Raw genomic sequence first — 261151 nt, forward strand, 5'->3', positions numbered from 1 at the left:
TGGAACTTAAAAAGTGATTATTTTCAAAGTACTCCGTGCAAGGGTATATGTTATCAAGGCAATAACATATTGACTTCTTAGTATCAATAAAACACCCTCAATAACCTTAACTGATTTAGCCATAGGAACTCATTTTCTCCAAGGTAATTTCTGGAGATTTCCCTAACCTCTCTTATCAAAGGTGTTTCTTAGGTCCTTCCCAATCTCCGCCCTTTTCCATCCACCCTCCCCATCCCTTGCTACCTCCTCCTAAAGTAGTGGTAGTGGCTGCTTGAAGAGTTACTGTGTTGTGTGCAGATGACAGTCACAAATGCTACTGCAGCTCTATGGGGTAGAGGAGGTCCTGTAGCAAATGCATACGCCCATGAAGGTTGACTTACATTGTGGCTAGACTCCACAGCGCTACAGTTCAACTACCCTGAGGATTAAACGTGTCTTTACAAACTGGCCTGTAAGTCTAAGCATTTCCATTTCCAAACTTACAGGGCAAGGTCTACCTATACATGTTATTCCCATAATATTGGATTTTCTTCAAAGGCAAGTATTTAGTGAAAGGTTTGGTGGGCCTTGAGGTATACAAACTCATAAAGTGCTTTTACAGAATGTTGACACAATTTTTTTTTTCTGCTTTTGGCGAAGTAAATTCACATAACAAAATGAACCATTTTAAAGTGTACAATTTAGTGGTACCTAGCCCATTCCCATGTTGTGCAATCACCACCGCTGCCTAGTTCCAAAATCTTTGTAAACCCCAGACACAACTGATTTTTAAAAGGGCTCACTCCCCAAGCCTTGAGGATTGTGCCAGGCCTTTTCCAACAAAGAGGCTGTGGAGGAGATTACTTCTAGGATGCTAGCAGCTAGGGTATGAAGCATCTCAAGGGGAAGCAAGTCTGTGGTAAGTCTTCCTGGTACAGGGCTGCAAGTTTTTTCTATCACTCTTCCAAATTAACAAATACTAAACCTCTGTCATCAACCCTATTGTTTATCTGACATAATTGTTTCGATCATACAGAGTAAAAGCAGAAAGAATACTGATTGTGAAACCCAGAGTAGAAACATAACCCAGAACCAGACATGCACACACAAAGCCCTGTGGACTTGGGGCAGCAGGGCAAAAACCAATAAACCCAGAGTTGGAATCCAGGTTCAACATCTTTGCTGAACTGATTTTTTTAACCTTGAAATAAATTTTAGTTAAGCCAGTAACTTTTAAGTCTCCCCATATGTTCACCTGTGGAAGTCAAACACCACCTATACTCAGTGCAGTGGAATGAGAATTCATAAACACCTAAAAGGCCCCTGTACAGTGCCCGGTAGGTAAGAGCACTGAAATACTGGGGTCCCCCTGCTGGGGCATGAAACTATGACACCTGCCTAAGGTGCTCACTGGGATACTTAAAATGTAGGTAACCACTGCTGGAAATGTGGCATTTTTATCTCAGCATTCTTTCAGAAATAAGAAATATAGATTGAGGCATGAGGCCAAACCCTTCCATTTTAAAATATGAGAACTAGGGATCACAGTGGAGAATGCATTCATGCATAACTAGTCAAGCCAGTGCTTGAACTCACATCTCCTCACTGCCAATTTAGCCTCTCTTTCATGCTGAATCCAGATTAAGTAACAGGGCTCTAACATATCACGTGTACTCACAGGAAGCAGGAGCCATGACCTTCCAATCCAACTGCCTCTCCTATTTGGCTGCTTCTCCAGAACACTCCCACGCACAAGCTCCTTTTGAGGCCACCCTTAAAGCCTCTACCCCCTCAGCCACCTTGAGGCCACCATGACCATACCTCTTATTTTTTCTGGACCCACCAAACCCAAAGCATTCAAATTCACAGTTTTGTATCTCCCAAGAATACTATTTGCCTAAAAGACGTGTGTCACGATACAATACATATCCTTACTTTCCAGATCCCTGACCTTATCTAAGAGGCAAATTGCCATTCAATTCTAGACTCTGTAAGAAAGAGAACCTATGCAGACCCTTCTGCCCTCAAAATAAAACAGACAGACATCACTCGAATTCTTTTGAGTTTATTTACTTTGAAGTAATCGGTTAAAAAGGGGGGGGGGGAAGCCTTAGTTTGGCATGAGTATTACAAAGCGGAAAATTGACAAAAGATGGCAGTATACATTCATCTCTACACTCACACGCTGAAAAAGAGTTCGTAACTTCACCAAGAGACACAGTTCAACTTTGCAAACAACTTGCATAGCTGATAGCTGATGAAAGGCAGATACATAAGGCAATGTAAAATCTTGGATCCCAACTGTCTCCATAAACATGAACGATCTGGGGAAAGATTCCTAATCCACCTCCTCAATGGTGGGGCCAGACCCAGAGCCCCCTTTAGGGGCCTGGGCCCCAAAGCCGCCAGACCCGGGGCCACCCGCCCCCTGGTACAGTCCGCTGATGATGGGGTTACACACCTGCTCCAGCTCCTTCCTCTTGTGCTCAAACTCGTCCTTCTCGGCCAAGGTGTTGGCGTCCAGCCAGGAAATCACCTCCTGGCACTTGTCCAGCACCTTCTTCTTGTCGGCCTCGCTGATCTTGCCCTTCAGCCCCTCATCCTCCACGGCGCTCTTCATGTTGAAGGCGTACGACTCCAGGGCGTTCTTGGCAGACACCCTCTCGCGCTGGACCTCGTCCTCGGCTTTGTACTTCTCCGCCTCCTGCACCATGCGCTCGATATCCTCCTTGCTCAGCCGGCCCTTGTCGTTGGTGATGGTGATCTTGTTGGCCTTGCCCGTGCTCTTGTCCATGGCCGTGACGTTCAGGATGCCATTGGCGTCGATGTCGAAGGTCACCTCGATCTGGGGCACTCCCCTGGGGGCCGGTGGGATGCCGCTCAGCTCGAAGCGCCCCAGCAGGTTGTTGTCCCGCGTCATGGCCCTCTCGCCCTCGTACACCTGGATCAGCACGCCGGGCTGGTTGTCCGAATAGGTGGTGAAGATCTGCGTCTGCTTGGTGGGGATGGTGGAGTTGCGCTTGATCAGGGCAGTCATCACGCCCCCAGCCGTCTCCAGCCCCAGCGACAGGGGAGCCACGTCCAGCAGCAGCAGGTCCTGCACGTTCTCAGACTTGTCTCCCATCAGGATGGCTGCCTGCACCGCCGCCCCATAGGCCACCGCCTCGTCGGGGTTGATGCTCTTGTTGAGGTCGCGCCCGTTGAAGAAGTCCTGCAGCAGCTTCTGCACCTTGGGGATGCGGGTGGAGCCCCCCACCAGGACCAGGTCTTGGATCTGAGCCTTGTCCAGCTTGGCGTCGCGCAGAGCCTTCTCCACGGGTTCCAGGGTGCTCCGGAACAGGTCCGAGCACAGCTCTTCGAACCGCGCCCTGGTGATGGACGTGTAGAAGTCGATGCCCTCGAACAGGGAATCGATCTCCAGGCTGGCCTGGGTGCTGGACGACAGGGTCCTCTTGGCCCTCTCGCAGGCGGTGCGCAGTCGCCTCACGGCCCGCTTGTTCTGGCTGATGTCCTTCTTGTGCTTCCTCTTGAACTCCTCCACGAAGTGGTTCACCAGCCTGTTGTCGAAGTCCTCCCCACCCAGGTGGGTGTCCCCGGCCGTGGCCTTCACCTCGAAGATGCCGTCGTCGATCGTCAGGATGGACACGTCGAACGTGCCCCCGCCCAGGTCAAAGATGAGCACGTTGCGCTCCCCCTTGCCCGTCCGGTCCAGGCCGTAGGCGATGGCGGCAGCCGTGGGCTCGTTGATGATCCTCAGCACGTTCAGCCCCGCGATCACCCCCGCATCCTTGGTGGCCTGGCGCTGCGAGTCGTTGAAGTAGGCCGGCACGGTGATCACCGCGTTGCTCACCGGGTGGCCCAGGTACGCCTCGGCGATCTCCTTCATCTTGGTCAGCACCATCGACGAGATCTCCTCGGGGTAGAACGCCTTGGTCTCCCCCTTGTAGCTCACCTGCACCTTGGGCTTGTCACCGTCGTTGATCACCCGGAAAGGCCAGTGCTTCATGTCCGACTGCACCACAGGGTCGCCGAACTTGCGGCCGATCAGCCGCTTCGCGTCAAACACGGTGTTCTGTGGGTTCAGCGCCACCTGGTTCTTGGCCGCGTCGCCGATGAGCCGCTCGGTGTCCGTGAAGGCCACGTAGCTGGGGGTGGTGCGGTTGCCCTGATCGTTGGCGATGATCTCTACTTTGCCGTGCTGGAACACCCCCACGCAGGAGTAGGTGGTGCCCAGATCGATGCCAATGGCCGTGCTTTTCGCCATGCCGGTGTCCTGCCCTCTCGGCTCCGCAACGAACTTCAGACCTGAAAACGGCCAACGAGTTCAGCGACGAGGAGCTCGGTCCTTTCGGAATCCGAAAACTGAACGCGCCGGTGCCGCTCGGGGTGGTCCTCGCAGATAGTGTGTCTGCGGAAGCTGCGCTCACCAACCACTCCAATCCTAGCAGCTCTCTCCAGGCTTGCCGTTTCTCTGAGGGCGGCTCTGTGTTTATGGTTTTTCATCAAGCTCCGCCTTTTCCCTCCTCAGCCAATCACAGAGCTCAGTGCGGCTGCCAGGTCGGGAATATTCCAGGGGTTTCTCCTCAGGTCCTGCCCACTGGTTTTCTGGGACCAATCAGCGCCCTGAGCGTTGCTGCTCCCAGAACTCTCCAGACTCTTCTGTGGCTTTCTGGCTGGCACTGACTCGGGGAGTGGGCAGTGGGTGGGGAAGGAGTGGGAGGAGCTGGCGGGTCCGGTGGGGGGGGGCGGGGGCGTTGACGTCGTCCACGCAGTTGCGTTACAATGGAGATTGTGCCTCTGACCTCATGGGCTAGTTGGGAGTCTGGATGACAGGTCTGGGCCCGGCTCAAAGTTGTAGGGCAGGGCGGGTGGGGTGGGGGGACACCGGCTGCGCAGTTTGGATATTGAGGGAGCCCCAAGTTATAGACGCTCTGCAAAACGAAACGTATCAAACTGCATCGAAGGCGGCGAGACACTAAGTGATCCACGAGTACTCTGATCGGAATGGGCTTGGAATAGGCAAGACGAATAAGTCCTTGTTTGAGGAAGCGCTGGAAAGTTCTCTAGTTTGTTTAAATCTAAGGTATGGGGATGTGGGCCAGCCAGGGAAGGAGGATCGTTTAAGGACCACAAAGGTGGCTGGGATTGGTCAGAGCTGCCAGAAAAAAAGTGAAGGAGCTGGTCTGTTATTGTCTCCAGATAACAGGTGTTTTATTTGGGAGACGATTAGAGAAAGAGACAGCCTTAGAGAGCACCACCTCACCTGAGAAAACTCATGGGGGCTTGATGGGGTTCCTAGCAGCCGTCTTCAGACTGGCCCAAATGTACTCCCACCAATCCCTAATAGAGGGTAAAAGGCGATCAGCAGGGTTGCTAAACCCACGTGACTGATGTCTCCTATGGAGACCAGAACTTCAAATAATCAGAGTTCAGCAGGAGACAGGTACAATACCAGAATAAAAAAAGTCACAGACACAGGAACAGGACAGTTGAGTCTGGCCCAGTGAGGAATTGAAAACAGCATTATGACGCTGTCCTCCCACTTCCGGTTGGCTAGGAGTTCTTCTACCTTGTACATAACCTTGTCTGGAAGAGATGTTTGCACACACAGTATGTGGCAGGATTATTCACAATAGCCATAAGGTGGAAGCAGCCCAAGTGCCACAGAAGGAATGAATAAAGAAATGTGGTATATACATACAATGAAAATTATTCAGCCGTAAAAAGGAAATTCTGACACATGCTGTAAAATAGATGAACTTTTAGGATATTATGCTAAGTTAAATAAGCCAGTTACAAAAAGAAAAATAGTGTGTAATTCCGCTAATGTGAGGTACCTAGAGTAGTTAAATTCTGAGAGACAAAAAGTAGGCCAAAAGGAAAACCACTAGTAGGCTAATGGTTTCCAAGGGCTTGGAGGAGGGGGGAAATGAGTTGTTTAATGGGTATAGAATTTGTTTTGAGAGATAAAAAATTCTGTAGATCGGTTGGGCAACAATGTGAATGGACTTACTACTGAACTGTATGCTGAAAAATGGTTCAGATGGTAAATTTCATGTTGTGTGTATTTTACCACAATTAAAAATAAAAATAAATAAATAAATAAATAAATAATAAATAAATAAATAAAAATTAAAAGTTTTCTCTGAAATTTTATCTCATTCTTTTCCCACAGGCCTAGGAAAACCATGGCTGCTGCTAAGGGAACGGCCATTGGCATCGACCTGGGCACCACCTACTCCTGCGTGGGGGTGTTCCAGCACGGCAAAGTAGAGATCATTGCCAACGACCAGGGCAACCGCACCACCCCCAGCTACGTGGCCTTCACGGACACCGAGCGGCTCATCGGCGACGCGGCCAAGAACCAGGTAGCCATGAATCCCCAGAACACTGTCTTTGATGCCAAACGGCTGATCGGCAGGAAATTTAACGATCCTGTAGTGCAATCAGATATGAAACTTTGGCCTTTCCAAGTAATCAATGAAGCAGGCAAGCCCAAGGTAACGGTGTCCTACAAAGGGGAGATAAAAGCTTTCTACCCTGAGGAAATCTCTTCTATGGTACTGACTAAGATGAAGGAGACTGCTGAGGCTTTTTTGGGCCACAGTGTCACCAGTGCTGTGATCACCGTGCCAGCGTACTTCAATGACTCTCAACGCCAGGCCACCAAGGATGCAGGCGTGATTGCAGGTCTCAATGTGCTAAGAATTATCAATGAACCCACAGCTGCTGCCATTGCCTATGGCTTAGATAAAGCAGGGCAGGGAGAGCGACATGTCCTGATCTTTGATCTGGGTGGAGGCACATTTGATGTGTCCATCCTGACCATAGATGATGGGATTTTTGAGGTAAAGGCCACAGCTGGGGACACCCACCTGGGTGGAGAGGATTTTGACAACAGGCTTGTGAGCCACTTTGTGGAAGAGTTCAAGAGGAAACATAAGAAGGACATCAGCCAGAACAAGCGGGCCCTGAGGCGGCTGCGCACCGCCTGTGAGAGGGCCAAGAGGACCCTGTCGTCCAGCACCCAGGCCAACTTGGAAATTGATTCACTTTATGAAGGCTTTGACTTCTACACATCCATCACCAGAGCCCGGTTTGAAGAGTTGTGTGCAGACCTGTTTAGGGGCACACTGGAGCCTGTGGAGAAGGCTCTTCGGGATGCCAAGATGGATAAGGCTAAAATCCATGACATTGTTTTAGTAGGGGGCTCCACCCGCATCCCTAAGGTTCAGAGGCTATTGCAGGACTACTTTAATGGTCGTGATCTCAACAAGAGCATCAACCCCGATGAGGCAGTTGCCTATGGGGCTGCAGTACAGGCAGCCATTTTGATGGGGGATAAGTCTGAAAAGATACAGGACCTGCTTTTGTTGGACGTGGCTCCCCTGTCCTTAGGGTTGGAGACAGCTGGGGGTGTCATGACTGTCCTGATCAAGCGCAACTCCACCATCCCCACCAAGCAGATGCAGATCTTCACCACCTACTCAGATAACCAGCCTGGGGTATTGATCCAGGTGTACGAGGGCGAGAGGGCCATGACGCGGGACAACAACCTGCTGGGGCGCTTTGATCTGAGTGGAATCCCTCCTGCACCCAGGGGAGCGCCCCAGATCGAGGTAACCTTTGACATCGATGCTAACGGTATTCTCAATGTAACAGCCATGGACAAGAGCACAGGCAAGGCTAACAAGATCACCATCACCAATGACAAGGGCCGGCTGAGCAAGGAGGAGATCGAGCGCATGGTTCTGGATGCTGAGAAATATAAAGCTGAGGACGAGGTCCAGAGAGAGAAAATTGCTGCAAAAAATGCCTTAGAATCCTATGCTTTTAACATGAAGAGTGCTGTGAGTGATGAAGATCTACAGAGCAAGATTAATGAGTCTGATAAGAAGAAAATACTGAGTAAATGCAGTGAGGTCCTTTCATGGCTGGAGGCCAATCAACTGGCTGAGAAAGATGAGTTTGATCATAAGAGAAAGGAATTGGAGCAGGTGTGTAACCCAATCATCACAAAGCTCTACCAGGGAGGATGCACTGGGCCTTCCTGTGCAACAGGGTATACACCTGGAAGGGCTGCCACAGGCCCCACCATTGAAGAAGTAGATTAATCTTATCTGGAGCTGGAGGGTTCTAGGGTGCCTCTATGATGAATTTTGTTCCCCTCATCTTTAAACATGGTTATGATTCCTGAATTGACTGGACCTGAAGCTAAGTTACCATCCCTTTTGGATTCTGATAGAGGAGTCTCATATACCATCTTTTCACACTCCAACATTCTCTTTCTGACTCTGGATTGAGACTCTTAGGAAAACTAGGCCTCTCTCTGAACCATTTGAAGAATTTGAATGTCTGTTATTTATTTCCAGCCTCCCCAACTTTCTTCTTCCTGTGTGGATGGTTATCTGTCCCTCAGTAAATTTGTTCCTAAAGCAAATTACTTCTGGTATTTTTAGACTGTGAGTGTATCTTGTAAAGTAGGGAAAAGGAGAGCTCCTGGAGAGACCATCTGTGGTCTGTTTGTGAGCTAATTGTGAATGATTAAGCTGGTAAGGCCAAAGTATTTGAATTTTCATGAGCTAATTGTTTCAAGAAGGAAAACAACTTTTGATCATCAGGCACCTTTAGCCCCAGTTAGAGTAGTTGCTAATTAGTTACTGCTTATATTCAGTTATAGACTGATTTCTGTGCTTAGGGTTCAGCTGGGGTGAGAGGGGCGGTGGTGAGGGCCCAAACTTCTGCTTGATGTCCTGATGTCAACTTAGAGGTGGGGCCTAGGAAATCCAGCGTCTGTGCACTCACAGAGTTCATTATTACAATCCTTTACATGCTGAAAATATTTCTACAACAAACTCCCAACAAAAGTGTACTTTTATGCAAGATGAGAAATGGAAGATTTATTACAATCTTATTCCTTTAAAAAATATTTTCACCTATTGTGTCATAATATCGCATACTTATAAAGCCTTGGGGGCTTGAGTATAGAAGTACGTGTAATTGTGTAACTGCATTTGTGTCCCTTTCTGTTTGAAGGAAATATTTTTTAAGTGAAAATATTAGAATGGGTATTTCTAGCCCCGAGCCAGACTGTTTGGTTTTACTCAGTCCTTTACAGGACAGTCCTAGGCAAAACCGTAAAAGAAATGTGGACCGAGAGAGTAATATCTTTATTGGGAACCTTTGATAAAATCGAGATTTGTGCGCAGGCTCCTCATCTCCGGGACTTCTCAACATTTTTTTTTTTCTTTACTTTTATCAAAGTGTAACATACATAGAAAAGTGTACAAATCATCACGGGTTTTCACAAGCTCCCCAGCAGTTTGCAATAGGAAGTGTCTTTAGAGTATGAGCAAATCATGTTGGAACTGTACTTATTGTCATAGAAAGGAACAAACACCTCTGAGGGGCGGTGAGCCACCCTCCCCGACGCTCGTGCAGCAGCTGGGGCCCGCGCCTGCGCGGTGGGAGCCTGCCACTCCGGGAGGAAGTCGGAAGGCGGGAAGCTCCGCCCCTTTCCCGGCTTAGGCGTTCCCCTCGGCTCTATTCCCCCCCCCGCCCTCCCCGAGCCGCGATCCTGCGGGGCGCTGTCCTCCACCCCTCGGAGCAATCCGCGGCGCTTCCCGCTGCGCCTGCGCGACCCCGTCCCGCCCCACGTGCGGGTTGGCGTTCCAGTTGCCGCCAGGCCCTCGGTCTACTGCCCCCGGCCCTCGCCCTCTCGGTCCGGCGGGCGCCCGGCGGCGCAAGCACCATGGTAGGTACCGTGACGTCACAAGGGGGCGCCCTCGGGGAGCGCGGGCGGTTGGGACGGTTGGGGGCGGGGCGGGGCGGGGGTCCCTCTGGGGGCTTTGTTCTTCTGGGCTGGGGTTGGGCCCTAGGACTTTTCCCTCCATCCTTAGTTCGTGCGCCTCAAGTTCTTTGAGGAGAGACCTGGAAGCAAATAGGATTTTTATTTCCCCCCATGAGAAAAAAAGAATAAAAAGACAGAGAGAGTCGGCGGGGACAGCAGAAGGAACAGCTAGACCTCAAGGACCATTTCCCTGACGGAGAACAGGCTCCGGGAGGGTGCGGGTGGAATACTTTCTACAGTTCTCTGGGAGGCGTGGACAGGACCCTAGGAGAGGTCGTCCGTTGAGAGACGAGCCCGAAGTGCGTAGCGCAGAGCCTCTCTCTGGGGCTTTATGTCAGGGGCTCGAGGTAGTGTGCATAATCATCTGGGCTCCTGCTGTTCATCCGAGTGTTCCTTCCTGTGAAGTTTTGAGAACTGCCAGAAATGGGGCGGGGATCCCAATACCAGTATTTGGTAATACTGGCAGGGGGACACGCCTCTTACCATGTCCTTTCCCATATGATGGTTTTCCCCCTCTCGCCCAATAGCTCTTCTATTCCTTTTTCAAGTCCCTTGTGGGCAAGGATGTGGTCGTGGAACTCAAGAATGACTTGAGGTAGGTACCTGCTCTGCCAAGTCTGTAGGGGGTGGATGTGCCCAGCGCCCTGGAACCTCTTTAATTTAACAAGTATTTGAGGGCTAGGCAAGGTGGGAGGGATACAAAAGAAATAAATGACTTGTGCCTCAAGCTTACAGATTAGCTGAGGAGTTGTATCTTGTATTGGAAAAAAAATACAAAGAAATATGTAAGTAGTAACTACTAGAGAGAAGACAGGGCAGACGCATCAATAACATTTTTTACAAAACGTAGTTTTGTTTTTCTGATTATATACTCCTTTGACCCAACTTCTAGAAATGTAAGTATTGGTTCCTCAAGTAAAGATGTATGTACAAAGATGTTGGTAGATTTTTTTCTTTTTTGTAATAGCCAAAAGTTGGGGGAAAAAATAGCCATAAATAGGGAATGGGTTAGATTGTGGTATTTCCATATAATATAGCTGTCACATAGAAATGAGATGTATTACTATGGAAAGCTGTTGCAGAATAGTATATGTGGCATAATCTCCCTTTTGTTGAAGAAAATATAAAAGGTAAACAGAAGACCAATGCAGCCCCTTCTGTTTGTACTGCTGTTACATCCCCTGTACCCTTGTATCATTAGCTTCTAGTCATTTTTCAGGAGTTGGATTAAATGCTGTATCCTTGGACTTTCCTGATTCTTCTTCTTCTAGCCAAGTAGACGCTTCCTTTTGTTTTTTTTTTTTTCCTGGGCCGCGCCACGCAGCATGTGGTATCTTAGTTCCCCCACCAGGGATTGATCCTGTGCCCCCTGCATTGGAAGCACAGAGTCTTAAACCACTGGACCTCCAGGGAAGTCCCTAGCCAAATAGACTCTTCTGTCAAAGAGTCTTTTTTTTCTTCTTAGTGGGTGCTTCTCAAATTGTGATTTCATAGAAATGTATTTACTGTTTAGGATCTATCTTTCCTACAGGGCCAAGACCATGTTTAAGCTCACCACTGTGTAACTAATGTCTAGCACAGGCCTGGTATCAATATATAGTAGGTGCTTAATAAATGTGTGCTGAAGGAAAATAAATAGCCAACTTTTGAGAACCTCCTATAGACTAAGAACTACTCTGAATACTTTACATTTGTTAACTCATTTAATTCTCAGAACACCTCTACATGACATATATTATTGTTCCTGTTTTACACATGAGGAAACTGAAGCTTGGATAGGTTAAGAAACTTGGTTAAGTCTACACAACTACTAAAAGACAAAGCCAGAACTTAAATCCCATTCTGTCTGCCCCCCGACCCCTTTTTAAAAATTAAAAACAGGGTCATAGTTTCTATGCAATTGTGAAACTTGCTTTCACCTAATGGTATGTTGCGGATATTTTCCATGTCAATAAAGTTGATGTTTAACGTTTTAACGTTCTTAATGTCTGAATGGCATTTTTCTTAGCTGGCTAGAACTAATTTAACCAAGACCTTGCTGTTGGACACTTAGGCTGTTTCCAATTATTTGCTTTTATAAATGATGCTGCCCTGAACATCCTCATGCATACATCTTTGTATACATCTCATTTCATTAGAAAAAAATCCTTTAAATGAAACGTACATTTAAAATATTGATACATGTTACCTGATTGTCCTTTAGAAAGTTTGAATGAATGTATTCTCTCCCCAACGGTTTCTTCTTCATTTCTATGTGAGATAATTTCTTAGTGGGGGAGGCACTGACATGGCAGGGAACGGTGAGGCAAGGGATTTGCCTTTTAGATCAGAGATTTCGGTTTATGGCACTGACAATGCATGTGGTATTGATGGCATATATTGATAGTTTGGGTCCATATAGAGACAAGTGTGGAAAGCACAACTACCCTCAGCAATTCTGTGAGATGACTTGTTTTTTGATTTTCCTCTTCTTCCTGGGTCTTCCACATGGCAAGAATAACTGTTACGTTATAGCCCCAGATCCTAAAGCAAGGACTTAAAAGATTCGAAGGTAATCCATTGGGTTGGGAGAAGAGCTCTTTCTCTTGTGCTGGTTGTCAGACCACTTTTGTCCTAAATATCTCATTCTAAAGGGACTGAATGAAATGTTACCACCTTATGCAATTCCTGAAAGTTATTGCATTGCTGCAGTTGGTGATAGGGTGCTGTCAAAAGTTTTTTAGCAGCCAGGGATGTGGTAAAACCACCACTGAGGCAGTTGGTCTCAGACACTGGATTTCAGACACTTAGAATTTTACAAAAATTAAGGCCAACAGAGAACTGACAACTTGAATTTTGGCAAGGTAAGGATATTTTTAAAACTGCCATTTATTAACAATCATTTTTTTTAATACAAAAAAAAAGGAAGGGCAATTAAAGAGCAGTTATTCTTAGGAGGAAACCAATGACAACCCTCAGCACACCATATACATACTACACTAGCCTGCGTTTCCTCTTTTGTCATGGACTCATGAAATCTTTGAGCTCACATCAGTATTTGAGAACCAGTTCTAAGGAACTTAGAATCTGGTGATGACATGCAGAATGGTTAGGATGAAGGCAGCCAGGTTGGAGGCTGGCCTGGATTGATCTGTAAAGTCATTAGACCTTGGTTTGTAGAAATTATACTACAAAGAGAATTACAGAAATGTTAGACATCAGCAAACCATAGGGATTCATGGGACATGGAGGGTGGAGAAGTACAACTTACAGGATTTGAGGTTGTGAGACTTCATGTTGAAACTATTGGCAGAAATTAAAGGATTGGGAGAGGTAGCATGGCTTGGAGCACTGGTGTTTAGATAGCATTCCTCTTTAACATTGCAGGGGATTGAGGAAGGGAGAGGACATCCCTGTGCCTGCATCATCAAGAACACTGCTAGCTACCTACTTTACCTACTTTACATATGAGGCTCTGGTTCCAAAGCAATAGTATTTGAAAATAGCTGGTGGTTCTGGGGGTTGGACAGGACTGAGCCAAAGTCTCTGTTTGTTCTAAACTTGGGCAAGTTATAAACCGTTTCTGAGCCCCTGGATGGTTAATAGCTACCTTATGAAGTGGCTGTAAAGATTACAAATATGCGGAATACAGGTCTAGCACATACCAGTTGTTTAATGGTAGCTACTAAGAGTGAGTTGGTTTAGGGAGAGGAGAGGTTATTTCAGAGGTCTAAAATAACACACTGCTCTGGAAGCACCTTCTTTCCTAGTCCAGAGCTTAGACATATCCCTTTTTGGTTCTGCCTTTTCTGGTTTCCTCAAGTCCTTTATTTCCCCCAACCATGCTCTTATCCCTGCTCTGCAGTCACCTCTATGTTGACTTTGGTATAAACTAATTGGGTTTTACCCTCTCTCTGCCCCTGACAGCATCTGTGGAACCCTCCATTCTGTGGATCAGGTGAGAATATAATAAGGGCCCTGAATGGGGTCTTGGGGAAGGAGATGGGAGAGGTTAAGGGCTGCATACATTCATATTGTCTCTAGTTCTAATGATGGTGTTCATCTTCTTTTCTTAGTATCTCAACATCAAACTAACTGACATCAGTGTCACAGACCCTGAGAAATACCCTCACATGGTGAGTTGTGGATGGTAGAGAAGAGGAAACACCTCTCAAAGCAGGAGGTCCCTGGGTGGATAGAGGACATTTTTTAAGGGTGTTTTCACATTTGTCTATCTTTGTCTAGTTATCAGTGAAGAACTGCTTCATCCGGGGCTCAGTAGTTCGCTATGTGCAGTTGCCAGCAGATGAGGTCGACACACAGTTGCTACAGGATGCAGCAAGGAAGGAGGCCCTGCAGCAGAAGCAGTGATGGTTCCTCCTCCCTTCCCCTCCTTCCATTGGTGACCCTTAACCTCACGTCCCAGCCCGGGAGGCCTCCCTCCCATACTTGAGGTGGTGTTTGTTTCTACATAGCAAAGGCTTTTTTTTTTTTTTTTTTTTAAGGGATGTGGATGAGAGGAATAATAGTAGGGAGCAGCTATCCTCTGTTGAGAAGGGGAGGAAAAGTAGGCTGGGGAACTGCGAAGCCTTCCCTGTCCCCAGCACCTGCCTTTCTCACTTCTTCCCTGGAGATGGTGGGAAAATCTCCCAGATCTCTCCAGGGTAGCACGTGATTCATTTTGGGGATGGAAGGAATCTGTCCCGCATCGGGAATAAAATTTATGACGCAAATTCTGGTTCTGTGTGTGTTTTGGGAAGGGGGCTGGAGAATGGGAAAGGGGTGCTAAATTCATCCAAGCCCTGTTACTCTCATTACCCCAGCCAAGAATCCAACCCATCCCGGCATTATCTGCTGCTACTCTCCTTGGTATAAACCATATCATTACCTCAATTAGACAACACGTGTTTCCTGAACATTCCCCTACCTAAATGGCCTACCTATCGCAGCCTTTTGCTTATACTGTACCTATGAGTGCTTGCTGTCCTATTACCATGAAAGCTAATGAGACACCAAAGTGCGTTTAATGCTGCTGGATTTCTTCCTCAGCCCAGCCAAACCAGTACACTCTTTCCCAATATCTACTGCAGATAAATACAAGTGACAAAATACTGTGGAGGGTTGTGACTGGGAATTAACTCACTCGTTTAGCAAACAAGAGTTGCCGCTATAGATATGAGTTCTCAGCACGAAGGGACCTTAGAGGCCATCCAGCGTGACTCCCTCTTCCCACAAACGAGGAAATGAGGACCAGGGAAGACCTGGACACCAGGATCCTTCGCCAAATGGATCCGCGTCCGCGTCAGGGAGCGCCCTCCCCGCCGTTTCCCCAGCTGCCCGCTCGGCACCGCCCTCCCGCCCGGCCGAGGACCCGCGCGGGGTGCCCGCGGCGGCGCCTGACGGGAGCGCGGTTCCTGGGCGCGTCGCCACCCCCCACCCCGTGCCCGCGCCCCTCGCTGTTCCTCCGGAGCGCGGTCTGCGGCGGGCGGCGTGGTCCCTGGGCCAGGGTCGGGCAGGGCAGCACACGCAGGCCGGGCACGGCTGCCCCCGCCAGGACCCGCAGGCCCGGAAACGCTTGCAGTCACACGTGGGCGCCGACGGCCGGGGCTGCTGTCGCAGGGAGCTACGGTCGCCCGGACAACTGCCCGCCGGACCCCCCGGCTCCAGCCGCCAGGCCAGTCCAGCTTCGGCCGGCGCCCGGCTATGAGGTGGATACCAGGCTCAGTGTGACCACCTCCCTCCAGTACGTACATACATCCCGAACCCCCGTCCTGCCGGCCGCTGAGGGGCTCCTACGAGCTTCCCACACTCCCCGAGGGCCCGCGGTCACGGGAAGTTCCCCACTGTCATTGCCACTCCGAGAGCTGGGTCCTCGGCTCTTGAAGTCCCGTCAGATTCCTGGATCCCTCGGTCTTACCCTGTCTCTCTTTCTCCTTAGGGTTTTTCCACCTCGTTCGGACCTCCTGCATAACCATGTCCGTCCTCTACGTCTCTCCTCACCCCGATGCCTTCCCCAGCCTCCGAGCCCTTATAGCTGCTCGCTACGGGGAGGCTGGGGAGGGTCCGGGATGGGGAGGAGCCCACCCCCGCATCTGTCTCCAGCCGCCCCCGACCAGCAGGACTCCCTTTCCGCCACCCCGCCTGCCCGCCCTGGAACAGGGGCCCGGTGGGCTCTGGGTGTGGGGGGCCACTGCTGTGGCCCAGCTGCTGTGGCCAGCAGGCCTGGGGGGCCCTGGGGGTAGTCGGGCAGCCGTCCTCGTCCAACAGTGGGTCAGTTACGCTGACACGGAGCTGATACCAGCCGCCTGTGGGGCAGCGCTGCCAGCCTTGGGACTCCGAAGCTCTGGCCAGGACCCCCAGGTGAGAAGAAGCGCAGAGGGGAAGGGGGAAATTTAGAAGAAGGAAGCAAGACTTGCAATCGATGGTGAGCGAGGAAGACAGCATATCAGACGTAGAAAAAGGTTGATCGTATTCCAGATTGCCACCTGATATGGTAACCTTGGGCAGGTTTCTTAAACTCTCTGAGCCTTGGTCTTCCTCTGTCTGTGAAAACGAAAATTGAGAACATGTTGAGAAGGTGAAAAGATGTGTGCAGAGCACATAATCTAGTGCCAGGTGCTTTAAAGTCTCGGAGTAAGAGTTTGATGAATCTGAAACTGATGAGGTTAGTTAGAGGTTACTGTGAATTGTAGGCAAAGACTGGGTGAAGGAGAGATGAGGAGAGGTAGTCAGGCCTGGAGAGATGACAGTTGCTGGGAGAAGACGGAGGAGAAATGAAATGAGGAAGAAGGGAAGTAGGAGAAAGGAGAGATAATCATACCAGATTATAACTAAATTCTTCTTGAGTGGAGCTGTGCCCTACTACCCTTATAACACCACCTCGTTGCAGAGTATTGAGCACATGGTGGATATTTAGTATTTTTTGAATGAATGAATGAATGAAATGAATATATGACTTAGATCCTGGTTTGCTCCCTCATATCCTGACTACCCTATCTAAATAGAGCCCCCCCCCCTCATTGGGAGTCTCTCTCCCCCTCAGCTTCATTTATTTTTCTTCACAGCACTTAGGAAAAAAATAGGGTAATACGTTATATATTTGCACATTTATTGTCTCCGCCCCTAGAATGTAAATTCCAACAGGTCAGGGGCTCCATCTGTTCATATTGTCTCCTCATTCATTAGAGAAGGCCTGGCATGCAGTAAGTACTTAATAAATATTTGTTGAAGCAGTTACTGTGTTGCCTCATGTAATCTTTAACTTCCTGTGCTTAGTATATTGTATCTGACATGTAAGTGTTCAGTAGGCAGTCCAGTGGTTAAGACTCCATGCTTCCAGTGCCTGGGGTGTGGGTTTGAGCCCTCGTTGGGGAACTAAGATCCCGCATGCTGCGTGGCATGGCCCAAAAAAAAAAAAACAGTGTTCAGTAGGAATTTATTGAATGAATGGGAAGTATTTTTATTACAATCATTTCAGTGAAGAAGAAACTGGTGATTTGTGGGAATGGAAGGAGGCCAAATGGATTGAGTGGGGGTGGGGATTGAGGTGGGCCGAGCCTTATCTCATACCCCTTTGCCCTCCTTTTAGGCTGCACTGGCGGCCCTGGGCAGGGCCCTGGGCCCCTTGGAAGAGTGGCTTAGGCTGCACACCTACTTGGCTGGAGAAGCCCCCACTCTGGGTGACCTGGCGGCTGTCACAGCTTTGCTGCTGCCTTTCCGTTATGTGAGTCATTGGGGCTTGGGGAAGAATGAGGGCAGGTTCCCTCAGACCTCACTATAGGGTGACTAAGGAGAGTTCATTTCTTTTCCCCACCCCAGGTCCTGGACCCCTCTGCCCGCCGGATCTGGGGTAATGTGACTCGCTGGTTTATCACATGTGTCCAGCAGCCAGAATTCCGGGCCGTGCTGGGAGAGGTGGTTCTGTATTCAGGGGCCAGGCCTCTCTCCCAACAGCCAGGTGAGGAAGGATGGAGGGTGGGAGCGGAGGGGTTCCTCTGGGGCCTTTCATGCAGCTCACTTTCCTTTCTCTCTTAGGAATAGCAAAATCACTGGGACAGGAGCTGGGCAGGGGTAGGTGGGAGGTCGGCATGGGGGAGCCTTTGGGCAGCTGAAATAGGCCATCTGAGACGTAATAGAACTATTCACAGAGGGTCCGCAGCAGGTCTGTATTTCCGTGCCTCTTTCCAGGCTCTGAGGTCCCTGCACCCCCAAAGACAGCTGCTCAACTCAAGAAAGAGGCAAAGAAACGGGAGAAGCTAGAGAAATTCCAACAGAAGCAGAAGGTCCAACAGCAGCAGCCACCCCCTGGGGAGGTGAGAGGCTGGTGGAGCTGGATGGAGGGTTGGTGCCATGGTGAGCGGCTGATATCTGGGCCTATATCCTTTCCCTCCCAAGCAGAAGAAACCAAAACCAGAGAAGAGGGAGAAACGGGATCCTGGGGTCATTACCTATGACCTCCCAACCCCACCTGGAGAAAAGAAAGGTACTAGGAGGAGGAAGAGAGACCTCCACTCTTCACCTCCACCTTCCTTGTCTCTTCTCTTTTTACCCCTTTTGCTCTGTCCTTGCTCCCACTACTTTGCTTAGTGAGGGTTTGCAGAGTCCCAGGTCCTTCTCTGCTGGCCCCTCGTCCCCTTCCCAGCTGCTCCCAGCCTCGGCTCTGACCCTTCCCTTCCTCCCCCTCAGATGTCAGTGGCACCATGCCTGACTCCTACAGCCCTCAGTACGTGGAGGCTGCCTGGTACCCTTGGTGGGAGCAGCAGGGCTTCTTCAAGCCCGAGTACGGGGTGAGTGGGCACTGCTGCCCAGGCCCGGAGGGGATGGGGGCGGGGAAGGACAGGGCTGAAGGATACATTGCCTGGGAGCGGACCAGAAGAGGTGACATGAGGCCTTAGTAAGTACCCATCCTTCCTCCCCGTCAGCGTTCCAGTGTGTCAGCACCAAATCCTCGGGGCATCTTCATGATGTGCATTCCACCCCCCAACGTGACAGGCTCTCTGCACCTGGGCCACGCGCTCACCAACGCCATCCAGGACTCCCTGACCCGATGGTGAGCTCCCATCCTCTCCTCCAACTGGTTCCCTCTGCCTTCTCTGGCTCCACACTCCTGTGGTTCCCTTCTCTTTGCCGACTGGGGCCCTCAGCTCTGCCCCCTGGTGGTGCTACACTTCTCTCTGGGTCACTCCCATCTGATGACTTAGCATCCTCTCCTGGTCAAGTAACCAGCACTTCCACTTGCAAACTCTTCTCTTGCCACTAAAAATAACATTATTTTGAATTTAGCAAGAAATACGTGAATATATTCTTGTAAGAAATTTAAAGCTTCAAGTTTCCTTGACCACCCTCCTCCAGATTTATTCCCTCCTAAGAATTAGCACACATCATTGTTATCACTTGGATGTGTATCTTTCCAGACCTTTCCTATTTGCTTACATGTACATGTACCCATAAAAATGTGTAGTTTTCCTTTTGGGAAATGGGTTTTTCTTCTCTGTAACATAAAGGGCTCACACCAAACTTGTTATTTTACAACTTTTTTCTTACCCTTAACAGTTTATCGTAGAGATTTTTCCTTGTCCTTATATGTAGACTGACTTCATTCTCCTTCATTGCTCCTTAGTGTGGCTCTACATAATGGTGTCACTTTTTTATTAATGGTTGTTCCTAATTTTTCTCTGTTGAAAACTGCTGGAATGCACATTTCCTATACATGCTTTCTCAAGCTCCTGTGGAAGCATATCTCTGGCGTAGATACCAAGAAATGAAATCTCTGTGTCCAAGGGGCATGCCTTTATCGAGTACAAATAGAAGCTGGCAAGTTGCCCTCCAAAATGGCTTTACCAGTTTATACTCCATGAGTTGCATGTGAGGTGTGCCCCTGCCAACCCTGGACATTATCTGTCTTTGTTTTGCCAATGTGATGGGGGGAAAATGGTTATTTCTGTTACTGCTGATGACTAGTGAGGCTGTGTCTCTTCATGTATCCTGGCCAGTCAGGTTTCCCTTTATATGAATTGTCTGAACCTATTGTTTGCCCATCTTTCTATTGTTCTTTGTTTGTTTACTTTTTTAATTGTTTTGTTAGAAGATTCTTTATAGACTCTATGTATATATTCTGGCTATTGATTTTTGTTGTTGTTGTTATATATGTTATAAACATTTTCTCCTGTTCTAGCACTTGATTTTTTTCCCCCACTGTTAATATTTTGATTAGTTAACAACCACAAAGGCTAATATTTCAGGTGACGAATTTCTTTTAAAAAGTATTTTAAAACAGCATTTTATCTATTGAAACTAGGGTTTATTTATTATATTTTAAATTTTGAGAAGTTTTTCTAGTGTCCTACTTAACTCAATTAATTTGGTCAAAAATATTTACAGGACATAACTATGTGCCAGCTCTGCTCAGGGCACTGGGATACATCAGACTTAGCATTTTGCAAGGAATTAAGAGTTGGAAAAACAGAGTTGTGTTAAATACGTATAATATATAACAGCCAGATTATTTACGTGAGAAAAGGTTTAACACTTCTTACAGAACGCTTAAGGTAGCAACATTTTTTTCTAATGAGCATGGTTTAAATCAAATATTAGAAACTCCCATTACTTAACTGGAATAGATTCATGTCAGTGTTTTAGAATCACAAATAACGTGAAATACAGCCATAAGTATCTCCAGTAAGATATAAAAATGAAATGAAAGTGACTATCTACCTATGTTTTTTCCGTTTTCTTCTTCTTGCAGAGAATAGGGTGTTTTTCTACAAATATCCATGACATTTTATTGATTTTTTTTTTTTGGCCAAATTTATATGCTCCCCAAGAGATACTTTTAGTGAAATAATATTTTTATTTTCCTCTCTCATGCTTGATTTCTTTAATAGTATTGTTTAACAACATCTTGAAAAGGTCAGAAAATGTTCATATCCATTACAGCATATAAGAATATCTGTGATCTGTAAGAGAACGGAGTTGCTACAGTCCTGTCCCCAAGGAGATCTAAACCCAGTGGGGGTAAACAGACTGATAAAGTAATGGATATAATGCCGTTTGATGAGTCATTGAAAATAATGTATGAACACAGTGTTACTGTATTTCTATAGTAATTTTCTCTCCCCCACTCTTTTTTTAAACATGTTTCATTTTTTAAAATTAATTAGTTAGTTAATTGGCTGCGTAGGGTCTTCGTTGCTGCGTGCGGGCTTTCTCTAGTTGCGGCAAGCGGGGGCTACTCTTTGTTGTGCTGCTCAGGCTCCTCATTGCGGTGGCTTCTCTTGTTGCGGAGCACAGGCTCTAGGCGCGTGGGCTTCAGTAGTTGTGGCTCGCGGGCTCAGCAGTTGTGGCGCATGGGCTTAGTTGCTCTGCGGCATGTGGGATCTTCCCAGACCAGGGCTCGAACCCATGTTTGCTGCATTGGCAAGCAGATTCTTAACCACTGCGCCACCAGGGAAGTCCCATAAACATGTATCATTTTTTAATAACAATAGTAATAGCTGACAATAATAATAGCTTAATTTGGTCCTCTCTCCTACTTTAAAATGTACTTCTCAAAGGTCACCAAAAAGTTCGTTACAGTTTAATGCTTTATGGGCCACATCGGCACAGAGCTTGATTAAGAGTAAACTACATTTACTTGTACCAGAATATGGTAGGTGAAGACTCACGATACTACCATCTCTATTTCTCTAATTCATCCCCTGATTAATTCCCTGAAATATTACTAGCTTCCAGTCATTTTCTCCAAAATAGTCTAGTCCTTGCATTTCAACTTAGAGATTTTATTTTTCTGAGGTTTTATGTTTTAACCTAGTCAGTTTACCAATGTTCTTTGACTTAATCTTTACTGTCTTGTTAAAGAAAATCTCTCCTGCCTCCAAGTTACAAACATGATCACCTATTATTTTCTTCTTTTTTTTGATTTTTGGAAACGATACCATTTTCTAATGCTTTTCTCATAGTTTTGTTTTCTTAAGTTGAGGGTTTTTCTTTTTAACTAAATTAAAATCAAACTAAATTTAGATTTTAAAGTAAGTAAGTTTATTTTTGTGGCTATGGGGAGGTAGGGCGATTTTTCCAACCAATTAGCTAGTGTCCCAAACAAATTTATTGAATAGTTTGTCCTTTCTCCACTGATATGAAATGCCACCTTTAACAAATACTAAATATGCTTGAATCTGTTTCCAGTCACTGTTTTGTTTCCTTAATCTATAACTTTTTTCCTAGTTCCTGTGAAAACTTCTTTTAATAATCATAACTTTCTCATATGTGTTGATATCTAGCTGGGCGAGAGCCTCCTCTTTGTCCTTCTTTTGCCAAATTGCCTTGGCTGTCCTCACACATCTCTGCCTGACAATGATTTTAGAGTTGGGAGAGTCCTGCCCCATCGCCCCTCTCTTTCTCGAGTTCACCGACTGCCTGCCTGGAGTCCCTTCCTCCTTCGGGGCAGCTCTACCGCCCGCTCACCTCTGCTCCTCCGTGCTCCTCCCACAGGCACCGCATGCGCGGGGAGACCACCCTGTGGAATCCTGGCTGTGACCACGCGGGCATTGCCACCCAGGTGGTGGTGGAGAAGAAACTCTGGCGCGAGCAGGGGCTGAGTCGGCACCAGCTGGGCCGAGAGGCCTTTCTGCGGGAGGTCTGGAAGTGGAAGGAGGAGTGAGTGCAGCGTCCCTGCAGGCATCACAGCCCTGCTTCCCTGTCCCCTGTCCGGATAAGATCTCTGTCACCTGCAACCTGGCTGCAGGGTCAGACCCTCCCACAGACGCTGAGGGTCATTTGGCCCCAGGGCCCACGTCCATTTCAGGGATGAGTGATCCCCACATTCTGCCCCATTAGCTGCCTGATGTCTCCCTCCAGCCCAGGCCTGATTGCTGATCCCGGCCTGTCTGTCCGCTTCCAGGAAAGGTGACCGGATTTACCACCAGCTGAAGAAGCTTGGCAGCTCCTTGGACTGGAATCGAGCCTGTTTCACCATGGATCCTGTGAGTAGGAGTAGGGGCGGGTCTCGGGGCTGGGGTAGGAGTAGGAAGCTCCCCACAGAAGAGAGCATATGCCCAGGGCCCTCCCCCAGGAGGTGGCCCACTCGTAGGAAACCACTAGGGCTCAGCTGCAAATGCCACTTTCTACCCCGTGTCATGGCCCTTTGTGTTACCTGTCACCCACCCTAGGAGCTCAGATTCCTTCCAGTGGCACACGATGGGGCCTCACCCTCCCCTGGAGCCTGAACCCCCAGGATTTTCTGCACTAGCACCTGTCCCTAGCTGAGTGGTTTCCCTGCCATCTCCAGTATCACCAGGCTGTTGCCGATCTGTGTTCCCATAGTGCCCTCTCCCCCTCAAGAAAAGTACTTCTCTCCTCTAGCCCCTAAAGGGGTCCGTGTGCCGGGCAGTGGGGCTCTGGGCCGGCCGGGTCTCACTGGCCCCTGCTGCCTTGACACTGAAGCCCATCTCTGGCTCCCCCTGTTCCCCCCTAGAAACTGTCAGCAGCCGTGACGGAGGCCTTTGTCCAGCTCCATGAGGAAGGAGTCATCTACCGTAGTACCCGCCTTGTTAACTGGTCCTGCACCCTCAACTCTGCCATCTCGGACATCGAGGTGTGCCCCTTCCCTCCCCGGCTCTCCCCATCTCCACCCCCAGCCCCAGCCCCTGGGCCACTCTTCTTAATCTCCGCCTCACAGGTGGATAAGAAGGAGTTGACAGGTCGCACCCTGCTCTCTGTGCCTGGCTACAAGGAGAAGGTGGAGTTTGGGGTCCTCATCTCCTTTGCTTACAAGGTCCAAGGCTCAGGTAGGAGCCAGGGGCACCAGGGTCCTGGGCTGGGTTGGCTGGGGGGCGGGAAGGGCCCAGCGCTGAGCCCACAAGGCCTCCTGTCACCCCAGACAGCGACGAGGAGGTGCTGGTGGCAACAACTCGGATTGAGACGATGCTGGGAGACGTGGCCGTAGCTGTGCACCCCAAAGACCCCAGATACCAGGTGTGGTGGTGTGCTGCCCACAGTTGGGGGATGAATGCTGGCTGAAGTGGCCCCCGCGCTACGTGGGGGGATGGGCGCTGAGACCCCCGGCTGATGAGAGAAATTGGATCAGAAACTCATCCGCTGGCTGTTTTCTGGCCGTGTAGATGGAATTTGGGTGTTAGGAAGCCAGGACCCTGCGTAGGAGGGAGTCAAGCCCAGCCCTTTGTGCGTTTTTGGCATCTTCCTCTATCCCCAGCACCTGAAGGGGAAGAGCGTGATCCACCCATTCGTGTCTCGGAGCCTTCCCATCGTCTTCGATGATTTTGTGGACATGGAGTTTGGCACAGGTGAGCGCAGGGCTGTCCTGTGGGGAGAGGAAGGAGCCATGAGGCACACTCCTGCTGTGCATCTTCCCTCTCAAAGAAGAAAATAAGCTTCACCTGAGCAGGCAGGAGTTGGGCTGCTTCTCAGGGGACTGTGTGAGGGGGATGGGGGACAGGGGTGGTCCGAGAGCCACATCCGTTGGCAAAAGGGGGGTGCGTGTGGGCAGAGACTCTTCTGAGTCCCTCGTGACCCTGGCACCCCCACGTACACCCCAGGCGCGGTGAAGATCACCCCTGCACATGACCAGAATGACTATGAGGTTGGGCAGCGGCATGGGCTGGAGGCCATCAGCATCATGGACGCCCAAGGGGCCCTTGTCAACGTGCCCCCACCTTTCCTGGTGAGACTGCCTGGGGCATGGTGGCTGGCTCAGGAGACAGTGGGGTACCTGGCACGGCCGTGACAGCACCTGTCTCCCATCCAGGGTCTGCCCAGGTTTGAGGCCAGAAAGGCAGTGCTGGCAGCGCTGAAGGAGCGGGGACTGTTCCGTGGCATTGAGGACAACCCCATGGTGGTGCCACTTTGCAAGTGAGGGTGGAGGCCAGGGAAGGGGGGAGGGGATGGGTTTCTCGGGGTGCTCACCACCCAGCCTCCCCACCCACATGTACCTGCAGCCGCTCCAAGGACGTGGTGGAGCCTCTCCTGCGGCCGCAGTGGTACGTGCGCTGTGGGGAAATGGCCCAGGCCGCCAGTGCTGCTGTGACACGGGGCGACCTCCGTATCCTGCCCGAGGCCCATCAACGGACGTGGCATGCCTGGATGGACAACATCCGGTGCGTCAGGCCCCTCGATGTGGGGAGGGCGACCGGGCGAGGGGCCGAGCGGGGCAGAGGCCGGTGCACCTCCTGCCCTTCCTTGATTCCCTCCCCTCCCCCTGCCACTTGCAGGGACTGGTGCATCTCCCGGCAGCTGTGGTGGGGCCATCGCATCCCAGCCTACTTCGTCACTGTCAGTGACCCAGCTGTACCCCCAGGGGAGGTGAGAACTGGGCCAGGGCTGGGTACTGGCACATCTTGGGGGGGCTCTGGGTTCAGTGGATCTTGGTGGGGGGACAGGCAGAGGTGCCCCCTTGGATACTCACTCCACCTGTGGCAGGACCCTGATGGGCGGTACTGGGTGAGCGGGCGCACCAAGGCCGAGGCTCTGGAGAAGGCAGCCAAGGAGTTTGGAGTGTCCCCTGACAAGATCAGTCTCCAGCAAGGCAAGGCGGGGCCTTGGGGTGGGGGCAGAGGGGGGCTGATCCTCACCTCTACCCCGTCTGACCTCTGACCTCTGGCCCCCCTCAGATGAAGACGTACTGGACACCTGGTTCTCCTCTGGCCTCTTCCCCTTCTCCATCCTGGGCTGGCCCAACCAGGTACATTCCCGGGGCCAGCGCAGGGTGGGGTGGGAGTCTTGGGGGTGGGTGCTCGGCTCGCCATCACTCACGCCCTGCTCTGCCCCCCAGTCAGAAGATCTGAGTGTGTTCTACCCGGGGACGCTGCTGGAGACGGGCCATGATATCCTCTTCTTCTGGGTGGCGAGGATGGTCATGCTTGGCCTGAAGCTCACTGGCAGGCTGCCCTTCCGAGAGGTGTGGAGACTGCTGAGACCACTCCCGCTGTCCCCTCCCTCACCCGGGCAGCTGTGGGTGGGCCTGGCCAAGGAGGCTTGTGGGGTCTCAAAGCCAGCCTGGGCTCCACTAGGTGATTTTGCACCCCAGCTTCCTAGAGGAGGGAGCACCTCTAATTCACACGAAGGCACTGAAGGGGCTGGCAGGGACATCGAGGGGCCTGAGGTTCAGAGGGGGGCAAACCAGAGGTAAGGGTAGGGGGACAGGCATTGGGGTCTAGGTGGGGAGACATCCCCACAGGCCTTCCCTTCCCTTCCTCGCAGGTCTACCTCCACGCCATCGTGCGGGATGCCCACGGCCGGAAGATGAGCAAGTCTCTAGGCAATGTCATTGACCCCCTGGACGTTATCCACGGAGTCTCTCTGCAGGTGGGGCTGGGCGCGGGCTCAGGCCAGGAAGGGCTGTGGGGTGGTGGCCGCGGGCCCCTGACTACTCCCACCTCACCCTCAGGGCCTCCACGACCAGTTACTGAACAGCAACCTGGATCCCAGTGAGGTGGAAAAGGCTAAAGAAGGGCAGGTACAGAGGGTGGGCCCGGGGCTGGAGTTTGGGCAGAAGGCAGGCGAGGCTGGCTCAGGACGCTCCCCGTGCTCTCTCCTCCCCCGCAGAAGGCAGATTTCCCAGCGGGGATCCCCGAGTGTGGCACCGATGCTCTCCGGTTTGGACTGTGCGCCTACACGTCCCAGGGTACGGCTCCCCAAACCTGTCTCAGCTGCATCCTTCCTCCTTCCCTGAGGCACCCCTCTCTCCTCTGCCCTGGGCGTGAGCTGGGAGGGAGAACGGTGTGGACTCACACTTCACCTCCACCCAGGCCGTGACATCAACCTGGATGTGAACCGGATATTGGGATACCGCCATTTCTGCAACAAGCTCTGGAACGCCACCAAGTTTGCCCTCCGTGGCCTTGGGAAGGATTTTGTGCCTTCACCCACCTCTGAGGTGAGGGCCTGGTGGGCGCGAGGTGGGCAGCACGCACACAGGTTGCATTGTTGCCATCAAGCACGGCCCATGCTGTGTCAGGATTGTAGCCACAGAGTCAGGAAGCCCGGCTCCTGCCCCCAAGGAGCCTCTGTCTAGCTGGGGGGACAGAAGGATATAGGGACAGATTGTCATCGGGAGAGCCTCAGGCACTGTGGTCCTCCCACAAGGTGGAGGGGGGCCTGCCCCTTCTCCCCCAGATACTGGGCACATGGTGGTTGCTTTGGACCCATCAGGCTCCTGGAATGCAGATTTCCCCATGGTTCCCATTCCCATGGGGTTCTGGCTCCCCTCCCCCTGGGCATATGGTGGCCCCCTGCCTGATACGGTGCTTCCCCCCAAGCCTGGAGGCCGCGAGAGCCTGGTGGACCGCTGGATCCGCAGCCGGCTGACTGAAGCTGTGAGGCTCAGCAACCAAGGTTTCCAGGCCTACGACTTCCCAGCTGTCACCACCGCCCAGTACAGCTTCTGGCTCTATGAGCTCTGTGACGTCTACCTGGTGAGGAGGAGCCGAGGGGCCTGGGCGCACAGAGCCCTGGGTTGGCATGAGCCCTGAGCCAGCCTGTCCCCCTCCCGGTCCTCACCAGTTCAACGAGGGCTGGAGGCTAGGCCTTCCCCAGCCCTGAGCCCTGTGCCTCCCCCTCCCCTAGGAGTGCCTGAAGCCTGTGCTGAATGGGGGGGACCAGGTGGCGGCCGAGTGCGCCCGCCAGACCCTCTACACCTGCCTGGACGTCGGCCTGCGGCTGCTCTCACCCTTCATGCCCTTTGTGACCGAGGAGCTGTTCCAGAGGCTGCCCCGGCGGACGCCACGAACTCCGCCTAGCCTCTGCGTTACCTCCTACCCGGAGCCCTCGGAGGTAGGGGGATGGCCTGGCACGGGGCTCCGGGGAGCTCTGCAGAGCCAGCCCCAGCTTCCCTCACCCCCTCCTCCACCCCACAGTGCTCCTGGAAGGACCCTGAGGCGGAAGCCGCCTTCGAGCTGGCCCTGAGCATCACTCGAGCCGTGCGCTCCCTGCGTGCCGACTACAACCTCACCCGGATCCGGCCCGACTGTGAGCCTCAGGCCCCCGTGTCCCCCGTCCCCTCAGCCCACTCTGGGACCAGTGTCCAGTGTGGCTGTCTCGTCTCCTTTCTCCCTTCCACGCAGGTTTCCTGGAAGTGGCTGATGAGGCCACAGGCGCCCTGGCGTCAGCAGTGTCGGGCTGTGTGCAGACGCTGGCCAGCGCGGGTATAGTGGCTGTCCTGGCGCTGGGGGCTTCTGCACCCCAGGGCTGCGCTGTGGCCCTGGCTTCTGACCGCTGCTCTGTCCACCTGCAGCTGCAGGGGCTGGTAGACCCGGCCCGGGAGCTGGGCAAACTGCAGGCCAAGCACGATGAGGCGCAGCGGCAGGCCCAGCGTCTGCGGGAACGCCGCGCCGCCTCGGGCTACACTGTCAAGGTGCCCCTCAAAGTCCAGGAGGCGGATGAAGCCAAGGTGTGTGGTGTGGGTGGGCATTTCCTTCCCCATTTCCCACCCCATCACTCCCTCCACCATCAAACCCCCTCCTGCGTCTGCTCTGCCGGGCCCCAGGCAATCCATGGAGGAGCAGGTGGGACCACGTAATCCCTCCTCTTACACATGAAGAACAGCCAGGGCAGGGTCACACAGCAAGTTGAAGATGGAAGCAGACCATCCATCCATCCTTCCTCCCAGCCAGACCCCTCGTGCACCACTCGGTTCCCAGAACTTGGCATCCACGTGCCGGGGGGCTGGGATCGGGACTGACCCAATGCAGTCAGGAAGCTTAGCAGATCACCTGGGACCCCTCCAGGGAGGAGCCATGGGGTAAACCACAGGGACAAAAAGAGAAACATGAGTGGAGGCTAAGAGTTACAGAGCCGTGGCGGCTGAGCAGGGTTGTCTCACGTGATTGTCCCAGTAGCCCTCTCATGGCAGGGCGGTATTAGCAACACCATTTTCCAGATGAAGGCTAAGGGCCCCTCAGAGCCTCTGTTCCTAACCACTGTGCTCTACTTCCCCAGTCATTGGCTGGGGCTTAGCCACTGGGTGGCACACATGAGCTCTGAAGCCCCTTTGTCTTTGGGAACGGACCACTCTGGGAAAAGACAGGACCCAGGAGACCAGTGATGGTGGAAGAGAACAGGGAGGTGGGGGATTAAGGGAAAGCAGGCTAGCCAAGCACACAGTTCCCCCAAGCTACTCCCTGCCCATGGTCCTCACCCATCTTTCCAACTCTGACCCCTCTGCTCTTTTTTTTTAATATATAAATTTATTTATTTATTTTTGGCTGTGTTGGGCCTTCGTTGCTGCGCACAGGCTTTCTCTAGTTGCCGCGAGTGGGGGCTACTCTTGGTTGCGGCGCACAGCCTTCTCGTTGCAGTGGCTTCTCTTGTTGCAGAGCTCGGGCTCTAGGCGCGTGGGCTTCAGTAGTTGTGGCACGTGGGCTCAGTAGTTGTGGCTCACGGGCTCTAGAACGCACGCTCAGTAGTTGTGGTTTACGGGCTTAGTTGGCTCCGCGCCATGTGGGATCTTCCCGGACCAGGGGTCGAACCAGCGTCCCCTGCGTTGGCAGGCGGATTCTTAACCACTGAGCCACCAGGGAAGTCCCTGACCCCTCTGCTCCTGTGGGTATTTGGGGTTCTGTTCTCTTGGCCCTGGGTCTCACCACTCACCCTCTTTTCCACCCTCAGCTCCAGCAGACAGAAGCAGAGCTCAGGAAAGTCGATGAGGCCATCTCCCTATTTCAGAAGATGCTGTGATACACCCAGCTCCAACCTTCATAACTCCCAGTGTTCCACCATGGGGATGGCAGCAATAAAATATTTTGCCACAAAACCATCTCTTAGCTGTGTGTGGTGGGGCTGGGGAGGGGGTGCTGAGGGGCTGGGTTCCTGAATCCTCAGGGGCGCCAATGTGAACGGGAGGGCAGCAGGCTGGGCGTGAGGCACTGGGTCCTGGCCGGTAGAGAGGTGCGTCTCTCTGGGTCTGGCCCTGGCCCCGAGCCAGGCCTGAGTCACGCTGCTAGCACCCTCCTCCTCCCGCTGCCTCCTCCTCCCAGCTCTTCACTCACCTCCGCACTGCGGCCAGCCATCCAGCCGTGGGAGGCCCGCCCTGGTGCTGGCTGCTGCCTGTGGCCTTGGGCAGGCCTCAGTAGAGGGGCCAGGGGCTGCCTGTCCTGCCCGCAGCCTGCCGGGGCCTCCCTCTCCCTCTCTCCACTGAATCCGGCCTAGGTTAATTATAACTCTGACCTAAGTGCCCTGTGACACCCTGCCCCCACGGCCCTGCCTGGAGACCCAGCAACCAGGTAGGGGAGAGGCCTAGAGAGGAGACTTCCTCTGCATGGGGGTGTTAACCGAGGGGTGTGGGGTGCGGTGCTGGGGGAGGAGCCTCAGACCCTTCCCCTGCAGGTGTAAGCCCCTATTGGTCTGAGAGGCCCTCAGGTTGTCTGGATGATTGAAGGGAGAGGGCGGGGAAGCCAGTTAAGGGGCCAAAGCAGGTGCCCATGGAGACAGAGCCAGGCCTGCCCTGAAATCTCTGCTGCTTCCTGCTCTCTCGAGAGCCTTCTGTTCCCCAGGTCCATGTCTCAGCTATGCTCCCCACGGACGAGCCCCTGTCCCACCTGGGCCCCTCACTGCTGCTGTTGCTGCAGCTGCAGCTACTGCTGCCCCCCGCATCTGCCTTCTTCCCCAATATCTGGAGCCTCCTGGCTGCCCCCGGCTCCATCACCCACCAGGACCTGACCGAGGAGGCGGCACTCAACGTCACCCTGCAGCTCTTCCTGGAGCAGCCGCCCCCAGGTCGGCCCCCCCTTCGCCTTGAGGACTTCCTGGTGAGCGTCCCTGGGTCCGGTCACATCCCAGGTGGAGTCCCCCATTCTGGGGGACTTCTACTACTTGAGGGTCCTGCTTGCTCAGAGAAGGGACCCCACGCACACATTCCCTCCTCCCCTCCTGACAGCAACAATACCCAGGAGTCCTGGTCCTGCAATCAGGAGTCCCGCTCCTTAGGAATGTCCAGGATTGCCCCTCCCTTGTAGGGCCCAGCACCCTGAATTCCTGCCACACCCAGCCTTGAGTGACAGAGCTGAGGAAATGTAGGCAGTGGTCCGATCCAAGGGGCTTCCCTGGAACCCCTGCCCCCTACCACCCTCCCAGGGCCGCACCCTCCTTGCCGACAACCTCTTTGCCGCCTACTTTGGACCTGGGTCTCCTTCCCGGCGGTTCCGAGCAGCCTTAGGAGAGGTGTCTCGTGCCAATGCCGCCCAGGACTTCCTGCCGACTTCCAGGAATGACCCTGACTTGCACTTTGATGCCGAGCGGCTGGGCCAGGGGCGCACACGCCTGGTGGGAGCTCTAGGGGAGACTGTGGTGGCAGCCAGAGCCCTTGACCACACCCTGGCCCGCCAGCGCCTCGGGGCTGCGCTTCATGCCTTGCAGGTGAGGACAGAGTTGGGGGGGTCACGGTCAGAGGGGTCTTCATTTCCAGTCTTCCTGTCTCCCGAATGGTGCCTCCTTAGCCATGCCTCCCCCTACTCTAGAAGGGGCTGGGGCGCTGCTTGCCAAGGCCCTGGGGCTATTCCCTAGTCCCCGCCTCCAAACTGGCAGCTTCCTGTGGGAACAGCCGGGAGGCATTGGTGGCTGGAGCAGGTGAGTGAGAGAGGGCGGTGCTGAGGTCAAGAGGTGGGCTGTGCAGGCCACTGAAAGGCCTCTGGCTGGGCTCTGAGTGAGATGGGAAGAAACGTGGGAGGCTCCCACTTCGGCAAAGCTCTATTCTGGGCAAGGGAGAGAGCAGTGGAGGGGACTTGGGGTGTCTGAAGGAGTAGCAGGGTGGGAGGAGGCTTTCAGGCTGGGGAACTGGGAGGAGGGGGGAGTTAGGGCTGGAGACTGTGAGAACAGTGAGCTAGTGCTTCTTCCCCTTCTCCTTTCTCTTGGGACCAGGATTTCTACAGTCACAGCAACTGGGTGGAAATGGGGAAGCAGCAGCCACACCCTCACCTCCTCTGGCCAAGGCAGGGACTGCGGAACCTGGCACAAGGTACGGCCAGGACCCCACTGGTAAGGGTGAGCCCACAGAGCCGCCTCTCAGCCCATCCAGCCACCACCTCACATCCTGGGGTCAAATAGGATGCGACATGGCTTCATCTCTGGAACCACCTGTGCGGTCCCTCGGTTCAGCCAAAGGCCAGTCAGCTGCTTCCCCAAGGTCACGCAGCAGAGGACAGAGCCAGGACCAGATCTGCAGACGTCAGGGAGTTCTCTGTCTTTCACGCGGCTGCCTCCCCCCACTGGATCACACGGGGCTTTCTCTCTCAGTCCCCTCATCCTTCCGACTGAACTGTGACCCGGAAGCTGCCTCCTGTCTAGTACAGGTTCACTTCCTGTCCACAGCTCACAGAGGGCACACTCCCGTAGGATTGGTCCCCCCCACATTTCCGGGTTTTCTAGCACAGTCCCAGTCTCAAATATTAAGTCTCATTGCCAGCCATGAGCTCCAGGTTTTAGTTCAGAAAGCCTGGAAGGGTACCTGCAAAGGGTACCTATGGGCTTTCGCCTTGCTCCAGTCGAGAGGAGAAGCTGAAGAAGTTTGGGTGGACAGGGATAAAGGTCAGGGGCAGCAGAATCTTGGGTGCTAGACCCTTGCCCTCTCTTCCCAGTGGGCGATCCTACCTGCTCCGACTGTGAGGAGTTGAGCTGCCCTGGGAATTTGCTGGGCTTCACACTCCTCACCTCTGGCTACTTTGGAACTCATCCCTCCAAACCTCCAGGTACCAGACAGGAAAGCCCCCAGAAGTAAGGGGAGAAAGTCACTTCCTCTCCCCTGACCCTCTCCCTAGGGACCTCAGTCCTGTAGCCCTTGTCCTATTTCCTATGGCATCACTTCTTGGAAGAAGGAGAGGATGCTGGGAGGGGGGGCGGGTGGAGGAAGGTCCACTGAGGTGGCCATGATTGTTGGGGTGGTGGGAGCAGCTTCTTACACTGCCGATAAGACTTCAGTGCCCGAGGGCAGCTTTTGGGGACTAACCGGAGGGATCAGGGGATCCACCACGTGCTGTGGTAACTAATCATTCCAGATTTACTCCAGATTTGCCCTCTACAAAGTATCATAATTTTCTGCTTATCCTTTGCTGAGGAGTGAGAGGGTCAGGGCAGGTCAGAGAGGGCCTCGTTTTATTAGGAGGCAGTGGGTTTTTTACCTCCACCCTCCAGATCCCTTTCCCCAACCCAGGGAAATGTAGCCATGGGGGCCATTTTGACCAGAGCAGCTCCCAGCCACCACGGGGAGGCATCAACAAGGATAGCACATCCCCAGGCTTCTCCCCCCACCACATGCTGCACCTCCAGGCCGCAAAACTGGCCCTTCTGGCCTCCATCCAGGCCTTCAGCCTCCTACGAAGCCGCCTGGGAGACAGGGGTTTCTCCAGGTGAGTGGCCTCCTGGGGATGGGCTCCTTAATAGGTAGGTGCCCCAGAGTTGAGAAACCAGGGGCTGGGGACAAGTGTGCAGACCCTTCACTGTATCTCTGGCCTGCTTCCCAGGCTGCTGGACATCACCCCAGCCTCCAGCCTGAGCTTCGTCCTGGATACCACAGGCAGTATGGGCGAGGAGATCAACGCTGCCAAAATCCAGGCTCGCCACATTGTGGAGCAGCGACGGGGTGGCCCCATGGAGCCCACCCACTATGTCCTGGTGCCTTTCCATGACCCAGGTAACTGGGGTCTGGCTGGAATAGTGGAGGGAAGTCCAGGGCAAGGGGTAAATGCCACTGGTAAGGAAGTGGGCCTAATGGCTTCACTTCCATAATAAAATGGAGGCACTTCCTAGGGTCCTGAGTGAGTCTTTACTGGTACTTGTGTGCATATAGGAAACAATCAGCCACTTCTTCCACTGCTTCCAACATGACAGCACTTTCCATATAAGTTTAATCATTATGGGTGCTTAGGCAGGTAGCCTCTGCTTTCTTAGGCTTCCATTCTAATAAGTCATTTTCAGTTCTCTCCATTTCCTGTAGACAGAGGTTGGGATGAAGATGGTGGGGGGTTGGTGGGCCCAGGCCTCTGTGAAATGTCTAAGACAGCTAGTTACATCATATTCCTTTCCCCGCTAAACAGAAGTCAGATCATCTGGCCTGGGTTGACCAGCACTTACTGTGTGTACTTAGGCTGATTGTTTAACCTCTCTTCCCTCAATTTCATCATCCATAAAATGGATTAGTACTTGCCTTATCCTACCTATCTCCCAGGGTAGAAATGATCATCAAATAAAATTTGGATTGAGAATTCCCTAAGGGCAGGGTTTGAGTCTGATCTGCCTATATAAAACTCATAGTAGCTGACATTCAAAAGTGGTTTATCACATATTTGATAAAGGTACGAGTAAGTGAATAATTAAGAATTTAGCACTTATTATGTGTCAAAGCACTATTCTAAGATTTACAAAATCAACTCATTTAATCATCCCAATAACCCTCTCTGAGGTAAGTGCTATTATTTCTCTCTCTTTTCTGTGAGGAAACTGAGGACCCAGTTTATTTTGTTGTTGTTTTTTAGTTGAAGTATAGTTGATTTACAATGTTTCAGGTGTACAGCAAAGTGATTCAGTTATATATATTCTTTTTCAGTTTATTTTCCATTATAAGTTATTACAAGATATTGAGTATAGTTCCCTGTGCTATACAGTAGGTCCTTGTTGGTTATCTATGTTGGCTTTTTTTTTTTTTTTGGCTGCGTTGGGTCTTCGTTGCTGCGCGCGGGCTTCCTCTAGTTGCGGCGAGTGGGGACTACTCTTCATTGCAGTGCGTGGGCTTCTCATTGCGGTGGCTTCTCTTTGTTGCGGAGCACGGGCTCTAGGTGCGCGGGCTTCAGTAGTTGTGGCGCGTGGGCTCAGTAGATGTGGCTCGCGGGCTCTAGAGTGCAGGCTCAGTAGTTTTGGCGTACGGGCTTAGTTGCTTGGCGGCATGTGGGATCTTCCCGGACCAGGGGTCGAACCCGTGTCCCCTGCATTGGAAGGCAGATTCTTAACCACTGAGCCACCAGGGAATTCCCCCCAGTTGTTTTTTTGTTTTTTTTTAATATGTTTTCCAGTCACTCTGTACTTTTCTTTTTTTAATTAATTAATTTAGTTTTTGGCTGTGTTGGGTCTTCGTTTCTGTGTGAGGGCTTTCTCTAGTTGTGGCAAGCGGGGGCCACTCTTCATCGCGGTGCGCGGGCCTCTCACTTCCGTGGCCTCTCTTGTTGCGGAGCACAGGCTCCAGACGCGCAGGCTCAGTAGTTGTGGCTCACAGGCCCAGTTGCTCCGCGGCATGTGGGATCTTCCCAGACCAGGGCTCGAACCCGTGTCCCCTGCATTAGCAGGCAGATTCTCAACCACTGCGCCACCAGGGAAGCCCCCCCGCCCCAGTTGTTTTTTATACTTACACATATACCCAAAAAGGCCCACTCAGGACCACAGGAAGTGCCACCATTTTGTGAGGAAATGAGGTCCACTTTCCCACCAGAGGTACCTAGCCTCTGCCTTGTTCTACCCTGTCAGTATAAATATAAAGGAATATTGTTATCTCAATACTTGTCCACCCAAGTAGCACAGCGGGGCCTCTTGACTGGGGAGATGCCCGTGGGTGGGAATGAGGGGAGCCCTCCTCTCACTTATCTCGATCTCCTTTCTCCTTTCCCAGGGTTTGGCCCCATCTTTACAACCAGTGACCCTGACAGCTTCTGGCAACAACTCAATGAGATACATGCCTTGGGAGGTGGAGATGAGCCCGAGATGTGCCTGTCAGCCCTGGAGGTGTGCCCTCCCCACCCCTTCTCTTCTTCTCCCCCCACCCCTTTCCAGGCCCCACCATCAAGGGAACTAGAGCTTCCCTGGGACCTCATCCCTCCACCCCATCTTCAGAACCTAGTCCCATTCGCTTCACTCCAGGTTCCAGGGCCGTATTGCCTTCTACTCTGCCCTCCCTTCCTCTGCCCATTCCCCTACTCCCGCCATTTTTTAAAAAATTTATTTGGTTGCACCAGGTCTTAGTTGCGGCAGGCGGGCTCCTTAGTTGCGGCTCGTGGGCTCCTTAGTTGCGGCAGGCGGGCTCCTTAGTTGTGGCATGTGAACTCTTTGTTGCAGCATGCGTGTGAGATCTAGTTCCCTGACCAGGGATCGAACCCCGACCCCCTGCATTGGGAACGTGGAGTCTTATCCACTGTGCCACCAGGCAAGTCCCACTGCTGCCATTTTTTAACACCAGTTTTTTCCCTCCCCTGCCAGCTGGCCCTGCTGCACACACCTCCACTCTCAGACATCTTCGTCTTCACTGACGCCTCCCCCAAGGATGCCTTTCTCACCAACCGGGTGGAATCGCTGACTCAGGAGCGGCGTTGCAGAGTAAGCATAGCTGGTGGGAGACTCAATTTTAGCCACCCAGGGATGTGGGAAACTGCAGGACAACTCTCATTACAAGGGTCACACTCACACTAGGGTGGTTAAACCAGACTTGGCTTGGGGGTGGGAGAAGTGGACCATGAGTATAACATTTCCAGATCCCTTTAACAATACTAAAGAGTGGGAGGCCCTGCCCTTAATGATGCTGAATTCTTATATGAATCTGCCCCCAATAAACCGTTTGAAGAACTGGAGATTTGGTTGCCAAAAATCCACTATGTGGATGACGTATGGTGACAGTTACAGGGAATGGCAACTTCTAATTGAAGCCCGGGGTTGCGTCATTGGGAGACCCTGCTGTAGCAGCCAGAGGGTAGACAGAGAATTTACCACCAATCATCAGCTCTGTAGAAAGCTTGAGCACAGGAGATCCTTATTTACAATGGTAGATGGCAAATGGAAACTTCAAGTACTGGCCTTTCTTCCGGGCACAGGTCACATTCCTGGTGACTGAAGACCCATCTAGGGTTCAGGGCCGACCTCGGCGTGAGGTCTTGTCCCCTCTGCGTTTTGAGCCATATGAAGCAGTGGCGCTGGCCTCAGGAGGAGAGGTGATCTTCACCAAAGACCGGTACATTCGGGATGTGGCAGCCATTGTTGGGGACAGCATAGCTGACCTGGTAAGTGTGGGGGCTCAGCTCAGAACTGAGGGGATGATGGTGACACTGCATTTCTCTTTCTTGTAGGAGAAAGCAAATGGCTCCCATTGCTGAGTTGCCATTCTAGGCAGAGGGTGGGAAAGGAAGTTTCTCCCCCTCTGAGATCCACAGCTACCCACCTTCTACACTGCTCCTTCCATATTAGTACTACCACCCCCAGTCTTGGCCTCCAGTATTCTGTCTTCGCGGCTACTCTAGGAAGTCCTGCCATCTTTTAAGGGGGGCAAGAAGTGGTTGCCTCATCCTTAATTCCTTGCCTCCAACTTTGTCCTTGATCATAGCTTCATCCCTGGTCCTTCCTCTCTCACTGGTATCCCATGTGTTACTTAGTTTTTTTCTGTCTCTACCTTTCTTTCTCCTGTCTTTGTTCCCACCTCATTCCATGCCTTATCTTCTCCCCCATTTTTTGGTCCTGCCCCCTCAAGGTGACCCTTCCCCTGGAGCCTCCTGTTGTGGTGCCTGAGAGGCCACTTGTGTTCAGTGTGGATGGGCTGCTCCAGAGGGTCACAGTCCGGATCCATGGGGAGGTCAGCAGCTTCTGGATTAGAAACCCTGCAGGTACTTCCATGTGTGTGTCTCAAGGCAGAGGCAAGAATGGAGACTGGAGAATGAGGGGTAATGTACTAAGGGAAAGGAATTCTCCTGTGACAATCTCTTGCCCCCAATACACATCCAGGGGTCTCCCAGGGCCAGGAGGAAGGTGAGGGGCCTCTAGGTCATACTCGCCGCTTTGGGCAGTTCTGGATGGTGAGCATGAATGACCCCCTGCAGACAGGAACCTGGGAGATCCAGGTCACAGCCAAGGGTACCTCCCGGGTGAGAGTGCAAGGTAAGGAGGGAGATATTCCTGGGAAAGGGAGGGGAGACTGCAAAGCTCAGAGAGCAGTATCAGTCACGTTCATCTCTGGAAGGTCTCTGACTGCCTTCGCCCTCCCTCAGCCCAGACCTCCCTGGACTTCCTCTTCCACTTTGGGATCCCCAGGGAGGATGGACCCCACCCTGGCCTCTACCCCCTGACTCAACCAGTTGCAGGTACATCTGTCCCCACCCCTAACTTGTTTTGTGTATATATATATATATTATATATATAGCTTTTCATTGAGTTATAACATTTAATAAGGTGCACTAAACTTCAGTGTACAGCTGGGTGGATTTTATATAATAAAAAATAACCGTCATTCAGTTCAAGCTATAGAACATTTCCAGCATCCCAGCACTCCCTCCTGGCCCTCCCCATCAATACCCATAGAGGTAACCCCTTTTCCCCATCCATACCCCCCAGAGCTAACCCCTATTCAAAGCCGTTCATGCTTTTCTCCCTGTCTCCAAACCTCACGCAGTCCACTGTTCTTTCCTCCCCTCCCCTGTCCCAGGTCTCCAGACCCAGCTGTTGGTAGAAGTGACAGGGCTGGGCTCCAGAGGAAACCCTGGAGATCCTCTGCCGCATTTCTCCCACGTCGTCCTTCGAGGTGTCCCGCACGGTGCCGAGCTGGGCCGGGTGCCTTTGGAGCCCATGGGACCCCGGGAGCGAGGTCTCCTCGCTGCCTCGCTACCGCCCACGCTTCTGTCCACCGCGGGACCCTTCTCTCTGGAGCTGATTGGCCAGGACGGAGTGGGGCAGGGCCTGCACCGGGCGGCCCCCCAGCCCTGTGCTGTAGTTCCTGTCCTTCTGGAGGTGAGATGCCAGCGGAAGGTGCGGCTGCGGCTGGAGAGAACAGGGCCTGCTGCTCCTCCCCTGACTGGCCCTCCTCCGCAGCTCAGTGGTCCCCCGGGTTTCCTGGCGCCGGGCACCAAGGCCCCGCTCAGCCTCCGCATCGCCAGCTTCTCGGGCCCTCAGGATCTCGATCTTAGGACATACGTCAACCCCAGCTTCGCTCTCACCTCCAACCTCTCCAGGTGAAGCCCCTGAAACCTCCTGCTCCCTTCTTGTCCCATCTTTCTATTCGCAGGGCATGGGATCTGGTACTCGCTCCTCTGGCCCTTTCAAATTGGTGCTCAGATTCCTCGCTCCCCTCCCAGCCTGCGCTTGGCTCCACCCCTTGGCTCTCAGCTATTCGGAGCCTGCGGCTTCAGCCGGACTTCGGCATCCACTCCCCAGGGTTCGCCTGGAACAGAACGAGTCCGCCTGGGGGTGCCTGTGGCTGAAGGTACCAGACACAGCCGCCTCAGACTCCGTGGTGATGGTGACTGTGACCGCGACGGATCGAGAAGCCAGCACAGTGCCCCCGACCCATGCCTTCCTCCGGCTCCTGGTGCTGGGCCCCGCCCCGCAGGTGAGGTGCCCCCACTTTCCACTGCACGATAGGCAGGGTGAGGGGAGGGCGGTGCAGGCTTATTTGGGTGCAGCCACCCTGACAGCCTCTCCCTCTTCTCCCCAGGACCAGCTCCCTGCCCCTGTCCACTCGACTGACCCTGTCCTCACAACCACCAGCCCTGCCTTTCATCTTTCCACTTTGGTGACTCCGGGCAGGGCTGGGGGAGGGCTGGTGAGCAACCCCTGGTGGGGCACAGTTGGAGCAGTGCTGCTCCTGCTAGGCCTGGCCTCCTGGTGACACAACAGCCCCTAGAGGGATGGGTCTCTGGCACTGTTTGCCATCTTGCCCCATTGGTAAGAAGGTAACATGGGCCTCTGGACCCTACCTCTCCCAGGTGGGATGGAGGTTTTCTTTCTCATACACTTGTCCCTTTCCAAGATTGGGATTTTCCCACAATGCACTTTCCCTAACCCTTGTGGGTAACAAACCAGACTCATTTTTGGAGAAAGTTGCTTTCTATTTCTCTGTAGCGTCTTTTTTTTTTTTTGGCTGCGTTGGGTCTTTGTTGCTGAGCACGGGCTTTCTCTAGTTGTGGCGAGCGGGGGCTACTCTTCGTTGTGGTGCATGGGCTTCTCATTGCAGTGGCTTCTCTTGTTGTGGAGCATGGGCTCTAGGCGCGCGGGCTTCAGTAGTTGTGGCTTGTGGGCTCTAGAGCACAGGCTCAGTAGTTGTGGCACACGGGCTTAGTTGCTCTGCGGCATGTGGGATCTTCCCGAACCAGGGCTCGAACCCATGTCCCCTGCATTGGCAGGTGGATTCTTAACCACTGCGCCACCAGGGAAGCCCTCTGTAGCATCTTTATTTCACTACTTATTCATGCTCTCCCAAGCTCAGGTAGAGGGGAAGATACATGGGGCAGTGACTAAGATTGTAAGTGGGGAGGAGGGTACCCCACCTCCTACCGAAAAGTGTTATTTATAGAATTGCTTTTATTGAAATTCTGGAGACGCTTCTATTTTATTTTTGAAATTCTGGAGATGCTTATATTTTATTTTTGTATTTAAAGTTGAAGGACAGTGCCAATAAACATGTCTTCTCCCCAGAGAGATTTCAAAGAAAGATCACTTATGCACATCATATAGGGAAGAGTGAGAGCGTAAGATACCAAAAAGATGAAATGGAAGTTTTCAGGAGTGGAGAAGAAACTTCACACCAAGATGTCTGGATTTCAGTTGACCCGCCACCTGGAGCCATTTAGCTATTGAGTCAAGAAGCAGAATAAGGAGGCTGGGGGTTCTGACTCAGCCTTGCCAGCACAACTGAGGGGAACCAGAGGAGACCTTAGACACGGGTAGGGCCCCTCCGTCCATTGGGGCACCCTGGCTGAGCCATCTCCCCCTTTGGCTGAGTGACTCCTTTCTGCTGCCTTGACACCACCTGGAGAAGAGGAGGGAGACAGCCTGGGTGTCTGTGCCCTCCCTCCCACTGAGGGCCAGGGCTTCCGCCCTCCCCCCACTCCTCTACTGCTTACATGTTGCTGCCACACGTTCTGCTTCCTTGGCCTTCCCTTCCAGTCCTGGGTGGCGCAGGAACTAGCTTTGTTCAGGGGATGCGGGGAGAACTGGGCAGGGCGGGGAATTCGCTGTTTTGTTAGACCAGTGCTGACCCCAAGTCCCCTCTTTACCCTCACTTCCCAAGAGTAAACTAAAAACAATAAACTCACCTTCCCCTGAATCAGGTTCTGCAAACAGATGTTCACCTTTTGAATATGGGCTAACTGGGGGCCACCAGGCTCTGAGTGTAAATCTGTTGGAAAATTCTAAAAGGAGGAGTTAGAGGCAGACAACGTGGTGAAAACTCGAGTACCATCTTCCACTCTTCTCCTATCACCACAGGTCATTCCTCTCCTCCATCTGGATCCCCTCATCCCAATTCCCTGCCAGGCAGGTGGGAAATTCCAGTACTCTCCACTCCATTTCTTTAATAGTCCAGTTCCTCCAACCCCCTCACATAGCATAGTACCCGCTTTCTCTATTTGGATCCTCCCTGTCCATCCCTGACTCACTGGAACAATCCAGACCACTCCCCCATCTCCATGGAGTGAGCCAAATTGTGTCCCTCTGAATGGAATGCAGACCAGCCTCCTCTAGGCCCAACAATGAACCGACCTAACACTTGGTGGCATCCTGTCATTACAATGCTGCTTCCAACTGATGATCCCTCTCCATTAACTCCTGCCTTTCCAGGATGGTGTCGGGCTGTGTCCACATGTCCCTGCTACCCCTGCCCCCACATACCGTGGGTCAGCCCCATACCTCACCAAGGGCCCCCAGATATAGCTGCTGTTGCTGGGCCTCCCTCAGACGGCCCTCATACCAGGCCTGGCTATGCTCCAGCAGCTCCAGCCCCTGCCACAGGGCATCCTGTTCCCGCTCCAGAGCCTGCATCCTCTGCAGCTGAAAAAGGCAAGAAGCAGAGGCTGACTCACTCCACAGCAGGGTTCTGGGCCATGCATGGCCCTTACTCTTAACCCCTGGTTCAATTCACTATCTGGTCACTGAGTGTGAGCCCAGACTGGCCACTGAGGACCTGGAGGGCGAGGGAAAGCAAGGGGCTGAACTTACGAGTCCTCAAAATTGAGTGGAATTGCAGGAGACTGATCTAGGGAGAGGGGCTTCCCCGGGACCTCTTGCGGGACTGATACTCACCCAGAGGAAGAAGCGCTGGGCCCCTGGGTCTTGGCGGCTTGTCTCCAGTGGCAGCAGCAGAACCGTGTAGGGGGCCTGCACCAGGGGCAGCCCACCAGGACCCCGGCTCCCCATGGCTCTGAGGTGGGAAGGGTGGAGCCACACCCACTGGTGCAGGGCTGGTCCCTCCCTTTCCCCCAGCCTTGCACCGGTCCTGCCTAGTCTTTCAGCCTCCCAGAGCCCTTCCTGCAGGTCTGTCTCAGGCTGAGGTGTTCCTACTTTGAGGGGAAAGAACATCTCCCTTGGGCTCCTGTCTTCCCTCTCATCTGTTTTTGTAGGGTCTGTTGAAGTGGTTGGTTCTCATAAAGTCCCCCTGGGTAGAACCCGAGGGCCTCCCTCCAGCAGTGATACTTTATTTTTAATGAGGCAGGGCAGGTCCTTCTGTGGCCTGCTGCTTCCTATTTCATCTCTTTCCTACTCTCTTGTTTTGTTTTGGCTCATCTAAGGAAACAATAACTTTCTCCAAAATAAACTTTATTACTAACATGAAACAAAATTTTCAGGGAAACTGAGAACTCTGGGTGTGAAGGAAGTAAGGAAACAAAGAGGGCCTGGCAGCCTCCCGGGGTTTGGGATGTGGAGGAGAGCCCAGGAAGGACGCTCAGAGGATGGTGGTGGCAGCAGGCAGCACTTCCTGACTCATGAAAATGTCCAGGTCCAAATTGGGATCTTCCAAATCCAGTTTCAGAAACTTGTTTACTAACGTCTGGCAACTGAGGGGAGAGAGAACAGTGAGATTTATGGAAGCATGGATAACAGAATCCCTGAGCAGAGGGAAGAGGATGCAGCACAGGAAACCTGAGACCTTGAGAATTTAGGAATTTTAGGAAGAAATTTTGAATCTTTAAAGGGCAAGAGGCTGTCTGAGTCCCTGAAAGGGGTAGAAGAGCTGCAGAACATGCTAGAGAGAACAAGGACCCTGGGCCTGCACTCACTTTTCCATTTGTTTCTCCTTTAGCAGCTCCTTGACAGGCTTGATGGGCTTTCCACTGCAGATCAAGTCTGAGACCTAGGACCGAGGAGGAAGGGGCAGAGGTGGGCGTGGGTGTTGGATAAGAGAAGAGAGAGTAAGGGTCAGAAATCCCATGGGCCCAGAAATCCAGGTCCCTCAGAGAAGCAGGGACAGTGGGAGGGAGCCCTGATGGAGGCGGTTGCTGTTTAGACCTCACCTCCTTGCCACGAGCAACGAGTTTCTCAGGAAGCCCAGCCTGGGCAGCTGTGTGGGAGGCATGGCTGGCATTGGCAACACCTTCACAAACCTGATAGAAGAAGACAAGGTCATTCCCATCTTCACAGGTCTCCATGGTCTTAAAAGAGAAGAAAAGGGGAATGTTATCAGTCATTCTGCTTCCTGTCCCAGTCCCTTGGTCAGTTGCTGTGGAGAGTGAGAAACAGGAAGGGACATGGTCCCTGTGCTCAGGGAGCCCCTGTTCTGATGGAGAAGCCAGTTCCCAGCTCAGGGAAATGCTCGGCCTAGGGGCCCCTAGGGAGCTGGATTGGTTTCCTCACCAAATACTGCACGAGGGGTCCCTGTGGCAGCAGCTGTAGCTGAATGAGGCTCAGAAAGTTGGTGGCCACGAAGATGTGGGGGCACGTGGGCCCAAGCGCCAGCCAGTGTCGGATCACGGCCGCCAGAAGCGCGAGCCCATCCACCTGTGCAGAGGGCAGGGGTGAGGCTGTGGAAGCATAGGTGCCCCGTGCGCCCCTCTCCTCCTGCCGGGCCTCTCCCGCCTCACACTCTGTTTCTTTTCCACCCACACACCCCTATTCTTTTCCAGGGGCGCAGCCGCACCCTCTTGTTCCTTAGCCCTCCTTCATTTTCCCCTCCTTAGCTCCTCAACAGCTTCTCCCCTTACCGTGTTGGTTCCCTTTCCAAATTCATCGATAAGGACCAGCGACCGCTCGGTGGCATTGTTCACTGCTTTCGCCACCTGCTGGGTACCAGGTGGACAAGGGAGAGTTTCAGAAACATTCGAGGCCTGTAACGCACTGACCACAGTCTGCCTGGCAGTGAAGCTGCTTGTGTATGTGTCCACCCGACTGGACTGCAAGTTCTTTAACGGCGAGACACATGTTTTGTTCATCCTTTCATTGCCAACAGTGCCTCACACAAAGCCGGGGATCGATAAAGGTTCGCGGTACTGATTCTCCTGGTCTCTGAACTGGGTGCTCCCTGCCCCTAGTGCAGAGAGCAGGCAGCAGAAGGAACGCTTTTCCTGTTCTGAACATTTTTCACGGGTAGGGTTCCTTCCCCATTATCCCCCTCCCCCAACCCTCCCTCCTTTTGACCTGGTTGAGGTCGATCATGAAGGTAGAGAGGCCAAGGGAGATGGATTCACAGCTATGGATTCGGGTGAAGATGGCGTCTACTGCCCCGATTTCTGCTTCCTCTGCTGGCACAAAGCTGCCCACCAGGGCCATGAATGTGATCAAGCCTACCTGAATAGGGGAGGAGACAGGGCCCAGTGCCTCGTGTGGCTGAGGTGAAGGTGAGGCTAAACTGAGGGGAGAACAATAGATCAAGAGAGATGGACACAGTTTAACAGAAGATCACAGCCCCTTCTGCTCGCTTTAGAATCAGTAAAGGGCAGGGAGTGAGCAAAGGCACACTTTAATTCAGAGGTGGGGGAGGAGAATTCAGGCCATGGAATGATCATTAGAGCATGGCTCTCCCTCAGGTAGAGAATGAGAACTTGGGAGGAAGAGGAGCAGCGGGTGTGGGTTATGGTCTTTTCATGACAGCTGGGGTCAGAACACAGTGGGAGAAGAGCCGTAGGGACCTGGGTTGACTGGCAGGTGGGGGATGGAGACAATGGAGAAGATTCCAGAGGCCCAGTTTGTAGGGATTCCTCTACCTGTTTGAGGTATATGCTCTTCCCTGAGGAGTTGGGTCCAGTGATGACTTTGACCCTCCCTTTGTACCCACCGCATTCTGCGGAGTTGGGCACAAAGGTTCGGGCACAGAGTTCCATCAGAGGATGCCTGCAGTGGGTGGAGAGGTACCTTGCACATGGCCTGTGGATGCAGAAGATGGGGCCTTTGGGCCCCTCTTGTCTATGCCTCCACCCTTTTCTGTTCTCACCTGCCATTCTGGATTCGTACCCCAAGGAGCCGTGCGGAGTAATGGGGCCTTGAGTAGCCATAGTCCCGGGCGGCACTGGCAAGAGCCAAGAGGACGTCCAGGCGGGAGGCAAGGTCCAACACCCGGGTCAAGACAGCTGCCCGTGCCAGCACCTGACACTGCAGCTGGTACATCAGCAGGGTCTCCTGGTCTGGGGGCAGGTAAGGGAGGGAGCTGGGGGTCAGCTCCAGGGGAAAGTGAAGGAGAGACAAAGAGGCCAGCAGAGGGACCCAGAAACAGGCTTGCAGATACCATCTGAAATACCCAGAGACATTCAGAAAAGGCAGAGTCAGAGAGAGAAAGAGAGCGAGAGCAATAGCAGGAAGGAAAGGAGCCTATCAGAATCATCTCCACGCTGCCCGCTCCGCTCCAGCCACTCGCTTCTCCTCACCCCGGATGTCACAGTGCAGGTCCCCCAGCAATGCATCCAGCTCCTTGGTTCGAGCACTACGATAGTGAAGCTTCTCCTCTGAGAGGAACTGGATACAAGGGTTCAAAGCTACGGGCTTTGCTTCTCTCGATCCTCATCCTCTCTAACCCCCGCTCCAGCCCTGACCTTGATTTCTTTCTCCTTTGTCTCAGAGCTGGTAAAGATCAGAGTAAAACAACAGAAGAGGGATCCCACACTGGGCAGTGCTGATGGGGTAAGGCCTTCCCCTCAGCTGCTCATTCACTTTCCTTATCAACCCCTACAGAGGTCAAGGGTCTCACCATGAAGTCCAGACCCTCAATCTCAAAGTCATTGGTCTCCACCATCGAAGGCAGGCGGGGAATACAAAGAAGGAAGCCAATCTGGGGAGAGTAAAAAAGAGATAAAGCAGAGAGTGATGCACTGGGCACTTTCTTTCCTTAGAGGAAGCCAGAGTCCCCTATATCCCCCAGTGCTTCCCTCAGGGGTCTAAAGCCACCAAAAAGTGTTCATGTTCTTCAGATTTCTCCAGGGTTTTCTTATCTACTAATGTGTCCTTCATAAGCCTAATGTCCCCCTAAAAAACCCCTGGGGAGCACACCCACCCTCCTACCCTCACCAGAGGGATGTAGATGACACTGCATGAAGGAATACGGGGGTCCAGATTTTCCAGCTCCTTCCGAGCCACCTCAGTGAGGAAACTGGGAAGTCCTGTCAGCCTTCGTTTTTCTAGGAGGGTGAAAGACACGTGGATATCAAAAGTAAGGTTCCTGCTCTGGTTGCGATGATTATCCCCAGTTGTAGTGGCCGCCTACCGAGAATGGTACCCCATCACTGGGCAGGCTCATGTTTCAGTGCTCACAGGCCCATCCGTCCACCTAACACTCACTCTCATCAATTTCAGGATCTATGTTGGGGAGGACTGTGAAGCGATTTTCAGCAAGACTGCCCTCAAAGTCCACCTGAGGAGACAAGAAGTCCAGGTTCTTTACATCCAGCACCATCTCGTCCTGTTCCTCACCTCTACTTGGGCCCCTTCAGTCCCTGCTTTAACCCTAACCCTCCAAGCCTCCAAGCAGATCCCTGATATTTTGCCATCTCCTCTCACCATCCCATCCCTTGGTCATCCAGCAGACCTCAGTGTCTCCCATGCATCCCCATCTTCCACACCACATTCCCCAGAGCCCAGTCGTTCTCTATTATCCAAACCCATCTCTCTCCCCTAGTTTCCCAGGAGCTCTGCCTCTTTCCTTCCACTCACCACTTTCCCAATGAGGCTGGCAATGTGGTGTAGGTCATCAGAGAACTCTTGGGCAATGTCCCGAAAGAGCTGAATGGACTGGGGCAGGGAGCGGCAAGCATCCCTCAGGCCCAGGGCACTGTACACTGTCTGTAGGAGAAATGGACAGAGGAGGGTGGCCCATACCCAGGCCGGGCTTAGGCGAGGGGACAGGGATGGACTGAGAAGAACAAAGACCAATTGGGAAAAACACAACAACAGAGACAGAGAGAAGATCTCAAATGCAAAAAAGAAAACAGTGAGAGAGAAAATGGTATCTGCAGAACTCTTCACCAGGCACCACACTAAACACTGAGGCTCCAAAGACAACAAAGACAACTGGGTCCCTTGTCCTAGATGGGCTCGTGGTCTAGTAAGGAAGACAGAAATACACCCAGAAGATTTAAAAATAAAGTGGTAGGTGCTTTGATAGAGATTTGTACAATATCCCAAGAGAGAAGTTTGTACAGAGGAAGGAGAAAGAGAAATAGGGATATGAAAGGCAGAAAGAAGTAAATGAGCAGAAGGGGCAATGACAGCATTCAGGTAAGAGACAGCAGGAAGAGAGGATGGGTGAGAGTCACTGAGAATTAATTCCCCAGCGTGAAAGTCAGTGTGACCTGAGGTGGCTGCTCTAACCAGGGATTAGACTGAGTGGATAGACCCAATCCAAAGGACATTGACTGAGCCTCACTCTGTGACAGAGGATATATAAAGTGTGTAAACCAAAGGGTTTATAATCTAGCCATGATGGAAACAAGCAACAAAAACAATGACTACCCACAAAAAAGATTGACCAAGTTGTGAAACTGACTAAAATTACTAAGGAAGTTCAGAGAATAAGACTAATATGGGCTAAAATAGTTGGGATAGCTTTGCAGAGAAAAAGAAATGAGCTTGGTCTTGAATAAGGCAATTCCAAAGGGAGGAGGGTATTCTGGGTGGGGGGAAGAGCATGGGCAAATGAATAGAGGTAGGAATAAGAACTAACACTTATTGAATGTTTACTACCTGCCAGGCAATATTCTAAACTTTTTACATGTGTTAATTTCATTCAATTCTCAAAATAATCCTAGGAGATAGGGACTAGCATGACTCCATTTTACAGGTGAGCAACCTGAAGCACAAAGAGGTAACACAATTTGCTCAAGTTCTCACAGAGAGTAAATAGAAGAGCTGGGAATTGAGCCCAGGTGTCTGGCTTTTAACCACCATGCTATCCTGAGCAGGAACATGGTGGGTCTCCCAGGCAGAGTGCTTGAACGCAGAGCCTGGCCTGGCTGAAGCCAAGGATAAATGTTAAGTAGTGGGAGGGGATATACAAATAGTCACACACATCTGCTCACGTAAAATAAAACTGAAACTACTTTATGTGTTAGGTAAATATACTGTAGAGGGCTTCCCTGGTGGCCGCCTGTCAATGCAGCGGACACGGGTTTGAGCCCTGGTCGGGGAAGATCCCACACGCCACGGAACAACTAAGCCCGTGCGCAACTACTGAGCCTGCGCGCTAGAGCCCATGAGCCACAACTACTGAAGCCCATGCACCACAACTACTGAGCCTGCGCTCTAGAGCCCACAAGCCACAACTACTGAGCCCACATTCCACAACTACTGAAGCCCGGGCGCCTAGAGCCCGTGCTCTGCAACAAGAGAAGCCACCGCAATGAGAAGCCCGCACACCACAACCAAGAGTAGCCCCCGCTCGCCACAACTAGAGAAAGCCCGTGCGCAGCAACGAAGACCCAACGCAGCCAAAAATAAATAAATACATTTAAATTAAAAAAAAATTTTTAGGCTCTCTCGCCTTCTGAGATGGCCCCCACTCTGTCTGTGAAGTGTGCTTCTCTCTAAATAAATCCACTTCTTAAGTATCACTTTGTTTCACACTGAATTCTTTCTGCAATGAGACATCAAGAACCTCAAATTCACTAGGAACAGAACTATAGCAGCTGCTGCAGCAAAAAAGCTGGAAACTGAAACCATGCACAGAGGAACTTCAGACAGTCACTGGAAACTTCGAATAGCAGTGGAGGAGGAGTAGCTGGAAAGCAGATGTTACAGCTGGAATTCACATTGCTATCTTGAGCTAGGTGGTAGAAGCCACATGCTGAGGATGGCAGAACAGGAAGACAGAAGGAGACTGGGTCACTGAGGACTTTATGAAACCACCCAGCAATCATGGACTGCTTATTTTTATCCTTTTCTATAAAAGATAAATAAACTTAATCTTATTTAAGCCAAAAAAAATTTTTTTTTTAAAAAGGTTATCTATATGTGGAGAGAGGGAAAAGGGATAGAAGCTACAATTAATTGACTATACCTTGTCTGGGAGATTTGACTTTGGAACTGTGTAAATATTCTACATAATTATAAGATTAAGTTTTAAGAAGCAATTATTAAAAATCAAAAAAAGAATGAAACAAATGAACATAATGTATATCCAGATAGTGACATAACCACTTGAAATAGTGACTAAAACACAGCAATTTGACTGTATATCCCTAGGGAGAACAGAAAGAACTATCCCTCCTTCCCCCCAAAAAATCTTAAACAGTGTTCAATAATCATATAGTTGGTAGTAACGGTGATATTGCTATTCTAAGATTGTTGTGGATGTAATGTAGGAAAAAGCAAATAAGTGATACTTTGATTTTCTCATTCCTAGTGTTATTGAGACACAGAATCTCCAGTATGGAAGAAGGAAATATTGAAGAGGATAAAAATGGAATATACAAGGTAAGAACCCTGTGGTGCTGAATTTAAATAGGTGATATCACAGATGTAGAAAACAAACTAATGGTTACCAAGGGGGAAACGGTGGGGGAGGGATAAACTGGGAGATTGGGATTGACATATACACACTACTATATATAAAATAGATAACTAATAAGAACCTACTGTATAGCACAGGGAACTCTACTCAATACTCTGTAATGACCTAAATGGGAAAAGAATCTAAAAAAGAGTGGATATATATTTATGTATAACTGATTCACTTTGCTATACAGCAGAAACTAACACAACATTGTAAATCGACTATACTCAAAAGAAAATTAATTAAAAAAAAAAGAATATAGATACAGTGATCTCTGGATATCTAAAAAACTAAAACAAAATAAATAGGTGATGTCAGTACTAATTTATCATGTATTTTATTTTTTTTAAAGTTCCTAGATCTGTCCACAGAAAAGGCCTACAAGCAAAAAGCAAAACATGCTGAGTACCCTCTAGCATTCACTGTGGTATACAGAAATACCATTTCTCACTAAAAGGAACCAGGGCTCCTCAGAGAAATGTCTGGTTCCGGGTCAGAACGGGTAGGTATAAATGGTATATCTGGTACATCTTGTCAAACCAGAGAGTGGGGAAGCTATCCAAGTCTACTAGTGTCATGTTAAAGGACTCAGAAGCCAACATGAAGAGGCCCCCATTGGCCAAAGATGGAATAACTCGAATATGTGTAAAGATTAAAAATGCAGTGAAAAAAAAAAAAAAAGCAGTGGCCTGAAGCACGAAGAAATCTGTAAGTTTGTAATGATACTAAAACAACAACAGCAACCAAAAAAACTCATTGGTTGCCTTGGAGGATTATGGAACTAATTTCGTATTTGCTGATAGCTGGACAGATAAAATCAGGGGGAAAAAAATCAAGCAATGTTCTGTGATATCACTAGGTAACCAAAGAGTAGATGAGAGGAAGTCTTCCTTCCAGAAACGTTCTGTCTAATAAATGAAGAAAGAATGACAGAATTAGAATAACACTACTTTGCAATCTCTAAAGAACTAATGGACTTAGATATTAAACATCAAAGACTGCTAACATCACAAAAGGAGAGTCAGACATACTGACATTATGTTCCTCCATTTATGAAACACTATTGAAAAAAATTAAACTTGAAGCTGATCAAGCTTCTAGATTCAACTATTAATATACAGAAATTTTAGAAGAGGAGAGAAACATGTCAAAAACAGGGAGTGTAATCAGTGAAATTCAGGCTAAGGAAAACTCTGTAGGACAAATAATCCAGCTTCTTCAACAAATACATTGCAAGGGGGAAAAGATATATATATGGAGAGATGGAGAGATGGGGGGAGAGGGAGAGGGAGGGAGAGAGAGAGAGAGAGAGAGAATGGTGAAATGGAGAAAGAACCCGTAAAGGAGACTCAGAAAGACATCATCCCATCGCTATATGAACATATTTTGATCCTAATTAAACAAACTGTAATTTAAAAAAATCATTACATTTAAGAGATAAATAGAAATTTAAACATGAGATAATTGATATTAAAGAATTACATTAATTTTTAGATAAGATAATGGCATTGTTATTCTTTTTGAAAAATAATTTTCTTTTAGAAAGCATATTGAAATATTTATGGGTGAAATGACATGATGGCTGGGAACTGCTTCAAAATAATCCAGGAAAAGGAAAGTGAGAGAAGATATACATGAAACAAGGTTTGCATGAGTCAAAGTGTTAAAGCTACATGGTGGGTACATGGGAGTTCATTGTATTATTCTCTCTAAATTTTTTTTGACAATTTCCACAGTGCAAAGTTTTTTTAAAAGTGTTGGGATAAAGTTGGACTGAGTGACGAGAGTAAAGAGGGTTTGGAACACATGCTGGGGGTCTTAACCTGGACTTCTAGATTCAAGAAGGGAGGTCTTACCTTGTAGAGAACCTGCCAGTCACTGACCTTGGTGTGGGACAACTTCATGCGTTTAAGAATCAGCTGGAGTCAAACAAGGAGACAGCCGCTGTTTTCCTTCTCCCACCCTAATGCCCCTCAAGATGCCCAGCATCCCTCAACCTCCTTCCCCACCTCCCTGCCCCCAACCCCGAGCTCACAGGTACGTTCTTGATGTGACCCAGCAATCGATGCAGCATCTGAGCCATGTCCAGATTCTGGGGTAACAGGAAAAACTGAATGACATCCAGACGGGAATTTAGTTCCCCCAGGTCCTGGGTTGGACGTGTGAACCATAGCCTGGAAGTGAGGGTTGGAGTGAGGAGACCAGAAATTACATCTGTTCTCATCACTGTCTTGATCTCAATTTGTGAAAGTGTGCATTTGGAGGTCCCTGGGGATTGTGGCAATACGTATCTGCACTGGTAAGTACAGTGTCCTATCTATGCAGGTGTGTTTACTTGCATCTACTGAAAATCTCTGGATGTGAGCACAACTGTGTGTATCTCGGTTTTGATGGATATGACCATGTGTCATTCCATGTGGATATGTGATGGAGTTTGTCAATATTTTAGAGGGAGAGCAGTGTGTTGAGGCATTTGAATGCCAACACTCTAGCTCTCTCTGCAGCTGAGTAGGAGTGAGTCAGAAAGAGTTTGTATATCTGTATTTAGCTATTTTAGCTGTATTTAGCTGTGACATTCGTCTTTTCATGTTTTTCCTGTGAAAGTATATAAATGTTCCATGTAGAATAAGTCCTCAATTCATGATAATGTTCATCCCTGCAGAGAAGAAAGTATTGGGTAGAGATACTTAAAGGGCTTCAATAACATTGTCTTATTTTTAAATTGGCTAGTGGAAACACAGAGGTTTATATTATTATTATTATTATTATTATTATTACCTTTTCTGTGTCTGAGGTTATTTCCTAATAAATTAAATTATTATACAGAAATAAATGTCTCATCTGTGTTTGTCTAATTCTGGGTATCCCTATCTCCCTGTGGCTATGAAGAGTGTGAGATTCTACAAGGACCTGGGAGCCCAAGGATTCTTTCCTACATTAGAGCAAGCCATTAGGCATACCATTTTGTATAAGAGCCAACCTGTGAAGACACTGGGGCCTAAGGATGTGTATCTCACACTGTAGTCTACGGCCAGTTACCCTGGGTTAGAACATCCCAGGTTAGAATGAAGTGGAAGACTCATGTGGATTCGAGGGTGGGTTTTAGGCACCTCTGCTCCTTGGCCACAGAGGAGCAGAGGTGCCTGAGGCAGTGTAGGCCAGTCTGTGAATACCCTCCCCACCTGGAGAGCACGAGCCTCACCAGACATTCTTATAAAACACCTGGGTAGCTCTGACTCATGTACTTCGAGTGCCTGGAGGTCTTAGTCGAGCCAGACTCAAGTCAGCTGAGGGGATGAGGCCCTTAGAAGCTAAGCAAATTGTCCAAAGTCATGCAGCTAGTAAGAAGTACAACTGGATCTCAAACTCAGGTCTCCCGCCTGCTAGGACAGTGCTCTTTAGAGCATACTGTGACATTTAGTCACCTTCCAGGTGCCCTGTCTGGCTTCAGGCCAGCTGGGCCCTTGGCTGATCATCAGATTGTGATTCTATGCCCTGCAGGATCCTATCTAAGGAATCTGCACCCCTCCCTCACCTTTAACTCAGTTCTCTTCTCCTTTGAGAATTCCTTCCCTTTCATCCCTGGTTGAGATTAGGGATCTGCGCCTGAAGCACTAGAGAACGTGGAGGTAATTAAATCACCCCACCAATTACCTGGAGATGGCCTCAGAGATAATCCTAAATTAACCTCCAAAAGACATACATTGCAGGGCAGGTGGCATGGGGAAAAGATTGTGCACCTGCAGGCTAGCAAAGGTTTCCTGAGTTTTTAGAGATGATGTAACCAGTGTGCTTGCATTCTACTGCGTACAAGGCCATGTGCTGAGCTAACAGGAATGGGCCACTGCATAGAACTCACTCACGGCTATGAGGGCAAGTAGATTCACCAACTAATTCCAACCTGATGTGATAGTGCAACTAGAAAACATAAACAAGCACTATGTGACCACACAGCACAGTGCATGTCAGTCTCCTCAGAGGTGCCTGTGAAAGCTTCACCAGAAAGGTGATAGTTGGGTTGCAAGAGGATGTAAGACTTTGACAGGTGGACAGCAGGGGAAAGACTTTCCAGAGGGAACAGCATAAACATAGGCTTGAGGGGGAATTCCCTGGCGGTCCAGTGGTTAGGACTCCGCACCTTCACTGCTGAGGGCCTGGGTTTAATCCCTCGTTGGGGAACTAAGATCCCACGAGCCGCACGGCCGAAAAAACAAAACAAAACAAAACATGGGTATGAGGAGGTAAGCCTGGAAATTAAAATTGAGGGGCCCTGAATGCCATACTGCTAAAGATGCGACCCTTAATCATGCAGGTAATGCGGAAACCTCCTGAGGTTTATGTTTTGTTTCTACTTAAGCTTTAAAAAAAAGGGGGGTGGGGGAGTGACATGCTCAGACCTCTATTTTGGAATGAAGAATAGATTGGAAAAAAGAAGCGTTTAGAGGCAGAGACCAATTTGAAGGTGAATGCAATGCTCCAGGTTAGAAATGAAGATAGCCAGAATTAGAGCAGAGGAAAGAGGGAGAAGGGGATGGCTGAGAGAGACATTTCTGGATAGAATCAATAGGTCTCAGTGAATAATTGAATATGGGGGGTGAGGGAGAAGCATCAATCCAAGGTTCAGAGCCTGAGAAGCTATATTGCCAGCAATGCCATTAACCAGAAAAGGGAATGCAGGAAGAGGAACAGGGCCAGTGGGTGTCAGTTTGGATGCTCTGAGTTTGAGCTGCCTATGGAAATTGCAGGTGGCGATGATGTGCAAAGAGCATTCCACATATGGAGCTCGGAACTAGAGATACAAATTTGAGAGTCATCAGAGAACAGCTCAAATTTGAAGTGTGTTTTTAATAATTAAAGATATTACCGTGTGTACATTGCTGTCTCGTGATTCTGCTTCTGCTGCGTGTATGTGTGAAAGTCCGTGTATCATCAGTGGGTACATGTGCATCTGTGCTGACAACGTAAAATGAGAATAACACTAGCTACCACATGGGGTCGTTGTAAGGATTAAATGTATTTAGCCAGCATTCGGGAAAGCGCAGTTGTTTTCATTACTACTAAGGGTGGTGTGTTTGAGTCTACAGATTGCCTGCATTAACCTGTAGCACGTGTGTGACTCTTACTCACCTGAGCAGTTTCTCTCCCCACTTACAGCGGCATCTGTTGAGGATTCCTGTTGGGAGTTGGGGTACGGAGTGAGCCTGTTACAAGCAGGGTCAGGGAAAGGAATGTATGGATGTGTCTAAGCTGAGGCATCAGGGTCAGAGGTTTGGGTGTTCGGCTGGCTGGCCTGGGGGGCGTTCCCCAGATACAGGACACAAAGGCAGCCAAAGCCAGAGTGTGGCCACAAGTCTGAGCCGGGATTACCTTACATGGGCTTGGGGGAGGGAATGGGCACTCACAGGAACACTCAGCCAGAAAAATATGCAGAGCAGGCATAGTTAGACTCACAAAAAGCCCAACACATACACGTAAACATTAGACACAACCCACTGAGAACCACAGTGAAACCATGTGGTTACTTGGGGTGATGTCCCCAATACACCCTAAAGCCTGAAACAACTATAAGAGATAAAGACTCTATGCAAAGCAAACATAGGAGTTATGCAGTTACATAACTCTCCTCTATACATAGGGCCTCCCAAAGACCCTAGACAGGTACACCACTAGTAGGAATATTCATACAAACCCAAGGAATAAACATGGAATTGGTAAAGTAAGAAATGATACTCAAATGACACTGGACAATTATACTGGACAAGGTTTCGGGAAGATGCCCAAACTGAGGGAGAGTACAAAGAGGATAATAAAGCTGGATTGGGACTTCCCTGGTGGTGCAGTGGTTAAGAATCCGCCTGCCAATGCAGGGGACACGGGTTTGAGCCCTGATCTGGAAAGATCCCACATGCCGCAGAGCAACTAAGCCCGTGCTCCACAACTACTGAGCTTGCACTATAGAACCCGCGAGCCACAACTACTGAAGCCCCCGTGCCTAGAGCCCGTGCTCCGCAACAAGAGAAGCCACCGCAATGAGAATCCTGCACCCAGCAATGAAGAGTGGCAACTAGAGAAAGCCCGAGTGCAGCAACGAAGACCCAACGCAGCCAAAAATAAAAAAATTAAGAAAAAAAAAAAGAAGCTGGATTGGAGCAGAAGAGACAGCTGGCAATGGGATGAAGTGGAAAGAGAGGGGCTGGGATACATCTTTGGAGGCAGCTGCTTTTCTGGCAGGCCTGTGTAGTTTGGGATGAGGGAGGGGGCACACCTACCAAAGAGGCTGAGCCCCTCCTTGAGTCCACTGGCCACTTTGTACACTGAGGGGTGAGGCTCACTCTTAAATATCTGCAGAACACTATCAGGGAGAAATTAGAGTAATTTGTATTTTAAAAGGCAATTGAGAAAATGGAATGGGGATTGGGAACACCTCCTGAGATCAAGTCTTGATGTAAGGTTTGTCCCTCACTGCTCTCTGCCTCAGTTTCTCCCTTTAGAAAAGGAGGGTGACACCTTTGTGCTTTTCTTCTTCTCTCCCCTCACCCCTCTTCTCTTTCCTTCAGGGAGAGAGCTCTTAATAGCCCCAGGATTAAAGAAATTGGAGCCCCGTTAAGGATTATTAGAGCATTAAGCTTAATCCTTCTCCCTCCCCAAAGATGACAGCTTGCCTCCATCTCCTTACCTGTAAGTGTCTTGATCTATGCTCACCAGATGGGTCCTGAGGACAGAAAACAAGCAGAAAGGAAGGTGGCTGGGGTATGAGAGGTATGAGTTCATTCTTAAGTTATACTCGCTTAGCTCTCCTTCAAGAGTACTGTCTCAGTTTTCTCCCCAGAGCTCCACACCCTCTCAGGAGCTCCTGTGTGTCCTAGAGCACTTTACCAGATGGGTCACTGCCAACGCCCCCCATCCCATCTTACTTTCCAGGCCTCCCAATCCCACCTTACTTTGGTTGAGGTTAGGGTAAATGACCTACAACACAAATTTCTTAAAGCCTAGGATGGGGACGCTGACGTTATAGTCTTCCAGTTCAACCCCGATTCTTCTTCGACCCATGAACTTCAGCAGCCCTCCAAGTGCTCGAACCTAGGAGGGGATCAGTAGTGGAGGTGGGGTAAATCCCAACGTCTTGGAAGCTGGACGACACCAGGGAAAACCACTATTTTCCAGGGCTGGGCTAGTATCTCCCAGGACTCAAACCTAGTCTCCAGGTGCTTATGCCTTTCTCTAACCTGCTGCAGCCCAGCCCTTATCTTGCAGGACCCATCTCACCGTGAGGAGGCAGTCAAAGGGGATGATGGAGGAGAGGAAGAGGATTTTCTCAGTGGCAGTCATGGAGTCTGGGATGAAGGAGTAGTTTCCAGAAAGGAGGCGCTGTTTGCTTATCTCCAGGCCTATTTTGAGGGAAGGGAGGGAAAGATCTTATAGCCCGATTCTTCACCTTATTTTAAGAATGAGAAAACAGAAGCAAGAGAGATGATGTGGCTTGCCAAATTCACACAGGCAGTTAATGTAAGGCTGAGACAAGAACCAAATTTTCAGACTCTTTATTCTACATATACTATAAAGAAGTTTGGCTGGGAACATAAACTGAGAAAGATAAATGGCTCAGGAGAGTAAGATATCTGTCTGGAATTGGGGATTTGGGGTCAAAAAAATCACATTAACAGAGGAACTAATAACATGAATGCCCCAACATCTAATTTAGGATAGAACATTCCCTGTCCTTTTTGCAAAACCTGGGAAGGTTATGGAAGTGTCTTCTAGATGAACGAGGTCACTGAGGCAGTGCCTTTTTTTTTTTTTTTTAAGGGGCAAATGGCTTTGGCTTAAACGGGAAAATGCCAACAATCAAAGCTGACCAAAAAGTGTTACTACTCCGTCTTCTCACGGAAGGCCCTCATCCCTAGACAAGCCTAAGCTGCAGGTTATTAAAGGGTAGGGATTAGGAGAGATCGTGGGGAGACTGGTCATGGGGCTTGAAGAACACAAAGGTTTAGAATGAGATAGGGCTGAGGGGAGACCTCTGATGATGAAGGTGGAGTTAGGAGAAAGAAAACTGGGATGGGGGATTGGGCAAAGCAAAAGGGAGGAGATACCAAAATCCACACTTGGCAAATATATGATTTCAGGTCTCTTAGGCTCTCTGTGCTCTTGGGAGGCTGTGAGGGAGGCAAAGAAAGGGCCATCAGTCTGTACATCTCAGTCCTTCTGCCGCTGTTCCACCTTCCCTCTCACCCAATTCTGGTCTCCTGGCTGTAGCTCCCCACAAGACCCTTTAGTCTCCTGGAACATTCCATAATTTAGTCCTTCCCCATTTTCCCTCTCTCCCTTACTCAGTCCTTACCAAGCTTCCCCAGAAACCGAGTCATATTCTCATCCTGTTTGGCGCTCGTGACAACAGACTGGGGATGGATTTCATCCAGAACTTGGAATGAGAATGGAGACCAAATGAGTTCAAGGATCTTTATCTTTTGACTAAGAGGGAACCTGTAGCCCTCCCCTTGCTATCTCCCTTCACCCCTCAGAAACTTATTTCCTCCCTCTAAGAGTAGGGAGTGCCCACCACATTGGGAGCATAAGTCGGAGTCAGACATGAGATTAGAAAAGGAAAGAGTAGTAAGGCTGATGGGGTGGTGGGAGGGAAGAGGGGTGCCCAGGAGATTATCACTAGACTGTAAACCCTTAAAGGACAGACATGACTGATTTGCCCAGGACTGTATCTCCAGCTCCTGGTACATTTGTGAATAATGAGATGAAATCCTAAAAACAACAAAGGGGGCCTCTAGAAGTCAACCTATAAAAATAGATTGAGTCAGGTAAGGACCTACGAGTGAAATACACTTCTAATCCCAGAGTAGAGGAATTCCTAGTTTTGTCCTCACCTCTCTGGAGCAGCCTGAGGCTCTCGTGGTCTGGGGTATCTGGCATAAAGTAGATGGTGGAGTCACTAGTGTCATAGTAGGCAATGCCCAGGTATCCTGAGTTCCACAGCACACACAGATGAATCTGTCCGGCAAGGAAGAAAGGAAACTAATATTTGAACCACTCGTTAAGTGCAGGGTTGAGGCATGCCTTATTTAAATTATTTTATCAACTCTCTGAGATAGGCATCGTCACCCCCATTCAGTTAACGTGAAACCGACATTCAGCGGAGGGAAGTGACTGGCCCAGCTCTTCTTCCCAGCCCCTTTATAATCTAACAATCAGACGTTCCAATCAACTCCCTGCTCTCCAGATTCGAGCTCTCGCTCCTCCGACATCGCCTCTCCGCCCCGCCCCCAGACCTCCGCGGGCTCCTCCTCTTCCTCCTCCTCGGCCTCCCGGGGGTCCGGCACTGGGGCCGGGCTAGGGAAGCTGGCCGAGGCCTCCCCAGGTGCCGGTCCCTGCGGCGTCCTGCCTGGGGTCGCTCCTACGGAGGCCATGGCCTTGGAGGCTCTGTGGATGAAGAAAATGAAGGCGGTTCAGGAGCGAGATCTCACCCGCGAGGAGGCGGGGGTAGCGGGGCGCGCAGAAATGCAACTCCACTGAGAACTAATGGGAGAGGGCTGAGGGGCAGGGCTGCTAGGGCCTTCCAGAGCTGTGGTCACAGGTGCAGGGCATCTGGAGGGGCGACTTCTCGGGTATTTCACTAAAGTACAGACTGTAGAAAACACCACTCGCCCCACCCTCATTCCTGTCACGCGGAGGTTGTATTTGGAGACGGTCTGAGGGTCCTGTGGGACAAGTTTTGCACGCCTCCTCTCTCTGCCCCTGCCAACCAAGCCCCCAAGATCACAGCCTCACGCTCTTGACTTCCCCACCCAGTTGCGGACAGCTCGCGGCGTTTTCCCGCCTTTTCAGTCACCTGGGTCGCGACGTGCGCGAGACCGCGTCACTAAGTGTCGCGGGCCTCCGGGAGGGTGCGCCGACGCGAGGGCGGGGTGCGCGCGCACACGCCCCGCCTTCTTAGCCGCTATTGGTCGAAGAGACCCGGATCCTGCCTAGAGATCCAACAGAGCGAGAGGGAGGAGGGGACCGCAGAGAAGGGTGGACGATGATTGGCCTATTCGCATATGGGGCGGTGCCAGAAGTTCAAACTTCCCGCCCTCTGCTGTTGCCTAGCAACCGGGCCTCTGGCCCTTGATTGACATGGGGTGGAGCCTGTGAGAAGGTCATTAGCAGAGCTAGACTCCGAGACCCCGGAACGGGTCTAGGGGCGTTGGGTAATCTGGAGAGGAGGCCGACCTTAAAGGAACAGAGGCGCGTTTTTTTTGGTTTTTTGTTTTGTTTTTGTTTTTGTTTTTTCTGGAGAGTGGAGATAAGCAACAGTAATTCAACCTATGCCAACAATTCTAACTTAATATTTATAATGAGCTTAGAACAGTGCCTGGCAAACATAGTAAGAGCTACGTGAGTGTTTTAAATAAATAAGCGGAAATAAGAAGCGAGACTCCTATCTCAGCCCACCTTTGCCTGTTTCCTGGGTGCAGAGTATGATCACTCCCATAGGGACACCACAGGGCCTAATTAATAATTTCAGCGCCCCAAGAGAAGTTGGAAGAATTCGAATTTCACCAAGTTCTGGCAGAGAGAAGCAGACCTGCTAAAAAACACCTACACCCCTACTGAAACGTGCCCCTACCCCTGCACACACACAGACACACACACACACACACACACACACACACCTCTAAGGACAGAAGGGTGTCATTCATTCATTCTGGGCCAGGTGGTGGACTCAAAACAGGGAACATAATTAAATCCCTACTCCATGAGCCTAATTTTTGAGTGTGTGTGTCTGAGGGGAGGAGAAGCAAGGAGATAGTGAAGGAGAAAGAAATAAACAATCAGATACTTTTAAAAACATCTCTTAAAATACATCTTCACCCCCAGCTTTGTTCTGGGTACTCTGAGATGTGGAGATCCCACCCAAGAGCTTAGGAAAGATGGTAACCTGGCTCTGCTAACCAATGATTGGAAAATCCCCTCTAGTGAGAAAGGTGGGAGAGTGAGTTAAGGGCTAGGTTAATGGTTACCCCTGGCAAATTGTTTAGCAACGGGGCTATGGAAACCTGGAGGAGGCCAGGTGACAGCTCTAAGAAGTGTTGGGGAGGGACACACGTTCCGATCTGGGGTGGGAAGAGATTAGGGACTGGTTTACCAACCTGAGGAAGGGGAGGGAGTGGAAAGAGAAGCCTGGGGAAGAAGAAGGGAGATACTGAGATAGGAGAAAAGCAGGGGCAAGGAGATTGAGATGGGAGGGAAACTTCTCTGATGCAGGATTTGGGGGTATAGCCCCTGGCTTCAAACCCATGCGGCACTGATGGATGGTACCAGGAGAGGGCAGCGTTACCTGTTGTTACCTGAGAAGTTAAGGAGAAATACTTTGTGGGTAGCCATGCCAGCTAGCCAAAGTCAATATTGATCAAGGCAGCTCTAGCTATAAAAGCTGTAGGGAAAGAGAGGCAGGGGAGAAGCTGCCAAACCTGTTTGAGCTCAGGGCTGGCCCCATTTGCCTGAATCTTCTCCCAGAAGGGAGATTTTTGTGGGGCAGATTCTCTGGTGGACATGGACCAGCTGGAGCAGAAAAGGACCCTGGGAAGTAGCACTGCTTTGACCTCCCTTCCTCAGATGGAAGGGGTCATGTGTGCAGATTTTGAGGGTCACCCTGGAGGAGATTCCCCCCCAACAAACACATACTCGTTGAATCATTCTACATCCTTATCGGATGTTACAATTCAAGGGAGCAAACACCAAATATATCCCCTCTCTGAGGAGAACAGAGAAAGGCCTTTCTCCATGGAGGAGAAAACCCACAGAAGAGGAAGCATGAGAGGAAACCGCTAACTGCTGGTTCCAGCACCTCTCTTCACTCCACCCCCTCCTCCCCCAACTCTCTCTCTTTCTTTAAGTTTCAAGCCCTGTTTTGCTCCTATGTCCTTGCATTCCACCATGATTTTCTGAAACTGTAGGTGTCCTGTTAGACAGAGGGTGGTGAGGAAGAAAGGGATGGCTGGATAGGAGATTCAGATGTGGAGGCTGGCATATGTCCAGTTTGGAGGACATATTTTTGGGCTATTTTTCGGCAGATCATAAAGTGTTTGATAGAACCTCCAAAATCAAGGTTATTGGGGAGGGAGGGAAAGAACTCTTCTTCCTCTGTCCTCCCTACTTATTTATTTATTTATTTTGGGCTGCATTGGGTCTTCATTGCTGTGCCCGGGCTTCTCATTGCAGTGGCTTCTCTTGTTGCGTAGCACGGGCTCTAGGCACGCAGGCTTCAGTAGTTGTGGCACGTGGGCTTCAGTAGTTGTGGCACGTGGGCTTCAGTAGTTGTGGCACGTGGGCTCAGGATCCTCCAGGACCAGGCCTCGAACCCGTGTCCCCTGCATTGGCAGGCAGATTCTTAACCACTGCGCCACCAGGGAAGCCCCCTCCCTTCTTCTTTATTTAGTCCTTAGTCCTTCTAAGGACTCCACTCACCCTATTCTGTCTGATCTTCACTTTTTTCCCCCATGATAGGACCAGCTACCACCAGCCCCTAGCATCGGTGCAGCTCTACTCTGGGGCCACAATAACCCCATGCTTCCACCCCATCTCCAAGGCAACCCGTCAGTGATAAAAGGGCAAGGGGCACAGGAAAGGGCCCCAGACGGGGGGACAGAAGTAGAAGCATTAAAGCTGACCGGGCTATGGAGCAGGAGAGTACCTCTGCCAGTGATGAGGCCCCTTGGCTCAGCTTCCTGTTTCCCCAGCACAAGGCCTGGTTATCTCCTTTCCCCACCCCTACCCTACCTCTCACCGCTCTCTTCCCCCAACCCCAGCTTCCACTTGCAAGTCCCTCTCCTGGGCCACAGTCCTAGCAACCCAGAATTTGGACTGGAGTCCCGAGGGAACTTGGAGAAAGTAATAAAGGACCACCTTTCCCTTCTATAATTCCCTTTCTGGGCCCTCAGGGACGTGCTCAAGCAGTCGGTGTCAGATTTCTTGTGTGAGGGTTGAGTGGGAGTGTCCTCTGATTAATGAAGCAGGGAAACTGAGGCAGAAAAAAGTCCTTTGTTCAAGGAGACTGGCAGGGACAAAAGAAGTTTCCCAGGATTCCATCTCCCCAACACCCCCTTCCCCATCATCTGGGAGACCTGAGGCTCACCCTTCCGGGCCCACTCCCTAGGTCGTCGAGTTCCGCCCCCGCGCCTGTCCCCTCCGCAGGTTCAGGGCGGGGCGGTCTGTGAGTCAGCTCCCAGATCCAGCCCGGGAGGGGGTAGAGCTAGATCCGCTGGGTGTGGAGTACGCTGGACTGGTCGAGAGGCCGCGTCTGGAGTGAGCGGGTCTGATCGGGCTCTTGCTGCGCTGCAGGGCGAGTAGTCCTAGGTCTGGGGGAGAGAATCTTTTCTGTGAGACCGCCTTCTCCCTGGCCCCGCCCCCTCCCAGTTCCCTCAGAGACGGCCGCTTCCTGGTCCCCGTCGCAACCATGGCCGAAGAACAACCGCAGGTCGAATTGTTCGTGAAGGTAAGAACACCTTCTCCCTCCTAGGCCCCCCTCTGAGTTCCTGGAAGGCAACTCTCACTTTTCCCCAGCTCCAGCCTTAACTTCCTAATCCCTTTCCTCTTTGATCCCCACCCCCAAACCCACGTGCAGTCTTTAGGGCGTGTGTGGCAGGGGCCTGGGGTGGTGGTGGCCGGGGTTTGGGAAGGGAAGACAATTGATGTGTGCGTGGGTAATGAGAAATCTAGGCTCAACCCTGAAAAGTTTGTAGAAGTGCAAGTTACCAGCAGCCTGAAGGACAGGAAAGTAGAGAAAAGGGAGGGTTCCCAGGAGCTGAGAAGATTTTGACGGGAGTGGGTGTGGGGGGACAGCTGATAGGAGGAATGAGAGAGAAGGCGGCAGCAGGAAACCTACAGGCTTTGGGTGGGACAGAGGGAGACATCCGGCCCTACAAGAAGATCAGAGGGTGAGGAGCATAGTGGGGGAGACTTGGATGGGGGGGGTGGTGTCGGGGAGGGGGAGGTTTCAAGGAAGAGGGTGTGGTCCGGAGGCCTGGGAGTGGGACCAGGTGAAATGGGAAGAGTTGGTGGGGTGGAAGGAGACAGGAGAGTGGGAGTGGAGTTCCAGAAGCTGGCTCAGAGAGGTGATGGGGTCGAGAACGAGTGTCCTGAGGACTTGGAGAAGCGAGAGAAAGGATGGTGGCGAGGAGATGAGAGTTGAACTGTGGCTACCACGAGGGTAGATGGGGAGAGAGAACAGAAGGAGGAGGAGAGCTGGGTTAGGGCGTTTAGGGTTTGGGGGTTATAGAAACAGAAGAAAAAGAGTTGCCCCAGCACTGTCCCCTCGGGTGTGGATGAGGAGAGGTGGTCCCAAGGCATTTGCATATCGAAACCGCAGGCTGCTGTTTCTGACCCGCTCCCTTCCCCACTAGCACTGCATTCTCTCCCCTCTCTGGACCTCTTCTCTGTGCCCCTCCCTCCCTTTAGCGACCTCCCCCTCCGTCGGTAACTCCCGGTTCACACATTCTCCCCACCCTTCACTTTCCTGCCTCCTTTCTCTCCACTTCCCCGCTTTTGTTCATCTAGGCTTTGTGTGTTCCAGCCCGTTTCTCCCTCTCCTTTATGCTGGGGCTTCTCCGGTAGCCATTCCCTCTCCCTCAGCCGTGCCTGGGTCGACCCCCTTAGGTGTGGTCCCCACCTCACTCTCACACTTGCCTCAGGGGCTATTTTTATTTTTACTCCTGGGTGAGACTGCGCTACAGAGATTCCAGCCCTGGGTCCTGTGTGAGGAAGATTATCTGGAGCCAGGGGACTTGTCCTGGGAAACCCCAGCCGTGCCCAGGGAAGAGGGAGGTGGCCTTTGCTGCCCAGGCCTCAGCCTCACAGGTCCCTGCCCCCACTGCTTGCCAGGAAGGAAGCTGCTGAGACCGGAGACACAGTGAGATGAATCACCCTCAGCTAACGGGGAGGTGTCCTTTGGGGGATGAGGTCACTACTTGCCGATTAGAGGGCAGCCCCCCTCCGCAAGGCCCTCCACATCTCTAGGGCGAGGCTCTGAGCCCCTTGACTCTCCACCCAGTTGCTTGGGTAGAGGTATAGAGAACCAGAACTCCTGCTTCCAAACCCTGCCCCACCTCTCCTGTTCTCAGGCTCTACTCCATTCAGGAATCCAGGCCTCTAGCCCACAACTCTAGCCTCACCAAAGTCCCTCTCTAGGTGTTATTTCATGGGTCGATGTGAGAATTAAATGAGTTTTTGTATGTAAAGTGCTTAGAATAGTACAGAGAAAACTAACTACACCACCATTAGTCTTCCCTCTCTAGGGTCCAAATCCTCCAAATTCTCCAAAGCCCATTCCCTCTGCCTACCTCCATCTGTCCTCAACTCTCTGGGGAACCAGAAGCCTACCTTTGCAGAAGATATTCTCACTGATCCACCTTAGGTTTGACCCAGACCCCAGGATGGAGAGCCCAGTTCTGGAGGGGTGCTTTTAGCAGTGAGACTGAGTATGTGTCGTGACTAGGCAGAAACCAGCTGGGTCTGGGAGTAGGAGATGCAGAGAATGGCCTGGGGATGAGTGGGGTGCACCAGGCCTAACCTTGGGCTGGGGGTTGCTTTCCAGGCTGGCAGTGATGGGGCCAAGATCGGGAACTGCCCCTTCTCCCAGAGACTGTTCATGGTGCTCTGGCTCAAGGGAGTCACCTTCAATGTCACCACTGTTGACACCAAGAGGTAGGCGCCCTTCTGTTCCTCTAAACTCCCTTGTGCACACACACATGCACACTTACACACTCACCTACCTGAGTCCTTCCATCCTGAACTGTTTTCCCCTCCATCCGGAGCCCCTTTCCCACATCTCTCCATCTCTCCTTTCTGGGTCTCCCTAACCCCCTTTTCCTGTCCTAATGCCTGGTCTCTCCTCCAGGCGGACTGAGACGGTACAGAAGCTGTGCCCAGGAGGGCAGCTCCCGTTCCTGCTGTACGGCACTGAAGTGCACACAGACACCAACAAGATTGAGGAATTTCTGGAGGCGGTGCTGTGCCCTCCCAGGTATAGGGGAACTTGGAAAGGGGAGTAGGGGAGCTGGGAGAGAGAGGTTGAAGAAATGAAAAACAGAGATGGTGGTGGGGCTGGGGCAGGGGAGCTGAGGTTCCTCCTCGGAAGATATCTTATCCTGTTTGTCCCATTGGCTTCCAGGTACCCCAAGCTGGCAGCCCTGAACCCTGAATCCAACACAGCTGGGCTGGACATATTTGCCAAATTCTCTGCCTACATCAAGAATTCAAACCCAGCTCTCAATGATAGTGAGTCTTGTGGGTTGGAGGCCTGGGTCTTAGGAGGAATAGAAAAGATCCAGGGATTAGGGGCACCTGGACATTCAGATACCGGGGAGATGGAGCAGATGTTGGCAAATCTTACTTCAATTTAAAAAAATAAAAAAGAGAGAGAGAGAGAGACTCTAGATCCAGATGACCTGAGTACAAATTCTAGTAGCTGTGTGACTTTGGGGAATTCATTTAGCTTCTCTGTAAATCCATTTCCAGATCTATAAAATGAGGATAACAATACCTACTTCATGGGTTGATGTGAGAATTAAATGAGTTTTTGTGTGTAAATTGCTTAGAATAGCACAGAGAAAATGAATTACATTAGTGTTAGCTATTATTATTTTGGACTGGCCTCACCATTAGTGTTCACCCCCTCATGGGCCTTTTTGGACTATGTCAGTCTTCTGATGTTCTTACCAACTCCCTTCTCTTGCACAGACCTGGAGAAGGGACTCCTGAAAGCCCTGAAAGTTTTAGACAATTACTTGACATCCCCCCTCCCAGATGAAGTAGATGAGACCAGCGCTGAGGATGAGGGCATCTCTCAGAGGAAGTTTCTGGATGGCAATGAGCTCACTCTGGCTGACTGCAACCTGTTGCCAAAGCTCCACATAGTACAGGTGAGTGGTCATTGTGGGAGGAGAGGGTGGTCGCTGGGATGGCTCTTTAAGGGGCTCCCACGCAGGCTTCCCATGACAATCACTCCAAAGGTGGTTTCTTTCTTGGGGTGGTTTTTAATAGCAGACACCACCCCATTCCTTCTCTGCTGTCTTTGCTGGCAAGACCACTACTTGAGAGAATTACATTCCACGATGCAAGGTGTGGGTGCAAGCAGACTGGCCTAGGGTAACACATCCCAGTATTACTTTCAAGAATGCTCTTCCTGTCTCTATCATTGCCAAATCCCCAGATCAGAGAGCAGGCTTTTCCTAAAATCAAAGTTTTAAGTCTATAGCTTCAGTCTCCACTTCCTCTTGTGGAAGATGAAAACTGCTGGTTCCCATGTTTTTGTCATAGTTCAAAGCTATGGTTTAGTTTCTGAAACGTGGGCCCAGTGTCAGTCTGCTGCAGAACTGTGTACTAAAAATCTCTGTACTAGGCACTGAAAGACAAGATATGTGGTGATTGGTCCTTGCCCTCAAAGGATCTGAAATCTAGCTGAGAAGATAAAACATTCACATGATTAATAATAACATGATTAAAAGCCAAATGAAAAGTAGAAAGAGTTGCTGTGGAAATTCAAGAGGAGAATTTTATGGTTTGTGAATTATATTTCAAAATCAAGAGGGGAAAACTAGCACCATGGACTGGGGTGGCCTGAAAAGCGGCTGGTTATAAATGGCCAGGATTTCAGTAAGTGGAGAGGAAGGGTGAAGGCCTTACAAGATAGTGAGGAGTTAAGAAAGATGATTGAAGATGATTCATATGGGAGATAAGAATCATAGGAAGAGAAACCAGATAGTGGACCTACTCGAATGCCTGGATTTTATCATGAGGCCTTGGGATAAGGGAAAGACCAAGAGCATGGCAGCCAATGTGACTTCCCTGAAGCTAACCTACTGGTTCTCCTCTACCCACCCCTAGGTGGTATGTAAGAAGTACCGAGGATTCTCCATTCCGGATGTGTTTCGGGGAGTGCATCGGTACCTGCGCAATGCCTATGCTCGGGAAGAGTTTGCCTCCACCTGTCCAGATGATGAGGAGATCGAGCTGGCCTATGAGCAAGTGGCCAAGGCCCTCAAATAAGCCCTTCCTGGAGCTCCCTCGCCCCCCTCCATTTTCTCCACAAAGGCCCTGGGTGGTTTCCACATGGTTACCCAATGGACACACTCCAAAATGGCCAGTGGGCATAGAATCCTGGAGCACCTGTGCAGGGCTTGCTGGGGGGATGAGGAGAAAGGATGGGGGATCTGGGTGAGATTTTTACTATGGGGTGGGTAGGACAACGTATTTCAGTAATAAAGTACAGAATGAAAGTCTAGTGCTTTGGGACTTCCCTGGTGGCACAGTGGTTAAGAATCCACCTGGCAATGCAGGGGACATGGGTTCGAGCCTTGGTCTGGGAAGATCCCACATGCCGCGGAGCAACTAAGCCTGTGTGCCACAACTACTGAGCCTGTGCTCTGGAGCCTGTGAGCCCGGGTGCAAAAACTCCTGAAGCCCGCGCGCCTAGAGCCCGTGCTCCCGCAACAAAAGAAGCCACCGCAATGAGAAGCCCGCGCACCGCAGCGAGGAATAGCAGCCCCCGCTCCGCAACTAGAGAAAGCCCGCGCCTAGCAATGAAGACCCAACGCAGCCAAAAATAAATAAATAATTTTAAAGGGAAAAAAAAAAGAAAATCTAGTGTTTTTACACAAAGGGGGCTTGGAGTGTGAGTAACACGGAATGAAGAGTGGGTCAATGACCTTGAACTCCTGGCAGAAACCAGGAACTTAGAAGAGGGGTGCTTGTGACCGGGCTGCCATTTTTAGAGCGGGTCCACCATAGCGCTGTTTTGTGCTCCATGTCGCACTTGCAGCCCAGCTGCCAGAGCCGACCAGATCTGGGTGGGTCTGGGCAGAGCTCATGGGGCGGGGCCGAATTCCGAGAAGGGGGGCGCAGTCGGGGTGGAGCGGGCGCGGCAAAGCAGGGCGGAATGGGCGTGACATCGAGGAGCCCCGCCCCGTCCCGCTTAGACAATGCCCCGAAGCCGCCAGACCGTCGCGCCCCCGACCCACTGTAGTACTTGAGCGCGCCTACCCGGGGACCCCTCAAAGCCAAAGCTGCAATCCCCGAGGCTGGAAGACTACGACTCTCTTCTTCACCAACTCTGTCCTCAGGGGGGTGGGGCCCCAGCCAAGAACACAGAGCTGCAAGAGTGGGGGTGGCCGCAGGAGGTGAGTCTGGTGGGAGGTGTTCCTCGGACCGTGTGTGGGCCGGAGTTTGGGGGTGCTGGGCCCGTGCTTGCGCCGGACAGTGCAGAGGGTCGACATTTGGGTGCGGAGCTGAGTCGGGGTGGACTTTGGGGAAGATGGATCGGGAGACTGGGGGACCCGGTCCTGGCGCCCGGAGCGGTGCCTGCTCCCCAGAACCACGCCCCCCCCCCGTTTCCCCGCCCCTCGGATTTCGTTTTAGACCTCTCCCAGTCCTCCGGGACTCAGTCTGGTTTACACTGGGTCGCGCTAGGAACGGAGTGACCGGCCAGGGTGGAGAGGATGTTTAACTCCTTAGGCTCTAATTCCTCCCTCCTTGTCCCTCTCTCCCTTTCTCGTTCGGACACCCAGGACTTTCATCACCCAGGTCCTGACTCTCTCCCCAGCTGTCTCCTCCTGTCCCATAACCCTTGTGGGTTCCTCGCCGCACTTCGGGTCCCTAAGGCAGCGAGCAGCAGAGGGTTAAGGGGGCGGGGCCGCTGCATTTTTTGGGAGTGAGCGCATCCTAGCGGCTGCCAAGAGGGGCGCCCGGCAGGGACCTCTCGAAGCCCCCGAGCAGGGGCAACAGGTGTTTTGGAGACTAGGGATCCCGATCTCGTTCCTCGGACTCCCCCTAAAGCAGCAGACCGGCGAGGATGCGGGGTGGAGTGGGGTCAGCAGGAGAGGAAGGTCTGGAGGGGGTGGGGCGGAGTGGGAGGGGCGCCCGGAGATAGCAGGAGGAAGACCCGGGCGCTTTTAACCATCCCCCTATGCCCTTCTCTGCATGTCTCTCTCTCTGCCTACCCCCGTTCTGTTTCTGCTCCCAGACAGGTGAAGTAAAAAAGAGACAACTAAGAAATCAGCGCAGCCAGAGGGGGCGTCTGTGTGGATGGGATGGGGACGCCAGGGGAGGGGCTGGGCCGCTGTTCCCATGCCCTGATCCGGGGGGTCCCGGAGAGCCTGGCGTCGGGAGAGGGTGCGGGGGCTGGCCTCCCGGCTCTGGACCTAGCCAAAGCTCAGAGGGAGCATGGGGTGCTGGGGGGTAAACTGAGGCAGCGATTGGGGCTGCAGCTATTAGAACTGCCTCCTGAAGAGTCGCTGCCGCTGGGACCGCTGCTTGGTGACACCGCTGTGATCCAAGGGGATACGGCCCTAATCACGCGGCCCTGGAGCCCCGCCCGCAGGCCGGAGGTGAGCGCCTGGGCACGGGTGGGGTAGGGGGAAGGGAGGATCTGGACGTCTGGGGCTTAAGGGAAGAATGGGGGTGGGAATGTCTCCGCTTCGCGCCCTCTTCTCCTGCCCTAAGGTCGATGGCGTCCGCAAAGCCCTCCAGGACCTGGGACTCCGAATTGTGGAGATGGGGGACGAGAACGCGACGCTGGATGGCACTGATGTTCTCTTCACCGGTGAGGCTGGGGTGCTTGCACCCTGGGGCTTGGCACAGGGAAGCAGACTTTGGGAGACTGGGCCATCTCGGGCCTTGCTTCCAACCCACTCCCGCCTCATACCTCGACGGCCTCCCTGGGCTCAGGCCGGGAGTTTTTCGTAGGCCTCTCCAAGTGGACTAATCACCGAGGAGCTGAGATCGTGGCGGACACGTTCCGGGTGAGGAGCGGGACCAGCCTTGGGTGGGGGGAGCAGAGAGCGGATGGGGGTCGGAGGGACCGGGGCGGGCCGCGCTGAGGAGGAAGAGGCTGAGAGCAGCCTGTGTTTGAGGGTATCCTGTCACCCTTCCCGCGTCCCTGAATACTTTCCCTTGGTCCCCTTAGGACTTTGCCGTCTCCACGGTGCCGGTCTCGAGCCCCTCCCACCTGCGTGGCCTCTGCGGCATGGGGGGACCCCGCACTGTGGTGGCGGGTAGCAGTGAGGCTGCCCAAAAAGCTGTCAGGGTGAGAAGGGGCGGGGCTGGGGTGGGGCAGGTTGGGGCGCGGCCAACAAAGTGGGCGTGGCTCCGGGCCTGGGAGGCGGGGAGTTGGGAGGCTCTGAGAATTAACTCCAACCCCTACCCTCATGGAGCTGTCCATCTATGTGAAAACACGTGTGAAAACAAGAAGTTACTATAAACGGGACAGACAGCTGGAACACCGAGGAACAGGGGCAATTAACATCGTTTTCCCGAGTTTCAAGAAACTCCCTAAAGGGCACCCAAGCTGTGTCTTGAAGGATGGATAGGACCGACCCGTGGGGTCTGAAGTAGGGGAGAAGTGGGTAGCAGATGGAAAGAACTGCGTGTGAGTCCGAGGTGGAAATTAGACAAGTTAATTAAAGCGCTTAATGCCTGACACATAGTAAGTTCTATGTGATTGCTGTCATTATTATTCCACAATAATGTAACTCTGTCCCCAGCGCTTAGCGGTGGTAGGGCAGCCGGACTCAGTTGTGGAGAGGCTCTGAGCCTTGCATGCTTCCTCTCTCCTCTCCCCCAGGCAATGGCAGTGTTGACGGATCACCCCTATGCCTCCCTGACCCTCCCAGATGATGCAGCGGCTGACTGTCTCTTTCTGCGTCCTGGGCTGCCTGGTATGCCCCCTTTCCTCCTGCACCGTGGAGGTGGGGACCTGCCCAACAGCCAGGAGGTGAGAGAAGGCAGGAGCTCCACCACCACCACCAACCAGAGAAATGGGGCTCAGGCCTCCCTAGTGGGAGGAAGAAGGGGTACCTTTTCTAGAAGCCTGGGTGGGGCCACTCTAGCTGGCTGAAATGGGGCCCTGGCTGTGGGCCTTGGGGTCTTACTCCCTTCTCCCCACACACTGTCCTCCCTGCAGGCACTGCAGAAGCTCTCAGACGTCACCCTGGTACCTGTGTCCTGCTCGGAACTGGAGAAGGCAGGCGCTGGGCTCAGCTCCCTCTGCCTGGTGCTCGGCACACGCCCCCACAGCTGAAAGCCTGGCCTTGGGGTCCTGGCTGACCAGGGGCAGGGTGGCATAGGAGTAGAAGGGGAAGGAAGGTTAGATAGAGGACAGTGAATAGTAGTAGTGGGGAGATGGCCCCAAGGTAGGGGGAGGGCATAGAGTGAGAAAAAGGATAGAGGTCACTGGGTGAGTCCTCTCCCCAAGAACTAATAAAATAGAACTGACCTTTTAGACTGGGCTGCGACTGGGCTGCGACTGGTGTCTTACTGGGGCAGAGGGTCAAGGGCAGGGCTGAAACCTGAGGTTGGGGTCAGTGCTGGGAAGGAGGCCTCCTTCATTCATCACACCCTCATTCAGCGCTCACTGACTTATTGTCCAGCCCTGTCATAGCTGCTTGGGCACAAGATGGACAGGACAGAATTTCTATAATGGGGAGCATGTACAGGGCAGAGACAAAATATGGGTGAATCACTCACTGAATTTATCTAAATGTCAGATGATTCAGAGACTGGGAGATCAACAGCCCATCCCTAGTTGATAGGAGGAAATGACATTTCCAGGGATATTCATTTTCACTCATTTACTGAGGCTTAGCGGTGATATAAAAAGGGTCAGTCTCCTGATATCAGGGGACTCACAGTACATGAAAATTTCTTATAAATTGAAATACAGGTTGTAATGGAACAATTCACAGGAGGCTGTTGCTATGAGAGAAATAAGGGGGCTCCCTAGGGCATCAGAGTATATGCAGGGGTGGGCAAAGTGGGTCAGAAATAGCTTCCCAGAAAAGGCTACACTTGAACAGAGTCCTGAGGATAAATAAGAATTAGCCAGGCAGATAGTGGGGAGGAGGCAAAGGTTAATCCAGGAAGAAGAAATTGCACGGGGCAAAGGCACATCTGGGGGCTGGGAGAATTCCTCTAAGGCTGTCCTGTTCTAGGCACTGAGTGACAGAGATAAGCCTGGAGAGTAAGTAGAGTACTGTAGCACCTTGAACCCAAAGCTGAGGCCCATGGGCCCAGAGCTGAAATACTGCTGAAATATAGGCTGTCAGGAGCAGGTTAGCATTTGGGGAGAATATCTCTAGCTTCAGGGAGGAGAACAAGGGCAGGAGGATGAGGTGGGGCTATGGGTAATCCAGGGAGGAAATAAAGAGTACATTCAGGTGGCAGTGCTAGTGTGAAAAGGGTGTGGACTTGACAGTGACATTAAAATTGAAAGACAGGACTTGGTTTATCGCGTGGGAGTGAGAGGAAGGAGGTCTACATGACTCTCCATTTCTGGCTTGGGCAATGGGTTTGATCAAGAGAGAATGCAGAGGAGGAAGGATTAAGTAAGTGGCTTGGGAGATGACAGTGAGTTGGGTTTTGGACCTGCTGTGTGCAGAATGCCTAGGGCCAGCCAGGCAGGGATGTCTGAGGGACAGTTTGGAAATCTCATATCAGAGATCTGAACTGGAGAGAGTTCTGGATGTTGCTTGCAGAGAAAAAGGCTGAGGACTGGCTGTGGATGACAGCATCCCAGGAGAGGGAGAAGGCAGATAAAGAAAAAGACAAACCTGGAATGGTGGAGAATACTGTAGGGGTAGGGAGCAAGGAGGAGGAGTCCAGAAGGAAGACAACAGCATTAAAGAAAAACAGAGCTTAAATAAGAGCAATCAAAGGCCAAGCCAGATGAATGCTAATAAATGTCTAGTGGGTGTGGTTATTAGGACATCACTGGCAATCTCATGGAGAGCACGTGAGCAGTGGGAGTGGAGTGAAGAAAAAAATGGAAGAGAAAGGTGTAGGCCCTTGGTTCAAAGAGCTTGACTGTGGAGAGAAGGGAAGAGATAGGGCAAAAATCTAGGAGTTGTTGATGTCTTAAGATAAGGAGACAGGGCTTGATCAGGTTTAGAAAGGACATCAGTGGTGAAGGAGACCTGAAAGCTGTGTGAGAGATGGGGGTAAGGAAGGACCAAGATCAGCAGCAGAGATAGCCTGGATCCTCCGTCTCCTGACTCCCAGTCTAGTGCTCATTTCTATCCCATGGTGCCTTCCTTTTCCAGGTGAAGGGCCAAGAAGGGGAGGGGTGTTATGGAGAGCTGGGAGCCCCCAGCTTGTGAGGTAGTAAGGGCTTCCTTTCGAACTACAACCGCATAGGTGGTGGAGGAATCAGCAGGGACCATTGGGGACAGTCGGCAGGATCTTCTGAGGGCCATATGATCCAGGTCTGCGTAGAGCAGGCTCTGAAAGGTGGGGAGGAAGGTAGGAGGGTCTCAGAAGTCTGACTCCCTTGGGGATCCAAGCCTCTGTCTTTCTTGGTCCACTTTACTCACGAATTCTGGCCAGCCCCCATCCCACCCCCAAGCCTTTACCGGCTCCTGGTCCAGGTCCCCTGCAATCTTGGGCTCTTCCTCCTCTCCTGGCCTCTGGGGCTCCGCTTTCACGAGTGGAACTATGTGGGGGGGACAGAGCTGAAGGATTGAGAGAAGGTGACCAACTTGTCTGCTCCCAGCAAGGGCTCAGACTCAGGAACTGGGTGGGGAATGTGCGGGGAAGGCAAATGGGGTGGAGTTAGTCTCACCAAATCTGGGGGGTGGTCGAGGCGGGTGAAGGGGCGAGGGCCTGTAAGAGATGGATAAGAGTCTTTGAGAACCACTAATCTTGTCTCGCTTGTTCTGGGCCCCAGGACGCGCCAACAACAACCCAGCAACAGGCCGGCTCTGACCAGCAAAACAACCTAGGTTCCACCCGCACAGATAGTTCCGCCCACACTTGGAGCCAGCTCAGCCTCTAGCTTGGCTTCCTTAGCTAGGGCTCCACCCATCAGCCCATGGCCTCGCCCCCAAGTTCCGACCTCCCCCATTCGTCTCCGAACCACATCCGAGGGCTCCCGATGTAGCTTTGGCCCGCGAAAGTTCTGGGCCTGCCCCTCCCGCCTCTGGTCGAGAGCCTTTCAAACCAGGCCCCGCCCCTAGAGCTCACCTGCGCAGCCAACAGGCCCAGCCCAATACTCCGAGTCCCAGCACCAGCCCAGCGCCCAGCAGCGGGATTAGAATCTGGGGATACACGGACCCTGCGGGAACGTTGGAAGCGGGGTAGCGGTGGATGCCGAGGTCAGGGTGCGGGGACAGAGAGCTAGCTCTCCCACTCAGGAACCCCCAGACCAGGCTTCCCTCCCTGACGGGGGCGTGTGCCTGAGTTAGGTCCCCTTTGTGTGAAGGCCTAGACCTACCGTGGGCAGGCCCCGGAGCTCTGCAGTAGGCCCGGTCCCCCAGCACGTGAAGCTCCGTACGGCTCTCGTTCTCTTGGCGGCCCTTGCAGATAAAGGTGCCCGAGTCCCCCGCGCTCAGGAGCAGCTCCAGCCGCCGGATATCAAGGTCCAGGGCACGTAGGCGGCCAGCAAAGGGCTGGACGGGAGACACGGTGGGGGTCCCGCTCGGTGAGGCCAACAAGATCGCGCGGCGTCCTTTGGACAGGCCTTTGCAGGCCGGGAATCTAGGTGCCCAGACCCAGCGGGTGGGTTGCGAGACCCCTACGCAGGAGAGATTCACCCGGTCCCCGGGGTGGCCGTCCAGTGAAGCTAGGGGAGGCGGGGGGTGGGGGTGGGGTTGCGGGGGACGGTGGTCAAGGCAAGTCCACAGAGCAAGACGACCCTCCCTCTTACGTCTTTTCCCTCTCCTCTACCCTCCCGCCATCCTGGATCTTCCCATACACATCTCATCCCCCCCCCCCCTCCACCGGGTCGCCTCCTCCTCCTGCCTCAGTCTTTCCTTGCCCATTCCGACTTTCCTGGGGACTTTCCTGGGATGGCTTACCCCCGGGGTTCCCCTGGGCCCTCCACAGCAGCAGCGGCAGCAGCTGCAGAACCAAGGCCATGGCTGCGATGTGGTGGGAAGAGGAGGCCAGTGAATCAGCGAAGGAGACCGGAGGGAAATCAGAGGGGGGTGGAGGGGGGAGACCGCAGGTCTGGGGGCTCCGATAAGGGGTGGGGGAGGGGCCACCAGCTGCCCACATCCCTCTGGGAATCCTTGCAGGCAGGTTCACAGCCCTCAACCAATGCTCACTTAGAATTCATGCTGGGGCCCTTTACACAAGCACTTTCGCAGACTTTAACTCTTGAAGCGTAGCAGTTGCCGGGAGCAGCACAATTTCTGGATCTTGGCTGTCTGAATTCAAATCTCGACTTCACCACCTACTAGCTGCGTGATGTGCGCAAGTCGCTTAACTTCTCTGGGCCTGCTTGCTCATCTGTAAAATGGGAATAAAAGCACCTACCTCGCAGAGTATTGTGAGAACTAAATAAAGTAATACACGGTAAATGCCTAGAACAATGGCAGAGACATAGGAGCACTATATGCTTGCCATTATTACTATTTCTATTCTTATTTTAGCTGCTACCTCACCCCTCTGTGCCCACTCCATCCCTCCCGGCCCAAGGTGGCCCGCCCAAGTTGGCAGGTTTTGATTAGGGAGGCGCTTTGGAGTAGGTGCACAGCCCCACACCCAGTACTTCATCTGCCCTCACTGCACCGGAGCAACCAAGGCCAGGCCAAGCCCAGGTGGAGCCAGGATGAGGTTCTGAGAACCTTCAGGGGGCCTGAGGCAGCCCCTCCCTAACAGGCAGCTCCAGCCCATGCCTCTGCTGCTTTGACATCACAGAAGCTCTTGGTGACATCACAAATCCTACCCCTCCATCCTGTGGCTGAGGAGGGGTTGGGAAAACTAAGTGGAGGCTGAACTGAGATTAATTTGGTGCTCAATTTCTGCCCACATACCCCTACCAATGCCCCCCAGGGACCAAAATTTTGCAGTCAGCTTGGGCCACACCCCATTGTCCATTTCCCAGGAACCAGCAGACACTGCTACCACCACAGCCACTGTAACATCACAGGGGCCTTTGGTGATACTTCTTCAGAGGACTGGGCAGACAGGGATGTTACTCCTGGGGGCCAGGAGGGTGTGTCTTGGACTGAAACCAAGAACCAAAATGGAGTTGGCCACTAGTGCACCTACCCTCCCCCTCCCCACCTCTCTCTCCCATCCCCATCCCTACTGCCCCACTGGGTCCTGCTTAGCCCCTCCCTAAATGGGGAAGGAGGGGCCACCAGAGGCCAGGGAGGGCGGGACTGGTGTGGTTATAAATTCCAAAAAGGCCACTCAAATCCCAGAGCAGGAGCCCTGAAATTCTACTCTGTCGGCTGCTGCTGTTGCTACCATTCTCAGGATCCTCACCATGAAAGGCCTTCTGCTGCTCACCTTGTCTTCTCTGCTCTGCTGGGTCTCAGGTGAGCACCTGGGGGCCCCAAGGACCTGGTTCACCTGGTCAGGACTTTTACACCCTGCCCCAGGCACTGCCCTACACTACCCACTACTCAAGATCCCAAGCGCCCCCAGACCCAACTGGCTCAGCTCTCCTGTGCCCCGCTGCGACAGGGTCCTTGCTCTATTTCTCAAGGACCCGTGTCTCCATCTTCAGACTCTTCCCCACCTCCAAGACGCACTCTTCTAACCTGCCCAGGGTTCCAGGTCCCCTGGTCCCCACTCCTTGGAAACTCTGATATCCAGCTCCACTGCCAGCCCCACTCTGATACAGAACTCTCCAGGATCCAGCTTACCTGCTTTCTCCTCTCACCACCTGCACTCAGCCAGGGTGTCCTCCCGGAAATCTAGGCATCCAGCCTGCGGCTTCTTTTGTGACCCATCCTCCCATCTACTCCATCAGGGACTTTGTGCTCAGTCCCTCGAGCAGTGGCCTCTCCTAGATCCCCCCCTGCTCCTCCCTGAGGTGCATACCTCCAGGAACACAAGCTTTCTGGAAGGCTCCAGTGACCTCTCAGAACCTCCCAGGGAACCAGGGAGATTTCCCGGCCTTCTAGGGAGGGAATGCCAAGGTTGCTCACCCCCAGGGTGAGGTGGGTTTCACTGAGGTGCAGTCACCAGGCTCCTCCACCCACGGACTGAACCCTTCCGTCCCTCAAACCTTGAATCGGATGCAGCAGAAACTTTCGGGGTGCCACCTTCTGCCTTTCTGCACCCATCCTCTCCATTTTGGTAAAGTGCTCGGATGGATTCTGATGATCTGTCTCCCAGATACTTTTCCTTTCTGTCAGAGAGCTACTGGGGTGGGAGGATTCAGTTCAAGTCTGGTTTCTCTTCCCATGCTCTTGGCGGCCCCAGGAGGTGAAGAATACATTGCTAATCTGGCCCCAGGTGGCTTTCTTGCCGGCCTCAAGTTCCAAGCCATTTCTGCAAGTGTTGTAACCACCATGATTTTTACTTTTAATATTTCTTCCTATTTCAAGACTCCATCTGTGACCTCTTCTGAATTCCTTCATCTCCTCCCTCGCCACCTCCATTCCTTCCCCGTGGTATTCTCACATTTCATCTGTCCCCAGCCCCATTGTTGGTAACTCTGCCCCTCTTGACTCATCTCCAGATGGGGTGGAATGAAGGAAGATGTTTAGGGTGTGGGCCATTCACAGAGCAACAACTCCACCCTCACCCACTTGCGTTTTTTCTGCGTCACTCACCCTCTCTTTCCCTACCAGACCAAACAGGTCAGAATACCTACTTGATTGGCTCTTCTCCACCCTGCCCACCAGCTGGGCTCATCCCCAGGTGAGTCAGACACTCCATCACTTCAGCCCGACTTGTGTCTTCCCAGCTGACATTCGCTGTCACTCCTGCTACAAGGTCCCTTTGCTGGGCTGTGTGGACCGGCAGTCCTGCCACCTGGAACCAGGACAGCAATGCCTGACAACAAATGTGTACCTCGGTAACATTCCTTTCTTCAGTGGGGAGAGGGGGCCAGTGGGAGACTCTATGGCTGGGGATGAGGTGGAACAGAGAATTACAGCAATGATAATATTTGGCCAAGGATTATTATGTGCCAGGCACCATCCTATGTCTTTACAAGGATTGTTTCAATTAATGCTCATGACAACCCTATGATGTGGGTGCTATTATTATACTGAGAAAACAGCCTCAAAAAGAGACAGTAACAGGTCCAAAGCCTCATGGGCAGCAAGTGATAGGACCAGGACTGGGGTGAGGGGCAGGGTAAGGAAGTGCAGGAGAAAGGTTAGACTGAGAAGAGATACAGAAGGGCAGGGCCAGGGGCAGAGTTGGGAAGGAAGGAAGCCTGGGTGGGGTGCATGGGGTGGGGAGGTGGACACAGGCATGCCAGGTGCCCATCTGAACTGTCCCCACTGCCCCCTCCTAACCCCAGGGAAGATGTGGGTTTTCTCCAACCTCCGATGTGGCACACCAGAAGAGCCCTGTCGGGAGGCCTTCAACCAAACCAACCACAAGCTAGGCCTGACCTATAACACCACCTGCTGCAACAAGGACAACTGCAATAACCCAGCCCCTCGGCCCACCCCGGCCCTGGCCCTTGTCCTCCTCACCTCCTTGGCTGGCCTTGGCCTCTGGCTGTTGCACTGAGACTCACTCCATGGCTGCCCCTCCTCCCACCTGCCTTAGCCTGAGCCTCTCTTCTTGTGTCTTCGTATCCTCTGCTTCCTTTTGCTCAGAAAAGCATTTCTCCAGACCCTTCATATTTCTTTAATTAGACCGTGGTTTCCCGATCCATCCTTCCATCCCACACCCTCCACTCTGCTTCTCTGGAGTCTCTTTCCATTTCCCTCGACACCACTCCAGATCCTCCATTGTCTCCTAGAAGGGCCCCCCACTTTGCCTCCTGAACTACCCTGTGCCCTATGTGAGGAGGGATTGGAATCTGGGCCTGAAATGGGGTTTCTGTCCTGTCCCCAGTGAAGGCTCCCAGGAAGGACCTGATGACCTCACTCTATGAGCTGATTCTCCAAACCCTGGCTCCCATGCGTACCTCATCCCCATGCTCACCCCTTTCCATTTTGAGTAATAAATGTCTGTATATGATCAATTGTGCATCAGAAGATCTATTGTCAGAGGCGCCCTCCCAGGAAATAACACTCTCAGCCCTCACACTCACCCAAGAACCCTTCAGGGAGTTTCTCTCAGAGGCTGGGCTGGGGCAGATGGAGAAACAGGTTTTGCAGGCTTCCATCCTCTCTTCCAGTATCTGGGGGCTGGCGTACAGGGCCCAGTGTTTGGAGAAGCAATATTTATCTTAAATTTAGGCCACACCTCTGATGTACTGCCAAGAAGGAGGTGCAGCCTGGCTTGAGGGCGCCCCAGAAAGGGTAGGAGAGTTGCATGGGGATGGGACCTGGGACCCTCTTTCCAGGCCTCAGTCCCTCAGGTTAGATTCAGAGGCCTCACCTGGCCTAGTACGTGGGGCACCAAGCAACCCTCCTATCACAGTGCTTACATTTCCTTTCTCAATTCCAAATAGTCATACTGGGAGCCAAGTTGCAAATGCAGGGAAGGGGAACAAGCGCAGACAACGAGGCTCATTGATTCCTGGTGGCCCCCACTCAGCCCAGAGCCTGCTCCCCTCGGTGATCCTTGTTGCTAAGGAAGATTCTCCCTAGCAACAGGATGTAGGTGTCACATAGGGCAGATTCTCCATTGTCCTTTGGGGTTTAGTTGGTTAAGGAGTGCACCATTGTAACTAAGTCCACTGATCCTTGATAACCCCTAAACTAGAGCCTGGTTGCCCCCATATTACTCCTTCAGCCCTCCCATCAACAAAAGATGGAATTTTCCAGTCAGCTCTAGAGTGGTCGATAGATTTTAATGGCTCACAGAGGAGTGTTTATCTTCTCACCTCATATCCCCTTTGTTCCCTTGCTCCCTTGCTCCCTTCTCTTCCCCTACTCCCACTACCCTCTCCACAGTCCTGACAAGAGCCAGGCTAGGGCGGTGACCCCTGCAGCCACGATGCACGCGGGGGCTGCAGTGCTCGCCACAGCACTGTTGCACAGGTCGCAGACGCAGCAGTCCCTGTGCGTCATATAAGACGTCTCCCACCACCTCTGTTTCCACTCGACTGCAATGATGGGCCGCCACGCAGGCTGGATGGTGATGAATCAAGGTCACTGAGGCTGAGAGAGAGAATGAGATTGGGCTGTTGAACTCCTGGCTTAAGGACTTGCCTTCTGGGGCAGAGCAGATGTGATTTCAAGGAGCCCAAAGGGATCCTCTGCCCCCTCAAAAAACACCTCCCTGAAACCAAGTGATCACAGTTAACACACTGACATTGTGAACCCCTGATGGGATGCACTGAAAGGGACCAACATCACTTCTTGCCAAAAGCTCACGACCTCAGTCTAATCATGAGAAAATATCAGGTAAATCCAAATTGCGGGACGTTCTATAAAATAACTCATCAGGACTCTTCAAAAATGTCAAGATCATGGAATCATGGAATCAAAGGAAGACTCAGAACTGTCCCAGAGGGGGGACGACTAAGAAGACAATGTAGGATCCTGGTGTGGGTCCTGGATCAGAAAAAGGACATCAGTGGGACAACTGGCTAAATTGAGTAAGGTCTGTAGGTTAGTTAGTTGTACTGTACTGGTGTTATTTTCTGATTTTGCTAATTGTACTATGGTTATATAAGATGTTAACATTAGAGGAAACTGGGTGAGGCTATACAGTACTGATCTGTACTATTTTTCTAATAAAATTAACTTTTCTGTCAATCTAAAGTTATTTAGAAACAAAAAAATTAGAATACACACGCACACATAACTCCCTGGTCCTTAGCTGATGCCTGCAAGTTGAAGTTTGGCCAAATCTTTTGGTCCCTGCCTTCAAGGGAGCTTTTCACCCACTTGTGAGTGAATGGGCCTATGAGACTCTTTCTGGAGGGTAAAAAGGAGGGGGTGGGGCCGCGCAGACAGCGGGCTTCCAGGGGCTCAGTGCCAGGAGCCAGAAGGGGCTACAGACCGCTCCACTCTGACAGCGACACCATCTGCCCAGAGCCAGACTGAGCCTGGAAGGTTCTGGAAGCCAGAAGGACTGAAGTAGTAGGGGCTGGAGGCAGGGGGACAAACGGAGAACTCACGGTTTCCAGTTGGCTTGGTCTGTCTCGGGTCTGGTTGGGGTTTGCGCTCCAGGAAGCCGCAGCGTTCGCCCTCGCCGCAAGTGGTCACGGTCTCTTTGCAGGAGCCGCTGGGGCCTCCACCGCAGTCATAGCACCGCTTGCGGTTTCCTGGCAGGAGAGAAGAGGTGCTGGAACTGGGTGGGGGGGGGGGCGGCTGGCACAGGGCGACGGGCCTTTGTGACAGGCGCCTTGGCTGCCTCCTTACCCAAGGCAGCCCGCAGCAGGGTGCTGAGCGGGATCCCAGCAAACAGGGGGTTCATTGTGTCTGCCTGTGTCTGTAGCGCCTCTCCCTCCCGCCCACCCGCCTCCCTGGCCCCGCTCTGCCAGCCTTTTATCCCCCTTGCCTTGGGCTTTTTTTTTTTTTAATTTTTATTTATTTTATTTATTTATTTTTGGCTGCATTGGGTCTTCGTTGCTGCGCGCAGGCTTTCTCCAGTTGTGCTTGCCTTGGGCTTTATAGGGCAATAAAAAGGGAGGAAAGAGACTCCTCCAGCAGCCACCGGGGCCGCAGTGGGGACAGGGAGGGGCCCCCACAGGAGAAAGAGCTCTCAGCATCCTCTGGCATCCCCAAACTCCTCCATCTCAGGAACAATTCTAAAACGGTGGCCCCAGACCTCCTGCGGGTCCCTAAGGCCCTTTTAGAGGGTCCTCCACCGTTTTCCTTTTCCAACTACATATCTGTCAGATTTTCTTCAGATACTTCAATCAAAACAACAAATCCCAACAGGTTGAATGCAGAAGCAGATGTGAAAACCCAGCCATCTTCTATTTCTTCTATTAAGTCCACCATTAAATAGATTCCCCAAAGGGTGAAGCCATGCCACTCTTCTCACTGTACTGTTGGGAAAGGAATTATTTTTCGCAAAACTATGTTTTGTTAACATGTAATAGGTTTATTGTTTTTTTATTTTTAAATGAACCTATTATTCTATTTCTATTTCTCATATAGCAAATATTGATATAACTTACATAAGAAAAGCTCTTTGGGGTCTTCAGTAATTTTTGCGTCTAAAGAGGTCCTGAGATAAATGTTTTGAAAACTGCTGCTCAGTGGATACCTGTGTCTCCTCTGCCTCACATCTCCCCCACCCTGTCTGCCTCTTACTCCCAGTACTTCTGCCCTGATTCCCCAGGTGCAGCTCTTCTCCCCAATCTCTTAAGCCCCCGTCTTCCAGACTCTACCACCCGTACTCCCAAATCTTATCGCTGCCTTCCTTCCTGGTCTTTCTGACCCTCATCCCTGCACCAGTGGAAACACATCCGTCCCTCTGGCTGCACCCATGATTAACTCTTTCCTCTAACGCAGTAAGGCTGGGAGAGATAATTATGGGGTAAGAATGTTGAGGCTTGGGGGGATCAAAGGGATCGGAAGCTGGGTGGCGTCCTCCCTTACGCAGCTGCAGCTGGGCTTTGTGTGGGCCGGTGGGTGGGGGATTGTTGAGTCCACACTCAAACACCACTTGCCAACAGATGTGGGCTGCAAACAGGTCTGGGCCAGGGCTCAAGGTCAAGGAGAGTGACCTTGACAGACTTAAATGCACAGAAGGACAAAAGACAGAGAAACATAACAAGGAGATGAGAGAGCAAAGAACAGCTTGAGACAAGGGGAGGGAGGGAAAGGAGTAGGAGGGAAAGTGACAGACGCTGACAGACACCATTCAGGAGCGACAGACGCAGCTAAGAGTAACAGGCAAACGCTGCGGGAATGGAGAACACCCTCAAGGCAAGAGCAGGCTCTAGTAGGAGGCAGGGAGGATGTGAGAACCTTGAGGCCAGGGTCCCTGCTCTGTCAGGCTGCAGAATCTGGTCCGGCTTCTGCCCCACCCTCAGATTCACTCCCTAGGTGTGTTTGTTTACTGCTCCCTCCCTGTCTCGCTCAGGTGCTCCATCTCTCCAACTCTAGGATCTCCGTGTGCAGATCACATTCTCCCAGACTCCTGAGCCCCGGGTCCAGCCATGGGCACCTCCAGCATCTTCCTCTGCATTCTGTTCCTCGGTGGGGCACTGGGTAAGGGTGGGCTGGGGAATCCTTGGGGGCTGGGGGCAGGGTGGGGTGGTGGTGCTGGCAGGGGCTTGTGGAGGAGCCTGAGGTCTGGGGGTGGGGGGTGGCGGAGAGGGTGCTGTGAAATGCCAAGGAGGGAGTTGTAGGGGTTTTGGAAAGAAAAGCTACTGGGAAGGGTCTCAGGACAGCCTGATGAGGTGGAACAAGAAAAATTTCCTTTCAAAGGCATTTGAGAATAACTGTCTCTTTCCTGTGGCATCTTTGACAAGCCTCTGTCTCCCCTGACCCTTATCTCACCTCCTGTTTCTTTGCTGGGCCCCTTGGTCAATGTTAATTCCTATTTTCTCATCTGACTTAGCACCATCTGCTTAACTTCTTCACTGGTACCCCCTCCTCGTCCCGCCCTGGCTTTTTGTGTCATTCTCTGTGTTCATCTCTGATTCTCTTGGCTTCTGTTCATGTCTGTGCGTCTCTCACACTCCCTGTATCCCTCGTGCCTCTGCATCTTTTTCTTTTCCTGTATTATCCCCCCTCCCTTCTCTGTGTCTCTTTTTCTACTTCTGTTTTTCCCTCCATTTCACTGCTCCTCTCTCCTCACTTTGTGTATCACCTCTGTCTATGCATCTCATTCCCAAATCTGGGCTCAGCCTCTCACCTGTCCTGTTTGCCTCTCCTCCGTGCCTCATCTCCACCGACCCCACAGGTCTCGCCACTTCCCCTGCCTGGAGATGGCTCCACTGTTACACCTGCAACTTCGCCAAACCCTGCTACCCTGTTCCTACCGAGTGTCAGGATGATGAAGTTTGTGGCATCAGTATTGGTACCTCAGGGAGGACTCCCTAGGCCTTCCCCACCGCCATCCGTCCTGCCTTTCCTGTGGCCTCATGGCCCTTGCCTCCTTCCTGCCCCTGCCTCAGCATCCCCTCTTTGTCCCATAGAACAGTGAGGTCAAGGAGCGGAAAGCCTGCCTCCCAAGGACCCAGTGCTCTCTGCAGGGCCATGCCACCTGCTGGTCACGCTCCTACACTCCTCAGCACCACTGCTGTGAGCAGGACCTGGGCAATGCGGCCACCATGCCGCATCGGCCCCCCAGCCTCCTCCTCATCACCCCGCTCATCCTCGTGGCCAGCTTCACCTGGGGAGCCCACCTCCTCCACCAGCCTTCAACCCAAGACTCCTCCACTATCACCGTGGCCCTGGAAACACCTGCACAGACACTTCTGCGATCTGCCCAAGAACCTGATCTTGTACAGAGACCTCATACCCCTTGGGCCCAACACCTTCACGGACCCCTCCCCAAACCTGATTCCTACAGGCACTGCTCTAGCCCCTACCTGCCCAGAGGCACCTACCCGGAGCCCAGCCTCATAAACAACACCTGTTCTAAATCTTTGGTCTTTTCTAGATGTCTGTTGCTGATGCATTCTCTCAGCCCCAGCTCTCTGGCAAGGCAGGTGTTTGACGGAGCTGTGGGTCCCAGGCAAGGGGATCGAAGGGGCACCAGGTGTGATGAGGAGGAGGGTCCTGCTAGGAGAGATTAACTTGGTAGGTCAGGAAGGAGGGCTTGGGGAACTATGAAGAGTAAATATAATAAAAGTGCTATCTGGGAGTTCAGTAACACTGCTCCGTGTGTGTGTGTGTGTGTGTGTGTGTGTGTGTGCGTGCGTGCGCACACGCATGTGCTCTAAAGCAAACTATAGCTGCTTGGTGGGTTGGGCTGGGGTGCTGGCACGTGAACCACAACTTTCACTTCATCCTCCATCTGTCATTGGCATCCTCCTTCTTGCCATTAGCTTAGCTTAAGCCACTGCAGCGTGAAGGGTTTAGGTAAGACTTCTGAGAAAGCTTTTCTCCAGTGAAGCCCAAGCTTGAGTAGACACACAAAGGGGCCCCTGGTGGACTGGTGAGGGTGTGGCCGGGAGGCCAGCTCATTTCCACCTGAGACTAGGAGCTGGGAGCACCGGTTCCCTCTCCCGCTTCACCAGCCCAGACTTGTCTTGGTTCACTGACAGCCACGCACGCAGGGCCCAATTACTCACCCCACCAGGGAATTCACCCACCCAGCACAGTGGACAGGATGTCAGGGTGGTAAGCTGCTCCCTGCTCCGGATGCCACAGTGGAGCGCCTAGGATAAGGGGGGGCCATGGGGGTGGTGGCCAGGCACAGGTACCCCCATCCTGACTCAGTTCCCTCCACTTCCATCTGAGGAAGTCTGGGGTCTGATTAGAGGTGCTTCTCTCTCAATTTCTTTTCTTTGTGGGGATGAGACAGGGGTGGGGATCTAGCTTAATTTAGAGGCAAGTTGAGTCTTCTTTCCATTCTCTCTGTCCCTCAATCCTCCCACTTTGTACTTCTATTTTTTTTCTCTCTCTCTCCATCTCTTTCCCTTTACCCTGACTTGAGCCTCTTCCCTTCTCTCTTCTTCAATTTCCCCCATTTGTCCTTTGGTTCCCCCATAACTGATTCTCCACCACGGCTCAAGTCTCTGGATTCCTCTGTCTCTTTTCTTCATCCCCACCCCTCCTCAACCCCTTCCAGCTACCCCAAGCTCCCCTCAACCCCATGGTACTGCAGGCTCAGGGCCACCCCTCCACTGGCTTCTGGGAGACAGGAAACCACACTTTTCATAGGTGACATCACAGAATAATGCTTCTCCTTTCCTTCAGCCCCCAGCCCCTTCACACACACACACACACACACACACACACACACACACACACACACACAGAGAAAGCTTGGCTGCTGGAGACCAGCTGGACTGTGAAGTAGCACTCCCAGCCCCTCCCCCCTTGCCAAGGTTTTCGGGAATCTTTCAGGTGCCAGATGGCCAGGGAGACAGCAGGTCACACTTCCCAGCAGATGTCATCGAGATCACCTGGTCTTAGGGGCAGGTGGTCTGTGGGTTTTGCAAAGCAGAAAGACATTAAGGATACTTCTATTCTCCACGTCCTCAGGAACCAGCATCCCATCCCCACCCCAACCTCAGTCTCCTCTGGGATTTAAGCCTCTGCCCCCTAGTTGTTCCTCACCTGAGATGGGCCAAATGGATGTTCTCATAGACCTGGATCTCGGGTTTGAACTGAGGAAACGAGGCATCTGGGGAGAAAGAGCCATATGAGGTGTGGCAGAGAAGTCACCAGATAACTCAGAGCTATATTCCTTACCCCCCTCCTCCCCTAGAGAAGACAGGGTATAGAGGCAAGATATGAGCCCACCCCTCTGGGAAGGAGGGACTCACTTCTGTGCTTAGTCCCCTGGACCCTCCGCCTCCAGAGCATGACGCTGAGGACCACGATGGTGAAGCCCTGGCCCACTGTGAGCAACAGCATCAGGATCCAGGGTGCACCCCACTCTGTGGAAGGGGCACAGAGCGCAGGGGAGGCATCCATGGAGGCTGCAGGAAGGGCACGAAAAGAGGGATAAGGAGGGAGGCAGGGAGGGGGGTCTGTCCCTTGCGCCCCAAAGAAAGGCTTTCCCCCATAGTCTGGTGGGCTCTTCCAAAAGAAGACTTCCTTGCCCCCAATATCCACCACCCCATTTTGCCTGTTTCCAGGCCTCTCACCCTGATCCCATAAACCAACATTGACAGAGAGTGGTGACGCCCCCCTGGCTACACATGGATGGCTAACTCCAGGGTGGACCACCACCAGCCATAACTGCAATTTTTCCCTCAAGCCCTTCACAGTAATCCACCCTTTTAAGAAAAAAAAGAAAATGCCTTCTGTTTATTCATTCTTCCATTCATCCACTCCACAGGTATTCGCTGAGTGCCCACCACATGCCCGACCCCAGATTAGGTGTGAGGATGTAGAAGGAAATAAAACCCAGTCACTGCCTGTTAGTTGGCCTTCGCTTACCAAAATAATGGTCATTTGCTCCTCCCTCCTGCCTTGTAAATGGGTTGTTCTACATCCAATAGCATTCCTTCTCTGTATAATGGACTTTTTATTGTAAAACAATTATATATTTTTTCTCCTTCTGCCTCCACCATCAATGGGCCATTATAACATCAGTGCATATATCCTTTCGTCAAAAGACAACCACCCCAGCAATAATTCTTACCTTCTTCCTCACTGCTAAGGGATATTCCACAAAAATCATAGATTATCCTATTTCTAAACAAAGGTATATTCCACCAGAATTCTTCTTCTCCCTCTTGACTGATGGTCTATTCCATCAGAAAGCTGGCTTAACCAGCCCCCTTCTCTGTTACAGATTCAGTCAGTGAGAAAAAGCCCTCCTCCTACAGGCAGCGGAGGATAAAAACAGCCAATAACAGATTCGCCCCCTCCCCTAGCTAGCAGTGCGGGATGTGTCAGAGGCAACATCCCTTCCCTTAGTGTCCATCAGTTTACCTGCCAGCCTAAAGCTGATCCCTTTGTTCTGAGGCATGAGGCAGCGAATGTTTCTTGGTCTACGTCCCCTGGGCTCAGGAAGCCCTTCCCCAGGACACACCAAGAGCATGGCAGCCCCATCACCCCAGAAGGACTGCACACGCCCCCTCACAGGACCCCTCCCCTCCAGCCAGGTCACAGAGTCCAGGCGTCTGGCGGGGACCACAGAGCACAGCAGGATAGAGCAGGGAGATCCATCTGCAGCCCTCGCAGAGAACTGGGATCCTGGAGGGAGAGAGGGACTCCTCAGTTCTTTGTCTGGGCTTCCCTGGTTCCCAGTGGCCCCTGGTCTGCATGCCCCTCACTCACCTCTGAGCACGGAGACATCATACACCCTCCAGTTCTGGTACTTGTGGTGCTGACCCAGCACGGCGCACCAGTACCGCCCAGCGTCTCCCTCCTTGAACCCTTCCAGCCACAAAGAGTTGTTTCCCAGGAGTTTGAGCCTGGATTCCCTTCCGGGCTTCCCAGGGTCTGGGGCTGGCCTGGCTACTTGGACGTGGGCCACTAAAGCAGTGGACAAGCCTGTTGCCGGACTGCGGAACCAGGACAGGAATTCGTCTCCATGCAGGGTGGGTGGTGAAGGACATGGCAGCTCCATTGCCTCCCCCAGTGCCACATAGATGGCCTGGATGTTGTCTGTGGGGAGGGGGCTGTGTGAGACCAGAGACCTCCATCAGGTCAACAACCCCACCCATCAACCTCCTACCCCTGGCTTCTTCCCCTTCTGGGGTCCCCCAGCACTGGGCTGGACTGTGAGCACATTTCTCAAGTGACAGCTACAAAAAAGTAAGGTGGAGAGAAGAGGGTGGGGCTTTCCCCACCTCTCCTGGCAAGTGAGGGAATCTGAGGGCAAGAGGGAAAAGGCTGGAATAGCTGACAAATGCCCATACCCCTCCCTTTTGTTTCTCCTCTTCTGGATGAGCATTTACTTGTCTGTTCTTATTTTCTAAAGGAAACTGTACCTGACCTGGACCCTCACTGACTCTGGATCTTTCCCCGTATTAGAGGCAGGGGGAGGTCAACTGGGGTAAATCTATCTTCTTGAGACAGAGGCCTTCCCCAGGCCCCTAAGGAGAAACAGCAGCAGTCCCTCCCAACCCTGTGAATAAGTGAAGGACCCCTCAACTCCTGCTCCTTACCTGCAGCAGCCTGGGGGAGCCCATGTAGGCACAGAAGGAGGAGGAATAAGACAGCCATGGGGACAGCTTACCAAGTTCTCTTGCCTGGGACCTGCTAGCCCCAGGGAGGAAACAGAGCCCAGATAAAGGCCCATACTCCCTAGTCTGGAGTGACATGGGCCTTTGAAGGGGATGGGAATGCTGGGGAGATAAAGCCCAGCTGCATGTCTAATGGGGAAAAAGTGACAGCCACCTTTCTGTGCCAAGAGGGAGAAGACCAAGTTCAGGCCACTCCAAAGATGACCTCTTCACCCTTCAGACTCCACATCAGCTGAAGGACTCAGAACAAAGACTCTCCACGCTAAGAAGCCTGTGCAGAAGGGGTCACGGCTGTCCACCTCCCATCAGTCTGGAAGTACATTCCGTGTTCTCTCCTCCAGCCCAAGAGACACCAGCCATGAGGGAAGAAGCTGAGTCTTCATATTGGTTTCCAGGGAACCCAGCACAAGACTGCACATCCAGTCAGTACTCCCTGAATGACTTAGAATGACTTTCTCTGTGGCTGCCTGGCACATCACAGACTTCTTCTGAGCCCCTGATGAGTATATTAAGTTATTACTCAAGGAGAAGGATAGCAGGGGCCTGGAGAATTCACTGATTCATCCCTTTGCCTCAGGAAGGACTCTCTTAAGGCAGCTCTTCATATTGCTCTAATAGTTTTTAATGTGTTATTTATTTATTTATTTAAAAAATAGACTCCTGGTAAAGCATTTCTTTATTTTTTAAATTAATTAATTAATTTTTATTTTTGGCTGCTTTGGGTCTTCGTTGCTGAGCGCGGGCTTTCTCTAGTTGCGGCGAGCGGGGGCTACTCCTCGTTGCAGTGCTCAAGCTTCTCATTACAGTGGCTTCTCTTCTTGCGGAGCACGGGATCTAGGTGCGCGGGCTTCAGTAGTTGTGGTGCACGGGCTTAGTTGCTCCGCGGCATGTGGGATCTTCCCAGACGAGGGATCGAACCTGTGTCCCCTGCACTGGCACGCAGATTCTTAACCACTGCGCCACCAGGGAAGTCCCAATGTGTTATTTATCTTTAAAGGCTATTTTTTTAAATTGTTTTTGATGAACTATTTCATGCATACCAAAGACTATATCTAATGTACAACTGTATATTGGCTAAAGAAACTGTGGTATATTCACACAACGGAACACTCGATAGCAATTAGAATGAACAAACCACAATGACATGCAACAAGGTTGACTCCCACAAACATAATGAGAGTAAAGAAGCCAGAAACAAAGGGCACGTACTGTATGATTCATTTACATAAAGTGCAAAAACAGACAAAAGTAATCTACGAGGTTAGAGATTAAAAGAGTGGTTACCCATGGATGGATCTAGAGGTTATCATATTAAGTGAAGTAAGTCAGAAAGAGAAAGACAGGGACTTCCCTGGTGGTCCAGTGGTTAAAACTCTGCACTCCCGGTGCAGGGGGCCTGGGTTTGATCCCTGGTCGGGAAACTAGATCCCACATGCATGCCACAACTAAAAATTTGCATGCTTCAACTAAGAGTCTGCATGCCGCAACTAAGAGTCCTCATGCTGCAACTAAAGATCCCGCATGCCGCAATGAAGACCCAGCGCAGCCAAAACAAACAAACAAACAAAAAAGAGGTCTTCCCTGGTGGCGCAGTGGTTAAGAATCTGCCTGCCAGTGCAGGGGACATGGGTTCGAGCCCTGGTCGGGGATGATCCCACATGCCACAGAACAACTAAGCCCGTGTGCCACAACTATTGAGCCTGTGCTCTAGAGCCTGTGAGCCACAACTACTGAAGCCCATGCACCTAGATCCCGTGCTCCACAACAAGAGAAGCCACCGCAACGAGAAGCCCGCGCACCACAACGAGAGTAGCCCCCGCTCACTGCAACTAGAGAAAGCCCCCGTGTAGCAACGAAGACCCAACGCAGCCAAAAATAAAGAAAAAGACAAATACCATATGATATCACTTATAGGACACAAATGAATTTATATACGAAACCTACTGACAGACATAGAGAACAGACTTGTGGTTGGGGGGTGGGGTGGGGTGGGAGAGGGATGGATTGGGAGTTTGGGATTAGCAGGTGCAAACTATTATATATAGAATGGATAAACAACAAGGTCCTACTGTGTAGCACAGGGAACTACATTCAATATCCTGTGATAAACCATAATGGAAAAGAATATGAAAAAGAATGTATCACTTTGCTTAAAGCAGAAATTAACACAACATTGTAAATCAACTATATATGAATAAAATAAATTTAAAAATAAATTCAGATCTAAACAGAAAGAAAAAGTAATGGTTACCCTTGGTGGGGTGGTAGCAACTGGTAGTGATCTGGAGAGGGTCTTCTAGATGCGGTAATGATGTAATGATGTAATCAGATTCCTGATCTGGTGATGACTACATGGACATATTCAATTGGTGCATTTTTCTCTATATGTGTTTACTGCAATGAAAAGCTAAAGGGTTTATATATTATGTAGGTGTAAGGTACTAAGAAAAATAAAACAAACCTCTATATCTATCGAGAAACAGAATATTACCCTTTCAGCCAAAGATCCTCTATGCTGTGTATTATAAATTTGCTCTTTATCTTTCACATACTTGATCATTAAATTTTAAGTGTTTTTGAATTTTGTACTATGGTGTCATGTTGTATGTAATCTTCTGTGGCTTTCTTTTCTCCACCCAACATTATGGTTTTGAAAATTGTTCACGCTTAAGTGCGATAATTCATCCTTTTTTTTTTTAAACCAGCATTTCACACATCTTAACAATATTGAGTCTTCCTATCCATGACCATGGCGTAGCTCTCCATTTACTCAAGCCTTTGTTTACCTCTTTCAGTAATTTTTGTAATTTCCTTCGTAAAATCTTGCATTTCTTTCATTAGACGTATTCCTAGATACCTTTTTTGTTGCTCTTGTCAAACGCTCCTTATCTTAACCCCTCTTTCACACTGTCGCTCGAGAGTCTGCCAGTATTAAGGGGTAGAAAGAAGTGACTTAACTATGTCTGATAATATTCTAACTCTCCGCGGTCCAAACGCCTCCAACTAATTTCTGACCATTGCTGTTCCCGTAGCTCCAACTGCAAGAATCCGTGCTGAAAGGGCGCTGAAAATATCTCAACTGCGCGCGAGGCGGAGCCGGTACGTGCTGACGTCAAGGGCACGCAACACCTTAGGGGCCGCGGGAGGGCGGGGCCAGCAGGGGGACCTGCTGCTGAAAGAGCAGCGCCCCGGGCCGGGGCCATGGCGAAGCTGCTGAGCTGCGTCCTAGGCCCCCGGCTCTACAAGATCTACCGGGAAAGGGACTCTGAAAGGGCCCCGTCCGGCGTCCCTGGGACTCCAACTTCAGTCACTAACCCCCCTTCCAGCTCCTGGGTGAGTCGAGTTCTCCCCTGGTTAAAAACATAGTATGGCCCAAACCCCTTTGCGGCCTTTGCTCCCCAGAAGCGCCCATTATCGGAGCCTGCTTGTCAAGCTAGTTTTCCGCAAAGTCTGCGCTCTTTGTGCTTCCTGGGTGAAAGTCACGCCTGTGGACTGGCCGCCCGCTGTATCGCTGTTGTCCAGTGCTTTCTCATTCCGACTGCCACTCCTTGCTTTTTTCCTCTCGCGACCCCTCAACCCTGCCCGTCGTGCTTCATGCCGGTCCCAATTGACTCTTAAGTCCTGGAAGAGACCCTGCGCGGATTCAGGAGCTGGATGATTTTGCCATCAAACTCTCGATTTCCTCTTACTCAGTGCCTCACCCGGTTCCGTTTATCTTCCCTGGCCTTGAATTTCAAAATGACTTCTTCAACATGTCATATGTCCGCTCTCCCCCACCCCACCCGCAGCCTACCTTGGAGACCCCAGGATCATTGCGTTTATGAAAACCTGGGTGGTGGTAGGCTGTGTCCCTAAATGTTCTCTTCCTTTTTATCGGTAGTCTCAGATTATGTTCATTGTCCTCTACAAACTGCCCACCGCCAGCCACATTCTCTTCCTTAATCAGCCTACTCTTATTTCCGATGCTCTTCTTTCCCTCTTAAAGTTGTCATGATGTCTTTCCTTCTCTACCCCTGTCCCTATACGCACACAACCCATTTGAAACTGGGTTGTGAAAAAGAGCAAAAGTCGTCCAATGCTGCTTTCACTTTTGCTTCCAAGTCCAGTGCCCTGTGTTTGTTCTCAGGGTCTGGAGTAGGAAATCAGCTTCTGAGTCAGGGTGGGGAAAAGGGGCTTCCTACAGAGCCAGAGATGTCCTAGGAGAGATGACTCTGGGGGCTAGAACCAGAGGTCACACATCAGGGCTTCTAAAAGGGAAGGTGGAGGACTTGTCAATGAGCAGCATCCTTAATTCGGCCATCTGTTTTGGCAGGATACGTACTATCAGCCCCGTGCCCTCGAGAAACATGCCGACAGCATCCTGGCACTGGTATGTCTGCCCTGGCATCTGGGACTGCTGCATCTTTTCAGGCCCAGCTGCCCTCCTGAACTTTCTCCTCTCCAGACTAGGAGAAGGCAGTGCCCCTGGGGGTGGGGGATGCTCTGGGCTCTGCAGCAGACATCAACACACACACACACACACACACACACACACACACACACACACACACACAGATAGCTCTCAAGCGCACATACTTGGTACTCTCCTTTGGCATGTGCACTGCTTTCTCTGGGGCAGCCTGAGCCATGAGGAAGCTGCGTTTACTCTTGGGACCATCCGCAGGTGCGGAGTCCTGCAGTCCCCAGTGACCTGTCCTCCCTGGCAGGTAGCCTCTTTGGCTGCAGAGACAGCTGTTCTCTCTGGCAAGGTTCCCATGGTGACATTTGTGCATCTCTTGGGGACCAGGCCAGGGGCTGTCCTGAGCAGGGCTGATTGAAAAGGCTCGATTAACTTGAGTAGAAAGAGAGACTGGCCTTTAAATGTGATGAAATTATGTCCAGAGATGATTAGAGGAAGAAACTAGAAGCTGTACCTAGTTTTCCAAGCCTCCGTTATGCTCTGACACACTGCCTTCAACAAATAATTGAGCACCTACTGTGTGCATGGTGTCATGCACAGAATAGGTACTTGATACGATATCCCTCAGGTTATCCACTTTGCTCAGAGCCAAGGCCTGGAAATGGCAGACCCGTGTGTGTGTGTGTGTGTCTGTGTGTGTGTGTGTGTGTATTGATTGCTTGTCCCTGTCTCTCTGCTACAGGCTTCAGTCTTCTGGTCCATCTCTTACTACTCCTCTCCCTTCGCCTTCTTCTACTTATACAGGAAAGGTCAGTGTGGTTTCAAAGGTGGTGGGACAGGAAACGGGCAGGTCATTGGCAGCTGAGCCAGTCCCCTGATGAGGAAAGGGGACCTGTGATGAGGATGGCTTGGCTTCCCTCTTCCATCAGGCATCTTCTTCCTCTGAGGGTGTGGCTGTCCCCAAAAGAGGGTGTGGGGGGGATGTTGGGGCTGAACTGCAAAGACGAGCTGAGGGGCAGTGGGGAAAGCTTCTCATATAATCCCTCTCCCCCACCAGGTTACTTGAGTTTGTCCAAAGTGGTGCCATTTTCTCACTATGCTGGGACACTGCTTCTACTGCTGGCAGGAGTGGCCTGCCTCCGAGGTAGGTGGAGAGGGAGACTGGTTTGGATCTATCCATCACTGAGTAAATGTTCATTAAGTACCTTTGCAAATACAGTTTGGTGCTGGGCCCTGAAGGGAAGTAATTAATGGCCGAGACATGATCTTTTCCTTAAAGGGGTTGAGTTGTAAATATGAACAGATAATTAGCAGAAAGGTTTGCTATTATCTAAAAAAGATGCATATACCCTACAACAGTTCCACATATGTCCATGTGTATGTTTGTATTAATCCTTAAGTGGACTCCATGGCCCCTAATAGCAGGATGGATAAATACGTTAGAGGTTATAGTCCTACAACAGAACACCAGAGAGCAAGGCAGATGAACAAGCCAGAGTTACACTCAGCTACACAGATGAATCTCACAGATATAACGTTTTTGGGGTTTTTTGGGCTGCGTTGGGTCTTTGTTGCTGCGCTCGGGCTTTCTCTAGTTGCAGAGAGCGGGGGCTACTCTTCATTGCGGTGCGCAGGCTTTTCACTGCGGTGGCTTCTCTTGTTGCGGAGCACGGGCTCTAGGCGAGCGGGCTTCAGTAGTTGCAGCGGCATGCAGGCTCAGTAGCTGCGGTGCATGGGCTTAGTTGCTCCACGGCATGTGGGATCTTCCGGGACCAGGGCTTGAACCTGTGTCCCCTGCATTGGCAGGCGGATTCTTAACCAGTGCGCCACCAGGGAAGTCCCCCACAGATATAATGTTGAATGAAAGAAGCTGAACACCAAATAATTTATGCAGTATGTTTCCATTTACATAAAGTTCAAAAGGGATGCATATATAAGTGGCAAAACACTAAAGAAAAACAGTCTTGGTTATCTTGAAAGTCAGGAGAGAGATAACCTGGGAGGGGGAGGGAACAGGCTGGGGAGGACTCCTGGTGGGAGGTGGCTTTGTTCTCTTTCTTGACCTGGGTGATCGGCACATGAATGTTTGTATTCTTTAAACTGAATGTATGTTTTATGTACATATGTTATTATCTCACAATTTAAAAAATGAAGAGACAAACCAAATCAGTGCCCTCTGGCGGGGGCACTTGAAGAAAACAAGGTGAGGGGGATGCCTAAGAAGGGAGTGGTGGGGTCAGGAGCTGGACGGCTGCCGTTGGGTCCAGTTCGGGGTGAGGACCTTCTTCCCGTTCTGCCTCCTGATCACCATGGGGCTGGGCTCCCTGCTCAGAGAGGCCCTCCCTGACCACCCTATCTGCAAGTCGCTCCCACTCCTCAGTTTTGTCTTAATTTTAAATTTTATTTATTTTTAATTTGGGGGAGAAATTAAGTACAGAAAAGTCCGTAAAACAAAATATCAGAAAGAACTAAAATGCTTATGTTTTGTGCTACTGCTTCAAATACCTTTTGTCAATAAAATACTAAAGCATTACAGAGTTGGCGTTCCCATTGGAATCTTCCTCAGCCCCATGTTTCTCTTTCCCCAGAAGTAACCATTGTCGTCTGGTGTGTTTTTTTTCCCTAGTCCATATTTTTATACTTTTACAAAATACAGACCTCATTCCATCACATCTAAGCTGCTATGAGTTGTAAATGCGTACCGATTTCAGAATTTTCAAATGTGAAAAAAAATATGAATCTTAGAATCTGTGCAATATGATAAGTATAGACAAAATATAGCATTTTGGGGGGTGCATTTTACATTTTTAGCACAAATGACATCCAAATCACTGTGCAGCTTGTTTCATTCTCAGTATTGTTTGGGGGCTCTACCCTTGATGATACATAGCATTCTAGTTCATTCTGGTTTTATTTTCTTTATAGCCCTTATCCCTCTGAAATTTTCTTGTTTACTCATTTATTGTCTTTCTCCAGCCCCACCCCATCCCCAACCAAAATGCCAGCTCTTTGAGGGCCGGGACCTGTGTGTCTCGTCTCCTGCTGTCTCTCCCATGTCGGAACAGTGCCTGGCGCATGACACCTGTCGGGTTAGTGGTAGCAGAGAAGTCAGGGCTTGAGATTCCTCAGCAGTGAAGGGAGAGCAGATGCGATCGCTGAGGGGCCAAGCAAAGAGAGAAAAGAGCTCAGTGTTGAGAATGACTTTCAATTCAGAGAGAGAAGGAGAAGGGAGGCAGGGGAGGAGCAGCCCAGGAATTGGAAGGAGGCAAAGATGGACCCAGGAAACAGGAGAAAGGAATCTTGACGGACGGGAAGAGTGCTGGGCGGCACAGTTAAAAGAGAATGGGGGGACTTCCCTGGTGGCACAGTGGTTAAGAATCCGCCTGCCAAGGCAGGGGACACAGGTTCGATCCCTGGTCCGGGAAGATCCCACATGCCGCAGAGCAACTAAGCCCCTGTGCCACAGCTACTGAGCCCGCGTGCCACAACTACTGAAGCCTGCCCGCCTAGAGCCTGTGCTCCGCAACAAGAGAAGCCACCTCAATGAGAAGCCTGCATACCTCAACGAAGAGTAGCCCCCGCTCGCCGCAGCTAGAGAAAGCCCGCACGCAGCAACGAAGACCCAACTCAGCAAAAAATAAACAAATAAATTTACTAAAAAAAAAAAAAAAGAGAGGGAGAGAGAATGAGGACAGGAAGGGGACTCGGATGCAGTGAGTGAGGAAGTAATTATGGGGCAAGAGCAAGAGCTGTGAAGCCAGATGCAAGGAGTTAGAATACGCAGAAAAGAGATGGAAAGGTAGCATTGGAGAAGGGAGGAGGGAAAAGCAGAGAAACCCAGTGTTAGCAAGAGTGAAGCCTGAGGGCACGTGACAGTGTTTTAAGACTGGGAAGAATGAACATTCTGGAGGGTGGAAGGTCTATAGTCTAGGAAGAAACAAACTGGAGAAGTTAGGGAGGGGAAGAATGCCCTTGCCGGCCACTGGATATGGAGGAGGGGCGTCGGCTCAGGTCTCCTATTTCCCCAGATCCGGGGCCCTCTGTTCCTTTTCCTCTCACTTCTTGCCCATCTCGGATTCTCTTCCTGAAACTTACTTGTCTTGCTTCCCAGTTTTCCTAACACAGTTTCCTATCCTCTCTCCACCAGGCATCGGCCGCTGGACCAACCCCCAGTACCGGCAGTTCATCACCATCTTGGAGGCAACACACAGGAACCGGTCCGCAGAAAACAAGGTGAGACCCTCAACTGCCTCCCCAGAGCACCGGCCCAGCTTCTGCCTGAGCAGGGAGATGTGTTTTGCCACCCGCCACACTGGGCGTTTGCTTGCACATTGCTGGATCCCTTCTCCCCTCCACAAGGGAACTGTCCGCCTGAGGAAGTTTTCCTCCCTACCACTTCTGGTGGAATATTCCACTAGAATAATCCTCCACCCTCCATCTGCAAGAATTGCCTAGATGTGGAAACATTCCACAGTGTTTCTTAGAAGGAGGTTTCCTCTCTATCACAACAGCTCATTCTGTAAATGTTTGTTTATTTTTGCTGTGTGCATTGAACACTGTGCTAGTTTTGTTCAGGGATGGGACAAGACAGGCAGGTATGTCCACCCTTGTGCCCAAGAGCACAGTGTGGTGCCAGGAGGGAGAAAGGCTAGGGCAGAGTGTCCTTGGAGTTGTGCCAGCCCAGCCAGTACTAGAGTGTGATTATCTTTGAGAAGGGGCTTTGGGGCCTTATAAAGCTCTTTCCTGTTACACAGGGGTTTCTGGGATCAAACAGCTCTGACCAGCATCATCGTATTGCTGGTTGCTCCACACCACCACTTATGGAGCTGTGTAAAGACATTCCACCATGCCGCTGTCTGACGCATTTTGCATGCACCCTTTCTAATCCTCACAGCAATGGCATGAGGTGGCATTAGTACCCTTATTTATATGTCTGAGGAAACAGAGGCAAAAAGAGGTTACAAGACCCAAGCATAGTCACAGAGCAAGGAAGTGACTAAGCCTGTGTTTGGGTCCAGGTCCGAACAGAGCTTGCCTAAAATTTGCTTCCCTTCATTTTGTTTTGTTTTGCCATTTACATTTTTGTAGAATTTTTCTATTGCTCTCTCTTAGTCCAGTTATTTTTGTAAATGTCAAAAAAAAAATTGTCTGTGACAGAAAATAAAAACCTATTCTCAAAGCGCTGGGAGCTCTGGGGGCGGGGGAAGAAATCAGCAGAGTGGAAGACACAGCTCTCCACTGCCCTCAAAAAGCGTGTGGACTGACTCGGTGGGGTAACCGGAGGCACAGATGGTCTGGGTGGCATCAGTAGCCCATGGCTGCAGGAGTCGAGGGAAGGGAGGTGCCCGTGAGGATGGAACAGTCAGAGAGGCCTTGATTCAAGTGGTGGCCCAGGTGCAAAGGGGCTACCGTGGGTGTGACTTCCCTCCTTCCCTCTCACCAGACATTTTGATCCTTCAAGATAGAATCATGTAAAGGACTCAGGTGGGGAAGGGAGCGTGACCAGCCAACAGGCTCCCCACCTCCTCCCTCAGAAGCTCCAGCACCTCCAGCCACCCCTCCTGGGGGTGAGTCAGTCTTAGATTTTAGAAAAGCGAAGAGTGTTAGGTTCCTCTTCTGGATGAGGGCAAACAGGCCAGAGTTGATACCTGAGAGGCCATACTCTCTAGCCTGACTTTTCTGGCCTCAGCAGAACTTTCCATCTGCGAACCGGAGGGTGTTGACCTCTGCTTGTCTCCCCATGATGGGTGGGGGCCGGTCCCCTGGATGGTGGGAGTGTTGAGGGTGGGTAGGTGGGCATCCCCACAACTCCCCTTTTCATCCCCTCCCCCATCTCTCTCTGCCCACCACAGAGGCAGCTCGCCAACTACAACTTTGACTTCAGGAGCTGGCCAGTCGACTTCCACTGGGAAGAACCCAGCAGCCGGTGAGGCCCCAGTTCTTTCGCTCCATCCCTGCTCTGTCCCCCACCTCCACCCCTTCTTGGGGTCTAGTGCCTGCCATCCAGCGCCATCTCCTCATTCCTACACCCCACCATCCTACGGACCTCAGACGTCCAGCTTGCTGCTCCTGACCCCATCCTCCCCTGCATCTTTCCATTCCTCAGGAAGGAGTCCCGGGGGGGGCCTTCCCGCTGGGGTGTGGCCCTGCTCCGCCCAGAGCCCCTGCACCGGGGGACTGCAGACACCTTCCTCAACCGAGTCAAGAAGCTGCCTTGTCAGATCACCAGGTGGGAAGCAGCAGGGAAGAGAGGCCAGCTGGGGTGGAGGGAACATAGGGTGCAGGCTCCAGGACAGGGTGCTCCATTGTAAGATGACTGGCATTTATTGGGCTTAGTGCCATGTACACTGTATTATTTGTAGCAAAGTATTTAGTTTTTATCCACATCTGTGTGTGAAAAAAAGAGGTTCAGAGAGATCCATAATCTCACAGGTGGTGCCTGAAGAGCTGGGATATTAACACAGTTCTGTCTGACACAACAGCTCTTTCAGTGAGGCTGAGAGGGAAGGGTGAGGTTATGGGTGGGGAGGGAACACACAGCCTTAGCTGCAGCAGGGTCTGGTGGCAGCTGCAGCCCTATCCTGGCCCCGCTGCTCCTTGGTTTTTCCACTTTGAGGCAGCTCCAACTTCTGCGTCCGTGAACAACCTGCCTCATAGGGTTGGTGAGATTTAACATATTCTGAAGGGCTTCCACCTTGCCTGGGTGCCTGAGAGCATGAGGTAAAACCTAAGTAAATCGTGGATGTGGGTACTGATGATGTCTGAAGCAACAACAGTGACCACAGCGGTGCGGCCAGTGTGGGAATTTTCTGTTGCTGGGGGCTAGGAGGCAGGTTGGAGGACACCAAGGAAGTGGATGGACTTAGTGGTCAGTTGTTGACTGTGTGCTGATTGATCAGAGGAGCGAGCCAAGTTTGAGGTTTTGAGGGGGGATGCTGGACAGGGTTGTACAATGTTGTTCTGGGGACAAATCCTACTTCGGGATTAACTGGAAGTGGTTAACCATCTTTTTCAGGAATAGCACCTATCACATCTCTTTTTTCGATTTATTTATTGATTTATTGATTTTTGGCTGCGTTGGGTCTTCGTTGCTGTGCGTGGGCTTTCTCTAGTTGCGGAGAGCGGGGGCTACTCTTTGTTGTGGTGCGCGGGCTGCTCATTGTGGTGGCTTCTCTTGTTGCAGAGCACGGGCTCTAGGCACATGGGCTTCAGTAGTTGTGGCGCATGGGCCCTAGAGCACAGGCTCAGTAGTTATGGCTCATGGGCTTAGTTGCTCCACAGCATGTGGGATCTTCCCAGACCAGGGCTCGAACCCGTGTCCCCTGCATTGACAGGTGGATTCTTAACCCCTGCGCCACCAGGGAAGCCCCCTACCGCATCTTATGTGTCTAGATTAGTATATTTGTGCAAGAAATATTTATTAAGCCCCAGAGTACTCTGTGCGAGGCTCTTGGCACCTACTACATGGCAGATACCAGGCATATCGCAATGAACAGTATTATTTATTTGGGGACTTTAATAAATACATTAACAGAATCATAATTGTTAATTACCTTGCTTTTACTTGTCATATCAGTATACAGAAAGTATTATCTCATAAAACTTTCAATGTTAATATGTGCATATATGTGTACTAGGCCACAATATAAAGTATTTTAAAAAGGTTGCAGTAAAAAAAGTTTGCAAAGGGAGGGACTTCCCTGGCCGTCCAGTGGTTAGGACTGCACACTTCCACTGCCGAGGGCATGGGTTCAATCCCTGGTCAGGGAACTAAGATCCCGCAAGCCACGTGGCGCAGCCAAAAAACAAACAAACAAAAGTTTGAAAAATTGGTGCATATATTGTTTCGTTAAGTCCTGAAAGAGGCAAACGAAGCTGTGAAGGTCAAAGGTGAAGCAGGCCCCAGAGTCTCTGAGTGCTTGGGTGGGGATGGTCCCTGGGCTCCACTGTGTTGGAGGTTCATTAACCCCGTGTTCCCCACAGCTATCTGGTGGCACACACCCTGGGGCGCCGGATGCTGTATCCGGGCTCTGTGTACCTGCTCCAGAAGGCCCTCATGCCTGTGCTGCTGCAGGGGCAGGCCCGGCTGGTGGAAGAGGTAAGGCTCCCCTGCCCATGACCCCCCCCCCCACAGCCCTTCTTCCCCCACCCAGGAATGTGGCCTCCTGTCCCTCCAACTTGGCCATTGCATCTCCCCCACTCAGTGTAACGGGCGCCGGGCAAAGCTGCAGGCCTGCGACGGCAATGAGATTGACACCATGTTTGTGGACCGGCGAGGGAGAGCTGAGCCCCAGGGACAGAAGCTGGTGAGAGGGCACAGGGAGCCCAAAGGTAGAGTGTGGGGAGGGCAGTGGAGGTTCTAGAGATCTCAGTTCTACAGCAGCCCTAAGGAAGCACAGTGGGGATAATCCCATCTCCCAGCTCCACCCTAAAGACCTCTTGATGTAGGAAATCCCTGTGATAGGGAAATAGATGAAGGAGTTGACACGCAAGGACCAAAAAGTCATCATCGTAATAGTTACCACTTAGCACTTACCACAGGCAGGGCATATGTTTGAGCCTCCCAACAGCCCTGTAAGATAGGTACCATTTATATTAGCCCATTTTACAGATGATGAAACAGAGGCACAGAATAGCTTTTCCAGATCACACAGTTAGTGAGTGGGAGAGCTGGGATTTAAGCCCAGGCAGCCTGGCTCTAAAATCTCCTGTGCCCATGAAGCAGCCCTGGAAAGAGCACTAAGCCAGCAGCGCTGGGCGCTGGGTTCTAGTCCCAGCTCTGCCCAGATGCTCTGAGGGTCTACCCAAGCCCCACCATCCCTGAGCTTTGGCTTGGGGCACCAATAGCGTTTATCTGACCATAATTCTGGAGCCCGAGAGGGAGAGGGAAAGTGATTGGCATACCACACGAAAGAAACAGTCACAGAAAAAATGGACCCCAAAACTAGAAAGGAAAAATAAATCCATAATCCCATTCCTGAGGGATGGCCACCTGGTAGTCTTCCAAGGAAGAATGGACACTGTGCTGGGGGGTTGAGCATTTCAAGTTGGATCATTCCTCTTCCTCTGAGGGCCCAGTTTGCTAAGCATTTGCATCCACTTTGCCTCTCACTTTACGGACTTCTCTCTCCTTGGAGAGAACAGGAAACGCGCCCTTCCCTCTTTCCTACAAAGCTCCCACAGGCTGCCCTCCCTGCCGCTAGTGGGATTTTTGGTCCCAACTTGGCTCCTTCCTGCTTCCCCTATAGGTGATCTGCTGTGAGGGGAACGCGGGCTTCTATGAAGTGGGCTGCGTCTCCACACCTCTGGAAGGTAGGCCCATGGCTCAGCCCTCTTATCTCTGCCCCTTGGAATGGAATGTCCCCACCTTCCCACATGGCTATGACCTCCCAGGGCCTAACCACTTTCTCTGGGTGAGGCTTGAGACCCCTGCCTTTGGGGAAAAGTCTCCTCCCCATTGCTTTGCTAGCCTTGCATCCTTCCCCTAGGGCTGCGTCCCTAACCTTATTATGCTCTTTGTTCTGTTCCCCGGACCCAACAATCACATCTCTCTCCCTTCTGCTGCCTCAGAACCTTTTTGTCATCTTCCCATTCTGGGAAGGCTTGGAGTTCTTTGCCTCTGAGTTGGGTGTTTAGAACTCCAGTGTCCTTCTGCTCCTTCCCCCAGAGCTGGGGGCAGAGAGTGGTGGAGGCCGTGGTCCATGAGGTCCCAGCCCTTCTTCCCCTGTGTTACAGCTGGATATTCAATCCTGGGCTGGAATCATCCCGGCTTTGCTGGAAGCACGGTGAGACCTTCTCTGAAATCCCTTCTTTTTCTGAGTTATGGTCTGTCTCCCTCTGGTCAGCCACTGGCGTTAGGGAAAGGGGCTATATGTTTCTGTAGGGCCTCCCACTCACCTGTGACCTGGGCGCCAAGGGCAGGGAGCTGCAAGCCTCCTCCTCTCACACTGGGGGCTTGGCAGGAGGGGAGGCGGTGGATCTTGCTGTAAACGACTGGTTTCTAGAGAGAACAGCCCCTCCCACTGCCCTATTCTTTTTTTCTTTTTTCTTTTTTTTTAATGCCACTGACAGGCGTTTATTCTTCCATTAGAGAAGCACTCTGAATTGTCTGTTCAGAGCTGCAGTTCCGTCTTTGCTGTCTGTTGCAGTGTAGCTGCAGGAAGGGTCCATGCTGGGAGGTTGGGGGGTGATGGGCAAGTGGCCTTTTGTGCTGACCCATTCCTGCTTTTGCCCTTCTTCCTGCAGGGGGTGCCGTTCCCACAGAACGAGGCCAATGCCATGGATGTGGTGGTCCAGTTTGCCATCCACCGCCTGGGCTTCCAGCCCCAGGACATCATCATCTATGCCTGGTCCATCGGCGGTTTCACTGGTACCAGCCTCCCTCCTACCCCCCCTACTGTAGGCACATTCAAGCCATCTCTGTGTCCCCCCAGGAGAGGTGGGGAAATGCACTGGTGGCCCAGGAGTGGGGTGGAGGCTTCAAGGAGGAGAGGTGGGACGGAGGTGGGATCTCTGAGTGGGTCTGGAAGAAGCTCTCCTGTTCGTGTACACTTCACATTTCCTTCCACCCTTGTGCCCGATTATTAAAAGAAGTAGACCGGGGTCCTGGGGTGGGGACATCAGGGAGTAAATGTCTCCTCCGATATTGTCTTCAGTGCACTTCGTTGTTCTCTCTCCGTCCTCTCCGGGCAGAGCCCTGGCTGAGTGAAGTGAGGGGTTAAGGAGAGACCTGGGGCTCACTTAGTATGCAGGATGGGGTCAGCCTATAGGATCAGTGGGACAAGGGTAGGGGTGGTGGGCCTGCCCTTGGTCCTCACCCTTTTTCCCTGTCCTGATACCAGCTACGTGGGCCGCCATGTCCTACCCAGACATTAGTGCCGTGATCCTGGATGCCTCCTTTGATGACCTGGTGCCCTTGGCCTTGAAGGTCATGCCAGACAGCTGGAGTGAGTGCAGCTCCCAGGCTTGCCCTTCAGGAAAGAGGTGGGCTGGAACTGGGAGATGTTCTAACTGGAGATGGTTCCCCTTTCCGTGGGTGGGGAGTAGGTCACCCCATTGTTGAGAAGCAGGAGGACTCCCCTGTCTGGGGACCTCAGTTTTCTATCTCCGTGAACAGTGGGGACCTTGGTGTTGAGCAGGGGCTTTGTCTCTGCTGTCCTTTCACATTTCTCTCACTCTAGGGGGCCTGGTGACCAGGACTGTGAGGCAGCATCTCAATCTAAACAACGCAGAGCAACTGTGCAGGTGAGGGCAGGCCAATGTCTAGCGTATAACATCCTTCCCCCACCTCACCCCCCGTAGAGATGCTGCTGGGTGTTCAAATGCTGAAATTAGTACCAAAGTACAAGTACAAGCCACTGCCCCACATTTCCTGAGTGACCCTGCCACCACCACAGCAGGCCCAACCCCTCCCAGCTTCCCTGGGACCCTGGACCTTCTCATGATCTGGCAACCAGTCGGTTCATGCCTGGCACAGCAGGGACCTCCCAGCAAGGCCTGACTTTGAGCAATGCCCATTCTTAAGTATTCTGACTCTCACCCCTGGGTGAAGGGCTAGCCCAGGGGGCCCTGCTGTAGCAGGGGTAAGAATGCAGCCAGTGCAGGGGTGGGGTGGCCAGTTGTCACCTATCTCCCCCTCTGAGCTCTCCCTCCCCACTATGCTGTCCTCTGAAGGTACCAGGGCCCTGTGCTGCTGATCCGCAGAACCAAGGATGAGATCATCACTACCACGTGAGTGCCTGGGAACTTCTGCCCTCCTGGATCCCAGAGACAGCCAGGGAGTTGCCCCTCCTCCCTCTGCCCACCAGAAAACCAGGTATCCAGAACCTTCCTCCCCAACCTCCAGCCCCTCCAGTGTACATTCTTCTCACCCCCAGGGTTCCTGAGGACATCATGTCTAACCGAGGCAATGACCTCCTGCTGAAGCTCCTGCAACATCGGTGAGAGCCAGGGTGTGTGTACACACATACGCACATATGTGTGTGTACTGACACCAGCGCGGGGCGAGGGGGGAGAAGGTTCGGGGATGAGGAGTGAAGAGAACTGGGTCCTGACCTCTTGTCCCGGCACTCCCTCCATAGGTATCCCCGTGTGATGGCAGAGGAGGGTCTTCAAGTGGTGAGGCAGTGGCTGGAGGCCTCCTCACAGCTGGAGGAAGGTGAAAGGGGATCTGGTGAGGGCTTTGGTTGGGGGCCTGGCAAAACCAGGTTGCTGATGGGCACTCCTCTCTCTCCATGACCAGCCTCGATTTACAGCCGATGGGAGGTGGAGGAGGACTGGTGCCTGTCCGTCCTCCACTCCTACCAGGCAGAACATGGGCCTGAATTCCCCTGGAGCGTGGGTAAGGAGTCCTGGGGCAGGAGAAGGGGTTGGGAAGAGCCCAGGAAGGGGGTGAATATCCAGATGCGTGGCCCGTGTTTGAGCACCTCCTCTCTGCAGGGGAGGACATGAGTCCAGAAGGAAGGCGGCAGCTGGCTTTGTTTCTGGTGAGCTAAGGGGTGGGAAGCAGGAAGAGGGTGCCTGAATGGCCAGGGGGCACATGTGGGGCTTGGGGACAGGGGTACCCTGTAAGCACTGGAAGTAGCAGCTTTTGTAGAGTGGGTAGTGGGTTCGGAGGGTGTCTGTGTTCTGCACCCAACCTGTCCCGCCCTCTCCCCTCAGGCTCAGAAGCATCTGCACAATTTCGAAGCCACACACTGTACCCCACTCCCGACCCAGAACTTCCAGATGCCCTGGCACCTCTAGGGACCACACTGGGACTCATTCTGGAAGAATGGATGGGAGGAGACACGAGGAAGGACCCTATTACTTGTTATTCTCTGTTTATTTTGCTGTTTATAGTTTGTGGCAAGTGGGGGAACCATCCCCCTTCTCACTGTTCCTCTTGCACGTTTCCCCTCATCCATCCAGCAGTACCTAACCTTCCCCAACACACTCCCTGCATTAAATGAATGGATTATTCCTAATAATTAATAAAAGTATTTTTTCTACTGGCTGGCTAATTTTGTGACTTCCCAGGTGTCCAGGAAGCCAGGGTTGGGAGTGGGAAGAGTCGAAGCTCCAAAGGGCTGGGCTTTGAGAAACCCCAACTCCAGACAGCCAGTTTAACCCTCCCTGTCTCTGCTGTCGCCTCAGGTAATAGCACGAGCTATCCTTGTGCAATGGGTCCCCAATCCTCACCCTTCCCTGGCATGCCTAGTACTATCACCACTGTGCAGCCAGCCTCCCTGGTGCCTGCCTAGGCCTTCCTGCATACAACCAGCCCAGGAGACCAAGGTTGCCTCCTATTGCTCACAACTCATGGGCTTTGTTGTTTACAAAGTACTTTCTAGCTCCTGATTTTCACCTACTCAGCAATTCTACAGATTTCCAGGTCCAGCCTGCATGGTCTCACCATCAGTACTTCCAGTTTTCCTTGCTTAGCTCTTGCTCTTTCCGTGGGCAGTGAGGAATGGCCTGCTCCCCATGTCTTATGCAGCAAACCCTGCACACCCTCCTCACCATGTCAAGTCTCTCTCCTCACACCCTCTTTGCAATTCAACAACACAGGGCCTGCCAGGGACCAAGGAGCAGGTGCCAAGGACTCAGGTCTTCCCAGAGCCATACTTTGCCTTTCTGGACAGCTGTTAGAATATTCTTAGTTTGAACCTGAGGAAATTGGTTCCCAATAACTTCCATTCTATTTCCAATCCTTGGACCTCACAGAACAGAATGAGTCCCTTTCCCACCCATCAGTTTGTTACCTGGCCACCTTCTTCCCTTGGAAACCTCTTTTCCAGATGAAATACCCCTAGGTTTACCACCCTGGGTGAACCATTTTGAACAAGATACTTAAGGTGGACAGTATTCTGAGGTCCTGGATACAGCCTCTGGTTAATTTCAGTGTCTCCTCCAACCTCAAAGCACAAAGCTCGCCTGCAATCCCTGGGGCAGAGGCTGTCTGCCCTAACCAGCTCAGCAGCTCCTTAAAGGGAGATATACTGGGTCTCCACTGAAAGGAGTGATCTGAGACTTGTCAGTTGACATGATGCCTCCTATTTGGGGTTAGAAGAGAAGAGGTGACCACAGCTCCAGAATGCTCCACCTTTAGCAAATACTGGAGAGCTGATACTGGCAGCCCTCTCCTCTGTCCTGCCCTAGGGAGCAAACAGGGTGGGAAGTGTGGAGCGTGAAGCTGTGGGGCCAGCTGCATGATTCTGAACCTTGCCTTCCAGAGCCATCAGGACAGTTAGCCCCCTGGAAACCAAGTCTTTGTTCAGCTAAGGGAACCTCCTTAAATGCAAACACGGGGTGCCCCACATCTCACACCCTAGACACAAAGGACTCCCTCTTCCTGGCCATGGCCATTAGGGACTCTGTTGACCTGCCTCTACAACCACATCTCCCTCCCCCTTCTCCCTGCACATACTATAGAGAACAGTGGATGCCATGAGGGGTGCTTGGATACCTGAAGTGGGTGGGGAGAAGTGAGGCTCAACATTTGAATTCTGGACCACGCCACCAAGGAGTCTCAGTCTACCCCCTCAGATTACTCCCTATCTGATAAGGCTCACAGCAGCTGTGTTTTCAGAACCACCCCCACCCCAGGGTGGGACCAGCTCCCCATCCACTCCTCACCCTATTTATCAGGGTTCTAGCAGTCTCGGGAGAAGACCAGCTGAGATGCAGATACCACATCCGCTGAGGCTCTGGCTCTTGCTGTAGTGGGCACCAGGTGAGGCCTGGACACTCAGGCATCCCAGAGTTGCTAGGCAAACTGGGAGAGGGGATGGAGGCTGGGGAAAAGGAGAGCTAGCAACTGGACAGGAAACCTGGGAAGAAGAGGTGGGCCCCGGGCTGGGCCACCCTTTATCTTGCCATGTCTCATTGGCCCAGGCTCCACCCTGCGCTGCTCCCAGTGTGAGGTGCTGGAGTCGGCTCTGAACTGAGTGTCTGGGTTGAGGGTTTGCTCCATGTCCCCGGGAGGGGCATGTGTTTCCCGCACTGTCACAAGTGAATGAGGGCCCCGAGGGTGAAAGGCTCCAGAGAGTGGGGGGCCCAGGAGTCGGGGATAGCCAGGTCCCTATCCATCCATCCATCCAATCACCAAGCCTTCCCAGCTCCCTCAAGAGCCCAGTCATTCATTTTTTCATTCATTTCTATTCTGATTAAAGATCCCCTCTGTAATTCCTCTCCAGACCGCTCTGTCGCGGCCACTCCCCTAATAGAACCTGGCTTTCGCCCGGCCCAATCATCCATAGCTCCGCCCCTCGGTCTCCCCGATTCTTTCCTCTAATTGCAGCGTTCTGTCCTAAGGCCCGACCTGCTTTGTTTGGCAATTTGGCTGCTTACCCTCAGGTATCCCTTGTCCGGTGGGAGGGGCCCTCAGCGTGGATTTCTCCAGCCGCTGTTGTCACCATGACGACTATTGCAAAGCCCCGCCTCTTCACCCCAGGAAAGCCTCCAAGGAGCCCGTCACCATGACAACGAACTCTAGCGGCTCTGCGCGCGCAGAAGCCGCGCCCTGCCTCGTGGACAGGGGAGGAGCGAAACGAAACAAGGGCGGGATTAATGACCCTAAGGCCACTCCCTCTCTGAAGAAGGCCCAGCCCAGCTCCGAAATAACCACTCGCCTGTTCGCACTTGCTACGCCCTGGGCCCCTGATTGCCGAAGCTCCACCGCAAGTCCTCCCGGACCTCTCAGGGCGATCCCTTAAGGGAGGCCAGCCTCAGCCACCCATAACGCCCTTGGCCTTTTCGTTGCGCTTATATTCGAGAGAGGGAGTCAAAGGGCGCTGTGAAATTCCCTTCTGCCTCTCCTTTGCTCTCTTTGCTTCAAAAGCAGCCCCCGCTGTCTAATTGTTTTCGTCTATCACTTTGTCACTCATTCAACCAACATTTATATCGGTCCCGGGTGCTCCTCCCCAGTTCTCCATTACTCTTGACTTTTCTCTAAAATAATTCTCTTATTTTTATCATCCCAAGGCTCTTGGGGTGCGCGCAGTGGCGTGTGTTTTCCTCTCGTATTTCTTCTTTCGCGTCCGCCTTTCTTGGCGTGTCTCCGTCAGTTTCTTCCCATCTTCCGCATCAGCACCCTGAGACCGAATGATTCTTGGATAGCGTTGGGACCACCGCAGGGAACCCTCGGGCAGGGCCCGGCCCCAAATCTTCAGACTGGAAGTTGGAGCAGGTGGTGGGTTCCTGGAAGCCGAGGACTTCCCCTAGCCCACCGACCCTTAAAGCAAAAAACCTGTGTCTCTCACAGAGAGACGGACCTGGCGAGATGCAGACGGAGCAGGCATGGTGGGCCCAGCAGGCCCCCGGCGGGGGAAGTGGATGGGGCGCCTGGAGCCAGTCCGCGGCCGCTCATTGGTTGCTGTGTGGTCTCCAGAATCCGGGTGTGGGGAGGGATGTTAGCACCACAGTGCCATGTTCCGGGGAAGCCGCCTAGTGCTCTGGGTGTCTGACAGGGCCGGATGCCTGAGTCCCGATGCCGGGCGCGCCCTCCCCAGCCGCCCGGCCGAGAGCTGAGCTTGGGCTGGGGGCCGCCCTCGCGTCTTCCCAAAATCTCTGAGGTGCAGCCAGGCGCGGAGAGCGAGCACACAGCGCCGGAGCCTGTGGGCGCCGGAGATCAGACCCACTGACCTGCAGCTGAGCTGAGGCGGGGCCGGAAAAGGGGGGCGTAGGGAAAGGCTCTGACTTCCCGGAACCCACAGGGGGCACTGGGCTGAGTACGGTCATTAGCGACTCAGGTGTCCTCGCTTTTGGATTTCTGACACGTTTTTCTCATCTTGAAAAATGGTGTCACAATCACCCCCTTTTGCAAGCCTATCCCCCTTCCCTCACCTCACATTCAGTCTAAGTCCAAATCTGTCCAGTCTTTCTTCTAAATGCAGCTCAGATTCATTCACTTCGCGGCTTCCCTCTCTTCTGCTAGACCAGGCCGCCATCTTGTGACTGGGTTTAGGAATAGCTTCCTAAGTAGTTTTCTGGCCTCAGAGATCTTTTACAAACAGAAATTGATCTCGTTACTGCTCTGATGAAACCCCTTGGGTCAGTAGTTTCCACTGCCCAAGTTCTCCCCGGAAGCACTCTGCCCGCGTTCCCCGCCCCTCCCCCCTTCATTGTCCGTTGACTTGTCTCCGGTACTAGATTGTGTACTCTGTGAGGGTAGGGACTTTGTGCAATATTGTATCCCCAACACCTGATGCAGTGATTTAATGAATGCCTGTTGAATTAATATGAAAGAAGTTTCCCCTCTCATTCCCCTGTTGCTGGGTCCTTGTCCCCAAGCCAGTATGTTAGACCCCAGAATGGCCGTGGGTGAGGACACTCTGTCCTTCTGGCTGTTCAGGCACTGATTTCCACCCCAAAAGGATGTTGCCTCTCCCCTTCGTCTTCGCCAACTTCTCTTCCACCAATATAAGGCCAAACTGGAGGCTGGTGGGCAGTCATGCATGTTATGGCAGGCCCTGCAGGTAGCCGGAATCCGGGCCCCCCTCAAGCCCTGTACACGGTCCTCTTAATAATGCTGGTCGTGATGAGCTTGGCGTTTGGTAAGTGGCTCTAAGGGGTCAGAAGGGTCTCCTATCCTGCTGGATAGGGAAACCCTGGATAGATGTCTGGTACATCTGCCAAGGAGATTCAGATAAACCCAGGCAGGAGGAAAGATGGGATGGGTGGGCTTGGTCGGATAATGCCTGGGGACTGATAATGTACTGATGTTCACTCTGAGGGAGATTTCTGGTGATTACCCCAGGGCTGTCTCACTCAACAGCAGTGACCTGAATGGAGATACTAAAGGGAACCTCTTAGAATCTGAGGACAATACAGAATAGGGAGGGTTGGGAGAACATGCCAGATGACAGCCTCAGGATCCACAGCGTAGAACAAGGCTGAATCCAGCCTGATAACCTCACTTGGCTGCAAAGCACCATCGACACAGAAACAAGATCCAAAGTGTTTGCTAAGCATCTGCCTTACACCAAGTGCTCTGCTGGGTCTGGGGACTCATTAACATGTGGTCTGGGCCTGGGATCAGAGGAGGAAGGAGATGAATATGCATGCAGTTGGGGAGGGCTTTGGTGGACAAAGTTTAATATGAGTCTGTTCAGTGAGAGAACCACCAAACAAAGAATGTGGCCTTGGGCTGCTTGAAGTCTCCTGTCTACACAAAGCTGAGATTCTTCCTGTCCTGTGATGATGCACTCTGATGTTTTCACTTCTGAACATTATAGATTAAGAAAGCATATTCAAAAGAGTCTGGGGGTTGGGTGGGGACAGTGAAACCAAGTCACAGAGGAAGAACTGTCCTAACAGGGCTGCCAAAAGTTGGAATGGGCTGCCTTGGCCTAACCTTTAAAGTTAGAGGCTTGTAGAGTGCTGGGCACGTTAGCCCCTTAAATATATGAATAAATGAATGAATGAATGAGTTCCTCATTTCAGGAGGTAAAAGAGCAGAGAATGGAGATTTTTAATGAGAACTAAAGCTTCTGATGTTAGATTAAGCCAGATGGTTCATTAAAGAATTGGTGATTTTATGGTTTTCTGAGATGGGGAGGTGGGAGGGAACAGTGGGATTGGCCAGTCTGGGAATTAGGTGGGTTTGGGGTCAGTGCTTCTCTGTATTCTAGGTGAGTTTGAGCATTATGATCAAGAACCCCTTCATCAGATTCATTTAAACAAATACCTAAGCTGCTATCGATGCCTCTTGGAGACCAAGGAGTTGGGATGCCTTCTAGGATCTGACATCTGCCTCACCCCGAAGGGCAGCAGCTGCATGACACTGCTCATAAAGAACAGTAAGCTGCCTTCTCCCTTTCGTCGTGGGCCCAGCCCATTCCCAAACTGAGTCTCTACCAGCCTTCTAAGCTGCACCCTAATTCTGGTTCCCACAACTCTAAGACACTGTTCCACCACTCTCTCTCCTTCCTTTCCTTTAGAGCCACTCCCCATCTCCACCTCTACTCCCCTCCCCTTCTCGGCTAACCCTCCTCATAGCACCCAGCCTTGTAGGGGACCCTGGAGATCACCAAATCTACTGGCCTTTCTTCAGGCTGCCTTCTCCCCATCTGTCAGCAGTAGTTCCTGCCAGTACCACTCTTCTCCTACATCTTCCACTGCTTCTTTCCAGTCTCCTTCACTGAGTCTTGCCTTTAACTGAGTCTTCACTAAGTCTTGACCCTTAACAGTTCACGTTCCCCAAAGTTTGGTCCTTAGCTCTCCTCCTCTTTACTCTCCCAGAGGATTTTATCTGCTTCCTTGGCTTCACCCAGCAGGCACATACTGCATCCTCCTAAAACTGAATGTTAGGCCAAACTGTAATGTCAAATTGCCCTCTGGATATCTCCACCTCATTTTCAACTTGCTGGAAATTGACTACATTCCCTGTTCCTCAAGCCTGCTCTTCCACCTGATCCCTCACCTTTTTCAATAATAAACACATAACACAGACTATGTACCCGGCACTGTTCTAAGCACTTACAACCCTCCAAGGTAGGCATTGTTATCCCCATTTTACAGATGTGGAAACAGAGGTGCAGAGAGGTCAGTACCTTGCACAAATCTCCTAGAGGCTGAGCCACAGTTTGTGGTGGTTCCAGAGATGGTGCTCTTGACAACTGCTGTACAAAGCTGCCTTCATTCAAATCCTTTCATTATACTTTTTAAAACAGCTGATGCATAGATGTGGTTCCACATCAGAGTATTCAAGAAAAGTCTCCCTCCCACTCCTGGCCCAATTCACCCAGCTCTCAGGTATGAATAACATAAAACCATTTTTTAAATTGCCTTTATTATCCTTTCTGTGATCTTTTGTGCACATCCCACCCTATACAAATATGCTGTTTACTCCTTTTCACCTCTTTTTTCCTCCACAAACAGTACCATACTACTGTAGCACTGTTCTGCACTTGTTTTTTAAACTTAACAGTTATGGGAACTTGATGTTTCCATATCAGTTTGTAACCAGCTTCCTTGTCCTGCTGCATGGTATTCCACGGCATGGGCATGTCAGAGTTGATTTATCCATCCCCCTACTGATGGACCTTTAGGTTGCTTCTAAGTTTTCACTCTCTCAAGCAGGGCAGCAGTGAACATCCCCGTACATGGGCACAAAGATTTCCCCGCTCTCATATATACAATAGCAGCAGAGATATCCTCTTCTACTTTTCTTAATATAAATTTATTTATATTTTATTTATTTATTTTCAGCTGCATTGGGTCTTTGTTGCTGCCCGGGGGCTTTCTCTAGTTGCTGCGAGCGGGGGCTACTCTTTGTAGCGGTGCGCGGGCTTCTCATTGCAGTGGCTTCTCTTGTTGCGGAGCACGGGCTCTAGAGTGTGCCGGCTTCAACAGTTGTGGCTCGTGGTCTCCAGAGCACAGGCTCAGCAGTTGTGGTGCAGCGCACGGGCTTTGTTGCTCCATGGCATGTGGGATCTTCCTGGACGAGGGATCGAACCCATGTCCCCTGCATTGGCAGGCGGATTCTTAACCACTGTGCCACCAGGGAAGTCCCTCATCTTCTCTTACTTTTGATCCACAAAATAAACGACAAACACCTCCTGTCTGCAATCTGACCTCCAATACATCTCCCAACTTTTTCTTACATGGTCCCGCCTGAAGTGCTGGTTCTCCTCACTTTGCTCCACAAGTCCCAATTCACCCCATTCCAACTGTCACTGTATCTCAAATGGCTCTTTCCCACCAACCTTCCCTGGGAAACTTCCACAGAGTTCATGGCTGGTGACTCCTTGGCACTCCCTGGCCTGTCCAGTTCCAGGAATTGTTGCATTTTGGGGGTCCGGGGCAGTGATGGCAAGTCCATGTGGGGTGAGGGGATGGGAGGGTGAGGGGCTTTACCTGGGAACTCTGTGTCACTGATTGCTGCCGTCCCTCCCCAGACAGTGGTTCGGAGATCATGGTGAGTGACTGCCGCAGCAAGGAGCAGATGAGTGATTGCTCGTACACCCACACTTCTCCAGTGCTGGGCTTCTGGATATTCTCTCGATGCTGCTTCCGGAATTTCTGCAATAACCCTCAGAACAGAATAAAATATGGTCCTTAGAACTTCTGTAGAGACCTCTGGAGTAAAAACCTGCCAATTTCCAGCCATCCTCCTGATTTCCACCTGGGGGCAGCCAGAACAACGTCCGGCCCCACCCACCAGCCCTCCCTGCCGCCCTCAGCAGCAGTTACTGGACCCCAGTCCTATCTGCCTCTTGGTTGACGCCCCTCAACACCCCTATTCCCACTCTGCCCCTTCCCCAGGCTCCCTCTCCAGAATTCTCTGGAGTTTTCCTTCCAGTCCTCAGTCTGACATCTTTCCTCCTGTCTGTTCCCACCGCAAGGATGCCCCTTTACCCTGCTTTGCTTCTTTTCCCACCACAGTCCTCTCTTGTCCCAAGTCCCCAGCTGTTCCTCCAAAATAAATAGATGTACCAACTGTTTGATTTGCCTCTCTCTTCTGGTGGATGTGGAGGCTGAGGGAGGTGGTACTGCCTGAGTGCCCCATCAGGGGCAGGTAAGTGGCTCCCAGCTCTGCAGAGCTCTGCTCCTGCCCTGCCCCACTGTCTCTGATTCAGCTCTCAGCACAAAGAGGTGAAGAGGAACTGCAAGCCCTCCTATGTTGAGACCAGAAGGGTAGTGGGCATCCTCAGAAGTGCTGTCAGACCCAGAGCTGGATGGGGACTGGTAGGGAGGTTCATGGGGGTGTGTTGGTAGGAGTGGAGGTGTAAAAGAACCAGTCCCAGGGAGGAGAGGGTGGGGAAGGAGCTCTGTGAAGAGATGCAAGGCCTAGTGACCTCTCTGATTCCAGGCTTAACTTCCCTTTTCAAGGACCATGGTAAGTTACTCAATTTCGGGCCTTGGGTTTCTCACCCTCTGAGGCTGTCTTCCAGTTTGACTTGCTGGAGCTGTGTATACCTGGGCCTTTGACTTACGCTTAAGTCAGAGGTCATGGGGTAAATTGGGGCGGCAAGAGAGGGACACAGTGGCTTGTACCTCTCTTTGTACCTCCAACTGCTTCCTAACCTAGAAACAAATGTTGGTTTCTCCCACTAGAGCACAAGCTGTTAAAGGGGCCACAGAAATCTGTTTACATGCAAAATGTTGTGTAGGAAGTGTATGCTGTGTGATGTCGTTTCTATCAAGCACACAGACAAAATTCAGGACAGTGGCTACCCCTGTATTTTAGGAGGGTCTAGGAGGGTGCATGAAGGCAGCTTTGGGTGCTGATAAAGGCCTTTATGCTAACTCAGTGAGTGGTAACACAGGTGTGTAGTTTACAAAAACCCACCTTATGGTGCGCAAACATCTGTACGGCCAAAAAGGTTTAAAACTAAATAGACCAAAATCTGTGTTTGTTTGCCTCTAAGGCATGTCTATTTTTGAGCCCATTAACTTCTGTGTGCACACACTGACATTCTCTCAATCCTGAGGCACTATCCCTACTTGACAGGTGACCAAAGTTCGGCACAGAGACCAACTTACTCAAGTGGCAGAGGAGCTGGGACTGGGCCTCCCAGCCACAGAGCTGCACTACTTTTCAGAAAAAGGTTTCATAATCCCAGCACTGGGTTGTGAGATTCGGAAGGGTGGACACCTGGCTGTACTCATCTGCAAGTCTCGGTGCTTAATACTGGGCCTGGCTCAGAGCAGTGTGTCCAGTGTTTACTGAACATACGGGGAAGGTTGCTTTCTGCATACTTGCAGTTTTTCTAAATATTAAAGTGAAAGACCCTACTACTGCAGCCCCACCTGTGTGCTCTCTGTACTCTCCCACCCCCTCCACCTAGGCCCTCACAGAGGGGGTCCTGGGTCCCAGGATCCTGAAAAGAACTGAGAATAGGCAGGAACACAGGTGCCTCAGCTCCAGGTAACTCTGAGATGCAGACCTGTGCCCTTTGGTTTGCTCTTGAGTTTTCGTGGTTGAGTGTCTCCTCCTTTCTTATGTGGAAAAACCTGACATCACCCGGGTTTAACTTTCTAGGTTTTGTAGGGTATGTTTAAGGCTGGCAGGAGTCACAATCCTCATACTTTGATCTCTAGCTGAGCAGAGGGTGGGATGGATGTGGGCTCTTCACAGCAGGCCATGAGGAACCACAAAGGCCAAGTGGAGTGGGCAGGGCTCTGCAATGCTGTTTGAACCCCACGCCCAGTTAACTTTCTTTAACCTGTTTACACCTGCCCACACCTGAGCCTGACCCCATAAACAATGTGACACAGACTTAGCCCAGTTTGTTTATTGTGGAGGGAAACTGGGGAATGTGGAGCAGAGGACAGATCCTCTCCTCTCCCTGGGAATCTGTGCAAGTGGGTGTCAGGACTCAGGGACGTGGAGCGGGGCTGTGGAAGCCAAAGATGGGGACAAGAGATGAGAGAAGGCAGCAGGAGACCAGGCGGGAGTGAGGGTGGTGGAGACAGTGAGGTAGGAACACCAGAGTGCCCAGTCAGGAAATCTGCACAAAGTCCGCCTCTCACCCTTCTTTTTTTTTTTTTTTTTCACCCTTCTTGATGCAAGTTCAGTTTGGCACAAGGTTTGAGAGACAGGTGTAGGAGTGGAAATAGCCAGATTGAGAGGGGATCAGGAAGATGGGGGGTGGGGGGGATGATCCCACTCAGATGATGGGAAAGGGATGAGGAAACCACTGTGCCTTTCCCAGGTCAGCCTAGGCAGAATTCACATTTGAGATTATTTTCTAGGTGGACGAAGGGCACTGGGTGCAGCGCCAACTGCTTTTTGGGGAGGAAACTAAACCAAACCCATATAGACGATGAAAGTACAAAGGAAAGGAAGACTGAGAACTCACAGACCAGAGAGTGTGAGTGTTCTGAGAGGGCAGTACATGATGCTGGGGTGTCAGGGGAGAGACGCTGGACCAGAGTGAAATCTGGGAAGGGTAAGACATCACAGCCTAGACCAGGGAAGAACCAAAAGTCCTGAATTGTTGAGGAACCAGTATATGCGGCGCAGGTCAGCAATGGACAAACTCAGATTCAGGGGCAGGACAGCCAGGGGGTCCAGGCCTTCAGAAGGCTCCTTCCCAGCATGGAAGCTGGGTAGGGGCAGTGAGAGGTTCAGGGCTTGGTAGAACCACTGGATCTGGGACTCAGACAGGGGCAGGGCCAGGGACCCCTCAGGTGGCTCAGGGAGGGAGCTCTGGAGCTGGGGGCTGTACCAGGAGTTGCAGTAATCATACTGGCAGCACTGGGCGTAGTACCAGTACTCTGAGAGGTAGGTGGGGCGTTTTTCTTGGCACTGGTAAGACTTGTGCTGTCCACAGCCTCGGATTAAGAAGCGAACCTTGGTATCTGGAAGAGAGGGGACAGCTAACAACCCTTGCTGCCTCCCCTAGTCCCCAAACCTGGCACCCCTTTCACAGACTCTGCGATCCCTCACCCAGACCCAATTCCTATCCCAGACTCCTTCAGAAAGGGCCAGAAAAATTAGTTTAACTGGCTCCACAGAACCCCAGACCCCTCCCCTTCCAGGATCCTCCATCTCCTTAGACCTCAGGCCCCAAGCAGCCTTCATCTACAAGAGGAGACCAAGCCATGGCTGCCCTACCAGTAGCCCCTTCCTGGGACTTGACTCACTATGAAAGATGCTGATCACCATGCACGGGGATGAGCTGCTGATAGTGCACTTCTCCGAGCCTGAAACGCATCCTATAGTAGGATCTTCTAAGAGGCAGAGGTGGCAGGTCCGGACTTCAGGAACAGGAGCTGGGGAGGTGGAAGACAGGAGGAATGGCCGTGTCGGCTCACTCCAAGTTCCCTGCCCTGCAGGGAGCCCGCTCATCCAGAGCCACCCCCTCCCTGGACTCAGTCACCCCTCCTTCCCTGCCCCTGTGTCCCACTTACCCTTTCCCACTGTGAAGCCCATCATGACCAGCACACCTACAAACATATGGGCCTTCATCACGGAATTCTGGGGAGAGGGGAAGTCCCTCAGGGGTGTTCTGAAACCCCACCTTCCTGTGACCATGCTCCTTGAGCCTGAACTGCAGGGTGGTTTTGACAGGCAGAGTCTGGGCAGGAGCTACTGCAGGTACAGAGCTATATTCCTGCCTGGGGGAGGAACCTATTAACTTGGCAGGAGGGACGTGTCCTCACCCACCAGGTCTGGTTCCTGAATGTGGGAGCAGTAGCCCAGACAGGGGCAATACCTGGGCCCCAGTCCAGCAGCCTACCTTTGTCCTGTGCGCCTTTCAAGGGTCCATGGATGTTTCCTTCTCTGGTACCATTTGCTATCCTTCCCACACAATAGGGTCAGTCCCTATTGTTCTGGGAGAAACCTTAGCCAGGAGCCCAGTGACCCCCATCCTTCTGAGATGGGCATGTCTCAGCTCCCCAGCAGGGGGCAGGCAGACACCACAAAACAGCAATTCTGGACCCTGCCCCCTCCTCTCCCCACCCCTTACAGTTCTCTTTATTTTGGGACCACTTTCCCTGTAAAACCCAAACTGTTGTTGATTACATTCCCTAGAGTATAAGCAGACAACCATAGGTGGCCCAAAAAGAATAAATATTTCTCTAGTCTCTGAAATCTGATTTTTCTGAGTCTTTTCCTTGTGATCTTTGCACATCCCCACACCCAATTCTAGAACTCTGCTTTACTACTAAAAACATCACCCAAATCCACTGGGCACAAATCTGTGCTGGATTTCAAGCTGAGGGGGGTGGGCGGGGCCAGGAGAGCTCCTGGGGTCCAGCACACCACTACCCTCCCTTCTCCAACCCCAAGCACCAGCAAATCAGCCCACGGCCTTTTCTTCCACTTTATTTCATATTCCCACCACAATAATGACTCCTTTAATTTAAACTAAAAACCATTGAGGGTTCCTGAAAGGGTGGCAGCAAAGGAATGAAAGTGTCAAAGACTGGGGACAGGTGGGGTGGGGAATCAGCGAATCGTCTTGACTGGACTCTTGAAGTTGCTGGCCGCTTGGAGCTGCAGCTGGTAGGCCATCGGATGGATCTTGAAACCGTAGAGCCTGGGTCAGGGCAGAGGTCAGAGAGGCAGCAGCGTGAGTCCCATCCTGGCCCTGCCTGTGGCCAGCATTCCTGCCTCCCCACCCCAGCTCCTTCATAAGCCTGCTCAGTACTTAAGGGCAGTGGTTCCCAAACTTCTTCTCTCAAAAATTTTTGGAAATTTATTTTAAATATCCATTTAAACTCAAATTCTAGAACGTACACGTGTGTACACACGCACAAGCACACACATCAGTACTCGTTTTAATATAAAGCTGAACTCTCCTTCTCTACACAAGAGTAAAAATGATACTCCAGGAAGATAAACCACACTTGAACCGTGGCTCTGAGGATTTCCTGGCAGAAGGTTGAACACCCAAGATGGCAACAAGGATAGCTATTGTTTAAATGTTGCTTCAAGTGACAAACGTTATTTTAAGCGATTCATACATTTAAAAATACACTGTCAGGCATGTCACTATCCCCACTTTATGGATAACGGAACTGAGGCATAGATGATCACACAACTTTCCCAAGGTCACTCAGCAGGGAAAAGCCCTGGCTTTGGGAGAAGTAAGTCTCAAGAAAGGACCATGCCCTGTCCTTGTCCTCCTTCTTTCTGGGGGATCCCGGCCCTTTCCTTTGACCCTTGGTGACTCTGTCCCTGCTCCCCACCTGGGCACAAACTGGTTGGCGGGCCTCTTGGGCCGGTACTCAGGGTGCACCATGAAGAGCATGTGAGGGAAACCGGTGCCGAAGTAGGCGCCATCCGTGTGGTGGTGCCTCGATGACTTGGGTGTGTACACGTCCATGCACTTGGGGCAGTAGAGCTTCACCATGGCCTCACCTGGGATGTCCGAAAGGCCTGGGAGACAGCCAGACTCAGCAGGCCAGGTAACCCAAGCCTGCCCAACCTCCCTCCTGGACTCAGGCCCCAACTTGCTGAGCCCCAGCTCCTTCCCAGTGGACCTGCCATTTTATGTGGCCCTTCTTTCCCTTTTCCAACACTCACCGATGGGAAGCATTGGCTGGTTTTCACAGTACACACGGGGACAGTAGCCAAAGTCTCCCTGCTGGTACTTTTCCAACTGCAGTGAATAAAATGGAAGGGGTTGCTGGATAGGTATGAAGAAAAGAGGCAACCCCCTCCTCAGCCCAACCCACATCACTCTGTCCCCAAATCCTCCTGTCTCTGGCTGCCCAGAGGCCCCTTTTCTGGCTCAGATGGGCCCTCAAGACTCCTCTGCTTCCCTTCCTCCAGTTAGGCAGGCTGCAGACCATCAGAGCCATTCGCTGCTTATTCCCTGAGAAAGAAGCAGTCTACAACTTCCTGCCCAAGGTCACATCTCCCTCCCTGAAAACACCCCCTTTAGCACAACCCTCAATCAGGTTTTAACCCCTAAGCCTAGGTTCTGAGGTTTTTTTCCCTCTTCTCAGCTAGATTCCTTGACAAGGTTGAAACAAGTGACTTCCTGCTGCAGGGAACTGTTTCTCTTGTTGCCTCCGAAGGAGCCAAGTGGGAGTAGAGAGGCCTCACCATCTGGGCGATGCCACGGTTGGTGAGGATATAGCGGGCGTGGATCAATCCATAGAGCATTTCAGCTGCCTGCTCAATCAGGTCACTCTGGTTGGGGTTGTCTTCCAGCTCCTCATCTGAAACATGGCCCCAACCAAATGCAACCACTTGTCTTACAGCTATTTTAGGTGCCCTGCCCACCCCCAGGGGCTGCTAGCTACTCAGTTAGCCCAGCATCCAACTCTGAGCCTCACCCCACCCATGGCCTGGGCATTTGACCCAGAAACCTGGGCCTCTGACCCTTCCACCAACCCAAGGCAGCTCTGCCTTCTTTCCATCCCTCTCAGCCTCTACTCCCTTCTCTCCCTCTATACATAAATGCAAAGATGTCACCACAGAAGATAAAACTCTAGCCTAGAAGGTGCAAGGCAGGGAAAACAGGCAGAAAATAAGACTCATGGAAAAACGGGCATTATGGAATAGTGCTAAGTTAACAGAATCAGAATATGGAAACAAGCGGTGTAAGTCACAAAACTAAGCAAGAGTGAGGTAGGGAATCAAAATGAAGTAGAGGACTTTGGGTTAAGGGAGTCAGAGAACCAAAAGGGAATTTACAAATTCAAGAAGCAGATAAACAGGATTTGAAAAGGAAAAAAAGCATACACACACAAAACAACCCTGAGGGTGTCTCACCAGGCTCCAGGTCCAAGATCATGTCTAAAGCTTGTCGATAGTGAGGCACCTGCTCATTGAGTCCAGTGAGATTGAATTTGTCCTGGATATAATCTTCATCCACCTGTCAGGACATGAAGTCAAAAGGAAACCCATAGCAGAATCCTCAGCTTTGACCTGGGCAAGTTGCTCGAACTGGTGCCTTAACCTCAACACAACTGCTTCTATTCCCTTTGTTCCGCACTCCCAGCTCAGCAGAAGTACTTGAGTCTCTCTCCCCAGCTCACATATACTGCCCACCCATAAAAGCTTTGGGTTTGCTTTTCCAAGGATAAACAGGTACAGCAAACCCCGTCTTAGAGAGACATTCCTTTCATGATCCTTGTCCCTATTCCCGCTTCCCATCTCAGTTTTGGCCTCTCCTTAGGGCCAGCTGGCTCTCTGAGGAAGGTGGAGGCTCAACAGCTTGAATTCTGAAGGCAGTTACAATCCCTTATGTTAACACACAGCTTTGCATGTTACAGGACATTTTAGTAGGAACTATTTTAATTCTAACAGCCACCAAAAATAGGTACTACTAGTACCACTGTGGTAATAAAAAAGAAAATACACAGGTTGACATTCCAACGTTATACTGCTGGAGAATGGCAGGGCTGACTTGGGGCCCCAGCCTTGCCCCTTCACCACAAGTTAGTGAGGGAGTGACTCAGGAAACTCTTCCTTGATGAGAAAGAGTTTTTATGTAAGCCTGTGAAAGAAGTGTATGGAAGCTGAATATATAGGAGAATATTTTATTTAGCCAGATTATATGTGGAGATGGATAGGGGGGTTTGAGAAGAACTCACTTCACAAAAGAATTCATTGCCACGAAGCCCACAGAACCAGGAAATCCAGGACACCTCCTCTGAGCTGCTCATCTTCACGTCAGCTAGAGAAAGAGAAGTGTAAGGCTAAGCTCTCCCTCCCTGTCTCTGATATCCTTCCTCCTTCCACACTTTGCCCTCCAACCATGGAAGAATTTGGGGCCACCCTTTCTTAAAAGATCCGAACCTGGAGCACGTCTCTCTAGCTCCTCTTATTCACATCTCGGTCCCTTTTCTCTGAGACTAGATAAATTCTTTAGGGTCCCACCACTTGTGAGAAACCGACAGGTCTTGACCCACCAGTCCTACCCACATCCCTGACGCTCCCGAAGGCCAGGCCCCTCTCTCCTCCGTGTCAACTCCGGCAGGGCCCGCGGCTCAGGCTCCCTACCCCCGCAGGTCTCCGCGTGTTCCCGGCCCCATTCCCAACGGTTCCGAAGTTTATCCTTTCCAAACAAGAGCCGGGCCCCTCCTTTTCTCATGGCCTGGGGTGACCCTCAGGTCCCTTTACATGGGAGTCCCCACATCCCGCCTCCACCCTTTTGGCCACCTCTCCCTCCCTCGGTGTTGGACCAGATCACTTCCTTCCCCTCCCCCATATCAAGGCGCAGAGACCCCATGTGCCGCGCCCAGGGACAGGGGATACGGCGCGGGGACGACCCCAGACTCACCGACTGGACGGGGACTGGGACCGGGGGACGGGGGGGGAAGGGGAGTTTCTGCTTCCAAGGAACCGCGAAGACCGCTGCAACGCAGGGCGCGGACCCGACCGCGGTAGGCGAAGTGGGGTGGGGGGGGAGTGGAAATTGGGGAGGGTGGGGAAGAGGGCAACGCGCAAGTGCTTAGCGTCGGGAGCCGCGGTGGACGCCGGGAAATGGAGTCCCCGGTAGGGAGAAACTGGCGAAACTAGGGAAAGCCGAACTACGAATCCCAGGATGACCCGCGCACGACCCTGGTGTCGCGAGGCCCCTGAGGGAGCCGCTCGGGGGCGGGGCGCAGCAAGGGGCGGCCAGGCTCCACCGGAAGCGGAAATAGTATCGCGTTCTGGGCCAGGGAGCCTGGGAAATATAGTCGTGTGATTCCCGGTACCGTGGGGTCGAGAAGGGCGGGGAGAAGAACAAGTCTGCCGGGGTCGTTTCCTGCCGCTCCCCTCACACAGCGAGCCTCAGGCCCCGGTGCGGCTCCGCTTCCCAGGGCACTGACCTCATCCGCTCCAGCCAGCCTGGTCCTTATCGCCTGTCGAGCTCCTTGCCCGAGTCAGTCCGCCAAGGAGACCCCCGAAGGAGCCAATGCTTCACCCTGGGGTTTGGGCTCCGGGGGCGGGAGGTGAGGCCGGGTTCCGTGCCGAGGGACCTGGGTAGGGTGTACTGGGCTGAACTGAACAGCGACAGAACCAGGACGGCCCCGTGCGCTAACCTGAGGTGGCGCCAGCCATTCTGCTGCTTGTTCCGTTGCACTTTTCCATTTCCTCTTAGGGCTTGAACGGGGCTGCTGCAGGCGCTAAGTGTGACCTTCGAACCCTGGTCAGAGTAATGGTGAGGGGCTCTGAGGCGTTATTTCTTTTCACGGTTTCTGGGCATTCTCCACCTCAGGGCCTTTATTAACCCCGAGAGAAGTTTCCCAGGGACAGAAAATGAGCTCGGAGCGGGGGGCCACCTTGAGGGAGGCGAAGGGCATTGTGGGGGCGTTATGTAAAAGCAGCACCCCAACCGACGGATCCTTCTCGGTCCTCGCGCTACCTGGGTACGTCGTGCGTTGCGTGTGTGCTATTGGAACGATTCCAAGGCGGGAAACAGCCCGGCGCTTGCGCGCGCCTGCGCCCTCAAGTAATTGCCCCCCAAGCCACGCATGCGTCTTTGTGCCGTGTGACTCTTTGTCGACTCCTTTGCTTAGAGTAGCGCCATTTTGCAGTACGGAAGCTACAAACCAACACAGACTGGAACCTCTCCCTGAAATCTGCTTCCTGCTTCCGGAGAAGTGTCAAGTCTGTCAAAGTCTTTTTGTTTGGAAAGACGTTACCCGAAATAGGATCGAGGAAGATTTAAAGAGCCAGGCTGATTGTTTTTCTTAACGGTATGTCTTACGCGGTGGTAAAGTAGCCTCAGAGAGCCTATTATTTATTGTTGATGAGGATGGGAGTGGGGGCGGAGCGCAGGACCTCTGGGCAGCTGTCTTACGGAGACTTCTTTGTTAACCTTTACTAAGGGGCATGGTCTGTTACTGTAGGGTTTCCTGTTTTTCCACATGATCTATGGTCCTCAGGCCCTGCAGGGTCCTAGGTTGTGGGGTCACTTTTGGGTTAGGAGGGGATTTTTGACGCTAAGGATACTTTTCCTTCTCCCAGCAGGTGTCTGGAGGTGGCTCTGGTCACTGCAGGACCACCAGGGGCTTGGCTTCCTTGTCTCATCCTCCCCCTGCCTAGTCTCATTTTCCCAGATCTCCCAAAAGCCATGTCCGGGGCCTCCCTCATTAACTTTACCCGAGCCACTGACCCCAGTGATCTCTGGAAAGATGGGCAGTTGCAGTCACAGCCTGAAGAGCTGAAGCCCACCCTGGATGGAGCTGCAGCCCGGGCTTTCTACGAAGCCTTGACTGGGGATGAGAGCAGCACTCGTGAACCCCAGAGGGCTCAGTCTGAGTCTGCCAGGAAGAGAAGAAGAATGATGAGGGAAGCTGCAGCAGGAGTATCAGGAGGACATGGACAAAGGAGATCCCTTGGGGCAGAGGACAAGATGACCCACCGGATACTGAGAGCAGCCCAGGAGGGGGATGTGGCAAAACTAAAAAGACTGTTGGATCCCCATGAGGCAGGGGGAGCTGGGGGGAATATCAACGCTCGAGATGCTTTCTGGTGGACCCCCCTGATGTGTGCTGCCCGAGCAGGCCAGGGGGCAGCTGTGCGCTATCTCCTGGGCCGTGGGGCTGCCTGGGTGGGGGTCTGCGAGCTGGGTGGCAGGGATGCTGCTCAGCTGGCAGAAGAAGCGGGCTTCCCTGAGGTGGCCCGCATGGTCAGAGAGAGCCCCAGAGAGACGAGCAGTCCAGAGAACCGGTGAGGGGAAGCCTTATCTTCCGTTGTGTTCTTTCCTTCCTAGCTACTCCACACCAGAGGCCCCAGAACAGAGCTGGAGGGTTGGTTCTCTCCCCTGTCCTCTAGTGTAGGCTAATAAGGCAGTCTGGTTACGGACATGAGCTCCCTGGGTTTATTTTTTTTTTATTTAAAAAATTTACATATTTATTTACTTTTTAGTTTTTATTTTTGTATTTTATTTTTTTATTGAAGCATAGTTCATGTATGATACTATATAAATTACAGGTATACAATATTAGTGATTCACAATTTTTAAAGGTTATAGTCCATTTAAAGTCATTATAAAATGTTTGCTATATTCCCGTGTTTACCCATTCCCTGGGTTTAAATCCTGACTGTACTTACTTGGGCAAGCAACCTAATGTCCATGTGCATCAGTTTCCTCATCTAAGAAATGGGGCAATAAGAGCACCTTTCTCAAAGGGTTGTTAGGATTAAATGGGTTAATATATGTAAAGTGCTAGAACAGTGCTTGTAGCATAGTAAGCACTATACAAACATTAGCTATAGTAATTATTATTATTCCTCCCTCACCCAAGAGCCTTGTGAGACCTTTTAACCTCTTCTCCCAGCTATTCCCCTTTGGGTCCCTTGTTGCTAAGTGGGGAGGAAGGCAATTTGTTCCTCAGCAGAAATACTGGAAGGACCCTGTCCCACCCTGCCACCCACCTCTGAGGCCTAAACCCTTGTGCTGCCCTTAACCCTTTCTCTTTTTTCTCTGCAGGTCCCGATCCCCCTCTCCCCAGTACTGTGAGACTTGTGATGCCCACTTCCAAGACTCTAACCACCGTACATCCACTGCTCACCTGCTGTCATTGTCCCAGGATGTCCGGCCCTGCAACCTGCCCCTTGGGGTGCCTACCTCCAGCCCCGGCTTCAAGCTGCTGCTGAGGGGGGGCTGGGAGCCTGGAATGGGGCTGGGACCCCGGGGCGAGGGCCGTGCCAATCCCATCCCCACTGTCCTCAAGAGGGACCAGGAAGGATTAGGCTACAGATCAGCACCCCAACCCCGAGTTACACATTTCCCAGCTCGGGATACACGGGCAGTGGCTGGGAGGGAGAGAGCCCCTAGGGTGACCACACTGAACCGGAAGGAGGAGAGAAGGCAGGAGGAGAAGGACAGGGCCTGGGAGCGGGATCTGAGGACATACATGAACCTTGAGTTCTGACCTTGGCAAGTTCTGACCCTCGTCTGCTGCTGAAGTCTGAACTTGGGCCCCTGACCTAGGCACTTGGGCTTCTACTTCCTGGGGTCTGCCCAGGTTCCAAACCTTCAGGTTTTCATCAGTGGGCTCTGCCTTTGGGAGAAAAGAGGCTGAGAGTTGAGAAATAAATCAAGCTTTTCCCCTTCTTTGGTGTTTTATTCACTTTTCTGGAAGCTGTTGCAGGGAAGCCAAACAGGCTGGGGGCCACATGAAATTCTACCTGAGCCAGAAGAGGCAGCTCTGCTAGGTGGTATGATAGGGTCACTTCCCTGCCAGTCTGGTTCGCTTCTAGTCCCAGCCACTGCCCAGAGTGCCCCACCTATTTTTTTAATCCCTGAACCAGGAATTACCCATCTCTATGCAAGTCTAACCTCCCCCAGAAGGCATCTCCTGCCCACTCCAGCCAATTCAATCACTGATTTCACAAAGTTCATATACTATGTGCTAAGAATGGGAGTAAGAGACTTTCCCAGTCTTCAGGTTGCTCACAGCTGGAGGAGACAGGATGTGATCAAATACAAGTGATAGAGGAATTCAGGGAAGGCTCAGATCTGATGAGGGTGGGTAGGGTCTTGCAGGAAGAGGCCAGTGTGATAGGAGGGCGTAAGATTATGCAGCCTGTAGGCTATTAGCTGAACTGGGACCGGAACTCTGGCCTCCCAAATATACACTTTAAGCCAAAGTTCTTCATTTTGATACCTGAAAACTCCTGAGGGCAGGAAGCACATCCTATTTGTCTACACTTGTCCTTCCCACACTTCCTCTTCCGCTCCTCCCTTGTGCTGCTCATACTAGGTGCCAGGCACATGAAGCGCTCACTGTCGTCAAATCCAAGAGGTAAAATCCGTGCATGGAGGAGCAAGGAAGGGCTACTCAAGTCCCAAGCCTCCTCTCAGCTTTCTTTTCCGGAAAAATCCTTTCATGAAGTCATAAACAAGAAAAGGGGACTAAAGCGGGCGGGCGAGTTTAAGGGAACACTGGCGTCACGGGGGCTCTAGACGACGAAAAGGGAAAGCTGGGTTTACATTCAGGCGTTGGGTCCCTGTGATCTTGGCTCTGCGCCCCGCGGTACGGCCCGGTCCGCACTGATGGCGCGCACAAGCAGCGCGGGCGGGGGGCGGTAGTGGATCGGCAGGGTCCGCCCCGCGAGCTTCGGGCTCCGCCTCCGCCTGTCCCTCTAGTCCCGGTGCAGCTGCTTCCGGGCTCTGCGGCTCCGGGCGGATCTGCGAGGCCGCGGCCCGGACGCTGGGCCCGGGAGGGGCTGCAGCGCCTGGACGCCTGGCTCCCCAGGCAGGCCCGCGCTTTGCCTCGCAACCGGGATCTCCGAGGACATCTCCGGCCTGACCTCAGGGAGACCGAGTCTCAGCTGCGTGCTCAGGGGCCGGCGGGGCCACTTTATAGGGTTCATAGCCCTCTGAATCAAGGGACGAACGTTGCTGGCTGGAGTTTGTCGGATACCTCTTCCCTCACTCACCTAACAGGAGACTTCTTCCTGAGCTGCCTTAGGGCAGCAGTTCAGGACTCTCCTGCTCCGGAGCATCTAGGACCCGGGGCCACCTTCCTTCTTTCCTTCCTTCTTGGATGGAGCACCTCCTCCCCAGTTTCTGGGGCACCTTGGGGCGTAGCCTTGGTGAGTGAAACTTGGGGTGCTGCCTGCTGGGAAAGAAACCTGGAAAACAGGGAGGACACTGTGGGGGTGACCCAGGCTTTGTCAGATCCTGAGACTTTTGGAATCTTGTGTGTTGGGTGGTGGTGGTGAATGAACTTGGATGTGCCTTCCTTTACCTCAAAACTGTAAAGGAAACAAGCCGCTTGACACACTTGAGGCTGCATGACCATCCAGGGAAGTGGGGAGCCACTTCTGAATTCAGAGTAGGACTCACCAGCAGATACCTGTTCTTCTGAGCCTGAACAGACTGTGGCTTCTGAGGGAACCCTCAGCCCCCAAACTTGAGAGTCTAAGCAGTGCCAGGAAGCAGCCCCAGAATTTGGGGGCTCATTACACACCCCAACCATGTTCCTGCGACAGCTTGGTGGCTGGCTACCTCGCCCCTGGGGCCGCTGGAAATCAACGAGGCCTGACCTGCCCGCCCCAGAACCCAGACGGATGGACAGCTCCTCTGAGAATTCAGGGAGTGACTGGGACAGTGCCCCAGAAACCATGGGAGATCTGGGGCCTCCCAAGACCAAGGACTCAGGTGCACAGAGGAGCTCTGGGGCTGCTCCAGAACCAAGCAGGGAGTCCCAAGTTGAGCAACTGGGGTGCAAAAGAATGGATTCTCTCAAGTGGGACAAGACTGTCTCTAGCACTCAAGAGTCTGGGAGATTGGAGGCTGGAGAGACCATTCCCAAACTAGGATGGAATCCTGTGGACTCAGGTAGCACCAGGAAGCCTGGTGTGTCCCCTGAAGAGGGACTGAGTCCCCCTGGGCCTGAAGCCCCAGCGGAGAAGCCTGGCCAGCGTCAGAAGCTGCTGGGCTGGCTGCGGGGGGAAACAGGTGGGGGAGCAGGGGCTCCCTACCAGTACCTGGGGGACCCAGAGGAGTGTCTGCAGATCTCCACCAACCTGACCCTGCATCTGCTGGAGCTTCTGGCCTCAGCCCTGCTAGGGCTGTGCTCAAGGCCCTTGCGGGCAGCCTTGGACGCGTTGGGCCTGCGTGGACCGCTGGGCCTCTGGCTGCATGGGCTACTGTCCTTCCTGGCTGCCCTGCATGGGCTCCATGCCGTGCTGAGCCTACTTACCGCTCACCCCCTGCACTTTGCCTGCCTCTTTGGTCTTCTACAGGCCCTGGTGCTGGCTGTCAGCCTCCGGGAGCCCAGTGGGGATGGGGAGGCCACTGACTTGGAGGGCGAGAAGTTGGGGAGGGAGGGTGAGGAGCAGAGGGGAGACCCAGGAAAGAGGCTGTGACCACGCGGTGGGGTGTGGCCCAGGGTCCCACCCTCAGTGGGTTGGGAGCAAGGGTGAAGATAGTGTGGGGACATGATCCACATTGTAAGCACAGGGACCTCAGGGATGGGGCAGAAACCCCGGAGTATGAGGGCACAGAGCCCCCCTTCACACACAGCAGAGCTGTTTAGGGTGTCTGTGTTTATGGACAGTGGGGGCATTGGCCTTGAATTCACCAGCTATTGTTAATTTTTGCTTTTACATTTCTCCCACTTCGTTTTTTTTTTTCCCACCTCCGCTTTTTAAAAACCAAAAAAAAAAAAAAAAAAAAAAAAAGTGTGGTGGTGGAGAATAAAGACTAAAGGGTCTTCTCTACCTTTCAAAACTCTCCAGGGGTGGAGGAGACTAGAGGCAAGACAGACAGACCTCTGGGTGGGGTAAGAGGGTGGCTGAGAGACTCAAGGGATCCTGTGGATCCTGGGATCTGTGCTATCTAGGGAAGAGTGGCACTGCTAGGTGGGTGGATTAGGGGGTCTGGATGGGGTTCCCACAGGTGATGGGGAGCCTGCAGGGGGGATCTGGGTGTTCCTAGGAGCCAGAGGGAGTGGGGATGGTGCTGGCAGTGTTGGCAGGAGGGCCAGCTCAGAGGGGCTGGCAGCTCATAGGCAGCATGGGGGAGCACTGGAGTTTGCAGACCCCACTGGGGGGTTGGCTTTGCTCACTCAGCAATAAATAAGTGTGTCACACCAAATCCTAAATACACCACTAAAAGTGAGAGTTACTGTCGCTCAGTGTCCTTCCTGACGCCGTCCAGCTGGGGGCTTAGGTGGTAGAAGGTCCAGAGGGAGTATTGAAATGGGGGGAGTGGGACTGATGTTGGGAGACAAACCCCCAGATGAGTTGAGGATTGAAAAATCATCTTTATTATTCTTGAAAGGGAGTTAAGAGTCTCCAGCTTCTCCCCCCACCACAATCTCAGTTCCCACTGTATCCATCTGGGGGGCACAGATGAAGCCACAGGTCAGTTACTGGACAGCTCACAGGTCTCTGGTGGGAGGAGGGAGAAAAAAAGAGGATGAAAAGGAAGGAGACCCAGGGAGAGAGGCAAGGCTGACGGTAATGGGATGAGGAAGAATGCACTCCCTCATTCCCCCATGTCAGAGAAGGGGTCTCTGAGGCCTATTTTCGCTACAGACCTCTGCCCCCTGTCTGACCCTCTGCCCCTTTTATCCACTGCAAACTCAGAAATCTCTCTTTTGAGTATCCCAGAGCCCATCCTGGCTCCCTGTGGTGCCATCACAGTCTGTGACACAAATGGAAGTGTCAACACAGCCAGTGTGATGATGTCGGCCTTTGGCCATGCCCTCTGGTGACATCACTTGAGTCCCTTTCATCCAGCACTCACAGAAGACTTGGTGAGTCCTAGTTGTTTTCTGTGGGACTCTACCCCCTCACCTTGATTCCTGGGAGTCAGTAAGAAGGCCTTAAAGTCGAGGCAGGAGGTCAGGGACTGGAATTCCTCCACACACTTCTTGGGAGGGTGTGGTGAGCGATCTGGAAGAGCAAGGCAAGGCCCGTGAAAGCCCATGCTTCTCAGCACCGCCCCTGGTGAGGCCCTCATGGAAGCACGCAGCCCTTCCTGGGATGATGTCACGGAGCCCAGAGAAAGGGGCTCTCTTGCCCCCCGCCCCCGCTTCCCCCCAGCGCTTCCTGCCTGGCACCCTCACTCACTGTAGAGGAGGAAGCGCTGGTAACCCTGGCCTGTCTCTTTCAGCATGATTCCGCCTGGGCATGCGCTGGAGAAGAGCTTGGTCTTCATGTCAGGGCGGCCTGTCAGGGTGGGTGGGGAAAGTGTGAGGACAGAGGTACAGAAGCAAGCAAGCCCAGGGGGCTTGAGGAGAGTGAGGGCTGGAGAGAACCAACCTTCGGTTCTGAGATCTGTGCTCCCCTCAGACAGGTGGTAGATCCATTTCCGGGGCGCACAGAGCCCATTTTTCCTGCAGAGGTGGTGGTGACAAGGAGGAAAGACTGAGTGACACCTCAACCACTCAGTACCAGCCTCTATTTATTCCATCTTATTCCCTCTTGAAGCCTGGCTCCCCTTGGGTTTCAAGCTACCAAGGGATGGTTAGGTCCCTATCTCTCCGGAGAGAAACTAATAGAGCTGTTGAACTCAAGTGGACCAAGAATAATGGATATGCCAAAGAGCCCAGCTCTTTGTGGGTGGGTGCTCACAATTTAGGCAGAGACTGTACCTACTGGTGCCTCTGCCTCCTCACCACTCACATGCGGATGGTAGCTCGAAGCTGGAGCTGCATGGGGGCAGAGCCCATGGCCATGTTGAAGACAATGTTGTCCACAGGGTCAAAAGTCGCCAACTCCTCCTTGGTGGGAGCTGCCCCTGCGATAAAGTACCACCGGCCCAGGTGGGGCTCTGGGAACTGGAGAGATGACGAGGGGAGCAGAAGAAGGTGGGTCTCACTACAGAATCCATCCAACCTCTTCGTCAGAATGACAATGCTTAGGGGTGAAGGTGTTGGCTGCCTTTTTCCAACTGAGGGTTGGATCCATGACAAGGAGTCATTAAATGACTTTTCCTCTTTGCCCCTCCTCAGTAAACCCCACCTCCCAATTCTACCATGTCTTCACATTGATGGCCACAGTACTAATATTTTTTTTACTTCTTGCTTTCATCATCACAACAGCCACATCCTCTTCCTCCCTTCCTTTCCCAGTGTGGCTGTTTGGTCATCCTAGGCCACTTCTCAAGGCCTCCCCAACCCCCAACCCGGCAAAGCTTCCCACATTCTCAGTCCATACCTCTTTCCCATCTGCTCCTTCAGTTGTCAGTTGACTGTGCTCAGGGCACTGGTAGATGGAGTTAAGGAGAATGCCATAGAGGTAGAGTAGAGCTGCCCAAATTTGGTGGAACATCTTCAGGCAGGAGGGAGCTGGGGGTCTGCGTGGAGTGGCTGGTGCCTTAACTGCTCTCCCCCACTGGCTGCTCAGTCCACTCTGCTTCCAGCCCCCTTGCCTCGACCCTTGACCCTTTCACCTGCTAATGAGTAACTTCAACCTTGTTTTCCAACCCAAGCCTGGATTACTTACAGTGTTTGGGACTTCCTCCCCATCTTCTAAATGCAACTACTCCACAGTACATCCTGGCATGTCCAGGGTCTCCCAGGAATTAAGAGAGCTGAGCCCCCCAGGTAGGCCTGTGATCTTTTAACCCATATCTGAGCTGGGATATCTGCTGTGCTGTGCAGCAATGAAGAGAAGTGGATTGAGTCTTTCATTCGCTCACTTAGCAAACTAAGTGTTTTTGAGTTCCAGCTGTTGGTCAGGAACTGGCTAAGCCCTGGGAACATAACAATGAATAAGACACAGTCCCTGGCCTTGAAGAAGTCAGTCTATGGAAAACTAGCTGTGTAAACAAATCATTGCAGTACAATCTGGTAAGTGCTTTAGAACAGGTATGAACCAGGTGCTGGAGCATGGTGGATGGGAGGCTTTCTCTCTGAAGTTGTTAATTGGGGAAACAATATGTACACCCCCCAGAAAAGTTTGCTCACACATGAGTTCATTCACTCAATGTTTATTTGTATAAGTAAGAGCCTACATACTCTAGTGGTTAAAGAGAACAGACAGTGGTGTCAGGCAGAGTGGGTCCAAACCCTTAACTCTACTTATCGATCTTGGATAATTTTATTAATCTTTATGCCTGTTTTTTCATCTGTAAAATGAGCAAATCATCCATCTCATAGGATTAAAAGAGCTAATGCACATAAAGCCCATAGCAAAGGCTTGCACATAAGTCCAAAATAAATATTCGCTATAATTAATAGTAGTGTTTGTAAAGTACTTATTAGTCTCTGGTGGGTATTAAGTTCTCAAGTAACAGCAGGTAGGGAAAGAAGTGTCAAGAGGCAGTCATTGGGTAGTGAGTGCCAAGTGGGTGGAGCAGTTAATGTAATGGAAGGTGTGGGGCTTCTTTTATATATTATTTATAACCCACAGACTGCCATAAAGGTTTGTTCTGAGAGGTGAGGCTTGCTATGGGCTTGCGATTTAGTTAAAAGAATAAACTTTGGATGATGGGTATATGAGGGTACATTATTACTGTTTTGGGGTAATGTTTGACATTTTTTATTAAAAAAACTAAAATACAAGTTATTGGGGCAGTAAAGTAGAAGTGATTGACCCAAGGGAGTCTGGTAGGCCTGAATTTGTCAGTTCTGCCACTTACATTCGCCTAAGTGTACTCACCTGTAAAATGGATGTAACAGTTATCTCAAATGTTGAAAGCCTTTTAAATATGACAGTACGTGAAACCCTCAGCAAACTGGCTGGCACAAACTAGGGGCTCATGTACAGGTGCTTACTAGAACTCTTAACTGAAACAGTACTGGGACTTAGGTATAAACTACGAATCCCAGAAAGGATGGGCACCAGAGGCAGGCACACTGGCAGCAACGGGTCTGGCTGGAGCATCGCGGGGCCCAGGCCTCTGCCCGAGGGGCTGGGGGAGAAGAGGACAGAGGGACGGTAATCCCCCCGGACCTCCGGCCCGCAGAAGCCCTTAGGCGGCCCTTTCAATTCCCCAGGGTCAGAGTCTTGTGTTTCGGTCCAATGTAACTCCATTTGCTCCCAATTCCCGAACTCGGAGGCGTCCTTTTTTAGACAAAAGTCCTGAAAAGTAGTAACTCCTTCGCTTCTCCAAAACATGGCGTGTCCCCTCGGCCGCACACCGCCGGGGAAGAACATGGCGCCACAGAACGCCCACCGGGCAAAACCGAGGTCAAACCCAACGACGCCACCGCACGCAAATCAGCTCGAGAGCCACCTCCAACCGCCTATGGAAAGGGTGACTTCCGGAGGCGCCGAAGGAGTGGCGCAACGAGGACGATGGTAAGAGGAAGACAGAATTCTAGGTGGCCAGGACAGTGCCGCCTCAAATTCTCTGCCGGCCAAGATTTTAACATAGATTAGCGAGGCACAATCCCCAGTCTCCAAACTCCAAGATCCATATAACTGTTCAAAGCCGCTCTCGAGGCAGTCGAAGAGTCCCACCTGATAATTTTTTTTCAGGCATTTATAGCGGCCACCACAACCCCCTACTGCTTAAGCGCGCGCACGTAAGAAATGGACAGCACCGGCAGGGGTGGAGAGATGCCTAAACGTGTACGCATGCGTAGTGCGACGCACGCAAGCGCAGTACGGTCCCCCGGGCGACGGCGGCGGCGGCGGCGGCGGCTGTTCGGGGTGCTCGGCTCCCTCCCATCTAGGCCGGCCCCGGCCCGTTTAGCCCCCAGGAACTCACTATTTGGGGCCGCGGACTTTCTCGTCGTGCCCCACAAAAGTAAAGCTTGGGGACCTGGGGGGAGCCGGAAGTACCGCCTCGCGATCCCCCAAATACTGTCGGAAACGGAAGTGGCCGTCGGAGGCAGGTTGGGGGAGGCCGGAAGTGACGGTACCGTGGGGAAGTCGGGGGCGGAGCTGCGGGGTTGTGGGGTGTGTGTGGGTGTGGGTGTGTTTTGTGTGTGTGGGTGTGTGTTTGGTCTGTGTTGGTTGCGTCGCTCTGCTAGAGCACCGAGGGTAGGTGGAAGAGGGAGGCAGTCAGCTAGCAGATCTGGCCCCCCGTGAGTGTCCGTCATTTCGGGTCTGTCGTGACTTAGGCGGGTTCGATGGGCGTGGCGTGGCGTGGCGCGCGTGCGCGAAATCACTTTCTCCGCAGAGTCTGGCGCGACCCTCGGTCTCTCGTTGTCCCAGGGTTTGCCGACTTCTCGGGCCCTTGTCTTATCGCGACCAGTGATGACACTGGTCTTGTGTTTCCTTCCTTCCCTGCTTCCTAGCCCGACTGGCTCTCCCTTATTGTGATTGGCATCGTGGAGCCCCTCCCACCTGCCGTCCTCCAGCTCCCTGTGCCGTCGATCTCTTGCCCTTTGTGTTTCTCTCCCTGTGCCCCGGAATCTGAAGGGGAATGGGGGAGGGTGTGAGTGTGTGTGCCTGTGTGAGAGAAACTCTTTAGGTATTGGGGCGGAGTCTCGGGCCGGGGAGGCTTCCGGGTATATAAAAATCTGCTCTGGGCGACAGCGGACCTCCCTCATAACATTCTTCCTTAGAGAGCTGTCGGCCATGGAGCCCAATGATAGTACCAGTACCACTATGGAGGAACCTGACAGCCTGGAGGTGCTGGTGAAGACCCTGGACTCTCAGACCCGGACCTTTATTGTGGGGGCCCAGGTGAGACCCTAGTACTTCTGGGAGACACCCATTAACTCTTCCTCTTATAGGTTCCTTATTCTGAGAGAAGAGCGTAATTTTTTGGTTTTCAAATTTTCTTTCATTGATTCCTTCGTTCATATTGTAGCCAGAACATTTTCTGATGTTTCCTCTTTGGCTTTTGTTGGGGAAGGCAGATTTTCTTTTGCCTTCCTCCACCTGGATAAAACTCAGTGCAGAGGGAAAGAAGGAAGGAGGAGTCTGTATTCCAACATCATAGATGAACCCCAGCCCAAAGGGAGAGACATGGCTCCTGCCTTTGGGAAAGGAAAGAGAACACACAGACCTAAAATACAAGTGTGTCTTAAAAACAAAAATTGGTGAGGTCTGTACTGTGTAGTTAAAGGATAGAAGTCAGATCCTGTAATGTTCATAATGCAGGTGGAGCCCTAATAGACAAAATCGCGAGGTGGTTGAGTTATAGTTTTAAAACACAGTGTTACATGTATTTAAGGAAACCATATAGGCTTGTGTGATTAGGCGTATGTAAACAGTTTGGTACTCCTCAGGAGTCAGTTGTCTAGTTAGGAAAAATGTTTTTCTCATTTGCCCCTTTTTCTTTCTTCTTGCTTGAGTCTGCCTTCCTTAATCTGATTTTCTACTCCATGTTCTTTGTTACTGCTTTTATCTTTGAGACTACGGTGTTGGTATCGTTCTGTGTTTGGGGAGGGGTCACCGGTGTCTTTAGACACGCACATTCCTTTGGGAGCCAGGCAGAGAAGGAGAGAAGAGAATGTCAGTTGACTTTTGTGTTTTTCAGCCCTGTAGTTTTCTCCTAGGTCTATAACCTGAAGTTTTTTATGTTTATTGTAAGTGTTTTGACAGGTGTTGCCTTAGTTCAGGGCTTTGCACAATAATTACCTCACAATTAAGACAGGCAGGTAGTGATTTTATGATGGGATGGTTTTTACCCCTCACAAGTGGGTTGTCCCTCTGCTGTCCTTCCTTTTTCTTCCATTCCCTGATTCCTATTTACGTCTCTTCTTCCTTACAGATGAATGTAAAGGAGTTTAAGGAGCACATTGCTGCCTCTGTCAGCATCCCCTCTGAGAAACAACGGCTTATCTACCAGGGGCGAGTTCTGCAGGATGATAAGAAGCTCCAGGAATACAGTAAGGGGGTGGGGGAGGCAGTTCAGAGCTTGCGGCTGCTGTTCAGAGGGATGAGCTGAGGCCGTGGGTTTGCCTGATCATACAGTGTTTCGGTGTGTATCTCTTTTTCTGCAGATGTTGGGGGAAAGGTTATCCACCTTGTGGAACGGGCCCCTCCTCAGACTCAGCTCCCTTCTGGAGCGTCTTCTGGAACAGGGTCTGCCTCAGCCACCCATGGTGGGGGACCCCCGCCTGGTACTCGGGGGCCTGGGGCCTCTGTTCATGACCGGAATGCCAACAGCTATGTCATGGTTGGAACCTTCAATCTTCCTGTAAGCTTGTGTTTCACATGGGAGGGTTTTTTTGGGGGTAGTTTTGGTTGTGGTAGCAGTCAAGAGCTTATAAGACAGGTGTCTCAGTCTTTAGATTGGGTTTGGAGGGCCCTGTGGTCTGATGATGGCCTCAGTCTTTGAGGAGATAGGGGGTGGGGCTCCAGAGAATCAGTTGGAAGTGCGGGGGCCTTAGTATTTGACTTCTCCCAGAGCAACTTCCCTTACCCTTTCCCCAGAGTGACGGCTCTGCTGTGGATGTTCACATCAACATGGAACAGGCCCCGATTCAGGTATCACGGGGCCTGGGAGGGTCAGGGAAGGGGATCTGGGAGAAGGAGGCCATGAAGTGGGGGTGGATCTGGCTGAGGAGATGGCTGGGACCTGGTTTAATAGGTGGTGGAGCTTGTGGCTTATCTCAGACCTGTTCTGATCTTCTCTCTCTTGTTGTAGAGTGAGCCCCGAGTACGGCTGGTGATGGCTCAGCACATGATCAGGGATATACAGACCTTACTATCCCGGATGGAGGTGAGTGGGCAAGGCTGGCTAGGGTCTGTCTGTCTCACCCCATCCTCCCTACCCCTTTTCTCTTAGCCTAGGGGTGGGGGCATGACTGGCCACATCCACTGGATTCTCCCCTCCTAATCTAGTCTCGTTGCAGTGTTCATTCTTTGGGGCAGAAAAAGTATCTTTGTGAGGCTGTTTCGTCCCTGCCAATCCTCTGAGTACCGGGTATCTGGGCGGTTTGTTGCAGACTTGTCAGATGATTCTCACGGCATGTTTTTTCAATTAAATACGGACTCCATGCTTTTCTGTTCCTCGCTTATCATGTTTGATACTGGGTGGGATGGCCTAATTTTATTAGTTTGCGTTTGCAACCAGTGGCCTTTCCTTCTTTTCTCTTGGAGGTTAGGAAACCACAGGCCATACTTTTTGTAGTAACTTGTTTGCAGGTATCATGGGTATTCACCACGCGTCTAACTTGTGTAAGTCTTAGGGAGTTGCTAGGGAGTCAGGTACAGATGCAGAGCCCTGCCTTCAGGGAGCTGAGTTAGCGCATTCTCCACGCAGTCTGCTTTGACCTGAGTAATTTTCTGCTGCTGTCTCATCTTGCCTTTGGTGTCCTGACTCTTCCCCACCTTCAGTGCCGAGGGGGACCCCAAGCCCAGCAGAGTCAGCCGCCCCCACAGACGCCAGCTGTGGCCCCGGAGCCAGTAGCCTTGAGCTCTCCAACATCAGAACCGGTCGAAAGTGAAGTGCCTCCTCGGGAGCCCATGGAGGCAGAAGAGGTGGAGGAGCGTGCCCCTGCCCAGAGCCCGGAGCTCTCCCCTTCTGGCCCAGCCCCAGCGGGCCCAACACCTGCCCCAGACACAAATGCACCCAAGTGAGAGATGGAGGGAACCTTTTGGGGTAGGGGTGGGTTGGGGATTCTAAGTGAAGTATGAGGACCAGGAAAGGTCTGATGGCAGAGGAAGGATTGCTTAGGGGTTCTACCTGTAGAGTTAGTGTTGAGGGGCAGGGAGGGGCTCCAGTGTAGGTAGATGGGGTTAGGACTGGCCGCTGAGCCAGAAGCATTGCTTTCCCTGGGGCAAGGAAATCCAAGTGGTGCTTCTTGAGCCTGATTAAGATTCTGTCCTGAGTCCACACAGGCCCCATCTGTTTTTTAGGGTTAGTGTTTTGCCCTTGTAGGTACAGGATTGTATGGTGGGGAGGGTGGAAGCAGTTTATTTTCCTCTTCCCATCTTCCCCTGGGTAAGGTTAAAGAACAGAAGCTCTGCTAGTTCAGGAAGGGATTGGGCCAGGGGTCTGGGAGGCCAGGAGGAGGTAGGGCAGATATGGTGAGGTTGGGAATCTGAGGGAAGCCTTGGCTCACTGCCCCTTGGGGTTGCCCACAGCCATCCTTCCCCTGCGGAGTATGTCGAGGTGCTTCAGGAGCTACAGCGGCTTGAGAGCCGCCTCCAGCCCTTCGTGCAGCGCTACTATGAGGTTCTGGGTGCCGCCGCCACTACAGACTACAATAACAATGTGAGCCCGCCCACCCCCTCGCCCAGTACTCCCCAGTGGGGCAGGGAGAAATGCAGATCACCCCTTCCCCCCGCAGAAGACACTGCCTTCGACAGAATAGCTGCTCTTTAGATTTGGAAAGAAGTGATCTTTTTCTCTGTGGCAGAGAAGGAGGATCTTTTTCTCCCTGACCTCTTTATGATGACCACTGTCACTGTCCTCGCACCCTCTTGATCCCCTCAGTGAGTTATTTAGGAAGTTTATAAAGTAAGGGAGATTAGCAGGTGATAACTGATTCATCGTAGGGCTTATTTTATCAGGAAGCTGTTTATGTGTATAAAATAGAATTTACTTGCAAAGATGTGGTCTACACAGAAGCTCCTAAGCATGTACTGGAAGACGTAGAGGACGTGAGAACGTGATAATTTCAAGAAGGTGCTGTTTTTGTTAGCGAGGTGGATTCTAGCCTAAAGTTTTCTGCCTTTCTGTGTTTGGCCCCGGGGAGTACAGCAAGAGGGCCGTGAAGAGGACCAGCGCTTGATCAACTTGGTGGGGGAGAGCCTGCGGCTGCTGGGCAACACCTTTGTGGCGTTGTCTGACCTGCGTTGCAATCTGGCGTGTGCGCCGCCGCGTCACCTGCACGTGGTCCGGCCCATGTCTCACTACACCACCCCCATGGTGCTCCAGCAGGCAGCCATCCCCATCCAGGTGGGTCAGGGGAGCCTGGCCTGAGGGAGAATGGAGGGCTGTCAGTGGAACGATCCAGCATAGCTATTGAGCTCAAAAGAGGTTAGAAGGGGAGCATACTTTGGAAACATGGTGACGCAGGATGAAGGAGCCTTTAGAAATAGTGTGTCGTGGGGTGCTCTGGGTTAGGCTCTGGTGTTTTTCTCACTTCTGCCCCATCCATCTCTATCGTCCAGATCAACGTGGGGACCACTGTGACCATGACGGGGAATGGGACCCGGCCCCCCCCGACTCCCAGTGCGGAGGCATCTCCTCCTGGTCCTGGGCAGGCCTCGTCCCTGGCCCCCTCTTCTACCACCGTCGAGTCTTCGACTGAGGGGGCTCCCCCGCCAGGACCAGCTCCCCCACCGACCGCCAGCCACCCGAGGGTCATCCGGATTTCCCACCAGAGCGTGGAACCCGTGGTCATGATGCACATGAACATTCAAGGTGAGTTAGGAAACAGTCGCTGGCAGAGCAGAGCAGTGCGATGTGGGAGGTGGGGTTGGCGCTGAGGTGTGAGGGCGCCAGGGTGGGAAAGGAGAGGCCAGGGCTGATGGCGGTGGCAGGGGGACCGAGCAGAAGCTCTTCTGGTTGGTGTGGGGGGGGAGGGGCAGGAAGAACTACTTGTCCTCGGAGAGTTGTTTGCATGGTGAAGGGAGCGTCTCCTCCTTGGCTAGATGGAGTGAAAGGCAGGCTTTGTGGTCGGGGGAGTGGAAGCCTGAAGCGCGCCGATCTCAGGAGGATACAGTTAGGCCTTGGCCCCGCCTGTCTCAGGGCCACTCTCTCTGTCTCCTTGCCCAGATTCTGGCACACAGCCCGGTGGAGTTCCGAGTGCTCCCACTGGCCCCCTAGGACCCCCTGGTCATGGCCAGACCCTGGGTAAGAGTGAGGGCATCAGAGCAGGCTGAGCTCTGGGTAGAGAAGGGGTAGGGCCAAGTGGGTGGGTTGAAGGGGGTCCAGGTTCAAGGTTACATCAGACCCACCCCCCAGGCTCCACCCACATCCAGCCGCCCTCCCTGCCCCCTGAGTTCATGCACGCCGTCGCCCACCAGATCACACATCAGGCCATGGTGGCAGCTGTTGCCTCCGCGGCCGCAGGTAATGACCTGAAAGGGGAAGCCTGGGAGGTGGGGCCTGGTCCACGGTGGTGGGCATCATCCACTGGCAGGCCAGGGCCCGGCCCTCAGCCCTCTTCGGTCTCTCCCCTCTGCCACCCACAGGACAGCAGGTGCCAGGCTTCCCGACAGCTCCCACCCGGGTGGTGATTGCCCGGCCCACCCCTCCACAGGCTCGGCCTTCCCATCCTGGGGGGCCCCCAGTCTCGGGGGCTCTGGTGAGTAGGGGTGGGGGAGTTCCACTGGGGAAGAGTATGGGGAGAAAATCCTATGGTGGGGCATGGAGAGGCCAAGACTGAAAGCCTGCCCTTCTCCTCTCCCCTCAGCCGGGCGCTGGTCTGGGTACCAACGCCTCTTTAGCCCAGATGGTGAGCGGCCTCGTGGGGCAGCTTCTTATGCAACCTGTCCTTGTAGGTGAGTACTTGTTCTTCCCCACTTCAAATGGAAGAGGTTTCCATGGCTCTGAAGGCTGATGCTGCCTTCCTGGACTCCTCACTGGCACTTCCCAGTTCTCTCCGTATTCCTTTGTTCTTGCTTTCCTACTGGGAAGACCAGAATGGAGATGCTGTGGGGTCTTGATTTTCTTGAGATTTCAACTTTCCTCTTTTGGCCCCTATAGCTCAGGGGACCCCAGGAATGGCTCCACCTCCAGCCCCTGCCACTGCATCAGCCAGTGCCGGCACCACCAACACAGCTACCACAGCTGGCCCTGCCCCCGGGGGGCCCGCCCAGCCTCCACCTCCTCAACCCTCCGCCTCTGATCTTCAATTCTCTCAGCTCCTGGGGAACCTGCTGGGGCCTGCAGGGCCAGGGGCTGGAGGGCCTGGCATGGCTTCTCCCACCATTACTGTGGCGATGCCTGGTGTCCCTGCCTTTCTCCAGGGCATGACTGACTTCTTGCAGGTGAGTGGCTGGCTTGCTCCTCACTTCACCCTTCCTATTCCTGGGCGCAGCCAGGCATTGGAGTCTTGTTGCCATTATATTGCCACTTGGAAGGAAACTTGGGAATTTATTGACTCAGAACCCTCCATTTTGGCGATGAGGAAAACAGGGCTTGGAGAGAGAAGCATAGTAATTTGGGTCACTGCTTTCTGACCTAACCCAATCAGAGGGGAGAGAGGTAGCTGCTCAACCTGACTCTACTCTGGAGAAGCTACAGTGTGTATTCTGCTTTAAGGTGCAAAGACTGGAATAGAGCTCCACGTCTTCCAGACTCCTGTTGATTTGTGCCTTCCTGATGCCCTTTTATGTCCTTGTCCCCATTCTCACTTTGTCTTCTGTTCATTCCTTCTCTGTGGGGCAGGCGACACAAACAGCTGCTCCGCCCCCTCCGCCCCCTCCGCCCCCACCCCCACCTCCGGCCCCAGCACAGCAGACGGCGCCTCCACCAGGGTCCCCCTCTGGTGGCGCAGGGAGTCCTGGAGGCCTGGGTCCTGAGAGCCTGCCGCTGGAGTTTTTCACCTCAGTGGTGCAGGGTGTGCTGAGTTCCCTGCTGGGCTCCCTGGGGGCTCGGGCTGGCAGCAGTGAAAGTATCGCTGCTTTCATACAACGCCTCAGTGGATCCAGCAACATCTTTGAGCCTGGGGCTGATGGGGCTCTCGGTGAGCAAATGGGGGTGCCTTGGCCTTCTCTAGGGAGGGGCAACCAGGGGACGGTAGATGGCCTTTGTTAGGGGTATTGCCAAGGTGGGGTGAGGCTGATGGGCTGGTGGGCAGGCCAGGTGGTAAAGGCCACTGCTAACTTCTGCCCCTGTCTCTAGGATTCTTTGGGGCACTGCTCTCTCTTTTGTGCCAGAACTTCTCCATGGTGGATGTGGTGATGCTTCTCCACGGGCATTTCCAGCCACTGCAGCGGCTCCAGCCCCAGCTGCGATCTTTCTTCCACCAGCACTATCTGGGTGGCCAGGAGCCCACACCTGGTAACATCCGGGTAAATGAAGACCTTGGGCCCAGAGCTCTTCTCCGTCTCACCTTCAGTTCCTTATTCCTAACTTTGTCCGTTGCCTAAAGCTGTGACTGCCCCAGCTCAAGCCCTGGGCTTGGTGGGGGAGGAGGGGGAAGTGTCTTGAGGGGTGTGGGACTTGGTTCTAAACTTGTGCTGTTCTCTTCCCCCCACACTGCCCCCAAGACGGCAACCCACACATTGATCACGGGGCTAGAAGAATACGTGCGGGAGAGTTTTGTGAGTAACACTTCCCCATCCCTTCCTGTCCTGGCTCTGGTCAGGATAGCCCACGGCTCTCAGTCTCTCAGGGCTTCTGATTTGGGGGTCTTTGTGTGTCTTGTCTCTCAGTCTTTGGTGCAAGTTCAGCCAGGTGTGGACATCATCCGGACAAACCTGGAATTTCTCCAAGAGCAATTTAATAGCATTGCTGCTCATGTGATGCACTGCACAGGTCAGGGGCTCGCTGGGCCGGGTGAATGGGGCATGTTGGATGTGCAGGGCTGCTGGGTGCCAGCATTCCGTCCTTATTTCTCACCCACAGACAGTGGATTTGGGGCCCGTTTGCTGGAGCTGTGTAACCAGGGCCTGTTTGAATGCCTGGCCCTGAACCTGCACTGCTTGGGGGGACAGCAGATGGAGCTTGCTGCTGTCATCAATGGCCGAATTGTAAGCATCACCCAGTCCGAGATTCCCAGCCTCTTGTTTCCTCAGGTTTCTGTTTTCTTTGGTATCCTGCAGTTTTCTTTTCTTTTTTCTTTTTCTCCAAACTGCCATCCTTTACTGTTTGGTACCTTTCGAAAGCTGTTTGAGAGTTTTGTGTTCCAAGTCTGCTTTCTGCCCCCCAGCGTCGCATGTCTCGTGGAGTGAATCCGTCCTTGGTGAGCTGGCTCACCACTATGATGGGACTGAGGCTTCAGGTGGTACTGGAGCACATGCCTGTAGGCCCTGATGCCATTCTCAGATATGTTCGCAGGGTTGGTGATCCCCCCCAGGTAAGGGACCTGATAGGCTATGGGGTCAGGGGACTCGAGGGAACTGCAGAGATCTGAGAGGGCCTTTTGTGATGGTCTGCTTCTCTGTCCTTTTGCACAGACGCTTCCTGAGGAGCCAATGGAAGTTCAGGGATCAGAGAGAACTCCCCCTGAGCCTCAGGTACCAGGGAGAGGTCGAGGAGCCAGATAATGTGGAGTGGAGGGCTGGGGCCGGAAGGGCTGGAGGCTGAGAATTCTGAAGCCTGGGTCTTCCCACTGTCTGACTGCCAGCGGGAGAATGCTTCCCCAGCCCCTGGAACAACGGCAGAAGAGGCCATGTCCCGAGGTCCGCCTCCTGCTCCTGAGGGAGGCTCCCGAGACGAGCAGGATGGAGCTTCAGCTGAGACAGAACCTTGGGCAGCTGCAGTCCCCCCAGTGAGTGTCAGGAGGTGGTCCAGTGGTCTAAGGCAGCTGAAAGTTGTGGGAATTACTATTTTCTTATCTTTTCCTCCCCAGGAATGGGTCCCTATTATCCAGCAGGACATTCACAGCCAGCGGAAGGTGAAACCGCAGCCCCCCCTGAGCGATGCCTACCTCAGTGGTATGCCTGCCAAGAGACGCAAGGTTGGTTTGCCTCTTCCCTGAGGATCCCTCTTTATCCGAATTCCCCTGTTGTGCTTAGAGTCAAACTAATTAGAGCTGGAAAGAATTCTTCCTAGTTTAGTCCCGATTTAATTGATGAGGAAACCTTTCTGGCTCAGACTTGCTCACGGTTGTTGCCCCACACCTTTACATTAGTCTGTCAGCAGTCCTTGTCATCCCTCAGTTGCCCAATCCCCATGTGACCAGGGCCCATCTTCCTTAAGATGGGCTTCCTCTTGTGGACTAGCTAGCTGTGAGTACTGGGTGGCTTGACCCATCTTGCCCCTCTTGTTTTGAAGACCAAGTCCAGCACATTCAATAGTGTTTTTGGCCAGAGCCAAACAAAATTAGGAAGGCATTTCTGCTGTCAAAATTACACATGGACTGTTTCCCTTCTCTCCGCTAGCATGGAGACTCAGTGGTTGACTCATGGAAAGGGTGAGCTGGGTGGTGGCATTGGATCTGATGTTGATCCTCTTTTCCCTTTCAACCCCATCCCCCAGACGATGCAGGGTGAGGGCCCCCAGCTGCTTCTCTCAGAGGCCGTGAGCCGGGCAGCTAAGGCAGCCGGAGCTCGGCCCCTGACGAGCCCCGAGAGCCTGAGCCGGGACCTGGAGGCACCAGAGGTTCAGGAGAGCTACAGGCAGCAGGTGCCCCCACCTTGAAGCAGCATAGGGATGGTCTAGTGGGAGGGATTGGGCTAGGGTCCCTCTTCCCTGGATCCCTTCAGAGATGAACTGGTCAGTCTGGGGCTACCACTTGGTTTTATAATGTTGTTTTCCCCTAGGGGCATCTGGGAAGGCTCAGTGATGCCATATTGGGCTACTGGACAGTACATGGCTGGTGGGGAAATGTTAGCTCCTGAGGGATGACTTGTGTGTGCTTGCTGGGATCCTAGGGGCTGGGCCAGTACCACTGCAACCTGCTTTGCTCTCTCTCTAGCTCCGGGCTGATATACAAAAGCGACTGCAGGAAGACCCTAACTACAGCCCCCAGCGCTTCCCTAATGCCCACAGGGCCTTTGCTGACGATCCCTAGCTCTTTGCTCCATGGCCCTCCATCATCAGGGGACCATTTCTCCCCTCTTCCTTCACAGTATTTAAGAAATAAAGTCAGATTTTCCTGGCTCTTTCTTTTGGTCTCTAAATTGTCTTCGTTTAGTCTAAGCCCCTTAATCTTCTGTGAAGTTGGTTTTATAATTCCCAGGAACCCACCTATACTAGACAGCTTTTAACATTTCAGCACAAGATGTGCAGTATGATGTTTTACTGTTCATGCAGCACAAGCGTACAAGCCTGTTTTGAGGTCAGCCATTTTCAAGGAAAACTGTGTAAATGAGATGAAAGAAACCTACTGCAGGTACATGCTAGGATAGGGCTCTCAAACCATTTAATTGACAAGCAGCTGCAGACCTGTAGTCTTGACTAGCATGCAGTGGTACCAGTGTAACTCAACGAAGTTCGACTATGGTGGAACTGGTCTACCCAGTTCAAGGAGCCCAAGTTCAAGCCCTGTGCTTGAACACATGTGACAGCTATAAAGGCACTTCCTTTCTTTGTAGGCAGGACCAAAGGGACATGTGGCTGCAAATTCTCCGCTGCTCCTTTTGAGATGCAGTTGCTGTCCCTTCCCCTTTTTAGCTAGTTCGTGCTGGGCAAATAGAACGTGGCAGAAACCTAAGAACAGGTTGTAAGCTTTGCAGCTTCTGCCCAGACCTCTTGGGACACTGACTCAGGGACATTGAAAGGCCTTATGACTCAGGATATCTTGCCAGAGAAGCCATGCAGAGACAGTGGTTGACAACCCAATGGAGTTCTGCCTTCCAGGTGTCCCAACATGGCCCCAGACATGTGAGCAGAAGCCCTCTAGGACCAAGGAGCTGTCAGGTGCTGGCTGACTGGTTACCGACCAACCTCACGCACTGGCACAAGATTTGCCCAGGGGAGCCCAGCTCTAATTCCTGGCCCACAGAACTTTAAGATACAACCAAAGTTTGTTCTGAGGTATTTTGTTACATCACTGAGGTAAATGGCAAATAGTTCCCTGACTAAAACCACTCTACAGATCACTTGGCACTGAACTATGACACAGGACATTGCAAACAACTGACCCATCCCCAAAATCATTTTGGAAATATTTTTTTAATCCTTTTATTATTCTTTTTTAACAAACGGCCCCAGGGATAGGGGACCAGGGGAGGGGGGAGGAGGGGAAGCGAGGCCCCAGCCCCACAACCCCTCCCCACCCGCCCCTTTCCCCCTTATATATTTATAATCTATATACACGCCCCGGGGGGGTGGGGGGCAAAGGGCACTCCCTCAGCGGGGTGGGGGCAATCCAGGCTCCTTGTCCCCTCGGGACCCAGGCTCCTCTGCCCTTCGGGACGGCCCTTCTCGAGAAGGTGGCCCCGTCCGCTCCCAAGGCTTCGGCGTCCAGCGCAGGGCATCTGGTGGGGAGGCCTGGGGGACGGGTACATGTGGAAGAGTTAAGTCAAACAGGGAGATCAGGGATGAAAGGACAGGAACTCAGGTGGTGACTTTTAAATTAAGACTTGAGACCACAGGGGTTTCTCCTTCACCTGCTGGTAGAGGTCGACGCGCTGGGTGCGGAAGACTCCGCTGTAGGTGGAAGGTGGGGCCTTGAGACGGGAGTTGAGGCCAGAGAAAGACCTAAAGGAGAAATGGCATTTGAGGCAACCTTAAGACCCGCCCCTGGTCCCCAAAGAAAGTCAGTCCTTGGGGATGGATAGGCAGTCTGCATCCCCATTCCCTTCTCTTGCCTTCCAGCTGGAGGAGTACGTGATGACCCAGGTCCCCCAAGGTTGCTGTTCAGTTTCCGATAATCGTGGAACGGCTTTAGTTCTACTGGGTGCAGCTGAAGGACAAAAAATTCATGAGCATCCTGCCTCTCAACCCTTTTATCTCGAGATGCTAAATCCTTACCCCTAACTCTTGGGGTTCCCTAGCACTTCAGTTCCTGTACCTTACCTCTGCTCGCCCCAAGCTAGGGCCAAAGGGCCTGGCAGGTGAAGGCAGCACCCGAGTAGCAGGAGCAGGTGGGGGCCGCACAGCCAGGCTGGGGGGCTGCAGAGCAGGGCCCACAGGTAACAGAGAAAGGGGGGGTGGGGCAGGAGGCGGCGCTGGTGGCAGGGAGCCGAAGTTCACCACAGGCAGCTGAGAGTCCACCATGGGTAGAAGCATCTGTAACAAGAAACATGGGAGTGTGTGCTGGGGCAGGGAGGAATGTCAGAAAACCAGGGAGAGAGTCCAAACAAGTAACAAAAAAAGCTAGAAGTTGGAGGAGAACAGAACAAAGGGGAACTGGGAAGATAAAAGGTACCTGCTGGGCAGGGGCCCCTGAGGGGAGGAAGCCACTTTGGCCACCAGGTTGCAGAGGAGGAGAATAAAAATCTGAAGGGGATGGCAGATCCTGTCGCACCTGTTGGGGAACAGGGAGAAATAAGTCAACTCCCCCAAAAGCATTCTTCACCCCACCCCTAACTCCCTAAGCCCAGCACACCCCCACCTCTTCTTACCTGAAGCAAGGGTGGGTCTGGCAAAGGGCTAGGGCAGAAAGCTGGAGAGTAGAGGAAGGAAGGTGGAGGGTAGAGAACTCCTCCAGCTGGCAGCTTCCCCAGCTCTGTTGCTTGCAGTGTGGAGAAATCCAGAAACTGGCCCTTGACAGCTACCCCCGAGAGCAGTGCTGAGGGTGGGGCTGGGCCTGGGGGGAGGTACAGGGGCTGTGATCTGAAAAGAAATTGGGGCAAGGGGGAGGAAAGGCATCAGGAAGCCAGAGTCATTTACTCCTTTAGTCTGAACAGTACTGTTAGGTCCACTAGCCGCCGGGTACCCTAGAAATGTTTTCCCCTTCCCTCTTCCCCTGAAACACAGTTCCATTTCCTTCTGAGATCCACAGAGATCTAGTCTTACCTGTAAGGGTGCAATGAGGGTGTCCCAGGGCGGAAACCTCCATTGTTGGGATGTAGCTGAGAGTCTATGGCTCCCCCTGAAACCTGCAGGAGAGCAAGTATGGAATAGCTCCAGTTTTCCTGTTCCAGAAAAGCTCACCCACCCCACCCACTACAGCAAAAGCAGGGAGAAAAATGAAATGACAAAGAAAAAAAAAAAAAAAAAAGTGTTAAAAACTACAAATTGGAAAGGTTTGATATTAGGAGACTACAGGCAGAAAGGGGTCTTGGGATAGGAAGTAGGACCTACCTGAGAACTGGGAGGCCCAGGGCTGCCATAGAAGACCTCAGGGTACAAGCGTTGGCCTGAGGAGCTGGTCTCTGGGCCACAGTGCCCAGAACCCAGGTTCTTGGATTGTGGCTCAGCTGAGGCAGAAGCACTGGGGAGCAGCTCCCAGTCTCGGGCTAGGGGAATGGCCTGGGAAGAAGACGACTTGTCAAGGGAGCTATCCGGGCAACCTGGATGCCCAAGTCACTCCCAGACCCCTTTTCCAGAAGTCTAAGGCCTTTCCCCAAAACCTCTCTCCCACTTACCTCAGTGACTGATACCGTTAGCTCCTTCTCTGCTTTTAAACTGTCTCCCACCACTAGGCACAAGTCCGAGTCCTGTGATCGTGAGGCAGGAGAGATTGTCCCATGATTCAGACATGTGTCCTCCACATCCCACTTCTAGTCCACCCCACCCAAGACACCCAAATCTAGCCTACACAGACCTTGTCATTGGTACCAAACTGGACCGGAGGACCAGGTCGATGGGATGGCCGGAGGGAGCCAGGCTCTGGGCCTCGGTCTGTACGCTGCAATCGTTCTGTGCCAATGGGCCCAGGGGGCAGAGGCTGCTCCCGGGGCAGCTCCTAGGTAGGGCAACACAGTGAAGTAGGGTTGGGGGAAGGAAAAGGAAGCCCCAATCAGCACACACAGGCAGAGGAAAGGGCAGACAAAGGTAAGGCCAAAGTCAAAGTCCCAGAAACATTCTTATCCTTTCTTGGTCATTTACCTTTCTGTCCCCATTGTGGGGGGCAGGTGGCCGTCTCCTAGGAGGTTCAGAGGGTTCAGAGCCAGGTGGACCCTCACCAGGAACAGCATTCAGGGGGGAGGGGCCTCCAGACCGCTTGGGGGGCCCCTCTGCTGCCCCCTTGAGTCCTCCATCAGGGGAACTTCGCTGGCTGCAGGGACCTGATGACACCTGAGAATCCCCACTCAGGTCCACCCCACTGTCAGACTGACTCATCTGAGAGGAGTGGAGAAGGAGTTAGGTCAGAGTAGAAGGCACCCCGATACCTGACTGTGGTACACACACAAACAAACTACAGAAAGTAGGCAGCTACGTGATGCAACAGCCCCACACTCATCCCAGAATAGGTGGGGAAGTATGACCACTGCTCAGTAAAATCCCAGCTCAGACACTCCTTCCCACCCTCACTTACCTCCGTGCCAGCCACATCCTCAAAAGGACTCAGGGGTTCCATCCAAGGCTCCATGGAGCCAGGCTGGTAACTCTTCCGGCTAGTGGCTGGGAGGAGCACCAACACAACAGGAGTGAGAGAAGATGGCTCTGTGGCCCGCCTCGCTCTCTAAGCCCTCTAACCCAGTCCCTCCTGCTCAGCTCAACTCACCAGTATGTATACGATTCCAGAGGTGAGGGGTCAGGGCCTCTGTTCCTGCATCTCTGGACTCTCCCTGAGGGCCTGGGCCCTCAGGTTTGGGGCCCAAGAATCCAGAGCTATGAGAAGGTGGCAAAGATTCCTAAAGGTGAGAGAGGCCAGAAGCAAAACATGAATGAGGTGGGAACTGGGGAATGTAAGCACCTGAGACAGAGTGCCCCACTTGTGGGGAAAAAGGGAGACGTGGGAGATAAACAACAACTAACACTGAGAATTTGGGGTGAAAAACACAATAACAAAAATAGGAAAAAGAGTGAAGAAAACATAAGTGAAAACCTTTGAAAGTGAGAGCTGTGAAACATCACCTCAAGCCCCATCCCTCACCTCCTGCAGCAGCTCCGGTTTTCTGGGAGGCCGCTCTCGCCGCTTGGGGGGGAAGGGATTAACCCCGGCAGAGTCCCGGGGAGTCCCGCCCACCCCCCTGACCATCGGCCCTGGCTCCTCCAAGTGGGGGTCTGGGGAAAAGGGGAAATCCGTCAGCACGTCTTGCTCTATCACTGAACCGAGCTTTTCCCTCTGTACTCCACCTCCCAACCCTTCCACCCTCAGTGCAGACACCCAGCATCAGGGCTCCCAGGCCAGATTCTTCCCCCTTCAGCACCTGGCCTTCTCTGGGGATGGAGACATTTGCACCCTCAGCCCCTCCAGCTTACCCGAATTGACGTCATTGTTGTTGGCCCTCTGAGGGTCATACCGGGTTGGGGGCCGAGGGGAGGGGCCTTGGGGGGTTTGGGGAGGCCCAGGCTTGGGCCTTGGGTGCCCCCCTGGTGCAGCTGCACTTCCTTGGCGGCTGCTGAGCTGGGCCAGAGCCTGTTGGATGCCAGCAGGGTTGCTGTGGATAACTTGGTCCAGGCGGAAGACAGCAGAACTGCTGGGGGGTGGGGGAGGCAGAGGGAGCCCTGGGGGACGCTCCTCTGGAGGACGGCTGAAGAAAACAGAGCATCCGTTCCACTATGCACAGAATTGTTATATCTTCCCTACAAGTCAAATCTCCTCTACCTCTCCACCTTCAACCAGTCCTCTGGGCTAAAATCCAGGCGTTTCTGAGCACTTCCCCCCCACCCCCCCCACACACACCATGCGGCTCGTGGGATTCTCGGCTCCCCAGCCAGGGATCGAACCCAGGCTCCAGGAGTGAAAGCGCCGAGTCCTAACCACTGGACTGCCAGAGAATTCCCCATTTCTGAGCACTTCCAAGGAATTCTACTTGTAAAGGTCTATCGAGGGGAAAGCAAAGAATATGAGTGTTCCCAACGCTGTTAACTGCTTTCCAGCTACTTTACCTGAACACGGATAACCTAGCGCGCCTAAGAGCTTACCCTGCGCCCTCTGATCTCACACTCCACAGCACACAGCCACACCTTTCCCCCAGGTTTTCTCCCCTCCCCCAACTTTTTAACCCTAAGAATAAACTTAATCACCTGCCTGTACCCACCTTCGGTTCTTGGGAGAGGGCCAGCTCCTCTTGTCCCCTCGCCCTGGGCCAGTCCTCCCTCCAGGACCCCCGCCACCTCCTCCACTGCTGCCACCACCACTGCCAGACTTGCTGCTCGGGCCTGGGCGCCGGTTCTGCCTTTCCATGCCTGGCCGCTGACTCGAGAAGCTCCGCTTGCTCAAATCTTTTGCTCTCTGGCTCAGCTCTCCACGGGACATGGCTGAAATGCCTGGTCCAGCTCCACCTCCACTGCCCCCGGGAGTCCCCACAGCTTTGGGGGTTAGCAGTGCTGCTGGCGGAGCCTCCTTGTCCCCCCGGCGCTCACTGGCAAAGTCACTGCTCTCTGAGGCCGTCTCCCATTCCTCATTGGCTTGGTCTGAGTTCTGGTTTGACAGATCAGGAGACTTAGCAGCTGCCCGGCGAGGTGGTGGGGGCACTGCTACCGTTGTGAGGGCTTCCTCCGGTCCAGGAGTGGAGACTGGAAGGGCAAGGGAAGAGGACTTGCCCTCGGCCCCCCTGGCAGCGTTCTCCCGTTCCTGTTTCAGTCTCCGGAAACGAGGCGGTTTGTCCTGCTGCTGAGCCCTCCCATGTCGCCTCCTTCTGGGCCGCTCTCCATCTTCCACACCCATGCCTACGTTGCTGCCTCCACTGCTGCCTCCTCGGGCCATGGGGGACAGGGGCCCTGGGATCAGCTTTTCTTTCAAAGGCTCCTTACTTGGAGGCAAAGGACCTGTTGGAGGCTTCTTTGGAGCCAGAGACTTGGTTGGGGGGCTCCAGCCTGGGCAAATGGGGGGAGGGGGCCGCCCTCCCCCTCGACCCCGGCGTGATGGCACCCCTCTGGGAGTGAAGACTCGTCCACCTCGGGCAGTGGAAAAGCGGGCTGGGGCTGGTGAAGGGGGTGCTCCTGATGGTGGGGGAGCAAGAGGAACCTGTGTAAGTACTCCTTCCTTGGGTGTCGGGGCCTCCTTGTCTGAGGGGGCCAGATCACTCTCATGGGTCTCGCTGCCTGTCTCTGAACCCCGCTGCCGGCGCCGCTTGGGGATTTCTTCATACTCTGAACCCTCACTCCGTGTCTCACTGGCAGTGCGGCCTCGGGGAGCAGGAGGATGGTTTGGTCCCCCTGCCCCACCTCCACGCCCATCATCTCCTCGGAATTCCCGGTAACTACGGAACTCTCGGCTTCGGGCTCCCCGCCCCCGTCCCCCATAGGTGCCCCGAAAACCCCTCCCTCTGGCAAAATACTCCCCTCGGCCCCGACCCCGGCAAGAGGTAGGACCCACTCTCTCATAGGAATAGTCCCTCCGAAGCCTTGGGGCAGGGGAAAGAGTCCCACTGGGTGGGGTCTCCTTGGGGCCACCTATCTTCCCCTTTGCCGTCTTCAACGGGTCTGGCTTTGGAACCTTGGGGGTTTCATCCCCCTGTTCGGGGGGCTTGGGGGGCAGATCTTCGACTTTTGCAGGCGGTGGGGGTTTCTTGATAGGCCCAGCGCGGCGGGGAGGGGCCCCTGGCTCCTCTGGAGGGATTCCACGACGACTGCTGCCTGGACGAGGGCCCCAGCGGGTCTCAGTGCGGCTCTCTCTGCGAGGTGGCGGGGGGCCTTGGCCTCCGATTCCACGGGTAGGCTTTCGACCAGCTTCTGGCCCGGTCAGATGTGGAGTCTCCTCCTTGGGGGTTTCCTTTTTAGGTGGTGGAGCTTGTATCTTGGCTGCCTCATCATTGCCTGGGGGCCAGGGGAGTGGACGGGGCCCTGGGGGAGCTGGCTCCTCCAGAGGGAAGCGAGGGATTGGGGGCCCAGGAGCTCCATTCTCAGGAAAGCCTGGATAACTGGCCAGATAGGGTGGTGGGGGAGGTACTGGAGGGGTCTCGCTCCTGAAGAGGGAGACAGAAGAGAATGGAAATTAAGTATCTTAAGACAATGAAAACGAACTAGATGGGGAAAGAGAACACTTTATTACGACCCAGACACTCCTTTCACGTTTACTCCTATCACTTCACCGATAACCCAAAGTACCTTTTCTCCTAGCCTAAATATTTTCACTGGAAACCCACCCATTTCTCTACTCAGACTCACCTCATCCCCTTCTCATCCTCGTCAGCAGCCTGGCGCAGTGGTGAGGTAAGTGGGCGGGGGTCAGCAGGTGTGGTGGTGAAGACATCTCCTACCCAGGCCAACTTTGGATCCACTGGTGGGGTGCCACGATCCCGTAAGAGGGGGGGTGCATGGCGCTCAAATGGCTCTGAGCTTGAGCCTCCACTGTCTGAGCGCTCCCGGGGAACTAGGCCTGAGGAAACCAAACAGTATGAGAAAAACCACCCTTTTTTATGTTACAAGCCCTCCAGCCCAAAAAGCATCTCCCCAGTTAATCTTCCATGTCAGCCCAGTCAATGTCAGCACCTCTATCTCCTGGGCCTTGCCCACGCTCCTGAAACACAGTTATCCACTAAGCTTCCCTACAGATGAATCCAGTTAATCCCCCCACCCAGGTAAATCCCAGTTAAAGGAGGACCACTGTTACATTTTTGCAACAAAGAGGTATCTCAGCAGTGCTAGGCTCCCCTCTTAATTGGGTGGCCCTTCATCCCCGTAGCAAGATGCTGATAGCCACTTCCCAGGACTAAGGGGTCCACCACCCCCTACTTCTTCTATGGCCCCTTACCAGAGGGATGCACACCAGGAGGATAGAAGTCCAGAGGGGGCCGGCCCTGAAGGAGCCGGGGGTCCACATAAGGAGGAATCATCATCCAGCGGGGATCGAAGTTCATAGGGGGCATGGGTGGGGGCCGGCCCAGAGCACCTGGGTACAGGGCCTTGGGGGGTGGTGGCGGAGCCTGTGGAGCTGGCACAGCCCCCATGGTCACAGGCTGTGGTGGTGATGGGGGCACTGGGGCAGGTGGGGCGGAGCCCTGTTGATGCTGCTGCCACTGCTGTTGTTGCTGCTTCAAGAGCTGCTCCTGGGGAAGGACAAAAGGGGATGAGAGAGGCATCAAAGGCCCCAAACAAAAAAACGAACTAACAAAACAAAAAACAAAAACCCGCAAATGGGACAAATACCTGGACTAGATGGAAAACTAGGATGACACAAAGGAAAGATAACTGGTAGAGGGACCCAGAAAGTAACTCATGGATAGGATAAATGTTGAAACCAAGAAAAGCAGCCCTTAAGAGGGGAAGTAACTTAGTTTCACCTGCTGCTGCCGCTGGAAACGAGGAGGCAATGATTTCTGATACTTGGGGTAGCCCAAGCCTTGGCTGGGGGGCTGCCGGGTAGGACCAACCCCATCACCCTTGGGCTCCACCTTTGGGGCTGGGGGCGTGGCAGGAGAAGGAACCTCTTCTGGTGGTTCAGGACCCTCTTTTGAGGGCAGTTGAGGTTCCACTGCATTAAAGAAAAGACACTCATCAAAGTGGTCTAGTCCCACAACAGATATTCCATGAACACCCCCATAATTTCAGCTCTCACCTCTAGCTCCCCCACTAAGGTTAAGACCATCCCATTTAAAACCCATGAAAACACTTCATGGTCTCTCAAAAGCCAACAGTGGTGGCATTAACTTCCCATGAGATCATCAAAAGTAACCGACACTTCTTCAGCCTTGCTCCACTCTAGGCCTACGGGAAGTGGTTTTAGGTCACTACTTATTCAGGAATTCAAGCAACAAAACCTTTCCCCCTCGGATGTCCATACAAGCAAAAAGACCCTTTTCGCCCCTACCACTGATAGTCCAATAAACCGAAACAACTGCCTCTATTTCCTTTACTCACATCCTTACCACTTTCACCCTCAACCCCAAGCAGAAAAGAGATCTGGCACCTGGTAGTACCCATCACCATCTCCATACCTGGGCTGGCTTCGAAGCTGCCACTGCTGGTGCTACTGGTGCTGCCACCACCACTCACCACGGTGGGAGCTGGAGCCACACCTGGAGTGGGGGTGGACTGGGCAGGAGGGGCCTGTGCCGGCTCTTCCGGTTCTTTTTCAGGTGTCGGGACTGGTGCCGGTGGAGGAGCTGAAGGTGTGGGGAGTTCTTTGGGGGCCGCAGGTGGTGGAACAGGGGCAGGAGGGGCAGCAGGTGGTACAAGAGGCTCCGATTTGAGCCGCTTGTCAGGTGCCCCAAACTTCTCATCGAGTCGCTTGAGTTTCTCGGCACAGGCTGCCCTGCGTTCCTCCTGCATGCGCCGTTCCTCCTCCTCTCGCCGTCGCCGGGCTCGCTCCACAGCCAGGGAGATTTCAGACGAAGACTGCTTTCGCCGCTGCCGCCAAGCCTCATCCTCATCTTCGGGTGCTGGGGGCTTGCAGGGAGGGCCCCCGCGATCCTGTCAGTGGGCAGACCCAGCAGGGCCAGAGGTATCAGTCATTATGTTTCTTACGATCTCTTTCACAGACTGATCAACTGTCTCTAGCTGCAGGTGCAAAGACCAGGCCTTGGGGTTGATGGCCTCTCAGGGTAGGGACAAACTCATCATCCTAGTCTTGTTTCCTCTCTTTCAGAGACCCGAACACCCAGGTCTCCTTGTTTTTCCTAACTGGCATCCCAGTTTCTCTTTTCACCCAGACCCGCCTAACACCAACGATGTTCCAAACCTTTCGAGATGCTCCACAGCTCTATGCTTCCTGCAGCCCATTTTCGGTCCTCCCTCCAGCTTCCTCTTATTACTACTGCTTCAATTACTCAGCTGAAACTAATCTCCCACAACTGACCCTCTCAACCCCTCATTGTAGACACTCACTGGGTAGTCCCCAGGGGGGCCCCAGTTCCCGGTGGGGCCCCGGTGAGGTGGGGGTGGGGGAGGCTTTGGGGCAGGAGGCCCCGGCTCTGTCTCTGGAGGCCGAGAGGTCTCTGCCCAGGCCGTCTTGGGAGGGGGTGGTTCGCTGCCGGGGGAGTTGCCCTTTTTGTCATCTGCTTCAGGGGGCCGTTCCTCACCAGCAGCTGACTGGGACTCCTTGCTGTGGGCAGACCAACAGTGGAATTAAAATCAGCTGCAACCCAACTCCTTTAAGAGTGTATTACCATGAGAGAAACGGAGCCCCCTCCTCTCCCCAGAGGGCCCGAACTCACTGGCCCTCAGCTCCCTCCTCATCGGAGTCTCGCCCGTCTTCCTCATCGCTGAACTTGAGCTTCTCAGTGTAGTCGACCTCCTCGTGGGCCCCTGAGGAGAATAATGAAGAGTGGTAACCCAAGCATTCTGCTCTCCAATCTCCTATTTTCTAGAACACAGGAACTACGTGATGGGATGTACTACTAATGCCAACTGCCCTCCTCCCACTGACATCCAGATCCCCACCATGACTCTCATTCTCACTCCTCTTAGTTCTCTACCAGGACTTGGCTTTCCTCCACCTATCTCCCCTACCTTTCAGTGTCTGCTTTTCTCCCACACAACCCGTTTTTTTTTTTAAGATTTTTTTTTTGATGTGGACCATTTTTAAAGCCTTTATTGAATTTGTTACAATACTGCTTCTGTTTTATGTTTTGGTTTTTGGCCACGAGGCATGTGGGATCTTAGCTCCCCGACCAGGGATCGAACCTGCATCCCCTGCATTGGAAGGTGAAGTCTTAACCACTGGACTACCAGAGAAGTCCTGTATAACCCGTTTTTTCTTCATCAGATTTTGTTTTTTAAAACTAAAATACTTGGGAATTCCCTGGCGGTCCAGTGGTTAGGACTCCACACTTTCACTGCCGAGGGCCTGGGTTCAATCCCTGGTAGGGGAATTAAGATCTCATAACCTGTGCAGTGCAGCCAAAAACCAAACCAAAACCAAAACCAAACAAAAATACTTGGTCCTTAGTATCCACTCACCTGCCCAACCATCATCATTCTCCTGGTCCAACTGATCAAACTCTTTAAGATTATCTTCTTTAAGAATGGAAGGCCGACCCACAGGTTCTACAAGGCGCATTGGCGGCCCTGAACCTCGGGGGCCTGCCACACGGGGGAAACGGCTGTGTATGAAAAAGCAAATGGGGGAAGAGATTAAAAAACGGCATGTTGTATAATCACATACAAGACTGAGTCTCCTGGCTAGAAAACCATCTCCTCCCCAATAGGCTTCCCCTGTCCCCAACCACAAACCCAGACCTAGATTACTCACCCGGGCCCATCAGGAGTGGGGTATCGGTAAGGCCCCTGGGGTCCATAGGGCGGAGGGAACGGGAGATATGGGGGATACATCTGCAAAAGGGCCCAATAGCAGCTGCTCAGAGGGACAATCAAATAGCTTACCAGCTCCCTAAACCTATTATCCTCCCACCCTCACTATATGTCACAGGCCCCTGCTTTCCATGTGTCCCCTCCGAAGACTAAGCCCTAATTCCTAACTCTCTAACTTCCAGCACAACCAATCCAAAACAAGATATCCAAACTCACGAAAGGCGGCATCATTCCGCGGTAGGGAGGGAACTGGGGTGGGCCTGAAGGCTGCAGCCCACCCCGGGGATCATGGCCATGATGAAGTTTGGAGTCCGGGCCCTCCAGCTCATCAGGGCCACGCCCACCTCCGTCCCTCCAAGTTGTAGAATCTGTATTTTGGAAAAGGCAGAGAGTGAACATAGCTGAAAATGATGGGGAGAAAGATGAATAAGCTAGCAGCTAACTCTGAAATGGAATAAGATAATGTCCTGGCCAAAAGGTAACCACTCATTCACTCACTAATGGCGGCCACTCACTTTGGGGGCGGAGGCTTGGTCCGGGCCCAGACGACTGTTCGGCAGACTCCCTTTCCTTGGCAGCCTTGTCCTGGTCGCCAGCCGCCTGCAGGGTCGGAAATTCCTCTCGAGAGAATCGTGACAGTAGGCTTGATGCCCTTCCACCTGTTGGTGTTGAGATGCAAAAGTAGGAGACACAAGTACATTTACTGAGAACGCACCATGAAAAGTGAAAGGGTCTGACAGGTAGCAGATCCAGTTCTGCCTCCAAACTCACCCCCTACATATTACATGATCACTTCCCAAGAAACAAGGTCAGTTTTGGGACAACCTCCTCACCTTCAGTTAATTCTGAGACAAACTTGCTCATTTGTGTCCCATGAAACTGAATATGAGATCCAAAATTTAGCCAAAGAGGAATGAGGAGGTACAGTGCAGGACTCCTGCCTACTATGGTGCCCAAAGAGACTCCCCAAACAGCCCTGCACTCACCATCTCCATGTGCTCCATGGGTGACACTGGCCTGTGCCCAGGACTTTACCCCGCTTGGAACCGAAGGAGTGTTCTGGGGAAGCAGAAATAATAAATGGTGACGTGGATGAGAAGCTACAAGCCATTCTTGCCCCTGCCCCTTAAATAACATCCAGTTCTTCAGATACCTCGGGGGCTGCTGGGGGTCGTTTCGGTTGGTTGGAGGCAGGCGTCTGTGAAGCCGGCAGTGGCTGCGATTCCGGCGGCTGAGCGGTTGAGGCATCGGAACTGAGGGGATGGTAGGATGAGAAAGTTAGAGTCTGAGATGGCTCCGGCTCCCCTGCTTCTCCAACTGGTGGAGGACAGGAACTGAACCCAGGTCTACTCCCTACTTTTAACAAGCATTAGGGCAAAATACCATAAGCTCGTCACCCTGCATAGGCTGTCCTCTATTCTTCAAGCTTTCTTTACATCTGACAGAAAGCTAAAGGTACCGTTCATTAGTCATCTAACAGGAGTCCTACAATAGGCAGGACAGGGTCTTCCCTGTTTGTCTCTGACTCTCATGTGGCCAGGCTAGACCAACCCCCATTCATCCCCAAGTTCAAAGTTAAAATACTCATAACTCTAAGTCCCCCAGGTCTCTGTCTACCTCTTGGGGTCGGACTGCTCCTGTTTGCTTGCCCATCCTGTTCCGTCTTTCGGCACTAGTGAGACGTTGGGGTCATTGCCTTTGTTCTCGGCTTTCAGGCTTGGAAGGTTGGCTGGGGGTGGCATACGCCGAGCAATGGCAACTTTCCCGAGACTCTGCAGGCCATGGCGAGGGGCAACTGGAGAAAAGGTGGAGAGAGAGTGAAAAATGTTTTATATAGGAGATCTGACAGCATCCTACCCTAGGTCCCATTTAGACATCCTCAATATCTTCTCTTAGAAACCAAACTTTTCCTAGAAACCTTCCCTCCCTTTGCCCTAGGCAACCTCCGAAATTCTATCAGGAAGGAAGGCTGAGATGCTTTACATTCAATACTTCTATGTGGGATGGTTGATCTTGAGCCTGCAGGGAACAAGCTGGCCCCAGACTTCTCCAAGTCCACATTTCTTTGCCTCCAATTCTTACGTGTCCAAAGACGGGAAACCACAGACACGCCTTTGTAGGAGGGTACTGGTGTTCACCCAAAGTGCAACATCCCATGGGGCCCAAGATAAAATTAGAAAGTCTCTAGCGTTCCTCTAACCTTTGGATGTATGTACCATAGTTGTTTCCCTCCGAAGAACTCTGAAATAATGTGCCCCATTCACGCCCAGCCTCCTATAATTAGGAACATCATTGCAGGACCCTCACCAGCGGGTTTCTGGATCTCTAAGGACTTGCCCTTATATGTATCAAACAGGTTGAGCGAGGAATACTTTTTTCCATCCTTCCCCTTGGCAGTCGGCCCCGAGCGATCGGACATTGCGCTGGAAGCTCATTGAGTACGTTGGGTCCTGCAGGCACCTCCCCCAAAACGTGCCGGAGCCTGTGGGCCAGATACCAAGTGTTTCAGTCTCTGCTCCACTTAGAGACTTCAACAGAAGCTTAGACTCGTAGGCTCCCTTTTATTCTCATCAGGGGCCCAGATATGTGGCCTTCTAGTGTCTCTTCCTCCAGCCTATTCAAACACCCCAGTCCCTTTAAGCAACCATTATCTACTTAGCTCCCCATGGAGCCCAAATGCCATGTTCCCTCTTTCCCCCAGACACCTCTTGCTAAGGAAACCCAAATAAAAATCCAGTATCTTCCTAATACAAACACTCTTCCCTTTGTACCGATCTATATAAAGTGTAGCAGCCTCTTCATTATGCCCACAAGTAACCATCTCTCTCCACCAAAATCATTTCAGAGACCTACAATAAAAAAGGGCAAGTCCAAGCTCCAGAGAAAACCAGAAAGACGCATACAGCTCCATCATGTAAGGAACAGAGCTTTAGATCCCCTACTTATTAGATACCAGCTTTCTGTGCGCCAGGTTCTATTCCCAGCCGCCTCACTCCCATCCGGGGAGGTTTGCAGGAAGGTATGCCGGAGTTTAAGGATTTTATGAGCTTGCTCAGCCAGACTGGGGGCTGGTGCCAGAGAATTCCTGAGGGAACAAATGGGGCTCTACATACTCCCAAGCTATAGAACCAAGTATTTGGGATAGCCTGTCTTTTCCTACACTTGCCCCCATCCCAGCTCCTGGAAAAATTTTTGTCTGCAGATGAAATACTGGTGGGCTCTGATTTACCCTATGTAGATGTGAGAAAAACAAAGCATTATGGACCCACCTCAAGCATACCATGTAACCATGGGGCCAAGGCCGGAACCAGCTTCATTTTCCTAACCCCAGTAAAAACACCCATCAGCAGTCATTTCTTTCCCTAATACCCCTTGCTCCCCAAGCCGGCCAAACTCTCCAACATCGGTCAGTTCCTGGGTGACAAGGCATTCGTTTATAGAGAATGGTGTAAAGAAAAGAGATGGGAGTTGGTGAGACATCCAGACAGGACCAGGATGATAATCCAAATCAAGAACTTTAAGACAGGTTAGATGAGGATCGCTTTTAAGGTGTTTAAGAAGACCAGTCTTTGAAAATAAATTTATGAAGAAAAAGAAGACAGAAAAATAGTGAAAAAACTAAAACTAATAAAAGAGAATTAATACGAAAGCAGGTAAGAAATAATACACATAAGCGGGAATAGTAGGAAAAGAATGCAGACCAAAGTAAGGAAGCAACGTCAAGAGACTCCGAAGAAAGGGCGGGGTTGGGATAGAAAAAAGATGATAAGAAAGAGGAAACATGAAAAAAGCAGAGAAGAAATTGAGGAACGTAGGAAGCACAAATGCGGGATAAAAGCAGGGCTCCAGAGTGGGAGTGACTCGACGCGAAGTGGGGCGTCAAGAAGGGGGAACCTTAGCGCTGGATGATGGGAGGCGTCCACTAGCGAGGAAGGGAGACTCTAGGAGAAGAAGACAGTCAGGCGCGGCCCACCCTAGAGCGGCGGCAGGGAAGGGGACCACAAATACGGGTGAAAGGCCAGGAGCGCAACGGGGGTGGGGGGGAGTTACGGCCCAAGAATAGGGGGTCGCCCCATGAAACCATAAGGTGAGTGGGTAAGGGCAGGTCATAGACTCAGAGAAGGGCTGGAAGTGCCGGTCCCGGGGTGGGAGTATCGGAGGGGGAGGGGCAGGCAGGGCCCGGCAGCAGGAGGACAAAATGGCGGCGGCTAATGGCAGCTTCTCCTCACCCCGGCCCGCCACCGCCGCCGCTGCCGCTGCCACCGCTACTCCCGCGCCGGAAAAGGGCGTTAGCATTCGGCTCGCCCAGACTCACCTGGCCGGGTGCGCGGGGGTCCGGGACCGGGGCCTAGGGGCTCCCCGGGGTGGGATGGCGGTGGGGCGGGGACGGATGGCGGCGGATGGCGCCAGGTTCGGCTCCTCCCGTCTCCCTCGCTCACTCCGCGGCTGGGCTCCGACTAACGGCCCATCCGGGCAACCGCCACCCCCGGGAGCGCCCCCCCGCGCCGCCTCCCTCCGCGCCTAGGCACGCCCCTTAATTTGCATAAAGGGCGGGGCGCTTCCTACCCTATCCCTCTTTACTTCCAGGGCTATCCTTATTAAAAAAAAGCAGAGCGTGCGAAGCTGACATAGGTTATTTGCATAAAGAGGAGGGACTTACAGGCGCTAGGACGCCGGTTGGCTGAAGTGGAAGGCCCCCGGCGTCGGCCGTTGAGACGTGTAGAGGGGGCGGGAATGCGGAGCCGGTCGGCCGGGCGGTTGGGGCGCAGAATTTGCACGACAAATAGGGGGAGAAAGAGGCGGAGCGTGCGTCGTGCGTTTGTGGAGAGATGGGAACGGAGAGACGTAGGGACGCCGAAAGTGGAAGGAAACGATGCTAGGTCCGCGGCGCTTTCGGCGAAGGAGACGGAGCTAGAAGACGGGGCGGAAGGGTTTCTTTGCCGGAGGGCGGAGCTTACGTAACCAGGGAAGAGTCCCAACTCACGCTTCTCTTCGCGAGAGGTGAAAGCACCAGGGGGGGCGGGCCTTCATTTATTAAATCACGTCATGCAAATAAGGTGGATTGACGGGCCAATCCAAGGGGCCAGGGGCGTGCATCACACAGCATAGGCCTTCTGTGGGTAGTTCTACTTATTTGCATAACATATGCAAATAATTTGAACAAAGATACGCTACTAATAACCTATTCATCAAAATAGTGGTAACCAATGACTAAGACGGGCATTTAATTTTATAATCTACAATTTTCATGAATATATTTGTATATCTGATATTATTAGCAGTTTGCATTCGCTTCACAACGAGTTTAATTCTACGAAATGCAGTACCATTTCCCTCCTTTGTCTCCTATTACTCTATTACTTTGCTTCTACTACCCGTTCCGCAAATCATGCAACAGCTATGTTTTTTTAACCATTAAAAATATATAAAATAGATTTTTATTAGAGCGGTTTTAAGTTTACGGGATAATTGAGCAGAAAGTACAGAGAATGCTCGTATACTCCTTCCCCTGCCTCAGTTTTCCCTATTATTAACTTCGTGCACTGGTGTGGCACATTTGTTACAGTTGATGAGCCAATAGTGATACGTTGTTTTTTGTTCCAGTTTTATTGAGATATGATTGACACACAGCGCTATATAAACTTTAGGGGTACAGCATAATGATTTGACTTAGCAACATCATGAAATGATTACCACAATGTTTAGTGGACATCCATCATCTCACATAGTTACAGACTTAAAGAAATAGAAAAAATGTATTTTTTTCCTTGTGAAGAGAACTCTGAGAATTTACTCTTAACAACTTTAATCAGTTTTAATTATATTTATCATGCTATACACTACATCCCTAGTATTTATTTATCTTATAACTGGAAGTTGGTACTTTTTGACTGCCTTTATCCATCCCTTACCCCCCACCACAAATCTGATCTCTTTCTCTATAAGTTTTGTTTTTTGTTTTTTTAAAATAAATTTCTTTATTTTTTGGCTGTGCTGGGTCTTTGTTGCTGCGCGCGGGCTTTCTCTAGTTTTGGTGAGTGGGGAGCTACTCTTCGTTGAGGTTCACGGGCTTCTCATTGCGGTGGCTTCTCTTGTTGCAGAGCACGGGCTCTAGGCGTGGGGGCTTCAGTAGTTTGGCTCACGGGCTCTAAAGCCCAGGCTCAGTAGTTGTGGCACATGGGCTTAGTTGCTCCGCAGCATGTGGGATCTTCCTGGACCATGGCTCGAACCCGTGTCCCCTGCATTGACAGGGGGATTCTTAACCACTGCGTCACCAGGGAAGTCCCTGTTTGTTTTTGAAGTATAGTTGGCCTACAGTACTATGTTAGTTCTTGGTACACAACATAGTGATTTGATATTTCAAAATGATCACCATCATAAGTCTAGTTATCACCTGTCATCATACATAATTATTGACTATATTCCCCGCACTGTACATTTCATATCCGTGACTCAATTATTTTGTAACTGGAAGTTTCTTTCACTTAATCACTTAATCTCCTTTGCCTATTTCTCTCCTCCCCCGCCAACTACCTGTTTGTTCTCTGTATCTATGACTCTGTTTCTGCCATGTTACATTTGTTTTTATGTTTTATAGATCCCACATAAGTGAAATCATACAGTATTTTTCTGTGTCTGACTTATTTCACTTAGCATGATACCCTCTAGGTCCACCATGTTGACACAAATGGCAAGATTTCATTCTTTTTCATGGCTCAGTAATATTCCATGGTACATATATACTATATCTTCTTTATCTGTTCACCTGTTGATGGGCACTTAGGTTGCTTCCATATCTTGGCTGTTATAAATAATGCTTCAGTGAACATAGTGGTTCATATATCTTTTTGAATTAATGTTTTCATTTTCTTCAGATAAATACCCAGGAGTGGAATTAGTGGATTGTATAGTAGTTCTATTTTTAATTTTTTTGAGGAATCTCCATATTGTTTTCCATAGTGGCTGCACCAATTTACATTCCTACCAATATTGAAAGAGGGTTCCCTTTTCTCCACATCCTTGCCAACACTTGTTATTTGTGGTCTTTTTGATAATAGCCATTCTGACAGGTGTGAGGGGATATTTCATTGTGGTTTGAGTTGTATTTCCCTGATGATTAGTGAAGTTGAGCATCTTTTCATGTGCCTATTGGCCATCTTTATGTCTTCTTTGGAAAATGTCTATTCAGGTCCTTTGCCCATTTTTTTTTTCATAGTATTTTTTTATTTTTTATTTATTTTTGCCTGCATTGGGTCTTCGTTGCTGCATGCGGGCTTTCTCTAGTTGCAGCGAGCGGGGGCTACTCTTCGCTGCGGTGCACAGGCTTCTCGTTTGGTGGCTTCTCTTGTTGCGGAGCACGGGCTCTAGGCGTGGGGGCTTCAGTAGTTGTGGCATGTGGTCTCAGTAGTTGTGGCTCATGGGCTCTAGAGTGCAGACTCAGTAGTTGTGGCGCACGGGTTTAGTTGCTCTGCGGCATGTGGGATCTTCCCAGACCAGGGCTCGAACCTGTGTCCCCTGCATTGGCAGGCAGATTCTTAACCACTGCGTCACCAGGGAAGTCCCCATTTTTTTTTTCTGCTCTGCCCATTTTTTAATCTTTTTTTTTTAATTGAGTTGTATGAGTTCTTTGTATATTTTGGATATTAACCCCTTATCAGATATATTATTTGCAAGCATCTTATCCCATTCTGTAGGCAGCCTTTTCATTTTGTTGATAGTTTCCTTTGCTACACAAAAGCTGTCTAGTTTGATATAGTCCCATTTGTTGATTTTTGCTTTTGTTTCCCTTGTCTGAGGAGTCGTATTCAAAAAAATATTGCTAAGATTGATGTTAGAGAGCATACTCCATATGTTTTCTTTTAGAAATTTTATGGTTTCAGGTCTTACATTTCTTAGTCAAATTTATTCCTAGGTATTTCATTCTTTTTGAAGTGATTGTAAATGGGATTGTTTTCTTAATTTTTTTTCTTGATAATTCATTGATAACGTGTAGAAATGCAACAGATTTCTATATGTTAATTTTGTATACTGCAACTTTACTAGATTCATGGGTGAGTTCTAGTAGTTTCTTTGTGGCATCTTTAGAATTTTCTATGTATAGTATCATGTCATCTTCAAACTGACAGTTTTACTTCTTCCTTTCCAATTTGGATTCCTCTTATTTCTTTTTCTTGTCTGATCATTGTGGCTAGGACTTCCAATACTATGTTGAATGAAAGTGAGCATCCTTGTATTCTTCCTGATCTTAGAGGAAATGTTTCAGTTTTTCACCATTGAGTATGATGTTAGCTGTGGGCTTGTCATATATGGCCTTTATTATGTTGAGGTATGCTTCCTCTGTGCCCACTTTCTGGAGAGTTTTAATCATAAATGAATGTTGAATTTATCACAAGCTTTTCCTACATCTGTTGAGATGACCATATGATTTTTATTCCTCAGTTTATTAATGTGGTATATCACATTGCCTGATTTATGGACATTGATCCATCCTTGCACCCCTGGGATAAATCCCACTTGATCATGGTGTACAATCCTTTTAATGTATTGTTGAATTCCATTTGCTAATAGTTTTTGAGGATTTTTGCATCTCTGTTCATCTGTGATATTGGCCTATAATTTTTATTTTTTTGTGATATCTTTATCTGGATTTGGTATCAGGGTGATACTGGCCTCATAAAATGGGTTCAGAAGTGTTCCTTCCTCTGCAGTTTTTTGGAATAGTTTGAGAAGGATGGATGGTAACTCTTCTTTAAATGTTTGGTAGAATTCATCTTTGGTAGAAGCATTGTGGTTCTGGAGTTTTGTCTGTTGAGAGGTTTTTTTTTTTAAAATTACTGATTCAATTTCATTACCAGTAACTGGTCTGTTCATATTTTCTATTTCTTCCTGATTCAGTCTTGGGAGATTGTACATTTCTAGGAATTTGTCCATTTCTTCTAGGTTGTCCATTTTATTGGCGTATAATTATTTGTAACAATCTCTTATGATCCTTTGTATTTCTGTGGTGTCAGTTGTAACTTCTCCTTTTTCATTTCTGATTTTATTGATTTGGGCCCGCTCCCTTTTTCTTGATAAGTCTGCCTAAAGGTTTATCAATTTTGTTTATCTTTTCAAAGAACAGCTCTTTCATTAATATTTTCTGTTTTTTGTCTCTATTTCATTTATTTCTGTTCTCATCTTTATTCTTTCTTTCTTTCTACTAATTTTGGGTGTTGTTTGTTCTTCTTTATCTAGTTCCTTTAGGTGTAAAGTTAGATTGTTTATTTGAGGTTTTTCCTGTTTCCAGGGGTAGGCTTGTATCGCTATAAACTTCCCTCTTAGAAATGTTTTTGCTGCATCCCATAGATTGTGGATCATTGTGTTTTCGTTTTCATTTGTCTCCAGCTTTTTTTAATTTCCTCTTTGATTTCTTAAGTGACCCATTGTCAACAACTATGTTCTGAAGGCACCAGAGATATGCACAGAATATTATAGAAGTAGAGGAATAAAAATCAGACTGTGCCTGAGCAGGTTCAGAAATGCTTCTAGAAAACTGTGACTCTTATTAAGTGATATGAAGAACTAGTTAAGATTTAGCTAGGGGACTTCCCTGGTAGTCCAGTGATTAAGAATCCACCTTCCGGGCTTTGCTGTTGGCGCAGTGGTTGGGAATCCGCCTGCCGATGCGGGGTACACGGGTTCGAGCTCTGGTCCGGGAGGATCCCACATGCCGCGGAGCGGCTGGGCCCGTGTGCCACAGCTGCTGAGCCTGTGCTCTGGAGCCCGCGAGCCACAACTGCTGAAGTCCATGCACCTGGAGCCCCTGCTCTGCAGCGGGGGAGGCCACCGCAGTGAGAGGCCCGCGCACTGCAATGGGGAGTAGCCCTCGCTCGCTGCAGCTGGAGGGAGCCCGTGCGCAGCAGCGAGGACCCAACGCAGCCAAAAGTAAAATAAATAAAATAAATAAATTAAAAAAAAAAAAAAAAAGAATCCACCTTCCAATGCAGGGGACGCAGGTTCAATCCCTGGTCTAAGGGAACTAAGATCCCACATGCCGCAGGGTAACTAAGCCTGCATGCCACGACTACTGAGCCCACATGCCACAACTAGAGAGCCTGCACGCTGCAACTACTGAGCCCGCGTGCTCTGGAGCCCATGCGCCACAACTAGAGAAAAGCCCGTGTACCGCAACAAGGAGCCCGCACACCACAACGAAAGATCCCGCATGTCACAACAAAGATCCTGTGTGCTGCAACTAAGACCCGATGCAGCCAAATAAATAAAATAAGTAAATTAAAAAAAAAAAGGTTTAGCAAGTTCGAGGAGAGAGTGCACATCTCGGGCCCAGTGAACTGATAAGCAGAGGCATGGGTTTGGAAACTATGCCTAGGCTGGTGTGGCTAAATTAAGGGACTGACTGTCCATAATGGAAAATGAGAGCAGAAAATTTAGCAAGAATCTGGTAAGAATTTTATCCTGAGGCTCATTAAGATGGTTGAGATGACTTCAGTTCTCAAACTTTCTTTTTATTTTTAAATTATTTTTATTTATATATTTTTAAATTTTTTATTTTGGCTGTGCTGGGTCTTTGTTGCGGCATGTGGGCTCTTTGTTGAGGCGCGTGGGCTTCTCTAGTTACAGCGTGCGGGCTTGTCTAGTTGTGGCGTGCAGGCTCAGTAGTTGTGGTGCGCTGGCTTAGTTGTACCATGGCATGTGGTATCTTAGTTCTCGGACCAGGGATCGAACCCGTATCCCCTGCATTGGAAGGCGGATTCCTTTTTTTTTTTTTTTAATGAATTAATTTATTTTTGGCTATGTTGGGTCTTTGTTGCTGCCGGCAGGCTTTCTCTAGTTGTGGTGAGTGGGGTCTACTCGCAGTGCGCAGGCTTCTCATTGTGGTGGCTTCTCTTGTTGCGGAGCATGGGCTCTAGGCGCGCAGGCTTCAGTAGTTGTGGCTCGCGGGCTCAGTAGTTGTGGCTTGCAAGCTGTAGAGCACAGGCTCAGTAGTTGTGGCACACGGGCTTAGTTGCTCGGCAGCATGTGGGATCTTCCCAGACCAGGGCTCGAACCCGTGTCCCCTGCATTGGCAGGGGGATTCTTAACTGCTCCACCACCAGGGAAGGCCTGGAAGGTGGATTCTTAACCACTGCACCACCAGGGAAGTCCCTCTCAAACTTTCAAAATGATTCTCGTGTCCCCTTTCCCCGGTCAGTTACCACAGCAGAATTTCTTGGAAGACCTATCCATACACACTGTCTCCAATGTCTCTCCTCTCATTCTTTCTTAAACCCACTCCAGTCAAGCCTTCATCCCCACCTTCTACCCAAACTGCCAAGAGCATCAGTCTCATGGCTTGAAATAACGTTTATATGCTGATGACTCCCAAATGTGTCTATTCATCAGAGACCTCACTCCAAAACCCAGACTTGTATACACAGCTATGTACTTGACATCACCTCTTGGGTATCTAACATCATTTCAAATTCAGTATGTCCAAAACTGAACATTTTGATCTCCAGTCCTCCAATACCTGCTCTATCCACAGCCTTCACCATCTCAGCTGATGACAATTTAAAAATTAGTTAAACTAACACAACATTGTCAAGCAACTATACTCCAATAAAAATTAATTTAAAAAAATTCCAGTTAAGTAAAAAACCTTGGAAACTTCATTGACTCCTTTCTTTATCTCACTCTCCACTTTCAATCAGACAGGAAATCCTATATTGAGAAATTATACAGAATCCAACCTCTTCACTTCCACTTTGATCTGAGCCGTCCTCATCTGTTACCTGGGTTACAGTAACAGCCTCCTAACTGGTCTTCCTAAGTCTACCCCTGCTCCTACAGTCTATTCTCTATACTGCAGTCAGAGTGGGGCCTTTTCTCAGAGGAGTTTTCAAAGCATTCCTTTGCTCAAAGTCCTACATTGCCTCTCCATTTCTCTCAGAATAAAAACCAAAGTCCTTACTGTGGCCCACAAGACCCTAGATGACTTGGCCCTCTCTTATGTTTCTGATTTTATTACTCTGCCTATCTGCACAGACCTGTCTTTACCCTAGGGCCCTTCTGCTCCTTTTCCCTCTGCCCAACTGACTCTTCCCCCAGAAACCTGCATGGCTCACTCCTTTATTTCCTTGAAGTTTTTGCTCAGTGTTGGTCACCTCCTCAAAGAGGCCTCTCCTGATTACCCTTTCAAAATTTTAATCTTCCCTGACCATCCTGGCACCCCTCATTCCCTTTAACCTGCTCTACGTTCTCTTTTTTTCATAATACTTGTCATTTTCTAATAGATCATATAAATTTTAAATTATGTTTACTTTTTATTGTCTGTCCTCCTCCCACACCAGTTCCCACAACAGAACGTAAACTTCACAAAGGCAGGGATCTTTGTTTTGTTCACTCTTCTATCCCAAGCACCTGGAATAGGGAATGGAACATAGTTAATGTCCAATAAGTGATTTTTTAAATCTTCTTTAGAGTAGCCCCCGCTCACTGCAACTAGAGAAAGCCCGCATGCAGCAATGAAGACCCAACCCAGCCAAAAAAGAAAAAAAAAAATTCTTCTTATCAAAGTGTGTAATATATATGTGTATTTCATATATATATATGAAATTTTGATAACTTTTCATGAACTGAGCAAAACATGTAACCAAAAACAGAACCTTAACTAGCACAAAAGCTGCCCGAGGGCCTCTTGTAGTCACTGCCCTCCCCCAAGGCTAACTATTATCCTGACTTCTAACAATATATATTAGTTTTACTTGCTTTTGTACTTTATATAAATGGAATTGTACAGTAAGGGTTCTTTTATGTCTGTCTTCTTTTGCTCAACATTGTATTAATGAAATTGATCCACATTGTTGCATGTAGTTGTAGTCTGTTCATTCTTATTGCTATATAATAGTAGTCCATTGTGTAAATATAACCCAATTTATTTATCCTGAATGAACAAATTGTTTAAGCTCCAGATCCTTCCTATCCTCCTTGGTGTCGCCAGAGTTGTCGGGAAGATTAAATGAATTAATACACAGAAAGCATCTACCCAATGTATAATAGGTGCTCAGTAAAGCTTAGCTATTAATTTTGTTATATTCAGAAATTTTATTGAACCCACATTGATCTCGTCCTCATCTGAAGTCCTATACAGTTACTGTAGCACTCTTTAGGATGCCAACCTGGCTTTACCATTGGAAAGGGCCAAAATGAATGGCCCTAGGGGCCTGATCTGTCCTTGGTACATGAAACAAGCTGGGCCAATTTGATTCTTGCTTTCCAGGGAGTAAGGAAATCTGAAATAGTGGCCAATGACTGGGAGTTGCTGGAGTTAATGCATCTGGACCCCTTGGAGGAAAAGTCCAGGAATAGCCTCACCAAAGGCCTGGGAACTCTCAGGCTCCTGCCTTCCCTGGAATTGGCTTTTTAACCCTTTCTGCCATCCAGGGATCCTGTATCCTCAGAATATGCCCTCAGTACTCTCCTAATACAAGCCCCTTTTCCTTTTATTAGATAGACTCGGTTGTTGTAGCTTGTCCCCAACGGGACCTCAAGACTCATTTTCACTTAAATTATCAGGCTTTATAGTGTCGTGAATCCTTTACTTAATTCAATAACACCAGTTCTTTCATCTATCCATCCATCCATTCATTCAAGTTTTAAACATTATTGAGGGCTTATGATATCTCAGGCACTGCAGGATAGATCATATTACTCTCATTTTCAAATGAAAGACTCAGAGAGGCTGAATAATCATTGAGGTTACAAAGCTTATAGTCATAGAGAATGTTGGTTCAAGGTAATCCTTGCTCTTCATCATGAGCTTGGATGATATATTTTTTTGTCTGTACATGTCTTTTCATCCCACTTAAATTCCTTGAGGGAGGTCAAGGCTATCTTATACATCTGGAATCCCCCTTGGTGTTCAAAACCATCTGCTGTAGTAGACATACTACAGAATTGTTGATGGATTGCTCAGATGGGCAAATCCTTGCTACCCTTCCCTCAAAGACGCTTCACTCCTTCCCAAACCCAGGAAAAAAAAAAATCCCCCAAACAGTGACCAAGCTGATCTGTTGATCTGAAGGAGGGTAGTTTATTTAAATTAGTTTAGCTCTGGCTCACAATTTTGTGTTCTTTTTCCATGTTGGAGTCATAGAAGCCCTTTCAATCCTACCACATCTCCTTCACCACAAATCAGGGCAACTCAGAGATAGCCTTCTTGGCTGGGGGACCCGCTGGCTTCTCCTGTTCTCTTGCTTTCTCTTCATACATCAGGATCCTGATGGAGATGGGAAGAGACACAGGGATCAGGGGACAGTCCTCTCAAGAGAATAAATTTTAGGCTGCTGTGAAAGTCCAGGAAAAGGATGAGGTTTGTGGGGGTGGGAGGAGAAGGAGAAAGGGCAGGAGTGGGAGTACTGGGGGCTGTGGGGACCAGACCATGGATGAGGATAGCACCTTGGAAGGGTCTCTCAAAAGACGGAAGAGAAATGCATGCTGAGTAATGTGTAGAAGGTGAACCTGGGGATGGAGGTGGGGGGAGAGGAAACAGGTAAGTATAGGGGAGGTTGGAACTGGACCCTCACATTTTTAGGATGGCAGATCTCTTGCCCAACATCATCTTGAGAAAGTCAGAGTAGCTGAAAGTCTCCCCAGGGCCGCTGGATACCTCCCTGATTAATTTCTTTAGCTCCAGGTGGGTCTTGGGGACCTCAAGTTTCTCCAGCATTCGCTTCAGGGACATGATATCTGGAGGCAGAGGATGGGGGTAGGAAGAGGGGGAGCCTCTCTCACTCTGTCGCCTCTACCTCCTCATCCCCATTCCCCTTCCTGCCCTGGTCGATGGGCCCTCTCCCGAACCACTGGGAATGGAGCACTGTGGGAAAGACCTCCCTCTTCCTAGATCTGCACACTCCCCCAGGATCACCCTTTTCTCACCGATATCTCCGTTTCCATTCAGGTCAAACTCCATGTATTTCTCTGGGTGAGGGGAGAAAGCAGAGAGGGTAAGCACTGGCTGGAGGGTCCCAGGCAGGGGCAGGGCAGGGATTGACCGAGTGCTAGGTGTCGGGGGAAGATGAAGAAGAGGTGGGGCAGGTAGAGGAAGTGTGAAGGTTGGGAGGCTGAGGGCCCTGGTACGGTGTAGGGAACTAGAGGGGCTCCTGAGAGGGGCAGGCCGGGGAAAAGGACTAACCAGGGTGGCGATAGAGGCAGCCTTCCTTTTTCCCACCCCAAAAGTCAACTTCGTTTCTGCCATCTGCTCTCTTCCTGGGGAAATGCTACCCTCCTCACCCCCTTCTCCACCCCTATAGTTTTCCCCTCACTCTTGAAGGCTTCCAGTTTGGAGGGCAGGTCCTCGTCACTGCTATATTTGGGATCATCCAGGAATTGCTGTGGGGGAAAGGAAGAACCTGGGTAGGCCCTCCTGGTCACACACCACCGCCCCCCACCCTGCCCCCCCGGCCCCGCACCTTAGTTCTTCCTTTTACCTTGTTGATTTCACTGAGTCGCTCTTCTTGCTGGGCCTTCAGCAGCCCAAAGGCTTTTCCTCCTGAAGGGGCGCAAAGGTTAATGTAGCCTCACTGCCCCCTGCCTCTCCTCACCCCCAAGCCCAGCCTGAAGCCATCACAATTCTGCCTTCGTGGGCCAGATTCCCAGCCCCCAGCCCAGGGCTGTCCACCTCCTTTCTCCCGTTTTAGGATCCTGCCTATTCCACCTTCCCTACCCTGTAAATCCCTGGTTTGGCTCATAGCTCAGCAGATGCTGGAGGAGACAGACCAGGCTGGGCGCCTCTCTGTCTGCCAGCTGTCCTCTCCCACCAGCTTCCTGGAGGCCTCCCTCCCAAACTTCCCCTTTCCCCTCCTTCCCTCCTCCTCTGAGTTCCAGGCCTCACTTCCCCATCAGCTTCTGCTGACACTAGCACCCAGGAAGAAGGGGGAGCTGGGTGTAGAAAGGAGATGAGAAAACAACATTCTCCTTAATTCCTCTTAAGGGGAGCCCAGTGTGCGTGTGAAAGAAATATTTCGATAAGCCACCAAAGGAGTGGGGGAAGGTCAGTAAGACCCCAGGGAGCGTTTATTCTCAGGAACAAAGAATCTCTGAACAGGTCTGGAGGTTCAGGTGACTGAGGCCCAGGTTTCACAAGTCTGGACACGCAGGTTTGGATAGGGAGCTGAGGAAAGGCTGACTGAATTTTTCTGCACTGTGGATGGGAGAAGAACCTGAAGTTGCTGGCAGATCTGGGAGGGTGGCAAGATGGGTGCAGGGTCTGGAAAGGGAGAGGTACTTCACTTCCCACCTGGCAGCTCCAGAGAGGCACTTGGAAATATGGAAGTGTCTGACAAAGGAGTCTTTGTTTGCTTTAGGATGTACAATGTAATCCCCTCATCTTATCTCCTTTGAAATTTTCAGTAAAATCTACAGAGCTCTGGAATTTGAGAATTTCAGTAGATTCTTTGGGGGAATTCCCTGGTGGTCCAGTGGTTAGGACTGTGGCGCTGTCACTGCCGAGGGCCTGGGTTCAATCCCTGGTGGGGGAAATAAAATCCCACAAGCTGCATGACACGGCCAAAAAAAAAAAAAATAGATTCTTTGGAGGCCAGTGGTGCTGAGAGAGATAGCATTGGTGGACACAAGAGCCAGGGAGTGAGGCCGACATTAGGGGTGGGGCGGTGCTGGTCACTGTGGGTTCAACAGAGTGGGGAGTAGCCTCTGATAAATGTCCTCCCTAGGCACACTCTTTATCCTCTTTGCTGCTCTTTTTGGCTAGTGGCTTCTAGGGGAGGCCAGGACAGTGCGTCCCCCTCACTGAGACACTTTAGTCTAAACTCCCCGCCCCAAGCTCCAGCCACTCTGCCCCAGCACTGATGGGCACACCTTTCCTTCTCTCCCCCGCCCCCAACCTATTTCCTCTTCTGTAGCTGGGAGTCTTCATTTCTCACTGCCCTCTCCCTGACCCACATGATTGGGGGAGATGCTGATGGGGACTCTGGCCTCTTGAGTTCCCTTTATCACAGCTTCCTCTCCCCCTGAGGAGAAAGCTGCAACCCTGCCCTCCCGATGGTCTTGGTGGGGGAATCTATTTTTTTATTCATACATTCATTCAACAAATATTTATTGAGTGCTTACTATATGCCAGGCACCTTTCTAGGGCCAATGAACCAAATAAATGTAAACTCTTGTCCTCATGGACAATCTAATTGGGGGAGACAGACAATAAAAATAAACAAGTATATTAAAGGTGGTAGGTGCCTATGGAGAACAAAGTAGGGAGGGAGATAGGAAGGGCTGCGCGAACTGCAGATTTAAATAGGGTGCTTAGGGAGGCTTCTCTGAGAAAGTGATATTTGAGCAAAGATTTCAAGGAGGTGAGGGAACAAGCCACGTGGATATATAGGAGGGGAGCATTTCAGGCAGAGGGAACAGCAAACGCAAAGGTCCTAAGGTGAGGACGTGTCTGGATGTCTGAGTATTCGTGAAGCAGCAGGAAGCCCAGTGTAGTGGAGCCAGGTGTGTGAGGGGAAGCAGAGGCAGGAGGTGAGGTCAGATTGCATAGGGCCTTGTAGGCCATTGGGAAGAATCTGGCTTTTATTTGGACTGAGATTGCGTCCCAGAGTAGTCTTTCCCTCGCGGGTGGCTTGGCAGACTACCAAGGTGAGATAGAGCTTAGATGCTCAGAAAAACTTCCTGGGAAAGAGAAAGTGACAGCTGCTCTGACCAAGGGACAAAAATGAAGTGTAAAGAGTAACTAGATGGGCAAGTGAGTGGCGAATGAAACTCAGCATAAGCACAGATGTGGGAAAGCCTGTGAAGAACAGAGATGCGAGAAGACACCTCCCACCAAAACCCAGGGGCCGGCCCGCTGGACCAAAGGGAGGGCAAGCTCACAGTCCGCAGTCAAGGCTGAAGGGGAGGTGGGGCCTGTGGGCAGAGAGCTGCCAGGGAGCAGCTGTGAACCCAGAAATAAGGGAAGTAGGTAACTCTGTGACAGGCTGCAAAATCCAGCTCTGAGGAGAGACATGCAGAATCTCCTTAAAGCAGTGGTTCTCAGCGAGTGGTCCTTCCACCAGCATCACATGGAAACATGTTAGAAACGCACATTGTTGGGCCCCATCCCAGACCTACTGAATCAGAAACTCTGGGGGTGGGGTCCAGCAATAGCTTTTTAACAAGTGCCTCAGATGATTCTGATACACACTCAAGTTTGAGAGCCATGGGCCCTAAAGCAAGAGAGTGACTCCCAAGCCTGCAGGGCTTACTGTCCTCACTGAAGGTGTCAACATGGCTTAAGTACGTGTCAGTGGGTGGTGGGGCTGGTGAGTCTTGGAGGCAGAAAAAGGAGGAGTCACTGAGGCCAGAGTTGTTAGTGTCCAGCCAAGCAGTCAGGGAGAGAATGCTGAGCTGGCTCAAGAAATGACCCGCTAGAACCCTGTGAGGTTAGAGCCCCTTACAGGACTGGCACCGTGTTGCTAAGTGTCCCTGATATGGTTCCACACTCTCCAGGGGAACTCCTGGTTAGAATTAGGCCCCCTGTGTACCTACATGAAGAAAATACACTGGCCAGAAAGCTTGTCTGTGCATGGGGGTGGGGGGGCCTGGATGTCTTCTGTTTGCCCCTCCATTTTCCCTCTCCCACTCTGTTCTCTGCCCCAGGAGACTAACCTGTACAGACTATATCAAGGGCACCTCTGGCTTCTAGCTGTCTTGGCTGATGGGGAGCCTGGCAGGAAAACAACAGGAGGGAGGACGTTAAGGGTATTCATTCCTCTGGCTCCCTTCCCACAAGGTCACCTCAGGCTGGCTGACACCTCCATCTATGGGCAATGCTCCTCTCCAGGCAACCTGCTCTACATGATGCTGTCCTTTTCCAGGTTTCAGAAGCCCAGGAAATAACTTTCAGGTGGTCTGTGAATTTGGAAAAGAAAAAAATGTACAACCTCTTCTCACGTCCAACATTACACGTGTTGCCTTGTCAAAGACCACTTCACAGTTTAAAGTTCTTACTCAAGCCAACAACATCTTTTGCACTGATATATCTTTATTAAAGTCTAACTTCAACTTGCCTGTATTTCTTTTTTTAATATTTATTTATTTATTTGGCTATGCCAGGTCTTAGTGTGGCACGCGGGATCTTTCATTGCGGCATGTGGGGTCTAATTCCCTGACCAGGGATGGAACCCGGGCCCCCTGCATTGGGAGCGTGGAGTCTTACCCGCTGGACCGCCAGGGAAGTCCCAACTTGCCTCTATTTTAAATCTCTTGTCTTTTAATGTGGTAATAAGTACATGGTTTTTTCTATCCCAGTATTTTATTAGTATTTTGATAACTGGAGCTCAATGTAATTGTTTTACTTTGTTATATATTTTTTATTTTACACTTTACCAGAATGCCGAAGAGATCTGTGGCACAAAATGAGTAAAAACCACTGCTGTAATCTCTCCTCCCCTCATCCCTTTGGGCCGGGGTTACAATATGCCTTGTGATTCACGTATACCTGACCCACACCTTTGTAAATAAACTATCTCTGGGCACTTCCCTGGTGGTCCAGTGGCTAAGACTCTGCGCTCCCAATGCAGGGGGCCTGGGTTCCATCCCTGGTCAGGGAACTAGATCCCACATGCAGCAACTAAGAGTTCGCATGGCACAACTAAAGATCCCGCATGCCGCAGCTAAAAAAAGATCCTGCGTGCTGCAACTAAAGATCCTGCGTGCTTCAACTAAGACCCAGCCCAGCCAAATTAAAAAAACAAAACAAAACTGTCTCCTCAAATGAACCAAATTTGAGAACCTGAATGGATACAGTGTACATGTGTGTATGGGGGGAGTGTGGGGGGCTGGGAAGAAACGGATCTCTGCTGCAGCTCTATTTCTTATTGTAAATGAACAAAAGGGCATCCTGGTGTTTGCACCAGACTCAGGGGCTTGGTTAACAAGAGGCTTTCCCTGAGGCGGGAAAACAAGTTAGGATTCTGAGTCTACAAGGGACAGCTCTGTAGAACCATAACCGACTCACCAACATTGCTTTTGCCAAAAAGTCTTTTCTTTTCTAAAAAGCCTCCTTGTAGGGCTTTGAGGGAAATGTGGCAGCCGTTTATTTCTAAATTTCCCCTCTTGACGCCTGTAAAGAGATTGGAAACACACACACACACACGTGCACGCGTGCGCTACATTTTCAGTGAAGCTAGGAGATACAGAGTACCTACAAACTCCGATTTATGTGTCTGTGTGACCAAATTCCCCGCTGAGCAGGCATTCCCCAGGAGTGCCTCTGAGAAGAGCAGGGGAGTAGGGAGGGTCCCAGTGACTGCTAAAAAAAAAAAAAAAAAAGCAAATATTCCTTCCTGGGAGGAAAGGCCTCACCCCTGGAGGGAAAAGCTGAGGGCAGTGCTGACTGAACAGATTCAAATACCTGTAAAGGTGGAGAGAGAATGTTTTAAAGCAGCCAAAGGGACCCAGATGTGGCAGCAAAATTCTCCTAATATTAAGTGCACCACCTTAGGTGCACTTGGGAGATGGCAGCCTGTGAGGTCTCCTGTGAAATAAAGAAGCCTAAGGTTGGGGGTAAATGCTTACTTAACTGAGAGAGGTTCTCAGAGGCCAAGGAGGTAGTGGCTACACAGAGGTGCCAAATTTAAGGAAATAATCCATTGTGATGGCAAAAGAGGAGTCCTTGAACTTGTAAGTCTGGAAAGCCATCCTGACCCCCCACCAAACGTCCTCCTGTTAATAATTTAGAAAAATCTAGCTCATTTAAATATGAGTGGAACTTCCCCAGTGGCGCAGTGGATAGGACTCCACGCTCCCAATGCAGGGGGCCCGGATTCGATCCCTGGTCAGGGAACTAGATCCCACATGCATACCGCAACTAAGAGTTTGCATGCCACAACTAAGGAGCCCACGAGCTGCAACTGAGCCCGCCTGCCGTAACTAAGGAGCTCACGTGCCTCAACTAAGACCTGGTGCAACCAAATAAATAAATAAATACTAAAAAATACCCCTAAACTGATAAGCTTTTAAAAAAAAAAATGAGTAACAAAAAGAAATGACCAGGGCTTCCCTGGTGGCGCAGTGGTTAAGAATCCACCTGCCAATGCAGGGGACACGGGTATGAGCCCTGGTCCGGGATGATCCCACATGCTGCGGAGCAACTAAGCCCGTGTGCCACAATTACTGAGCCTGCACTCTAGAGCCCGCGAGCCACAACTACTGAGCCCGTGTGCCACAACTGCTGAAGCCTGTGCTCCTAGAGCCTGTGCTCCACAACAAGAGAAGCCACAGTAAGGAGAAGCCTGTGCACTGCAACGAAGAGTAGCCCCCGCTTGCCGCAACTAGAGAAAGCCCGCGTGCAGCAACGAAGACCCAACGCAGCCAAAAATAAAATAAATAAATAAATTTATTAAAAAAAAAAAAAAGAAATGACCAAAGCATCTGTTCAATTAACTATGAAAAAAAAGGTAAAGAAGAAGAACACAATTTTCCAACAGATGACAACACACCAGAAATGTATTGCCAAAAGCAGGTGGAAACTGTGGCCCAAAATTCCATCATGAATTGAAAAACAACAAAACTTAGCATAGCCTTTTAACAGTGAAGGAAGGCCACATATCAGAAATCCAAATACTCCCACAAGAGATGATGGTTAACAGAGGGTACTAATAGGAACACGAGGAAATGTATACAAAAAAAAAAAAAAGACAAAGCCATTTCAAAAACATACACTAAATTTCACTGGAGAAGAGAGGCATTTGTTATACAGTCCTATGACTGTTGTGAAATGATTTTTTTTCTATTTTAAAAATTTGAGTAGTTGTTTATCATAAACACCTTATGTAAAATGCTTTTATTGTATTGATTGAGATGGTCATATGAATTTTCCTCCCTCATCTCTTCATGCATTGAGTTGTATGAATGGAAACTAGGTATTGCTTGGTTAAGGTTTTTTTGTTTTTGTTTTTGTTTTTGTTTTTTTTGGCCATGGTGTGCAGCATGCGGGATCTTAGTTCCCTGACCAGGGATCGAACCCATGCCCCTTGCAGTGGAAGCACGGAGTCCTAACCACTGGACCACCAGGGAATTCCTGATTAAGTTTTACATTATTTAGTCAATTCTGGTTTAGGTTTGCTAATATTTTTAAGTTTTTTTTTTCTTGCATCTATGTTCGTGAGGGAAATTGTTTTATAATCTTCCTTTCTCAAATTGTCCTTGCCTCTAAATCCTCTCCTGAAACATAATGTAGACATATGATTGTGCAGTACGTGGAATTCTCAATAGACTCTCTGCATAAAAAGAAATTAGATCTGAAGCAATTGTGAAAAATGTTAACATCTGACAAAGCTAGGCACTGGGTACATAGGTATTCATTATATTATTCTCTATTAATATTTCAAATGCTGAAAATATTTCATGATAAAAATCTAAAAGAAGGGACTTCCCTGGTGGCGCAGCGGTTAAGAATCCGCCTGCCAACGCAGGGGACACAGGTTTGAGCCCTGCTCCAGGAAGATCCCACATGCTGCGGGGCAACTAAGCTCATGCACCACAACTACTGAGCCTGTGCCCTAGTGCCTGCAAACCACAACTACTGAGCCCATATGCCACGACTACTGAAGCCCACGTGCCTATAGCCCGTGCTCCGCAACAAGAGAAGCCACCACAATGAGAAGCCCATGCACCACAATGAAGAGTAGCCCCTGCTCACAGCAACTAGAGAAAGCTCGCACGCAGCAACGAAGACCCAGTGCAGCCAAAAATAAATAAATAAATAAATAATAAATTAAAAAAAAAAAAAAACTAAAAGAAAACAGAGTGCTACTAGGCACCAGTCAGAATAGCTAAAATTAAAAAGACTGACAATACCAAGTGCTGACAAGGGTGTGGAGCAACTGGAACTCTCATACACTGCTGGTGGGAATGTCAAATGTTACAGCGACTCTGGAAAATGGTTTGGTACTTCATTATAAACATAAACATAGAATTACCATAAGACTCAGCCATTTTACTCTTAGATATTTACCCCAAAGAAAGGAAAACGTATGTCCACACAACGATTCATATACAAAATGTTCATGGCAGCTCTATTCATAATATCTTTTAAAAGATTGGAAATAGCACAAATATCCATCAACAGGTAAATGGATAAACAAATTATGGTACATCCACACAATGGAATACTACTCATCAATAAGAAGGAATTAACTACTGACACATGCAACAACATGGATGAATCTCAAAAAACATGCTGAGCAAAAAAAGCAAGATGCAAAAGGATACATACTGTATGATTCCACTCATGTGGAAGTTTAGAAAGACAAATCATCTAGAGTGACAGAAAGAGGATCAGTGGTTGCCTGGGAAGGGACACAGTGGAACTTTTTAGGGTAATAATATCTTTTATACCTTGATTGTGATAGTGCTTACACTATCATTTGTCAAAACTTATCAAAATGTACACTTAAAATTGGTTCTTTGATTATATGTAAAGTATACTTTAATAAAACTGATTTTTAAAAATTATTTATTTAAAAAAAATTGTCCTTGCCTGGCTTTTGTAGCAAGGTTATATTAATCTCGTGAAGTAAGTTGAGAAACTTTTCCTGTTTTCTGACCACTAGAATAATGTTTTTTTGGCGGGGGGTGCTGCATTGGGTCTTCATTGCTGCGCAGGAGCTTTTTCTCTAGTTGTGGTGAGCAGGGGCTACTCTTTGTTGTGGTGTGCGGGCTTCTCATTGCGGTGGCTTCTCTTGTTGCGGAGCACGGGCTCTAGGTCTGAGGGCTTCAGTAGTGGCAGCATGCAGGCTCAGTAGTCGTGGCGCACAGGCTTATTTACTCCTCGGCATGCGGGATCTTCCCGGACCAGGGATCGAACCCATGTCCTCTGCATTGGCAGGCAGATTCTTAACCACTGCACCACCAGGGAAGTCCCTAGAATAATTTTTATATGACTGGAATGATCTCTGTTTTGAAGATTTCATAACTATCTGGGCTTGATGATGTTTTTGGTGCTTAAATTTTGAACATCTGATTCAATTTCTTTAATGGTTATAGGTATATCAGGCTGCTAATTTTTTCTTGAGTCAGTTTTGGTCATATATTTTTCTAGAAAATTATTCATCTTATCAAAGTTTGCAATCTAAATATCTAATGTATCAGACATTACATTCCCTATAAATTACTTTTTTTGTGTGTATGTGTATGCCTTTTCTTTTTCTGTTTTACCAGTCTGGTCAGAGATTTTTAATATAAGTAGTCTCTGTAAATATGTATTTGTTTTCTGCTCTATTATTTCTTTGTTTTCTAGTTCATTAATTTCTAAAAGTATCTTTATTATCTTCTTCCTAAATTTTGGGGGTTACTCTGTGCACTTTTTCTAATTTCTTGAAACGTCTGTTCAACTCATTTTTTTTCAAACTTTCTTTCCTAATCCTCACATTTACTTTCTTCCATGAATTGTTTTAGCTACATCCCACAGTTTAGTTAGGCAGTGTTTTCACTGTCATTCAGTTCAAAAAAAAATTTTTTTTTTTTTTTTGGCCATGCCGAGTGGCTTGTGGGATCTTAGTTCCCCGAACCAGGCCCCGCCGAGTCCTAACTGCTGGACCACCAGGAAATTCCCAGTTCAAAATATTTTAAATTCCATTATATTTTCTTTTAACATTTGAATTATATAGAAGTAAGTTTTTTTTTTTTTTTTTTTTTTTATAAATTTTATTTTTATTTATTTATTTATTTTTGGCTGTGTTGGGTCTTCGTTTCTGTGCGAGGGCTTTCTCTAGTTGCGGCGAGCGGGGGCCACTCTTCATCACGGTGCGCGGGCCTTTCACTGCCGCGGCCTCTGTTGTTGCGGAGCACAGGCTCCAGACGCGCAGGCTCAGCAGTTGTGGCTCACGGGCCCAGTTGCTCCACGGCATGTGGGATCTTCCCAGACCAGGGCTCGAACCCGTGTCCCCTGCATTGGCAGGCAGATTCTCAACCACTGCACCACCAGGGAAGCCCTAGAAGTAAGTTTTTAAAGTTTACAAATACAGGGACTTCCCTAGTGGTCCAGTGGTCAGGACTCCGTGCTCCCAATGTAGGGGGCCCGGGTTCAATCCGTGGTCAGGGAACTAGATCCCACATGCATGTCGCTGCTAAAGATCTGCATGCTGCAATGAAGATCCCGCACCGCAACTAAGACCTGGCGCAGCCAAAATAAATATAAATAAATAAATAAATAATTTTAAAAGTTTACAAATACATTAGAAATGCATTTTTAAATTTTCCAAATGTATGATAAATATTCTTTGTTATTCTTTTACACTGTCATGGATTTTGGTCAGCAATTGTGTTCTAAATGATTTTGATGATTTTTTCTAAACCTCTCTCTGTGTACCTGAAAACAATGGATATTTTCTAATTATTCTAATATTCTACATAATCCCATTACATCAAGCTTCTTAATTGTCTGCTTTTACTCTTTTATATCTTTAGTAATTATGTGCTTGTTTGATTTATCAGTTTCTGAGAGATGTGAGTTAAAGTCTTCCTCTAATATTGTAGATTAAATTTTTTTTAAAAAAAGGATCCTTGCACAGAGTGTCCGTGGGCACCCAGGACCACCCAGGAGTGGTCCCAGCCAGCCAGCCTGGCAGAGTTAGGGAAGGCTTCTCAGTGGGGTGGTGGGGGGTGATCAGTCCCCAGAGGAAAAGGAGAGCACTTTGCCAGCCTTGGCTCATTCTCCCACTCAAAGAGAAATGGGGGAGAAAGAGGGTGAGAGATGGGGTGGGGGAAAGAGGTGTCCTGATGGGGAAGGGTGGGAGGGACAATGTGGAGAAAGATGGGAAAGCAGAAAGAGATGTGGAGACAGATGGGGGAAGAGAAAGAGAAATATGGAGAGAGAGGGTGTCTGTCACATGGAAGGTGCTCGCTAAATATTTGTTGAATGAATGAATTAGTGAATAAGCAGACGTTTGCGTGCGCGTGCACATTAGCCTGTGTACATGGATGTGTGTGTGCATGTGTGTGTGAGATGTTTAGAGAGATGCAGCATGTAGATAGAAAGATAGGGAAGAAACAAGTCATATTAATAAAGATGGTGAGACAAAAAATAGAGTTGTGGACAGAGATATATGAGAGATAAGGAGAGAGGTAAGGGAAAGAGAGATCAGAGAAGATGAAGATAGGATGTCTAGCACATGGAAGGCACTCAGTAAAGGCATAGTTGAATAGATGGATGAGCCCTGATGCTCAGATAGGGAGGCGTGGAATGGATATTGAGAAGAAACCCACTATCCATCGGAGAAGCAATTGTCCTAGTTTCATCCTGAGATGATGAGGGCCTTAACTAGCAGTGAGAATCAAAAGGCAGAGGAAGATACTTAGATATCTCAGAGGCAGAATGGATAGCACTTGGGGTTTGTTTGGATGGGGGAATGGAGGGAGAAGGCAGAATAGGATAAGTCCCAGGATTTTGCTTTGAGTGACTGGGTAGATTGTTTCCATTCACTGGGGTGGGGAATATAGAAGGCTGACCTGGTTTGGGTAGACACTGATGATTTTGAAATGCCTGTGGAACATTCTGGAGGAGATGTCTAGAGGGAAGTTAGATAATCTGGACTCAGATCTCAGAAAGAGGTCTGAGGTAAAGGTACAAATTTAGATGGAGATATAGACTGGGGACTCGACAGAGACTAGCAGTAGTTAAAACTGCGGCTATGGACTCCCCTGGTGGTGCAGTGGTTAAGAATCCATCTGCCAATGCAGGGGACATGGGTTCGAGCCCTGGTCCGGGAAGATCCCACATGCTGCGGAACAACTAAGCCCGTGTGCCACAACTACTGAGCCTGCGCTCTAGAGCCTGCGAGTCACAACTACTGAGCCCGCGTGCCACAACTACTGAAACCTGCACGCCTAAAGCCGGTGGTCTGCAACAAGAGAGGCCACCGCAATGAGACGCCCGTGCACCGCAATGAAGAGTAGCCCCCGCTCACCGCAACTAGTGAAAGTCCGCACAGCAACGAAGACCCAACACAGCCAAAAATACATGCATACATACATACATACATAAATGTATTTATTTAAAAAAAACACAAAACTGTGGCTATGACAGAATTGCCTAGGTAAGCCCATAGTATATGCTCAGTTGAATGAAAGTAAGAGAAACATCCCGGAAGTCTTCCAAAAGGAGAATGGTGTGAAAGCACATGTGGGGGGTACAGGAGTTGGGAGGGACTCAGGTCTGATTGCTTTTATGTCCCTGTGAAAGAAGAGGTAAGATGGAGAAAAGATCCAAGGTATAGGTCATGTAGAGTCAAGGTGATGGATGGAGTGGACAAGGTGAAGGAACTGTGAAATTAGTGTATTTAAAAGTAATTTGAGGGCTTCCCTGGTGGCACAGTGGTTGAGAATCTGCCTGCCAATGCAGGTGACACGGGTTTGAGCCCTGGTCTGGGAAGATCCCACATGCCGCGGAGCGACTAGGCCCGTGAGCCACAACTACTGAGCCTGCGCGTCTGGAGCCTGTGCTCCGCAACACGAGAGGCCGCGATAGTGAGAGGCCCGCGCACCGCGATGAAGAGTGGCCCCCACTTGCCGCAACTAGAGAAAGCCCTCGCACAGAAACGAAGACCCAACACAGCCATAAATAAATAAATAAATAAATAAATAAATTAATTAATTAATTTGAAAAAAAAGAAGACCTAAAAAAAATACACTTAAAAAAAAAAAGTAATTTGCAAGTTGTGTGCAAGAATGTTCATAGGAGATGTACTCATAATATCAAACCAATAGAAATAATCCAATTGTATACCATCAGGTGAATGGATAAACAAACTGTGGTACATCCATATAATGAAATACCACTCAGCAACAAAAAGGAACAAGCCACTGACACCTGGAACAACATAGATGAATTTCACAGACATTATGCAGAATGAAGGAAGCCAGATACAGTAGTGTATACTATATGATTCCATTTGTATGAAGTTCAAGAACAGATTAAACTAATCTATAGGGGTATAAATCAGTAGTTGCTCCTGGGAGGGGGAGGGGATTGACCAAAGAGGGGCATAGGAGAGTTTCCTGGGGTGGTGGAAATGATCTGTATCTCAATTGCAGTGCTGTTTACATGGGTGTATATATTTGCCAGAGGTCATCAAACTGTACACTTAAGATCTATGTACTTTACTATATATATATATATATATATTTACATCTGTATATAATGTCGTATACATGGACATTAAATCTTCCAGAGAGATGGCAGAGATTGAAATAGAGAGGAAGCTGGAGAGTCGGGCGTCTGCTCTTGGTGAATGTGAGGGAGTTGGACAATGACAGCAAGAAGGAGAGGCCAAAGGAGGTGGGGTGAACCTCAGAGGAGTCATGGTCAGAGGGTGAAAGTATAGCCTGAGAACCGTTAATTAGTTGAAAAATATTTATAAGGACTCAGCTGGAGGAGAAGTCACCCAAGTCTCACCCTTGCCAACACATAGAGGAGGAAACACCAGGTGAGATGGGATCACTTGTGCTGGGATTCCAGAATCTCTCCTGTTTTTTTCACTCCTTTTCCTGCTCTAAGCTCTAAGTTGGGAGTTTGTTGGCCCTGACCACCCTCAAGGCAGCCCACAGCTGGATGTTAAAGCAATCAGACCAGAGACGTGTGTACATCCATTTCACAACTTTCCTACTTGTTGCCTTTCTTCTTGAGTACCTGGTAAAAGTTTCTTTTGAAAAGTTACATCCTTGAGTTTGCTGAGAGGATTAGCACAGCAGTTCCCATCCCACAGGTTAAAGTTCCCTAGAGAGTCTCAGATTTATTGAAAGGGTCCTTGAATCCACACATACACCAGGATTTATTCTAGATGGACTTTAAAAAAAGCCAAGTACTGTCTTCATAATCCACAACAGTTTTGGATGTTGGAAATCTTAGGTGGACAAAAGAGGTTGAAAGAGCAAAACACCTTTGAGTTCAGGCCCAGCTATAATCTTGGTCATTCTAGCCCAGGACTGGGGAGGAGATAAAGCCTAACACACACTGACCCTCCACTACAGTGGAGTCTGAAAACTGACAGATGCTACTCCCATTTTACAGATATGTAAGTAGGGGAACCATGATTCCTATTTACGTTGACTTGGCTTCTAAGCTGCATTGCCCTGGGACATGGAGTAGTGCCATGTGATTAATTATATGCCCTGTGAAATATGGAGTTTTATCCTCAGGCCAGTTGCCCATTCCAGCCCCTCACCCCCACTCCACTGGTGGTGATCTTCCCTCCCTCCCCAAACCATGGGGTTCTCACAGTTGAGTACAAGAGACAATTTGCTCCACATTGACCCTTTGGGGATGGGGATGGGGCGTTGATAGGACAAGGCAAGGTAAGGGACAGGGCAGAAGCTGGAATTAAGGCCCAGTTGAGAAAAGCCACATATTGGTGCCTCAGGCCTCCCTCTTCTCTGTGACCACCAGGGGGCAGCCCTTGCCTTGCCATGGCACCTGATTTCCACACCCTCTGGTTAGATGGCCCTGAGGAGGCAGCCACTCCACTAAAAGAGAATGGCTGAGTCAGTCCTTCCCAGATTGTGAGGTACCGTGCTTGTCTAGGTGGTTCAGAGAGGTTCAATAATTTGTTCAAGATTATGTAACTAGTTTGTAGGGGAGCTGATCACAGCCTGACTTCAAGCCAGCATTCTTAACCATAAAATTACTACTTCTCCAAAAATGCTCCAGATCACTGCAGTGGAGATTAGGACTGCACGATCTATGGCTGTATTGTGAAAACAGCGAGAAACTCGGACAGAAAGAAAGAATATGTACTGATATAAAATGAGCCAGAGGGAAAATGTGTGGCGAGGGCTGGGCGGGCTTCACCCAGCATATTACACATCATCCTCTATTCTCTGTGCTGTGTTATCTCATGTAGGTGTGTAATACACATGCAAGAGTGTGTTGCATACTCTTGTACTAATCCCTGCATAACCTGGGAGTTACGTGTAACATAATGGTATAACATAATGTGTATTTCATTTGGGTCTGTCAAAATGCATTTCATGTAATGGAGGCACTTTGTGATTTCTCAATGTTAGCTAAATAATGAATAAAATAAAAAATGAGTGAATTGACCAGTGGGTGATAAATCTGTGCAGAACACACCTGGTAAAGCAGACCTCTGCAAGAGGTGTATTCCTTTAACAGGGATCTGAATGTGAATGAATCCAAACTTCCCCATCAGTGGCACTCACTCTGCCAATCCACCCAAGTCAACACATCCTAAGTGAAACAGGGTGATTGCTACGCAAATGCAGCTTCCAGACAAAGTCCCTGGCAACTCCCTGCCGCCACCAATCAGCTGACTTCTGCTAATCCTCTCACTTATAGAATTTCTAGAGCAGCCCTGGGGGAGGGCCAGACTCGAAGGAAGGGAATAGATGGGGTGGACCTGGGCACTATTGAGCCAAGGGGAGGGGAAGTAGGTTAGCTCTGAGCCCAGAAAGGCTCTTGGAGGCTAATTCTTGGTAAAGGGTTGGTCTTCTTGAACCTCAAAAAATAGGGGAACCACATCCTGGTCTCACCCGTCCACCCACCCACCCTAGCATTACCGGCCATCTAAGCCCCACCCTCCCCCTCAAACACTTAGGCAACATGCCCACATGCTGCCCCCACCTCCTAACGACCCAGATATCACCGTCAGCAGCATCCTCTTTCCTCAGGGAGGTGTGCATCTGATGCCCGAGGCCCTAGGGAGTTGAGGTCCTTTGTAAGTGATGTGTGAGTCCTGTGTGTCACAGGAAGCTCCCCACCCCCATCCAGTGACCAAAGTCCTGGTCAAAACTAGTGGGTTGTTTTCCTCCACCCAGACCTCACTGCTCATGTCCCCCTCGTCAACAGGAACACCCTTTGACATGGCCCGAATGCTGTTGCTCATCTTCATCACGGTCCATCCAGGTGACAGGGGTTTCTCCCAGGACCCTGAGGGATGTGGGGCTGGGAGGATGGAGGATGGGGGAGGCTGGACATAGATGTCCTGGGGGAGCAGACTGGGTGGGGGCTGAAAGCAGGGGATCCCTCCATAAAGCTGATACCCAGTGGGCTTCCCCAGTTCGCAGTTCCCTCCCTGTCACCAGCTGGGAAGGTCATTCTCCAGCTTCCATCCCAGAACTCTTCCTTCCCAGCCACGTTCCTAACAAGATAAAGTTTAAAGAACCAGTAAAAAAAGGGCTTGAAGGAAGGAAGGGCTTGAAGGAAGGGGTCAAATCTTTTTAAGGGGTCAGTTTTAATTCGATGAGTTTAATAAACTTATTAAACAAGGCTTATTATCTAGGGTCTAGATATAATTAGGAGTTTAGGAGATCTAATTAAATCTAAGTTAAGTTTCTTAATGAAACTGATATTAATTGTCAGACATATTCATTAACTAAAGGCAGTGTGGATTCCAGACCAGCATCAGCATCAGCGGGGACCTAGGGCAAATTCTCAGGACCCACTCCAGACCCACTGAATAAAAAATTCTGGGAGTGGAGTCTGGGAGTGGGGCCTGTTTTAACAAGCCCTCCAGGTGATTCCAACGTGCTCTCAAGTTTGAGAATCACTGAAATAGAAGAATGATTAGTAAATTTCATTAACTAGAGAATTTAATCAAGAATTTTAATAATTGGTTTAATTCATCAATTTAGGTAAGTTAAATAGGGATCCCAAGCAATTATAGCCATGTCTTCACCTGGAGATTTAATTAGTTAATGCTCTTTAACAAAAAAAAACCAAAGTAGCAAGGATGGTATGCTACAGAATGCTATTAGTACTAAGATAATACCTGGAATAATATAATTAATGCTATTAGTTAACTAGGCAGCCACATTCATGAATGAGCTTCACTTTCACTGTGACAAGTTAAATTTCAGCAAAATGTTACTAGTGAACGGAACTGGAGAATGATGGGAGAGGGTGAGGGTGAGAGTTGGTATGGGAAAGAATTTGAAAAACAATTTAATAAGCAATGTTAAGAAATTAGATTGGTAAAGAGGAAAGGATTAATGAGACATCTAAAGTGCTCATCCCTCTGGGCCCTCTGTGGGTGGGGTACAGCAGGGATAGTCTACTGCAAGCTCTCTTGTCCTTTCTCTTTGGAGTAATTGGGGAGGCGTTTCTCTGGGTCTTCTCTCTGCCCCCAGGATCCTGTGCTCTCTGGGTGTCCCAGCCCCCTGAGATCCGTACCCAGGAGGGCACCCCTGCCTTCCTGCCCTGTTCCTTCAATGCCAGCCAAGGGAAATTGGCCATTGGTTCTGTCACGTGGTACCAGGACAAAGTGGCCCCAGGGAAGGAGGTGAGGAATGAGACCTCAGAGTTCAGGGGCCGCCTGGCCCCTCTTCCCTCTTCCTGCTTCCTCTGTGACCACCAGGCTGAGCTGCACATCTGGGACACCCGAGCCCGTGACGCCGGAGTCTACGTGTGCAGGGTGGAGGTGCTGGGCCTGGGTGTCGGAACAGGGAATGGGACTCTGCTGGTGGTGGAGAAAGGTGAGGTGCTGGGAAGCTGTGCCTCCTTGGCCGGAGGCCCCACTCTCCCTGGTAGTCGAGTTGAGAGTCCTTCCCTGAGGCCCGCTGTCCTCCCTAAGCCTGTGCACGCTCCTTCCCAGGGTCTCCTTTCCTAAGCCCTTCTCCCCCTCCCCATCCCCGCCCACATGCAGGACCTCCTCAGCTAGCGGCCGGCACAGTCTTCCTCCTTCGGGCTGGGTTCTATGCCTTCAGCTTTCTCTCAGTGGCCATGGGCAGCACCATCTATTACCAGGGCAAATGTGAGTAGTGGAGCCGGGACAATGGGCGCAGAGATGGGAGGGGCACTGAGAGGGCTGGAGCAGGCGGAGACAGAGACCAAGAAGAGAAGGAGGGCTGCAGCACTGAGCTACTCCTGTGGCCTCTCCACCAGGCCACTGTCACATGGGAACACACTGCCACTCCTTGGATGGCCTCTGATGAGTGATTTCAGACCCCAGTGATCCCAAGTTCTTCAAGAGACCCCCCAATAAATCCCTCTCTGCCCCACCATTAACTCCTTTTGTGTATTTCCTGCTCTATCTCTAGATGCCCCAATGTGCCCTGTTCTGGGTTCTCCCAACTCTTACTCTCCCTTCTACCAAGTCTGGTCTGGAAAGGTCCAAGGAGGGAGCTTCCCAGGATTGTGCCTAGAGTCCCCTCCCACCATCATCCTGAGACTCAACACACCTCCTTCTCCCACCCAGGAGGCTAAGGCCCTTTGTCCTGAGAAAAGTGGAATATCAGACATGATTAGTTCTACTTCTCAATGGCCCACAGACAAATGCTCTTTTCTGGCCTTCAGGGGAGCTTGGGTCCCTAAACACTCTTCTTCACCCAGTGAATCCCAGGTGGGTAAGAATGGGTGGGAGAGTAAGTTGCTTAGGTTTTGATGGTGGCCCTGTTGAGCTGGGGCTTGAGGTGGATGGAGAAGCCTGAGACACAGAGGGTGGCGAGACCATGGTCTTTACTGGGTGAACCACAGGATGGCCCTGACCACCCGCCTGGGTTGGACGAGGTGTCTGGAGGTGCTCAGATGGGTTTGTTCTTGGCAATGCAGGCGTAGTCCGTGCTGGGGTCCTCCTTGCTGCCTTCCCTTTCTTGGTTGCCGGGGCCAGGTCCCTCCCGTTCAGGCAGCCTCAGCAGGGACGCATAGTGGGGCTCCTGTTTCGAGAGCTGGGCCTGGGGCCGGGGCGGAGGGTGCTGACAGGAGGTCCCCAGGAGCCTCCCTCCCCTGACACTCCCCTCTGAGTTCTTGCTGCCCCCCCGCCCCACTTTCTTACCTCATTGCCTCTATTTGCGCGCTCTCTCCCTCTCTCTCTCTTTCCGTCTCTCTCTCTTGTCCTTTTCTCTTTGTGTCTCTCTTACTCTCTCACTCTCCCCCTCTATCACTCTTAATCTCCTTCTCTTACTTTTTCTCTTGATTTCTCTTGTTTTCCCTGTGTCTCTCTCATTCTCTCTCTGATTTTTCCCTCTCACTTTTGTCCCTATCTCCCTCATTTCTTCCCCTCTCTCTCCTTTCTGTCTTATTTCTTCTTTCCATCTCTACTCCTTTCCTTTCCTCTCTTCTTCTCATCCCTTATTTCCCTCTTTCTGCTTCTCTCTTACTTCCTCTGTCTCTCTGTCTCTCCTGCTCCTGTTTCTCCCTCTTCTCCTGCCCCCCGACCTCAGTCCCCTCTTGTTGCCCCATCACGCACTTCCCTGCCCCAGACTCACCCAGCTCCTCTCCAGCCTCCTCACTGGAAGAAAAGAAGAAGCTCAGCTCGGCCCTTGCCTCCCTTGTGCCACCTCCCAGCCCTCCTCGCTCACTCCCCACCCCCCCAGCAGGTGTTTCCTCACTTGCCAACCTCCCTGTGGTTCCCACAGCCAAAAGCCAAGGTCTCTCTCTTTGGACACTCTCCCCTCCCCTCTCCCACCCAACTTCTGCCCCCTTCCTCAGGGAGGAGGGGCGAGTCAGGGTTGATGGGGGCGTCTGGGAGCACAGTAGGAAAGGGTGTGTGTTGGGCGGCACAGGGTGCTGCCTGGGGGTGAGGGGCGAGGGGGTACGAGGGAGGTGAGGGTGGGGCTCACCTCTCCCACGGAGCCGACACAGGCAGATGGACAGAACGACCATAGCGAGGGGCAGGAGCACCCCCAGCCCTAGGCCCCCATATAGGTAAGGGTATATCCCTGCAGGGAAAAGGGGTGAGTGTCAGAGGGCCCATTTCTCTCTTCAGCTTACCCCATCCTCCTCGTTGGTCGGGGATCTCAGCTCCTTTCTCCAACAGTTTTAGAGGCAGAAAATCATTCTCTCAGAGGTTCTTCACCCCAGACTGTGTTCCGTCACCTCCTCCCAGAGGTGGCCATCCCTCATCAGTGACCTTGCTCGTCCCCGAGACCACTCGCCCCTCAGAAACCTCCCACCACCACTGCTGCCCTCTCTGGGCCTCCCCATGAAGTCCCTTGTCCCCTGCACTGGCTGGCCCCGAGAGACCCTGGCCACCTACCCACGACCCGCGCACACACGGCTTTTTATCCACTGTTCCCTGTGCACCACAACCCTCCCTGGGCGGAGGGTTACCTTACCGTTTGCCTCACAAGCTTTCATTAGGTTGGGGACTGAAGACTAGCCTGCAGGTTGGGAAACCTAGCGCTGCTCTTCCAGGCTAAATGGCCTGGGGTGAGTCACGTGCCCCAAGTTCCTCATCTGTAAAGTCCGGGGCCTCTGTTACAATCGTTTCCCAGACTGAGGAGCCTTAGCTATGTGCCAACCCTGAACTGGGCTCTTTCTATTTGTCACCACTAATCCCCATAACAATGTAGGGTATTATGGTGCCCATTTCCTTGGTGAAGGACCTGAGACTCGAGGCTGGACTCCGACAAGGACGTCCAGCCCAGAAGTGGCAGAGCTGGGGTTCAAGGCCAGCTCTGTCCAGCTCCAGAGCCCACTCTGTTTCTCCAACCCTAGGCTGACCAACTGGTTCATAGGGGCCTCTCCAGCACTGGATCGTTCTAGTTTCCGGTGAGGGGGCTGAGGCAGGAGCTGGGGTCCGGAGGGTGTGTGGGGACGGGTGGGAAAATAGGGAAGGTGGTGTCCAGCGCCACCTGGCAGCTACGGCCGCTCCCTCAGCCCCAGAGCAACTCAGGAAAGGGGAGCCCCCACTTGGCTGGTGTGGAGAGCCGCTTCCCTTGGGCAGATACTGCTGGGGCTGAAGTGGGACATGGAGGAGTGTCTGGGGCCCATAACTTCCCCTCAGGCACTTCCTGCCCTACAACCACTGGTTCCTGTTTGAGGGCAAAGAGGGGGCTGCTGACTTCATCCAGAGCCAGATGCGGTGACCAGGGTGTAGAAACTGAGACCATCCTGCGTTCAAGAGGAAGGCTGGGATGTGGGGGGTGGAAGGTGGGGAGGAGGGCCTGCGGTGGCCATGACGGGGAGTGGCGGCAGAAGTGGATTGTTTAAATTTCTCTGGGGAGCGCAGACAGAGGCCAGACAGAGGATTCCCTCAGGGCCCAGGGAACCTCAAAGCCATATTCTCCCTTCCTTCATCTTAGACTCACCTCACTCTCGGGGTGACTGTCCCCTCCCTGGGTTTCCTTCATGGGGGTTCCCTGCTCTCGCCCGGCTTACCTAGAGTCTGTGGCCAGACTCCAGACTGACCGGAGCTGCCTGGGTAAAGTGTTGCCACCTCAGACATTCCTGCCCCTCCTCTGGTTTAACTTCTCCCCCAGCCTGGGTGCCTCCTAGCATTGTTAGGAGAGGAAGTTAGGCTTTGAGGGTTAGGGTTACAACATCTTTTCCTTTCAGACTCCTAGGACTATAATTCAGCCTGTGATCCCTGTCAGCTCCAGCCATCCTATTGATCCTGCAAGTCGTCAGTGATCATATACCTTCTAGGTGCCTTCCCTGATTCACTTTTCCCAATTACACTGTGTCGCTGAGAGCTCATGATCCTGGTATGTGTGGACACACACTCCAGCTCCCAAGGCAGACTGGGAGTTCTGGTGGATTTGGGTAACTCTCCTGGTATTCTGGGGCTGTATCTAACAGGGCACTTGGCTGACTGATTAACAAACAGGAGAGTCAGAGACAGCCAGACTAGATCGACATGAGCACTGCTGATAGATCTAGGACAGAAAGTTGATGACAAGTTGGTGTTGGGAGAAGAGGTGTGGGCAATCCAGATGGCCTTCCTGCAGGGAGCAGCATTCTGATATTGAGCACAAAAGTAAGGGTGGTAGTCCAAGGACCTGGATGAAGGCCTCATAGTGGCACTGTGATGGAGAGGGAGATAACTGCTGGAGGATGGCACACCTAGTCCTTGAGGAGGGTGAAGACGTGGGAGCTCATGTGGAAGCAAGGACTGAAGAGGAGATCTGGTGCCTGGGCCCATAAGCATTTGCATTTCCTTCTCCAGATAGAGAAATTTTCTGCTACTTCCTTCCCTTCCCCCATCCACGGTGTTCCCATGCAGGACAGTAGGAAAATATTGTTTCAAAATGTTTTATTATTAAAACATTCAAACAGAAAAAAATTGAAAGAATTGTACAGTGAACCTATCCCTACCACCTAGATTCTACAATTAATATTCTTCTATATATTTGCTTTATCATATATCTATCAATCCATCTCATTTTTTGATACCTTTCAAAGTTGCAAACCTCAGTACATTTTACCTCTAAACCCTTTACCATGCTTATCATTGACTCAAGTTCAGTATTTGTTTCCCTATTCTTTTTTGGGGGGAGTGAGGAAGGTAAGATTTACATACCCTGAAATGGACAAATCTGAAGTCAGTGCTCACTTTTTAAACTGTCTTGTGGTTAACGGCATGGAGCCAGACTGCCTGCGTTCAAATCCTGTCTCTGCTACTACTGTGTGACCTTCCACAAGTTCTTTAACTTCTCTGTGCCTCAGTTACCTCTTAGAGTTTTTTTGGGGTTTTTTAAATAAATTTATTTATTTTATTTATTTATTTTTGGCTGCGTTGGGTCTCCATTGCTGCGCTCAGGCTTTCTCTGGTTGCGGCGAGTGGGGGCTACTCTTTGTTGCGGTGCGCCGGCTTCTCAATACGGTGGCTTCTCTTTGCTATGGAGCCCGTGATTCTTAACCACTGTGCCACCAGGGAAGTCCCTCTCTTAGAATTTTTATCAGGATTAAAAGCATTATTATAGGACTTCCCTGGAGGTCCAGTGGTTAAGAATCCACGCTTCCACTGCAGGGGGCACGGGTTTGATCTCTGGTTGGGGAAATAAGATCCCGCATGCTGCGCCGTGTGGCCAAAAAGAAAGGAATACAGGAAGGAAGGAAGGAAGGAAGAAAGAAAGAAAGAGAGAAGGAAGGAAGGAAAGAAAGAAAAAGGAAGGAAGAAAGAAAGAGCATTATTATATATAAAGTGTGTAGATTAGTGACAGGCACATACCAAATGCTATCTGGATATTAGCTATGTTGTTATTATTATTATTATTACCTGAACACACAGAGTTATCAAGAAGGGGAAGTGATCTGGGACCACCTCCAACTTTCTTGACCTGGTTTTTCCTCCCTTCAACTCCTACTGCTCTGCCTACTATACCATTCATTTGGTCCTTACTGCTTTGTTTCGCTTACTCATTCATCCTTTTGTCCTTTCTTCACTTAACACTTAGTCAGCATCTACTAAATGGATGGAGCTCATTCTAGACTGTGAAGCTCTTTGGGGGTGGATGCCTCATCGCTCTCCTGTCTACACTCTGTGTAGCAAGGGAGGTAATGCTCTATTTCCATCTCTCCTCAGTGAGTCAATAGTCAGTGGTGAGGCTGAGGCCCCCTTCAGCTGCCATCACCGTGGATTGGCTTAACTCTGCCTTTCTCACCTAGCTCTGGGTGCTTGGAGGCAGCAAGGGAATGGGAGGAGGAGGTCAGTCCAATGTGGGGACAGGTTCTTCTTAGGAACCTAGACATCCATCCCTGAAGATTCCAGTTCTCGTCCTCCTATTCCAGCCCTTGACCTCAGGGATATGGATGCAGCCCTCCCTCCAGCACCCACCTCTGGGGTGCAGAAGAATGCAGACCAGGGACTTCCCTGATGGCATGGTGGTTAAGAATCCACCTGCCAATGAAGGGGACACGGGTTCAATTCCTGGTCCACGAAGATCCCACATGCCGCGGAGCAACTAAGCCTGTGTGCCACAACTACTGAGCCTGCGTTCTAGAGCCTGCGAGCCCGCGTGCCACAACTACTGAAGCCCGCGTGCCTAGATCCCGTGCTCCGCAACAAGAGAAGCCACTGCAATGAGAAGCCCGTGCACCGCAACGAAGAGTAGTTCCTGCTCGCTGCAACTAGAGAAAGCCCGTGCGCAGCAACGAAGACCCAGTGCAGCCAAAATAAAAAAATAAATTAATCAATTAATTTTAAAAAAATGAAGAAGAATGCAGACCACACTAGCTATCTGGAGTTCTGTGTTCTCATTGTAGCTGCCTGACTTTCTGCAAGCTAGTTTCCCTCTCTGGGCCTCAGTTTCCCTTCCCACTGAGTCAGAAGATCTCTAAGGCCCCCTCCAGCTCTACCCTGAAAGCCTGTCTCTTCACCTCAACTCCCTCCCCAGTTCAGAGAACCCAGGCATCCAGCTGCCCCACCCTAGCTCTGGGTAAACAGGAAGCAGGGTGAGGGGAGCAGGGGTGTTCGGAAAGTCCCAGCCAGGTGTGTGGGTCTACAGGGAGGGGGTGGCCCCACCCCTGAGGTATGAAAGCCCCCCTGCCCTGGCCCTGGCTCAGTCTCAATGGGGGCACTGGGGCTGGAGTGCCGGGGTAGGAGGCCCCAGGGGAAGGGATGCCTCCTGCTGGCTGTCGCAGGAGCCACTTCCTTGGTGACCCTCCTGCTGGCTGTGCCTATCACTGTTCTGGCTGTGCTGGCCTTGGTGCCCCAGGAGCAGGGAGGACTGGTGAGTGGCTGCCACAAATCCTCCAAGGGCCGTATATTGCTGATGCTCACTCACCTCTGGCTATGCCTCTTGCCTCCTCCTGCTCAGCTGGCTTGGCTGTCCCCCAGTGGGGATGTCTTCTCTGTCTCTTTGCTGGTTCTCTTTCCACGTTCCTGTGATGCTGTTGTGCCCTGATGTCACCAAGCCCCTTTCTGGTTGTCTGTATGTCTCTTCTCCTCTTCCCAAGACATACTTGGGCCTCTGTCTCTCTGCCCAAGTACAGATGCCTTGCTTGCTCTCCATTCCAGGGAGGTGTGTTTTGAGGCTGGGGCTGGCGGGAGAAACCCCAAGTCTGGAGCTTGCATCTATGTTGGGAATGGGAGGGGTGGGGTTGGCATCAGCTAAGACTGAACTCTGGGCCCTGTGACCCCACCCACTCAGGTAACAGGGACCGCTGACCCAGGCGCCCAAGCACAGGCCCATCAGCGATTTGGTAAGAGCCGACCATCTCCCCCTCCCCTGCTTCTGCCCCTCAGGGACTCCCAGCTCCCATCCATCTGCATCCCCAGATACTCTCTTCCTCCAGGAATCCAGGTGCCCCATCCCTGGGCCCTGGCGCCTTGTCCTCTCAAGGTGACTACACGTGGGTGGCCGCCCTGCCCCCAACCGTGGACTCTTCGCCCCTTCCAGAGTCCGGGGAGCTGCCGGTGGAGGAGGAGGCAGAAACAGATCTCAGCCCCAGGCTCCCGGCTGCCCACCTCATTGGTAAGGATCTCATAGACCTGAAGAGTCCAAGGGTGCCAGTTCTGCTCGCCCACAGTTAGGGTCCCTTTGCTCTGTTACTGCCGTGCTGGGTTGCCCACCTGCTTCGCCGCTTCTATCGTACGCACTCTTCTGCTCGTCCAGCATTCTAGCTTCTCGCTTTCCCCCCGCGCCGGAGGAGGCAAAACCCGGCCTGGATCTCCCCACCACAGCGCTCCGTACCGCACACCAAGGTGCCCTCAGTCCCAACTCGTACTCATTGCAGAGGGAGCGCCATCACCCCGCTCCCCCAGCCCGGCTGGACTCCTGCAGTGGGTTAAAAGCCCCAACTGTCCCTCATGCCCACCCTCCCAGAAGTCCCGGGCCTGGATCACTCCTTTCAGGATCGGATTTCCGAGAGCCAACTGGCCCGTTTCTCCGCAGGCGCTTGGACCAGGGGGCAGGGGCTAGGCTGGGAGGCGAAGAAAGAAGAGGCTTTTCTGAGGAGCGGGACGCAGTTCTCGGGCGCCGAGGGGCTGGCCCTCCCGCAGGACGGCCTCTATTACCTCTACTGTCACGTCGGCTACCGGGGCCGGGCGCCCCCTCCCGGCGGGGACCCCCTGGACCGCTCGGTCACGCTGCTCAGCCGGCTGTACCGGGCGGGGGGCGCCTATGGATCGGGGAGTCCCGAGCTGCTGCTCGAGGGCGCGGAGACCGTGACCCCAGTCTTGGACCCCGCCCGGAGGCACGAGTACGGGCCCCTCTGGTACACGAGCGTGGGGTTCGGTGGCCTGGTGCAGCTCCGGAGGGGCGAGAGAGTGTACGTCAATATCAGTCACCCCGATATGGTGGACTACAGGAGAGGAAAGACCTTCTTTGGGGCGGTGATGGTGGGGTGAGGGCTACCCGCGTCCCTAAAACGACTACTGCATGGTGGGAGTATATGAACGAATCAGCCTAGATATTGGGGACCCAGACACCAGGGACCCCATGGCCTTGGCGAAAATGTAGAAGACTGTTTGGAAACTGATTTTGAGCCTGGTGAAAATAAAGAATGTAAAACTTTAGTGCTGCCGGTACAGATGCTGAGATGCTAATGTGTCTTCATTCAGGGTGGGTACACAAATGTTGGTTAAATAGGCTCTCTATTTTTCTGGTCGCTTGAAACAATTCATAACACCTGGCGTGGCCTCTGTTCCCTGGGATGGGGATCTGTGGGTCCCACCCACCCCTGCCTCTGACTGGCCTTGCCCCAGCATTAGCCCATTTGGAGGGTAGAAGGAAAGGGCTCTCCACAAACCCCAGAGCATCTCCAAGCAACCTGATTCTCAAGGCCACATGGTCCCCGCAGACTCAACACTGCACTCTTCTCTCTTGGGTCCCTCCCGGTAGTGATAGGGGTCATTACCGGGGAAGGCAAGCACCACTCAGAAAGGCCCAGCCAGCAGAGTAAACCTGAATAGGGTTGATAATGAAGCACTGAGGGGACAGCGTTTCTGCCCTGCTAGCTGCCTGAAGGCCCTGTTAGCCACAGTTGACTCTTCTCCAAGGGAAGACCCACAGCTCGGGGAGCGGGGGAGTGGGGGTGGGGACCGGGGCATGAAGGGAGGAGGCTGAAGGAGTTGGGAGGGTGGTTGAGAAAGAGAGATGGGGTGGGGATAGTGCCCGAGGACACCAGGGAGAACCTGGGGAGGAGGGGGAGGAGGAAAAACTGATGTCACCTGGCCCTGTCCAGGGTGGGATGGAAGGTCCTCACCCCTCAGTCACACTTCAGGTCCCCTTTCCATAAGTGGGCAAGTGTCAGGGCCCCAGAGTGAGTAACAGCAGCCCCTTCACTCCATGACCGACTTTCAGCCCCGAGCTAGAGGAGGCCGAGGAGGATCCAAGGCTCTATCTAGGTTACCCCAGTGGGTCACCCCACCTCTGCGGCACACTGCACAGTTTTCCCCCTGCCTGGCAACGCTAGCAGGAAGGAAAGCCCAACTTCAGAGCCCAGTGAGGGCTGCCACTCTCTGAGTCTTCATTTCTGACTCCATATTTGTCTTTGACTCTGTGTCCAGAAGCGCCTTCCTGGAGGGGTGGAATGCATTTCTCTTTCCACTTCACCCACCTCCCATCCCTCTCCTCATCATTCGCCGAGAAAATCAGGGAGACCAAGCTGGCATGGGGGGTGGGTCCTTCACCTACATCTTATTCCTTGTTTTTTATTTTCTTCCTCCTCTTCAATTCCATCCACTGAGAGATGGAAGCGGGTAGAAGACTGGGGGCTGGGAAAAGGGAGAAAGCCAGAATTCACCGAGTGCTCCGCTAGGTGCTCTGTTGTAGAGTTTAGGTCTTCTGTTCTCACAGGGCCCCGTGTGTGGTGGGCGTTCCTACTTCTCTTTGATAGACGAGGTTCAGTGACTGGTTCAGGTTGCACAGTTAGGACTGCGCTGGCACGGGGAGGGGCGTGGGGCGGGATCAGGTGGTTTGGAGCCCAGGTGCCTGACTGTCTGGAAGTCCCTTGGCTGTGATTCAGGTACCTGAGAATTTGGCCGCTCCCCGGGTCTTTCGCTCAGGCCGCAACAGCCGGAAATCTCATCTGAGCTGCAGGACTTCCCCCGCTTGGATAGGAATTCCCAGAGTTGGAAATTCCAGTGCCCTGAGGGAGAGTTAATTAAGTTCAGGTTCCTTTCTTGGGGGAGGGGCATATTCAGCTGGGCTTTGTTTTATGTAGGGTCTCCTGAGCCCCAGCAGTCCAAGGAGTGAGGTGCAGGGATCTTAAGCCCTGTGGAGAAAGAACTTCAGGGAGCCACGTCTCACCCCCAAGGAGAGGCCAATGAAGAATTAATTCCCAGGAAGACGCCATATTTCTTTTCTAAGCACACTTTATTTCTCGCCACTGACCAGTAGGGCGGTTACAGACACGACTCCCCTGGGGAGCAGAGGTTCAGTGATGTAGCGACAAGTCAGTCACCAAATCAGCATTATTTAGGCAACTTGATCAGATAAATATTTTTTAAAAACATAAGCAAAAGGAGGCACAGAGGCCAGGAGGCAGGGTGGGAATGACCTACAGTTCAGCTCCGTTTTCACAGAAAACACATCTGAGCCAAGGCAGCCTCTACATTGGGTCTCCCAGGACACCTTGACCTCCTGAATAAATACATTCATTAGTAAATAAATAAATAATAAATAAATAATAAATAATCACAAGTGCAAACATAAATAGAGGGAGCTGGCCCCGTTGGGGTGCGGCTGGGCTCCGCATCTCAGGGAAGTCTGGAAACATTGGAAGAAAGGGAGGCCTGAAGTCCACTCATGTCAAGTTCTGGGTGAGATCTTCTCAAGGAGTGTTCTGAAGTGTTCCAGTCAGAACCCAAGTTCCCCTGGCCCCCACATTCTGGCTGTCCCAGGTTGCATCCAGGAATCCAAACACGAGGACCCCAGTGAGTTCCAGAGCCCCAGTTCCAATTCTTGGTGGTGGTCAGTGCCCCATTGTCCAGGCCACACTTCCCTGCATCCCTGATTTCTAAGTGTTGTTGTTGTTTAAAGTTCTAAGCTTGGAGCCCAGCCCTGAGCCCCTAATTCTCTTTCTAAACCAGAAGGGGATGAGGGGGTCTGAAGGAGTAAATAATAAAGTAATTGAGGTGGGAGAGGATGGATGTCCTGCCCCCTCACAGGGCAATGATCCCAAAGTAGACCTGCCCAGACTCAGCAAAGTCCAGATAGTCGGGCAGGTTGATCTCAGCACTGAGTCGATCACCCTTCTCCAGCTGGAAGACCCCTCCCAGGTAGATGGGCTCATACCAGGGCTTGGCCTCAGCCCCCTCTGGCGTCTCCCTCTGGCAAGGGCTCTTGATGGCAGAGAGGAGGTTGACCTTGGTCTGGTAGGAGACAGCGATGCGGCTGATGGTGTGGGTGAGGAACAAGTGGGTGGAAGGGCAGCCTTGGCCCCTGAAGAGGACCTGGGAGTAGATGAGGTACAGCCCGTCTGTCGGCACCACCAGCTGGTTGTCTTCCAGCTTCACGCTGTTGGCCAGGAGGGTGTTGGCATATGTGTTCAGCCACCGGAGCTGCCCCTGAGCACTGAGGTTGGCTGGAGGGAGGGAGAAAAAGAGGGAGGGGTGAGTCACTGTGACCCTGTCAGTTCCACTCTCCACATCCTGGCCCTCAAGTTCTGCCCACCCCCCCCACATCCGGTTCCTGTCCCCTCTGTCTGTCTTCCCACATCCCATCTGGCCATGAGGTTCTGAGTATCCCCCTCAAGTTCTAAGTATCCTCCACCCTCCCCTTGAGCTCAGTGAGACCTTCTCACCCTGTCTCCAAGGTCTGTCTACCCTCAGCCTGGCTTCAGCTGCCAAATCCTACCCCTCTCCATCCCATCTGCTTCTTCATCCCCCAGACACATCCTCAGAACTCTTACCTACAACATGGGCTACGGGCTTGTTACTTGAGGTTTCAGAAGATGATCCTGAGGAGGAAAGAGAAAAGAAGAAGGTGAGAGACCCTTAAGCTTCCCAGAAAATATCCCACTACTTTGACCTCCTTTCCTCCTCCCCCCAAACCCAAACTCCAAATTTCCCCTACTGCTTCCATCCCAGGACTAACCCCTACCCCCACCCAAGCCCAGAATTAGGAGAGAGGCTTTGGAGACACTTACTGAGTGTCTGAGCCAGAGGGCTGATGATGGAGTAGCCAGTTGGGAACTGTTGGGAGAAGAAGGAGGATTAGTATCAAAGCAAGTCACCCCTGAAGGAGAAACAGCCGGCTGCTTCTCTAGCTTGTACTCTCTGCCCTGATGTGTCTCGTTTTCTCTCCCCATTCATCCATTTTTTTCATTCATCCATGCATTTAACAGTTCTTGCATTGAGTTCCTTCCGTGTGCCAGACACCCTTAGCTTCATCTTTCCTAGCTCTCTTTCATACCTGCTGTATCTCCTTCTGTCTCACCACCTTTATCCAGATGACTTGTTTTCTTCCCCATCTTTCTACCCATATCCCTTATCTGTCTACACATCTCTCTTTATATCTAAATCCCTGCTTACTCATTCATTCATTCGACAAATATTTAGAGAGCAACGCCCATGCGCCAGGCACCCTATTTCTCCATCCTTCCTTCTCTTCCCCCATCTCTCTCCATGTCTCCTTCTGCCTCCCCATCTTTCTCCACTATTTGCCTCCCCATCAGCACACCTCTTTCCCCCACCCCATATCTCGCCATTTTTCCTCTCCCATTTCTCTCTGGGTGAGAGAATGAGCCAAGGCTGGCCAGGGACTCACCTCTTCCCTCTGGGGGCCGATTACCCCGAAGTGCAGCAGGCAGAAGAGCGTGGTGGCTCCTGCGACCAGGAAGAAGGAGAAGAGGCTGAGACACAAGCACCTTCTGGAACTCTGGGAGCCCCCTGCCGTCTTGGAGAGCGCCTCCTCTGCCAGCTCCACATCCCGGATCATGCTTTCAGTGCTCATGCTGTCTTTTTCTGAAGGGCTCAAGTCCAGCTGGGAGACGGTAGAGCCCTGTGGCAGGCTGTGTTAGAGGGAGTGAGTCGTCTGGCTGCCTGTCGGGGTGGGGGTGTGTGGTCTGGGAGGTTATTTCCAGGGGGGTCTGGAGTTGCTTGTCTCTCTCCTGGCTGGTCCCCTGGTGTCCTCGCTCTGGGAGCTTCTGCTGGCTGGGTGTGCAAACAGCTGCATTTATACGCTCTGGGGTGAGAGGAGGGCGGGGAAAGGCTCTCATTCAACCAGCGGAAAACTTCCTTGGTGGAGAAACCCATGAGCTCATCTGGAGGAAGCGGTAGCGGGTCCTACACCTTCTGTCTCGGTTTCTTCTCCATCACGGGGGCGGGGGTTTGGAAAGTTGGGGACACCCAGGCATCAAGGATACTTCCTACCCTACCCACCCGGATTCTGAGGGGGGCTCCCTGGGCCAGTTACTGCTGTAGATGTAGGACCCTGGAGGCTGGACCCCATTTCCCCTCTGCCCCCCAGTTCCCACTGTTTCCATTTCTTTGGGGGATGAGTTCTGTGGCCGATTTCCTTCTGATTTCCAGACCGGACTCAGGTAACGGTAGAACTAGAAATGGGAGGGGCTTCAGAAAGCTGAGTCCTTAATGGAGAGAAAACTTGGGGGAAGCTGTGCTGGGTCCTGAGATGTGTGTTTGGGTCCCTGGGGGCAAGAGGAGCTGGAGGAAGGGAAGCTTGAGGCTCTGCAAGGGCTGGGAGAGGATGGCAGGGACAAGCCTGGGACAGCCCCAGAGGAGTGAAAGAGACGCTGGGAATTCACGAACCCCACCACGGCAGGCCTTCTCCTTTCACTCTGACCGGGGACTCACCAAAACTCTGGTGCTGGTTTCAGTCTTGGCTTCCAAGGGCATGTGATGCCCCAATTTTTGCATGAAGACCCCACCCTTCAGAGTCCCTGTGTGTGGCCATGTATCTGCAAAGAATTCCCTGCTCCCTCCAGTTTCCTGGAGACAGCCCTGGCCCTCAGAGCCCCTGCCCATGACCATGTCTCCTGAAATGTCCCCTATGTTTTCCAGTCCCCCAGCCTTGGAGGCTCTCCCACTCCTCGGGGCCCTGGCATGGCCACGTCTTCCAGGGGGCCTCATGCTCCTCCTCCACAGTCCCAAACAAACACCCTTCAGTGTGGTCACTGCTCCTCAGAAGCCTCCTGTAACCCCCATTCCTCAGGGGTTCCCTGACATCCCCTTCTCCAGACTTTGGACCTGCATCTTTCCTTTGTCTTCTCAGCTTATCCTCTGGTCTCCTCTCACCCCTGTGAGGCCACCATATTTCACCAGAGCCCCTTAGGCCTTTCTGTATGCCCACAGCTCCTGTCCCTCTGATTCCTGTCCTCCCTCCATTCCTTAGAGACATCTGGGGAATTCTCCCCTCCCAGACAGACAGATACAGGCAGACAGCATTTCAGAGAAAAGAGGTTTATTGGGCTTCATCAAGGGTCAGATGTCTCCTCGTGGGGTGTCCAGTCAAGCAATGGCTGGCTCTTAAGAGCCTTTCACTTCCTTCCAGAGCCCCTTGGTCCCTCAGACCCACTCTTTTTCTCTCTTGCTAGGTCATCCTTGTGCCCACGCCCTCTCACTCTTCATCTCTTGGGTGTATTATCTCTTTCTTCTGCCGTCCCCCTTCTCTCCATCCTCCATAAATAAATAATTTAAATTTTTTTCCCTTCATAAATAACCCCCCTCCCTGCCCCCAGTCATCCACCCAAGCTCCCTCATGTGTCAGCTCCCCTTCCATGTCCAGGGCAAGGCCCCCTAGACGGGCAGGGCAGAGGAAGGGCTCTGGGCGGGCATTTCCAGGCAGGCTTGAAGTCCTCAGCCGAGCATCCGGGGTGGTTCAGGAAGGTGTGGCCCCCTGGGGTGCCTAGAATTCCTTCTTTGGAAGCTCCAGGTGCCGAGAACGGGGGAAGACTTGAGACTGATGGAACGGTCAAAGGAGAGGTGTGGTGACCCCTGAAGTGGTCAGAATGGAGGCAAAATGGGGAGAAGGCCTTGAAACCAAATTTTTTCTTTCTGGATTTTTCTATAGAGCAAAGGCTCCGAAGAAGACACTACTGGGGCTGAGGAGCAGGTGGGAGATGCCATCTGTGTGAGTGGATAGCTGGTCTCCCCGAGTGAGCAGGAACACAGCCCCCTGGTACACTGAGCGCACCCAAGGTCCCTGTGGCCCTGGGCACACGGACTTCTGAGCGCTGAGGAGAGGCACGTGGAATGGGTACTGGGAGGAGAAGAGATGGACCTCGTGGGCCAGGTAGAGAGGGGTGGGGGTGGCCTTGGGGAAGCAGCCTTCCCCGGAGAAGACCACCTGGGAGTAGACAAAGTAGAGGCCACTGGTGGGGACCAGGAGGGAATTGTTGCTCAGAGAGAAGCCGTGGCGGAGGAAGGCACGATCCGTGTTTGCTCTCCAGCGCAGTGAGTCCTGGGTGCTGGGGTCTCCTAGGAAGAGCCAGAGGGGATGGCAGTCAAGGACCTGGGGGTCAGAGGTCTCAATCCCTGAGGAAGCAGGTGCTGGACTGAGTTCCTGGGGGATGGTTGGGAGGACAGAAGGGAGTGGGAGTGGGGGTGAGCTGGAGGGGATGCTTGGGTCCCTGAAGGGGGATGGGAGGAGGGCTGGGGGCTACATGTCTAAGAGGGCAGGTGAATGTTTACCAACAAGGTGAGCGGCAGGTTTGAAGGTGCCTCGGGTGAAGTGATTCGGGGGGTGCTGATGGGCAGGCTGTGCAGTTGAGGGTGGGAGGCCAACACCAGAGAGCCCCTAGGGGAGAACAGAGTCAGAGAGGTCCTCAGGCCCAAGGTCAGGCTGGGCTGCCCACACAGTCCCCATTGCCCTGCTGCCTCACCTGGGCCTCGCGCGGCAGGGCCAGCAGCAGTCCCAGAAGGAGGAGGAGTAGGGGGGTGCTGCACACCCTCAGGAGGTAGAGACGTCCAGGTGGTGTCATGGGGAGAACCTGCAGGGAGAGAGACAGTGAGCGGGGCGGGGCGCGATGCGGAAGACGGGCCTCCTGCCCGTGGAGACAGCCACCCTGAGAGACGGGGCGACAGACAGAGAAGGGGACAAGATGCAGTCAGGGAAACCCCAGGTGAGCAGGGGGAGAGAGAGAGAGAGGAACAGAGATGAGAAGGGAACAGAGAGGGATCAGAATGTGTGACACAGACAGAGAGAAAGAGATTGACAGATAAAGAGTCAGAGAGAGGGGAACAAACCAAAACCAAACCCACCAAGGCCACGGCCCAGGCCCAGGCCCAAGCAGGAGGTGCAGGAGGGGCCGAGGCCCAGGTGGAGGGACTGAACGCCCCGAGGGAAGGAGTCCACAGCCGGGGAAGCCCAAGGAGATGGGGTGGGAGAGTCTCACCTGCTGTGCGGGGCCCCTTGGCCGGGACGCCTGGGTCCCTTTATAGAGGAAGCGGCAGTGGCAGCGTGGCAGGCGGCGGGCGGGTTCTAGGCCGGGGCTGGGGCCCGGGGAAGCCCCCAGGGCTTAGAAGATGCTGCTGTTTCAGTCGAAGGCAGGAAAGGCTGAGGCCTAGGAGAGAACCGCAGGCTGGGGGCTCAGACGACTGAGTTCTGGGAAAGGGAGTGGGGTCAGGGGAACTGTGGGCTGGGAGGGCCAGGGAGCGGGGGTCAGGCTTAGGAGTTCCAGAGAAGGGACAGTAAATTCAGAGGAGGAGGAGAAGGGGAGCAGCTGGGGCGTGGGCTGGAGGCCCAGTTCCCTGAAGAGCAATTATGTATAACACCTCTGCACCCTTGGCTGATTACAGGCTTCTCTCTGTGCACATTTCCTCCTCTTGTACCCCTGTCCTTGTCCCAAAGACTCAAGTCACACTTGTCCCAGTATGTGCATTTTCCAGTTTGTCTGTCAGGTTTCATATCAAGAAGTTCCATTATATACCCTCCTGCCTGGTACATCCTGGTTTATGCCTGTTGTCCTGGTAGAAATATTCATGGACCCCCTTTTACTCTCAAAAGTGTTCTGGTTTGGAAGATCCCGCTCACGATGAGCCATGAACTCACGTATGATGAGATCTTGTCTCACTGCTGAAGGATGCCCTCCACCTCATCCCGACCTCAGGTGGGCTCCACAGATCAGATTTATATAACCCCAAACAAACACATTCCAGGATCAAGGAATGTGGCAATTGCTAAAGTTCTCTACAGGGGATGCTTCAGAATTCCACACAGGTGGAGCTTAAGGGTGGCGACCTAGGGCAGGGTGGGGACAGCAAAGGGACTTGTCTTGCAGCTGCACTTGTAAAGCCAATACACTGTTGTAAAATGATTAAGGATTTCCCCCTTCTATTGATGTAGAACTCAGGTACAGTGAGGTGCACGTCTCCTAAGTGGGCAGCCTGATGAACTTTCCCATCTGTTTATGGCCATGTAGCCACCATCCAGTTCAACATAGTTTTTTTTTTTTAATTTATTTTTATTTATTTACTTATTTATGTCTGTGTTGTGTCTTCGTTTCTGTGCGAGGGCTTTCTCTAGTTGTGGCAAGCGGGGGCCACTCTTCATCACGGTGCGCGGGCCTCTCACTATCGCGGCCTCTCTTGTTGCGGAGCACAGGCTCCAGATGCACAGGCTCAGTAATTGTGGCTCACGGGCCCAACATAGTTTTAGGTCCCCAGAAGGTTCTCTCGTGCTCCCTCCCAGTTCATACCTTCCAAAGATAACCAACCACTTTCTGACCTCTACAACTATAGATTAGTTCTTCCAGCTTTTGAGCCTCATGTACATGAAATCACACAGACTTTACTCATCTGTATTTGGCTTCTTTCTCTCAACGTTATGTTTGTGAGATTCATGTATATTGTTGTGTGTATCAGTGATTTTTATTTCATTGTGATGTGATGTTGTGTGAATATACTCTAATTTACTTATCTATTTTTCTGTTAATGGGCATTTGGTTCGTTTCTAGTTTTTGGCTAGTATGAAAAACGTTGATATGAACGTTATTGAACATGAGCGAGTTTTCGCTTAGCTTGCAGGTTGCAGGTTAAAAAAAAAAAAGCAAGGTTTCTAAAGATGATTTTAGTCACATTTCATGAGATTGAGAAAATAACAATTGGCCCCCTCAAATATTATTATTACTCTTACTAACTTGTTATGCTTTCATTTGGAGGTTTTTGGAGGGGCTGGGGCTGAGGATGGTGGTGATGGAAACTAAAGCCCTCCCTCTGCTGCACTGGGCAGAAAGTTCCTGAGGTGTCTTGGTGTCCTGTGGCACATAAGTGCTATTCAGGGTGTGCATCAGCTAGTTCTCCTGTTTTCCTCCCCGCTACTTGAGGCCCTGCAACTTTGCCTTTCATGCCTTCCTAGTCTAACCTATTACTTCTTTTCATTCCATCTTTTTGGGTTTTTTTGGCTGTGCCTCGTGGCTTGCAGGATCTTAGTTCCCTGACCAGGGATTGAACCCGGGCCACGGCAGTGAAAGTGCAGTGTCCTAACCACTGGACCACCAGGGAATTCCTTCATTCCATCTCTTTAGCTTTCTCTCTATTTCACAAACATTTATTGAGCATCTGCACAAGGCATTGAGGAAACAGATGTGAAAGACAGTCCCCTGACCTCTGGGAGCTCAAAGACTAGTGTGGGTTTTGTGACAGTGGGCTTATGGCAGCCCACAGTAAAGCCATCACACTTGGCCTGGGGGAGAGGTGATTCAGGCATTAAGTATCAAGGCCAAGATGGCGAAGGGCATTCCTGATAGAGGGAATAGAAGGTGCAAAGACTGGAGGTAAAAGAGAGTATGAAGTGCACTAACCTGTGCAAGTGAGTACACATAAAAGGAGCAGAGATGAGGCTTGGGAGGTAAGCTGAGACCACATCCTGAGGGGTTTAAAACCAAGAAAAGAGGTTTGGATTTCATTGTAATTGTGATGGGGAGCTACCAAAATTTTTGAGTGAGAGAGGGACCCACCCAGATTGGTATGTTTAAAACATGAGTCTGGATGCTACATGAAGAATGAATTGAGGAATGGGATTTGGGGTCTGGAGGGGAAACCAGAAGTGTGGAGACCAGTTAGGGGGGTTTTGCAACAACTCAGCAAGGAGGTGACAAGAGCCTGCATTTAAATCGAGGCAGTAGCAGGAGAATGAAGAGGAGGAGAGAGTTTCTAGGCAAAATCTACAGGTCTTGGTGGCTGACCAGATGTGATGGCGGAAGAAGGGTAGCCACAGAGGCCTCTTTTAAATATCTTGGTCTCTATCTTGGTTTCATCTTATTTCTTTTAACCTCACTGTGTCTTGTGTCACTGTTGGCCTCCCTCTTGGTCCCTGCTCCTTTCCTTTCCTCTGTGTCCCTCTTTCTCTGGAGTCCCTTTTTCTTCCTGCTATCTCTTTCTGCCTCTCCAATGGTAGGAGCCAATGGACTAGGAGAACTCGGCTATATTAAAATGTAAAATGGTGTTGCAATTAACGGTGAGAAATAGAGAGAAACGGAGAAACTTCGGTCAGAGAGAAAGACTGGGGCACTGAAGAAAAAAAAGGGGAAGATGAGGACAAGTGATGGGGAGACATGAGAGACAGAGAGGAAGGAAGGGTGAGAACTGGGCCGAAGCTCCGTGTCACAGGCATTTGCGATGTGCTGAAGGATGCTCCTTGTGATGGGCCAATGTTGGTTTCAATCTCAGTTTTGGAGGTTGTGTGAAACTCAGTTTCTTTCTTGAGGAGGCCAGCAGTTGGTTTGGGACTTTCCCTGAGTGGGAGGGGTGATGACTGGAGTCTTGTGCTCCAAACCGAGGGATATACAGTTTCTACAGTGGTCTCTGTGGAGAAACTAGTGAAATCTCTGAGCCCTCCAAATAAGGCTGAAATGACAATAGCCTCAAACTTGAACCTAGCCTCAAAACCTAAAGTGGGATTACATATCAACTTTGATCCTAACCCATATTTAACCTCAACCCAAATCACAACTCAAACTCAACCCTAACCTCAAATCTAAACATCTCAATAAATGAACCCCCAAATAAACTTATCCTCTAAACTAACCCAGCCCTGTTTCTAGAGCTAATCTTGGAATTAACTCATCCCCATTCCTAATCCTATAGTTAAACCTGACTCTAAATGTAAGTTCAATTTGAACCACAAGCCTAAAGTTGAGCTTTATCCTGCTTTTCCCCATTATTCATCCATGCCTCCATTTAACAAGTCTTTATTGGGAGCTTACTATGTGCTGGGCACTGTTCCAGGCAGTAGGAATATAGTGGCAAACAAGTCAGACAAGGTACCTGTACTTGTGGAGCTTCCACTCTAGTGAGGCAAGGCAGAAAAGAAATACACTGAAGAAGAAGGCAGTAAGTAGGGCTATGAGGAAATAAGATAGGGCCATGTGATAAGAGTGGCAGGGAACTACTTTAGACACAGTGGTCAGGAAAGTCCTTTCTGAGTAAATGGCATTTTAAGCTGAGACCCAAATGACAAGAGTGGCCAAGTGAAGGTATGGGGGAGAAGCATTCCAGGTAAAGGGAACAGCTACTGCGAAGGCCAGAAGGTGGAAATGAGCTGGGGGTGTTGAGGAACAGAAAGGAGGCCAGCGTGGCTGGAGCAGAGAGAGGTGGGAGAGAGGTGGGAGATGAGGTCAGAGAGCAGGGGCAGGGGCCCGATCATGCAGGGACCTGCAAGGACGGGTAATGCACCTGAATTTTACTCAACCATGGGAAGCTCTGGAGGGTGTCAGGGTGTGCACATGTTGCGTGGGGGTGGGGGGAGGAGGGAGGGAGGTCTGAGGTAGAGGTGATTGGATTTACATTTTTAAAAGGTCATTGTGGCTCCTGTGTTTAGACTGGACTGTAGTGGGTAACATTGCAAGCAGGGACACCAGTTAGGAGGCAACTGCAGTAATCCTGGGGAGAAGATGGTGGCCACCATGAAGATGGAAAGAAGTAGACAAATTTGGGATATATTGGGATATATTTCATGGGTAGACTTGACAGGACCAGATGATGGATTGGATGGATGGTGGTGGGGTGGAAGATGGGGAGACTGGGAGAGAAGCAGGATTCTGATGGGATGGGAGAACCAGAAGTTCAATTTTGGATTTAAGTTTAAACCTATTGGACAGACATCCAAGTCTTGGATAACATTCAAGCCTTGCCAAGAAATGTCACTTGGCAGTCACATATATGAGTCTAGATTTCAGAGGCAATGTGAGAACTAGAGAGTCAACAATGGGAACTGTTGGCACGAAGAAAGCCATGGAATTGGAAGAGATACCTTATTTTACGCATCCCCCTAAGATTCCTTCAAAGTGTTTTCCCTCAGGATAAATGCAGTGTATCTCCCATCCTAAATTCCAGAAGCAGCAGCCTCTTGCTTCCGGAAGCAAAATCCTCCAGACTTAGTTTCCTTCTGAACTCTCACTGGGATTTAGCCTCCCTGGATCCGATTCCCTACCCAACAAAGGATGTTTCTACCAATCCATTTCACAGTATTTTATGGAACTCCTCAAATCCTCTATTTCACTTTGAAAGCAACTTCCTCTGGTACTTTGAAACCTGGCTTTTCCCTAATGATGTTCCTTCTGTCTTTGGTGAAGGCTGCTCTTTCTTCCACACCCATCACTAGGAGCAGGGGCGCAGAGGAGAGGCCACTGTTCTCTCTCCCCTCTGCATCACTGATAACCTCCTCCTCTCTTGAAGTCCATGCCTTTTGCATTTTCCACGTTCTTCTGGTCTTCACAGCACAATCTTCTCCACCAACATCTCTACCATGTACTTAACAATTTATATATCTAGATAAGTTTTTCTTCATCTCTCATTCCCTTCTTGATATTCTACCAAGAAAATCTTGAAAAACGTGATTTGGGTAAACTCAATGGTCTCATTCTTGGGTCTTTCTCCTAGGCTGCCAAGCATTGCAGGAGAGAGTCATGTCCTCATAAGAGGCCTACTACTAATCCTGACCATCTAACCTCAGAAAGCCCTCAGTGTTCCCTAATCTTTGTTTGTTGATTCCCTTGTTCTTCTCCTGCAGGTGATGTTCTAAATCTCCACGCCTCCCAACCTCTTTACTCTCAGTTGGTGATGCTATCATCCTTTTATTGAACTTAAGGCCATCCAAGATGGATCTCTTTACTGCTTTCTTTTCCCTTCACTTTATGTTTCCTTTTTCCTTTCCTCTTGATTCAGAGGACTCTTTCTCCTGTCCAAGGCTGATTCTTTGTACTCTGTTTCCCACTTCCCCATGTTTACCATACTCTTTCCCACCTTTCTTTTGTCTTCAGTATCTCTCTTTTCATGCACCTTCATTTTACATACTCAACTTTATTTCTTGAAAATAAAAAGCCTTCCCTGGACTTTCTCCCTTAAATGTCCATCCATCTCTCACCCTCCTTTTCTGTGTGATGTCTCAAGAGACTAGCCCCCTAACTAACCACTTTTTCGGGAACTGGTAAAATTTTCCTCACTGTAAAATTCGTGGGTTGAGCTAGAGATGATACTGTTACCTTCAGTATTCACCATTCTATGCCTTTGTACTCACCACCTCCTTTTCCTCACCTCCCACTCATTCCTTAACCTACGTAAAGTGATCTCTGTGCTTCTGGTAAGTGGAAACTGTTTTCTCAAAATCTGTAATCGTCTAGTTCCTGAACCCAAAGGATCTTTTGAACTCTTACCTACTAGACTTCTTTGAAGCATCAGATATGGACGCCCAGTCTCTGCTTGGCATACCTCTCCCTTGCCCTACTTCTCTGACTGCCCCTCCGACCTCTCTCCTTTATTGGTTCCTCTTCCTTTGATCATCCTCAAGGCTCTTCTGGTCACCCTCTCTTTTGGGGATCCTGTCCACTCAGAGGCTCCACCTCTACTGGAAAAGGAATGATGCCCAAACCTATGCCTCCAGCAGCCCCAACTTTTCTGTCGGGCTCCAGACATGCTCACTGGAAATCTCCACCTGAGTGTCATGCTAACACCTCAAACTCAGCAGGACTTTCTTGAGTACTTTATTACTCTTAGCAGGTGCACCTCCTGTCATCACGTGTAGCTGGTCCTTGTCTGTATGTTGTTTCGTTAGACTGCAAGCCCTATGAGGGCAGTGACTTTATGTCATTTATATCCGTTGCCTAGCAGAGCATCCTGCTCCTTTCAGGGGCTTAATAAAAATTTGATTGTATGTCTGAAATTAACTCATTTTCCCCTTAGCCACACTCCTCCTTGGTTTAGGGTATCATCGTCTTTCCTATGCCCTTGGCTCAAAACTTGGAGTCATCTAAGACTCCTCTTCCCTCACTCCCACCATCCAATCAGTTGGCATGACCTAACGACTTATCCCTGTCAAAGTTTATAAAATCTGTTCCTTCCTTTAACGCCACTTGGAGTTATTGGGACCTAAGTAGAAAGTACACAAGTTTTGGAGTAAAATGAGTTTGATGCTAATTCCACTACTTTTGAGCTGTGTGGCCTTAAGCAAGCTATGGTATGTTTATGAGCCTCAGTTTCCTCATCTGTATAATGGAGATCCACCACGTCCCTTTTGGACAGTTGCTGGCAGGATTCTGACATTAGGAAAAGGGCTTGACATGGTTAACACATAGTATGTGGCCCCCAAAATGGCAGTTATTTTTATTCCTTGTCTGTACACCTGCAGCACTCCCCTGTACTCCCTCTTCTTCACAGCTGTCACAGTGCCACTGCCCACAGATAAGGTCCAAATCCCTTACCTTGACATTCTGTGTCCTTTCTTCAGCACATGCTCCCTCACACCTGTGCTTCATCTACCTCAGGACACTTGTCTTTCCTGTTTTCTGACTCCTGGCCTCTGCTCAAGCTGTTTCACTCCTCTCTGGGGCCCTTCCATTCCCCCTCCCACAGAAATCCTACCCATTCATCAAATGCCCGCTCCTCCCTCAGAGACCCCCGGGTGCTTTCAGCCGGAATCCACCTCCCCTTCCCTTTTTTGCACATCCACTGTACCTTACTCGTTTTTACTCAGAATGCCTGGAATCAGTTGATTAGGTATGGGCCTGCCTCCCCTATTGGATGGCAAACTTGAAACAGAGTTTGCATTTATCATTGGGCTATTTGATGCTCAGCTGAACTGCACTGAATAGAGTCCCTCCCAGACCCTTCTAACTTAATCCAAACCTGCCCCAACCCAATCCCCCAACTGACCCTCTTCAATCTCACTGGTCTCATTCCCAATCCCGTTTCTCTAACTGAACCCCAACGCATCCTCCTCTGAGAAGTGATTCCTCTTTCCAGGTCTAGAGAGCGAGATATGCACACTCCTACCTCCCCAGTGTTTCATGGTAGGCACTGAGTCACCCCTTGGGGATCCCTGGTTCCTCCTCCCCACCCCCACCATGGAGGACAGGATGCCTGCCGCCTGGCCCCAGGGGGTCAGAGGAAGCCAGGGCCTCTAGGGTTCAGTATTTTTATCAGCCTAGGAAATTAGAGACACAGAAGCGGAAACCGTGTGGTCAGAGAAAGTGAACAGCCCTCATCTCAGGGGAACCCCCAACAGGGCTGGGGGCCAGACACCAGGGAGAGACGTTGAAAAGAGCGAGGTCTTGGGGGCCAGGTATCAGGGCTTGTTTTGCTTTGGTTTTATGTGACTCTTGCAGAAGGGCAAATGATGTGCTTAAAAACCAGACAAAAGTCTGCTGGACGAAGGAACAAATATGGACACCAAAGTTTTCTGTTCTTACCTCTCAACGCCCAGCTTAGGGGTCCTAACCCCAACCCCGCCTCCGCTCCCAACCTGAGCTCTTTGCATGCCACTTCCGAAATCTCCGGCCTGTGAGAGGAACCGGACGCCTGGGTTGCTCACAGCTCGCAGTCTCTTCTCTGAATCACAGCAGCTTCCTCTCACAGGATCTTTCTCACCAGCCCTTCCTCCTCCTGCCCCCTGAACATCTGCCTGGTCCCTCGGAGACCTGGGGCCTCTTGGCTCTCTGTCTTCTCCAAGGGTCTCACACCCGCCCCATGTTTCCATGCTTCCAGAGGCTTCCCCTCCCTGTCACCTCTTGCCCTCCACTTCCACTCCTGGGATGCTCCTGTGTAGACCGGCATTCCATTCCAAACCTGAAAAATAAGTTCTGATTCATGATTCTCTGATGCAGACAACATGCGGACTGTGCACATGCCAGCACATGCCTGTACTCTCCTTAGTCCTGCCCTTTCTCTTTGCTGAGTTCCTTCTGTGTCCTGCTGGTGGCGGTGGGGTCTGGTGCTGTCTGCAAACTTCCTACCCCAGTTCCCGGGAGCTGAAGTGGGGACTGAGTATGAACAGTGGAAGGGAGGGTGCCCTTCCCCACCCCCCACCTTGGGAATCCTGGACCCTCTCCCTCTACCCTCCAGGCCCTTTCCTCAACCTCAGGAAAAGGGGATGTTTATCTGGAAGGCCAAGACTGGGCTGCCCAGAGATGAAGCCCAGGTTTGGGATGGCGGCAGAAGCTCGATGGAGGGAGCCGAGAATCGGGACCCTAGAGGAGGAGAGACGGGACTGAGAAGCTAGAGGAGAGGAATGGCCTTGGGTGTGGATCCCTGGTTGCCCAAGAACAGACAACCCAGGTTACATAATTTGGCTCTTTCCGCCTCCTTCCCCTGCTCCTAATTTTAGCAACTGAAATTCCACTCCCCCACAGGGCTCTTCCTCCATCCTTTCTGCTTCCATCCCCCATCCTCCCACAACCTCCTCATGGTCCCCCAGCTCCAGCTGCCCCCAGTTCAGATCATTCAGTGACTCAGCAGAGGGAAAGCCCTGTGTTGGGGGAAGGGGGTGTTAAGTGGGGAGGAGGATGTGGTTCTGGCTGGGGAGGGGAGGGAAACTGGTTTTGTTCCCCTTTTTGCCTCTGTTCACATCTACTTCTCCAACCGCTGACTGAAGAGTGGAGAGGAGCCCAGTGTAGGGAGCGGAGAGACTGGAGGGCAAGCTGGGCCTTCTTAGGGCCACCCTCGTGGGCGGGTGGGCAGGCAAGCAGGGGGCTCCTAGTCTCCAGCTGAGGGCACGAGTTAGGGTGTGCGTGCATGGTGCAGGTGTGCAGGAGCTGTGGGTTTGGGCAGGTGGAGTGGGAAAGGAGATGTTATGGGTGATGAAAACCACAGTGATGGAAAAAGGCAGAGGAGACACCGGGAGTGAGATGTGGAACCAGGTCTTATTAGGAAATGGCAGAGTCAAGGGGCAGTGGTGGTGGCCCGCATCCCCCCACCCCTGCTCATTACAAGTTTTGCTCCCGCCCCACACCCTCTGCCGTTCAGCACTGGTCTCCTGACCTTACCCTTCTTACTGCCCTGCACTTCCTGCAGTTTCTTGCTCTTTCCCTGGGGTCACTTGAGGGCCTCCGCATGGCGATTCAGGGCCTGAGAAAGGGCTGTCACAGCTCCCATCACTCGGCCCAGCTCCCAGGTCTCAATCTGGCTTCGGAATCGTTGCAGGAAGCGGTCGGGGTGCCAGCGGACCTGCTGGACCCTCAAGTACCTCCTCAGAGCCCCCTGCTCCTCCAAGGGAGGGCCCCTGGCCACCAGGGCTGCAGCCATGGCCTCTGGGTCTCCTCCGCCAGGGCAGGGCCAGGGCACATCACCGAAGCGCCAGAGTCTGCCCCTCCCTGCTCCTCTGGGGTGCTCTGCCCTGGGCCCGGCCCTGGCTGGCTCCGGCACTCGATCCCCAGGAGCCTCCTGTGCCCTCCTGGCTCGGCTCTCACGCAGTTCTTCCTCCTTGGCCCGGGCTCGCTCCCGGAAGAGCCGCTGCTCCTCCTCCTGCTGCCGCCGGCTCTGACCGGAACCCTCAGCCCGTGGGGGTCGGCAGGCTCCTTCTGCCTCACGCTGTTGCGGGCGCTTCTGGGCATGTTCCCGGGCCATGCGATCTGACCAGGCTGAGAAGGACTCGGGTTCCTGGGTCTCATGGGAAGCATCATCTGTTTGGGAGGGTGGGAGGTGGTGGTCGCAGAGGGGCCATGAGAAGGTGACAGGCAAGAGAGGTGGGGCAGCACAGAAGAAGGGACCATAGGAAGTCGGTGGGAGCATTCGTGGAGTGGGTGTAGGAAAAGCAGCCAGTACGGAAGAAGGGCGGCTGTGGATGGAAATGGATTCCTTACCTTCAAATCTCCCAATGACTTCCTGCCACTCGTCCTCCAGCTCTCCCTGCAGCTTCTGTCTCCATTCCCGTTCCTTAGAGGCCTCATCTTCTTCCTCCTCTTCGGCAGAATCCCAGGGGGGTCCCCAGCCCAGAATTTGCCCTGGGGTCTCCCCATCCTTATTCTTTATTCCCATGGCAGAGGGACAGCGACTCAGCAGTGGCAGGAAGAAATCCGTGTAGGCTGTTTGTGGGAGAGCAGTGAGCGAAAGTTAGCTGGAACTCTCACTCCTCGGTAGGGCCGCCATCTTGAATCCTACAGGTTACTTACTCTCTTGGTCTTAGAGCAATGAAAGGGTTGCCCACATGGATGCCTCCTGGGTGCTAGGAAATCACCAACACTGACAAATATTTATTGATACTTTACCACATGCGTGATAAGTGTGGTAGTTTAAAATATCCTGACCTGCGTCTTCACAAACTAATTTAGTGTCCTGGGAGCTCTACTACGTCAATGACATTTTCTGGTCTGCCTCCAGCCACCTAGGGTGATGTCAAAACCCTTTGACTATGTATTCCATTTTTGGCTTGAAAATATTGTCACTTTATACCTCTCATTGTGCTTCTCACCCAAAACTATGTTCTCCAGACTGGGAAAATACCTGAACACTCCGATTTGTACCATTCTAAGTATACAAATACTTAATACTTTTCTTTATATCGCTTTTCAATAAGCTGAGTAAGATAAATATTTTCAGGGGAATTTCTCTCAGCCAGCCTTAGCCAGGGGATGCTGGGAGGGGGACGGAGAAGTAGAGAGTCCAGCCCAGCAACGAATTTGAGCCATAGAAATGTTCCCAGCAGCAGAGCAAACTCTTTCCAAATGACTGCTGACCTAGGGCAGGGGAATGGGGCTGAGATAGAGGGTTCCACTCAGGGCCTGGCTGACAGGAGGCTGGGGGAAAACAGGAGAGGGACTGACATTCCTGAGCTCCCCTCTTCCTGAGCCCTGACCTCAACGCATCAGCTGAGTGCCATGCTGCTCTCCTCACTGCCCACCCAGCACCCTACGCCTAGCCAGCCTGCCACCTGCCACGGTCGCCAACCACCTCTGCACTCTCAGGACAGAGCAAGATGAGTGAGGCACCCTCCCTTCCTGTGGACCTAGTTTCTCTCCCTATGGCAGGAAGAAGTGGGCCGGCAGTCTTTAGATCTTTATTCAGTGGTGCTAGAACATACTGGCTACCTGACAAAAGGATGAGAGAGAGGAAGGGTTGTCCTGTCACTGCCAGGAAGGCAGAAGATAGAAGGGTCCAGCCTTGGCTGGCCAAGGTCCACTGCCCCCACCCATCTCCTGGCACACCTGAGCATCACCCAACCCAAACCACAGCAGAACGAGGGGTGGGGGCACTTCTCTTTAGTACTGACGTGACCTGTCACAAGCCCTCCCAACTTGTCCCTCCCAGCAAGTACCTGGTCTTGTCTTTCAACGGCTTATATCCCACCAGGGCTCACAGCAGGTGTGAGGGTGGGTGGAAGGTTTTTAAATTCATAGGTTTGAAGGGGTAAGGCCTCCAACTATAAAACATCGTGAGTAAAATCTGGTACAGAATATTAAATAGCCACTAAAAATTATGTTTGTGTGTGGAAAAAGCTGGCTGCAAAACTGTACATAGGATCCAATCACAACTCTGTGAAAAAGAGACCAAATCCCATGCTTGAAATAGATAGACTGGATGGGAATATGTAAACATTCTAGTCTCTGGGTGGTAGACTATGGGTGGCTTTCCTCCAACCTTAGCTGATATTTTAATGTGAAAGGGACATAATTAATATGAAATTTCTTTTCTTTTTAAAGACTAAAGAATAAATTTAATCACTGTTAACAGTTTGCTGTGGTCCCTTCTAGTCTTGTCTTGGTTTATATAAACACATAATGCACAATTTCTTTTCAGTTATGCGACCATACTACTATATATTGTTTGGCAACTTGCTTTTTTCATTTTAACACCTCATTTATATTTTCCACAGGAGTATACACAGTCTACCTCATTCTTTTTTATGACTGTGTAGTGTTCCACTGTGTGCATGAAACAAATCTTCCCACCCCCAATAGAAAGACTTTGTTTCCAAAAATGATCAGTCTTATGTGTGTCTCTGTGGACTCCTTACAGTACTTCTGTGGGGCAGGTTCTCAGAAGTGGAATTTCTGAGTCAAACAACATGTGCAATTTTGCCAAACTGCTTTCAAAAAGTTTGTGCCATCAAGAATATATGAGCACCTGATGAGGTTATAGCTTTATCACTTTCAGGAATCTTTTCATATATGCGATAAAGAATATTATTCAATTACTCTTGAAATGAACTAGGTAATTATCAAAGTTAAAAAAAAAAAGAATATATGAGTGCCTGTGTTATCCTTTACCAAAGCTGAATATCCCCAACCCTTTAAATTTTGCCCATCTGATAGATTAAAAAAATGACTTTATTAATGAAAAATTTCATATTCATATTCTTTGTCTACTTTCCCCTGGAAATTATACATGTACATATGAGAGCTCTTTATATAGTACAGACACCAACCCTTTGTGTCTGTGTCACGTATATTGGAAATATTTTCTCCCATCTGTCTTTTCAAAATTGTAATGTAGTTAAATCTGTATCAATATTTTCATTTTACAGCTTTTGACTTTATTTCATTCTTAGGAAGGTTTTTCTCCACTCCAAGATTATGCCCTTCTGTGTTTTCCTACTATATTTCTAGAAATATAAAAAAAGGAAAAAAGTACAAAGTATAGTATGATAAGCAACCCTATTCCTACCACAAGGTATGTTAATATATTTTCATTTTGCAACATCATTAAAAAAAAAAAACCATCATAGATGAAGCTAAAGTTTTCTTTGATACGGTCTTCCAAGTTTTATTCCCCCCAGGGAAAACCCTCCTATGCATTTCCTGTCACATATAGGTGTTTAATCTGCTGTAATTTACTTTTAAGTCAGGTGTAAGGTAAGACTATTTTTCTCCAGAGAAGACGAATGGTCCAGTATTGTTTATTAAATAGTTCACCACCACCCCCTCCAGTGATCTGAAACACCAACTTTACCACCAATTTAGCAGTATAGATCAACTTTTCCCTTATGTTCTTTAATTAACATGTTGTACTTTTATATTGGGAAAAATAAATGTGAAAAAAAAGCTTTGTGGAGTAAAAATGTACTTCTTCTTAGTGATGGAAGCACTGTTCTTCTCCTCCCCATAATGAGACATGATTTCTACATTAATGAGATGTTCACACTAATTGGTACAAAACACTTTTTAAAAATGCCGGACCAGAAGTTTATATTGAGTGACAACTGAGACACAGGAAGAAAAGGTAACAGTGGGCAGGGTGGTTGGAGACGGCTTCCAGGAGGAGGTGGGGACTTACACTGGGCTGTGAAGGGAGAATAATCTAGCAAGGTGGAAAACTTAGTAGGGCAGACAGGAAGGCGACAGGCAAGAGGCAGATAAAAAAACAAGCATGTTTGTTGAAAACATGCTTGGGGTCACTGAAGACAGAGTCACGAAGCAGGAGTCTCGGGTTTGTGGGCTCGCCGTGGGAGGTAAGGTTGGAAAGCAAAGAGAACATAAACCGGACAGCTCAGTCATCTGCAAAGCAGGGCCACAGCCTACTTCTACCGAGCAGATCAAAGTGGGTAATGGATGGGAAATGTCTAATACTGTGCTGGCACAGGTGCAGTGAATGTTACATTTAAAAAAAAAAAGAAAACAAACACACGAGCTGGCTTTGGACTTATTCTTTTTGCAAAGACTGTGAGAAAACAACCCCGTTTCTCAATGTTCACTCATTCTTGCTGTATGTAGAGAATGGCTATTGTTGGACTAAGGTGTGTTTATATGGGGTCTCTGACAGCTAAGACCACCTCCCCATGAGGTGTTACCAAAAGCCTCAAAGGTAGTGGCCATTCACTGGCATCTCACTAGGTGTGACAACCCAGCCCAGCCAATTCAGCGTGAACTGGCACATCCCTTAACATGGGAACTGAAGGGAACCTACCCTCCCCCAGGAGATTCTGGGTCATTTCATCTGTTCAAAGGAAATATCTGCATTTTAAGGCAGAGTGGTCTCTAGAGACAGGCCTTTCTACCAAGGAGTTAGAAGGCCACCTGGTGGTAGGGCTGGCAGGGGACCAGGAGGAAGGAAGGCCTGAGAGGGCTAGGGAGTGACCTGAGTGTAGGTGAGATTTCAGCAAGGTCCTGAACCTTCTGGGCCCTGCTTTCCTCATCTGTAAATGCAACCATAATGTCATTCTCACATGATTCTTAGAATTCAGTACAATGAAGGAAGCACCTACCATACTGTAAGAGACATTTCTGTTAGTTAAAAAGCCTTAATTGAATAATACAAGAATAAAAATAACAATACTTATCATCTAGTGAGGACCAAAACTGCCAAGTGCTTGCCTCACTTACTCGCCACAACCTCCATTTTAGAGAAGCAAATTAGGTTCATAGAGGCTAAGCTGCATATCCCTGTCACATAGCCTGTAAGTGGCAGAGCTGGAGCTTGGATGGGGTCTGAGGTCGGCCTCAGGGCACTCTGCTCTGTTGCCATGTACAATGTCAACTGTCGAGTTAGGTGCCTGAGCTTTGTAAACCTCCTCTCTTTGTTCTCAGTTAAAAAAAAAAAAATCTGAACAGGGCAGCCTATCTCACTTATGTTAGGGGAATTAAAGAAAAGGGGATTTTTGACTATATGGGGGAGGTTTCGGGGATGTGGGTGAGGTTCCTGTGTATTCTTGGGGAGCTGGGGGATGATAATAGCAATCAAACTGAGTTCAGGTTGTTCGTCCCAACCTAAAGGTTTTCATCTAATGTTCTTATTACAGAAGGAAAATCTCTAAAAGGGGAAAGGGGTTTCACCTGTTATTTTCCTAGGAGGGCTGTACCTCTGCAGAGCTGCCTCCGCTGCCACTAATGTATCAACAAGTCCCCATCTGAAACCCTCAATATCAAAGGCTTTCCAGAATGCAGATATTTTGGGGATTTGATAGAGTTGATCTGAAAGTATACATATAGTTGGCCCTCCATATCCTCAGGTTCCACGTCCGCAGGATCAACCAACCATAGACCTAAAATATTCAGGAAAAAAGAGTTCCAGAAAGTTCCAAAAAGCAAAACTTAAATTTGCTGCTTCCCTGCAACTATTTACATAGCATTTACATTGTATTAGGTATTTTAAGTAATCTAGAGATGACTTAAAGTATACAGGAAGATGGTTTGTAGGCTATATGCAAATAGCATATCATTTTATAAAAGGGACTTGAGCATCTGTGGATTTTGGTATCTTGGGAGGGGGATCCTTGAACCAATCCCTCTCGGATACCAAGGGACAACTGTACACTGTATATTATGTAGCCCGGGAGAGACTGGGTAGCCCCAGTAACCAAACACGTGAATGTTTCTGCAGTGAAACATATGAATATTGACATCAGTAGGATAAAAACATCATAAATAGCCTAGCTTTAGTTTATGTTAGGTTTTGTTACCAAATGAGTTTGGTGGCAGACTGATGAAAAATGTTTGGTTCTCAGAGTGTTTCTGAGTTTCAGAACTGTGGGTGAAAGAGTATGGGTCTGTTGATAACCACAGGAACAATGGCCAGTATCTAGAGTGTTTATCATGTGCCAAGTGCTCTAATTATGTACTGTGTCAGCTGATTCTCAAAACATGTCACAGCATGGGTGCTTTGAACACAGGCGTTATTACTGTATAATTCTATAAAGTATCTCACAGGTTAGAGCATAGGCAGTCTAGTTAGGCTGTCTGGGATACAACCCTTGCTCTTAATAGCTGTGTGACTTTGGCAAAGTACTTAAACTTCTCTGTGCTGTTTCCTCATCTGAGAAATGGGGGATGATGTTAGTACTTATACCTTCATAGGGTAGTTGTAAGGATTAAATGAGTTGCTTTGTGAGAAGTGTCTGGCACACAGCAATGGTTGCTATTATTTAATTTTGCAGATGGGCAAATGAAGCATCAGGCAAGTTTAGAAACTTGCCAAGAATACACAGCTATTAAGTGTGGAGCTGGGATTTGAACCCAGGCAATGTAACTGCAGAGAGTACCCTCTATCCTGCTTTTCACACTACAGGCAAACAACCAGTCAAGAGACAAAGTACCTACTAATCTAGAGAGATGTGTAATTTGAATACTAGTTGCTGTTTGGGGAATGTTGGGCTCTTCAGACAATGGTAGCTCAATAATGTAAAGGCACAAATGACAGCCACAAGCCAACTTGGTCAACTATTTCCCTAAGTCCCATGACCAAATAACTAGCTTATTTTTCAACCACTGGCCTTCATCTCAGACCCCACCAGTTGCTCATGACCTTGTTCCCCACGAAGCCGACTCACCATCAGGGCCCTGGCGGGCAGCAGCATGCAGCGCCGTGTCCCCGTGGCGGTCCTGGTGGGCAGGGTCAGCCCCAAGCCGAAGAAGCAGGCACAGGGCAGGGGCATCGTGGCGGGCGCAGGCCCGGTGCAGTGGTGGAGGCTGCCCAGCATCTACATCAAGGCCTGGGTGTCGCTGGAGGAGGGCTTGGGCCCGGACTAGCCGTCCTGCAGACAAATAACGACGGAAGCGACGCTCTCGGCGTTGGCGACGGGAAGTGGAGGCCATGGAACTCTTGGGCTGAGGAAGAAGGATAAACAGGCAGCAGTCAGGACCCCAGCCTTGGATGGTCCCTCCCCCTCCATCTCTGACACTCCCTCTGTTTCTCCCTTCGGTTCCCCATTTCTTCTTACATTTTCAGCAAGAGATGAGGCCAGTCCTAACCCTCATCCCTTTACCAGGTGATAGGTTTCAAAACAATTTTGAGGGGAGCTGGGGTCACATTTTTTTTTTAATGTGAAATTTGAGAAAAGGATAAATGATTACTTAGAGGCTCATTAGTCCAGGTAAATTTTTAATAAAGGACTTTGTTATATAATAAAGACAAATAGAGACTGATGGGGGAAATTTTTATCAATAGAAATCTGAATTTTAAAAAGTCACAATTTCAAATAATGATCTAGAAATTGAATATAATGTACCCGGCAGACAGATGTAGAGGCTTCTCCCTCTGGGACTTGGGGGGAGGGGTTACTCATCAGACCTGCCCCCCGCCCCCTAAGTACCCCCGGAGCAGTAGGCCCGAAGCCTGTGTTTAAGACGCTCCGAGGAAGGGAGGCGGGAAGGGCGGAGACACTCTAGACTGACGGAAATGGCGCAAGCCGAGACGCAGGTAAAGGGCGGAAATGAACTGTGAGGCGCGTTACCGGATGTCATTCCTCCCCGAGGGGGCGGGAGGTGTTTCCTTGGCCTTAGCCTCCGGGGGGAAACTAGGGAACTTAAGATAAAGGGTCCGTCTGAAACCGGAAGACTGGACGACAGGCGAGGAAAAGGAAGAGCAAGGGCTTTTTCGAGGTTTAACCCCGCTTCCCCCTACTGGGAGGAGAGAGGAGATGGTTCAGTGATAGGCGAAAAGATGAGAAGAGAGAGAAAACAGGGGAGATAAAGACAGGATAAAAATCACAGTGAAAATGAAAAATCAAAACCACAGTGAGGCCAAGAAAGGGGCAGATCATAAAAGAGAAAAACACAGGAAGCAAAAGACAAGGGAAACAACCGCAGGACAAAGCAAGTGAGGTGAATGGAGAAATTTGGAATTGGGAAAGGTGTAGAAAAAGGAGATGGAAATGGGAGGGAGAAAAAGGAAGAGGAGTTGGAAGAATTCAGAGAAGCCCAGCATACTCTATTCCCAACACAACACGCATGATAATTTCCTTACCTCCTCACCCCATTCTCAATCCCTCTTTGCCTCCTTCTCTCTCAAATACCCCTCTCCTCTCGGCCCCTGCCCCCATTCCTAGACCTTCCAACTGGGAAAGCCCTGCACCTGCTGTGAAGTTAGCAGGCAGCTTTGGACCTGGTCTCTGCTGCCCCCAGGCGGTCCTTCTGGGTACTGCCAGAGTGAGAGGTGGGAGAGGAGGACCAGCCATCAATGGGAGGATCAGTTTGGGGGAGACACCCGGTGCAGGAGGCTGAGCGAAAAGGGGAGCACTAAGACCCAGGGGTAGTGGGTCTTAGCAGCAAACAGCTGGAGGAGGAGGAGGAGGAGTAGGCGGTGTGGGGGGAGGGGAAAAGTGGGAGCCATCTGGTACCTTGGTAGCTTCCGAAACGGCATCGGCCATAACGACAGAAATGGCCAGTCAATCCCAGGGTATCCAGCAGCTCCTGCAAGCCGAGAAGCGGGCGGCTGAGAAGGTGGCAGATGCCAGAAAGAGTGAGTCTCCTTATTTCTCCCTTAGGAATCTGGAAAGAAAATTGGGGGTGGAAGGACAGCAAACATTTGAGTCCTTAGGATAACCCAAGGCTGGTGGGGCGGGGGGAGGGAGGCTGGGGGCGCTTATTAGGAGGAAAGAAATGGGTGGGTGTCAGAATCTAGTTCTTGGCTGGCTGAGAGAAGGCACTAACGTTTTGGGAGGGACTGACCCCTGCTCTCACATTTTGTGTGTGGGGTCTACCCCCACTTTCAGTCCTTTCTCCTGCCTCCAGGGAAGGCCCGGCGTCTGAAACAGGCAAAGGAGGAGGCACAGATGGAAGTGGAGCAATACCGCAGAGAGAGAGAGCAGGAATTCCAGAGCAAGCAGCAGGCAGTGAGTCGTAGGGGAGGCTGGGATGGGACCCCAGGGTGCAAGTTGGTGGGTATATCTGGTGAGGTGTGTACAGGGTGATTCCACAAGAAAATAAGGTAGTAAAGGGCTGAAGGGGACCTGATGAAGACCATGATATTGGTCAAGCTTTGTGATGTGTAAGAGAGTCTGGGAGTTTTGAACGACTTGTACAGCTTGTGGAGGTGGGGGGGATTGCCACAGTCTCTGTAGAGTATGATGATATTTGGGGTGGAGGGCAGAGTTTTATGGGCATGGGTGGTGAGGTGGTGGGGATGGTACGGTCTGTTGTAGGATGATGCTGCATGTCAGGTCCTAGGGGAGAGGGCATTATGTTGGTCTCTTCAGTGTCTAGATGTTTCCATGGATGGGAGTGGTTTTGGAGAGGGCCTTTCTTCCTGGTCTTGCTCCAGGATCCTTCCCTCCACATGCGTGGATGCTTCTTTCTCTGTTTCTGCTTTCTCCTTTCTCTTTTCCACCCTTTCTCCCACCCACCAGGCCATGGGCTCCCAAGGGAATCTGTCAGCTGAGGTGGAGCAGGCTACAAGGCGCCAGGTGCAGGGCATGCAGAGCTCCCAGCAGAGAAGCCGCGAACGTGTCCTGGCCCAGCTTCTTGGCATGGTCTGTGACGTCAGGCCCCAGGTCCACCCCAACTACCGGATTGCTGCCTAGGACCCACCCTAGGGCCTGACTCCTCCTGCCAGTTCCCTCCTGCAAAGAAATCCCCAAGTGAAAATCAACTCCCACCATAATCCTTTCTCTCCCTTGCATTCCCTAAAAATTCTAGGAAGCAGGATCCAATATCCTGCTCAGACCTGCTCAGACCTGAATCTCCTTATTGTTCTTTCACTGGGAGCTTGGAAACTGCCAAGTCACCCTCACCCAGCCCCTCTGTGAAATTTGTAGCATGGAGAAGTAGGGATGCGGAAAACACTCTGACTTCAGAGCCTGGCAGGCTCGGGTCCCTCTTCTGACCCTGCCACTTGCTGGCTGGGCAACAAGAACAAGCTACTTAAACTGTAACCCCAGTGTCCGTCACAAGGTTGGAATAATAATAATAATGCAATAATGCCTACCTTGCAGGGGTGTTGCATTGATTAGGAATCATTCTATAAAGAGCCTAGCATGGTTTCCAGCATGTAGTAGCTGTGATTCAATAAATGGCAAACCTGTGATATTATTACTACTCTCTGCCCACCTTCCAAAACCTAAACACAGCTGTTTTCTCACTTCTGTCTGTGGCTTTGTAATTCTACTCATTCATTCTGTGACCCTAAAAATTCTCTAAAAAATTGGTTCTTCCCACCTCTCTTTCCCCAAAGACCTTATTATCCCTGAAAAGATGAAATGATGGCCTCATTTAGCCTCTCTTCTGTGGTTCCAGGAAGATGTTTGCATTTCTTAGCCTCTCTTTTTGTCTCTGTTAAGTTGGTCTTTCTCTTTATTGGATTTCCCCCTTTTCCTGTTTCCCCAAAGACCCATCAGATGCTTATTACTGCTTCCTGAGATCTAAAGTGATGCTGTGTCCCGCATGTGCATGGCCTTCCTTTCTACATCCTCAACACCTTACTTTACCTTTGTAACAATGAAAAAGTGTCAATAAAATAATTATGGGCAAATCAATTGCTGGGTGGAATCAGCCTCCTTTTGCTCCATCATTTCTCATTTTCAGTCACTCTTGTTCCTTGTTTATGTATTCCCCAAACACCCAAAAGGTGTTGGAGCTTTGAGAAACAAAAGCAAATGGTACATCATTTTTTCTCTAAAGTGAGAAACACGTGGCTCCTCCTTTGTGAACCTGAGGACTATAGATGGTAACTGTAGAGAAGAGCTGGGGTGTAGGAACAAGCACTCTGCCCCTTACCTTGCTTTATTTTCCTTCATAGCACCTATCGATACTTGACATGTTCATGTGTTGTCTCCCCTGTTATGTGAACTCTGTGAGGACAGGGCTGTTCACTGCTGTGTCCCCAGATCTTAGGATAGCACTTGGCACAGGACAGGCAGTTGATAAATACTGTTGAAAAAGATTAATATTGTGGGTTTGAAAAACTGCGCTTCTGTAACATCATCCTTGGATCACTGTTATTTCTTTTGGCCACAGAAAACGAGCCTACTTCACCAAGCACTTGAACCAGTGAGGTAATCTGTAGTGTGTATTTATTAACCAGACTCTTTAAGCAGGGAGTCAGGATACAGTAGAGAATAAAGAGGTGTTTACATCCTGGCTCTGTCACCTTATTAGCTGTATTACTTTGGAAATGTTGCTTTATTTCTCTGAATCTGTTTGCTTGATATAGCATGGGAATAAGGGTGCACCTTGGTGTTAAATGGTTAAGTGTGATAACAGGTAAAGGGCCAAACGTCTGTTGTCAGTTTTGTTAAGTCACATCTGACTTATGTAGCATACAAAAGCGGGGCGGGAGATATCAAATGTTTCATTCAGGAAAAAAATCCAGGCTGAACCAAGGGGCTATTGGGGGCAGGGCTAAGCACATTCTGGTAGAATTAACAACATTTGTAAAAAGTTATTTAACCCTCAAGCCCTACCGTTTATCGTTAACATTTGGGGCAGAATCTAGACCCTGTCCCCCACTCAGTGGATTCAGAACCCCTTCCTGATTCCAGCCCAGGCCCACGAACCTCAGGGCCCTTAAGGCATCAGCTACATCGGCCAACATTACTTTAGGCAAATGCCGTCCACCGGCTCCATGGCTGAGGAAAGGGTAGGGGTAGGACTCGTGAGCACGACTCACTTCCCACACCTGGGGCCGGTTGTTCCCTAGCTCCAGCGCCAACGCCCCCAGGTCACCTTGACTACCGGGCCAAGGACCCCGTGGGAACTCGAAATCCCGCCACCTTGGGTCTTCCTGCGCCCATGGAGGGGTGCCCAGAGAGAAGGCCTGCGTGGCAAGAACGTAAATGAAGAGAGAGGCGTGGAAAAGAGCAGGACAAGAGAAAAAAGATAACAATGGGGAGGATGCTAGTTTCCTTTATGCCTTTTGTTACTGGCAGTAGCGGAGAAGTTAGAAGTGGCTTAAAAATTTTTTTTTCCACACAGGCATTTTCTAAAGGCAACCCAGGAGCGCGCGGAACTATAGAACCGTGGAAGGTCCTTCTTCCGGTCCCTTACGTCTGCGCGGTCGTAAGGCGGGAGCCCGGGGTAGAGGGAAGCCGGGAACCGGAAGTGAAGGCAGGTTCCCTCCTTCGTCGCTGTTGCCGCCGCCATACGCCTTCGCCTTGCTCAGGTAAGCTTTGGCCTTCGGCACCATCCGCCTCCATCTGCGTTTCTCTGCGGCTATCCTGTCGCACGGCCTCCTGATAACCCTTGTACAGGCTATGGTCTGGTCGCTGGAGTCTGATTGGGTCGTTACTTCCATCACTTGCATCCCTCGAGATCAAGAAACTTCGGGGGGAGGTAGGGAATCCAGGGGGGCCCAATCCAAGATGGTGGCCCCGGCGCCATTGTGCTTCCTTTGCTCCTCGCTCTTTCGGTGGGCCTCTCGGTTACCTGAGAACCCAGCGACAGTGAGAGGCGGCGCTAGGCGTCTTCTGGTCCTGGGCATTTGCAGAGGGCGGGGCTCTTCCCACTTTCCCGCTTATCTCTCGGTCCGCGGTGGGAATGGAAGGAGTACCGATTTGTGGGCCTAGTTGGATTTTTCTCATCTCGGACTGCCCACCATTATCTGGAGTGTTTTCCAAATGTTTACTAGTGGTGTCGTTGTGTGTTTTCGGAAATGAGTTACACCGAGGAGTAACATAATGGTGATGGGAGGTCACTTGGTAAAGCTTCTGTTAGCCGGAACGAGGATACGTCTTTCTTAACTACTGTGTTTTTTTTAATTCATCGTATGATGGAGGAGTGGGTTTTTTCCCGGCCGAGCCATTTCTCTAAGCCTCTCTCTCCGCCATTAATTACACAAGGATTTCTTAAACGCCAGAAGGAGGTTATTGAGGAGTGGGAGGCTGGAATGCTGCGAGAGGTGGATGGCAGCCACATGATGTTTTCATTTTGAAAAGTGAGCGCTTTGCGTAATGACGACCGTAATCTATCACCCTTGACTGATGGCTGCTGTCGACACCTTGAGATCTTAGGGAAAGCACAAGGTCTTCCGTTGAGGACTTTTCGTTTTGTCACTTTCATCTCCATTCTCCATTTTAAGTCATTAATAGTATTTTGTTTTTCAAACATGTATTTTTTTTTCTTGTTACTGTCATAGACCAGGAATTTGTAAGTCGGTTTTGCCCTTCCAACTTTCCGGTTTCTGCTTCTCTGATCCTGTCTTTTTGGGAACTTATGTCCTAACCACTTCCCCTGGGCCCACTTTTCCCATTCCCTGTATTATGTTTGCCTTTCGCTTTTATGTCTTGTCCTTCTTTATTATTTTTTTTCCAGGAAAATGTTTCCTAGTTTAGGGAAAGTGGAAAGAATGTGGGGATGGAAAAGATGGTGAAGGCTCTGCTCATGACTGATGAGTTTTCTGTTTTTTTTTTTCCCCAGCTCTTCTGTCAGAAACTAGTGTGTTTCTTTTCCTTTACTGTTCCTCAAGCCCCCGCTTTCCTTCTCTGTCTTCCCTTATTCTGCGTGAACTCATCCAGAGACCCCTCCCCTTCTCCCCCTGCCGGCCCAGTTATGGCAGAGAACGATGTGGACAATGAGCTCTTGGATTATGAAGATGATGAGGTGGAGACAGCAGCTGGGGGAGATGGAGCTGAGGCCCCTGCCAAGAAGGATGTCAAGGGCTCCTACGTTTCCATTCACAGCTCTGGCTTTCGTGACTTTCTGCTCAAGCCAGAGTTGCTCCGGGCCATTGTTGACTGTGGCTTTGAGCATCCATCAGAAGGTAAATTTTCTGTTGGGCATGGAGTATTCATTAGGGTCTTTAAGGATACAGGAAACAGTATGGTCATGGTCCCTCAGGTGATACAGATTTATATTCAGGATAGATCAGGAAATAAGTACCAAAAACTATTTTAGCAATAGAAGAGGTTTATATAAGTTGGTCTTTCATTCATGATAGCATGTAAGTGCTGGTGATCTAAAAGCAACTTGGAGTGGCTTTTTTTCTTGCCTGTTTTTAATTTTGTCTCTCTGACTTTTAATTTAAAATTTCCAGAGAGGAACTGGTTGGACCCTTGGGCCAGGCCAACTCTGATCTCTGGAAACCTTTATGGCTGGTCTAAGGATGGCTGGCTTTTGGGTCAGGTACCAAGTTCTTCATTTTGTTCAAGGTTGTTGCAGGCTTATGTGCCCCAAAGCATGACAATCTAAGTATGAGAAATGGCCTGTAGCAGGCACTCAAAATTCATGGATTGCTACAGATTAAAGAACATTCAGACAGAATCAGGAGCACCTAAGGCGTCCAATTGGTAGATGCAAGAGGGTTGTTAGCAAGACTTTGGGCCCTGGAGCTGGAAGAGGCTATGTTAGAAGGAACTGGGAAGGTCTGATTTGGGAATCACTTGACTGAGAGGGCAGAGAGGTAGAAAGGGTCTGGAAATTGACAAGAACAACTTAAGAATTGAGTGGTGAGAAATGGGTTTGGCCTGGTGAAAAAGGTGGTGGAGTTCTCTGGAGACTAATTTATCTTTTTTTTCCTTACTTCTAGTCCAGCATGAATGCATCCCTCAGGCCATCCTGGGAATGGATGTCCTATGCCAGGCCAAGTCAGGCATGGGAAAGACGGCGGTGTTTGTGCTGGCTACACTGCAACAACTGGAGCCAGTTACTGGGCAGGTACACTTGGGGAGAGTGCTGGGGAAGGCATTTTGGCTAGTAATATTCAGGAAGGGTATTTTTGTCTCTGCTACATGATGCATTCAGAGCCGGGAGTGCTTGTTGTTAAGATGACCTTTATCATCCTTGACCAATAACCATGAGAGTATTCTGTAGTAATCACGGGGTTAATGATTTAGATCCAGAATTGTAGTCACCTGTGATCTGCTGGGTGTGCTTTTGTGACATACCTGGTGAAGGGGTATACTGTATGTGTGTCTCCATCTACTTCCCTCCCAGGTGTCTGTACTGGTGATGTGTCACACTCGGGAGTTGGCTTTTCAGATCAGCAAGGAATATGAACGCTTCTCTAAATACATGCCCAACGTCAAGGTAAGCCAGGGTAAAGAGACCTGGGGGAGTGAGGGTGTGGGGAGTTGGAGGCATTGGAGTCTTGTTAGATCAGCAGTTTTCACATCCCACAGGTGTTAAATAGCTATACAGAAATCTCAGTTACGTGTAGTACGTAGTAAGTTTCTGCAACTTAGGTGTATAAGATATTTATATTTTAGGGTTCATTTGGGTATGCATTGTACTTTCAGAGATGTCTGCTGTATTTTGATTTTGGAGAAGCTTTATAGTTTGCCTTGGTTTTAAACACGTTCTATAAATATGTTTGTGCATTGTGTAACCTTGAGATTCAGGGTGTGGTTCCCAGACCCGTGGTTTCAGTGTCATTTGGGAGCCTGTTGGAAATATAGATTGCATGAGTTCCACCCCAGTCCTACCGAGTATGAATATGTGTTCTGACAAGATCCTTGGGTAATTGGAGTTTGAGAAGCATAAACATATGCTTGATGTATATAACTTTGTACCCTCCTTGGGTGGAAAAAAAACAGTATTTTTGTTCAGATTGTTGTAATTTTCCTCATAATTGATTATTAATTTACGTGTAGAACTAGGAATGTGTGAGTAATAGCCCTAAACTAAAAGTAATTTGTTTAAAACCAAAGTAGTAAAAGTAGTATCTGTGCCTGGTAAAAGTGCATAGGTAATCCAGAGGGCCTTATAATGAAAAGATTCTGTTCTCCCGTGTAATCGTACTTCACAGAATACCACTAGTTAACTTTTTTTTTAAGTTCTGATGTTCTGTGAAACCAAGTATTAGGAGCTATTTTCTGTTTGTCAACTTAAAGGTCTTTTTGACTTTTTCGTGAAAGATTATTTAGCTTGTTTACACTTATTCTCCTAGAATTTGAAAACTGTATTAATTTAAATTTTCTAAATATAGTCAAAGCTGGTGTGTGTGTTATGTATGTTTGTATTCTTATGTGGTCAGTTTCATTGGGGTTTACTTTCTGTCCTTTTAGCAAGCAGTCTTGTTGCTAGGTTGATTCTATAAGTTGAAAACCAGGAAACAGTTTCCATAGTTAATGACTGTGGAAACATTTGTCATTGAGCTCAGTAGAGGACTAGGATTGCACTTCTTCCTGTATAGGTCTGACTCATCACCTTGTGGACTCAAAAGAGGATGGTCTTGGTGTCAAGATCAAATATAAATTTTCATGACATAGTCTTACTTTTCTTTCTTTTGCTCAAAATTATGCTTCAGTGATTTGTTTAAGAGGTTGGGCTAGTTCTACAGAATGTCTTACCTCTGGGTTTGTCTGGTTACTCCCTTGTGTTGTTTTAACTTGTTCTTCCCTCCCACTGTTTCCTATAAACTGAGCTTCCTTGCTTTCTTCTTCTCTTTCTCTTTCTCTCTCTCTCCCTCCCTCTCTCCCTCCCTCTCTCCCTCCCTCTCTCCCTCCCTCTCTCCCTCTCTCCCTCTCTCCCTCTCTCCCTCCCTCTCTCTCCCTCTCTCTCCCTCTCTCTCCCTCTTTCTCCCTCTCTCTCCCTTCCTTCCTCCCTTCCTTCCTTCCTTTGCCGCGCCATGCGGCATGTGGGATCTGAATTCCCTGATCAGGGATCGAACCCGCGCCCCCTGCGTAGGAAGCGTGGCGTGTTGACCACTGGACCGCCAGGGAAGTCCCTAAACTGAAATTTATATTTGAAAGCTTAACTGGTACAAGTTAAACATTTTTGGCTAGAATTCTTTATAGATGATGCTATGTATCTCCTGTTTTGTTGCAAACCTGCTTGTCCCACAGTTAATGGTTTTAGATTTACCCTAGAATTAGGGTCCTGACAGTCTGATCTTTCCCCCCTTGAAACTAAAAAGGAGTTTTTGGTGCTATTTGAGAGAGTATAAAGGCCCAGATCCTCAACAACCATTCCCCTAATGGTTTTAACATGGAGTAGTATATTTAGCCTGAATCAGTAATTTCATAGGGTTTATGCAAAGGAGTTTAAAAATCTGGGGTCATTTAGGAAAACTTGATGTCCATGAGGTTTTTTTGGTACTTGACACTCTGGTGATTTCTTGCCGTCCTCGTTTTTACGGTGAAGCCTGGCCTTGGGGAAGGAAGATTGTTAGATTAAGTCAGAACTAAATGCTGGTCCTCACTGCCTCAATCAGCCATGTACTTTAGGGCAGGTCACTTTTGTTTCTTAGGTTTAATGTTTGGGGGATATAATAATTTTAGATTAGGTGATCTCTTATGTTCCCTTTAGCTCCGAAGTGTTCTAAGACTTGGTTTAGAGTAAACTGAAAGGATGGGAACCTTGGGGAGGTTGAATTCTTTCCTTCCTTGTGAGATACTCTTTTCTCCTGGGTTGGCAGGTCGCAGTGTTTTTTGGTGGTCTGTCTATCAAGAAAGATGAAGAGGTGCTGAAGAAGAACTGCCCGCATATCGTCGTGGGGACCCCTGGCCGCATCCTAGCCCTGGCTCGAAATAAGAGCCTCAATCTCAAACACATTAAACACTTTATCTTGGATGAATGCGATAAGATGCTTGAACAGCTCGGTGAGTAGCAGTGCTGGGACTGGGCTGGTGATCTGGGAGTTGCCTTTTGGAGCCAAATGATGTTTATTCGATACTGGAGCACTTTAGTGCCAGGACGACTCTTAATCTATCACCCATGACTGATGGCTCTGGCTTCCCTGGTCAGTCTTTGTTAGGCTTTTTAAGCATCCTTAGTGATCAAGGAGGAAGGTGTTATGTTCTTTCTTTTGGTGATGTTTATCTTTGAGAAAAGGGACTTTGCTGATCTTGGATATTAGTCACACCACTATTCTCCTTTGTAAAACCCTATAGTGGGTGTCATAGGGGAGAAACTTGAGCTGGATGAGGAGACAGTCTACTCTTTTGGCATCCTCAGCTCAGCATATATTGTCAGAATTCATAGCTGAATAGATCTCTAGACTTAAATTCTAGAATTAACGTGGAGGGTGTTTGTGGGAGTTTGTGTGGTGTGGTATTCTGGTGTGCTAAGTGGGGTTAAGGAAGATGTTTTGTAAGAACTCAAATTTGGTGAATGAGAGAGTAGGGATCGACATAGCCCCAGGGATAAGTCATTCCAAATGATCTTTGGCTATTCTAGATGGCGAGCTATAAGGTGGGCTCCAAGTAGAGATGTCATATTTGCCTGACTGGATAGGACAGTGTGATCCAGAGGAAGCATGGAATGGACTCTGACAGCTGGAATGTAATAGGTGCGCGATATTTGTAGACAGTTGGAGCTTGGGGAGAGAGGAATAGGGAGAAGGGCCTTGTAAAGCATTTTTCAAAGGACTTATCTTTGTGAGCCTCTGCAGTGGGCTTTATCCCCATTTTTTAGTTGTGGGCTTTGGGGTTTCATCTAATTTCTTGTGTGGTTAAAATACACAGCTGGACCCTGGTCCCAAATCCATTGTTCTTTCCACTGTGTTATTCCTATGGATATGATTATATGGTGGTTGGAGAAAACAGAGTAGAGAGAGGCCTGAGGCAAATCTTCCCCTGAACCGAGACTCTTGTTTACCAACAGTCTTTACCTCATTGGTAAGCCTGTTTCTGGTCTTTGTTTACGATATATGCTTCTCTTCTACTATAGTTTCTTTTTCTTGTAGACATGCGTCGGGATGTCCAGGAAATTTTTCGCATGACCCCCCATGAGAAGCAGGTCATGATGTTCAGTGCTACCTTGAGCAAAGAGATTCGCCCAGTCTGCCGCAAGTTCATGCAAGACGTAAATACCCTTCTACCTTCTCTCCCTCCACTCCCCGCCCGCTGCCTCCTCCCCCTCCGCGCCCTCTTCCTCCAGACTCCCTTGTCCTTCAAGCGCCAAGAAGGGGGCACATGCCCATTTGGGAGTGATGACTCCTTGAAGAGACACACAGAGGCAGAGACAGTTAGTGTTAGGGTCTGCGCGGGCGCCAGGGAAACTCCGGAAGACTTGGTCGGGTTAACGTGAGAGCGGGAAGTGTTCGACTTTTTTTTTTTTTAATCACAGCATTTTTGAACCTCTTCTCCCATTTGGGGGAGGGCAGGATTTTCTGCCCTACCACCCACCCATCGTCTCCTACATACTCCCTACAGCCACGCACCCTCAAGGTGGCATCAAGCATACAACCGGAGCCTTCTGCTCCCCAAACTCATAACGTGCCGGTGGCAGGAGAGCAAGAGAGGGACAGACAGATGGCAGGGCATTGTCCAAAAGAAGAGCAAACAGCACAGATGAATCCGCTCCCTCCCCACCTCCAGGGGTGGGGGCCTTTGGCACCTCAGTCCCCGAGTCCATACTCCTTCCCACCCGTACCTCCTCCTCGCACCCATCCGGAACCTTGGTTGATGTGAGCCGGCAGCAGAGAAGCACCGTGGCGCGGCGGGGGAATGCGGACGGCACCCGGCGGTGGATGGCGGCAGCGGAGGCCGCGGGGAACCTGACCAGGAAGCCGAGGACCAAACCAGCCTCTTTTTCCGTTCCCGGTTTTTTTTCCTGAACCCAAGGCGTGCCGTGTTCCCTATTTCCCTCCATTTGTGTTGGTGGGGCGGGGTGTTCTGAATGGGGTGGTAGATTTTTTTTCATTTTTTAAACACTTTTTTTTTTTTTAATACTTGGATATGGGAAAGGTAAAGTGAGGAGCTCCACTTGGATGTAACCAGGTGGGTGCTAGGGTCTGGGGCTAGGCGGGGCCGTTGTATAAGCAGTGGAGTGTGTTCTTTCCCTCCCTGCTCTGCTCCTTCCCATGGGACCAAAACTCTTCAGCTGTACTTGGGGCTCAGATTAGATCTGAAAGAAGCCATGGAACTTCTCTTTGGAAAGCCTGCCTTTGCTAGTCTGACTTCTGAGATTGGGCTTCTGGTTTTCTCCCATGACACACACATCCTTTCCCGAAATCTTGGACCCTGGAGTTTTATGTTAACTATGTCTTCAAGTTAGTGAAGAGTGCTAGGAAAGTTGGGCTTTGGAGTTGAGTTGACCCAAGGTCAATTTTCCCTTTTTTTTTTAAATGTTGCCTTCCTTCCCTTCAAGGGTTGTGTGTGTATATGTTTTGTTTTGTTTTTAAAGATGAGTGAATAACTGCTGCTCTGAATTTGCTTCTTAGCACCACTTAATGATACCTTCCACGTAACAGTATAGGTGGTTTGATTTTTAGTTGAGACCAGTCTTATCTAAAACTGTTTCCTTGTGGTCTGAGGGCAAGTTGTTGCTCATCTTGCGTAATTTTTGCTTCTCTTTTCATGGCATTTTGACTTATGTCCACTGAAGCATTCTGATCTTCCGCCTTTCTAATGGGGATATGGAAGACGTCCACCTTTCTAATAGGGATATGATTCTCGTAGTTGAGAGCATAAAATGGAGTAGTCCTTGTCCTCTCACCGATATTAAACCAGCTCTGATGGCGTTATTCTGACCTCGAGTCACTGTTTCCCATCATTTCCCAGGTGTTTGGATCATGTTCTTTCTTGGAGAATCACCTCCCATTGTTTTCTTTCCTCCACCACCACCATTTGAGGTAATGGCATCTTGCCATTGGGTGGTTGTACTGTGTCTTTTCCTCCCTGCAAAGTTTCTTTCCCGTGAAAATTTTCAGTTGGAAAATCTTAAAACTCAACTGATAGGAAGGAAATTAGATCTACTGTGGAAAAGACCACATTAAAATGTGGGTATTTTTGGGGGTGGGGTTGGGTTTCCAATCTCCTCTCTTCTCCCCATCCCGCCATGGGGTGTATTGGAGATCAACTTCCTCCACCCCCCCAGGTTTAACCCCCCCACTCTGCCCTCCTCCCGTTCCCCACCCCTTCCCTCCCCCCTCCCCCCCAGCCAATGGAGATCTTCGTGGATGATGAGACGAAGCTGACGCTGCATGGGTTGCAGCAGTACTACGTGAAACTGAAGGACAACGAGAAGAACCGGAAGCTCTTTGACCTTCTGGATGTCCTTGAATTCAACCAGGTCAGTTGTTCAAGGTCCAGTAGGGAGAATGAGCACGTCTCCAACTGTTGCAGAAACCTCTATAATATATCCTTTTATCGAGGAAACCATGTGTGTCGTGTGAAAGAGAACGGTGGAGAAAGTCTCTTAAATGAAAATTCTATTAAATGAGAGAAAAATGTCTTTTGGTGGCACTGAGCGTGAGCAAGGTGGGAACTGCTTTTCCATGGCTGGCGTAGATATTCAACAAAATAAAGCTCAAATTATAAAATCCTTGAAGAGTTTTAATAAGTTGGTGAAAGTGCAGAAATACATTAGGCCTGTTAGGTTCTTAAATTTTATTTGTTTCTTGTACTATTTACTAAGGGAGAAGTGTTCCATCACTTTACCTGTTGTGTGATTTGCTTGCACTAAAAACTACTTTCTAGAATTAGGGTAGGTTCTTATATTTGATGTTTTGGTGAGTCGGAGTATCGGTCGTGGTCTTTCCAGACTTTAGTTCAAATTTTTACCACTCATGAGGTGGCTTCATCCTTGTCTCCTAATATGTCTGGTAATTTTAGTTCCTGTTTTCCATACCTTCTCTGCAGCATGTCTGTCTGCTCAGGAAAAATCAGAGCCAAGAGGGAAAGGCTAAGTAATATTTAGAGCAGAAGAGGAAATATGTGATGGGGACTAAGAGGAGTTCTTTTAGAAGAGTGTAATTACTGAAAACTCTTGCACGTAATCTCTCTCACACACACCCACATGGACGCACATCCCCCCCCAATCTTATACGTACACACACACACACACAGGTGGTGATATTTGTGAAGTCTGTGCAGCGTTGCATTGCCCTGGCCCAGCTCCTGGTGGAGCAGAACTTCCCAGCTATTGCCATCCACCGTGGGATGCCTCAGGAGGAGAGGTGAGTCAGAGATGGGGAAGATGCTTTGTGTCCTTGTGAGGAAAAGAGACCCTTGAGAGTGAGGAATCTCAACATTTTTCTGCTTTCCTTTCTCACAAAGGCTTTCTCGGTATCAGCAGTTTAAAGATTTTCAACGACGAATTCTTGTGGCTACCAACCTGTTTGGCCGAGGCATGGACATTGAGCGGGTGAACATTGCCTTTAACTACGACATGCCTGAGGATTCTGACACCTACCTGCATCGGGTAAGCCCCACACCCGGAAGGTATCCCAGGGTCCTCTCCCACCCCCTTAGTTTCTTTATTCATACCGTACATCTTCATCCCTCCTCTTGGGTGTCTTCCTTCTTTGGGGTCTACCAGTTCTATCATCTGTCTTCTTCCAGGTGGCCAGAGCAGGCCGGTTTGGCACCAAGGGCTTGGCCATCACGTTTGTGTCAGATGAGAATGATGCCAAGATTCTCAATGATGTGCAGGATCGCTTTGAAGTCAATATTAGTGAGCTGCCTGATGAGATAGACATCTCCTCCTACAGTGAGTAATGATCTCATGAAACTGGCTCCCCCAGTCCTTTAGGTTCTCCTTGCTCCTTAGTGGGTTTTTTCTTAAAGCCCCTGGTGCATAGTGGGCACTTGACAAATTTGTCATCTGTTTTCTTCCCCGCACCCCCATCTTGATGCCCTGTTGGGATGTTTAGTTGACCTCTTTATGGGGTCTCTTCTCATCAAATTACTTCTCATCAAAGTATTTCTTTCTTTACCCCCAGATGTATCCTCTGACCCACACACTGCACAAACATCTGCATGTGTTTCGGAAGGGCCTTTTCTACCAACCTAGCTTTTTCGTTTCCATACATTATTCTAACTGCCATGTTTTTCTTCAGTTGAACAGACGCGGTAGAGGACTCCCCACCCATTCTGGAGTGTGACAGTCTGCTCCTCTTCAGGAGATGATGCCAGGCGTGGGGGTGAAGGAGACACTGCTGCCGCCTACCCTTGACGACCCCGTGCCCCACCCCATGGCTTCCCTCTTTTGCATCGCCACCACTCCTAAACCCCCATTTCCCTGATTTGTCAGAATTTTTTTTAACAAAACTAAGAAACACATGCGTCTGTGGTGTCTGTAAGCGCTCCGTCCCTTTATTGGATTTGGGCTGAGGCTATTTTAGGGCATAATCCAGAGTAAATTCCCGTGGGGACTGTGTACACTGCTGTGGGGCGGAGGTCAGTAGGAGGTGTCAGACTGGGGGATGTTACTGAAAAGACTGCAGTGGCTTCTCACTACTTTCAAATTTCTGGCCCTTTGTGGTGGTTTCTTCCGTTTCCTTAGTGGCCTGGGAGAGGCTGGGATGTTTCTGATCGAAGGGCTGGGGAGGGTAGTGTGTGCAGTATTTCCAGCGTAGGAGGGTGAAGTGGCAACTGGTGGAAAGCTTAGGCGTCTTCTCCCAGGCTCTCTCTGTGTCTCCTCATCTGTTCCTTCAGCTTCTGGATCTTGAGCACCAGGGCCTGGGCTTCCCAGGCCCCCTCTTGCCCTTCGAGCAGGGCTTGGTACAGCTCCAACTGCTGCTCCAGCAGCTCCTCAGCTTGGGCCAGCTCAGCTGTGGGGCGGGGCCAGGGGTCCTGGGAGAGGAGGGTGTTAGGGAGAGAGCATCAGCCAGGGCAGGGGGCTGAGGCTCACTGCCTCCTTCCTGTTTTTCAGCCCCATTAGTTTAAGGTCATCTGTACTGCAGTGCCAGCAGTACATCTGGACTGCTTCCTGTCTTAGGCATAGGCCTGGGGGGAGGGGGAAAGTTAGAGATCACAGCCCAGGGGCTGTAACTGGACTTCTGTGCGACGTATGGGAAGGGGAGGACTGGCTGTCCCAACCCCCCCCTGAGAAATAATTAACTGTTGGATGAGGGGAAATGCCTGTTCAAGGACTTCGTGGACTGCAGGGAGGGAGGGGTGTAGGTAAAGGGTGCTCTGAGGTCTGGAGTGGGGTGGGGGTGCTGGGGAACTGAGGAACTAGGCAGCATGCTCTAGGGGTGGCGGTAGTGTCTGCATCCAGCTGGCCTGTGGTACAGGGTGAGATGGAGGGGATTCCCTGCCCCCAGTACAAATTTGCCCTCACGCTCTCCACCCTCACTCTTGGCGCCACTTACCCTGGAAGGTGACGTCTGCCCAGTGCCTGTGGAGCTCGTCTTTTCTGTGCTTGCCTTGGGACCCTGGGAGCAGCACCTCCAGGAGCCCTGGAGTGCTGGGGGCCAGGATGGTAGGAGGAGGCGACGGCAGCAACTTCGGGAGAGCCAGGGCAAAGGGAGAACCATGGCTGGGGAGGCAAGGAGCTGTCTGAGCCACCCAACAGCCACCAGGAACTGGCTCGCTCCAGGCTGTGGCCTCGCTTCAGTGCCTGGCCCTGCCCCTGCCCTGCTCTGCTGCACCCACCCGCCTTCTAACCTGGCCCCAGACAGAGTCCAGGAACTCATGTTCCCTGGTGTGAGAATGTTCCTGCCAGGTTAGGCAGAACTTGCTTTAGAACTCTGGTCCCCAGCCTGCTGCATGTCTTGTGTCTGTTTTTCTTAGCACTGTGTGTTTTCTCATTCCTCTACAATCTGCAAGGTAGAAATTGCATTACTGGTTGGCAGATGAGGAAATGCTCAGAGAATTTCGTTCAGCACTTGCTCAATTCAGTAAGTATGGGCTGGGGCCAGCTCTGGGCCGGATGTGCTCAAGGCTCCACAGCTGGTTGGTGGAAAAGCCAGGAATATTCACCCCCAGGTCTACCTGACTTGAAAGCTCATACCCGTTGACCTGGCTCAAGTATTGCTTCTCCCTCTGTTTCCCTTTCCTCTTCTTACTGGCCCAGAGAGAGCTTTTTCCTTGTCCCCGTTGTACGTTGCACATCGTCAGGGTTTACCTTCTCTGGTAAGTCTGGGCACTGTACACGGGTACCGGTTTCAAGCTTTGTTGAACTGGTGAGCCCTCCCATCAGATCTGCACTAGAACAAAAGCCTTGTGCACCCACTGTGTGAGCCTTAGGTATACATATCGGACTTCCTGCAGTGTGTCCTGCGATGTCCTGTTGTGGATGGAGGGCACAGCCACACCTCTGTGGCTCAGAAGGGGGTGGATGGTTCCAGCTTCGACCTAGGAAAAGATAGGTCCTCGGACCTATCTTTTCCTAGGTCGAAGAAACTAACACATGCCTCAGAAAGCAAGGTTGCTGGAGAGTGGACAGCTGCTAACCAGCTTGCTATCTGGGACATCACACTGAATTTGCAGGGAAGATGGCCTCTGCCATGGTGTGGGGGTCCAGGAACCAGAGAGGAAGGCCTTCCTGCAGGTCAGTGGTTCTTGAACTTGAGAGACTGAAGCACCTTTGGATGAGGTCAGAGACCTCACGTTCCCCATTAGCTGGCAGGTTCCCATTTTTCAGTGGAAAAAGAGAATCCCTGTAAAATTCTGGAAGAGAGAAGCTTTCCTTCTTGTCTCTCAGTGATAGGGTTATACATGGTTCATTTTTGAACTGCAATGTATGCACAGGCTAAAGTCTTACGTATTGGGACATAAGAGGCCCAAACTACTGTTGTTACAGTTAAGGGAAACTAGTATACGATTAAACAGCCCACAACATTCAACATTGAAGTGAAACTAACCACATTTATAAATTAAAAGCAAGATTAGCAGCTGTTAAGAAAATAAATGAAACTTGTGTAAGGCAATCTAAATGATGCACAAATAACGAAGTATCCTTCCTGAAAATTAGACATTTCAACCATCTGAGTTTTTATTTATTTATTTGGCTGCACTGTGTCTTAACTGAGGCATGTGGCATCTTAGTTGTGGCATGCAGGATCTAGTTCCCTGACCAGGGATTGAACCTGGGACCCCTGCATTGGGAGCATGGAGTCTTAACCACTGGACCACCAGGGAGGTCCCAACCATCTGAGTTTCTATTTCAGGTTATGAACTCCAAAATGGACTAACATCCAATAACTTGTAGTGTGCAGTCCTAAGCTGTGAATTGTAATAGAGTCTGTGGATTTGGCTTTGTTCGTCTGTGAGAACTAAAGAAAAGACTGGTATTTGGATCAGTTCAAATGTATTGGATGAGCTGTGGATCTCATAGTCATGGAAATGAAGGGATGAAGATAGATAAATGTAAACCTAGATTTGTTACTGTATATATTTATTTTTGTTATTCCTGTATCTAATAGTCTTTCTTTCTTTATATAATAAGTTTTATTTATGTTTAGTAGTCTTTTTTTTAATTATTTATTTTTATTTATTTATTTTTGGCTGCATTGAGTCTTCATTGCTGTGCATGGGCTTTTTTCTAGTTGCAGCGAACAGGGGCTACTCTTTGTTGCGGTGGTGCGTGGGCTTCTCATTGCAGTGGCTTCTCTTTTTGCGGAGCATGGGCTCTAGGTGCGTGGGCTTCAGTAGTTGTGGCACGTGGGCTCAGTAGTTGTGGCTCTTGGGCTCTAGAGCGCAGGCTCAGTAGTTGTAGTGCATGGGCTTAGTTGCTCTGTGGCATATGGGATCTTCCTGGACCAGGGCTTGAAACTGTGTCACCTGCATTGGCAGGCAGATTCTTAACCACTGTGCCACCAGGGAAACCTTGCATTTATTTTAAATGAAAAAATTTTTATTGAGGTATAGTTGATTTACAATATTATGTTAGTTTCAGGTGTACAACATAGTGATCCAAAATTTTTATAGATTATATTCAATTTAAAGTTGTTACAAAGTAACGGCTATTTTTCCTTTGCTGTATAATACATCCTCGTAGCTTATTTATTTTATACATAGTAGTTTGTACCTCTTATTCCCTTACCCCTATCTTGCCCCTCCCCGTTTCCCTCTCTGCATTGGTAGCCACTAGTTTGTTTCTATGCCTGCTGTTTCTGTTTTGCTATATTCATTCGTTTGTTTTATTTTTTAAATTCTACATATAAGTGATAACATACAGTATTTGTCTTTCTCTGGCTTATTTCACTAAACATAATACCCTCCAGGGTCATCCACGTTGTTGTAAATGGCAAATTTTCATTATTTTTAATGGCTGAATAGTATTCCATTCATCTGTTGATGAACACTTAGGTTGCTTCCATATCTTGGCAATTGTAAGTAGTGATGCTCTGAACGAACAGTGGGGTGCATGTATCTTTTTGAATTAGTGTTTTCATTTTCTTTTTTTTTAATTGGAGTATAGTTGCTTTACAATGTTGTGTTAGTTTCTGCTGTACAGCAAAGTGAATCAGCCACACGTATATATATATATCCCCTATTCCTTGGATTTCCTTCCCTTTTAGGTCACCACAGAGCATTGAGTGTTTTCATCTTCTTTTTAAAAAATAATTAATTAATTAATTTGGTTGCGCTGGGTCTTAGTTGCGGCAGGCAGGCTCTTTAGTTTCAGCTCACGGGCTCCTTAGTTGTGGCACACGGGCTCCCCAGTTGTGGCATGCGAACTCTTAGTTGTGGCATGCATGTGGGATCTAGTTCCCTGACCAGGGATCGAACCCGGACCCCCTGCATTGGGAGCTCGGAGTCTTATCCACTGTGCCACCAGGGAAGTCCCCATATGGTAGTTCTATTTTTAGCTTTTTGAGGAAACTCCATACGCTTTTCCACAGTGGCTGTACCAATTTACATTCCCATCAACAGCATACAAGTGTTCCCTTCTCTCCACATCCTCACTAACATTAGTTATTTGTTGACTTTTTGATAATAGTTATTTTGACAGGTATGAGGTGATAGCTTATGGTGGCTTTGATTTGCATTTCTCTGATGATTAGCAGTGTTGAACATCTTTTCATGTGCCGGTTGGCCATCTGTATGTCTTCTTTGGAAAAATGTCTATTCAGGTCTTCTGACCATTTTTTAATTGGATTGTTTGTTTTTTGATGTTGAGTTGTATGAGCTGTTTATGTTTTATATATTAACCCCTTATCAGTCACATCAATATTTTCTCCCATTCATTAGGTTGTCTTTTTATTTTGTTGATGGTTTCATTTCCTCTGCAAAAGCTTATGAGTTTTGGACTTCCCTGGTGGCGCAGTGGTTAAGAATCTGCCTGCCAATGCAGGGGACACGGGTTCGAGCCCTGGTCTGGGAAGATCCCACATGCTGCGGAGCAACTAAGCCCGTGTGCCACTACTACTGAGCCTGTGCTCTAGAGCCCGTGAACTACAACTACTGAGCCTGTGCGCCACAACTACTGAAGCCCGCACGCCTAGAGCCTGTGCTCCGCAACAAGAGAAGCCACCTCAACGGGAAGCCCGTGCACCACAACGAAGAGTAGCCCCCACTCGCTGCAACTGAGAAAGCCTGCACATAGCAATGAAGACCCAATGCAGCCAAAAATAAATAAATAAATAAATATTTTTTTAAAAAAAAGCTTATGAGTTTTGGGACTTCCCTGGTGGTCCAGTGGCTAAGACTCTGTGTTCCCAATGCAGGGAGCCTGAGTTCGATCCCTGGTCGGGGAATTAGATCCCACATGCTGCAACTAAGAGTTCGCATGCTGCAACTAAAGATCCCGCATGCTGCAACTAAAGATCCCGCATGCCACAATGAAGACTGAAGATCTGGCGTGCCGCAACTAAGACATGGCGCAGCTAAAAAGATAAATAAATATTAAAAAAAAAAAAAAAGCTTATGAGTTTTGGGAATTCCCTGGCAGTCCAGTGGTTAGGACTCGGTGCTTTCACTGCTGCCACTAGGCGTGACCAAAAAAAAAAAAAAAAGAGCTTATGAGAGTTTAATTAGGTCCCACATGGTTATTTTTGCTTTTGTTTTGTTTCCTTTGCCTTAGGAGACAGATCTGAAAAAATATTGCTACTATTTATGTCGGAGGGTGTTCTGCCTGTCTTCTCTTCTAGGAGTTTTATTGTTTCAGGTCTTACATTTAGGTCTTAAATCCATTTTGAGTTGTTTTTTATATATGGTATGAGGAAATTTTCTAATCTCATTCTTTTACACGTAGCTGTCAGTTTTCCCATCACCACTTGTTGAAGAGACTGTCTTTTTTCCATTGTATATTCTTGCCTCCTTAGTTGTAGATGAACTGACTAGATGTGTGAGTTTATTATGTGTCTGTTTTTGTGCCAGTACTATGCTGTTTTGATTACTGTAGTTTTGCAGAATAATCTGAAATGAGGGAGCATGATACCTCCAGCTTTGATCTTTTTTCTCAAGATTGCTTTGGCAGTTTCGGGTCTTTTGTGGTCCATATAAATTTTAGGATTATTTGTTCTAGTTCTGTGTGTCCCATAGATTTTGGATCATTATGTTTTTGTTTCAATAGTCTCTAGGTATTTTTAAATTTTTCCTTTGATTTCTTCGGTGATCCATTAGCATGTTGTTTAGCTTCCATGTGTTTGTGTTTCTTGCAGATTTTTTCTTGTAGTTGATTTCTAGTCTCCTTTGTTGCCTCATTTTGGCTAACTTGCTGTTTTTGTTTCTATGTATCTGATAGATTGGTTACATTTCCTGATCTTGGAAAAGTGGCCTTTTGTAGGAGACATTATGCATCCCAGCTGTGCACTCCTCTCTGGTCACCAGAGCTATATGCTCTAGGGGTGCCCCCTATGTGGACTGTGTGAGTCCTTCTGTTGTGGTGGGCTGACTACTGTGGACCATCTGGTAGGCGTGGCTGACCCCTGGTCTTGTTGATTGCCAGGCCTTGCCTTGTGCAGAAGCTGATGGCTGCTGTTTGGCAGGGCTGGGTCATGAGGTAGCTTGTGTGGGATCCCAGGGGCTCCTGGGGCTAAAGCTGGCTCACTGGTGGTCAGATCCAGGTTCGGGGGTGGGGGGGTGGTTGTGGATTCGGGTTCCTGGATCTAGTGTTGGTCTGCTGATGAGTGGGGCTGAATCCTGGGGTGGCTGGCTGAGGAGTCTAAGGTATCCCAAAGCTGGTGTTGGCCTGCTGGTGGGTGGGCCGGGGCATGGGGGATCTGAGGGCTTGTGCCCGCTCACTGGGAGGTGGAGCTGGGTCCTGGGGTCTCTGATTGCGGGACCCTAGGGGTCCCAAAGCTGGTGTCAACTTGCTGGTGGATGGGGCTGGATCTCAGGGCAGCAGGCTGATGGGTCCAAGGTGTCCCAGAGCAGGAGTTGACCTGCTGGTGGGCAGGGCTGGGGCTTAGGAAGTCCCGGGACTGGTGCCAGCCTGCTGGTGTGTTGGCTGGGTCCTGACAATGCAGGCTGCGGGGCTGTGTTGGTCCCTGGGCCAGTGTCCACCTGTTGGTGGGTGGGGTTGGCGTCCGGATGATCCCAGGGCTGGTGCCCACTCACCAGTGGGTGAAACTGGGCCCTGGGGCTAGTGCTGGCCCACTGGCTGGCAGAGCCAGGACCTGGGTTCTCTGGCTGCTGGGCCCAGGTATCCCAGAACTGGCGTTGTATTGCTGGTGGATGGCACTGAGGCCCAGCAGGACCTGGGGCTGGCATCGCCCTGCTGGTTGGTGGGCTGGGTCCTGCCCTGTCAGACTCGGGGCTGTGGTGGTCCTGGGGGTGGTATCCGTTCACTGGTGGGGGGAGTTGAGGTTTAGTGGGTTCTGGTGTTGGTGCCTGCTGATTGGTATGTGAGGCTGGTCCCGAGGCTGGTATCGACTTGCTGGTGGGTAGTGCCAGGGCCCAGAGTGTCCTGGGGCTGGTGCCTGCCCACTGATGGGTGGAGCTGGGTCCAGGGGTTTCGGGCTGCAGGGCCTTGGGAATCTTAGGTCTAGTGCCTGCACACTTGTGTGTGGGGCTGGCTCCTGGGCCCCCTGGTGGACAGGGCCACGTCTAAGGGTGGCTGGGAGCTCAAGGAGTTTAAGGCAGCCTGCCTGGGAGCCCACATCCCCTCATTCTCACCACCACCCCCCACCCAACACGTAATGATCCTTTTGAGGTCTGTGCAGCGTTGCATTGCCCTGGCCCGCCTCCTAGTGGAGCAAAACTTCCCAGCCATTGCCATCCACTGTGGGATGCCCCAGGAGGAGAGGTGAGTCAGAGAAGGGGAAGATGTTTTGTGTCCTTGCAAGGAAAAGAGGCCATTAAAAGAAGGGACTTTCAACATTTTTCTGCTTTCCTTTCTCACAAAGGCTTTCTCAGTATCAACAGTTTAAAGATTTTCAACTGTGAATTCTCGTGGCTACCAACCTGTTCAGCCGAGGCATGGACATTGAGCAGGTGAACATTGACTTTAGAATTCCGACACCTTCCCCTGAATGTTCAACTTGTCAGCATTAGAGACCAATACCGGGCCCTGATATAGCACTATCTCTTGAGTGACCAACTAGCTGCTAATTGACAAATTGACTTGCTTTCTGTCCCCTCCATCCTTGCAGGGCCAGAGGTTCATCTTCACTGGGACAGACACCTATTCCATGTACGGATCTTCTTTTCCAGTCCTCAGAACTTTAGCCAGCACCGCTACCTGGTGGCCATTGAAATTCCTGATGCACAGACTTGGAATTGCTCTTAGCAGAGTATCCGACCAGGGGCCAGCTTCACAGTGAAGGAGGTGCAGGCTGGGCCATGACCATGAGATCCACCTGTCATATCACAATCTGCACCACCCAGGGGCTGCCGGCCACACAGAATGCTGGACAGGCCTTCTGAAGATGCAACTAAAGCTCCAACTTTGAGGAAACATCTTGAAGGGATGGGGTTACATCTTTCTGGATGCAGTGTATTATTAAATCAGAGACCTTTATATAGTGCCATGTTCTCAATAGGAAAATTAAGGTGGGTCCAGGACCAAGGTTTGGAAACAGGTGTCACTCCATTTACCATTACTTCCAATCACCCACTGGGGGATTTTACGCTTCCTGCCTTCACATCTCCACAGGGTTGGAGGTCCTGGTTCTCAAAAGGGGCACTCTTATAAGGTATACCACAAGGATACCATGGAACTACACCTCTACACATTACTGTTGCCACCAGGGAAGTCTGGACTCCATGTGCCCAGAGACCAGCAGGTGAGAAGAGGAGTTCCCTCTTCTTGAGGCAGGAGTAATTTACCCTAATTTGCAGAAAGGGGTGGAGCTACTATCACACAATGAGGGCAGGAGGAATCCATTCAGAAGTGGTGGTAGACTGGGCGCTTCCTGGTTCTCTCACGTTCCCTGTAATTTGAACAGACAAATGCAGCAACCCAGCCTGAGAAAGGCTGCTCAAGCTGTAATGACAGAATACCATCGGCTGGGAGACTTAAAAACAGAAATTAATTTGCTCACAGTTCTGGAGGCTGGAAGTCCAAGATCAAGATGCCAGCAGGGTTAGTGTCTGGTGGGGCCTCTCTTCCTGGCTTGCAGACAGTGACCTTCTCACAGCCTTTCCTCTGTGAGCACAGGGGAATTGAAAAAGAGAGACGGAATTCCCTGGTGGTCCAGTGGTTAGGACTCCATACTTTCACTGCCGAGGGCCCGGGTTTGATCCCTGGTCAGGGAACTAAGATCCCACAAGCCACTCGGTATGGCCACACCACCACCCCAACCAAAAAAAAAAGGCTCTCTCTGGTGTCTCTTGCTCTTCTTATAAAGACACCAGTCCTATCATATTAGGGCTCCATCCTTATGATCTTGTTTAGCCTTAATTACCTCCTTAAAGGCTTTATCTTCAAATAGAATCTCATTGGTCTTTAGGTCTTCAACATAAGAATTTGGTTGGGAGGGATGTAATTAAGTCCAATAACAGAAGTGTTTGATTTCCAGAGGCCCAGACCCATCAGGTGTGAAAGTTTGGGTCACACTCCCAGGTAAGGCACAGGGCCCACGCTCCTGTGCTCTGAAATCTATGGCAGCGTTTGTGCAGAGGCCCTGCTTCCCGTGGGCTGTTCCCAGACAGTAACTGGTCACAGCAGGGACACTATGGGAGGCTCATTCCTGGGAGACATGGGACTCCTCTGATGACCAACTGTGACTTGAGGACTCCCTCTGGCGTTGCTTAACTTCGCTTAGATTGTTTTTGGTGGTCTTGGATAGTCCAGGAAACCTCTCCTTCTGTCCATCACTTTCGATCAGAGTTGCATCTTGGTCTGCTGACTCTCATCTTTTCTGGTTCCCTCTCCATATTCTCTGACAGATGTTTAATAAAATTCTGCTGAATTTAATCCTATTTTGGCATTTGTTTCTTGGAGGACTGGGACTAACAAAATAATTTCCATCTGTATACCAACAACCTGTTTACTTATTCCATCTTGTAAAATCCTTCTCTTTATCCAACTTCTCCTACCAGCATCTGTTCCATTTTGCTTGTTTCGTATTATCTCTTTGAGGTGATAGATGTTTGGTTTTTTAAAAATTGAAGTGTAGTTAAGTTACAATGTTGTGTTAGTTTCAAGTGTACAGCAAAGTGATTCAGTAAATACATATATATTGATATATATTCTTTTTCAGATTCTTTTCTATTATAGGTTATTACAAGATATTGAATATAATTCCTTGTGCTATTAGATCATTGTTTACCTATTTTATATATAGTAGTGTGTATATGTTAATCCCAAACTCCTAATTTATATCTCCCCCCACCCACTTTTGCCTTTGGTAACCGGAAGTTTGTTTTCTATGTCTGTGAGCCTATTTCTGTTTTGTAAATAAGCTCATTTGTATCATTTTTTTTAAGATTCCACATATAAGTGATATCATTTGATATTTGTCTTTCTCTGTCTGACTAACTATAGATGTTTGCTGTTTTAAGCTGCTAAGATTTAGAAGTAGTTTGATACACAGCAATAGATAACTAACAAAGCTCTCTTAAGTCTCTATTGTTCTATAGGTATTGCCTAAATCTGTTTGATCTCCTTTCACCTTGAAAATGTTATTTATACTCATTTCCAAATCCTCTCTTCCTCTTCTTTCTTTTTTTTTCCTTTTTTTCCCCTCTTCTTTCTTTTACTTTTATTTTCTTTTGTCTTTTCTCCTTCCCCCTTGCTTTCTTCCTTCTCTCCTCTCCTCCTTCCTTTATTCTTATTACTGGATGTTTCAAACATATAAAATAATACTATGTGGTTATACTGAAAGGAAGCATTATCTGTATATGCTAAAATTATAATGCCAAGGTATATGGAATAAAAGTAAAATAAAGGAAGAAAAGAAAACGCGTGGGTGATTCTGCAAACAAGGAAGTGACTTTCAACTCCTATTTCCTTTCCTTAAGCTGAGTTTGTTTGTTTCTTTTTAAAAAATATTTATTTATTTATTTGGCTGCATCGGGTCTTAGTTGCGGCATGCGGGCTCTTCGTTGCGGCACGCAGGCTTCTCACTAGTTGTGGCGCGTGGGCTCCAGAGCTTGCAGGCTCAGTAGTTGCAGCGTGTGGGCTCTCCAGTTGTGGCGCAGGCTCAGTAGTTGCAGCGCGCTTAGTTGCCCTGTGGCATGTGGGATCCTAGTTCCCAGCCAGGGGTTGAACCCGCGTCCCCTGCATTGGAAGGTGGATTCTTAACCACTGGACCACCAGGGAAGTCCCAAGCTGAGTTTGTTTCATTTTCAGAGCAAACACATCAGCTCCATGAACTCTTACACATTTCTGGTAAAAGCTTAAGTTGGTACTAGCACTTTTTTTTAAATTTATGTTTTTACTGAAGTATAGTTGATTTACAATGTTGTGTTGGGTACTAGCACTTTGGAAATCAAAATAGCATTATCTAGTATGGTTAAAGTGTATATACCATATACTCCAGTATTTGATTTTTAAAATCCTGAAAAAATATTTAATTTTAACTTTGGTTTTAGCACAGACATGAATGCTTTGATGCTCCTCCCTTCCAAAGGTGGAGCTTAATTTTCTCCTCCTGAGTGTGGGCTGCACTTAATGACTCACTTCTACCTGATAGAGTAATGCTGATGTAATGGTGTATGACACTGGGTCTAGGACATAAAACTCACTTCAGCTTCCATCTTTGTTGCTCTCTCGCTCAGATCACTTGCTCTGGGGGAAGCCAGCTGCCATGTCATAAGCAGCCCTATGGAAAGGTCCATGTGGCTGCAAATTGAGGCCCTCTTCCAAGAGCCGTACGAGTGAGCCGTGTTTCATGTGAATCCTGCAGCCCTAGTCAAGCCATCAGATGATGCAGCCCTGGTTGACAACTTGATTGTCTCCTTTAGAGAGGCCCAGAGCCAGAAACACTCTGGGAGATAATAAATGTTTGTTGTTTTGAGCAGCTAAGTTTTGAATAATTTATTTTGCAGCAGTAGGTAACTAATATAGTGTCTCAGGAGGAAAATAAATTATTGTACTTTAATTTTTGTTTGCTCTAAATTAATTAAAGATATTAAACATGTCATTTGGTTTTAAGATTTAAGAAGAATTTCCTTCTTAAACGGCTAATAGGATTTTTTTTTTTTTTTTTAATTTTGGTTGCGCTGGGTCTTTGTTGTGGCACACGGGCTCTTCCTTGCGGTGCTCAGGCTTTCTCTAGTTGCTGTGTGCGGGCTTCTCTTGTTTCGGCCTCTCTAGCACGGGCTTAGTTGCCCCGTGGCATGTGGGATCCTAGTTCCCCAACCAGGGATTGAACCTGCATCCTCTGCATTGGAAGGCAGATTCTCAACCACTGGACCACCAGGGAAGTCCCAATAGGATGTATTTCATTACTATTCAAACACTCTATTAACTTGAACTTCAGTTTCTAGCTGTGACCCAATTAAACACAAAAGGAAGAACCAAGCCATGATAGGCAGATTCTATGAAGGACTTCTAATAACCACCCCCCTGGTTATTCACCTTGCTCACAGTTATTCAACCAAACACTAATGTAGGCTCTGCTGTGGGGATGGGGTGGAAGCCAGCCAGGAAAGGCAGCAGGAAGAGAGCACCACAAAGGGTAGCAGGGATCCTCAGCTCCCCAAGGATCCCACATGGCCAGAATTTTTTTCTTTTGTCCCAGGCTGTGCGGCCTGCGGGGTCTTAGTTCCCTGACCAGGGATTGAACCCAAGCTACGGCAGTGAAGGTGCCCAGTCCTAACCACTGGACCACCAGGGAACTCCCCAGATTTTTAATAAATATATATCTACAGGCTTAGCAGGATATTCTTTGCAGATAGCATTTACTACATTCTGTGGGGCTGCATAAAACCAATTGCCTTGCAATGTTAATCAGGGTAAAGAAAATAATACCAAGTGCCCCGACAAAATATGTACATTCTTTAGGTGTTAATCATAAACATGTGCAATGCATGAATGTTGGTGAAGGGCATTTTGACTGCATTGAGTACTTGCACCTTTGGGGTGATTAAAATTTGCACACTCTTCTAGATGAAATACACAGTAACACATTGTGCTTCCATGTATTGAAGATACTATGTCCAGGATCTGTAGGGAAGGAAAACTTTTCCTTTCTTCCCTGCTAGATTCTTTGGCTGGTCTAATAATTAAATTGACATAAGACAGATTAGCAGGAGAAAATAAACTTAATTTCATATGTATGGGAGTTCATAGACATATGAGACCCAAGTGACCAAAACAGGCAGCTTTTATACCTTTTAGACAAATACACAATAAAAATTTGAAGAACTGACAAGACAAAGAAATTGGGCCTTGGGGCAGTAAATTAGTGAAGTAAGAAGTTTCCTTTAAACAGCGTTCTTGGCCCTAAATTCCCTACCTCTTGTGTTAAGGTTGCCTTCTACCCTCCTGGTACAGGGAGGGTACCTTTGACATGCGAGATTTACTTCCTGCTTTCAAGGAGACAAAGGGCGGTCAGAGTGTCCTTCTTGCATTGCTGTTTCCTAAGCAACTGTTAATGAAAATTCAATTAACTATCAAGTTAAGAAGAAAAAAGGGAATTTTATTTGAGCGAAACTGAGGATTATAACCTGGGAAGCAGATTTTCGGAAAGCTCTGAGAACTGTTCTGCCTGTTCGAAGTCAAAGGCACAGTCACATACATTTTCGAGACAAAGGATCATACATCAAAATGACATACTGATATTTTACACAAAGTTCACCAAGGGTACATAGTCCAGGTAAGTACGTACAAAGCGTAAAAGTGAGCAGCAAGTCACCATGACCCCCTACAGAGCTGGGAAAGAATGCTATTCTTTTAAGAAGTTACACTGCTAGCATCAGAAGAAAAAAAGAAAGTTGATCTTTATGGTTGAGCAGGCACTCCCATCTTTGAGGAAGTTTGGTTAATGTGTAATGCGAACACACACGGCACATTAGAGAGGGAGGGAGGAGGCCCAAGCAAGCACAGGGAGAGAATTTTATGTTTAATTTTTTCTTGTCTTGCCTTAAAATATAAATTTTATTTCATCATAACTTCAGTTCAAAATAATCAATATGCCAAAATGATATATTTTGGGGTGGTATTTTTCTGCTCCTCTTCAACTCACACAAACTCAGGGATATGGAATGAAGACAATTTTAAAACACAGCAACACAGGAGACACTGATACATGGTTTGGGAAAGTAAAATTTAGGAGCTTTGTGAGTATGATTGGCAGTGCTATTTAGACACATTTCTATATTGGTAAGGGCCAAAATCAGTTTTACAGATTAGATTCCTGATGTTTGTGGATCATCAAGATTGTGCTCCCCGCTATAGTTAACAAACACAAAGGAAACTGATCCATATGGGAATCTCTCTGGTGTTTTCAGGAACAACTTCTCCAGGTTTAAAGCACAAAACCCCTGTTCCTCCACCTCCATTCCGAGGGACACCTCACTCTCTGGCATCAAGGTCCCTAGCGGGTGAGTTTTCTTCTAGAAGAGTCCAAGGGGTGAGAGATAAGGGGTGAGAGGCAGATGGTCCTGTTCAGCCACGATGGTTTCAGAAAGAACACTGGAGGAAAAACTGGCTGAGCCCAATCTGGGCATGGCTTCTTGGTTTCCTCAGACAGCCCCTGGGTCAGGACTCAGAGAGACAATGTGACGAAGAGCACTCGGTGCAGGAGGAGCGGGATCAGAGCAAAGTCCCAGAACTCGAGTGTGGCTCACAGGGTCTCTCTGAGGGCGGTGTCTGGGGCGGGGACGCTCCGTGTTGGGGATTCTTCATCTCCCCTGAGTTTCACTTTCTCTCTCACAGCCTGTGTCGAACCCTCCTGACTGGATACTCATGACGACGCCCCAGTCCTCACTCCCATTGCGTGTCTGGTTTCTAGAAGCCAATCGGCGTCCCCGCGGTTCCCGGTTACGAAGTTTCCACCGACCCGCCGGAACTCAGCTTCTCCTCAGACCCCGAGGGTGCGGGTCATGGCGCCGCGAACCCTCCTCCTGCTGCTCTCGGGGGCCCTGGCCCTGACCGAGACCTGGGCAGGTGAGTGCGGGGTCAGGAGGGAACGGCCTCTGCGGGGAGGAGCGAGGGGACCGCCTGACTGGGGGGCAAGACCCGGGGCGGGGGAGGAGCAATTCCGCAACTCTCCGCCCACACCCTCACCTCGCCGCCCAGCTCTGACCGCTCCCCTGTCCCAGTGTCCTACACCCTCCTCTCACCCATTCAGGTCTCACGCCGCCCCTTGCCCCCCACCCCCCAGACCCCACCACCTCGGACCCGGGGACCCGCTCCGGGAGGAGGGTCGGACCGGGTGTCACCGCTCCCCGCCCCCAGGCTCCCACTCCCTGAGGTATTTCCACACCGGGGTGTCCCGGCCCGGCCGCGGGGAGCCCCGCTTCATCGCCGTCGGCTACGTGGACGACACGCAGTTCGTGCGGTTCGACAGCGACGCCCCGAATCCGAGGAAGGAGCCGCGGGCGCCGTGGATGGAGCAGGAGGGGCCGGAGTATTGGGAGGAGGAGACGCAGATCTCCAAGGACGACGCACAGACTTTCCGAGCGAACCTGCACATCCTGCGCGGCTACTACAACCAGAGCGAGGCCGGTGAGCGACGCGGGCCCGGATCCGGGTCACGACCCCCATCCCCAGGGACGGGCCGGCGTCGCCCTGAGTCTCCGAGGGTCACCCCAACATTGCGGGACCCCCCGGTCCCCGACCCGGGAACAGCCCGCGGGGACTTTACCCGGTTTCATTTTCAGTTTGGGTTTAATCACTGCGGCTGGTCGGGGCGGGGTCAGGGTCTCACACCCTCCAGGAGATGTACGGCTGCGACGTGGGGCCGGACGGTCGCCTCCTCCGCGGGTACAGACAGTTCGCCTACGACGGCGCCGATTACATCGCCCTGAACGAGGACCTGCGCTCCTGGACCGCGGCCGACGAGCCGGCTCAGATCACCAAGCGCAAGTGTGAGGCGGCCGGTGCTGCGGAGCGCAACAGAGCCTACCTGGACGGGGCATGCGTAGAGGCGCTCCTCAGATACCTGGAGACCGGGAAGGACACGCTGCAGCGCGCAGGTACGAGGAGCCGCGGGGCCTCCCTGGTCTCCCCTCGGGCTGGAGCTGGCTTCCCACAAGGGGAGGAAATGGGGTCCCTGTGGGAACAGCGCCCCAACTTCTTGTCGGGAGAGGGAGGAATCCGCCCAGGTTTTCATATTATGTACAAGACAGTGACTCGCCGGTGGCCTCACTTCTCTGAAAGACAGTTAAGGAATCCAGTCTCTTTGGGGAAGAAGCCGGAAACCATCCCTGAAATAACTGATCATCGGTGCCCTTTGACCCTGACCCCCATCTTGTGAACCATGACTTTCTCTCTCAAGGCCTGTTCTCAGCCTGAGGACATCTTAGGAGGCCTGACTCCAGCTTTTCTGAATCATACAGCCTCCACCAAAGACAGGACCATTACTCTGTATTCTCCCCTTTACATGGAGCCTCCTACCTTGGCTTTCATCCTTATTCTAGAACTTTCCAAGGACTGGGAGATTTTCCCAGACCCCGGAGTCCAGGCCTGTGTCTGGTGTTTGTGCTCGTTATTTTCAAACCCACTGTGCTGTCCATTCTCAGGATGGTCACATGATGCTGCTTTAGTGGCCCATGAAGGTAACACTAAGTGTGAATTTTCTGATTCTTCCTCCTCAGATCCTCCAAAGACACACGTGACCCATCACCCCATCTCTGACCGTGCGGTCACCCTGAGGTGCTGGGCCCTGGGCTTCTACCCTGAGGAGATTTCACTGACCTGGCAACGTGATGGAGAGGATCAGATCCAGGACATGGAGCTTGTGGAGACCAGGCCTTCAGGGGATGGAACCTTCCAGAAGTGGGCGGCTCTGGTGGTGCCTTCTGGAGAGGAGCAGAGATACACGTGCCATGTGCAGCACGAGGGGCTTCAGGAGCCTCTCACCCTGAGATGGGGTAAGGAGGGAGATGGGAGATGGAGCTTCTCAGATAAAGCAGGAGCCCTTCTGGACACGTTCAGCAAGGTCGGGATTCAAGCCTGAGATCAGGGCCCCTTCCCTTTCCTCCACAGAACCTCCTCAGCCCACCGTCCCCATCATGGGCCTCATTGTTGGCCTGGTTCCCTTGGTGGTCACTGGAGCCGTGGTGGCTGGAGCTGTGATCTGGAGGAAGAAGCACTCAGGTAGGGAAGGGAGGGAGGGATCTGAGTTTTCTTGTCTCACTGGGGGGTTTCAAGCCCAGGTAGAAGTTTGCCTGCCTCATTACTGGAAAGTACCCTACACACACATGTGGAATATGGAGCTGAGTGCTAACACTTACCCTTTTGTAAAGTACATGTGAAAATGAAAGACAGATTTTTCACCTTCATAATTCCAGTTGGGGGCCTGTTTCTCAGCACTTGAAGGTCAGAGGGGGAAGGTCCCGCTAAGGACAGAGTCCCAGGAGGGCAGCTGGTCCAGTCCCCCCACATCTCCTTTCTTCATGTTCCTGCTCCTGTCCTGGATTTTTGGTTACAGTTCTGGAAAGTTCTCTGTGGTCCAGGACTAGGGGGTTCCTCTAGGATCTCAACTCAGTCTTTTCCCTGGCCTCTCACGTGATGTTTTCTTCTTACAGGTGAAAAAGGAGGGAGCTATGCTCAGGCTGCAAGTGAGTATGGAGGGGGTGTGATTCCTGAGACCCTTGTGAGGGTGCAGACAGGAGGCCATGGGGGGCTCACCCTCCTAAAGTTCCTTCTCTAGTTTCTCTCCTGTGGGCTCTGACCACGTCCTGGTTTTGTTCTCCCCCAGGCAGTGACAGTGCCCAGGGCTCTGATGTGTCTCTCACGGATCCTAAAGGTGAGACCCTGGAGGGCCTAGACTGGGAGAGGTGTTGGGGCCGAGGGGATTCCCCGGGTGGTGGGGATCTTTGAGTGGGACATTTGACCATGTGGGGGGCTGTTGGGAAGGTCAGTACTTACATGATTGACCTGAATTTGTTCATGATTATTTTCTTTCACAGTGTGAGACAGCAACCTCGTGGGGACTGAGTGATGCACGGTCCCACTTTGTGGCTTCAGATCCCGTGACTCTTCTTTCTGCAGCTGCATCTGAATGTGTCTGTGTTCCTCATAGCATAATGTGAGGAGGTGGGGAGACTGGCCCACCCCTGCCCACCACGACCCCTCCCCACCCTGACCTGTGTTCTCTTCCCTGATCCACTTGCCTGTTCCAGCAGAGGCAGGGCTGGGCCACCTCGATCCCTGTCTTAACTTCGTGTTGCACTGAGTAATAATGTTTTATATCCTTATTGAAAATAAAATCCCTATATATGAATTTTTTTTTTCTAATTCCTGCCATGAGGGGTTGATGGGATAATAAAGGAGAGGATTCCTAAAGTTTGAGAGAGGAAATAAATGGAAGCACTGAGAACCTTCCAGAATCCGTGTGCTTGCTGTGCTCTGTCTGTTGCAGGTGGGACAGGAGGAGGCTGTGAGGAGCCGAGCGTGGACGCGGCCTGTGCCCACTCCGTGCTCACTGCATCGTGGGCTTTGATGTGGTCACTCCTGGTCACATCTTCTCAGCTCCTTTGTCCTTGTCCCTTCAGTAGAACTTTGTCCCACCAGGAGCTGTGATCTCAGAGGAAGTCACCAGGTCAGCCTCGGCTCAGGCCTGTGTCCAGTCCTCATCCCCCATCTTTTGGGTGTTATTTGTTGTTTCTTTGTTTCTTTAGAGGTTTTTGCCTGAGTTTGTGTCTTATTCTCCTCTGGGTGTCCCCCACCTCTGACAGCTGGAGGAGTCATTTTGCCAGTCGTGGTCCCCACAAGGCCCAAGGCTGCCCCTGCACACAGGAGAGTCTGTGGTGTCCAGAGATGGATTTTCAGATTCATCCAGCTCTTGCCCTTTGTCTAGGGTTTGATTGTTCTTTCCATATTTCCCCCAACCTTCTCAAAGGATCCAGATTCTGGAATTAGCAGAAAGGCGGGAAACCATAATGTCTCGTCTTAGGTAAGTTCCTGTCGGGATTCTGCTCTGCTCGCCTACCCATTCACTCTCTCTGCCCTTAGCTCTAGTAATCCCAGTGCTGGCTCCAGTACAAACTCATGGATTTATAAAGCAGAGTCTAGGACTTCCCTGGTGGTCCATTGGTTAAGATGCTGCTCTTCCACTTCAGGGGGCTTGGGTTTGATCCCTGGTCAGGGAAGTTCCACACCCTGTGTGGCCAAAAAAAAGAAAAAAAAAAAATGTAAAGCAGAGTCTAATTTAGGTTTATATTTGGTTGGAAAATAGGACCAATAAGTCAAAGATCATTGTTTTCTGAAAAGAAGAATATACTTGTGGGAGGCAGTGTGGAGGAAGGTTGGTTGGTGGGAAGGGGAGAGCAGCACTTGTGAGAAAAACACCAGCAGCACTGATGTCAATGTGAGTAGATGTTGTGCTGTAGCTGCCACAAAACAGCATTTGGCCTGAGGTCACATTAGTAAAGATGCTGTCTCTAGAATAGGGAGGTGCTTTACATTGAACATTCATTCAACTGATACCGTTGTGTGCCAGATATATGACACAGTATTTTGCATCTGGGAAACATCACTGAAGTAAAAACAGAAAGCTTGCTGGCCTTGTGGAGCATGTATTCTAGTGGGAAGAGACAGACTATGTGCTATCAGCATAGTAAATAAGGAAAGTGTTCTGTTACAAGGGGCTACATACAATGGAAAAGATGCAGTGGAGAAGGTGATCCAGAGAGTGAGTATGGGGACAGGGAAAATGGCTATTTTACTAGGGCGGTCAGTGTGGGCCTCACTGGGAAGGTGACCTTTGAGGAAAGATTTGAAGGACATGAGGAATTATCCCTGAGGATGTCTGGAGGAGGTTCTTTCCAGGCAGAGGGAACCTCCAGGCAAATGCACCAGGGCAGAAGCATGTCTGTGTGTCCCAGTTAAAGTGAGGAGGCCAGTATGGCAGGAGAAGAGATTAATTGAGATGAGATCAGAGGTACAGCCAGACCATGTAGGCCTGGAGGATGTTGGAAGGGTTTTGACGTTTGCTCTGAGGGAGATGGGAATTATAAGATAGTTTTGAGCAGAAGAGGGACATGGTATGACTTCTTGATTTTTTTTAAATATTTTAATTTTATGGGAGTATAGTTGATTTACAATGTTGTGTTAGTTTCAAGTGTACAGCAAAGTGATTCAGCTATACATATACATATATTCTTTCTTTTTTAGATTCTTTTCTCATATAGGTTATCACAGAATATTGAATAGAGTTCCCTGTGCTATACAGTAGGTCCTTGTTGGTTATCTATCTTATACATAGTAGTGTGTGTATGTTCATCCCAAGCTCCTGATTTATCCCTCCCCCCCACATTTCCCCTTTGGTAACTGTAAGTTTGTTTTGATATCTGTAAGTCTGTTTCTGTTTTGTAAATGAGTTCATTTGTATCTTTTTTAAAAATTAGATTCCACATATTAATGATACCACATGGTATTTGTCTTTCTCTGTCCTTACTTCACTTAGTATGATAATCTCTAGGGCCATCCATGCTGCTGAAAATGACATTACTTCATTCTCTTTTATGGCTGAGTATATTCCATTGGACTTCACCTTTAAAAGTATCACTTTGGCTGCTGTGCTGAGAACAGAACTGGGAGGCAAGGAGGGAGTGAGGACGTAGGGAAGCAGTGGGAAAATAGTGCAGTGTCCAGGCTGGAGATGGCCATTGCTTCAACTGGGGTGTGAGCAGTGGGTGTAATGGGAAG

The 261151-nt window shown here is 50.6% G+C and overlaps 32 protein-coding genes, 1 long non-coding RNA gene and 1 pseudogene across 112 annotated transcripts; 18 read left to right on the forward strand and 16 right to left on the reverse strand.

Annotated features, from left to right (window-relative positions):
* Nucleotides 1–2028: 2028 nt before the first annotated feature.
* On the reverse strand, nt 2029–4464 carry LOC309607701 (heat shock 70 kDa protein 1B pseudogene; annotated as a pseudogene). The gene has a single exon. The product of its transcript is annotated as a heat shock 70 kDa protein 1B pseudogene (transcript).
* A 287-nt stretch (nt 4465–4751) lies between these two features.
* LOC309607700 (heat shock 70 kDa protein 1-like) lies at nt 4752–8422 on the forward strand. 3 transcript variants are annotated; one of them, XM_082346552.1, is made up of 2 exons: nt 4752–4812; nt 6155–8422. In XM_082346552.1, the coding sequence occupies exon 2, from the start codon at nt 6168–6170 to the stop codon at nt 8091–8093; it is 1926 nt and encodes a 641-aa protein (XP_082202678.1). In that variant the 5' UTR covers nt 4752–4812; nt 6155–6167; the 3' UTR covers nt 8094–8422. The 3 variants fall into 3 exon arrangements, with proteins under 3 accessions (XP_082202678.1, XP_082202677.1, XP_082202676.1); XM_082346551.1 differs by lacking the exon at nt 4752–4812 and adding an exon at nt 4867–6025; XM_082346550.1 differs by lacking the exon at nt 4752–4812 and adding an exon at nt 4867–5062.
* A 1177-nt stretch (nt 8423–9599) lies between these two features.
* Nucleotides 9600–14541, forward strand: LSM2 (LSM2 homolog, U6 small nuclear RNA and mRNA degradation associated). The gene is made up of 5 exons (XM_082346598.1): nt 9600–9733; nt 10357–10424; nt 13736–13766; nt 13885–13944; nt 14054–14541. The coding sequence occupies exons 1-5, from the start codon at nt 9731–9733 to the stop codon at nt 14177–14179; spliced, it is 288 nt and encodes a 95-aa protein (XP_082202724.1). The 5' UTR covers nt 9600–9730; the 3' UTR covers nt 14180–14541.
* Nucleotides 14542–15214: 673 nt separating this feature from the next.
* Nucleotides 15215–29570, forward strand: VARS1 (valyl-tRNA synthetase 1). Of its 4 annotated transcripts, XR_014232509.1 has the most exons (31): nt 15215–15551; nt 15747–16168; nt 17397–17531; nt 17627–17765; nt 17996–18120; nt 18203–18290; nt 18494–18594; nt 18730–18857; nt 22298–22462; nt 22707–22788; nt 23280–23399; nt 23484–23592; nt 23685–23779; nt 24018–24108; nt 24361–24485; nt 24570–24673; nt 24760–24918; nt 25033–25123; nt 25241–25346; nt 25432–25502; nt 25593–25718; nt 26021–26125; nt 26208–26276; nt 26366–26444; nt 26569–26696; nt 27079–27234; nt 27386–27592; nt 27676–27787; nt 27883–27963; nt 28053–28208; nt 29426–29570. XR_014232509.1 is itself a non-coding variant. In XM_082346526.1 (30 exons), exons 2-30 carry the CDS (start codon nt 15782–15784, stop codon nt 29492–29494), a joined length of 3798 nt encoding a protein of 1265 aa, XP_082202652.1. In that variant the 5' UTR covers nt 15216–15551; nt 15747–15781; the 3' UTR covers nt 29495–29570. The 4 variants fall into 4 exon arrangements, 2 of the variants coding, with proteins under 2 accessions (XP_082202652.1, XP_082202653.1); XR_014232510.1 differs by lacking the exon at nt 27883–27963 and having other exon boundaries at nt 15216–15551; XM_082346526.1 differs by having other exon boundaries at nt 15216–15551; nt 27883–28208.
* LOC309607723 lies at nt 16177–30015 on the reverse strand. 2 transcript variants are annotated; one of them, XR_014232512.1, is made up of 5 exons: nt 29806–29938; nt 24754–24900; nt 24021–24125; nt 22271–22444; nt 16177–16351 (listed from the first exon to the last, which is right to left on the reverse strand). It is a non-coding gene; the product is annotated as an uncharacterized lncRNA (long non-coding RNA). The 2 variants fall into 2 exon arrangements; XR_014232513.1 differs by lacking the exon at nt 16177–16351 and adding an exon at nt 18864–21215 and having other exon boundaries at nt 29806–30015.
* On the forward strand, nt 29913–40283 carry VWA7 (von Willebrand factor A domain containing 7). Of its 7 annotated transcripts, XM_082346530.1 has the most exons (18): nt 29952–30039; nt 30293–30564; nt 30890–31171; nt 31673–31769; nt 32389–32499; nt 32961–33156; nt 33271–33440; nt 35406–35518; nt 35990–36106; nt 36598–36783; nt 37248–37380; nt 37499–37651; nt 37762–37854; nt 38196–38497; nt 38579–38718; nt 38921–39095; nt 39201–39308; nt 40181–40267. In XM_082346530.1, exons 2-18 carry the CDS (start codon nt 30325–30327, stop codon nt 40217–40219), a joined length of 2655 nt encoding a protein of 884 aa, XP_082202656.1. In that variant the 5' UTR covers nt 29952–30039; nt 30293–30324; the 3' UTR covers nt 40220–40267. The 7 variants fall into 7 exon arrangements, with proteins under 7 accessions (XP_082202655.1, XP_082202656.1, XP_082202658.1 ...); XM_082346529.1 differs by lacking the exon at nt 40181–40267 and having other exon boundaries at nt 29913–30039; nt 30310–30564; nt 39201–40179; XM_082346532.1 differs by lacking the exon at nt 39201–39308 and having other exon boundaries at nt 40181–40283.
* Nucleotides 40284–40335: 52 nt separating this feature from the next.
* SAPCD1 (suppressor APC domain containing 1) lies at nt 40336–42141 on the reverse strand (the record flags this gene model as incomplete). 6 transcript variants are annotated; one of them, XM_082346571.1, is made up of 5 exons in its annotated part: nt 41786–42141; nt 41393–41533; nt 40801–40896; nt 40609–40698; nt 40347–40514 (listed from the first exon to the last, which is right to left on the reverse strand). In XM_082346571.1, the coding sequence occupies exons 1-5, from the start codon at nt 42059–42061 to the stop codon at nt 40419–40421; spliced, it is 699 nt and encodes a 232-aa protein (XP_082202697.1). In that variant the 5' UTR covers nt 42062–42141. The 6 variants fall into 6 exon arrangements, 5 of the variants coding, with proteins under 5 accessions (XP_082202695.1, XP_082202694.1, XP_082202697.1 ...); XM_082346569.1 differs by having other exon boundaries at nt 40336–40698; XM_082346570.1 differs by having other exon boundaries at nt 40609–40896.
* Nucleotides 42142–42281: 140 nt separating this feature from the next.
* MSH5 (mutS homolog 5) lies at nt 42282–59372 on the reverse strand. Of its 6 annotated transcripts, none has more exons than XM_082346536.1 (25): nt 59293–59372; nt 58733–58883; nt 58331–58454; nt 57793–57873; nt 57545–57607; nt 56718–56839; nt 56422–56531; nt 56128–56163; nt 55721–55803; nt 54579–54624; nt 51487–51625; nt 51308–51370; nt 46616–46744; nt 46244–46316; nt 45974–46083; nt 45657–45737; nt 45337–45424; nt 44907–45096; nt 44680–44806; nt 44114–44263; nt 43681–43755; nt 43334–43477; nt 42994–43131; nt 42760–42833; nt 42282–42537 (listed from the first exon to the last, which is right to left on the reverse strand). In XM_082346536.1, exons 2-25 carry the CDS (start codon nt 58868–58870, stop codon nt 42426–42428), a joined length of 2496 nt encoding a protein of 831 aa, XP_082202662.1. In that variant the 5' UTR covers nt 58871–58883; nt 59293–59372; the 3' UTR covers nt 42282–42425. The 6 variants fall into 6 exon arrangements, with proteins under 6 accessions (XP_082202662.1, XP_082202663.1, XP_082202661.1 ...); XM_082346537.1 differs by having other exon boundaries at nt 42994–43083; nt 43681–43758; XM_082346535.1 differs by having other exon boundaries at nt 43681–43758.
* Nucleotides 59373–62691: 3319 nt separating this feature from the next.
* On the forward strand, nt 62692–67722 carry CLIC1 (chloride intracellular channel 1). The gene is made up of 6 exons (XM_082346581.1): nt 62692–62937; nt 65035–65144; nt 65338–65463; nt 65611–65717; nt 66180–66361; nt 67326–67722. The coding sequence occupies exons 1-6, from the start codon at nt 62899–62901 to the stop codon at nt 67485–67487; spliced, it is 726 nt and encodes a 241-aa protein (XP_082202707.1). The 5' UTR covers nt 62692–62898; the 3' UTR covers nt 67488–67722.
* A 663-nt stretch (nt 67723–68385) lies between these two features.
* DDAH2 (DDAH family member 2, ADMA-independent) lies at nt 68386–71715 on the forward strand. 3 transcript variants are annotated; one of them, XM_082346579.1, is made up of 7 exons: nt 68386–68617; nt 69460–69823; nt 69939–70038; nt 70164–70237; nt 70402–70521; nt 71059–71152; nt 71398–71715. In XM_082346579.1, the coding sequence occupies exons 2-7, from the start codon at nt 69527–69529 to the stop codon at nt 71538–71540; spliced, it is 828 nt and encodes a 275-aa protein (XP_082202705.1). In that variant the 5' UTR covers nt 68386–68617; nt 69460–69526; the 3' UTR covers nt 71541–71715. The 3 variants fall into 3 exon arrangements, with proteins under 3 accessions (XP_082202705.1, XP_082202703.1, XP_082202704.1); XM_082346577.1 differs by having other exon boundaries at nt 68390–68617; nt 71059–71208; XM_082346578.1 differs by lacking the exon at nt 68386–68617 and adding an exon at nt 69153–69322 and having other exon boundaries at nt 71059–71208.
* A 334-nt stretch (nt 71716–72049) lies between these two features.
* On the reverse strand, nt 72050–78010 carry MPIG6B (megakaryocyte and platelet inhibitory receptor G6b). 9 transcript variants are annotated; one of them, XM_082346559.1, is made up of 7 exons: nt 77847–78010; nt 77084–77585; nt 75284–75716; nt 74451–75048; nt 74050–74090; nt 73841–73920; nt 72050–73711 (listed from the first exon to the last, which is right to left on the reverse strand). In XM_082346559.1, the coding sequence occupies exons 3-7, from the start codon at nt 75480–75482 to the stop codon at nt 73505–73507; spliced, it is 1125 nt and encodes a 374-aa protein (XP_082202685.1). In that variant the 5' UTR covers nt 75483–75716; nt 77084–77585; nt 77847–78010; the 3' UTR covers nt 72050–73504. The 9 variants fall into 9 exon arrangements, with proteins under 9 accessions (XP_082202685.1, XP_082202684.1, XP_082202683.1 ...); XM_082346558.1 differs by having other exon boundaries at nt 75284–75739; XM_082346557.1 differs by having other exon boundaries at nt 75284–75763.
* Nucleotides 76620–79371, forward strand: LY6G6C (lymphocyte antigen 6 family member G6C). Its single transcript, XM_082346593.1, has 3 exons — nt 76620–76753; nt 78133–78243; nt 78697–79371. Exons 1-3 carry the CDS (start codon nt 76702–76704, stop codon nt 78909–78911), a joined length of 378 nt encoding a protein of 125 aa, XP_082202719.1. The 5' UTR covers nt 76620–76701; the 3' UTR covers nt 78912–79371.
* A 2055-nt stretch (nt 79372–81426) lies between these two features.
* Nucleotides 81427–92091, reverse strand: LY6G6F (lymphocyte antigen 6 family member G6F). 3 transcript variants are annotated; one of them, XM_082346574.1, is made up of 6 exons: nt 91863–92091; nt 88166–88495; nt 87818–88081; nt 86701–86856; nt 86492–86558; nt 81427–81567 (listed from the first exon to the last, which is right to left on the reverse strand). In XM_082346574.1, exons 1-6 carry the CDS (start codon nt 91912–91914, stop codon nt 81546–81548), a joined length of 891 nt encoding a protein of 296 aa, XP_082202700.1. In that variant the 5' UTR covers nt 91915–92091; the 3' UTR covers nt 81427–81545. The 3 variants fall into 3 exon arrangements, with proteins under 3 accessions (XP_082202700.1, XP_082202699.1, XP_082202701.1); XM_082346573.1 differs by lacking the exon at nt 81427–81567 and adding an exon at nt 85197–86358; XM_082346575.1 differs by lacking the exons at nt 81427–81567; nt 91863–92091 and adding exons at nt 85197–86358; nt 88999–91031.
* LOC309607722 (lymphocyte antigen 6G6e-like) lies at nt 81498–85075 on the forward strand. Its single transcript, XM_082346599.1, has 4 exons — nt 81498–81584; nt 83340–83467; nt 84165–84298; nt 84400–85075. Exons 2-4 carry the CDS (start codon nt 83416–83418, stop codon nt 85000–85002), a joined length of 789 nt encoding a protein of 262 aa, XP_082202725.1. The 5' UTR covers nt 81498–81584; nt 83340–83415; the 3' UTR covers nt 85003–85075.
* A 111-nt stretch (nt 92092–92202) lies between the features above and the next one.
* ABHD16A (abhydrolase domain containing 16A, phospholipase) lies at nt 92203–106464 on the forward strand. 2 transcript variants are annotated; one of them, XM_082346553.1, is made up of 20 exons: nt 92203–92409; nt 93389–93445; nt 94218–94284; nt 94533–94619; nt 97623–97708; nt 99328–99401; nt 99582–99704; nt 101459–101573; nt 101680–101781; nt 102724–102787; nt 103211–103260; nt 103721–103844; nt 104317–104421; nt 104656–104719; nt 105149–105205; nt 105352–105414; nt 105556–105632; nt 105717–105815; nt 105914–105960; nt 106136–106464. In XM_082346553.1, the coding sequence occupies exons 1-20, from the start codon at nt 92278–92280 to the stop codon at nt 106217–106219; spliced, it is 1677 nt and encodes a 558-aa protein (XP_082202679.1). In that variant the 5' UTR covers nt 92203–92277; the 3' UTR covers nt 106220–106464. The 2 variants fall into 2 exon arrangements, with proteins under 2 accessions (XP_082202679.1, XP_082202680.1); XM_082346554.1 differs by lacking the exon at nt 93389–93445.
* A 3197-nt stretch (nt 106465–109661) lies between these two features.
* Nucleotides 109662–114886, forward strand: LY6G5C (lymphocyte antigen 6 family member G5C). The gene is made up of 3 exons (XM_082346592.1): nt 109662–111009; nt 112087–112254; nt 114355–114886. The coding sequence occupies exons 1-3, from the start codon at nt 110907–110909 to the stop codon at nt 114516–114518; spliced, it is 435 nt and encodes a 144-aa protein (XP_082202718.1). The 5' UTR covers nt 109662–110906; the 3' UTR covers nt 114519–114886.
* A 1793-nt stretch (nt 114887–116679) lies between these two features.
* LY6G5B (lymphocyte antigen 6 family member G5B) lies at nt 116680–119065 on the reverse strand. 2 transcript variants are annotated; one of them, XM_082346588.1, is made up of 4 exons: nt 118645–119065; nt 118316–118351; nt 118049–118177; nt 116680–117763 (listed from the first exon to the last, which is right to left on the reverse strand). In XM_082346588.1, the coding sequence occupies exons 2-4, from the start codon at nt 118338–118340 to the stop codon at nt 117360–117362; spliced, it is 558 nt and encodes a 185-aa protein (XP_082202714.1). In that variant the 5' UTR covers nt 118341–118351; nt 118645–119065; the 3' UTR covers nt 116680–117359. The 2 variants fall into 2 exon arrangements, with proteins under 2 accessions (XP_082202714.1, XP_082202713.1); XM_082346587.1 differs by having other exon boundaries at nt 118316–119065.
* A 153-nt stretch (nt 119066–119218) lies between these two features.
* On the reverse strand, nt 119219–123818 carry CSNK2B (casein kinase 2 beta). 5 transcript variants are annotated; one of them, XM_082346583.1, is made up of 7 exons: nt 123680–123818; nt 122459–122541; nt 121635–121737; nt 120963–121108; nt 120438–120513; nt 120101–120290; nt 119219–119448 (listed from the first exon to the last, which is right to left on the reverse strand). In XM_082346583.1, exons 2-7 carry the CDS (start codon nt 122528–122530, stop codon nt 119358–119360), a joined length of 678 nt encoding a protein of 225 aa, XP_082202709.1. In that variant the 5' UTR covers nt 122531–122541; nt 123680–123818; the 3' UTR covers nt 119219–119357. The 5 variants fall into 5 exon arrangements, with proteins under 5 accessions (XP_082202709.1, XP_082202710.1, XP_082202708.1 ...); XM_082346584.1 differs by lacking the exon at nt 123680–123818 and adding an exon at nt 123148–123287 and having other exon boundaries at nt 120963–121078; XM_082346582.1 differs by lacking the exon at nt 123680–123818 and adding an exon at nt 123148–123279.
* Nucleotides 123819–124409: 591 nt separating this feature from the next.
* GPANK1 (G-patch domain and ankyrin repeats 1) lies at nt 124410–126915 on the forward strand. 2 transcript variants are annotated; one of them, XM_082346566.1, is made up of 3 exons: nt 124410–124549; nt 124821–125525; nt 126289–126915. In XM_082346566.1, exons 2-3 carry the CDS (start codon nt 124927–124929, stop codon nt 126731–126733), a joined length of 1044 nt encoding a protein of 347 aa, XP_082202692.1. In that variant the 5' UTR covers nt 124410–124549; nt 124821–124926; the 3' UTR covers nt 126734–126915. The 2 variants fall into 2 exon arrangements, with proteins under 2 accessions (XP_082202692.1, XP_082202693.1); XM_082346567.1 differs by having other exon boundaries at nt 124412–124549; nt 124824–125525.
* Nucleotides 126916–127955: 1040 nt separating this feature from the next.
* On the forward strand, nt 127956–130433 carry LOC309607708 (uncharacterized protein C6orf47). The gene has a single exon (XM_082346576.1). The coding sequence runs from the start codon at nt 128784–128786 to the stop codon at nt 129675–129677; it is 894 nt and encodes a 297-aa protein (XP_082202702.1). The 5' UTR covers nt 127956–128783; the 3' UTR covers nt 129678–130433.
* Nucleotides 130434–130556: 123 nt separating this feature from the next.
* APOM (apolipoprotein M) lies at nt 130557–134729 on the reverse strand. Its single transcript, XM_082346590.1, has 6 exons — nt 132477–134729; nt 131943–132097; nt 131580–131653; nt 131388–131486; nt 131112–131210; nt 130557–130703 (listed from the first exon to the last, which is right to left on the reverse strand). Exons 1-6 carry the CDS (start codon nt 132588–132590, stop codon nt 130678–130680), a joined length of 567 nt encoding a protein of 188 aa, XP_082202716.1. The 5' UTR covers nt 132591–134729; the 3' UTR covers nt 130557–130677.
* A 139-nt stretch (nt 134730–134868) lies between these two features.
* Nucleotides 134869–147037, forward strand: BAG6 (BAG cochaperone 6). 27 transcript variants are annotated; one of them, XM_082346504.1, is made up of 26 exons: nt 134873–135126; nt 135779–135899; nt 136933–137050; nt 137165–137361; nt 137598–137651; nt 137812–137886; nt 138504–138742; nt 139254–139383; nt 139873–140070; nt 140286–140538; nt 140893–140970; nt 141082–141189; nt 141312–141424; nt 141533–141620; nt 141826–142109; nt 142510–142807; nt 142966–143135; nt 143334–143387; nt 143499–143601; nt 143692–143816; nt 143996–144142; nt 144243–144302; nt 144413–144556; nt 144638–144745; nt 145267–145413; nt 145706–145896. In XM_082346504.1, the coding sequence occupies exons 2-26, from the start codon at nt 135792–135794 to the stop codon at nt 145799–145801; spliced, it is 3495 nt and encodes a 1164-aa protein (XP_082202630.1). In that variant the 5' UTR covers nt 134873–135126; nt 135779–135791; the 3' UTR covers nt 145802–145896. The 27 variants fall into 27 exon arrangements, with proteins under 27 accessions (XP_082202631.1, XP_082202630.1, XP_082202635.1 ...); XM_082346512.1 differs by having other exon boundaries at nt 134897–135103; nt 145710–147037; XM_082346497.1 differs by having other exon boundaries at nt 134899–135103; nt 140866–140970.
* Nucleotides 146886–162492, reverse strand: PRRC2A (proline rich coiled-coil 2A). 2 transcript variants are annotated; one of them, XM_082346489.1, is made up of 31 exons: nt 162299–162490; nt 160291–160465; nt 159601–159778; nt 159137–159236; nt 158970–159042; nt 158499–158642; nt 158200–158351; nt 157925–158004; nt 157633–157775; nt 156888–156978; nt 156559–156775; nt 155670–156144; nt 155016–155206; nt 154487–154781; nt 153901–154111; nt 151830–153698; nt 151048–151319; nt 150719–150849; nt 150347–150476; nt 150158–150243; nt 149728–149961; nt 149444–149584; nt 149265–149336; nt 148981–149148; nt 148693–148775; nt 148299–148509; nt 148103–148201; nt 147751–147963; nt 147543–147637; nt 147342–147432; nt 146886–147222 (listed from the first exon to the last, which is right to left on the reverse strand). In XM_082346489.1, exons 2-31 carry the CDS (start codon nt 160400–160402, stop codon nt 147082–147084), a joined length of 6498 nt encoding a protein of 2165 aa, XP_082202615.1. In that variant the 5' UTR covers nt 160403–160465; nt 162299–162490; the 3' UTR covers nt 146886–147081. The 2 variants fall into 2 exon arrangements, 1 of the variants encoding a protein (XP_082202615.1); XR_014232507.1 differs by lacking the exons at nt 146886–147222; nt 147342–147432; nt 147543–147637 and having other exon boundaries at nt 147921–147963; nt 148693–148842; nt 162299–162492.
* A 9542-nt stretch (nt 162493–172034) lies between these two features.
* On the reverse strand, nt 172035–173838 carry AIF1 (allograft inflammatory factor 1). Its single transcript, XM_082346591.1, has 6 exons — nt 173687–173838; nt 173451–173512; nt 173286–173352; nt 172900–172941; nt 172548–172710; nt 172035–172240 (listed from the first exon to the last, which is right to left on the reverse strand). Exons 1-6 carry the CDS (start codon nt 173709–173711, stop codon nt 172156–172158), a joined length of 444 nt encoding a protein of 147 aa, XP_082202717.1. The 5' UTR covers nt 173712–173838; the 3' UTR covers nt 172035–172155.
* A 9120-nt stretch (nt 173839–182958) lies between these two features.
* On the forward strand, nt 182959–191331 carry NCR3 (natural cytotoxicity triggering receptor 3). The gene is made up of 3 exons (XM_082346589.1): nt 182959–188878; nt 190102–190446; nt 190617–191331. The coding sequence occupies exons 1-3, from the start codon at nt 188698–188700 to the stop codon at nt 190730–190732; spliced, it is 642 nt and encodes a 213-aa protein (XP_082202715.1). The 5' UTR covers nt 182959–188697; the 3' UTR covers nt 190733–191331.
* Nucleotides 191332–191410: 79 nt separating this feature from the next.
* Nucleotides 191411–194143, reverse strand: LST1 (leukocyte specific transcript 1). 2 transcript variants are annotated; one of them, XM_082346594.1, is made up of 4 exons: nt 194072–194143; nt 192532–192630; nt 192178–192200; nt 191411–191643 (listed from the first exon to the last, which is right to left on the reverse strand). In XM_082346594.1, exons 1-4 carry the CDS (start codon nt 194136–194138, stop codon nt 191494–191496), a joined length of 339 nt encoding a protein of 112 aa, XP_082202720.1. In that variant the 5' UTR covers nt 194139–194143; the 3' UTR covers nt 191411–191493. The 2 variants fall into 2 exon arrangements, with proteins under 2 accessions (XP_082202720.1, XP_082202721.1); XM_082346595.1 differs by lacking the exon at nt 194072–194143 and adding an exon at nt 193027–193676.
* A 1557-nt stretch (nt 194144–195700) lies between these two features.
* LTB (lymphotoxin beta) lies at nt 195701–199151 on the forward strand. Its single transcript, XM_082346580.1, has 4 exons — nt 195701–197364; nt 197785–197836; nt 198034–198108; nt 198529–199151. Exons 1-4 carry the CDS (start codon nt 197203–197205, stop codon nt 198981–198983), a joined length of 744 nt encoding a protein of 247 aa, XP_082202706.1. The 5' UTR covers nt 195701–197202; the 3' UTR covers nt 198984–199151.
* Nucleotides 199152–201067: 1916 nt separating this feature from the next.
* TNF (tumor necrosis factor) lies at nt 201068–204166 on the reverse strand. The gene is made up of 4 exons (XM_082347036.1): nt 203347–204166; nt 202727–202772; nt 202490–202537; nt 201068–202162 (listed from the first exon to the last, which is right to left on the reverse strand). Exons 1-4 carry the CDS (start codon nt 203530–203532, stop codon nt 201741–201743), a joined length of 702 nt encoding a protein of 233 aa, XP_082203162.1. The 5' UTR covers nt 203533–204166; the 3' UTR covers nt 201068–201740.
* A 129-nt stretch (nt 204167–204295) lies between these two features.
* On the reverse strand, nt 204296–216544 carry LTA (lymphotoxin alpha). The gene is made up of 4 exons (XM_082347042.1): nt 206933–216544; nt 206420–206527; nt 206229–206334; nt 204296–206015 (listed from the first exon to the last, which is right to left on the reverse strand). The coding sequence occupies exons 2-4, from the start codon at nt 206516–206518 to the stop codon at nt 205603–205605; spliced, it is 618 nt and encodes a 205-aa protein (XP_082203168.1). The 5' UTR covers nt 206519–206527; nt 206933–216544; the 3' UTR covers nt 204296–205602.
* A 107-nt stretch (nt 216545–216651) lies between these two features.
* NFKBIL1 (NFKB inhibitor like 1) lies at nt 216652–225918 on the reverse strand. 4 transcript variants are annotated; one of them, XM_082346987.1, is made up of 4 exons: nt 225796–225918; nt 224008–224284; nt 217610–217831; nt 216652–217429 (listed from the first exon to the last, which is right to left on the reverse strand). In XM_082346987.1, the coding sequence occupies exons 1-4, from the start codon at nt 225823–225825 to the stop codon at nt 216843–216845; spliced, it is 1116 nt and encodes a 371-aa protein (XP_082203113.1). In that variant the 5' UTR covers nt 225826–225918; the 3' UTR covers nt 216652–216842. The 4 variants fall into 4 exon arrangements, with proteins under 4 accessions (XP_082203113.1, XP_082203114.1, XP_082203112.1 ...); XM_082346988.1 differs by lacking the exon at nt 225796–225918 and adding an exon at nt 225423–225745; XM_082346986.1 differs by lacking the exon at nt 225796–225918 and adding an exon at nt 224686–224853.
* Nucleotides 225784–227928, forward strand: ATP6V1G2 (ATPase H+ transporting V1 subunit G2). Of its 2 annotated transcripts, none has more exons than XM_082347072.1 (3): nt 225784–225917; nt 226190–226290; nt 226804–227928. In XM_082347072.1, the coding sequence occupies exons 1-3, from the start codon at nt 225836–225838 to the stop codon at nt 226975–226977; spliced, it is 357 nt and encodes a 118-aa protein (XP_082203198.1). In that variant the 5' UTR covers nt 225784–225835; the 3' UTR covers nt 226978–227928. The 2 variants fall into 2 exon arrangements, with proteins under 2 accessions (XP_082203198.1, XP_082203199.1); XM_082347073.1 differs by having other exon boundaries at nt 225802–225917; nt 226171–226290.
* A 1538-nt stretch (nt 227929–229466) lies between these two features.
* On the forward strand, nt 229467–240333 carry DDX39B (DExD-box helicase 39B). Of its 4 annotated transcripts, none has more exons than XM_082346939.1 (11): nt 229467–229553; nt 230807–231149; nt 231915–232042; nt 232322–232414; nt 234744–234927; nt 236013–236131; nt 238211–238342; nt 239119–239228; nt 239329–239473; nt 239614–239761; nt 240111–240333. In XM_082346939.1, exons 2-11 carry the CDS (start codon nt 230939–230941, stop codon nt 240125–240127), a joined length of 1287 nt encoding a protein of 428 aa, XP_082203065.1. In that variant the 5' UTR covers nt 229467–229553; nt 230807–230938; the 3' UTR covers nt 240128–240333. The 4 variants fall into 4 exon arrangements, with proteins under 4 accessions (XP_082203065.1, XP_082203064.1, XP_082203063.1 ...); XM_082346938.1 differs by lacking the exon at nt 229467–229553 and adding an exon at nt 229592–229723; XM_082346937.1 differs by lacking the exon at nt 229467–229553 and adding an exon at nt 230152–230324.
* Nucleotides 240334–240561: 228 nt separating this feature from the next.
* MCCD1 (mitochondrial coiled-coil domain 1) lies at nt 240562–247140 on the reverse strand. The gene is made up of 2 exons (XM_082347048.1): nt 241368–247140; nt 240562–240846 (listed from the first exon to the last, which is right to left on the reverse strand). Exons 1-2 carry the CDS (start codon nt 241689–241691, stop codon nt 240658–240660), a joined length of 513 nt encoding a protein of 170 aa, XP_082203174.1. The 5' UTR covers nt 241692–247140; the 3' UTR covers nt 240562–240657.
* An 8053-nt stretch (nt 247141–255193) lies between these two features.
* LOC309607867 (BOLA class I histocompatibility antigen, alpha chain BL3-7-like) lies at nt 255194–258725 on the forward strand. 3 transcript variants are annotated; one of them, XM_082346984.1, is made up of 8 exons: nt 255194–255442; nt 255734–256003; nt 256198–256473; nt 257095–257370; nt 257486–257596; nt 258028–258060; nt 258201–258248; nt 258412–258725. In XM_082346984.1, exons 1-8 carry the CDS (start codon nt 255379–255381, stop codon nt 258414–258416), a joined length of 1083 nt encoding a protein of 360 aa, XP_082203110.1. In that variant the 5' UTR covers nt 255194–255378; the 3' UTR covers nt 258417–258725. The 3 variants fall into 3 exon arrangements, with proteins under 3 accessions (XP_082203110.1, XP_082203109.1, XP_082203111.1); XM_082346983.1 differs by having other exon boundaries at nt 258201–258500; XM_082346985.1 differs by lacking the exon at nt 258028–258060 and having other exon boundaries at nt 255284–255442; nt 257486–257629.
* Nucleotides 258726–261151: the final 2426 nt, after the last annotated feature.

Source organism: Balaenoptera borealis (assembly GCF_965194805.1).
Source record: "Balaenoptera borealis genome assembly, chromosome: 12".
Taxonomy (NCBI): domain Eukaryota; kingdom Metazoa; phylum Chordata; class Mammalia; order Artiodactyla; family Balaenopteridae; genus Balaenoptera; species Balaenoptera borealis.

What these genes read in the sequence shown, in the direction of transcription:
- APOM (XM_082346590.1), bottom strand. Translation starts at nt 132,590, where the DNA reads ATGTTCCACCAAATTTGGGCAGCTCTACTCTACCTCTATGGCATTCTC. An exon ending in CACAGATCTCAGAACCGAAG is followed by an intron (nt 131,487 to 131,579) that starts GTTGGTTCTCTC and finishes CCACCCTGACAG; the next exon opens with GCCGCCCTGACATGAAGACC. An exon ending in CCAGCGCTTCCTCCTCTACA is followed by an intron (nt 131,211 to 131,387) that starts GTGAGTGAGGGT and finishes TTGCTCTTCCAG; the next exon opens with ATCGCTCACCACACCCTCCC.
- DDX39B (XM_082346939.1), top strand. Translation starts at nt 230,939, where the DNA reads ATGGCAGAGAACGATGTGGACAATGAGCTCTTGGATTATGAAGATGAT. An exon ending in TAAGATGCTTGAACAGCTCG is followed by an intron (nt 234,928 to 236,012) that starts GTGAGTAGCAGT and finishes TTTTTCTTGTAG; the next exon opens with ACATGCGTCGGGATGTCCAG. An exon ending in GCCGCAAGTTCATGCAAGAC is followed by an intron (nt 236,132 to 238,210) that starts GTAAATACCCTT and finishes CCTCCCCCCCAG; the next exon opens with CCAATGGAGATCTTCGTGGA.
- VWA7 (XM_082346529.1), top strand. Translation starts at nt 30,325, where the DNA reads ATGCTCCCCACGGACGAGCCCCTGTCCCACCTGGGCCCCTCACTGCTG. An exon ending in ACTGCGGAACCTGGCACAAG is followed by an intron (nt 31,770 to 32,388) that starts GTACGGCCAGGA and finishes CTCTCTTCCCAG; the next exon opens with TGGGCGATCCTACCTGCTCC. An exon ending in GGAGACAGGGGTTTCTCCAG is followed by an intron (nt 33,157 to 33,270) that starts GTGAGTGGCCTC and finishes CCTGCTTCCCAG; the next exon opens with GCTGCTGGACATCACCCCAG.
- GPANK1 (XM_082346566.1), top strand. Translation starts at nt 124,927, where the DNA reads ATGTCCGGGGCCTCCCTCATTAACTTTACCCGAGCCACTGACCCCAGT. An exon ending in ACGAGCAGTCCAGAGAACCG is followed by an intron (nt 125,526 to 126,288) that starts GTGAGGGGAAGC and finishes TTTTCTCTGCAG; the next exon opens with GTCCCGATCCCCCTCTCCCC.
- LST1 (XM_082346594.1), bottom strand. Translation starts at nt 194,138, where the DNA reads ATGTCTGAGGTGGCAACACTTTACCCAGGCAGCTCCGGTCAGTCTGGA. An exon ending in AGTCTGGCCACAGACTCTAG is followed by an intron (nt 192,631 to 194,071) that starts GTAAGCCGGGCG and finishes TTTTCCCTGCAG; the next exon opens with GGATATACCCTTACCTATAT. An exon ending in GTGTCGGCTCCGTGGGAGAG is followed by an intron (nt 192,201 to 192,531) that starts GTGAGCCCCACC and finishes CTTTTCTTCCAG; the next exon opens with TGAGGAGGCTGGAGAGGAGC.
- LY6G5C (XM_082346592.1), top strand. Translation starts at nt 110,907, where the DNA reads ATGCATGTTATGGCAGGCCCTGCAGGTAGCCGGAATCCGGGCCCCCCT. An exon ending in CGTGATGAGCTTGGCGTTTG is followed by an intron (nt 111,010 to 112,086) that starts GTAAGTGGCTCT and finishes TCTGTATTCTAG; the next exon opens with GTGAGTTTGAGCATTATGAT. An exon ending in GACACTGCTCATAAAGAACA is followed by an intron (nt 112,255 to 114,354) that starts GTAAGCTGCCTT and finishes GTCCCTCCCCAG; the next exon opens with ACAGTGGTTCGGAGATCATG.
- VARS1 (XM_082346526.1), top strand. Translation starts at nt 15,782, where the DNA reads ATGTCCGTCCTCTACGTCTCTCCTCACCCCGATGCCTTCCCCAGCCTC. An exon ending in TCTTCAAGCCCGAGTACGGG is followed by an intron (nt 18,595 to 18,729) that starts GTGAGTGGGCAC and finishes CCTCCCCGTCAG; the next exon opens with CGTTCCAGTGTGTCAGCACC. An exon ending in CTGCCATCTCGGACATCGAG is followed by an intron (nt 23,400 to 23,483) that starts GTGTGCCCCTTC and finishes TCCGCCTCACAG; the next exon opens with GTGGATAAGAAGGAGTTGAC.
- BAG6 (XM_082346512.1), top strand. Translation starts at nt 135,792, where the DNA reads ATGGAGCCCAATGATAGTACCAGTACCACTATGGAGGAACCTGACAGC. An exon ending in TGGAACAGGCCCCGATTCAG is followed by an intron (nt 137,652 to 137,811) that starts GTATCACGGGGC and finishes CTCTTGTTGTAG; the next exon opens with AGTGAGCCCCGAGTACGGCT. An exon ending in GAACTCCCCCTGAGCCTCAG is followed by an intron (nt 144,303 to 144,412) that starts GTACCAGGGAGA and finishes TCTGACTGCCAG; the next exon opens with CGGGAGAATGCTTCCCCAGC.
- LTA (XM_082347042.1), bottom strand. Translation starts at nt 206,518, where the DNA reads ATGACACCACCTGGACGTCTCTACCTCCTGAGGGTGTGCAGCACCCCC. An exon ending in CCCTGCCGCGCGAGGCCCAG is followed by an intron (nt 206,335 to 206,419) that starts GTGAGGCAGCAG and finishes GTTCTCCCCTAG; the next exon opens with GGGCTCTCTGGTGTTGGCCT. An exon ending in ACCTGCCGCTCACCTTGTTG is followed by an intron (nt 206,016 to 206,228) that starts GTAAACATTCAC and finishes GGCTCTTCCTAG; the next exon opens with GAGACCCCAGCACCCAGGAC.
- LOC309607722 (XM_082346599.1), top strand. Translation starts at nt 83,416, where the DNA reads ATGGGCACCTCCAGCATCTTCCTCTGCATTCTGTTCCTCGGTGGGGCA. An exon ending in GTTCCTCGGTGGGGCACTGG is followed by an intron (nt 83,468 to 84,164) that starts GTAAGGGTGGGC and finishes CCGACCCCACAG; the next exon opens with GTCTCGCCACTTCCCCTGCC. An exon ending in TTGGTACCTCAGGGAGGACT is followed by an intron (nt 84,299 to 84,399) that starts CCCTAGGCCTTC and finishes TTTGTCCCATAG; the next exon opens with AACAGTGAGGTCAAGGAGCG.
- MSH5 (XM_082346535.1), bottom strand. Translation starts at nt 58,870, where the DNA reads ATGGCCTCCGTAGGAGCGACCCCAGGCAGGACGCCGCAGGGACCGGCA. An exon ending in GACCCCTCGTGCAGTATTTG is followed by an intron (nt 43,132 to 43,333) that starts GTGAGGAAACCA and finishes TTCTCTTTTAAG; the next exon opens with ACCATGGAGACCTGTGAAGA. An exon ending in TCGTTGCTCGTGGCAAGGAG is followed by an intron (nt 42,834 to 42,993) that starts GTGAGGTCTAAA and finishes CCTCGGTCCTAG; the next exon opens with GTCTCAGACTTGATCTGCAG.
- MCCD1 (XM_082347048.1), bottom strand. Translation starts at nt 241,691, where the DNA reads ATGAGTTCCTGGACTCTGTCTGGGGCCAGGTTAGAAGGCGGGTGGGTG. An exon ending in GGCAGACGTCACCTTCCAGG is followed by an intron (nt 240,847 to 241,367) that starts GTAAGTGGCGCC and finishes CTCCTCTCCCAG; the next exon opens with GACCCCTGGCCCCGCCCCAC.
- LY6G6C (XM_082346593.1), top strand. Translation starts at nt 76,702, where the DNA reads ATGAAAGGCCTTCTGCTGCTCACCTTGTCTTCTCTGCTCTGCTGGGTC. An exon ending in TCTGCTCTGCTGGGTCTCAG is followed by an intron (nt 76,754 to 78,132) that starts GTGAGCACCTGG and finishes GTGTCTTCCCAG; the next exon opens with CTGACATTCGCTGTCACTCC. An exon ending in GACAACAAATGTGTACCTCG is followed by an intron (nt 78,244 to 78,696) that starts GTAACATTCCTT and finishes TCCTAACCCCAG; the next exon opens with GGAAGATGTGGGTTTTCTCC.
- NCR3 (XM_082346589.1), top strand. Translation starts at nt 188,698, where the DNA reads ATGTGTGAGTCCTGTGTGTCACAGGAAGCTCCCCACCCCCATCCAGTG. An exon ending in CTTCATCACGGTCCATCCAG is followed by an intron (nt 188,879 to 190,101) that starts GTGACAGGGGTT and finishes CTCTGCCCCCAG; the next exon opens with GATCCTGTGCTCTCTGGGTG. An exon ending in TCTGCTGGTGGTGGAGAAAG is followed by an intron (nt 190,447 to 190,616) that starts GTGAGGTGCTGG and finishes GCCCACATGCAG; the next exon opens with GACCTCCTCAGCTAGCGGCC.
- LTB (XM_082346580.1), top strand. Translation starts at nt 197,203, where the DNA reads ATGGGGGCACTGGGGCTGGAGTGCCGGGGTAGGAGGCCCCAGGGGAAG. An exon ending in CCCAGGAGCAGGGAGGACTG is followed by an intron (nt 197,365 to 197,784) that starts GTGAGTGGCTGC and finishes CCACCCACTCAG; the next exon opens with GTAACAGGGACCGCTGACCC. An exon ending in ACAGGCCCATCAGCGATTTG is followed by an intron (nt 197,837 to 198,033) that starts GTAAGAGCCGAC and finishes CGCCCCTTCCAG; the next exon opens with AGTCCGGGGAGCTGCCGGTG.
- NFKBIL1 (XM_082346986.1), bottom strand. Translation starts at nt 224,742, where the DNA reads ATGAGTAACCCCTCCCCCCAAGTCCCAGAGGGAGAAGCCTCTACATCT. An exon ending in TGCCCGCCAGGGCCCTGATG is followed by an intron (nt 217,832 to 224,007) that starts GTGAGTCGGCTT and finishes TCCCACAAACAG; the next exon opens with CCTACACGGATTTCTTCCTG. An exon ending in AGTCATTGGGAGATTTGAAG is followed by an intron (nt 217,430 to 217,609) that starts GTAAGGAATCCA and finishes CCTCCCAAACAG; the next exon opens with ATGATGCTTCCCATGAGACC.
- DDAH2 (XM_082346577.1), top strand. Translation starts at nt 69,527, where the DNA reads ATGGGGACGCCAGGGGAGGGGCTGGGCCGCTGTTCCCATGCCCTGATC. An exon ending in GCCCCGCCCGCAGGCCGGAG is followed by an intron (nt 69,824 to 69,938) that starts GTGAGCGCCTGG and finishes TCCTGCCCTAAG; the next exon opens with GTCGATGGCGTCCGCAAAGC. An exon ending in CTGCCCAAAAAGCTGTCAGG is followed by an intron (nt 70,522 to 71,058) that starts GTGAGAAGGGGC and finishes CCTCTCCCCCAG; the next exon opens with GCAATGGCAGTGTTGACGGA.
- LOC309607867 (XM_082346983.1), top strand. Translation starts at nt 255,379, where the DNA reads ATGGCGCCGCGAACCCTCCTCCTGCTGCTCTCGGGGGCCCTGGCCCTG. An exon ending in CTACAACCAGAGCGAGGCCG is followed by an intron (nt 256,004 to 256,197) that starts GTGAGCGACGCG and finishes GGGCGGGGTCAG; the next exon opens with GGTCTCACACCCTCCAGGAG. An exon ending in GGACACGCTGCAGCGCGCAG is followed by an intron (nt 256,474 to 257,094) that starts GTACGAGGAGCC and finishes CTTCCTCCTCAG; the next exon opens with ATCCTCCAAAGACACACGTG.
- CLIC1 (XM_082346581.1), top strand. Translation starts at nt 62,899, where the DNA reads ATGGCCGAAGAACAACCGCAGGTCGAATTGTTCGTGAAG. An exon ending in ACCACTGTTGACACCAAGAG is followed by an intron (nt 65,145 to 65,337) that starts GTAGGCGCCCTT and finishes TCTCTCCTCCAG; the next exon opens with GCGGACTGAGACGGTACAGA. An exon ending in AAACCCAGCTCTCAATGATA is followed by an intron (nt 65,718 to 66,179) that starts GTGAGTCTTGTG and finishes TCTCTTGCACAG; the next exon opens with ACCTGGAGAAGGGACTCCTG.
- AIF1 (XM_082346591.1), bottom strand. Translation starts at nt 173,711, where the DNA reads ATGAGCCAAACCAGGGATTTACAGG. An exon ending in GAATGGAAACGGAGATATCG is followed by an intron (nt 172,711 to 172,899) that starts GTGAGAAAAGGG and finishes CTCTGCCTCCAG; the next exon opens with ATATCATGTCCCTGAAGCGA. An exon ending in AGATCTGCCATCCTAAAAAT is followed by an intron (nt 172,241 to 172,547) that starts GTGAGGGTCCAG and finishes CATCTCCATCAG; the next exon opens with GATCCTGATGTATGAAGAGA.
- LOC309607708 (XM_082346576.1), top strand. Translation starts at nt 128,784, where the DNA reads ATGTTCCTGCGACAGCTTGGTGGCTGGCTACCTCGCCCCTGGGGCCGC.
- TNF (XM_082347036.1), bottom strand. Translation starts at nt 203,532, where the DNA reads ATGAGCACTGAAAGCATGATCCGGGATGTGGAGCTGGCAGAGGAGGCG. An exon ending in CCCTCTGGCTCAGACACTCA is followed by an intron (nt 202,538 to 202,726) that starts GTAAGTGTCTCC and finishes TTTCCTCCTCAG; the next exon opens with GATCATCTTCTGAAACCTCA. An exon ending in GCCCGTAGCCCATGTTGTAG is followed by an intron (nt 202,163 to 202,489) that starts GTAAGAGTTCTG and finishes CCCTCCCTCCAG; the next exon opens with CCAACCTCAGTGCTCAGGGG.
- LY6G5B (XM_082346587.1), bottom strand. Translation starts at nt 118,439, where the DNA reads ATGGTCACAGGAAGGTGGGGTTTCAGAACACCCCTGAGGGACTTCCCC. An exon ending in GGGCTTCACAGTGGGAAAGG is followed by an intron (nt 118,178 to 118,315) that starts GTAAGTGGGACA and finishes CCACCTCCCCAG; the next exon opens with CTCCTGTTCCTGAAGTCCGG. An exon ending in GGTGATCAGCATCTTTCATA is followed by an intron (nt 117,764 to 118,048) that starts GTGAGTCAAGTC and finishes CCTCTCTTCCAG; the next exon opens with ATACCAAGGTTCGCTTCTTA.
- PRRC2A (XM_082346489.1), bottom strand. Translation starts at nt 160,402, where the DNA reads ATGTCCGATCGCTCGGGGCCGACTGCCAAGGGGAAGGATGGAAAAAAG. An exon ending in GAGGAGGGAGCTGAGGGCCA is followed by an intron (nt 156,776 to 156,887) that starts GTGAGTTCGGGC and finishes GTCTGCCCACAG; the next exon opens with CAAGGAGTCCCAGTCAGCTG. An exon ending in GTTTCCAGCGGCAGCAGCAG is followed by an intron (nt 154,782 to 155,015) that starts GTGAAACTAAGT and finishes GTCCTTCCCCAG; the next exon opens with GAGCAGCTCTTGAAGCAGCA.
- MPIG6B (XM_082346559.1), bottom strand. Translation starts at nt 75,482, where the DNA reads ATGTGGGCAGCTGGTGGCCCCTCCCCCACCCCTTATCGGAGCCCCCAG. An exon ending in GGCCCAGGGGAACCCCGGGG is followed by an intron (nt 75,049 to 75,283) that starts GTAAGCCATCCC and finishes CGCCTCCCCTAG; the next exon opens with CTTCACTGGACGGCCACCCC. An exon ending in TCGACCACCCCCCAGATTTG is followed by an intron (nt 73,921 to 74,049) that starts GTGAGACTAACT and finishes CCCCCCACATAG; the next exon opens with TTCCACTCGTGAAAGCGGAG.
- ATP6V1G2 (XM_082347072.1), top strand. Translation starts at nt 225,836, where the DNA reads ATGGCCAGTCAATCCCAGGGTATCCAGCAGCTCCTGCAAGCCGAGAAG. An exon ending in GGTGGCAGATGCCAGAAAGA is followed by an intron (nt 225,918 to 226,189) that starts GTGAGTCTCCTT and finishes TCCTGCCTCCAG; the next exon opens with GGAAGGCCCGGCGTCTGAAA. An exon ending in TCCAGAGCAAGCAGCAGGCA is followed by an intron (nt 226,291 to 226,803) that starts GTGAGTCGTAGG and finishes CCCACCCACCAG; the next exon opens with GCCATGGGCTCCCAAGGGAA.
- LOC309607700 (XM_082346552.1), top strand. Translation starts at nt 6,168, where the DNA reads ATGGCTGCTGCTAAGGGAACGGCCATTGGCATCGACCTGGGCACCACC.
- CSNK2B (XM_082346583.1), bottom strand. Translation starts at nt 122,530, where the DNA reads ATGAGCAGCTCAGAGGAGGTGTCCTGGATTTCCTGGTTCTGTGGGCTT. An exon ending in GATCTTGGACCTGGAGCCTG is followed by an intron (nt 121,109 to 121,634) that starts GTGAGACACCCT and finishes CTGTAAGACAAG; the next exon opens with TGGTTGCATTTGGTTGGGGC. An exon ending in ACCGTGGCATCGCCCAGATG is followed by an intron (nt 120,514 to 120,962) that starts GTGAGGCCTCTC and finishes TATTCACTGCAG; the next exon opens with TTGGAAAAGTACCAGCAGGG.
- LY6G6F (XM_082346575.1), bottom strand. Translation starts at nt 89,056, where the DNA reads ATGGCTGTCTTATTCCTCCTCCTTCTGTGCCTACATGGGCTCCCCCAG. An exon ending in TGATGTCTCCGTGCTCAGAG is followed by an intron (nt 88,082 to 88,165) that starts GTGAGTGAGGGG and finishes CTCTCCCTCCAG; the next exon opens with GATCCCAGTTCTCTGCGAGG. An exon ending in CCAGGGGACTAAGCACAGAA is followed by an intron (nt 86,559 to 86,700) that starts GTGAGTCCCTCC and finishes CTTTCTCCCCAG; the next exon opens with ATGCCTCGTTTCCTCAGTTC.
- LSM2 (XM_082346598.1), top strand. An exon ending in GAACTCAAGAATGACTTGAG is followed by an intron (nt 10,425 to 13,735) that starts GTAGGTACCTGC and finishes TGCCCCTGACAG; the next exon opens with CATCTGTGGAACCCTCCATT. An exon ending in CCCTCCATTCTGTGGATCAG is followed by an intron (nt 13,767 to 13,884) that starts GTGAGAATATAA and finishes TTCTTTTCTTAG; the next exon opens with TATCTCAACATCAAACTAAC.
- ABHD16A (XM_082346553.1), top strand. Translation starts at nt 92,278, where the DNA reads ATGGCGAAGCTGCTGAGCTGCGTCCTAGGCCCCCGGCTCTACAAGATC. An exon ending in ACCCCCCTTCCAGCTCCTGG is followed by an intron (nt 92,410 to 93,388) that starts GTGAGTCGAGTT and finishes CTGTTTTGGCAG; the next exon opens with GATACGTACTATCAGCCCCG. An exon ending in AACGCAGAGCAACTGTGCAG is followed by an intron (nt 104,720 to 105,148) that starts GTGAGGGCAGGC and finishes TGTCCTCTGAAG; the next exon opens with GTACCAGGGCCCTGTGCTGC.